The sequence below is a fragment of the Oncorhynchus tshawytscha genome, linkage group LG06, assembly GCF_018296145.1.
Source record: "Oncorhynchus tshawytscha isolate Ot180627B linkage group LG06, Otsh_v2.0, whole genome shotgun sequence".
In the NCBI taxonomy this organism is placed as follows: Eukaryota; Metazoa; Chordata; class Actinopteri; order Salmoniformes; family Salmonidae; genus Oncorhynchus; species Oncorhynchus tshawytscha.
In genome coordinates this window covers 38,643,787-38,885,809 of record NC_056434.1, presented here as the reverse complement: position 1 = coordinate 38,885,809, position 242,023 = coordinate 38,643,787, and the positions used below count along the sequence as shown (strand labels likewise).

General features: G+C 43.3%; 2 protein-coding genes and 1 pseudogene across 4 annotated transcripts; 2 read left to right on the top strand and 1 right to left on the bottom strand.

The window, feature by feature from the left end:
* Positions 1–22,873: 22,873 nt before the first annotated feature.
* Positions 22,874–217,871, bottom strand: LOC112253480 (furin). Of its 3 annotated transcripts, none has more exons than XM_042323238.1 (15): positions 217,072–217,871; positions 188,694–188,993; positions 122,097–122,195; positions 115,068–115,163; positions 106,822–106,950; positions 102,106–102,182; positions 52,718–52,806; positions 48,330–48,502; positions 32,219–32,431; positions 30,774–30,874; positions 28,029–28,132; positions 27,625–27,922; positions 27,196–27,323; positions 26,613–26,741; positions 22,874–25,302 (listed from the first exon to the last, which is right to left on the bottom strand). In XM_042323238.1, exons 2-15 carry the CDS (start codon positions 188,880–188,882, stop codon positions 24,599–24,601), a joined length of 2,529 nt encoding a protein of 842 aa, XP_042179172.1. In that variant the 5' UTR covers positions 188,883–188,993; positions 217,072–217,871; the 3' UTR covers positions 22,874–24,598. The 3 variants fall into 3 exon arrangements, with proteins under 3 accessions (XP_042179172.1, XP_042179170.1, XP_042179171.1); XM_042323236.1 differs by having other exon boundaries at positions 115,059–115,163; positions 217,072–217,870; XM_042323237.1 differs by having other exon boundaries at positions 115,059–115,163; positions 217,505–217,870.
* Positions 217,872–232,792: 14,921 nt separating this feature from the next.
* LOC121846678 (1-aminocyclopropane-1-carboxylate synthase-like protein 1) lies at positions 232,793–233,352 on the top strand. The gene is made up of 2 exons (XM_042323235.1): positions 232,793–232,942; positions 233,116–233,352. Exons 1-2 carry the CDS (start codon positions 232,793–232,795, stop codon positions 233,209–233,211), a joined length of 246 nt encoding a protein of 81 aa, XP_042179169.1. The 3' UTR covers positions 233,212–233,352.
* Positions 232,938–242,023, top strand: part of LOC112252517 — a 13,643-nt pseudogene continuing 4,557 nt past the window's right edge.

The following is a 242,023-nucleotide window of genomic DNA, read 5'->3' as shown; positions in this document are numbered from 1 at the left end:
TCCTGATATCAGGGCTAGGCCTGAGCTTGTGGCTTTTGAGGAGCGATGGGTAACGATGCTTCGTGGGTGTCAGTTGTTGATGTGTGCAGAGGGTCCCTGGTTCGCGCCCGGGTATTGGCGAGGGGACGGTCTAAAGTTATACTGTTACATTGATGCTGTTAATAATCTTCGCAAAAACATGGTCGCTGTGGTAGAACGTTTATTTTGATTAGCGATTTTCTGCATTTATCAAGGTCCCATCAGGTAGCCTGATGTCAGATGTGTCCGTGTAAACAGGATTATTATGGAAATCATTCTTCTTGTAAAGCATGTAGAGTTTAAATCAAACTATTATAGAACTCTGACACACAAGATTCACAATATTGTGTGCATGTCATGGTGAAATGTGCGTCCATCCAACCAGAAAAGCAATTCAGCCATTCTTTAAAGTCGGGAAAACGATCCTGCAAAGAAACATTTTTTATAGTTTAAAAATAGATTTAGCAGTCAGTAGGCATTTAGAATTAAATGTGTAGTGGAGCTTCATAGTTGTGTTGACATCACGTACTCTGCGTACCTTTTTCTGCAATAATCATTTTAAAAAACAGTTTCCATCATTTGTCGCAATAAAGATAAATCCACCCAAATCGAACAGCTAAAACTGTTGCCTTTCTACACTGGAGAAAAATACACTGCGTATACCAAACATTTAGGAATACCTTAATATTGAGTTGCAGAACAAAACAGCCTCAATTCGTTGGGGAATGGACTCTTAAAAGGTGCCGAAAGTATTTCACAGGGATGCTGGCCCATGTTGACTCCAGTACTTCACACAGTTGTGTCAAGTTGGCTGGATGTCTTTTGAGTAGTGGACCATTATTGATACACACAGGAAACTGTTGAGCGTGAAAAACCCAGCAGCATTGCAGTTCTTGGCACCTACTACCATACCCTGTTCAAAGGCACTTAAATTGTTTGTCTTTCCCATTCACCGTCTGAATGGTACACATACACAATCCATGTCTCAGTTGTCTCAAGACAAAATCCTTTAACCATTCTCCTTTTCATCTACACTGATTTGAAGTGGATTTAACAAGTGGCCTCAGTAAGGGATCATAGCTTTCACCTGGATTCACCTTGTGGAAAGAGCAGGTGTTCTTAAGGTTTTGTATACTCAGTGTATAAACGCAACATGTAAAATGTTTTTCCCATGTTTCATAGGGGCGGCAGTTAGCCTAGTGGTTAGTAACCGAAAGGTTGGTGGATCGAATCCCCAAGCCCTGAACAAGGCAGCTAACCCACTAGGCAGTCATTTCTTTCAATTTGTGCACATGTTTACATCCCTGTTAGTGAGGCATTTATCATTTTTCAAGATAATCCACCCACCTGGCAGGTGTGGCATATCAAGTAGCTGATTAAACAGAATGATCATTACACAGGTGCAACTTGTGCTGGGGACAATAAAAGACTACTTGTGCAGTTGTCACACAACACAATGCCACAGATTCCTCAAGTTTTGAGGGAGTGTGCAATTGTTATGCTGACTGCAGGAATGTTCACCAGAGCTGTTACCAGATAATTGAATGTTGATTTATCTGTCATAAGCCACTCCCAATGTTGTTGTAGAGAATTTGGCAGTACGTCCAATCAGCCTCACAACCGCAGACCATGTGTATGGAATCGTGTGGGCGAGCGGTTTGCAATGTTGTGAAGAGAGGGCCCCATGGTGGGGTTATGATATGGTCAGACGCACGCTATGGACAATGAACACAATTGCATTTTATTGATGGCAATTTTAATACACAGAGATACCGTGATGAGATCCTGAGGCCCATTGTCGTGCCATTCATCCCCTGCCATCACCATGTTTCATCATAATTCATGGCCCCATGTTGCCCCATATTGCCCCATCGACGTACGTGTACGACAGCATGTTCCAGTTCCCTCCAATATCCATCAACTTCACACAACCATTGAAGAGGAGTGGGACAGTATTCCACAGGCCACAATCAACAGCCTTATCAACTCTATGTGAAAGAGATGTCGCGCTGCATGAGGCAAATGGTGGTCACACAAGATACTGCCTAGTTCTGATCCACACCCCTACCTTTAATTTTTTATTTATTTGTGAACAACAGATACATCTCTGTATTCCCAGTCATGGGAAATTCATAGATTAGGACCTAATGAATTCATTTCAATTGACTGATTTCTTTAGATTAACTAACTCAGTAAAATCTTTGATATTGTTGCATGTTGCGTTAATTTTTGTTCAGTATATAAACTATAGTGCCAGTGAGGATTTCCTACCACTAGACAACTTGTTACAGCTGTTGATAAGCCATTCTTTTTCATGTCATTACATTAAAATATAAGGGGATCATAGCTATAGTCAATCAAATTCACGAGTTGATTTAAAAACTGTTTAACTCTTTATCATGGTCGGTGTCTTGACTGATTTGTCCCAAATCGTGTGACAAAACGTGACTTTTCTTACCTTGCATTTATGGCAGTGTGACACCATGCCCAGACCCAGTCTGTTAGGTTTATGTACTCTTGTTTGTATATTTAATTTTTTTGTGTGTTTGTTGTGTTCATAATACTTTTTATTCCTTTTAAAAATTTTTTTTAAAAACATGCCCAAACCAGACACGCGCGTGCGTCCGCGATCGTGCGCAAATTGATTTTGCCCCCCACACCAAACGCGATCACGACACTGAAATATCACAACAAACTCTGAGCCAATAATATTACTTCTCATGGGGGCGGGACGATGTTCGCGCCTTTTCTTGCCTACATTTTTCAGTGACCCTGTTGAAATGTATTCTGATTCTTCTGATTGCACCGCGATACATGGGTAAGTACATGATTGCATATTTTACAGTAGTGATGCCAGGACAGGAGTTAACCTCTTAATACATTTAATAAATGCAAATTGTAGTTTTACACATCTAGGCGCTTTCCTCTTACAGACTCCCATATGCCAATAATACACATGATGGCAGGCTGATTACTGTAATTAGCCAGTCTCTTTCACTTCACAACCAAACCTCACTGGTATTAGATATAAACAATGCATTTACTGAATAAAAAATAAATACTTTATGCATGCTTTTCTAAACAACATGGATTAAACAGACACCACCTGCTAAAACAGAAGTTGGTCTCCCTTGAATTATTGAGGTGCAGACAGGGAAGGAGGTGGTGGTTATGGGTGCATACCATAGATGTGCTGAGAAGGGAGCATGGGCAATGCTACCACCTTGTCCAGGAGCTGCTCTTGGACTGTGCCCCAACATCACTGATACTTCCAGATGAGTGCAGAAGAGATGGACACTGTCTTTTGTTGGCCCAGACCTCACCAAGCAGGCAACCAACTACAGGACACCAATAGAGCCAAAGAAAAGACTAGCTGCCACTCTTAAGGTTAGTTATTGTAAAAGGTTGTACTGTGTAAGCAGGTGCATGGAGAAAAGCAGTATACTATGGTGTAAAGAAACTCCAGCACACTGATGCTCCACAGATGTAGGCCTATGTTCCATTACATCTAGGAAGCAGATAGATCAGGTATAGTGTCTTCATTACAATCAAGGTAAGCAAGACACACCGTTCTTTGTTTAGTCTTTTGATTTATAATTATTCAAGGTGACATTACCAGTCACATCAAGGCATGGTGCAGGTAGGTGAGAGGAACGGCCACAGCAAGGCATGTAAACAAATACGGCATATCCCTCCCAATAACAATATCCATTGAATAGCAGAAAACTATTTAAAAAAAGTTAAATGTAAGGTGCAATGCATATATAACTGCAACAAAGTGCAAATAGTGCATACATAAATGTTTCCCGGGAGGTTAGCATTTTTGAGGGGGTATGATATTAGTGCATTTGTAACTTTCTCACTCATCATTATTCACGATTCATTCAGGATTATCCGTAATCACGGTAGCATCCACATGAATATAGAACTGTTAAGAATCATATTCTGAAACATAACCAAAATAAACAAATGCATCTACAAGTTGCAGAGTCAAATCAAACTTTATTTGTCACATGTGCCGAATAAAACAAGTTTAGACCTTACCGTGAAATGCTTACTTACAAGCCCTTAACCAACAGTGCAGTTCAAGAAGAGTTAAGAAAATATTTACCAAATAAACTAAAGTAAAAAAATAATAAAAAGCAACACAATAATGTGGCTATATACAGAGGGTACCGATACCGAGTCAGTGCGCGTGGGTACAGGTTAGAGGTCATTTGTACATGTAGGTAGGGGTGACGTTACTATGCATAGATACTAAATAGCGAGTAGCAGCAGTGTACAAAACAAATGGAGGGGGGTGTCAATGTAATAGTCCGGTGGCCATTTGATTAATTGTTCAGCGGTCTTATGGCTTGGGGGTAGAAGCTGTTCAGAAGCCTTTTGGTCCTAGACTTGGCACTCCGGTACCGCTTGCTGTGCGGTGACTGGAGTCTCTGACAATTTTATGGGCTTTCCTCTGACACCGCCTATTATATACAGTGGGGAGAACAAGTATTTGATACACTGCCGATTTTGCAGGTTTTCCTACTTACAAAGCATGTAGAGGTCTGTACTTTTTATCATAGGTACACTTCAACTGTGAAAGACGGAATCTAAATAAAAAATCCAGAAAATCACATTGTATGATTTTGAAGTAATTAATTTGCATTTTATTGCATGACATAAGTATTTGATACATCAGAAAAGCAGAACTTAATATTTGGTACAGAAACCTTTGTTTGCAATTACAGAGATCATACGTTTCCTGTAGTTCTTGACCAGGTTTGCACACACTGCAGCAGGGATTTTGGCCCACTCCTCCATACAGACCTTCTCCAGATCCTTCAGGTTTCGGGCTGTCCCTGGGCAAAACGGACTTTCAGCTCCCTCCAAATATTTTCTATTGGGTTCAGGTCTGGAGACTGGCTAGGCCACTCCAGGACCTTGAGATGCTTCTTACGAAGCCACTCCTTAGTTGTCCTGGCTGTGTGTTTCGGGTCGTTGTCATGCTGGAAGACCCAGCCACGGCCCATCTTCAATGCTCTTACAGAGGGAAGTAGGTTGTTGGCCAAGATCTCGCAATGCATGGCCCCATCCATCCTCCCCTCAATACGGTGCAGTCGTCCTGTCCCCTTTGCAGAAAAGCATCCCCAAAGAATGATGTTTCCACCTCCATGCTTCACGGTTGGGGTGGTGTTCTTGGGGTTGTACTCATCCTTTTTCTTCCTCCAAACACGGCAAGTGGAGTTTAGACCAAAAAGCTCTATTTTTGTCTCATCAGACCACATGACTTTCTCCCATTCCTCCTCTGGATCATGCAGATGGTCATCGGCAAACTTCAGACGGGCCTGGACATGCGCTGGCTTGAGCAGGGGGACCTTGCGTGCGCTGCAGGATTTTAATCCATGACGGCGTAGTGTGTTACTAATGGTTTTCTTTGAGACTTTGGTCCCAGCTCTCTTCAGGTCATTGACCAGGTCCTGCCGTGTAGTTCTGGGCTGATCCCTCATCTTTCTCATGATCATTGCTGCCCCACGAGGTGAGATCTTGCACGGACCCCAGACCGAGGGTGATTGACCGTCATCTTGAACTTCTTCCATTTTCTAATAATTGCGCCAACAGTTGTTGCCTTCTCACCAAGCTGCTTGCCTATTGTCCTGTAGCCCATCCCAGCCTTGTGCAGGTCTACAATTTTTCCCTGATGTCCTTACACAGCTCCTTGGTCTTGGCCATTGTGGAGAGGTTGGAGTCTGTTTGATTGAGTGGGTGGACAGGTGTATTTTATACAGGTAACAAGTTCAAACAGGTGCAGTTAATACAGGTAATGAGTGGAGAACAGGAGGGCTTCTTAAAGCAAAACTAACAGGTCTGTGAGAGCTGGAATTCTTACTGGTTGGTAGGTGATCAAATACTTATGTCATGCAATAAAATGCTAATTGTTTACTTAAAAAACATACAATGTGATTTTCTGGATTTTTATTTTAGATTCTGTCTCTCGTGTACCTATGATGATAAAAAATTACAGACCTCTACATGCTTTGTAAGTAGGTAAACCTGCAAAATCATCAGTGTATCAAATACTTGTTCTCCCAACTGTAGGTCCTGGATTGCAGGAAGCTTGGCCCCAGTGATGTACTGGGCCATACGCACTACCCTCTGTGTTGCCTTCGGTCAGATGCTGAGCAGTTGCCATCCCAGGCGGTGATGCAACCAGTCAGAATGCACTCAAATGGTGCAGCTGTAGAAACCTTTGAGGATCTGGGGACCCATGCCGCATCTTTTCAGTCTCCTGAGGGTGAAAAGGTTTTGTTGTGCCTTCTTCACGACTGTCTTGGTGTGTTTGGACCATGATCGATAGTTGGTGATGTGGACACCAAGGAACTTGAAACCCTTGACCCGCTCCACTACAGCCGCGATGATATCAATGGGGGCCTGTTCGGCCCGCCTTTTCTTGTTGTCCACGATCAGCTCCTTTGTCTTGCTCACATTGAGGGAGAGGTTGTTGTCCTGGCACCACACTACCAGTTCTCTGACCTCCTCCCTATAGACTGTCCCATCTTTGTCGGTGATCAGACCTACCACTTATGTCGTCAGCAAACTTAATGATGGTATTGGAGTTGTGTTTGGCCACGCAGTCGTGGGTGAACAGGGAGTACAGGAGGGGAGTAAGTACACACCCCTAAGGAGCCCCAGTGTTGAGGATCAGCGTTGCAGACATGTTGTTGCCTACTCTTACCACCTGGGGGCGGCCTGTCAGGAAGTCCAGGATCCAGTTGCAGAGGGAGGTGTTTAGTCCCAGGGTCCTCAGCTTGGTGATGAGCTTCGTGGGCACTAACGCTGAGCTGTAGTCAATGAACAGCATTCTCACATAGGTGTTCCTTTTGTCCAGGTGGGAAAGGGCCGTGTGGAGTATGATTAAGATTGCGTCATCTGTGGATCTGTTGGGGCGGTATGCGAACTGGAGTGGGTCTAGGGTATCCGGGAGAATGCTGTTCATGTGAGCCATGACCAGCCTTTCAAAGCACTTCAGCACAACATCAAGTCACAAGCTTGATGTAATCATTGCCTGCTAGGATGCATTTGTTGTTTGTTTTGGTTGTATTTCAGATTATTTTGTGCCCAATAGAAATTAATGGTAAATAATGTATTGTGCCATTTTGGAGTCACTTATTGACTAAATACTAAACGTTTGACTACTTTAATAGACAAGTGAATTTGTCCCAATTCTTTTGGTTTGCGAAAATAGCAGTCTATGTACAAAGTGCTGTAATTTCTAGAGTTCACCCGATATGGATGAAAATACCCTCAAATTAAAGTTGACAGTTTATCATTTCAAGTGCTTAGGTACAGAGCCTAAACAACAAAAACCCTGTCACTGGCCTAATAATTATGGAGGGCGCTGTATGTACAGAGTGATGCCGCCAATTGTTGGTTAGGGAAATTTGGTTAAAAGTCAGAAGTCATGAAATTCCATCTGTCAATAAGAGTAATGATGATAGTTGCTCAGCGAAATTCTATTCTTTCTTAAGTACCGAATGTATTTTGACATTATTTAGCTTGAAAAGTTAGTGAATGGCAAGTTGAATGGCTGCTTCCTGGGCTTAAAGGAGAATTTCCCAAGTCAACATCTTCTGTAAACCCAGATTGTGGTTCATTGGCTGGCTGGCTAGCTAGCAAAGGAGAAGTAACATTAGCTTAGCTATCATCCGTAACTATCTTATTGACTCGACAATCAGCTGGTTGTTGCCTATTTATAAATTATTTCTTAAATCATTTATTTGAAGTTCTTGTCTCTCGTCATCACTGAACCTCTGCTAGCTACATGCCAATTAATGATTTGTTTTTGCATAGTAACGTGTAATTATTAGGAAGAACCCACTGGTTCAAAACATTAGAATATAATTAACGACCAACCTGTTTGGTTAACAACGTCAGAACTGTCTATTGCCCGGACAATATCATCTGGTGGTCTATTCAATAATAATTTTTATATGCATATATTAGCAATTTTTGACAGATTTTTTTTCTGTTTACTATGGGCACGCAATTCCTCCAAAGGGGGCAGTAATCAAATCAAAAATCAAATCAAATCAAATTTTATTTGTCACATACACATGGTTAGCAGATGTTAATGCGAGTGTAGCGAAATGCTTGTGCTTCTAGTTCCGACAATGCAGTAATAACGAACAAGTAATCTAACTAACAATTCCAAAAAAAAAAAAAAAAACTACTGTCTTATACACAGTGTAAGGGGATAAAGAATATGTACATAAGGATATATGAATGAGTGATGGTACAGAGCAGCATAGGCAAGATACAGTAGATGATATCGAGTACAGTATATACATATGAGATGAGTATGTAAACCAAGTGGCATAGTTAAAGTGGCTAGTGGTACATGTATTACATAAGGATGCAGTCGATGATATAGAGTACAGTATCTACGTATGCATATGAGATGAATAATGTAGGGTAAGTAACATTATATAAGGTAACATTGTTTAAAGTGGCTAGTGATATATTTACATCATTTCCCATCAATTCCCATGATTAAAGTGGCTGGAGTAGAGTCAGTGTCATTGACAGTGTGTTGGCAGTAGCCACTCAATGTTAGTGGTGGCTGTTTAACAGTCTGATGGCCTTGAGATAGAAGCTGTTTTTCAGTCTCTCGGTCCCAGCTTTGATGCACCTGTACTGACCTCGCCTTCTGGATGACAGCGGGGTGAACAGGCAGTGGCTCGGGTGGTTGATGTCCTTGATGATCTTTATGGCCTTCCTGTAGCATCGGGTGGTGTAGGTGTCCTGGAGGGCAGGTAGTTTGCCCCCGGTGATGCGTTGTGCAGACCTCACTACCCTCTGGAGAGCCTTACGGTTGAGGGCGGTGCAGTTGCCATACCAGGCGGTGATACAGCCCGCCAGGATGCTCTCGATTGTGCATCTGTAGAAGTTTGTGAGTGCTTTTGGTGACAAGCCGAATTTCTTCAGCCTCCTGAGGTTGAAGAGGCGCTGCTGCGCCTTCCTCACGATGCTGTCTGTGTGAGTGGACCAATTCAGTTTGTCTGTGATGTGTATGCCGAGGAACTTAAAACTTGCTACCCTCTCCACTACTGTTCCATCGATGTGGATGGGGGTGTTCCCTCTGCTGTTTTCTGAAGTCCACAATCATCTCCTTAGTTTTGTTGACGTTGAGTGTGAGGTTATTTTCCTGACACCACACTCCGAGGGCCCTCACCTCCTCCCTGTAGGCCGTCTCGTCGTTGTTGGTAATCAAGCCTACCACTGTTGTGTCGTCCGCAAACTTGATGATTGAGTTGGAGGCGTGCATGGCCACGCAGTCGTGGGTGAACAGGGAGTACAGGAGAGGGCTCAGAACGCACCCTTGTGGGGCCCCAGTGTTGAGGATCAGCGGGGAGGAGATGTTGTTGCCTACCCTCACCACCTGTGGGCGGCCCGTCAGGAAGTCCAGAACCCAGTTGCACAGGGCGGGGTCGAGACCCAGGGTCTCGAGCTTGATGACGAGCTTGGAGGGTACTATGGTGTTGAATGCCGAGCTGTAGTCGATGAACAGCATTCTCACATAGGTATTCCTCTTATCCAGATGGGTTAGGGCAGTGTGCAGTGTGGTTGAGATTGCATCGTCTGTGGACCTATTTGGGCAGTAAGCAAATTGGAGTGGGTCTAGGGTGTCAGGTAGGGTGGAGGTGATATGGTCCTTGACTAGTCTCTCAAAGCACTTCATGATGACGGATGTGAGTGCTACGGGCGGTAGTCGTTTAGCTCAGTTACCTTAGCTTTCTTGGGAACAGGAACAATGGTGGCCCTCTTGAAGCATGTGGGAACAGCAGACTGGTATAGGGATTGATTGAATATGTCCGTAAACACACCGGCCAGCTGGTCTGCGCATGCTCTGAGGGCGCGGCTGGGGATGCCGTCTGGGCCTGCAGCCTTGCGAGGGTTAACACGTTTAAATGTCTTACTCACTTCGGCTGCAGTGAAGGAGAGACCGCATGTTTTCGTTGCAGGCCGTGTCAGTGGCACTGTATTGTCCTCAAAGCGCGCAAAAAAGTTATTTAGTCTGCCTGGGAGCAAGACATCCTGGTCCGTGACTGGGCTGGGTTTCTTCCTGTAGTCCGTGATTGACTGTAGACCCTGCCACATGCCTCTTGTGTCTGAGCCGTTGAATTGAGATTCTACTTTGTCTCTGTACTGGCGCTTAGCTTGTTTGATAGCCTTGCGGAGGGAATAGCTGCACTGTTTGTAATCAGCCCTATCTTTAACAGGTTTTAACAACGTCAGAACTGTCTATTGCCCGGACAATATCATCTGGTGGAAGGATGAAATAAAACAAATTTACTCATTAAAATAAAGTTAATGAAAACATGTTGTTATAAAAAAATATATAAAAGGTCCTGGAACCTGAGAGTCATTGTGTGATAACTTCCTCCTAGGGGCTGTTTAAGAACAGCCAGTGGCAACCCATCATTTGGAGCAGGTGGGGATTTTGAGCCACACCTGTTTAGCTAAAACCAATTATTTATTTTTTGTTGTTGCCTGTTTTGCATGTTATTCTGACATTAATATGTGTCACATATAAGTTTGCAAACAATGTAAAAAATAAATAAATAATTGACTTAATAAAGCCACATACAAACATGGTCTTTTTTTTGCTTTCTTGTGTAAGGCTGCTCCAAAATGCAGGTGTTTCAGCCTTACTCAGTGCTTTATGTGGTGGGGCAGCCAGAGGAAAATACAGAGCGTAGGGGTTGTGTCACCCCCTGATCTGTTTCACCTGTTCTTGTGATTGTCTCCACCCCCTCCAGGTGTTGCTTATTTTCCCTGGTGTATTTATCCCTGTGTTTCCTGTCTCTGTGCTAGTTCGTCTTGTATGTTCAAGTCAACCAGCATGTTTTTCCCGTGCTCCTGCTTTTTCTATTTCTCTTTTATTCGTCCCGGTTTTGACCTTTGCCTGTTTTTCTGGACTACATTCCCCCGCCTGCCTGACCATTCTGCCTGCCCTGACCTTGAGCCTGCCTGCCATTCTGTACCTCTGTAACTCTGAACTGGTTTTCACCTTTTGCCTGTCCACGACCACTCTCTTGCCTACCCCTTTTGGATTGTTAATAAACATCTTGGACTCTAACCATCTGTCTCCTGTGTCTGCATCTGGGTCTCGCCTTGTGCCCTTATAGGTTGGTAATGTTCTCTAGTTGCGCCGTGATTGGCTCAGTGTTCTGTCACTCATGGGGACACTACGTCACCGCAAAATCTACGGGGAGAGCTTGAAAATTCAAGCCCCTTTGGTGCTGCACAGAGTTACATTAAAAGTGCCCATCCAAGAAGGCTCAAGGTCATTGGCCACAGATAAAATGTTAAATCACGTTATATCTACCATAGCCTTGATTGGACTGATCATGTCAACATCATACTTTCAAAATCTTAGCAAGCAAGCTAGCAGTCATCATGAATCAAGTCGACAATCTACTGGCAAATCCTTTTTAATCCTTGTCACATGAAGAGATATCATATAAAACCCATCGGTGCTCATCGGCCAAACATTACACAAGTTGGAAATCGCAAATTCAACAATGAGTGGTTTGGAAGAAGTCAGTGGCTAACTGCCAGCATTGCAAAGCAATCACTACTAGCCTGCTATTGAGTGGAGTGGGTGTGTGTCCAAGTCTGGGTTTAAGGGTCTCTTTTCCTAGCTTAAAAGGAAAAAATTAAACATTGTCCATGCTGTCAATCCATCAAATCACATACACACGGTTAGTAGATGTTAATTCGAGTGTAGCGAAATGCTTGTGCTTCTAGTTCCGACAATGCAGTAATAACCAACAAGTAATCTAACCTAACAATTCCACAACAACTACCTTACATACACAGTGTAGGATCATGACTGCTGCCAGCGTTCAAAACAACTGGAAACTCGGTATTGGGAAATCTCAGACTTCCGTGAGTTCAAGACAACTGGGAACTCGTAAAAAAATTAGCTCCGACTGGAAAAATACATTTTAAACGGTCATCCAACTCGGAATTCCAAGTCGGGAACTCTGGCCTCATTCTCGAGCTCCGACCTGAAGATCACTGACGTCATGATTTGATCTTGTTTTTTTCCCAAGTTCCCAGTTGTCTTGAAAGCACCATAAATCCAGAAAATGCCAGACTTCAATTACAAAGTATGATGACAATAAATGTCTTGTATGCTGCTGCATAAATTATGTAATATGCCAGGGAAATACTAAGTGTATGTTGTGTAGTAAGCTGTTAGTAGCCCATGTGCCTAACCCTAATAATTTGGTCCCTTTTCCCCTCATAACTTTGCCTACTGTTCTGACTTGGTGGTGCACATGTAGCCTGTAGCCTGTTTTAGAGAAATGTCATAATCAAATATTGTAAGAGCTTTCATTGTCTGTTTATATGCCCCCTTTCTTTTCCTAAGGTTCTGACTTGGTGTACACAGAGAATCCTGTTTGAACGGCCCATGTTCTGAATTCTGTCGCTGTACATTTCAAAAGTGCTGAACAAATAGTTATATTGACTACTTCCATCCTAGCTCACTTATTAATGTCTTAATCAAAATTACAGATTGCCTCTTATCCGCTCGTTGTCCCCTTATGCCATAGTTTGTACATCTCAATTGTCAGTAGAAACTACATTTGTTTAAGCAAGTAAGCCATAAGTAGTTTTTTTAAAGGCAGTAAATGAGGCTGAATTAACTGTTTCGCTGCCAGACAAGACTCCGCTGACAGGTGTAGCAGTGGTAAGGTGTTGGGACTGCTGCTGGCACAACTTTATGTAGGCCGTAACAGTTTGTGGACACTGTTTGTCCCCGTTATAGTGCAATTCATGTATTCTTTAGTGTTGTGTAGTGGCTTTGCTGGCATGTATCTAAAAAAAAACATTTGGGGAGTTTGCACCATCAAGATTTACATGCTAAAATCGGCACTGAGAACTACCCTTAGTCAGGAGTTATCACACGATCCCCGGGTTCCCCTGACTTATTGCTAAATTAACCAATTTAGTTGAAACTCCCGTGCATACAAACCTGCTGATTAGAAGGTCCTGTAGATTGTATTTTCAACCAGCCAACTACTGATCTCTAGTTTGTCAAACTAGTTGAAGGGGGCAGGATTGTAGCATCCCCAGCTGAATGAATGGTCAACTCTCAAACTGATGGTTGATGAAAGTTTAATACCGTACCATTTCCATAAACACACTGTAAGAGCTGATGGAGAAACAAAAATGCTCTTACAATGTGAACAATACATTCCACAAACGATAAACTTTTACACAACTTTAATTTGGTGTATGATACATCAAGTGCATCAATATGCATGATAATTTCTACCCAAATATTTGATTACATGCTAATAACTTACTACAGTGCCTTGTGAAAGTATTCGGCCCCCTTGAACTTTGCGACCTTTTGCCACATTTCAGGCTTCAAACATAAAAATATAAAACTGTATTTTTTTGTGAAGAATCAACAAGAAGTGGGACACAATCATGAAGTGGAACGACATTTATTGGATATTTCAAACGTTTTTAACAAATCAAAAACTGAAAAATTGGGCGTGCAAAATTATTCAGCCCCTTTACTTTCAGTGCAGCAAACTCTCTCCAGAGGTTCAGTGAGGATCTCTGAATGATCCAATGTTGACCTAAATAACTAATGATGATAAATACAATCCACCTGTGTGTAATCAAGTCTCCGTATAAATGCACCTGCACTGTGATAGTCTCAGAGGTCCGTTAAAAGCGCAGAGAGCATCATGAAGAACAAGGAACACACCAGGCAGGTCCGAGATACTGTTGTGAAGAAGTTTAAAGCCGGATTTGGATACAAAAAGATTTCCCAAGCTTTAAACATCCCAAGGAGCACTGTGCAAGTGATAATATTGAAATGGAAGGAGTATCAGACCACTGCAAATCTACCAAGACCTGGCCGTCCCTCTAAACTTTCAGCTCATACAAGGAGAAGACTGATCAGAGATGCAGCCAAGAGGCCCATGATCACTCTGGATGAACTGCAGAGATCTACAGCTGAGGTGGGAGACTCTGTCCATAGGACAACAATCAGTCGTATATTGCACAAATCTGGCCTTTATGGAAGAGTGGCAAGAAGAAAGCCATTTCTTAAAGATATCCATAAAAAGTGTCGTTTAAAGTTTGCCACAAGCCACCTGGGAGACACACCAAACATGTGGAAGAAGGTGCTCTGGTCAGATGAAACCAAAATTGAACTTTTTGGCAACAATGCAAAACGTTATGTTTGGCGTAAAAGCAACACAGCTCATCACCCTGAACACACCATCCCCACTGTCAAACATGGTGGTGGCAGCATCATGGTTCGGGCCTGCTTTTCTTCAGCAGGGACAGGGAAGATGGTTAAAATTGATGGGAAGATGGATGGAGCCAAATACAGGACCATTCTGGAAGAAAACCTGATGGAGTCTGCAAAAGACCTGAGACTGGGACGGAGATTTGTCTTCCAACAAGACAATGATCCAAAACATAAAGCAAAATCTACAATGGAATGGTTCAAAAATAAACATATCCAGGTGTTAGAATGGCCAAGTCAAAGTCCAGACCTGAATCCAATCGAGAATCTGTGGAAAGAACTGAAAACTGCTGTTCACAAATGCTCTCCATCCAACCTCACTGAGCTCGAGCTGTTTTGCAAGGAGGAATGGGAAAAACTTTCAGTCTCTCGATGTGCAAAACTGATAGAGACATACCCCAAGCGACTTACAGCTGTAATCGCAGTAAAAGGTGGCGCTACAAAGTATTAACTTAAGGGGGCTGAATAATTTTGCACGCCCTATTTTTCAGTTTTTGATTTGTTAAAAAAGTTTGTAATATCCAATAAATGTTGTTCCACTTCATGATTGTGTCCCACTTGTTGTTGATTCTTCACAAAACAATACAGTTTTATATCTTTATGTTTGAAGCCTGAAATGTGGCAAAAGGTCGCAAAGTTCAAGGGGGCCGAATACTTTCGCAAGGCACTGTAATGTGGTGCAAGATAAACTAATATTAGCCATCACACAGTGGAGCTAGGCTACAGCTAATTATGTCATATTGCTAGCAGACTTCAGAACATCAATTACAGTACAAATATCCGTTCAGTACACGTTCAAAAGAATTAGAAAGATATCTGAAACAAGACCAAAATTGAAAGACAGTAAATATCTTGTTCCATTTCCAGCTAGGTGCTAATTTTGACATTGTTTCTTGGGTGCTTGAACAACCTTAACAATTGTGTTTCTCCCTTTTCCTCTCTCGCGCCCGTTTCCCATATATCCTTGCCGCATAAAACAGAGAAGGCAAAAAAACTGCTTTTAAAATACATTTTTTTTTAAATATTTAAAAAAAAAATCAGCATTAATTAGATTGAGCAATAAAAGCCCCACTTTTATTCCATAGGCTGGGATCTGCTCAATGCAGCTGTTGCAAGAGCACATTTTTCATTGGCTGTCCACTGGTTTAAAAAAGATTGATTGGCAGTTTAAACTTCTTGAATTCAACCATTATTGGGTTCAAAAACACATTTGGATTTGTTTACAGCCATCCACAACAACCATAATCCGTAAGGCGGAAATAGTTGAATGAGAGAGCAACAGTGTGATTCACATTTTTATTCTGATATATATTTTTTCTACCTGGAATTATAGCAGCTAACGACCCCTGAACGCACAGCCGCTAATCTGCGGCCTGCTAGCTATTTTAAGCACATTGGACTGCTGATTTAAGAGGCCCTTCGGACATATTTCTTCGGCCACTATGCATATTTTGCCAATTGGCCTGGTTTACCACATGGAGCCCTGCTGATCCGTCCGCTGATGTAACGGCCTTTCTGTTAGCCTGCTAGCCCAGTGCCGCTAGCTGCTTGAAGCCACGCACTGGACTTGTATGATCACCCGGCTACGCATGCCTTTCCCTAACGTCATCATGCCGTGTCGATTGCTGTTCTGGTTTGTAACTATTGTTTTATTTCACTGTAGAGCCTCTAGCACTGCTCAACATGCCTCGGCTAACAATTTAGTTCCACCCCCCACACACGCAGTGTCATCACCTTGTTTAAATGCTAATTCTAGAGACAATATCTCTTTCATTATCACTGTATGCACAGGTTTACCCCCACTGTATTCACATCCTACTATACCTTTGTTTGTACATTATCCCTTGAATATATTCTACGGTGCCCAGAAATCTGCTCCTTTTACTCTCTGTTCTGAACGTACTAGGCGTCCAGTTCTGTTAGCCTTTAGCCGAACCCTTATCCTACTCCTCCTCTGTTCCTCTGGTGATGTAGAGGTTAATCCATATGTGATTAGATTGCCCCCCATCTATCTTCTGAGCTTGTGCTGCTAGGTGACCTAAACTGGGACATGCTTAACACCCCGGCCATCCTATAAGCTTGATGCCCTCAAATCTCACGCAATTTATCAATGAACCTACCAGATATAACCCCAAATCCGTAAACACGGGCACCCTCATAGATATCATCCTAACTAACTCACCCCCCAAATACACCTCTGCTGTTTTCAACCAAGATCTCAGCCATCACTGCCTCATTGCCTGCATCCGTAATGGGTCTGCGAGCAAACGACCACCCCTCATCACTGTCAAACGCTCCCTAAAACACTTCTGCGAGCAGGCCTTTCTAATCGACCTGGCCGGGGTATCCTGGAACGACATTGACTTCATCCCGATAGTAGAGGATGCCTGGTTATTCTTTAAAGGTGCCTTCCTCACCATCTTAAATAGGCATGCCCAATTCCAAAAATGTAGAACCAGGAATAGATATAGCCCTTGGTTCACTCCAGACCCGTCTGCCCTTGACCAGCACAAAACATCCTGTGGCGTTCTGCATTAGCATCGAATAGCCCCCGTGATATGCAACTTTTCAGGGAAGTTAGGAACCAATATACACAGGCAGTTAGGAAAGCTAAGGCTTGCTTTTTTAAACATAAATGTGCATCCTGCAGTACAAACTCAAAAAGGTTCTGGGACACTGTAAAGTCCATGGAGAATAAGAACACCTCATCCCAGCTACCCACTGCTCTGAGGCTAGGAAACACTGTTACAACCGACAAATCCACTATAATTGAGAATTTCAATAAGCATTTCTCTACGGCTGGCCATGCTTTCCACCTGGCTACCCCTACCCCGGTCAACTGCCCACCACCCTCCTTTTCAAAGGGGGAGACACTCTAGACCCAAACTGCTACAGACCTATATCTATCCTACCCTGCATCTCTAAGGTCTTCGAAAGCCAAGTTAACAAACAGATCACTGACCATTTTGAATCACATCGTACCTTCTCTGCTATGCAATCTGGTTTCCGAGCTGGTCATGGGGGCACCTCAGCCACGCTCAAGGTCCTTAACGATATCATAACCGCCATCGATAAGAGACATTACTGTGCAGCTGTATTCATCGACCTGGCCAAGGCTTTCGACTCTGTCAATCACCACATTCTTATTGGCAGACTCAACAGCCTTGGTTTCTCAAATGATTGACTCACCTGTTTCACCAACTACTTCTCTGATAGAGCTAAGTGTGTCAAATCGGAGGGCCTGTTGTCCGGACCTCTGGCAGTCTCTATGGGGGTCCCACAGGGTTCAATTCTCGGGCCGACTCTCTTCTCTGTATACATCAATGATGTCGCTCTTGCTGCTGGTGATTCTCTAACCCACCTCTACGCAGATGACACCATTATGTATACTTCTGGCCCTTCTTTGGACACTGTGTTAACTAACCTCCAGACGAGCTTCAATGCCATACAACTCTCCTTCTGTGGCCTCCAACTGCTCCTAAACGCAAATAAAACTGCATGCTATTCAACAGATCATTGCCCGCACCTGCCCGCCCGTACAGCATCACTACTCTGGACGGCTCTGACTTAGAATACGTGGATAACTACAAATACCTAGGTGTCTGGCTAGACTGTAAACTCTCCTTCCAGACTCACATTAAGCATCTCCAATCAAAAATTAAATCTAGAATTGGCTTCCTATTTCGCAACAAAGCTTCCCTCACTCATGCTGCCAAACATACCCTCGTAAAACTGACCATCCTACCGATCCTTGACTTCGGCGATGTCATCTATAAAATAGCCTCCAACACTCTACTCAGCAAACTGGATGTAGTCTATCACAGTGCCATCCGTTTTGTCACCAGCGTTTTCCTTGCTGAGCGGCCTTTCAGGTTATGTCGATATAGGCCTCATTTTACTGTGGATATAGAAACTTTTGTTCCTGTTTCCTCTAACATCTTCACAAGGTCCTTTGCTGTTGTTCTGGGATTGATTTGCACTTTTCACATGTACGTTCATCTCTAGGAGACAGAACGTGTCTCCTTCCTGAGCGGTATGACGGCTGCGTGGTCCCATGGTGTTTATACCTGCGTACTATTGTTTGTACAGATGAATCTGGTACCTTCAGGCATTTGAAAATTGCTCCAAGGATGAACCAGACTTGTGGAGGTTTACAACTTTTTCTGAGGTCTTGGCTGATTTCTTTTGATTTTCCCATGATGTCAAGCAAAGAGGCACAGAGTTTGAAGGTAGGCCTTGAAATACATCCACAGGTACAACTCCAATTGACTCAAATGATGTCAATTAGCCTATCAGAAGCTTCTAAAGACATGACATAACGCTGATGAGAGCATACTGGTCGTAGTGGTGGGTAATATATGGGGCTTTGGTGACAAAACGGATGGCACTGTGATAGACTGCATCCAGTTTGCTGAGTAGAGTCTTGAGGTTATTTTGTAAATGACATCGCCGAAGTCGAGGATCGGTAGGATAGTCAGTTTTACGAGGGTATGTTTGGCAGCGTGAGTGAAGGAGGCTTTGTTGCGAAATAGGAAGCCGATTCTAGATTTCATTTTGGATTGGAGATGTTTAATATGAGTCTGGAAGGAGATTTTACCATCTAGCCAGACACCTAGAATATGTGGACAACTACAAATACCTAAGTCAGAACCGTCCAGAGTAGAGATGCTAGTCGGGCAGGCGGGTACGGGCAGTGATCTGTTGAAAAGCATCCATTTAGTTTTACTAACGTTTAAGAGCAGTTGGAGGCCACGGAAGGAGTGTTGTATGGCATTGAAGCTAGTTTGGAGGTTTGTTAACACAGTATCCAAAGAAGGGCCAGATGTATACGGAATGGTGTCGTCTGCATAGAGCTGGATCAAGGAATCACCCGCAGCAAGAGCGACATCGTTGATATATACAGAGAAAAGAGTCGGCCCGAGAATTGAACCCTGTGGTACCCCCATAGAAACCGCCAGAGGTCCGGACAACAGGCCCTCCGATTTGACACACTGAACTCTATCTGAGAAGAAGTTGGTGAACCAGGCGAGGCAGTCATTTGAGAAACCAAGGCTCTTGAGTCTTCCGATAAGAATACGGTGATTAACATTTTGTACATTTTGCAAATTCGTAATATGTCATACGAAATGGAGTGCCTCAGATTTACGTACAGAATAATACAAAATGCTCTGAGACCAGGTTGAGGGCCTGAGGGTGATCTCCACAGCACAGAGAGGAGAGCCTGCTGTACCTTTGTGGGAGGGGGATAATGGAGTCAGGGAGGTAGAGGGCTGAGAGGAGAGATGATGCTGGAGGAATCCTGGGGCAACAAAACACTGCATTGTAATCCGTTTTATCAGATGGATTTATTTCTGGATTAACAGAATTTGACCTTTTGACTGACCTTTTTAACAACAGTAATACTATTCCTTATCTTATCCTGTAGATAAGATACTATTTATTATTTATTTTGTAGCTTGTCTTTGTACTAGACTGGTAGCATTTTATCATGATTTTCTATGTTTTTGCCCAGTATTTCGTATTCTGTTCCTTGGCAGAAACAGGCATGTTACAGAACTACTCAAATTGAACCAAGAGCTTAAAAAGCCAACTTCGCAAACTAACTGAAACACTAGTGAACAGTATTCCATAGACCATGACTGTTCTATGGGGATCTGCTTAAAAGCCAGGAGCAGAATCCATCCTGCCAGCCTGGCCCCCTCCAGGAGATCCAAACCAGCCAGATACCCTCCACTACAGTAGATCCTTCCTCCATCCCCCTGCAGAACGACAAAGAGACAGTCTAAATGACCACTGAACAACCTACAGCACACCCACACACAAGTACATGGGTCAGTGAATGACAAGTGACTCTCCATCTCCTCAGATTCAACATATGCACAGACACACTCATTCGCTCACTCATTCAACACACATACTTGCCTTGCAAGGTATGCACAGGTTCCGGGATCTGAATTTAACTACAATTTCTCCCTGTAGATCTAATTATGGGGTGCATTCAGAATGTACTATTATCTTAGACCTGCTCCCCTCTACTGGGGAATGGAGGAAATTTCCTGTTAATGAACTCCACAAATACAACTACAGACACGCAAAACTTTCCATATGAATCTAGTTTAAATATTAATGTCCTTGTATTTCAGCAGTATTTAGGACGAGAGGAAGTTATTGTATCTTAGGGGGTTGTGGTGATGCTCTTCCGGTAGCTGGAGAAAGTGGAAGAGAAAACGGTAGAGGACAGAAGCCCTAGACATCAGGAAGTGGGCTTGTGTATCGCTGGCGGGCACTGACAAAGCATTTAGTGGCGTGTGTGTTGTGAGTGTCTGTAAGCTTTTGCTGACTGCTGTGAAACCACGCCGACACAGAGCTCCACAAGGGTGATACAGAGCACAGAATGGGTCAACACACCAGCTTTCATCTCACATGACCTACAAAGTCATTTTTATTTTAGCATGACATTTATCCCCACAATATTGACATCAATCATCAGTTAAATAAAAAAGGATAAAATATAAAAGGATAGAAAATACAATCTATTTAAAATATGCTGTAACTGATCTATAAACATTTCACCATAGCAGTTCTTATCACATACAATACTCAAGAGCTTTGATTGTATAGACCAGTCCAAAATATATGTTCTTAAAGTTGACAAATAACTTAATAATGCCTGACTGCAAATACCTGCAGGCCAATACATTTGCTTGTCAAAATATGTGAAATGTGTAATAACAAGAGAAAGCTATTATCTTTTTTCCACTGATAAAGACTTGGCAGAGAAACAAACCCTGAAAATCAATAGAGCCTCCATGGGGAAAATGAAGACAAAATTATCTTATTTCTTGCCGATAGCAAGAGAATAGAGACATGTTGAGAAGGTCAAATAGCTTTGGGTTAAGTGTTTTTTGTCATCTTCTACATCAGAAAGATGGGAACACAGTACTGCAGGGTTGGTAATCCCTCTGTAAGTAACCCACTGTGCAAATGAAAAAAGTGTCTGACTAATATTACTTGTCATCCCTTCACCCACTTGTTCTGTAGTGTGTGTGTTTGCTGATTGATGCATGAGCTTTCTACTTACATCCCAAAACCACAATACTATAAGTTTGGCCTTTCAACAATTCTCTATATTGGTATTAAGTGCTTGTAAGCTGTGGGTGACAATATTGCTAAGCTAAAGCTCAATAGTTATCAAAACCTTGAAGACAACACCAAAAAAGTCTGTGCTGTATTTTTGATGTGTTGTCTATATTGGGGTTGTATTAGCTGATTAAGAAATGCTGGAGCTCACTGATTATGGAGAAGAGTAGGAAACTCAAAAAACAAACGGTAGGAAAAAGTGTCACAAAAAAAGTGTTTGAAGGCCCAGTGCAGTCAAAAATGTGATTCTCCTGTGTTTTATATATATTGCCACACTACGAGATTGGACTAATACTGTGAAATTGTAAAAAAGGTTGATAATGCCCTTTTAGTGTAAGAGCTGTTTGAAAAGACAGAGTTTTGGCCTGCCTGGTGACATCACCAGGCAATAAGAATGAGAGTTCCAAACCTCTGCCAATAACAGCTAGTTTTCCTCTCCCCGCTTAAACCACTCCCAAACAGTCCTAGGAAAATTATTGTTTGAGAAATTGCTCTTGCTAAGAAAGTATTTTTTACCATTTGATTGAAAACAAAATTATCACAGTAATGTACTCAATTGTTACCCAAAAATGATTTGATATTGAGAAAAAACATCTGCATTGGGCCTAACCCCTTACACTCGTGGGACTATTGATAGGGATAAATTGATAGTTTTCTTACAGAATAAATATTAAAAGCATATGCATAACCATGGAAGCAATTGAAAGGAACAGTTTGGAGATCATGGGAAAATTCTAAGACTGAAAGGTGAGGACACAACAGTTCATCTGACTGAATCAAAACCTTACACTGTCTATTAGTGCTGAGCGATTAACCAAAATGTCAGTTATTTTTCAGTTTTCAAACAACTAATTGACCTTAGTCGTTCGTTAAAAAAAAAATGTATCTGTGAACTCAATGCTCACATCACTCAGTTTCTCTAGAGATAATTCCGATCCAGCCTGAACTGTGTGATGTAGTAGGGAGTTGTGGTTTCCAATTGGCCAATATCCTACATAGTTCAGCGCATAAAACGTGGAAATGAACTACAATCACCATAATCCATTGCTCATCTACTTGTTCAGTCGGTCTTTCTTAAATGACAGCTACCGGAGAGAGAAGAATGTGCGATCCTGAGGGAATATAGAGAGCAGCTGTTGCTTAGCGTGGTGTCTCTACCTGAAAATACATGATCTAAGTGATTGATAGTTGGTATTCAGCAGTCATAAAAGTATGCCTTATTTACTTTGAAGAACTACAAAATAGTGATTTTGTCAGACAGCATAGGCAGCAGCTCTATAGAGATGAGATGATGACATGGAATGAAATAATAAAGTCATAAAATAAAACAAATGTAATATACACAACAACTGAAATATTTTATTAAAGTAATGTGAATAAATGATGGTTCATAAGTGATAAACAGTAATGGGCAGTCACTACCATCATTGTCTTTTATTAATTGTTTTATTCTGTGTTGTTACAGCATTCAACCTACATAATGCATAGAGCATTTAATGTAAAAAACAATCGAAACCGACATCGAAAATCGCTTAGCACTACTGATAAGAGTGAGAGTGAGAGGACTAACTGGTGTCTCCAAGTGGCCACACACCTCTCCAAAGCGTGCACGTTTCCTAAGTAATTTCAATGCACTTATATGACTCAAAGAACAGCCTTCAACTATAAGGTGCTGTTTTGAGCTCTCCTAGATGTGCCGTTGAGGAACTAGAGCAAGCACACTTGACGTTGTTTTGTTTGGAACACAACCCATTGTCCCCGCCATTACACAATTACTGGTGTTGTTTACGCAATCCAAAAACCATTATAAATCGCAATCTGGGTCAGGTGGGTATAATTTGGAAGATTGTTCTATTGCCAACATGACTAGCTAAATTATAAAACACGATATTACAGTTTTAGGCTTTCAAAATGCAATTCAGGGAAACAGATCGTTATTTTGGTGCGCATAGAAAGGAGTCATGAGTGCATTCAGGTGCGTGTGCTGCGTCAAATTTTCTTCACAGTAGACAAACATATGCACATTCTGTTCAGAATAACCCAGGGTATGACGCCATGTGATCTTGTAACTGTACGTTAAATATAGATCATATACGGAAATGTGAAGTACACATTTGGACTCATGGGTGTTTGGCTTGCTTGTATGACATCAAAACAGTATTTAGTTATAATCCTCAACGTCTCATCTATCAAAATACATAGTCTCATTAATTTACAGCTTTCCCTCACTCAGTCAACAAAAAAAGTTGCCCAATTAGTGAGCGAGATTGGGGCAAATTCATATCGCGTGCGGTGTTCATGTGCAGAACGGCTGTCAGTCGAAACCCATTCGGCGCTGTGAAGCGCAGAGCTTGAGGTCTGACATCATGTGTAGCATGTTACTGTACAGCCACTGCGTTCAAATGTAGGCATTTATCAGTGCCCAAATCTGCAACGTTCTCTCTTTCTCATACATTAAATAAAACCCTGTTGTGGTCTTCATCCAATCAGAAACTGTGTTGGGAGGCTATTCAGTTCTTGTCTACAAAGTCACTGTCACACAGGCACACGCATACACACACGTATACTAATACATGCGACATCTCTATCGACGTCTGCTAAAAGGAAAACTCCACCCCAAAACTATCTTTTGTTTCATTAGTCCATTGTTGATATAGTCCCAAAATGTTTTGCATGTCACAGCAATCAAGTTTTCAAGATATGCAACTTTCAAAATACAGAAATGGGCCTTTCTACAATAAACTAAAGGTCAATGGGAAATAATAGTGAAAACTGTACTTTACCTTTACCTTGACCCTTGGGCCAGGGCAAATAATCTCATTCAAGTGTTTAAAAGCAAAAAATAAAACAAAAATAATATATATATAATCATAATAATATTTATATATATATACATATATATATATATATATATATAGATATAGTCAATCAGTGGACCAGGAGGTGCTTGCTGGGCTGAGCCATTACATCCCTGGATCAGAATCTCTGTCTATCAGCCAGGGACAATGCCTTAACCAGACTCACACTACAGACCCATGAGCTCTAGCAGAGGGAGGGGCTGGAGAGACCAAACCCTCTGAAGAGAGTTTCCTCCAGACGTAGGGGTCAGAGAGGGGGCTAGAGAGAGCTCTGTGTCCTGATAAAGGCTGTCCTCTCACTGTGGCAGTTCAGCTCTTCACTGTCGGAATCAGAGCCCCCCAATGTTACCTGGTCCTCGTCAACCCACACGGTGGGGATCCCCTTATAGGATACCCTGCCCTGCCTCTCCCAGCCTAGCCCCAGGCCGAAGCCCCCCGAGGCCCATCCCCCCGTCTCCACAGACTGCAGTTTGGTCCTCCGGGCCCAAGGGGCGCCACCAGAGCGCAGCTGCAGCATAAAAAAGACCCCGGCAAAGGCTGCCAGGATGAAGGCACAGCTGAGCACAGCCAGGAGGGTGGCCAGAGGGGAGGACAGGGCCAGGCTAGGTCCTGGAGGCTCCCCCACTCCCCCACCTCCCCCCTGCTCTAACCCCACTGGGCTTTCCCCTGGTCCACCCACATCTCCCTGGAGGTCGGGGCCAATGGGGGACTTGCGCTGGATCTGGTTCTGGTGCAGGCAGGCGGTGAGGACCAGGTGGCTGTGAGGGGGGCAAGAGAGGCAATCGCTGGGCCCGGGGCCGGAACAGGTGAGGCAAGCAGGGTGGCATGGCAGGCAGGACTGGACGGAGGACAAGTCCACCCAGTTGTCCAGGGACATGTTGAGGAGCTGGGGGCCCGTGGTGAAGCCGGGGGGGCAGAGCTTCACACAACCCTGCAGGAACAGGGAGAAGCCTAGGCTGCACTCTGGAAAGGGTAGAGAGGGGAAGAGAGAGAGAGGAAGAGATGAGTGAGAGAAAGAGAAACACTGAGAAAGCAAGATGATACACACACATGGGGATGAGGTGCTGATTTTCTGAGCATTCAGTGGGGACAAAGGCTTGAATATACACCCACACACAAAAAAGCAAAAACATGCCACGAATTAAGCCTTTTAACACTCCTGTTATATGTGCAGGTTGATGTTTATTGTCATGAGTCTTGCCCTGGAGGCAGAACTGAGTGGTTTCGCTAGATGGGCCAGCTGCAAAGTCAAAATTGGCTATATCGTAGAAATGTATGAAAGCAAAAATGTGCTTTTAGGTCTTAATTTAAGGTTAGCTTTAGGCATTATGGTAAAACCGGGTGTACACTACACGGCTTTCAAAATCCTAACATCGCTGAGCCTCTCACATTAAACAACCGTCTTTCCTGTGTTTTTTTTGTCTTGCCAAAGTAGTGGTACGCACACTACACGATGTGGCACAGATGGGGTGTCACACACTACAAGATTCTTCACTTGGCCGTGAGGATTTTCAATACCACCACAATGTCTCACGAAAATGTTTTCAGTCAGACATTCACACCTGCCATACAGAGTTAAAATAATTGGTCAACATTTTGATTTGAATAACATTGCTTGTGAACTTCAGAGGCGTAACGATTTGTCACTTTGGTTAAAGGCAAGTACAAATGCATCGCTCCTGCTCGAGAGTCTACACATTTTGTGTGATGCGAAACAACGTCATCATCTCACTGGATACTTTTTTTGAAAGCTCTCATAGGCTATTGCTGATCACCTTTCTTAAAACGTGTCATTGCACATCTCACACTGCAAGAGCATTGAAGATTTTGTGCTGATAAAATCCAACATTTTTGAAAATATTGGGATGTCTGGAACTGCTCAAAGATGGAATCAGATTGTGTCTCTTACTCGCTCACATTAAAAGAGTGTCGGGGCCAAGCGCGCACCCCGAGTAGGCAACGACATGGGAATTTTGTCTCTGATCTCAAAAACTATATCGGGGCCAAAACCGTGTCGTGTATACCTGGCTTTAGCAGTGTGGTGGAGGTTAAGCATAGGTTTAAAATCCGATTTGATAACTTTGTGGCTGTGCCAGCTAGTGACCACTCTGCAGAGCTGCCTCTAGTACATGAGTCATCTCAAAAAATGCCAACCTGCATCATATGCATGAGAACCCCACATCCACATGCTGAGTGTCACCAAGAGGCTTCTAATCCCATCTGGAATCTTTTAGTGCTACAGTTGTCTGTGTGTCTCGGACAGTCAGTCTCACCGATGCAGATCTGCTGGGTGTCGAAGGTCTTGCAGCTGTTGTTGGAAGGCCGGGGGAAGTCAGGAGACGAGGGGTTATTGGAGCTGGAGCCCGTACCGTACAGGATCAGAGTAAACTGACTCAACTCACCTGGGAGGGGTGGAGGAGAAAGGAAGAGAGAGGGGGAGGAGAGGAAGAGAGAGAGAGGGTGAACACATTTCAATTTCAAGGGAGAAAGAAGAACAGAAGGAATGAACAATGCAATACCTCTAAGAGGAGAGAATGGGTGAGTGTCAGAGAGATACTAATATGATGACGGTGAAGAGGTAGGTGAACTGACGAACAAAAACAGGGAGAGGAGAACAATTGCTGATTAAGAACGAGAGAGAGAACTGATATGGTGTGGACAGGAATATGGATGAAGAGGAGGCAGAGGGAGTAAAGAGAATCACTCATCTTATTTCTCCTGCTGTGCTGAGACTGTAACAAACGACAGCAGAGACCTTCTGGAGTAAGGAGAAGGGAAAGGAGAGAGGAAAGAGGAGGGAGGAGCCTCTCCCGTGTATGTGAGGAGGGGTATGAAGGTACACAGATGTCCTCTTACCATAGTCGTGTCCTTGTTCTGAGACGTTCTCGATCTCCAGGGTCCACTCCCCTCGAGGATCCTCATCCCACATGTGGGTGGTCATGAAAGCCCAGTCAATAAATCCCTCTGGCGAATAGTCTTTAGGCCTGAAAAGAGGGGGAGAAAGAGAGAGACACAGAGAGAGTAGTTAGGGCTCACAGCCAAAAACATAGATATCATAGCAACCATCCTAAACCATGAAGGGCTCTTCAAAAACAATACCTCCCAGAACGGCTGCTAAAAATACACAGCACTTCAAGCAAACATAAATTAAAAACGACAAACACTGCACTGTGTTATTCCGTGAATATGTTTATGTTTACCTGGAGGATGGTGTATCTATCAGACTGATATGAGGTTGATGAGGTTTCCTTTGTATTTCTACAGTAGGTGTGTGTGAGGGTGTACCTGGGAGCCAGCAGGGTAGAGCGTGTCCCTTGGGGGCTGATGAGGTGTATAGCCAGGTTTCCTCTGTGGTTGTAGGAGAGAGTGAGGCGGGCCTGGACATGCTCCAGAGAGTTGACATACTCTGGTCTGCCCCAGCAGGAGTCCAATGTCTTACTGAACAGCAGCCGGCTACCTATGTCCCTCGGCTCTGAGAGCATGGTGAGGACACACTGGTGCTGTGGGCCCACGCTAGTCCAGTTCTGAGCCAGAGCCACCATGGCCCCCGCATCCAGCAGACCATACCCATACGAATGACTCACTGACAGAGACAGAAAAACCATGAGTGAAGTTCCAAAGAGTCAGAGTGTCCACTTATCATGTAGTTCAGTCAGCCAAGGCATGTCCTATGAGAGCTCTCCTGTTACCTTTGCGGCCCACTCCATTGGTCCTCCAGTCGTCAGTGCTGAGGTGGGCGGGGTGAGAGGTTCTCACCACCAAGTGCTGCATGTCCCGCCACGTCAGGTTCATACTATACAGAGAGAGAAAGATATGTACTCTTATATTAGAGATGTTCTAATAAAAGAGAGTTTATGAGACATTTCTAGAGAGAGAGAGATGTCCGTCCACATCAGGTTCATAGTTCAGACAGATAGGAAAGAAAGACATGCGACACAAAAAAGGTGGATACAAACACCACTAGAGACATGTCAATGTCAGTCACACACAGCAGTGAAATGGATGTGCACCTGGTCCATAAGGTTTTATCAGCAGTGTCCAGTAACAGCACCATAATAAAAGGCAGCCATAAAACACTGGTGTTTAATGGTGAGAGAACACAGTAACACCTTAAAGTAGTATAGCAGAGTAATGTACTGAACAGTAGCCCACGTAGAGCAGTCAGTAAGGATGTCAAGCCGGGCTGCTAAAGGTTATGTTCTTGAAGGACGCCAGGACGGGTCACCTTCCACTAAATAGAAGGGCCATATTAAACCTCTCCAGCTGATTTAGCAGGGAGCGGCAGTATGTAGGTAGGTAGAGCAGAGAGGACAAGAAGTTTAGGGAGCACATGCCTTTGGAGTGAGCGGAGAAATGGAGGCCCGCAGGCAAAGATAATCAAACCATGAATCACATGGGTTTACAGCTTAACTCGCTGCCTGCGCCAGGCCGAGGCAGAAATAGAAGCGCCAGAACTGCTCCGCAGCTTGACAGCGGAAGTGGAAGCAGCAGACTCTCACCTCAACAACCTTTCACATCCATACACTCCCTCCGTCACCATTCACGTCTCACACTCATGTGTTATTAATGGACATCCCTCCATCCACTCAATGTCACCTCGCTGGAAAAACAGCGCTCTCCCTATTAAATGATTCAATCTCCATGAATTCCATCTGCTGGAGAAATGCAGGCAGATCTGTTATTATTGCTCTCTCTCAGGAAATGCTGAGGTGATCTACACTTTGTGGAGAATTATTGGATTTGGATATTCATTGTCTGTGAATGATAGGGTATATTGAAGCAAACTTCCTCCCTGCATTGACAACGCCCTTCTCTGTGGCTGCAGTGGCTGGAGGGTTGCAATGACTACCTGTATGCAGTACATACAGTGCACTCGGAAAGTATTCAGACCCCTTGACTTTTTCCTTTATGAAAACCTGATCCACCTAAGCGCACAGCCAAGACAATGCCAGAGTGGTTTAGGGACAAATCTCTGAATGTCCTTGAATGGCCCAGGCAGAGCCCAGACTTGAACCCGATCGAACACCTCTGGAGAGACCTGAAAATAACTGTGCAACAATGCTCCCCATCCAATCTGACAGAGCCTCAGAGGATCTGCAGAGAAGAATGGCAGAAACTACCCAAATACATGTGTGCCAAGCTTGTAGCGTCATACCCAAGATTTGAAGCTGTAATCGCTGTCAAAGGTGCTTCAACAAAGTACCGAGTAAATATACATATGTAAAATTTCAATTCGGAATTGTTTCTTTATTTGCAAAAATTTATAAAATCCTGTTTTTATATGGGGAATTGTGGTGTAGATTGATGAGAAAAAAACAATTTAATCCATTTTAGAATAAGGTTGTAATGTAACAAAATGTGGAATGCACCGTATACTACTATACACACCTTTTGTCTTTGCCCAGTGACAGTGTTTGTGGGGGGACAGTTCGGACACATGCCAGGCATGCGTTAATGAATATGTAGAGTGTATGAGCCTGAGGACTGACAGCTGACTGGATCTGACAGCCTCTCAATAATGAGGGAGGAGATACAAAGAGATGTAGGCTACTATAGGAGTAGTCTACAGACCTGATCACTGGCTGGCCATGCCAGTCTCACAAGCCACCACACACTATTATTTTCAGGGCAGTTGTCTTATTCTATTGAGATACTATATGTTCTACTGAGAGACTAGTTTAACAGAGGTGTTCTTGGGGGGGCTATCCTCCTGTAGGTTTTCGCTTCTACCCCAGTTGTATAACTAACCTGATTCAGCTTATCAACCAGCCAATTATAAGAATCAGGTGCGCTAGATTAGGGTTGAAGCGAAAGCCTACAGGATGGTAGATCTCCAGGAACAGGGTTGGAAAGCCCTGTTCTAGTAAGAGATGACAGGTTAACAGAGATATTAGCGTGTAACTGAGATACAGATGGGGATTTGACATTATTTCACTATTCAAATAATATCATGACATATTTTGGGGGTAAAAAAACAAAACAAAATTAAACATGCCAATCAGGACCAATCAGAATGACGCGAATGCACATGGCAGAGGTAAACAGTGGACAGGATGCTTTTCTACATAGTTTTTCGCCATGATAGAACAGATTCTGTTCCAAAAATAGTTTCTGGTGAGTATTTTGCATAGATCTGTCAGGTCTAATTGAAACTCTGTATGCGCCCTGTAGTTGCTATTTGAAGTGGGTGGAAATAGCATACTGATGTCAGGGCAGACAAGGGCTAAACGCGCAGCAGTAGGTCAACGGGCAGTTATAAAAAACTACATTCAAAAGTTTGTTGTTTTATTAAATAAAGTATTTCAAATGTCACATTGTCAAAATAAGCCTAAAAAGAAATTCTCCAAAAATGAACACTCACTCAAGTTATCGAATACTAACGACCGTTCGGATTTCCAGATAACCGCGCCCATCCCTAAACAGAGATAACTCACTTGGCCTCCAGAGCCAGGGCGATGATCCCAGCAGCCAGGGGGGCCGATGCTGATGTCCCCGTGTGGGTGTCTGTACACTTCTGTCTCAGGTCTGTGGTCACCTAGGGGAAGAGAGACAAGAAAAAAGAACAGTCATATAGATTCCTACAGAAACGGGCTGATCTCACATGCAAATGGAACAACTCATTTAAACGCATTACGTATCTATGCAAAATAAAGAGTTGTGAGTATTTTGACATTGGGTGACTTCTGCCCAGGAGGGACAAAAAGATGATAGAGAAGAAAGGGGGGAGAGACAGCAAAGTCCAGAGTGTTGTACTTGTTGTCAGAGGCAGAGTAATGAGGCATGTCTGGAGCAATGTGAAGACACATCAGGTATGACAGGCAGAATGTTAGCTAATCAACCCACTCAGTGTGTGTGTGTCTGTGTAACTTACAAGCTACTGTATGCCCCAGAACACTGAAAATACTACGGTCTAGTGAACACATCTCTTTAGAACCGCGCTGAAAAGAGATGGCGTTCATTTTAGGGTATCAAGACTGGTTCTTACAGCTTACATCACTGGAATAATGACACAAAAGCAGAGGGTCGTCCATGAACTGAATCCATGAACTGAAACACCACCTGCAACTTGGTCCTGTCACAAACATTGTGACTGGTTATTGTCTTGTAACCGTACCGATAACGGAGTATAAACATTGCGATTGATTGCTTGTTGAGACAACAAGCAGCATGCGACTACTAAAACAGAAGTGCATTAGTTGGAGCGTTGTGCCTTCAGTTAACCACCTCAGAGTTAGACAATGACACTGCCAGACTGAGAGACGTGTTTGTTCACCTGCAGCAGCCCTCTGGTGTGTTTGGAAGGAACGTGGAGAAAGCATTGAGTTGCAGGAGGATTCTTATTAGTTGTGGTCAGCGAAGAGTGGTGTATATTAGTCACTATAGTTTGGTATATTAGTCACTATAGTGACTATATTAGTCGCACTATATTAGTCAATAGTTTGGAATTAATCACTATCTGTTTCAAGTGGAGTTTTACGCTGCTGTGTGTTTGTGTTTCAGTGTCAATCTGTTTCTATGAGGTTTCCTCTGATGTGCGTTGGAGCGATCCTAGAGGTGTGTGTGTGTGTGTGCGTATCAGAGGTATTTGCTAAATGTTTCTGGTTGAGGTTGAAGTGGGTGTGTGGGTGTTTCAATATGCTTCATTATTAGGAGACGGTTTTATGTTGTACTTTCTGCTTTGTTGTATGTGATAAAGATCATCCTGGACCTCGAGGGATTGCTAATGATGACTCACATCATCTGTTTCTCATTGGGGTTTCTAGAGCTGAAAATGCATGGAAGATGTGTGTTATACTGTGTGTGTGTGTGTGTGTGTGTGTGTGTGTGTGTGTGTGTGTGTGTGTGTGTAAGAGAGTGTGTGTGTGTCAGTACTACTCACTATCTGTTTCTCGTTAGGGTTCCCAGAGCTGAAGGTGGTGGCGAGGGTGGAGGAGCAGGCCTCACTGTACCAGGGCACCATGCCGTACTGGGTGGTGCTGCTGATGGACAGGGTGTAGATGCTGTTGGTGTAACCATCACAGTTACAGCTGTCCTTCTCACGACCACCGTTACCCGACGCCCACACAAAGATGGAGCCCAGCCCGCCGCGGCCCTGGAAATGAACACATATAGGCAAGGATGACACACGGGTATCTACCCCCCAAAAAAGACATACAGTATAGCACAGACAGACACACAGAGACATACAGTATAGCACAGACGGACGGACGGACAGACGGACAGACAGAGACATACAGTATAGCACACAGACAGACATACAGAGACATACAGTATAGCAGACAGACACACAGACAGACATACAGAGACATACAGTATAGCACACAGACAGATAGACAGACAGACAGACAGACAGACAGAGACAGACAGACAGAGAGACAGACAGAGACAGACAGACAAACATACATACAGAGACAAACAGTATAGCAGACAGACAGACACACAGACAGACATACAGTATAGCACACAGACAGACATACAGAGACATTCAGTATAGCACACAGACAGATATACAGAGACATACAGTATAGCACACAGACAGACATACAGAGACACAGTATAGCACACAGACAGACAGTATAGCACACAGACAGACATACAGAGACATACAGTATAGCACAGAGACATACAGTATAGCACAGACACACAGATACATACAGTATAGCACAGACAGACAAAGACACACAGAGACATACAGTATAGCACAGACACATACAGAGACAAACAGCACAGACAGACACACAGACATACAGAGACATACAGTATAGCAGACAGACAGACACACAGAGACATACAGTATAGCACAGACACAGAGACATACAGTATAGCACAGACAGACACAGACACATACAGTATAGCACAGACAGACACAGACACACAGAGACATACAGTATAGCACAGACAGAGACAGACATACAGTATAGCAGACAGACAGACAGACACACAGGCATTCAGATAGGCATACAGAGACATACAGTATAGCACATACAGACATACAGTATAGCAGACAGACAGACACACAGACAGACATACAGAGACAAACAGTATAGCACACAGACACACAGACACATACAGTATAGCACACAGACACATACAGTATAGCACACAGACAGACATACAGAGATATACAGTATAGCACACAGACAGACATACAGAGACATACAGTATTGCACAAACACACACAGACAGACATACAGAGACAAACAGTATAGCACGCAGGCATAGATATAACACACACGCACGTTCAAGTGTGTGTATGTGGAGAGATGGATGCAGATGGAGTTTGTGTGTGTGTGCGTGCATGCATCTGTATGTGTGTGAGTTTTCAGTTGAGAGTGACTGATAGTGTGAAATATTGCACCAGACAAGGATGTTTACCCCTCCATCCTGTAAAAGCCTTGACATCCTTTCACTGGATGTGATATGCTGTTGTATTCTTTCTGACACACACTGCACTGCTGCCGGCATAACTCTTATTAATGCATCATGAACTATATGGTAGACTACTGCTGCGGAAAAGCCAGTTAAAAAATGATCACTTCATCACTGAAGTTAGTTCGATCGCATCCCACAACTGTCCCAGACTGAATATTAAATATGAATATTTATTTCCCACGCAGAATAGGTCTATTTTTGTACTATAGGGGATAGTAGATTGACATATGCTAATGCTTTTGCTGTTCGGTAGGCCTACTCATCTTGTTGGCTGACGAAAACTAAATGTGGACAGTTTTTCCAATCTATTTATTTATTTAACCTTTATTTAACTAATAACAAATTCTTATTTACAATGACAGCCTACCCCGGCCAAACCATAACGCAGACGACGCTGGAACAATTGTGCGCTGCCCTATGAGAGTCCCAATCAAGGCCGGTTGTCATACAGCCCGGAATCGAACCAGGGTCTGTAGTGACGCCTCTAGCACTGAGAAGCAGTGCCTTAGACCGTTGCGCAACTCGGGAGGGCATGATTGTACTGGACTGGTAGGAGGAGCAGCAGCTGCATGATGATACAGTATAATATTATCTACTGAATACACATATATCCAACTTCTCTCCTTCTGTCATCTCCATAAGGAGGCCATTAGTCACAACTGGGCCATTCCATCATAACAATGGACATGCAGGCATATCACAATAAAGATACACTTTGAAGCTTTTTCTTTTCAGAACCAAATATATAAGAGGAGCTACATACTGAGGAGAAAATATCCTTCAGATGGAGAGTACAGAGAGAAAGGAGAGAAATAGAGAGTGCAGAGAGAAAGGAGAGAAATAGAGAGTACAGAGAGAAAGGAGAGAAAAGGAGAGAAATAGAGAGTGCAGAGAGAAAGGAGAGAAATAGAGAGTGCAGAGAGAAAGGAGAGAAATAGAGAGTGCAGAGAGAAAGGAGAGAAATAGAGAGTGCAGAGAGAAAGGAGAGTGGGAGAGAGAAGAGGAAGAGGGAAAACAATAGAGATGGAGAAAGACAACATTCAACAATGAAAAGGATATGGATATAGCAGAGCGGCACAGTTGAACAAATATGCAGAATACGGATGGGCATTTGACATTATTTCACTGTTCGAATAATATCACATTTCTTCGGATATAGTCGAAATTCACAATTCAAAAAAAAAGTGACTCTTGTCCAGCCAGAATGATGCAAATGCACCTGGGAGAGGTAAACACAGGACAGGCTGCTTTTCTCCGTAGTTTTCCGCAAAAAGTAACAGGTCATGGTATATCCTTTAAGTAACAATGTCACAAGGAAAATCTAATTGAATTTATAACAACACTTTTTCCATGATCAAAATAGGCCTATCACCCCCTCCCCCCCAAATGTTACCTTTATTTAACTAGGCAAGTCAATTAAGGACAAATTCTTATTTACAATGATGTCCTACCCCAGCCAAACTCAGACAACGCTGGGCCAATTGTGCGCCGCCGCCCCATGGGACTCCAAATCACGGCCGGATGTGATACAGCCTGGATTTGAACCAGGGACTGTAGTGACACCTCTTGCACTGAGATGCGGTGCCTTAGACCGCTGCACCTTTCGGAACCCCACTAAGTAATCGAATACTAATGTCCGTTCGGATATCCGTGCTCATCCCTAATGGAGAAATAGAGGGATTGATTGAAAATGTGAAAGAGGTTGCATAAAAGAGCAGGGGCAAGAAAGAGATATGACGGGAAGGAGGGGCTAGATAGGCACACTGTGTTGTGCCTCAACTCCAGCTGAGACTGAGATGAGAAACAGTGGAGGTGGGAGTGGGAGTGCCAACGACATGAACAAAACAAATCGTATCTCACACATGCATTACAGTACTGCTTAGGGAATGCGCCCACAGTCTTTATGGATCTAAAGAAGTGCTGTGAGAATGTTATTTCCCAAGCCCTATCCCCTGTAGAGGGTTTGTCCCAGCGTGTGACTCAGTGGGACTCTCCTGCTCTCTTCCAGCTCACCAGTCCTGATACCTTAAAAAGAAGACCATCTCTTTTCAGCATGGTTCTACTGATGCATTGCTTTGTTTTCTTATGGATTAAATCTAAATCAACAGGTATTCCCCAGTTCAAATCATTATGGGAATCTTTTCAGTAAAACAGAAAATGTCCTGTTTTGCTGCAGGCTATTATTTTCTTTCCATCGGTCCATTATCCTAGGAGTGTTAGATGTGAGATTTATGTTATATGAATCATATTTCTTACATTGAAACTCCATCTCCCCACATTCTTACAGCGATGGCTATCCTCTATTCCCTTCCTATCTAAATCTAACTCTGTGTCAGCGATTTTGCTCCCAATTCTCCTCTGCCATTTGTCATTGCAGATTTGTTTCAAGTTTCAAAGTTTATTGGCCACGTGCACAACAGGTGTTGCGGAAATCCAAGATGGCGTAGCAGTCAGACGTATTTGTCGTTCGTCTTGTCGTGTCCCATGTATATATATTTTTATATATTTTCTTCGCATATCTTTTTATATTTTTCTAATCCCCTACTTCAAAATATTCTCCTGCAACACGCCTCACCCAATGTGGTGTGGACCTGCTTTTTCTCTAACATATTTTTCTTTGCCTCTTACTGGAATATCTCCAACATAAACTAGCCAGCTAACGGTCATCAGCTAACCTCTAGCTCGGAAAGCTCTCGCCAGTTTGTACAACGCGATTCAACCATAGCATACCGGACCTATTTTTCTCTCCATATCCCCGGATTCCTATCGCAAGCTCTGAACCTTATCACCTTCCGACCTTCGCAGCTAACGTCCCCTGAATGCTAGCTGTCTAGAGCACAACGAACGGACTGTTGGCTTACGAGGCCCATCGAATACATTCCGAAGCCACTAGCTAGCAGTCAGCTATCCTTTGCTAGCGGTCATCAGCTACCTTTATCCCGGACAACTCTCACCAGTCTGTACAGCGTCACTCAAACCAGAGCTAATAGGACTTATTCTTCTCGATATCTCCGGATTCCTACCACAAGCTCTGAACCTATTTTTTTTTAAATTTTAAAGCTTTTATTATGATATGTTTTATTTCTTTTTCTCCACCTGGAATTATAGCAGCTAATGACCCCTGAACGCACAGCTGCTAATCTGCAGCCTGCTAGCTGTCTAAAGCACATTGGACTTCTGGCTTAAGAGGCCCTTCGGACATATTTCTTTGGCCACTATACATATTTTGCCAATTGGCCTGGTTTACCACATGGAGCCCTGCTGATCCGTCCACTGATGTAACTGCACGAGGGGGCCACAACAGACTTCCCTCCATCGCGTCATCCCTCTAAGGCCTTTCTGTTAGCCTGCTAGCCCCGTGCCGCTAGCTGCCTGAAGCCACGCACTGGACTTGTATGATCACCCGGCTACGCATGCCTTTCCCTAACGTCACCATGCCGTGTCGATTGCTGTTCTGGTTTGTAACTATTGTTTTATTTCACTGTAGAGCCTCTAGCAACTGCTCATCACCTGGTTTACGCCTCTTTCATTATCACTATATACACAGGCTAATTCAATCCTTAGTTCCACCCCCCCAGAAATCACAACGCAGTGTCATCACCTTATCCTACTCCTCCTCTGTTTGTCATCACCAGGCTCACTCATTTGTTGACTTCTGCAACCGTAAAAGCCTTGGTTTCATGCATGTTAACATTAGAAGCCTCCTCCCTAAGTTTGTTTTATTTACTGCCCTAGCACATTCCACGAATCCAGATGTCCTAGCCGTGTCTGAATCCTGGCTTAGGAAGACCACCAAAAACCTTGAAATTTCCATTCCTAACTATAACATTTTCCGACAAGATAGAACTGCCAAAGGGGGCGGTGTTGCAATTTACTGCAAAGATAACCTGCAGAGTTCTGTCTTACTATCCAGGTCTGTACCCAAACAATTTGAGTTTCTACTTCTAAAAAATAACCTTTCCAGAAACAAGTCTCTCACCGTTGCCGCTTGCTATAGACCACCCTCTGCCCCCAGCTGTGCCCTCGACACCATATGCGATTTGATTGCCCCCCATCTATCTTCTGAGCTCGTGCTGCTAGGTGACCTAAACTGGGACATGTTTAACACCACGGCCATCCTACAATCTAAGGTTGATGCCCTCAATCTCACACAATTGATCAATGAACCTACCAGAAATAACCCCAAATCCGTAAACACGGGCACCCTCATAGATATCGTCCTAACTAACTCACCCCCCAAATACACCTCTGCTGTTTTCAAACAAGATCTCAGCCATCACTGCCTCATTGCCTGCATCGTAATGGGTCTGCGAGCAAACGACCACCCCTCATCACTGTCAAACGCTCCCTAAAACACTTCTGCGAGCAGGCCTTTCTAATCGACCTGGCCGGGGTATCCTGGAACGACATTGACCTCATCCCGACAGTAGAGGATGCCTGGTTATTCTTTAAAAGTGCCTTCCTCACCACCTTAAATAGGCATGCCCCATTCAAAAAATGTAGAACCAGGAATAGCCCTTGGTTCCCTCCAGACCTGTCTGCCATTGACCAGCACAAAAACATCCTGTGGCGTTCTGCATTAGCATCGAATAGCCCCCGTGATATGCAACTTTTCAGGGAAGTTAGTAACCAATATACACAGGCAGTTAGGAAAGCTAAGGCTAGCTTTTTTAAACATAAATTTGCATCCTGCAGTACAAACTCAAAAAGGTTCTGGGACACTGTAAAGTCCATGGAGAATAAGAGCACCTCATCCCAGCTACCCACTGCTCTGAGGCTAGGAAACACTGCTACAACCGACAAATCAACTATAATTGAGAATTTCAAGAAGCATTTCTCTAAGGCTGGCCATGCTTTCCACCTGGCTACCCCTATCCCGGTCAACTGCCCGGCACCCTCCACAGCAACCCGCCCAAGCCCCCACCATTTCTCCTTCACCCATATCAAGATAGCTGATATTCTGAGACAGCTGCAAAATCTGGACCCCTACAAATCAGCCCGGGCTAGACAATCTGGACCCTCTCTTTCTTAAATTATCTGCCGAAATTGTTGCAACCCCTATTACTAGCCTGTTCAACCTCTCTTTCGTATTGTCTGAGATTCCCAAATATTGGAAAGCTGCCGCAGTCATCCCCCTTTTCAAAGGGGGAGACACTCTAGACCCAAACTGCTACAGACCTATATCTATCCTACCCTGCATCTCTAAGGTCTTCGAAAGACAAGTTAACAAACAGATTACTGACCATTTTGAATCACATCGTACCTTCTCCGCTATGCAATCTGGTTTCCGAGCTGGTCATGGGTGCACCTCAGCCACGCTCAAGGTCCTTAACGATATCATAACCGCCATCGATAAGAGACATTACTGTGCAGCTGTATTCATCGACCTGGCCAAGACTTTCGACTCTGTCAATCACCACATTCTTATTGGCAGACTCAACAGCCTTGGTTTCTCAAATGATTGCCTCGCCTGGTTCACCAACTACTTCTCTGATAGAGCTCAGTGTGTCAAATCGGAGGCCTGTTGTCTGGACCTCTGGCTGTCTCTATGGGGGTGCCACAGGGTTCAATTCTCGGGCCGACTCTCTTCTCTGTATACATCAATGATGTCGCTCTTGCTGCTGGTGATTCTCTAATCCACCTCTACGCAGATGACACCATTATGTATACTTCTGGCCCTTCTTTGGACACTGTGTTAACTAACCTCCAGACGAGCTTCAATGCCATACAACTCTCCTTCCGTGGCCTCCAACTGCTCTTAAATGCAAGTAAAACTAAATGCATGCTATTCAACAGATCATTGCCCGCACCTGCCCACCCATCCAGCATCACTACTCTGGACGTCTCTGACTTAGAATACGTGGATAACTACAAATACCTAGGTGTCTGGCTAGACTGTAAACTCTCCTTCCAGACTCACATTAAGCATCTCCAATCAAAAATGTAATCTAGAATTGGCTTCCTATTTCGCAACAAAGCTTCCCTCACTCATGCTGCCAAACATACCCTCGTAAAACTGACCATCTTACCGATCCTTGACTTCGGCGATGTCATCTATAAAATAACCTCCAACACTCTACTCAGCAAACTGGATGTAGTCTATCACAGTGCCATCCGTTTTGTCACCAAAGCCCCATATACTACCCACCACTGCGACCTGTATGCTCTCGTTGGCTGGCCCTCGCTTCATACTCGTCGCCAAACCCACTGGCTACAGGTTATCTACAAGTCTCTGCTAGGTAAAGCCCCACCCTATCTCAGCTCGCTGGTCAACATAGCAGCACCTACTCGTAGCACACGCTCCAGCAGGGACCTATCTCACTGGTCACCCCCAAAGCCAATTCCTCCTTTGGTCGCCTTTCCTTCCAGTTCTCTGCTGCCACTGACTGGAACGAACTGCAAAAATCACTGAAGCTGGAGATTCCCATCTCCCTCACTAGCTTTAAGAACCAGCTGTCAGAGCAGCTCACAGATCACTGCACCTGTTCATAGCCCATCTGTATACAGCCCATCTATCTACCTCATCCCCATACTGTATGCATTTATTTTGCTCCTTTTGCACCACAGTATCTGTACTTGCACATCCATCTTTTGCACATCTACCATTCCAGTGTTTAATTGCCATATAGTAATTACTTCGCCACCATGGCCTATTTATTGCCTTAACTCCCTTATTTGCACTCACTGTATATAGACTTTGTTTTCTTTTTTTTCTACTGTATTATTGACTGTATGTTTTGTTTATTCCATGTGTAACTCTGTGTTGTTGTATGTGTCGAACTGCTATGCTTTATCTTGGCCAGGCCGTAGTTGCAAATGAGAACTTGTTCTCAACTACCTTACCTGATTAAATAAAGGTGAAAAATAAATAAATAAAAGGTGTAAAATAGTGCAGTGAAATTCTTACCTTGAGAGCTCTTTCCCAAAAATAGTGATAATAATATAAATAATAGAAAATAGTATAAAAAAATAAATAACTAAAAACACACAAGAACTACGATGAGAGTTAAAGAAACACAATAATGCAAGTATATACAGGTCAGTGCCAGTACCTTATTTTTTATTCAATGTGCAGGGGTACTGGAATGGTTGAAGAGGGTTTATACATAAAAAGTGACCAGTAGAAGGATATACATGTAAACAGGGCTGAAAGGTAGCTAGTAGAAGGATATGCATGTAAACAGGGCTGAAAGGTGACTGGTAGTAGGATATACATGTAAACATGGCTGAAAGGTGACTGGAAGAAGGATATAGAAAGGTGACTAATAGAAGGATATACATGTAAACAGGGCTGAAAGGTGACTGGTAGTAGGATATACATGTAAACATGGCTGAAAGGTGACTGGTAGAAGGATATACATGTAAACAGGGCTGAAAGGTGACTGGTAGTAGGATATACATGTAAACAGGGCTGAAAGGTGACTAATAGAAGGATATACATGTAAACAGGGCTGATAGGTGACTGGTAGTAGGATATACATGTAAACATGGCTGAAAGGTGACTGGTAGAAGGATATACATGTAAACAGGGCTGAAAGGTGACTGGTAGTAGGATATACATGTAAACAGGGCTGAAAGGTGACTAATAGAAGGATATACATGTAAACAGGGCTGATAGGTGACTGGTAGTAGGATATACATGTAAACATGGCTGAAAGGTGACTGGTAGAAGGATATACATGTAAACAGGGCTGAAAGGTGACTGGTAGTAGGATATACATGTAAACAGGGCTGAAAGGTGACTAATAGAAGGATATACATGTAAACATGGCTGAAAGGTGACTGGTAGAAGGATATACATGTAAACAGGGCTGAAAGGTGACTGGTAGTAGGATATACATGTAAACAGGGCTGAAAGGTGACTAGTAGAAGGATATACATGTAAACAGGGCTGAAAGGTGACTAGTGGAAGGATATGCATGTAAACGGGGATGAAAGGTGACTAATAGAAGGATATGCATGTAAACAGGGCTGAAAGGTGACTAGTAGAAGGATATACATGTAAACAGGGCTGAAAGGTGACTAGTAGAAGGATATACATGTAAACAGGGCTGAAAGGTGACTAATAGAAGGATATGCATGTAAACAGGGCTGAAAGGTGACTAGTAGAAGGATATACATGTAAACAGGGCTGAAAGGTGACTAGTAGAAGGATATACATGTAAACAGGGCTGAAAGGTGACTAATAGAAGGATATGCATGTAAACAGGGATGAAAGGTGACTAGTAGAAGGATATACATGTAAACAGGGCTGAAAAGTGACTGGTAGCAGGAATATACACTGACACCTCCCTATTATTGAGTTGCACCCCCTTTTACCCTCAGAACAGCCTCAATTCATCGAGGCATGGACTCTACAAGGTGTTGAAAGCATGCTGGTGTTGGAAGCATCAACATGCTGGATCATGTTGACTCCAATGCCACAGTTGTGTCATGTTGGCTGGGTGTCCTTTGGGTGGTGGACCATTCTTGATACACATGGGAAACTGTTGAGTGTGAAAAAACAGTAGAGTTGCAGACCTTGACACGCTCAAACCGGTGCGCCAGGCACCTACTACCATACCCCGTTCAAAAGGCACTTAAATATTTTGTCTTGCCCATTCACCCTCTGGCACACATGACCTGGATTCACCTGATCAATCTATGTAATGGAAAGAGCAGGTGTTCCTAATGTTTTGTTCACTAAGTGGTAATATACTAGTGGTAATGTATACATGTAAATAGGAGTAATTGTGAACAGTAGCAGGACAAATAGGTAAATACTAATGGTAATGGCAGTCAATAATCAATGGACAGCAGAGTAAGGGAGTAATACATCTAATCAATAAGGCTAGCATCCCGGGGTGGTCTCTTCACTGTTGACGTTGAGACTGGAGTTTTGCGGGTACTATTTAATGAAGCTGACAGTTAAGGACTTCTGAGGTGTCTGTTTCTCAAACTAGACACTAATGTACTTGTCCTCTTGCTCAGTTGTGCTCTGGAGGCCTCCCACTACTCTTTCTATTCTGGTTAGGGCCAGTTTGTGCTATTCTGTGAATGGAGTAGTACACAGCGTTGTACCAGATCTTCAGTTTCTTGGCAATTTCTCGCATTGGAATAGCCTTCATTACTCAGAACAAGCATAGACTGACAAGTTTCAGAAGAAACTTATTTGTTTCTGGCCATTTTGAACCTGTAATAGAACCCACAAATGCTGATGCTCCAGATACTCAACTGGTCTAAAGAAGGCCAGTTTTATTGCTTCTTTAAATCAGCACAACAGTTTTCAGCTGTGCTGACATAATTGCAAAAGGGTTTTCTAATGATCAATTAGCCCTTTAAATTATAAACTTGGATTAGCTAACACAACGTGCCATTAGAACACAGATAGTTGCTGATAATGGGCCTCTGTACCCCTATGTAGATATTCCATAAAAAAATCTGCCGTTTCCAGCTACAACAGTCATTTACAACATTAACAATGTCTACACTGTATTTATGATCAATTTGATGTTATTTTAATGGACAAAAAAATGTGCTTTTCTTTCAAAAACAAGGACATTTTTAAGTGACCCCAAACTTTTGAACGGTAGTGTAGGTATTCCTCTTGTCCACGTGTGAGAGGGTAGTGTGGAGTGCATTGTCAGTTGATCTGTTGGGGCGGTATGCAAATTGAAGTGGGTCCAGGGTGTCTGGGATGATGGAGATGATGTGTTCTTGGGCACAGGAATGATGCTGGTCAGCATAAAACAAGTAGGGATTACAGACTGGGGCAATGAGAGATTGAAAATGACCGTGAAGATGCCTGCCAGCTGGTCTGTGCATGCTCTAAGAATGCGCCCTGGAATACCATATAGCCCCGTGGCCTTGGAGAGTGTTGACCAGATTAAAAACTTTACTCAAGTCGGCCTTCGAGAGCGAGATCACCCAGTCCTCTGGGACGTTAGGGGCCCTCATGCACAGCTCGAATAAATGTATTGCGTTCGACTGGTAGGGAGGCATCATGGCTAGGTCTATCTTTGTAATCCATAATGGACCGTAGCCCTTGCCACACGCGTCGAGCGTCGGTGCCGGTATAATAGGATTCCACCTCGTTCCTATATTGTTATTTTGCCTGTTTGATGGCTCTGGGGAGGTCGTAGCGGGACTTCTTGTACGTGTTTGTGTCCTTAGCCGTAGGCTCGGGGTTGGCTGCAATAGCCCTGTGTGCGGTAGCTCTGTCCTTTAGTTTAGCGCATATGTCAGTGTTAATCCGGTGCTTTTGATTGGGGAAGCAGTGAATCTTCACTGTGGAGACAACGTCTGCAATGTATTTCCTGATGAAGCACGAGACGGAGGTGGTTAGCGCGTCGATGGTATCAGCAGGAAAAACATATTCCAGTCAGCGCTAGCAAAGCAGTCCTGCAACATAGCCTCTGAACCTGTAAGCAGGCTGCAGGAGTATAGAGACATGATCTGATTTGCCAAAGGGGGGACGGGGGAGGGTCTTGTATGCTTGTTTGTGGGTTGAGTAACAGTGATCTAGGACTTTATCAGCCCCAGTGGAGAAGGAGATGTGTTGATACGTTTTTAATTTTTTTTATTTCACCTTTATTTAACAAGGTAGGCCAGTTGAGAACAAGTTCTCATTTACAACTGTGACCTGGCCAAGATAAAGCAAAGCAGTGATCGGTAAGCAGCTCAGACAGCTGATGCTTAAAGTTAGAGTATAAGCTTCAGAGATTTTTTTTTATTCGTTCCAGTCATTGGCAGCAGAGAACTGGAAGGCGGCCAAAGGAAGTGTTGGCTTTGGGGATGATCAGTGCAATATACCTGCTGGAGCACGTGCTACGGGTGGGCATCACGTGTCTTAGTAACGTGGAATTAAAATTGCCAGCAAAAAGAAAAGCAGCCTCTGGGTGAATGTACAATTCATTAAGTGCCAGCTTGTTGTTGTTGTCCTGAGGTGGAATGTATTCAGCAGTCACGATAACAAAGAAAACCCTTCTACCCAACCCTTCTACCTCTCGGGAGGTAGAAGGGTCAGTATTTGATCATCAGGTATTCCAAGAGGGGTGAACAATAAGTAGAAACTTCCACTGCGCTAGAGTCTGCACCAAGGGTTGGAACCGGTTCAGGGAACAGAACTGAAAAATAACAAAATGATTTGAGGAACAGAACCTGAACCTAAAGTGATCTATAATGTTCCGGAACAGAACTTATTTTTAAAGCATGGGAACCGGTTAATAATGTTATTTTAAAATTTAGTCCCACAAAAGTCACAACAAAGCGCCTATGCAAAGCCCTAACTCTGTCACTCAAACTTATTCCAGCGCCTGCCTGCCAGCTGGAAATCTTTGCCAGAGGGTGTGCGTGTGTGTGTAGGCTGGGATTACACGAGATCTGAATGACATGGGTAATGTATTGGGTGTTCTGTAAACTCGTCCCCAGGCTCAATTGCTACTGCATATAAAGACTGGAAACACTGTGCAACAAAATAGGACTTGAAAGGGGCGTAGGTAGAGAGAGAGCCTGCCACAGCTGTATTAAAATTCCGAAAATCATCAATCAAAATAAATGTTCTATCACAGTGCCAATTTTATTTTTGGGTAGCCCAATTGATTCTGAGTTCAGATATATAAAGTTATGTGAAAACTATTTCAAGATGCATACTTTCCGATATCCCGAACTCACCTCCTTGTTTAGCCTAAATCACTTGCGCTGCTCGCACTTTGAAACCCAGAGTTCAAGTTCAACTTTCAACTTTTATTTGTCACATGGACATGTACAGTGAAATGCTAAACTTTCAAGCCCCACCCAACAGTGCAGTATTCAATATCAAAATATTATAACTAATAAAAAATAACATGAGAAATAAGGAATAAGTGAGGAAGCTACAGCGCATTCAGAAAGTAGGACAGAAAGTTCAGACCCCTTGACATTTTACATTTTTGTTACGTTACAGCCTTATTTTTCCCCTCATCATTCTATACACAATACCCCATAATCACAAAGCAAAAAAACAAGTAATGTAAAACAACAAAAAATGTCACATTCAGACCCTTCACCCAGGACATTGTTGAAGTACCTATGGCAGCGATTACAGCCTTGAGTCTTCATGGTTATGACGCTACAGGCTTGGCACAACTGTATTTGGGGAGTTCCTCTGCAGATCCTCTCAAGCTTTGTCGGGTTGAATGGGAAGTGTCGCTGCACTCAACTTTTACATTTTTTTTAACCTTTATTTAAGAACAAATTCTTCTTTTCAATGACGGCCTAGGAACAGTGAGATAAAATGTGCAGTTTTGTCACACAACACTGCCACAGATCTCTCAAGTTTGGTATGCTGACGGCAGGAATGTCCACCAGAGCTGTTGCCAGAGAATTGAAAGTTAATTTCATCCCATAAGCCGCCTCCAATGTTATATTAGAGAAATAGGCAGTACGTCCAACCGACCTCACAACCACAGACCACATGTAACCACGCCAGCCCAGGACCTCCACATCCGGCTTCTTCACCTGCGGGATTGTCTGAGACCAGCCACTCAGACAGCTAATGAAACTGAGGAGTATGTATGTCTGTAATAACGCCCATTTGTGGGAAAAAACGAATTCCAATTGGCTGGGCCTGGCTCCCCAGTAGGTGGGTCTGGCTCCCAAGAGGATGGCTGCGCCACTGCCCAGTAATGTGAAATTCATAGATTAGGGCCAAATTCATTTATTTCAATTGACTGATTTCCTTATATGAACTTTAACTATATACATTTGAAAAAAAAGTCTAATGAACCATTTAATAAACAACATCACATTAAATGCATTATTTATTTTGGTCAAGTCTAAAGATACATAATATGAAGAAAAAGTATTTAAGAGGAACATAATGAGTTGGCATATGTTATCATCCCTATGCCGTAGGCTGTAGGTTTGTTAATTTAGCTGAAAAGATATGCTTATAAGTCCCCATGACACTATTTTATTTTATAATAAGAAGAATATAATTTAACTTAGCTGAATAAAATAGAAAGGATATTTTTCCCATTATGGAGCGAGAGCGCATATGAAGTGGCTATGTTGAGCGTAAAAGTGGTCATTTGAAACAGGTCCTATATGCTAGATTTAGAGTTATTTGACAGCTTGTGAATGATACAATCCTTAGAATGTCTTAGAAATCAAAACATATGGGCTGCACGATGTGACTATAGACTATTGATGATTTGAGAAAGTAGAAAAAAAAGCTTGCGCTCCGTTTCTTGCCTCAGGCTGCACAGCTGTTCTCTCATCAAGTGATCATATTTTCACCCATCAGACTACTCTCAATTTAATCTTGTTTTTACTAATATGTCAAAATAGTTTAGATTTAGAATGGCCCATTATCAAACGGGCAGGAACTTGAATAGCGAATGAAGGCTGCACGGTTTCCCATCGGTCTGTTTTGTCGGCTACTTCAGGTTTATAGTGGAGCATGTTCTTAATATGAGCAGCTGAAAAATAATTATAATAACACTTATTTCACTCCATGCATCAACCACTGTTTGAGGAGCATGCTCTCGTTGCCCAACAGGTGATATTCCGTCCAAACTCTGTATGCCATGGGCTCTCCAACATCGATAGTAACATGTTTACGCACCTAAACATATTTCACTAAACTGTTGACAGCCTATCTGCGCGCTTGATAAAGGAGTAAAGCAGAAAGAGGAGGAGATGGAAACGCATAGTGGCAAGATATTCTGCTGAATGTAATTTGTCACCCAATGAAATATAAAAAGGCGATTCAAAATCAAATTCACTAATTGTAGGCTAACTGTAAGCCGCCCTGCACAATCAATGAACCAACAGCCTCGCCGTGGAATATACAAAATGGATAGACATTTTGGAGTAGGATAAGGTAACCAGCCTATCCAATATGCATAATAATACAGTCCACACTCAAAGGCCATTACTAGAATTTGTTTAATTTTTGAGCATAGGCTAGACCAACTATGTACCAAAGACATCTTAAAACAGTTTTGTTTGATCTTTTTCTGCCATGTGTAATATGCAGTACAGCTATGTACTGTATAATGGCACAATCATACTTTTTATATTTATTTTTAAAAATGGGGGGTTATGCTCATTATCTCTAATCTGCTCATGGGAGTCTTGAATTAATCATCAATTTAGAAAGCGCTGTCCATTTCGTTGTGTTAGGCTTTGAAACAACATCCACAACAACCATGTTTTACACTGTTTCAACCTGCTGTTGAACTTCTTTCTTCAAATTGATCATCACAGTGAGGTGAGTTGTAAAAGTATGATAGGCCTACTGTTTTGATGATAAGGGTTTGATGTGAATTTTGATTGCATTTGCATTGATGTCAGAGAGGTTGAGAGACAATAGAGCCCCGAGTACCAGGCCATTAACGACCTAATGGTCGTTAGCAAGTTGGGTACTACCAAAGCATGTCCAGAGTGAATATTAGATAGAATATAAAATAGAATATTTCTGCGGTCACGACTCATGAATGCTGGTGTGGCAATAATAAGGTCATGGCAACAACCCTAGGTAGGTATGCATCATAAACCATGTGTGCTCCAGTAATGAATTAGCTCCACTGACTGACCTCAGTGACTCCTCGGAGGAATGCCTCCTTGGCCAGCTTGGCGGGGCCGTCTACCGTCTTCCCATCATCCTCTGGGCCCCAGCTGGCGCTGTAGATGTGGATGTGCTGCGAGTTGAGGCTGAGGGAGTGGGCCTCCACCACATCTGTCACCTCTCCATCCAGCATACGCACACCTGAACACACACACGGAAGGTCAGTACACAGATCGAGAGAGAGAGACAGGTGAAATTAGAGGTAAAATAAAGTAGATAGACAGGTAGGGTGAGACAAAGGGAGAAAGAGAGGTGACAGAAAGAGAGAGACAGAGGAACATTGTGTCCGAGAGACAGCATGAGCGGTGAAGAGGTAGGGTGCTATAAACATGATGCAGTTGGGATACAAAGCCTTTTGTGTCTGGCTGTCATATTGACAAACACACTGGGGAGACAAAGGGCTTATGAGCCTGTCACTCTGTCAGATGTGATGAGCAATTGTACTCTCAGACACAAGCATGCAGAAGTGTGCTCACTTACTCACACGCACACACTTTTTACTGTTGTAGCTATAAAAAAACACAGCTGGCCATTAAAACAAGAGTCAATACCTTCTCCTTCATTAAACAACCAGGTAGGAAAACATACATCTCGCAAACAACACAAGATGGGCAGAACATTCCTTCTGACGAACAAGTGCGGGAGGGTTTTTACGGTGCCTCCAACAGTGTCTGTGACCTGAGGGAAACCAACTGGCCCAGTAGCAGGGTCATTCATTGAAATGAGTGCCTTATTTTTTAAGTAGAAATTGTGCACCAATATTGAATTTGAAAAGCCAGTTATATTAAATAAAGTGCCCTTTAATATAGACCACATAGAGAATTCAATAAATCCAAATTTGTATATGAATAAAGACTTGCTAAATTGGCAAAATGATGCATTTTGACATGTCCCTCTGTATCCTCTGTGACTTCTAGGAAGATTTTAACTGCAAAATGTCTCCCAAGTTTTCACCATCATCGTAAAGCCTTCGTTGCTTTGGCAATACAATTTCTGAAGATTACTATTTATTTAATGTGATTAGTGATTCATTTACGTCTGTCACTCATTTTAAAGTCAATATGGTGAAACTATTCATTTTTAAATATTATTTTCAAAATAAATTTTGAACATCTAATAGTCAAAACATAGCGTAAAAGCAGGTTTCTGGCCATTTCCTGGTGTTTTGTGGTAGGAAGCAGGCTAGAAATGTTTTAACAACATATTTTTAAAGCTTGCATTCAATATCCCCTACCTGCTGCACATATAAAGCTTCCATTCCCCCTGTCACAGGGGGATTCATGGCTGATTTAAGATGAAATCATCAACCCTGTTCTTTAATTGACACTCAATAGGCACTTACTAGGGATGTGCATCTTACCCTTTCAAGACGATTCAAATCGAATCTAGATGCAGTGCCTTCAGAAAGTAGTCACACCCCTTGAAGTTTCCACATTTTGTTGAATTACAGCCTGAATTTAAAATGTATTAAATTGAGATTTTGTGTCACTGGCCTACACACAATACCATAGTGGAAATATGTTGTTAGAAATGTTAGAAATGAATTAAAAATGAAAAGCTGAAATGTATTTAGTCAATAAGTATTCTACCCCTTTGTTATGGCAAGCTTAAATAAGTTCAGGGGTAAAGATGTGCTTGACAGTCGGAAGTTTACATACACTTTAGCCAAATACATTCAAACTCAGTTTACACAATTCCTGACATTTAATCTTAGTAAAATTCCCAGTCTTAGGTCACTTAGGATCACCACTTTATTTTAAGAATGTAAAGTGTCAGAATAATAGTAGAGAGAATGATATATTTCAGCTTTTATTTCTTTCATAACATTCCCAGTGGGTCAGAAGTTTACATACACTCAATTAGTATTTGGTAACATCGTCTTTAAATTGTTTGACTTGGATCAAAGGTTTTGGGGAGCCTTCCACAAGCTTCCCACAATAAGTTGGGTGAATTTTGGCCCATTCCTCCTGACAGAGCTGGTGTAACTGAGTCAAGTTTGTAAGCCTCCTTGCTCGCACAAACTTTTTCATTTCTGCCCACAAATGTTCTATAAGATTGAGGTCAGGGCTTTGTGATGGCCACTCCAATACCTTGACTTTGTTGTCCTTAAGCCATTTTGCTACAACTTTGGAAGTATGCTTGGGGTCATTGTCCATTTGGAAGACCCATTTGCGACCAAGCTTTAACTTCCTGACTGATGTCTTGAGATGTTGCTTCAATATATCCACAATTTTCCGACCTCATGATGCCATCTATTTTGTGAAGTGCACCAGTCCCTCCTGCAGCAAAGCACCCCCACAACATGATGCTGCCACCCCCGTGCCTCACGGTTGGGATGGTGTTCTTCAGTTTGCAAGCCTCCCTCTTTTTCCTCATTACGACCAAACAGTTCTATTTTTGTTTCATCAGACCAAAAAGTATGATCTTTGACCCCATGTGCATTTGCAAACCGTAGTCAGGCTTTTTTATGGCGGTTTTGGAGCAGTGGCTTCTTCCTTGCTGAGAAGCCTTTCAGGTTATATCGATATAGGAATCGTTTAACTGTGGATATAAATACTTTTGTACCTTTTTCCTCCAGCATCTTCACAAGGTCCTTTGCTGTTGTTCTGTTTTCAACAGAACATTTGATAAAAATAACTTAGCAAATTACATTGGTTGTCACTCAACTAATAAAGCCTAATATTGAGCAACCCATTTTACAAACATTTGAATGCTGAAGCGCAGATGTGCCAGATCAGGAATAGGCCTACCTCTCCTTGGCCAGCGCGCACAGTTTGACTACGCTACTGATATTGCCTCGGGTTGTTTGGCATGCCAAATGACTTGCAGATTAATGACTGTCAACATAATTACATGCCTAGTTCGACACTGAAGGAGAGGACGCAGTTGTCACAAAAGATGAGAGATATTTTTGGAAGGTAGAAAGCAAGTAATTTGAGCAATAAACATTTGTGAAACGGTGAATCGTAATGTTTGAATCGATTTTCTGACCGATGCATGCTCATGCATTTGGATCGGTTTGGAGTACCCGCAGACTGATGCACTCATAACTTATATATTTGAACTAGAGGATGCATATTGGTGAATCGTTACTTACCTAGCACTTACTATAGTAATTGTTTTATTTAAGATCTTGGGATGGAAAAACTTGCTCTTTGTGACAGGGGCCTGTCTGCAGCTTTGATGTGGACCGCCTCAGATCAGTGTTCTGAACAGTAATGGTAGCAGAAGGCGTGAAATGAGCCATCGTCAAATAAGTCCTATACTGCAAATACTGCAATGGTACCTGACTAGCTAACCACAGGTTATCTGCTGTATCTCAGAGACAGATGATAAACCAAAGACTTAAATTACACACTCTAGAAAACATACCTGGTTAAATAAAGGTGAAAAAAAAATTAAATTAAATTTAAAAAACACAGGCCCTGCAGAGAGACACAAATTGATTGCGTGTGATGGAGCAATCAGTCTGGATAAAAGCAAGATGGCGTTTGAAAGATGAATTGGGGTCTGATTTCAGGTAAATATGAATGGTAATGTCTTGAATCCTGCAGTAGCTAACACATTAATGCCGCTATAACAATCATCATCATAATCATTAGTGTCATGGGGAGGCAGGGTAGCCTAGTGGTTAGAGTGTTGGACTAGTAACCGAAAGGTTGCAAGTTCAAATCCCCGAGATGACAAGGTACAAATCTGTCGTTCTGCCCCTGAACAGGCAGTTAACCCACTGTTTCTAGGCCGTCATTGAAAATAAGAATTTGTTCTTAACTGACTTGCCTAGTTACATAACATTTTAAAAATGGGCAGGAGGTTAGAATCCCATGGAGAGACACTGCTGGGTTACTTTCCATCCAGCTGTGTTCACTGGCTCCTATCTAAAAGCTGTGAGCTGTGGGAGATGAGTGTGTGTGTGTGTGTTTGGGGGTGGGGTCAACGCAGCCACTAAATGCTAATCACTGCACAGTAATTAGGAACGGCCCAGCAGGAGAACACACACACACACACACACACACTGAGCTGCTAGACCAGGAGATGCATGCTAGGAGGAGTAGGAGAGTTATGGCTGACTGCTGGGGACTGCTCTCAAGGCTCCACTGTTGGCTGCTTGTCTTTGATAGAGTGCTTACAAGTTGGTAAAGGCCAGACAGTTGCTTGATATAGTCCATTAGGCTGATTAAATGACTTGGTTTTGACAAAAGATTAGAGACAAAAGTTGGTAAATATTCAGAAGCGGCAGCTAGCAAGTATAGAGATCGCTACGATGTGCTCTACTGAAATTGACTCCGGTTCAAATGACAGCAGACCCTAGTCAACCAATCACAATTAGCTATTGGCAGAGCATGCCTCAATCACCTCCAATTTTGGCGTTGTAGGCCACGCCCACCCCACAAACATCGTTGTTGGCAGCCGCAGCAACCTCACCAGCACACCGTGTTCCATGTCTAGATGAGAGAGAGAATGAGAGAGAGAGAGAGAGCGAGAGAGGTAGAGAAAAAGAGAGAAGTTAGGATTCATTAACAAAAACACTCATTCCTCATAGCAACCACCCTGAACCGTGCAGGGATCTTCAAAAACAATAACTTCTAGAACGGCTGCTAAAAATACACAGCAGCACTAGGCTTGGGCGGTATACCGTATATATAACGTATACCGGGGTATTTGGAAAAATACCGTAATACTGTAATTTTTCAATACCGTAATACAGTCCAAACTATTTAATTTAAGTTTCAATAAATCTGAATATCAGTAGCTACTTTAATTAAGTTAATAACTGCAGTCAACTTGTGCAATACGCTAGAAGATAAAGCAGATTGCGATCATAATTTCACCTGTCACATTATTTTACATTATGAAGCTTACTGTAGTTCCTCAGAACAGTTGAGCCAACCACATGTTTGTAATTAGTGCAATGGTAGAAAGCGGGAGCTGTTGAGTCCATAGCGTTCTATATCTATTGGCGAGTCGCTGTTGTGCGACGAACATGAGGTGACTACACTTGTATGCAATTCACTACTAAATGTTTGCCATCCGATATCTTATAACGGCTTTCTACCCTGTTTCAGAAGTCAAACAGCTCTGGATGAGTTCTGTACAGCTGCCATTCATACTATGATTTTTTTTCTTACTCCATTTTTCTCCCCTCTGATCCATGTACACATGCACGCTTTTCTGAAGGAAAAGCAGCATCACAACTAGTTTATGTTAGTTTTCGTTTGTTAGCATTTAGCTAACAGCGTCTATGTGATGTCGCTATTACTTGTGCTAATTATCGTTAGCATTCTTAGCATTGTTAGCATTTGTTAGCACACCATTGGGCTTTTTTTGTTGTTGCATTTTTAGCGCTAACTTGTGTGCTATGCTGGTAATACCATAAATCCCATAACGTAAAAATCTGGATACCGCCCAAGCCTAATCAGCACACCAACGAATAGACGAAAAACACTGAGGGCCAACTGTTCTGCCTGCGGATATGGAACTCTGACCTGTTCACCGGACCTGCTATCTTGTCAAATGTGGAGATAAAACTGAAGGACATGGCACTGTCTAAAACTATGATGGACGGTCACTGGACGCAGGCCAACAGAGAGAAATATGGGATACTATTGATATGTCTGAATTATTTACTGTGACCTTCATCAATGATTATGAGCAGTATTGCCTTGTGTAAAGAGATAGAGACAGGCGATCTGAGGACGGCAGGTCCATCACACCTCTCAGTTCTACCTTGCTGCTGGCATTCTGTTGGGCATCACACAAGCACGCATGCAGCACGTACGTACACAAACACACTCGTAAGGCCGCAGGGCCAGACAGTATTCCAAGGCGTGTCCTCAGGGCATGTGAAGACCAGCTGGCAGGCATCTTGAAGGACATTTTCTACCTGTGATCCCCACGTTTCAAGCTGACTACGAGTATTCCTGTTCCCAAAAAGGCATCCTGCAACAATGACTACCACCCTCTAACACTCACATCTGTAATAATGAAGTGCTTTGAAAGGCTGGTCATGGCATACCTCAACTCCATCATCCCAGACCCACTCTAATTTGCATACCTCCCCAACAGATCCACAGACAACACAATCGCACTCCACACTGTCCTCTCCCACCTGGACAAGAAGAACACCTATGTGAGGATGCTGTTTGACTACAGTTCAGCATTCAACACCATAGTTCCCTCCACCGACGACTCCAACTCCATCATCAAGTTTGCTGAAGACACAACAGTGGTAGGCCTGATCACCAACGGCGATAAGACAGTCTACAGGGAGGTCAGAGACCTGGCAATGTCGTGCCAGGACAACAACCTCTCCCTCAATGTCAGTAAGACCAAGGAGCTGATGGTGGACTACAGGAAACAGGGGCGGGTGCACACCCCCATCCACATCGACGGGGCCGCAGTGGCGAGAGTCAAGAGCTTCAAGTACCTCGGTGTCCACATCACTGAGGACTTAACATGGTTCTTTCACATCAGCACAGTCGTGAAGAAGGCATGGCAGTGCCTATTGGCCCTCGGGAGGCTGACATTTTTTCGCATGGCCCCTCAGGTCCTTATCAACTTTTACAGCTGCAACATCGAAAGCATCCTGACTGGTTGTATCACCGTCTGGTATGGCAAATGCACTGCCCTCGCCAGGAAGACCTAGTGCATCACTGAGGTTAACTCCCAGCCATCCAGGACATACATGCCAGGCGGTGTCAGAGAAAGGCCCGAAACATTTCCAAACACTCCAGCCACCCGAAACATCAAATCAAATCAAATTTTATTTGTCACATACACATGGTTAGCAGATGTTAATGCGAGTGTAGCGAAATGCTTGTGCTTCTAGTTCCGACAATGCAGTAATAACCAACAAGTAATCTAGCTAGCAATTCCAAAACTACTACCTTATAGACACAAGTGTAAGGGGATAAAGAATATGTACATAAAGATGTATGAGTGAGTACAGAGCGGCATAGGCAAGATACAGTAGATGGTATTGAGTGCAGTATATACATGAGATGAGTATGTAAACAAAGTGGCATAGTTAAAGTGGCTAGTGATACATGTATTACATAAAGATGCAGTAGATGATATAGAGTACAGTATATACATATACATATGAGATGAATAATGTAGGGTATGTAAACATTATATTAGGTAGCATTGTTTAAAGTGGCTAGTGATATATTTTACATCATTTCCCATCAATTCCCATTATTAAAGTGGCTGGAGTTGAGTCAGTGTGTTGGCAGCAGCCACTCAATGTTAGTGGTGGCTGTTTAACAGTCTGATGGCCTTGAGATAGAAGCTGTTTTCAGTCTCTCGGTCCCAGCTTTGATGCACCTGTACTGACCTCGCCTTCTGGATGATAGCGGGGTGAACAGGCAGTGGCTTGGGTGGTTGTTGTCCTTGATGATCTTTATGGCCTTCCTGTGACATCGGGTGGTGTAGGTGTCCTGGAGGGCAGGTAGTTTGCCCCCGGTGATGCGTTGTGCAGACCTCACTACCCTCTGGAGAGCCTTACGGTTGTGGGCGGAGCAGTTGCCGTACCAGGCGGTGATACAGCCCGACAGGATGCTCTCGATTGTGCATCTGTAGAAGTTTGTGCTTTTGGTGACAAGCCGAATTTCTTCAGCCTCCTGAGGTTGAAGAGGCGCTGCTGCACCTTCTTCACGATGCTGTCTGTGTGGGTGGACCAATTCAGTTTGTCTGTGATGTGTACGCCGAGGAACTTAAAACTTACTACCCTCTCCACTACTGTTCCATCAATGTGGATAGGGGGGTGTTCCCTCTGCTGTTTCCTGAAGTCCACAATCATCTCCTTAGTTTTGTTGACGTTGAGTGTGAGGTTATTTTCCTGACACCACACTCCGAGGGCCCTCACCTCCTCCCTGTAGGCCGTCTCGTCGTTGTTGGTAATCAAGCCTACCACTGTTGTGTCGTCCGCAAACTTGATGATTGAGTTGGAGGCGTGCGTGGCCACGCAGTCGTGGGTGAACAGGGAGTACAGGAGAGGGCTCAGAACGCACCCTTGTGGGGCCCCAGTGTTGAGGATCAGCGGGGTGGAAATGTAGTTGCCTACCCTCACCACCTGGGGGCGGCCCGTCAGGAAGTCCAGTACCCAGTTGCACAGGGCAGGTTCGAGACCCAGGGTCTCGAGCTTGATGACGAGCTTGGAGGGCACTATGGTATTAAATGCCGAGCTGTAGTCGATGAACAGCATTCTCACATAGGTATTCCTCTTGTCCAGATGGGTTAGGGCAGTGTGCAGTGTGGTTGAGATTGCATTGTCTGTGGACCTATTTGGGCGGTAAGCAAATTGGAGTGGGTCTAGGGTGTCAGGTAGGGTGGAGGTGATATGGTCCTTGACTAGTCTCTCAAAGCACTTCATGATGACGGAAGTGAGTGCTATGGGGCGGTAGTCATTTAGCTCAGTTACCTTAGCTTTCTTAGGAACAGGAACAATGGTGGCCCTCTTGAAGCATGTGGGAACAACAGACTGGGATAGGGATTGATTGAATATGTCCGTAAACACACCAGCCAGCTGGTCTGCGCATGCTCTGAGGGCGCGGCTGGGGATGCCGTCTGGGCCTGCAGCCTTGCGAGGGTTGACACGTTTAAATGTTTTCCTCACGTCGGCTGCAGTGAAGGAGAGTCCGCATGTTTTAGTTGCGGGCCGTGTCAGTGGCACTGTATTGTCCTCAAATCGGGCAAAAAAGTGATTTAGTCTGCCTGGGAGCAAGACATCCTGGTCCGTGACATGGACTGTTCTCCATGCTCCCGTCCGGCAGGCGGTACCGATGCATCAAGTCTCAGACCAACAGACTCCTTAACAGCTTCTATCCCCTGGCCATAAGACTGTTAAATAGCTAACAACTACTGCTCTCCCTCACACCTAGGCTGCTGCTAAAAATTTTATTGATTAGATTTATTACTACCACTAAGCTGCTGTTCATTAATTATTGATTACCATTAGTATTTCTACCACTCACTTTGTACTAATCCCTGCCTACATGTACATTTCTACTTCAAATACTCCAGTATTGATAATCCCTGCACATTGTTAATTTGGTACTGGCACTGACCCTGTACTGGATATAGCTTCCTCTCTTATTTCTCTTGGTCTTTAGTTCTTATTAGTTACACTATCTTGATATTGAATAGTGCACTGTTTTGTAGGACTTGCAAGTTAAGCATTTCACTGTACCTACACGTGACCTATATAACTTGAACACACACAAGTATACGCACACACCTAAGAAGAGAGACATGCACTTGCTTTAGCAACTCCACTACATATACAAAATATATATACAGCCCTACAAATGAGTGGATTTGGCTATTTGAGCCACATCCGTTGCTGACAGGTGTATGAAATCGAGCACAAGGCCATGCCACCTCCATAGACAAACATTGGAAGTAGAATGGTCTTACTGACTTTCAACGTGGCACTGTCGCACAAGTCAGTTTGTCAAATTTCTGCCCTGCTAGAGCTGCCAATAAGTGCTGATATTGTGAAGTGGAAACATCTAGGAGCAACTAGGGATATGGTGGTCATGAAATTTTGTCAGCAAGTGATTGTCAGGTAAATAACTGTCAGTCTCATGGTAATTGACCATTATTAACATAAACATATTTAGCATCTCCTGGCTTTCATGCATAGCCTTCAACTCTCTGATGTAAACATTTGGAACATCTACATTTGAAAAAGTTAATAAATCCATGTAATATATGAAGAAAATGTAGGCTATTTCAGAAGAACAGAATAGCATCCTCTGAGATTTACTTATGTTAGGCCCTGATCTGGCTATGCCATATGGCTGTGGGCTACATTAGTTCATTTAGCAGACAAGATTTGCTTAGAATTCTATTTTATATTATGAAGAATACAATTGAACACAGCTGAATAAAATAGAAAGGATATTTTCTCTAAACGATTTGAGGGAATGTTGAGCGGTTAACAAAGTGGCTAGTGCTTCATTTTTAGTTAAGTAACTTTAGTTGTGATACAAATGTTGAGCTATATGTTTTGATTTTGAACTTCTTGTAACTAGGGGGCAGTATTTTCATTTTTGGAAAAATAACATTCCCAAAGTAAACGGGATATTTTGTCAGGACAAGATGCTAGAATATGCATATAATTGACAGCTTAGGATAGAAAACACTCTAAAGTTTCAAAAATTGTAAAAATATTGTCTGTGAGTATAACAGAACTGATATTGCAGGCGAAAGCCTGAGAAAAATCCAATCCGGAAGTGACTCATGTTTTGAAAGCTCTGCGTTCCGATGCGTCCCTATTGAGCAGTGAATGGGTTATCAACCAGATTACTTTTTCTACGTAATTCCCCAAGGTGTCTACAGCATTGTGACGTAGTTTTATGCCTTTATGTTGAAGAATACCTGTAAGCGGCTACATTGTGTAAGTGGTCACCTGATGTCTCTCAGAGTGATTCTCGCGTAAAATACAGAGGTAGCCATTTTTCCTTTCGCTCCTACTGAAAAACCAATTGTCCCGGTTGATATTTTATCCAATAGATATTTGAAAAACACCTTGAGGATTGATTATAAACAACGTTTGCCATGTTTCTGTCGATATTATGGAGCTAATTTGAAACACACAGAGCTATTTCGCCTACAAAAATAATATTTTTGGAAAAAAGGAACATTTGCTACCTAACTGGGAGTCTCGTGAGTGAAAACATCCGAAGCTCATCAAAGGTAAACGATTTACTTTGATTGCTTTTCTGATTTTCGTGACCAAGTTACCTGCTGCTAGCTGGACATAATGCTATGCTAGGCTATCGATAAACTTACACAAATGCTTGTCTTGCTTTGGCTGTAAAGCATATTTTGAAAATCTGAGATGACAGGGTGATTAACAAAAGGCTAAACTGTGTTTCAATATATTTCACTTGTGATTTTCATGAATAGGAATATTTTCTAGTAATATGTATGTCCGTTGCGTTATGCTAATTTCAAAAACTGTAAAAATATTGTCTGTGAGTATAACAGAACTGATATTGCAGGTGAAAGCCCCGCTCCCGGATCTGGGATGGGTAGTATCAAGAGGTTTTAATACATTAAGGCTGCATGATCCAACTCTAATGATGATTTGAAAAAAGTTGCAAGAAAGGCACGAGCTCTGCTTTGTTGTTTTTTTGCGCAGGCTGAACACACTACCTCTCATTCACATGGCTCTCCATCACGTGATCGGGTCTTTCTCACAGGCTATAAGTGAAGTCAGACACATCGGGGACACAACTGCACGTGTCCTTATCCAATTCCGGTGCACATATTGAAGATATGACCGAGTGGCACAGTGGTCTAAGGTGTCGCTACATGCCCGGGTTCGATCCCGGGCTGTATCACAACCGGCTGTGAACGGGAGCCCCATTGTGGCTGCGCACAATTGGCCCAGCGTCGTCCGGGTTAGGGGAGGGTTTGGCTGGGGTAGGCCGTCATTGTAAATAAGGATTTGTTCTTAACTGACTTGCCCAGTTAAATAAAAAAGGTACAAAAAAATAGATATTGGAAGAACTGACCACATTTACTTTTCGTCAGCCAACAAGATGAGTAGCTCTAATGAACAGCAAAAGCATTAGCATATGTCAATCTATTATCCCCCATAGTACAAAAGTTGACCTATTCTATATGAGAAATACATATTTTTGTTAGATGCGATAGATCCCAAATCAATACAACGACTAGCATCAAAAAACCTCTTAAGCAATGAGCCTGACGCAACAGATGAGAACGTTTAGCTTAAAATGTTAATAAACCATGAGGCTATTTCTTCACATTATAAGCGCAGCAATGTGCACACGACATTAGGCTATAAGCGCAAATGTTCCATTAGCAGGAAAACACCATTCTAAAAAGTGACCACAAATGTGATAATGCATGTAGTGCTTTCATTATAAAGGTGCATTTTTATGATGAAAATGATCTTCCCCAAACTTGAAACTCAAGCACTGCAGATGGGTATAACTAGCCCTCTGGGGTAACTGCCCCCAGCCCCCCATTAGGGTTATGAATGCAAGCGGTACCGTAGCACCAGGTCTAGGTCCAAAAGGCTCCTTATAACAGCTTCTATCCCCAACTAGACTGCTGAACAATTTATCAAATGGCCACCCAGACTATTTACATTTACTTTGTTTTTACACTTATGCTACTTGCTGTTTATCATCTATGCATAGTCACTTTATCCCTACCTACATGTACAAATTACCACGACTAACCTGTACACCCGCACATTGACTCGGTACCGGTACCCCCTGTACCCCCTTGTTATTGTTATGCAATTTTATTGTTACTTTTTATTAGATTTTTACTTTAGTTTATTTAGTAAATATTTTCTTAACTCTATTTCTTGAACTGCATTGTTGGTTAAAGGCTTCTAAGTAAGCATTTCACAGTACCCTGCGCTTGTGACAAAACATTTGATTTGAATGTGTTTCCACCTGTCATTTAGATATTGCCTAGCCTAATTAGCCCTAGTTTATGCTAGCTTGCTAGCTAGCAACTTTACTTGCAGTCCACTAGGCACTGATAGCTTTACAATTTATGTTACTTTATAGCCTTTTAGTTATTTTACACAGCATTTTATGTCACATAGCTAGATAGCTACGTTTTTAAGAGAGCTTTTCAATTGGCATCTCTCCTCCTGTTTTCAGTCACAGGTGGGGACTGGATTAGGTGTGAGCAGTGTAGGAGGCTCATGAGTTGTGCTCTAATTTTGTAACTTTGTACCAATTAGAATAGTGCAATACCATAGCATAAGAGAGTTGCCACATCAATTAATTTGTTAAGTTATTGTTATTAAATGTTATATTCTAATGTTATTTAATATTAGTTATATTCCATTCCAATATATATATATTTTTTTTCTTCTTTTTCTTCAATGAATTAAAAACAACCATTTTAAACCTTTTGCTCCTGAATGTCATTTAAAAAAAAAACCTATCAAAACATATAGGCCTATGGGCTAGGCTACATGAGGTGTGCGACTATAATTTTAAAAAGTCGCAAAAAAAGCATGTGCTCTTTCTTGCCTGAAGCTGGGCATCATTCACAAGCTCTATTATTGTCACCCAATCACACAGTTCTTGATTTAATCCTGTCTTTACATATATTAAATACTATATGTTTGAAATTTGTTTTGATTTGTGTTTGTTTGCAACAGATAGGCTCAGTCACTTTGGTTTTTCTTTTTTCATTGTTTTGGAAGAGAAAAGAACGCGCCATTCTCCTTGCGGAGATGGTGCTAAATCCATCAACACGGTCGGTCCCTGGGATTGGGCTGGCCAACACGATTCGGTTTGCTTGGAAGGAAAAGGAGTTGGAGCCTTTAGGACGGGAAACTTTTGGAAGGATAATATTGATGGGGATTCTAAAGCTGACGGTGAAGGACGTGTTTTGTTTCCAAGGCAACTCGTTGGAGGGAGCATACGACGTGGCACTATATACAGAGGAGAAACACGATGATATCCTGAGAAAGGCAAGAGCAGTGGGAGGTGAGAGGCCGATGAGCCACTATGAAATAACAAGCCTGGCGAAGAACAACTTTAGGGTTGTAACTGTCAACATTTACAACCCATACGTTAAGGATGAAGAGGTGAGGGCCTTTCTGGGGAGATACATGGATAACGTCTCCTCAGCAAGGCACCTCAAAGACTCCCTTGGGTTTTGGAATGGGAGGAGAGGCTTCCAGGCCCTCCTCAGGGAGGACCCAAAGGGACATGGTGGCTACCTCCATCCTCCTGCTATGTTCTCCCTAGGGGCTGACAGGGGGACGTTGTTTTATGCACGTCAGCCCCCATTTTGCAGGCGCTGTATGGCCTACGGCCACATATTCGCCTCCTCGTGCAGCACAAGAAAATGCAGATTTTGTGGATCTGAGGAACACGAGGCGAGGGATTGTGACAAGCCTAAGGCATGCCACGGGTGTGGCTCGTCTGCACACCTGTGGCGGGGTGCCCGGCTCGTCAGAGGTCATATGCGTCTGTGGCTGGGGGGGGGAGCAGGAGCCGGGGATGGGGGAAGAAGAGGAGGTGAAGGAAGCACGCCTCATGACCAGAGTACAGGTCCAGAGGGGAAGGCCGCAAGGAAGGAGGAGGAGCAAGAAGAGGCGGATGGAAGAGAGAAGGAAACAGAAGGCACGGGAGTAGGAGAACCAGGAAAAGCGGCGGAAGAAGGCAAACGAGTGGAGGAGCATGAGAGAGAAGAAAGCGAGGGAGGAGTGTTGGAGAAGGAGACGGTGGAAGAGCAAGTGGACTGGGGGGAAAGTGCCCTGGTGGAAGAGATGAGGGGTATGGTGGAGGAGCTGGCGGGGGGGTGGTATCTCTCCACTGCCGCCATCACCAAAGAAGAGAATGAAGAGGAGGGTGCGATTGGCCGACAGTGAGAGGGAGGGGATGGCCAAGAGAGTGATGGGGGTGGGAGAAACCTCTGGGTTGCTGCTGGTTTCCCCAGGCCCTCAACTTCTGTTGGGTGGGGACACACATAACAAGACTCAAGACTGGGTACAGGAGGAGGTGGGGAGTTTTTTGTTTGGGGACTCAGCCTCCCCGATTTTTTTCCAAACCAGCTGCAGCACTGGGGAGGGGGAGGAGTGTGGGGATAGACCCAGGGTGCAGGGCACCCCGGAGCCAAACACTATTCCTGCATCCTGGGTTGATGAGATGGAGGAAGAGAGGGGGATGTCGGGAGTACAGATGGTGTTCTCACCGGTAGATATGGAGCAGGGGAGCATCGGGTGAGTCTCCTGTTTTTGTTTTTTTTTCTGTCTGGGTTTAGAATTTGAGTGTATTACATGATTTTATTTTATTTTTTCATGGCATCTAATTTTACTTTTGTTAGTTTAAATGTAAGGGGTTTAAGGGATTTTGTTAAGAGGAGGGCGGTTTTTAGTTATTTGGAGGTTGTGGGGTTTGATTTTTGTTTTTTACAGGAGGTTCACCTGAGGGATGGAGGGGATGTTAGTAAGTTTAAGAGGGAGTGGGACAAGGGGGAGTCGGTTTGGGGTATTGGGGGTGCACTCATCGGGGTAGGGATTTTGTGTGGGCACAGGGAGGTAAAAGTGGAGGATTCTTTTGTGGTAATGCAGGGGAGGGTTATAGGGGTGGATGTCACAATAAGGGATTGTAAATTTAGATTAGTGGTGGTGTATGGGCCACAGGTGGTGGCAGACAGGAGGGAGATGGTGGACTGTCTGACGCCCTGTGTGTCACAAATAGGAAATTAGTGATAGGGGGATTTTAATACAGATTTAGGAATAGGGGGATAGCAGTGCAGGCGCCATTACCAGGCTAATGGCTTGCCATGGTCTGGTTGATGGTGGTCTGCACACTACTCCGAAAATGGCCGGTCCTACATGGCGCAACTCCAGGGGGGTTGAGCGGAGGCTCGACTATATTTTTGTACCCAGGTCTTTGGGTAAGTTGTCTGGGCGGCTGTTGCCTGTTTTCTTTTCGGATCACGACGGGGTGCTCCTGCAGGTGGGGTCGCCAGTCTGCCTCTTTGGTAGGGGGTACTGGAAGTTAGATCGGGATGTGCTGGAGGAGCAGGCTTTTGTTGACGGGTTTTATGGTTTCTTTTGGAGGCTTGAAGGCCTCCGGTCCATGTGCGAGGGGGTGTTAGAGTGGTGGGAATTAGTTAAGGTGAGGATTAGGGCTTTTATAATAGGGTATTGCAAGAGGAAAAAAAGGAGGAGGAGAGGGGGAGGTGGATCGTATCCAAAAGTTAATTGAACTCGAGTACGAGGCAGGCAACCTCGGCGGGTCGTTTGACTGGGAGAGATCCGCAACCCTAAAGGCGCAGCTCAGGGAGTTGCAGGAGCGGAAGGCTCGAGCTTTCCTGGAGCGTGCGCATAGTGGCTTTCTAGAACACAATGAGACTTGTTCTGCTATGTTCTTTAAGTCGGTTAGGGCCAGACAGAGTAGGAAGGTAATGCATGGCGTTAGGGAAGAAAATGGTAGTATAGTTAGAGAACCAGAGGATATGGTCAGGGTGACAACTGATCATTTCCAAGGTTTATTTAAGGAAAGGGAAATAGATGTAGAGCAGGGAAATGTGTTTTAGAACACTTGTCCAGGCGGTTGCCGGAGGACATTAGAGAAGTGATGGAGGCCCAGATTTCACTAGAAGAGGTTGAGAGCGCTCTTAGGAGGATGGGAAAAGGGAAGGTGCCTGGGATGGATGGGCTGCCGGCTGAGTTTTATCTCAAGTTTTGGGGTATACTTGGACCAGTGGTCCTCGAAGTCTTGAAGGCCATCCTTGAGACGGGGTCCCGGGGGATCAATGGCTGTTGGTGTGCTGTCACTTTTATATAAGAAGGGGGAAGTAACAGACCTTGGCAACTGGCGGCCGTTGACCATGCTGTGTGTAGATTACAAGCTACTTGCAAAGGTTTTAGCAGACCGGTTGCGCACAGCCCTTCCCTACGTCGTCCATGAGGATCAGACGTGCGGGGTAGAGGGCCGCTCTATTAGATGGAACCTACAGTTAATCAGGGACTCCATCGCTTGGGTTGAAGATAGAGGACTGCCTTTAATGGTAGCAGCGCTAGATCAGGCGAAAGCCTTTGACCGCGTGAATAGATCCTTTTTATTCAGAGTGTTAGGTCGATTAGGATTTGGGGAGAAGTTCATAGGATGGATTCGTACATTATATGTCGGAGCGGGGTGCCGAGTTAGTGTAAATAGTCACTTGGGTGACGTTTTGACCTCTCGTCTGGGGTCAGGCAGGGGTGCCCACTCTCGGCTCTCCTCTTCGTTCTGTACATGGAGCCTCTGGGGGCTGCCATTAGGGCAGACACAGGGGTGGAAGGCTTGTTGATCCCTGGAAGTGGTGGGCTGCGTGTTAAGATGACGCAGTACGCCGACGACACTTCCTTGCTGCTGTGCAAGGACTCGTGCCTGACAAGGTCCCTTGCCATCTTTGGGGATTTCACCCGAGCGTCGGGAGCGGTTCTGAACCATGCAAAGTCTTCCGTCAAGTTTTTCGGTAGATGGCGCGGTAGAACGGATGTGCCTGGGGGGTTATCTCTCTGTGAGGGGGCCCTGAGGATTCTCGGGGTCCATTTTGAGACCTCCGGCTCAGCGACGCTAAACTGGAACATGCGTATCGCAGTGGTACAGAGGAAGCTAGCAATGTGGAAGGCTAGGTATTTGTCTTTTATGGGCAAAGTCCTGGTCCTAAAGGTGGATGTGTTGCCGTCTCTTTTGTATTTGGCGTACATCTACCCATTGCCGGCTTGTCTGAGGAGGCCTCTAGTGAGGCTTGTGTTTCAGTTCATGTGGAGTGGCAGGTGCGAGTGGGTCGCCAGGGCACGCATGCTCTGTCCCATCGGGGAGGGAGGTAGGGGGGTACCACATTTCCCCCTCAAGCTGGACGCAATTTTTGTTTCTTACTTGTTAACGGAGCTTGCTCATCCAGTGATACACCCATCCGGTTACCTCCTGCGGGTGTTTTTCTCGTATCAGGCGAGAAGCGTAATGGTGTGGTCTAACACGGGTCCTCGGGCGGAACAGCTGCCGTGGCACTTTGGTCATGCGGCCAAGTGGCTGCGTGCACACCCTGAGGTTGAAGTTGCCCGAGTAGGTTTAGATCACAGGCACCTGTACGAGGAGGTCAGAAAGGCAGGGAGTCCGGCGCCTGTAGTGGGCATCTCGGAAGTGGTCTGGGAGGGAGTGCAGGCGCGGGGTCTGGACAACAGGCTCAAGGACCTGAATTGGTTGAGCCTCCATAAGTGCTTGCCGGTACGTTCCATCTTGTACCGGTATAGTTTGGTGCAATCCCCCACCTGTCCAAGATCCTCTTGTGGCAGGGAGGAGACTGTGCGCCATGTCTTTTGGGACTGTGCCTTTGCCGGAGTAGTATGGGCTAGGGCACGGGTGTTGTTAGGTTTGGTAAGGGGGATTTTGTATTGACGTGGGCCAGGTTAGAGAGAGGTGTAGGGAGAGCGAGAGGGACGGATAGGGACAGGTTTCTGCTCTGGCTTCTCATGAGTCTCTTTAAACGGGGGCTGTGGGAAGCCAGGCAGAACATGGTGAAGACAGGGAGAGATTGGGGGTGGAAGGGATAGTGAGGAGGGTGGAAGGAGATTTGAGGGGGAGGATGAAGAGGGAGGAGAGGAAGTGGGGGCAGCATGCTGCTCGGGAGAGGTGGAAGGGGGTTTAGGGCTGGGTGTCATTTAGATTTGTAAGGGGATAGATTAGGGACGGGGAGATAGGGAAAGGTAGTTTGTAGGGTGATGGGGAGGGACGATGCTCCCCTGAGGTTTTGTTTGGGGTTTTGTTTTGTTTAGTTAAATTATAATACCATTGTTGGAGTATGTATGAAAATTATGAGTTGTAAAGAATGAATGGTATTGAAGGTAATAAATTATTTTTTATAAAAAAAAAAAATTTGGTTTTTGGTTTTTTTTTTCCTTGTTTTGTAAGAGAAGAGAACGTGCGCCATTCTCCTTGCGGAGATGGTGCAAAATCCATCAACACGGTCGGTCCCTGGGATTGGGCTGGCCAACACGATTCAGTTTGCTTGGAAGGAAAAGGAGTTGGAGCCTTTAGGACGGGAAACTTTTGGAAGGATAATATTGATGGGGATTCTAAAGCTGACGGTGAAGGACGTGTTTTGTTTCCAAGGCAACTCGTTGGAGGGAGCATACGACGTGGCACTATATACAGAGGAGAAATACGATGATATCCTGAGAAGGGCAAGAGCAGTGGGAGGTGAGAGGCCGATGAGCCACTATGAAATAACAAGCCTGGCGAAGAACAACTTTAGGGTTGTAACTGTCAACATTTACAACCCATACGTTAAGGACGAAGAGGTGAGGGCCTTTCTGGGGAGATACATGGATAACGTCTCCTCAGCAAGGCACCTCAAAGACTCCCTTGGGTTTTGGAATGGCAGGAGAGGCTTCCAGGCCCTCCTCAGGGAGGACCCAAAGGGACATGGTGGCTACCTCCATCCTCCTGCTATGTTCTCCCTAGGGGCTGACAGGGGGACGTTGTTTTATGTATGTCAGCCCCCATTTTGCAGGCGCTGTATGGCCTACAGCCACATATTCGCTTCGTGCAGCACAAGAAAATGCAGATTTTGTGGATCTGAGGAACACGAGGCGAGGGATTGTGACAAGCCTAAGGCGTGCCACGGGTGTGGCTCATCAGCACACCTGTGGCGGGGGTGCCCGGCTCGTCAGAGGTCATATGCGTCTGCGGCTCGGGGGGGGAGCAGGAGCGGGGGATGGGGGAAGAAGAGGAGGGGAAGGAAGCACGCCTCATGACCAGAGTACAGGTCCAGAGGGGAAGGCTGCAAGGAAAGAGGAGGAGCAAGAAGCGGCGGATGGAAGAGAGAAGGAAACAGAAGGCACGGGAGTAGGAGAACCAGGAAAAGCGGCAGAAGAAGGCAACCGAGTGGAGGAGCATGAGAGAGAAGAAAGCGAGGGAGGAGTGTTGGAGAAGGAGACTGTGGAAGAGCAAGTGGACTGGGGGGAAAGTGCCCTGGTGGAAGAGATGAGGGGTATGGTGGAGGAGCTGGCGGGGGGGGGGAGGGTGGTATCTCTCCACTGCCGCCATCACCAAAGAAGAGAATGAAGAGGAGGGTGCGATTGGCCGACAGTGAGAGGGAGGGGATGACCAAGAGAGTGATGGGGGTGGGAGAAACCTCTGGGTTGCTGCTGGTTTCTCCAGGCCCTCAACTTCTGTTGGGTGGGGACACACCTAACAAGACTCAGGACTGGGTACAGGAGGAGGTGGGGAGTTTTTTGTTTGGGGACTCAGCCTCCCCGATTTTTTGTACAAACCAGCTGCAGCACTGGGGAGGGGGAGGAGTGTGGGGGTAGACCCAGGGTGCAGGGCACCCCGGAGCCAAACACTATTCCTGCATCCTGGGTTGGTGAGATGGAGGAAGAGGGGGGGATGTCGGGAGTACGGATGGTGTTCTCACCGGTAGATATGGAGCAGGGGAGCATCGGGTGAGTCTCCTGTTTTTTTTTTCTGTCTGGGTTTAGAATTTGAGTGTATTACATGTTTTAATCTCATTTTTTCATGGGGTCTAATTTTACTTTTGTTAGTTTAAATGTATGGGGTTTAAGGGATTTTGTTAAGAGGAGGGCGGTTTTTAGTTATTTGGAGGGTGTGGGGTTTGATTTTTGTTTTTTACAGGAGGTTCAGCTGAGGGATGGAGGAGATGTTAGTAAGTTTAAGAGGGAGTGGGACAAGGGGGAGTCGGTTTGGGGTGTTGGGGGGGTGCACTCATCGGGGTAGGGATTTTGTGTGGGCACAGGGAGGTAAAAGTGGAGGATTCTTTTGTGGTAATGCAGGGGAGGGTTATAGGGGTGGATGTCACGATAAGGGATGGTAAATTTAGATTAGTGGTGGTGTATGGGCCACAGGTGGTGGCAGACAGGAGGGAGATGGTGGACAGTCTGACGCCCCTGTGTGTCACAAATAGGAAATTAGTGATAGGGGGGATTTTAATACAGATTTAGGAATAGGGGGGATAGCAGTGCAGGTGCCATTACCGGGCTAATGGCTTGCCATGGTCTGGTTGATGGTGGTCTGCACACTACTCCGAAAATAGCCGGTCCTACATGGCGCAACTCCAGGGGGGTTGAGCGGAGGCTCGACTATATTTTTGTACCCAGATCTTTGGGTAAGTTGTCTGGGCGGCTGTTGCCTGTTTTCTTTTCGGATCACGACGGGGTGCTCCTGCAGGTGGGGTCGCCAGTCTGCCTCTTTGGTAGGGGGTACTGGAAGTTAGATCGGGATGTGCTGGAGGAGCAGGCTTTTGTTGACGGGTTTTATGGTTTCTTTTGGAGGCTTGAAGGCCTCCGGTCCATGTGCGAGGGGGTGTTAGAGTGGTGGGAATTAGTTAAGGTGAGGATTAGGGCTTTTATAATAGGGTATTGCAAGAGGAAAAAAAAGGGAGGAGAGGAGGGAGGTGGATCGTATCCAAAGGTTAATTGAACTCGAGTACGAGGCAGGCAACCTCGGCGTGTCGTTTGACTGGGAGAGATCCGCAACCCTAAAGGCGCAGCTCAGGGAGTTGCAGGAGCGGAAGGCTCAAGCTTTCCTGGAGCGTGCGCATAGTGGCTTTCTAGAACACAATGAGACTTGTTCTGCTATGTTCTTTAAGTCGGTTAGGGCCAGACAGAGTAGGAAGGAAATGCATGGCGTTAGGGAAGAAAATGGTAGTATAGTTAGAGAACCAGAGGATATGGTCAGGGTGACAACTGATCATTTCCAAGGTTTATTTAAGGAAAGGGAAATAGATGTAGAGCAGGGAAATGTGTTTTTAGAACACTTGTCAGGCGGTTGCCGGAGGACATTAGAGAAGTGATGGAGGCCCAGATCTCACTAGAAGAGGTTGAGAGCGCTCTTAGGAGGATGGGAAAAGGGAAGGTGCCTGGGATGGATGGGCTGCCGGCTGAGTTTTATCTCAAGTTTTGGGGTATACTTGGACCAGTGGTCCTCGAAGTCTTGAAGGCCATCCTTGAGACGGGGGTCCCGGGGGGATCAATGGCTGTTGGTGTGCTGTCACTTTTATATAAGAAGGGGAAAGTAAAAGACCTTGGCAACTGGCGGCCGTTGACCATGCTGTGTGTAGATTACAAGCTACTTGCAAAGATTTTAGCGGACCGGTTGCGCACAGCCCTTCCCTACGTCGTCCATGAGGATCAGACGTGCGGGGTAGAGGGCCGCTCTATTAGATGGAACCTACAGTTAATCAGGGACTCCATCGCTTGGGTTGAAGATAGGGGACTGTCTTTAATGGTAGCAGCGCTAGATCAGGCGAAAGCCTTTGATCGCGTGAATAGATCATTTTTATTCGGAGTGTTAGGTCGATTAGGATTTGGGGAGAAGTTCATAGGATGGATTCGTACATTATATGTCGGAGCGGGGTGCCGAGTTGGTGTAAATAGTCACTTGGGTGACATTTTTGACCTCTCGTCTGGGGTCAGGCAGGGGTGCCCACTCTCGGCTCTCCTCTTCGTTCTGTACATGGAGCCTCTGGGGGCTGCCATTAGGGCAGACACAGGGGTGGAAGGCTTGTTGATCCCTGGAAGTGGTGGGCTGCGTGTTAAGATGACGCAGTACGCCGACGACACTTCCTTGCTAGTGTGCAAGGACTCGTGCCTGACAAGTTCCCTTGCCATCTTTGGGGATTTCACCCGAGCGTCGGGAGCGGTTCTGAACCATGCAAAGTCTTCCGTCAAGTTTTTCGGAAGATGGCGCGGTAGAACGGATGTGCCTGGGGGGGTTCTCTCTCTGTGAGGGGGCCCTGAGGATTCTCGGGGTCCATTTTGAGACCTCCGGCTCAGCGACGCTAAACTGGAACATGCGTATCGCAGTGGTACAGAGGAAGCTAGCAATGTGAAAGGCTAGGTATTTGTCTTTTTTGGGCAAAGTCCTGGTCCTAAAGGTGGATGGATGTACGCCAAATACAAAAGAGATGGCAACACATCTACCCATTGCCGGCTTGTCTGAGGAGGCCTCTAGTGAGGCTTGTGTTTTAGTTCATGTGGAGTGGCAGGTGCGAGTGGGTCGCCAGGGCACGCATGATCTGTCCCATCGGGGAGGGAGGTAGGGGGGTACCACATTTCCCCCTCAAGCTGGACACAATTTGTGTTTCTTTCTTGTTAACTGAGCTTGCTCATCCAGTGATACACCCGTCCAGTTACCTCCTGCGGGTGTTCTTCTCGTATCAGGCGAGAAGCGTAATGGTGTGGTCTAACACGGGTCCTCGGGCGGAACAGTTGCCGTGGCACTTTGGTCATGCGGCCAAGTGGCTGCGTGCGCACCCTGAGGTTGAAGTTGCCCGAGTAGGTTTAGATCACAGGCACCTGTACGAGGAGGTCAGAAAGGCAGGGAGTCCGGTGCCTGTAGTGGGCATCTCGGAAGTGGTCTGGGAGGGAGTGCAGGCGCGGGGTCTGGACAACAGGGAACACGGTTGGCAAGGAAGCCCGAGAGTCAGCCCCAAAAATTTCTTTGGGGGGGCTCAGGGAGAGTGTGGCAGGGTCAGGGTTCAGACCTGAGCCAACTCCCCCTGTTTATCGTGAGGAGCAGCGATCACAGGACTTCTGGACTTGGGAGGAGATATTGGACGGAAAAGGACCCTGGGCACAGCCTGGAGAATATCGCCGCCCCAAAGAAGAACTGGAGGCGGCGAAAGCAGAGAGGCGCTGGTATGAAGAGAAAAGCACGGCGGCGCAGAAGGAAGCCCGAGAGTCAGCCCCAAAAATTTATTGGGGGGAGGGGGAGGGGGGGGGGCTCAGGGAGAGTGTGGCAGAGTCAGGGTTCAGACCTGAGCCAACTCCCCCTGTTTATCGTGAGAAGCAGAGACTGTGAAGGAGTTAATGGGGAAAGTGGAGGAGAGAATTATGAGGGAGTTGCTAGGTTGGTGCTTTAGGTACGATATTCGCCCGACGGAGCGTGTCGGGGATTTGATGGCACCTGGGTCAGCGCTCCATACTCGTCCTGAGGTGCGTGTTAGTCGGCTGGTGAAGATTGTGCCAGCCTCACGCACTAGGCCTTCTGTGTACCTACCTAGCCTTACACGTCCTGTGCCAGCCCTGCTCTCAGGCTCTCCAGTACACCTTCACGGTCCGTTCCATCCTGTGCCACCTTCACACAACAGTCCTCCGGTGGCAGCTCCCCGCACCAGGCTTCCTGTGCATGTCCTCGGCCCAGTACCACCAGTGCCAGCACCACGCACCAGGCCTTCAGTGCGCCTCGCCTGTTCAGCGCTGCCAGAGCCTTTCTCCTCTCCAGCGCTGTCGGAGTCTCCCGCCTGTTTAGCGCTGCCAGAGCCTTCCTCCTCTCCGGCGCTGCCGGAGTCTCCCGCCTGTCTAGCGCTATCAGAGCCTTCCTCCTCTCCAGCGCTGTCGGAGTCTCCCGCCTGTTTAGCGCTGCCAGAGCCTTCCTTCTCTCCAGCGCTGCCGGAGTCTCCTGAGTCTCCTGTTCAGCGCAGCCAGAGCTGCTAATCTGCATGGAGAAGCCAGAGCTGCCAGTCTGCATGGAGCAGCCAGAGCTGCCAGTCTGCATGGAGCAGCCAGAGCTGCCAGTCTACATGGAGCAGCCAGAGCTGCCAGTCTGCATGGAGCAGCCAGAGCTGCCAGTCTGCATGGAGCAGCCAGAGCTGCCAGTCTGCATGGAGCAGCCAGAGCTGCCAGTCTGCATGGAGCAGCCAGAGCAGCCAGATCCGCCAGTCAGCCAGGATCCGCCAGTCAGCCAGGATCTTCCAGATCCGCCATTCAGCCAGGATCCGCCATTCAGCCAGGATCCACCATTCAGCCAGGATCCGCCATTCAGCCAGGATCCGCCAGTCAACCAGGATCTGCCGGAATTGCCAGTCAGCCAGGATCTGCCAGAACCACCAGCTAGCCAGGATCTGCCAGAGCCAACTACCTGCCTGAGCTTCCTCTCAGTACTGGGCTTCCTCTCAGTACTGGGCTTCCTCTCAGTGCCGAGCTTCCCCTCAGTGCCGAGCTTCCCCTCAGTGCCGAGCTTCCCCTCAGTGCCGAGCTTCCCCTCAGTGCCGAGCTTCCCTCTCAGTCCCGAGCTTCCCCTCAGTCCCGAGCTTCTACCTCAGTCCCGAGCTGCCCCTCAGTCCAGTGGGGTCCTTGGTGAGGGTTATTAGGCCAAGGTCGGCGGCGAGGGTCGCCAATCAAAGGACGCGTTACAGGGGGACTAAGACTTGGTTGGAGTGGGGTCCACGTCCCGAGCCGCCACCGTGGACAGACGCCCACCCGGACCCTCCCCTATGTGTTTAAGTGTGCGGCCGGGAGTCCGCACCTTGGGGGGGGTTCTGTCACGCCCTGGTCTTAGTATTTTGTGTTTTCTTTCTTTATTTGGTAAGGCCAGGGTGTGACATGGGTTTATTTTGTGGTGTGTTTATGTATTGGGGTTTTTCGTAGGTTTTGGGATTGTGGCTTAGTGGGGTGTTCTAGCAAAGTCTATGGTTGCCTGAGGCGGTTCTCAATCAGAGGCAGGTGATTCTCGTTGTCTCTGATTGGGAACCATATTTAGGCAGCCATATTCTTTGAGTGTTTCATGGGTGATTGTTCCTGTCTCAGTGTTTTGTATTCACCAGATAAGCTGTATAGGTTTTCACATACGTTTATTGTTTTTGTATTGATCGTGTTTATTCGTCTATTAAACATGTATCGAATTAACCATGCTGCATTTTGGTCCGACTCTCCTTCAACGGAAGAAAACCGTAACAAACAGGGGCAGTGGAAAATAGCGGGTAGACTATACTCCTGTTGTATAGAGAAGCAATGTGCTTAATAAACTAGGAAAGTTGAGAAATAAATATAGTAGGCCTAGCTGATTGAAAGCTGGTGGGATCCTCCTCTTTTTAATAGAGTCCATCAATCTGTTTTCTCACACAATTGCATAGCCTATAGAAATGTTGCGCAACATGAGCTAATGGGCTCTCATGAAGTGTTTGTTTGGATTACATTTGCATTGATGTCAGAGTGATTAGAGGGACAATAGAGTGCTGAGTACCAGGCTGTTAGCAAGTTCGGTAGGCTACTAATGACCATCAGCAGAATCAGAGCTTGGAGAAGCCTAATTATCGTGACTAGACGGTCACGTGGAATTTGACTGCTGTCACGACTCGTGACCGCTGGTGTGGCAGTAATACGGTCACCGTATCAACCACATACTTTTGATCATGTAGTGTGTTTTTGGGGAGCTCCCCTGAACAACAGGGTCCTGACGAGAGAGCACATTTTCTATACCAGGCTAAATCGTGCCTCATTAGCTCATTGCTTTAGATGTATATAAATAAATGTCACTAAAAAAACACCTTAACAAATGCAAATGCAGCTACTGTTGTTATTCTGGCTGCACTGTTTGAAGTGACTAAGTTAGCCGTAGTTGGCTCACTAGCAAGCAAGGGATAAGAACGAAATAACGCACGCTCTAGAATGCCCTTCAAGCCAATCAGAAACAAGTATTTAACAATGCCATGGTATAATTTTTTTATTTTATGAATCTAAGCTTTATTTTATATAATGTATTGTATTATACGGTATTATATGGACTTGAATTACACACCTCGCTCAAACCTTGAAGCTAGGAGAGAACACGCAATGCTGGTGGAAGTTACAATTATAGGCTAGCGAATTAGATTTAAATGTTGAAATATCATAGAACCTATTTTACATTTGTATAATTAGTAGGCGGACGCATATACCTTAACTAATATTTCACCTAATGTTGTGTGAAGTGTGTATTACCTCCTCTTTGTCTCTTTATTGTTGCTTTATTCCGTTCCTCGCTTCCAACAGTAAAAATAAATATGTTTTGTTGCCCTTATCTTCATCATTGTAATGGCATGCTTGAATAATATAGGACTAGAATAAGATGCAGAAGGCTTTCGCTTCTCTTCCTGTAGACTGAATGGTTTTGGGTCTTTTAAACTCCACTCAAGTTCTTTTGGCTGCTGTATTTAACATTCAGCAAACAAGAGCAAGCTTGCATCCATCTTCAATCCCTCTTGTGTATGTGTGCCATTCAGAGAGTGAATGGGAAAGAAAAAATATTTAAGTGCCTTTGAACGGGGTATGGTAGTAGGTGCCAGCCACACAGGTTTGTGTCAAGAACTAACGCTGCTGGGTTTTTCACGCTCATCAAGAATGGTCCACCAACTAAAGGACATCCAGCCAACTTGACACAACTGTGGGAAGCATTGGAGTCAACATGGGCCAGCATTCCACAGAGATGAGGAAGTCATTAAAAAATCCTGTTAAACACTATTATTGCACAGAGTGAGTCCATGAAACTTATTATGTGACTTGTTAAGCACATTTTTACTCATGGACTTATTTAGCCTTGCCCTAACAAAAGGGATGAATACTTATTGACTCAAGACATTTCAACCTGTCATTTTTTCATGAATTTTTGGGGATTCAATTTGAATTAAATTTGAATGATATTTGAATAATAGAGGTTGTTTTAAAACTCTGCAGCTCCAATAAAAAAAAAAGATATTTACAATAACAAAATAAAGCGAGATGGAGATGTGTAAATTAGGCGCGCATTAATATTACTCTAGCATAGGCTGCAGCAAATGTAAAGTACCTGTCACAATACTTTTTTTTTTACCAACTAATGACATGATACTGTACACATGCATTGCGAACTGTGCTGCATAATGTGGTGCACTTCCTGTTCCCACCCTGAGCGTTGATGATTGATCATGCAGATAGCAGAGAGGTCACGGAGATGCCAGATTTAGACATTGCATATAATCTAACAGTTCCATTTCACCTCATGCTGTTCATATAAATAATGTATTTTAATTTACAGTTTTTCGCACAGTTATTTATCCCAGGATACAGAAGTGAGTTTGGGCAGGAAATCTCTGTAAATCTCGGTAACCCGGTTCCTGCTATTAAACCCTAGTACACAGTACCTTACTGGTGCGTCAGAGGAAAAGGGTAGGAGCTCTATCTCAAGCTGAGAAGTTGATTACACTGGAGCGTGGCTCTGTAATTCATTACATTACCCACCTGCTATTTACCCATAATGTATAGAAAAAAATGCAACACAAGACACTTTCACAATTCATACTAATCGACACAGAAAAGTTTTGCACAGCTCAAGAGAAATTGTGACAAAGACTTGGAAAGTAGAGAAAAAAGTAAAATGATGTTTTCTACACTTCACTTATCGCGTGACCTCGGCTGTCACACGTTGGATTAGAGTGATTCATAAGCAATGACACTGTCATGAAAATGGCTATTCTTCACTGACAGCTCTGCCCTTTCCCCCAATATGCCATGCACAGCATATGCTAACATGTCGTACACCATCCGTGAACACAAAGAAGCAATTCAAGTTAAATCTTAGCAATTAAGATGTTGTGCTTGTTCGTTGTGTTGCTTTGGTAACATGTTTATCAGCCAATCCATGAATAGAACAGTCAACTTGTCAATGTGCACACACAATCACACATACCCATGCAAGAATGCACACACTGAACGTGACAGTTAACTCATAAACATGACTAAAAACGTGCACACTAGCACATGTCACCCACAAACACAGTATATTCCTCTGGCTGCTGGCCAAACATACAAAACAAACCCACATTTTTATCCTTGCCACAGACAGAAACCCTGTGTCGCATTCGTTTCTGAGAGAGTCAGATTGAATTTTAAAGAAAGGGGGGATCCTAAGGCACAACATACTACATGTTTTTAATCACCATCAAGAGAGAAAGCAGCCCTACTAACCCGGCATCTGTCTATACTGGTCCAATCCAGAACCGTAGCTAGGAGGCAACTGGCCTGTCTGGGCCTGCATTTTTCCTAAATTATTCCTGGCTGCCAGTGATATCATCATTTCATCCATAGGATCTCAAAATGGTATTTGTGGCAGTGGGTATCTTGGCACAATCCTAATTTGGCCAAATATGTGTAAGCGGGGAGGGTATCCACCACACTCATAGCGGCCAACAACTAAAGTACAAGCCATGGATGGACTTTCACATTTTAAAATTTGGGCTGTTTGAGAGTAGCCATCCAAATTTATCAGACACACAAACAGACAAATGCACAGATGCAGAATGTAATTGAACTGGACCCCTTTCAGATGAGACAGATGACAGCTTCATGTGTGGAAGTGGCCCAGGAGTGTGGGTCTGACGACCAGATGACATCTTAATTCTACATTTGTCAAAATAAAAATCACAGGAAATGATTTTAGAGGCACTTTATTGACCCACTCTCTTCGTTCTCTTTTTCTCTCCTTAATGCACTGGTTAAAGTGTCACACAGAACATGGAACAGACAAGACTGTCAAGTCAAAGGCTGTGTTCTTGTAAAATAACACCTTCTCTGAACAGTACCTGTTGTACCCAACTCCTAAGTCATGGGGTTAACTGAACAACCTGCTACATTACCTATATGACTGAAGGAAGGGTTCGGTCTTCCAGTTAATCCATGTTAGGTGTTAAACATGTGAGAAGACCAATTATAAAGGTGCTGCATCCATCATGCAGCCTCCCCTCCTCAGTGTAAACCCAGAAGCCTGCATCCCCTAGTAGCTCTCCAGAAGGAGGGTTGGAAGGCCACCCCTGCAGTAGTCCATGGCAGACAAAGAAAGAAAGCCTAAACACTATCTACAAGGTCACTGTGCCCTCTTTATCTTATCTGAGGGATGGAGGGGGACAGAGAGGGAATATTTTGTATCTCTCTCTCCTTCAGGCTAATACAACCTCTTCCAGCCTATTGGTTGCCGTGTCCCTTTACTTCAGAATGGTATGAGGCAATGTGGTCATTTTGTGTTATTGTTTTATCTCTTCCACAAAGAATGTTCTGATTTTAGACACAGACAAAAAGGTCTGAAATATGCACTATACACTATGTGGACACCCCTTCAAATGAGTGGATTTGGCTATTTCAGCCACACCCGATGCTGACAGGTGTATAAAATCAATCACACAGCCATGCAATCTCCATAGACAAACACTGACAGTAGAATGGCCTTACTGAAGAGCTCAGTGACTTTCAACGTGGCACCATCATAGGATACCACGTTTCCAACAAGTCAGTTCATCAAATTTCTACCCTGCTAGAGCTGTCCCGGTCAAATGTAAGTGCTGTAATTGTGAAGTGGAAATGTCTCGGAGCAACAACGGCTCAGCCGCGAAGTGGTAGCCCACACAAGCTCACACAATGGGACTGACGAGTGCTGAAGCGTGTAAAAATCGTCTGTCCTCGTTTGCAACACTCACTACTGAGTTCCAAACTGCCTCTGGAAGCAACTTCAGCACAATAACTGTTTGTGGGGATCTTCATGAAATGGGTTTCCATGGCCGAGCAGTCGCACACAAGCCTAAGATCACCATGCGCAATACCAACGCGTCGGCTGGAGGGGTGTAAAGCTCGCTGCCATTGGACTCTGGAGCAGTGAAAACTTGTTCTCTGAATCCCGCTTCACCTTCTGGCAGTCCGATGGACGAATCTGGGTTTGGCGGATACCAGGAGTACGCTACCTGCCCCAATGCATAGGCCCAACTGTAAAGTTTGGTGGAGGAGGAATAATGGTCTGGGGCTGTTTTTTATGGTTTGGGCTAGGCCCCTTAGCTCCAGTGAAGTGACATCTTAACACTACAGCATACAGTGACATTCTAGACAATTCTGTGCTTCTAACTTTGTGGCAACAGTTTGGTGAAGGCCCTTTCCTGTTTCAGCATGACAATGCCCCCGTTCACAAAGCGAGGTCCATACAGAAATAGTTTGTCGAGATCAGTGTGGAAGAACTTCACTGGCCTGCAGCCCTGAACTCAACCCCATAGAACACCTTTGGGATGAACTGGAACGCTGACTGCGAGCCAGGCCTAATCGCCCAACATCAGTGCCCGACCTCACTAATGCTCGTGGCTGAAGCAAGTCCCTGCAGCAATGTTCCAGCATCTAGTGGAAAGCGTTACCAGAAAAGTGGAGGCAGCAAAGGGGGGCCCGACTCCATATTAATGCTCATGATTTTGGAATGAGATGTTGAATGAGATGGTGTCCACATACTTTTGGTAATGTAGTGTGTTATAGTGTGTAACTGATGCCGGAGCAATGTTTGGCTAACTTGGTGGATTTGTGCTCTGCCGCTGCCTACTGTAGTGGAGCTTTTGGCTGTGGGGTATCTGTGCTGTGGCAGTGTGAGTGAATGGGGCTGGATCCAGGGACCTGCTAAAAGGATTAGGTTATTTTTTGCTTGGCTTAACTGAGCCCAGAGGAAGCTAGAGCCTTGGTTGCTGCTCAAACAGTTACTTGGAGTTCCTCCTGAGCCCAATCGATCGGGAGCATTCTCTCTCTTTCAGGCCTTGGCAAGAGGGCAATCTACTGCCCTTGTCAGTGCTCACACGTCTCTGGTTGCACATCTAAAGAGAATCGCTCATCAGGCAACTCGACCAGGCTCATGCGATTAAGACTACCTAACTGAATGATAAGCTTTCTGAAAATGGCTTTAGAAGATGCACGCCAACTCAATGAGACACACACTTTAACTATAATGAAGTGATTAATTCGGCAGTGGTTTAAAGGAGACTCGTGGGATAAAGCCAGTCAAACAAAGAGGCTTCTAAACAAAGAAACAAAGCAAGCCAAGCTAATGAGACAGACAATTAAAAACGTGCCGTGTCTCACCGAGGAAGGACTAACTCTTCACACCACATTAAATCTTCCATTTATCAGGCCTGCTCAGTGTCTGTATCTGTATATTGGGGATGGTGTCTGGTCTGCTGGGGGTTTCAGGGGCTTAGACCATCTGCAGGGCTCAATCACTGCTGCCCACTGCCCTGGGCCTTATTGAAGTGGCTGGAGCAAGAGCACAGCAGCCTTACATCACACATACAATTTCAATCATTCAGCCCTCTGGTCCCTCTCTCTGGACATTGAGGGTAATAATGGAACACACATACAGAGTGAGAGAGACATAGAGAGAGAAAGAGAGAAAGGAATCAGGTGTGAAGGTGGAAGGTCGGGCACCTGCCAACATCACCTCCTGAAGTCTGTCTGTTGAATCATCTCAAAGCTCTGGGCTGTCTGGGAAATAAACACACGGCCTCAGACAGATCGAAACAGAGGAAGATGGTAAACAACATAGCCAGGCCTTTGAAAAGACAGGCACTTTTTATGTGTTGAACTTTGCGGTTAGGAGTCGGGGGCAAGGCTTTCGATTAAGTTGTGTAATAGAGAGAAAGAGAGGCAGTGAAAGAGGGAAAACATTTTCGATATAGCTGGCTCGCTCTTCGTATCACATAACTGCCTCCAACACTGCAGGAGTTTTATTTTTTTATTTACATTTTTTATTTCACCTTTATTTAACCAGGTAGGCCAGTTGAGAACAGGTTCTCATTTACAACTGCAACCTGGCCAAGATAAAGCAAAGCAGTGTGACACAAACAACAACACAGAGTTCACATGGAATAAACAAACGTACAGTCCATAACACAATAGAAAACATCTATATACCGTGTGTGCAAATAAGGTAAGATTAGGGAGGTAAGGCAATGAATAGGCCGTAGTGGTGAAGTAATTACAATTTAGCAATTAAACTCTGGAGTGATAGATGTGCAGAAGATGAATGTGCAAGTAGAGATACTGAGTGCAAAGGAGCAAAAAAATCAAATAACAAGGATGAGGTAGTTGGATGGGCTATTTACAGGTGCAGTGATCTGTGAGCTGCTCTGACGGCTGATGCTTAAAGTTAGTGAGGGAGATATGAGTCTCCAGCTTCAGTGATTTTTGCAATTCGTTCCAGTCATTGGCAGCAGATAACTGGAAGGAAAGGCGGCCAAAGGGGGAATAGGCTTTGGGGGGTGACCAGTGAATTATACCTGTTGGAGCGTGTGCTACGGGTGGGTGCTGCTATGGTGACCAGTGAGCTGAGATAAGGCGGGGCTTTACCTAGCAAAGACTTATAGATGACCTGGAGCCAGTGGGTTTGGCGACGAATATGAAGCGAGGGCCAGCCAACGAGAGCATACAGGTTGCAGTGGTGGGTAGTATATGGGGCTTTGGTGACAAAACAGATTGCACTGTAATAAACTGCATCCAATTTGCTGAGTAGAGTGTTGAAGGCTATTTTATAAATGACATCGCCGAAGTCAAGGATTGGTAGGATAGTCAGTTTTACGAGGGTATGTTTGGCAGTGTTAGGTTCTTATTTTTCAGAGGAAATAACTCATGGACACTGGAGAAGCTTTAACCAAGTTTAATTATTTCCAAAGGTTCTGTACCGCTGTATTCAGACAGCAAACATTTCTCTCCATCACAGTTATATACATCCTACTTAAGACACACCTTCTCTCAAATCCTTACATCTTATGGTTCAACAGAAAGAGGGTAACAGGATACCAAACCCTTATTACTCCTTTAAGGGAATCTGTCCTCACCTCCTGACCTCAACCCCTCCATCTAATCCACAGATGTCCATCTGTCTCCCCTGTATCAACACGGTGTTCTGCTACCGTCCCCCAACACATTCCAACTCATTCCACAGCTATCTGTCTTTCTACAGAGGCCCAGTCTCCTTCGATTCTATGCTTCTTTTCTATCATTTATTTAATATCTAAATGTTCAAAATGTCGAATCCAACAGCAGCATGAGTGAAGGATGCTTTGTTGCGAAATAGGAAGCCGATTCTAGATTTAATTTTAGATTGGAGATGTTTAATGTGAGTCTGGAAGGAGAGTTTACAGTCTAACCAGACACCTAGGTATTTGTAATTGTCCACATATTCTAAGTCAGAATCGTCCAGAGTAGGTATGATGGACGGGCGGGCAGCGATCGGTTGAAGAGCATGCATTTAGTTTTACTTGCATTTAAGAGCAGTTGGAGGCCACGGAAGGAGAGTTGTATGGCATTGAAGCTCGTCTGGAGGTTAGTTAACACAGTGTTTAAAGAAGGGCCAGAAGTATACAAAATGGTGTCGTCTGCTTAGAGGTGGATCAGAGAATCACCAGCAGCAAGAGCGACATCATTGATGTATACAGCGAAAAGAGTCGGCCTGAGAATTTAACCCTGTGGCACCCCCATAGAGACTGCCAGAGGTCCGGACAACATGCCCTCCGATTTGACACACTGAACTCTGTCTGAGAAGTAGTTGGTGAACCAGGCGAGGCAATCAGAGGTGTAAGAGGTGTCCAGACTTTAGGTGAAGATTGTTCAGGGGAGGTGAAACAAAGGGAGGACATTCAAACATTACTATGCCAGTGGGTGGGTGTCACAGTAGAGTGCTTTGGATGTGAGAAGACCTGCTACAGCTAGCTGCTTCTCCTCACAGAGCTAAATGTATACTGGAACTACCTCGTACTAACCAAGGTGCACCAATTAGGGATCCAAAGTTGAACTGTGTCACTGGATACGTGCACTGTGTCTCCCGATTGATAGGATATACAGTAACAGGGATTAAGGCCAAGCCCAGAGACAGAAAGGGTGGTGGTTGGATTAGAAACTACAAGTCTGTGGACAGCAGCCCTGTCATCATGTTTCCCCATCAACAACAAATGGTATGCAGACTCTAGAGCAGAGAGTTTCGTCCTATTGTTCACTCGACCTGGAATACCTGATGATCAAATGCCGATGCCTCGATTTCACATCTGTTATCATCACTGTACGAGGCTTTAAACAAACAGGAAACCGTACACCCCGAGGCTGTGTTTATTGTGGTGGGGGATATTAACTCTGCATTACTAAAATGTGTGATGTATGACTTTTACCAGCACATCTCCTGTGCCACGAGAGCTGCAAAAATTCTGGACCACTGTTATTCAACCCACAAGGAAGCATACAAGGCACTCCCTCATCCCCCTTTGGCAAATCAGATCAAAACTCTATACTCCTGCTTCCTGTTTAAAAACAGAAACTCAAGCAGGAAGTGCCTGTGATATGCTCAGTAGAGAAATGGTCTTACGAAGCAGATGATAAGGTACAGGACTGTTTTGCTAGTGCAGACTGGAATAGGGAAAGTGAAAGGGGGATACCTAGTCAGTTGTACAACTGAATGCATTCAACGGAAATGTGTTTTCGCATTTAACCGAACCCATCAGAATCAGAGAGGTGCAGGGGGCTGCCTTAACCTACATCCACATCATCAGCGCCCGGGGAACAGTGCGTTAACCGCCTTGCTCATGCGCAGAATGACATTATTATTTTCTTTACCTTGTCAGCTCAAGGATTTGATCCAGCAACCTTTGGGTTACTGGCCCAACAATTCTACCCGCCAGGCTACCTGCGAATATGTTCAGGGACTCCGCCGATAACTTTCGACAAGCTTATGACCTTTGTTACTGGCTTCATCAGAAAGTGCATTGAAGACATTGTCCCCACAGTGAAGGTCTGCTGTTTCCCCAACCAAAATATTTATGGTGAGATACTCGCTAAGCTAAAGGACAGGGCCACCACAAATAGGGCTATCACAGCTAACCCTGAGGCTATGGTTGAGGCCACAAACGCATACAAGAAGTCCCGCTACAACCTCAGAGTCATCAAACATGCAAAAGGACAATACAGGAATAAGTTTGAATCCTTCTACACTGGCTCTGACACGTGGCAAGGATTATAGTTTTTTTTAAGGATTATAAAGGAAGAACCAGACGTGAGTTGCCCAACAACGCCTCCCCACAAGACAAACTCAATGCTTTTTTGCATGCTTTGATAAATCAGAGCTTTGCATGAGGGCCCCTGCTGTTTCCGGAGGACTGGGTGATCTCGCTCTCTGAGGCCGACGTGAGTAAGACTTTTAAACAGGTCAACAATCCTAACACTGCGGGGCCAGACGGAACACCAGGGAACATCCTCAGAGAATGCGCATGCAAGCTGGCAGGCATCTTCACATACATTTGCAGCCTCTCCTTGTCCCAGTCTGTAATCCCCACATGCGTCAAGTTGACCACCACCATTCCTGTTCCCAAGAACTCTAAGGCAACCTGCCACAATGAATACCACCCTGTAGCACTCACATCTGTAATCATGAAGTGCTTTGAAAGGCTGGTCATGGCACACATCCAGTCCTTCATCCCATACACCCTGGACCCCCTCCAATTTGAATACTGACCCAACAGATCCACAGACGATGCAATCTCAATCCACACTGCTCTCTACCACCTAGACAAAAGAATAGGGATGTGCCGAATACTTGGACAAAACAAGTATCGTAACAGATATGTAGAATTTTCTGAATACGATTTTGATAATTACCCCAAAAGTATTTTTTTTGTAATTATCCGTAATTGGGGGAAAAAATATTTATCTACCAGCACGTATTCCTATTTCACTCAAAAGAAGCACTGTGTTCTCTAAACAACTATTGACTAGTTCTTCTGTCCGTAAAGAAATGGGCGGGGTATTGGTTGAGCCTGCTGCAACGATTGGATTAGAACAAGCTGTTCTCCCTCTGCTCTCGTTTCCCCAGACAGACACACGCGGCTCTGTTTCACACAGTCACTCACAGTCACTTGTCTCAGGGCACAAGTCTCCCCTTCTCCAAACATTGTGTATGAATCAGAATCCATAATAGCTAGTCATTGTTGTTGATTCTAAACCGAACAAAAATCTAAACACAACATGTCAAGTGTTCATCCCATGTTTCATGAGCTGAAATAAAAGATCCCAGAAATGTTTGATATGTACCAAAAGCTTATTTCACAATTTTTGGGGAAAAAATGTGTATACATCATGTTAGTGAGCTTTTCTCCTTTGTCAAGATAATCCACCCACCTGACAGGTGTGGCATATCAAGAAGCTGATAAACAGCATGATCATTACACAGGTGCACCTTGTGCAGGGAACAATAAAAGGACACTCTAAAATGTTAAGTTTTGTCACACAACACAATGCTACAGATGTCTCAAGTTGAGGGAGCGTGTAATTGACATGCTGACTGCAGGAATGTCCACCAGAGCTTTTGCCAGAGAATTGAATGTTAATTTCTCTACCATAAACCGCCTCCAATCGGCCTCAAAACCGCAGACCATGTGCAACCACGCCAGCACAGGACCTCCACATCTGGCTTCTTCACCTGCGGGACCGTATAAGACCAGCCGTGATTGGCTCAGTGTTCTGTCACTCATGGGGACACAACGTCACCTCAAAACCTACAGTGAGAGCTCGAAAATTCAAGCTCCTTGGGTATTGCCATAGACTTACTTTAGAAGTGACCATACAAGAAGGCTTATCTGTGGTCATCACCATAAATCCAGAGAATGCCAGACTTTGATGACAAAGGGGAGTCCAAAAATGTATTGTATGCTGCTGCATAAATGATGTAGTATACCAGCGAGATATGTATACTGTAGCTAAGAAAGTAATACTACGTGTATGTTGTGTATAAAGCTGTTTCTAGCCCATGTGCCTCACCCTAATAATTTGGTCCTTTTCCCCTTCTAATTTAGCCTACTATTCTGACTTGGTGGGGCACATTTAGCCTATAGCCTGTTTTTAGAGATGTGTCATCATTGAATATTGTAAGAGCTTTCATTGTCTGTTTCTATGCCCTCTTTATTTGTCCTAGGGTTCTGACTTGGTGTACAGGGAGAATACTGTAAGAATGGCCCATGTTCTGAATTCTGTTGCTGTACATTTCAAAAGTGCTGAACAAATAGTTATATTGACTACATCCGTTTTAGCTCGCTCATTAATGACTTAATCTAAATTACGGATTGCCTCTTATATGCTTGTCGTCCCCTTATGCCATAGTTTGTACATCTCAATTGTCAGTAGAAAACACATTTGTTTAAGCAAGTCAACCATATCAGCTTTGTTTTTTTAAATGAACTGTTTCTCTGCCAGACAAGGCTCTACTGATAGCCAGGTGTAGCAGTGGTAAGGTGTTGGGACTGCTGTTGGGACTCTGCTGTTGGGACAGCTTTATCGACGCCCTAACAGTTTGGGGGCACTGTTTGTCACTGTTATAGTGCAATTAATGTATTCTTGAGTGTTGCATGCTAAAATCGCCACTGTATAGGAGTGACTGGAACTCAAGTCAGTTGAGAAAAGGGAGGGATAGGGTCATGCAAAGCAACTGTATTTAAAGAGAGTTCTGAAGGAGATATCTGTTTCACTTAGTCTGAGTGAAACAGCATCATCCAACTCCAGTATCAGTTTGTTACAGAAGATATGCAGTATGCTGCTTCATATTCAAGTACAGAAGTACATTTTTTGCATATCGCCTGTTTGCATAATTACCGTTAACTGTAGCTAAAATAGTCACCCAGATAATACACAACACAATGGCAAAGTTTTACTTGTGTTGTGTATTATACATTTATAATCATTGTTTAGTGTCCAGTTAGCCCAAGAATGTACTGTTAAGGAGTGTAGGCGAGCCTACTCCTTTAACGTCCAAGGACCTTATAGGTTATGTTCAGAGGGAAACTGGCTCTGGCACACAAAACAACCAAATACTCTATCTAATTGTGAATCGTATTGTAGAAACATAAAGTGACTTTCATATCACATCAAAATAATTTCACAAAAGCAAAAAAAAAGCACTTTCTATTCACTGTTTTAACCGGTTTAATCAGTTGCAGCCTACAGTGTTTTTCAGTTGCAACATTTTTCTGGCATCCTTCTTCCCTTACATTTGACATTTTAGTAATTTAGCAGATGCACTTATCCTGAGCAGCTTACTAACAGGTGTTTGGAGATGCTATCTATCTAATTAGAACAGGTGGTTGCCTCTGTCTTCCGTAAACAAGCGCTGTAACATGGAAACATGGCAGTGTAATTTTAAACTGTGTGTTTCCAGTAATTTTACCTTTTTTCTTTAAAAAAAAAAAAGAATTATCATTGATATGAAAGATAAAAAGGTGCAATATGCAGAAATCACTCCACGATTTCCTGGTTGCTAAAATTCTAATCGTTCATGTGATAAAATAAGCAAGTATAGTGTAGAGCAGGGCTTCCCAAACTTGATCCTGGCCCCCCATAGGGGGCACATTTTGGTTTTTGCCTTAGTACTACAAAGCTGATTGAAATAACCAACTCATCATCAAGCTTTGATTATTTAAATCAGCTGTGTAGTGCTAGGGCAAATACCAAAATGTGCATCCAGGGTGATCCCAGGATCCAGTTAGAGAAACCCTGCCACCCTGCTCTACACTATACCAGGGGGATCCCAGGATCCAGTTAGTGAAACCCCGCCACCCTGCTCTACACTATACCAGGGGGATCTCAGGATCCAGTTAGAGAAACCCCGCCACCCTGCTCTACACTATACTAGCTTGTTTTGAGTGGATCATGCTGTTTAAATTAATCAGCTTCTTGATATGCCACACCTGACAGGTGGATTATCTTGGCAAAGGAGACATGCTCACTAAGACGTAAACACATTTCTGCACCAAATTTTAGAGAAATAAGCTTTTTGTGCGTATGGAACATTTCTGGGATTTTTTATTTCAGCTCATGAAACATGGAACAAACACTTTATATGTTGCGTTTATATTTTTGTGCCATGTAGTTATTTCCTGTCGACTTTGCTGAGGCCATATGGTTGTTTTTGTCTGTCTACTTGGCGCTGTTTAGTAGGCCTACTTTGTTGTCCGTATAATTATTCCTTTGCCGACGACATCTGTCGTTATGTCATGATTCAAGCCCATGCTTGCTTGCTATTATTACTTCTTGCCCAGGCATGTTTACAGAGTGACAGATCATTAGAAAATACAATTACAAATGTAAATGGTTTATTTTGATTGCATATATTTATTTTGAAACAATATATGGGGCAAGCGAATTAGTCTAGCTTCATCTAAATATGTGTCTGGAATGAATGCAGGCAGTGGTAGCCTATTAGCCTGTTTCATTGATAGTTGCATAGGACTAAGCAAGTAAATCATGTGTTTTTTTTTATCTGTTGGGGTCGTGAGCGAAGGAACATAACGATGTGCTCTGAGATGCACACTTGAGGTATAGGCTTTGCAGGCATTTAAAATGCACTTCCGGGTTATCTGATCACGAGTGTTGGGTTCTGAGAATATGAAATATACTTAGTCATGTCAATGAGGGAGTGCTGAGGTTTAGAGGGTCTACACCCAAAGTTAATGGTTATAGGAGGAAGATATATAGTGTGTGCAATTAAGCTTGGAATGGATTGAGTGCAGGGAAGCGATTACATGTGGCAGGCATTGATAAGAGGAGAGAACCATGGATTAGTGATGGAGGGGGGTTGAGGTCAGGTCAGGTCACCTTAAGGGAGATTTTTTTTTTTAAAGTCCTGTGTCACTAGAGTCCTGCCTAGTAGTAAAGAACAATGTTTGTACAGCTGTGGAGGAGACAGCCTATGAGGAACGGTTAAATATCAGTGCTTGTGTGAAATTGTCCTTGTCTGAATGCAGCTGTATTGACCCTCTGGGAAGAATTAGACTTGGTTAAGCTTTCAGTGTCCGTAGAGTTTTGTACTCTGAGAATTGGAGCCTAATACGAGTAAATCTAATTACGAGTATCAAGTGTGATGAAATGGATACGATTACGAATATGACGAGATCGGCACACCCCTACAAGTGGAATACCTACACTGAGTGTACAAAACATTAAAGACACCTGCTCTTTCCATGACAGACTGACTAGGAGAATACAGGTGAAAGCTATGATCCCTTACTGATGTCACTTGTTAAATCCACTTCAATCCGTGTAGATGAAGGGGAGGAGACAGGTTAAAGAAGGATGTTTAAGCTTACAGACAATTGAGACATGAATTTTGCATGTGTGCCATTCAGAGGGTGAATGGGCAAGACAAAAATATTTACAGTTGAAGTCAGAAGATTACATACACTTAGGTTGGAGTCATTAAAACGTGTTTTCAACCACTCCACAAAATTCTTGTTAAACTATAGTTTTGGCAAGTCGGTTAGGACATCTACTTTGTGCATGACACAAGTCATTTTTCCAACAATTATTTACAGACAGATTATTTCACTTACAGTGGGTCAGAAGTTGACATACACTAGGTTGACTGTGACTTTAAACAGCTTGGAAAATTCCAGAAAATGATGTCATGGCTTTAGAAGCTTCTGATATGATAATTCACATAATTTGAGTCAATTGGCGGTGTACCTGTGGATGTATTTCAAGGCCTACCTAAAAAACTCAGTGCCTCTTTGCTTGACATCATGGGAAAATCAGCCAAGACCTCAGAAAAAATTGGAGACCTCCACAAGTCTGGTTCATCCTTGGGAGCAATTTACAAACGTCTGAAGGTACCACGTTCATCTGTACAAACAATAGTACGCAAATATAAACACTATGGGATCACGCAGATGTCATTCCGCTCAGGAGGTAGACTTGTTCTGTCTCCTAGAGATGAATGTACTTTGTGCGAAAAGTGCAAATCAATACCAGAACAACAGCAAAGGACCTTGTGAAGATGCTGGAGTACAAAAGTATCTATATCCACAGTAAAATGAGTCCTATATCGACATAACCTGAAAGGCCACTCAGAAAGGAAGAAGCCCCTGCTCCAAAACCGCCATAAAAAAGCCAACCTATGGTTTGCAACTTCACATGGGGACAAAGATCATACTTTTTGGAGAAATGCCCTCTGGTCTGATGAAACAAAAATAGAACTGTTTGGCCATAATGACCATCATTATGTTTGGAGGAAAAACGGGGAGGCTTGGAAGCCGAAGAACACCATCCCAACCGTGAAGCACGGCGGTGGCGGCATCATGTTGTGGGGGTGCTTTGCTGCAGGATGGACTGGTGAACCTCACAAAATAGATGGCATCATGAGGTAGGAAAATTGTGTGGATATATTGAAGGAACAATATATATAAGGGTGCAGGCCAGGCAGCAGGCTGTTAGCCAGCCTGCCAGCATAGTGGAGTCTGCCACTAGCACAGTCAGTGTAGTCAGCTCAGCTATCACCATTGAGACCGTGTCTGTGCCTCGACCTAGGTTGGGCAAAACTAAACATGGCGGTGTTCGCCTTAGCAATCTCACTAGGATAAAGACCACCTCCATTCCTGTCATTACTGAAAGAGATCATGATACCTCACATCTCAAAATAGGGCTACTTAATGTTAGATCCCTTACTTCAAAGGCAATTATAGTCAATGAACTAATCACTGATCATAATCTTGATGTGATTGGCCTGACTGAAACATGGCTTAAGCCTGATGAATTTACTGTTTTAAATGAGGCCTCACCTCCTGGCTACACTAGTGACCATATCCCCCGTGCATCCCGCAAAGGCGGAGGGGTTGCTAACATTTACGATAGCAAATTTCAATTTACAAAAAAAAAAATGACGTTTTCGTCTTTTGAGCTTCTAGTCATGAAATCTATGTAGCCTACTCAATCACTTTTTATAGCTACTGTTTACAGGCCTCCTGGGCCATATACAGCGTTTCTCACTGAGTTCCCTGAATTCCTATCGGACCTTGTAGTCATAGCAGATAATATTCTAATCTTTGGTGACTTTAATATTCACATGGAAAAGTCCACAGACCCACTCCAAAAGGCTTTCGGAGCCATCATCGACTCAGTGGGTTTTGTCCAACATGTCTCTGGACCCACTCACTGTCACAGTCATACGCTGGACCTAGTTTTGTCCCATGGAATAAATGTGGTGGATCTTAATGTTTTTCCTCATAATCCTGGACTATCGGACCACCATTTTATTACGTTTGCAATTGCAACAAATAATCTGCTCAGACCCCAACCAAGGAACATCAAAAGTCGTGCTATAAATTCACAGACAACACAAAGATTCCTTGATGCCCTTCCAGACTCCCTCTGCCTACCCAAGGACGCCAGAGGACAAAAATCAGTTAACCACCTAACTGAGGATCTCAATTTAACCTTGCGCAATACCCTAGATGCAGTTGCACCCCTAAAAACTAAAAAAATTCTCATAAGAAACTAGCTCCCTGGTACACAGAAAATACCCGAGCTCTGAAGCAAGCTTCCAGAAAATTGGAACGGAAATGGCGCCACACCAAACTGGAAGTCTTCCGACTAGCTTGGAAAGACAGTACCGTGCAGTACCGAAGAGCCCTTACTGCTGCTCGATCATCCTATTTTTCTAACTTAATTGAGGAAAATAAGAACAATCCGAAATTCCTTTTTGATACTGTCGCAAAGCTAACTAAAAAGCAGCATTCCCCAAGAGAGGATGACTTTCACTTTAGCAGTGATAAATTCATGAACTTCTTTGAGGAAAAGATTATGATTATTAGAAAGCAAATTACGGACTCTTCTTTAAACCTGCGTATTCCTCCAAACCTCAGTTGTCCTGAGTCTGCACAACTCTGCCAGGACCTAGGATCAAGAGAGACGCTCAAGTGTTTTAGTACTATATCTCTTGACACAATGATGAAAATAATCATGGCCTCTAAACCTTCAAGCTGCATACTGGACCCTATTCCAACTAAACTACTGAAAGAGCTGCTTCCTGTGCTTGGCCCTCCTATGTTGAACATAATAAACGGCTCTCTATCCACTGGATGTGTACCAAACTCACTAAAAGTGGCAGTAATAAAGCCCCTCTTGAAAAAGCCAAACCTTGACCCAGAAAATATAAAAAACTATCGGCCTATATCGAATCTTCCATTCCTCTCAAACATTTTAGAGAAGGCTGTTGCTCAGCAACTCACTGCCTTCCTGAAGACAAACAATGTATACGAAATGCTTCAGTCTGGTTTTAGACCCCATCATAGTACTGAGACGGCACTTGTGAAGGTGGTAAATGACATTTTAATGGCATCGGACCGAGGCTCTGCATCTGTCCTCGTGCTCCTAGACCTTAGTGCCGCTTTTGATACCATCGATCACCACATTCTTTTGGAGAGATTGGAAACCCAAATTGGCCTACACGGACAAGTTCTGGCCTGGTTTAGATCTTATCTGTCGGAAAGATATCAGTTTGTCTCTGTGAATGGTTTGTCCTCTGACAAATCAACTGTAAATTTCGGTGTTCCTCAAGGTTCCGTTTTAGGACCACTATTGTTCTCACTATATATTTTACCTCTTGGGGATGTTATTTGAAAACATAATGTAAACTTTCACTGCTATGCGGATGACACACAGCTGTACATTTCAATGAAACATGGTGAAGCCCCAAAATTGCCCTCGCTAGAAGCATGTGTTTCAGACATAAGGAAGTGGATGGCTGCAAACTTTCTACTATTAAACTCGGACAAAACAGAGATGCTTGTTCTAGGTCCCAAGAAACAAAGAGATATTCTGTTGAATCTGACAATTAATCTTAATGGTTGTACAGTCGTCTCAAATAAAACTGTGAAGGAACTCGGCGTTACTCTGGACCCTGATCTCTCTTTTGAAGAACATATCAAGACCATTTCAAGGACATCTTTTTTCCATCTACGTAACATTGCAAAAATCAGAAACTTTCTGTCCAAAAATGATGCAGAAAAATTAATCCATGCTTTTGTCACTTCTAGGTTAGACTACTGCAATGCTCTATTTTCCGGCTACCCGGATAAAGCACTAAATAAACTTCAGTTGGTGCTAAATACGGCTGCTAGAATCCTGACTAGAACCAAAAAATTTGATCATATTACTCCAGTGCTAGCCTCTCTACACTGGCTTCCTGTCAAAGCAAGGGCTGATTTCAAGGTTTTACTGCTAACCTACAAAGCATTACATGGGCTTGCTCCTACCTATCTCTCTGATTTGGTCCTGCCGTACATACCTACACGTACGCTACGGTCACAAGACGCAGGCCTCCTAATTGTCCCTAGAATTTCTAAGCAAACAGCTGGAGGCAGGGCTTTCTCCTATAGAGCTCCATTTTTATGGAACGGTCTGCCTACCCATGTCAGAGACGCAAACTCGGTCTCAACCTTTAAGTCTTTACTGAAGACTCATCTCTTCAGTGGGTCATATGATTGAGTGTAGTCTGGCCCAGGAGTGGGAAGGTGAACGGAAAGGCTCTGGAGCAACGAACCGCCCTTGCTGTCTCTGCCTGGCCGGTTCCCCTCTTTCCACTGGGATTCTCTGCCTCTAACCCTATTACAGGGGCTGGGTCACTGGCTTACTGGGGCTCTCTCATGCCGTCCCTGGAGGGGGTGCGTCACCTGAGTGGGTTGATTCACTGTTGTGGTCATCCTGTCTGGGTTGGCGCCCCCCTTGGGTTGTGCCGTGGCGGAGATCTTTGTGGGCTATACTCAGCCTTGTCTCAGGATGGTAAGTTGGTGGTTGAAGATATCCCTCTAGTGGTGTGGGGGCTGTGCTTTGGCAAAGTGGGTGGGGTTATATCCTTCCTGTTTGGCCCTGTCCGGGGGTGACCTCGGATGGGGCCACAGTGTCTCCTGACCCCTCCTGTCTCAGCCTCCAGTATTTATGCTGCAGTAGTTTATGTGTCGGGGGCTGGGGTCAGTTTGTTATATCTGGAGTACTTCTCCTGTCCTATTCGGTGTCCTGTGTGAATCTAAGTGTGCGTTCTCTAATTCTCTCCTTCTCTCTTTCTTTCTCTCTCTCGGAGGACCTGAGCCCTAGGACCTGAGCTCCAGGACTACCTGACATGATGACTCCTTGCTGTCCCCAGTCCACCTGGCCATGCTGCTGATCCAGTTTCAACTGACCTGAGCCCTGGGACCATTCCCCAGGACTACCTGACATGATGACTCCTTGCTGTCCCCAGTCCACCTGGCCATGCTGCTGCTCCAGTTTCAACTTCCACCTGACTGTTCTGCCTTATTATTATTCGACCATGCTGGTCATTTATGAACATTTGAACATCTTGGCCATGTTCTGTTATAATCTCCACCCGGACAGCCAGAAGAGGACTGGCCACCCCACATAGCCTGGTTCCTCTCTAGGTTTCTTCCTAGGTTTTGGCCTTTCTAGGGAGTTTTTCCTAGCCACCGTGCTTCTACACCTGCATTGCTTGCTGTTTGGGGTTTTAGGCTGGGTTTCTGTACAGCACTTTGAGATATCAGCTGATGTACGAAGGGCTATATAAATAAATTTGATTTGATTTGATTTGAACATCTCATGACATCAGTCAGGAAATTAAAGCTTGGTCGCAAATGAGTCTTCCAAATGGACAATGACCCCAAGCATACTTCCAAAGTTGTGGAAAAATGGCTTAAGTACAACAAAGTTAAGGTACTGGAGTGGCCATAACAAAGCCCTGACCTCAATCCCATAGAAAATCTGTGGGCAGAAATGAAAAAGTGAGTGCGAGCAAGGAGAACTACAAACCTGACTCAGCTACACCAGCTCTGTCAGGAGGAATGGACCAAAATTCACCCAACTTATTGTGGGAAGCTTGTGGAAGGCTACCCAAAACATTTGACTCAAGTTAAACAATTTAAAGGCAATGCTGAAATAAATCACTCTCTCTACTATTATTCTGACATTTCACATTCTTAAAATAAAGTGGTGATCCTAACTGACCTAAGACAGGGAATTCTAAATAGGATTAAATGTCAGGAATTGTGAAAAACTGAGGTAAAATGTATTTGGCTAAGGTGTATGTAAAACTCCGACTTCAACTGTAATTGCCTTTGAATGGAGTATGGTAGTAGTTGCACCGGTTCGTGTCAAGAACTGCAACGCTGCTGGGTTTAAGGAAGGTGTCCTTTTTGTCTTGTAAACTCAATGTATGTGAGAATGCTGTTCATTGACTACAGCTCAGCATTCAACACCATAGTGCTCTCCCAGCTCGTTACCAAGCTAGGCACCCTCTGACTGAACACCTCCCTCTGCAAGGATCCTGGACTTCCTGCCCTCGACTGCAAGGCTCTACAGAGGGTGGTGCGTATGCCCCAGTGCATCACTGGTGACGAGCTCCCAGCCATTCAGGACATTCATGCCAGGCGATGTCTAAGAAAGGCCCGAAAAATTGCCATAGACTCCCATCACCCATACCATGGACTGTTCTCGCTGCTTCCGTTCGGCAAGCGGTACTGGAGCACCGGTTTTTGACCAACATCTCCAATACAGCTTCTTTCCCCAAGCCATAAGAATCCTGAACAGCTAACTGCACTGACTCTATGTTCACCCAGGGTCTCTAGCAACACATTCTCACAATCTTACACACACACCCATCACCATGCACACACACACTTACGCTGCTGCTATATTAATTAGTATTGATTATTATTACCATTAGTATTTATCCTGCTACCAGTCACTTTTTACATGTACATACCTACCCCATTTACTCCGGTACACCTGCACATTGTAATGATGGTACTGGCACTGACCTGTTTCCAGCTTGCACGTGTTTTTTTCCTTTTCTTCTTTCATATACACTACCGTTCAACTGTTTGGGGTCACTTAGAAATGTCCTTGTTTTTGAAAAAAAAAGCACATTTTTTTGTCTATTTAAATAACATAAAATTTATCGGAAGTACAGTGTAGACATTGTTCATGTTGTAAATGACTATTGTAGCTGGAAACGGAAGATTATTTTATGGAATATCTACATAGGGGTACAGAGGCCCATTATCAGCAACCATCACTCCTGTGTTCCAATGGCACGTTGTGTTAGCTAATCCAAGTTTATAATTTTAAAAGGCTAATTGACCATTAGAACCCCCCAGCTACATGCATGCCCCTTTCAAAAAATGTAGAACTAAGAACAGATATAGCCCTTGGTTCACTCCAGACCTGACTGCCTCCGACAAGCACAAAAACATCCTCTGGCGGACTGCATTAGCATCGAAGTCCCCACGATATGCAATTTTCAGAGAAGTCAGGAACCAATACACACAGTCAGTTAGGAAAGCAAAGGCTAACTTTTTCAAACAGAAATTTGCATCCTGTAGCTCCAACTCCAAAAAAGTTGTAAAGTCCATGGAGTATAAGAGCACCTCCTCCTAGCTGCCCATTGTACCGAGGCTAGGAAACACTGTCACCACCGATAAATCCATGATAATCGAGAATTTCAATAAGCATTTCTCTACGGCTGGCCATGCTTTCCCCCTGGCTACCCCAACCCCGGCCAACAGCTCCGCACCATCCAAAGCTACTTGCCCAAGCCTCCCCCAGCTTCTCCTTCACCCAAATCCAGATAGCAGATGTTCTGAAAGAGATGCAAAACCTGGACCCATACAGATCAGCTGGGCTAGACAATCTGGACCCTCTCTTTCTAAAATGATCCGCCACCATTGTTCAACCTCTCTCTCGTATCGTCTGAGATTCCTAAAGATTGGAAAGCTGCCACTGTTACAGACCTATATCCATCCTGCCCTGCCTTTCTAAAGTCTGCGAAAGCCAAGTAAACAAAACAGATCACTGACCATTTCAAATCCCACCGCACCTTATCCACTGTGCAATCCGGTTTCCGAGCTGGTCACTATTGCACCTCAGCCACGCTCAAGGTATTAAACGATATCATAACCGCCATCGATAAAAAACAGTACTGTGCAGCCGTCTTCATTGACCTGGCCAAGGCTTTCGACTCTGTCAATCACCGTATTCTTAACGGCAGACTCAACAGCCTTGGTTTCTCAAATGACTGCCTCGACTGGTTCACCAACTACTTCTCAGATAGAGTTCAGTGTGTCAAATCAGAGAGCCTGTTGTCCGAATTGCTGGCAGTCTCTATGGCGGTACCACAGGGTTCAATTCTCGGGCCGACTCTTTTGTCTGTATATATCAACGATGTCGCTCTTGCTGAGGGTGATTCCTTGATCCACCTCTACGCAGACGACAGCATTCTGTATACATCTGGCCCTTCTTTGGACACTGTGTTAACAAACCTCCAAACGAGTTTCAATGCCATACAACACTCCTTCCGTGGCCTCCAACTGCTCTTAATCTAGTAAAACTAAATGGATGCTTTTCAACTCATCGCTGCCCGCACCCGCCAGCCCAACTAGCATCACTACTCTGGATGGTTCTGGCTTAGAATACATGGACAACTACAAATACCTAGGTGTCTGGCTAGACTGTCTCCTTCAGAAACATATTAAACATCTCCAATCCAAAATTAAATATAGAATCAGCTTTTTATTTCGCAACAAAGCCTCCACTCATGCTGCCAAACATACCCTCGTAAAACTGACTATCCTACCGATCCTCAACTTCGGTAATGTAATTTACAAAATAGCCTCCAACACTCTACTCAGCAAACTGGATGCAGTCTACCAAAGCCCTATAATCTACCCACCACTGCGACATGTATGCTCTCATCGGCTGGCCCTCGCTACATATTCGTCGCCAGACACACTGGCTCCCGGTCATCGATAAGTCTTTGCTAGGTAAAGCTCCGCCTTATCTCATTTCACTGGTCACCATAACAACACCCACCCGTAGCACGCGCTCCAGCAGATATATCTCACTGGTCATCCCCAAAGCTAACACCTCTTTGGCCATCTTTCCTTTCAGTTCTCTGCTGCCAATGACTGGAAAAATTGCAAAAATTGCTGAAGTTACATCTCCCTCACTAACTTTAAGCATCAGCTATCTGAGCAGCTTACCGATCGCTGCAGGTGTACACAGCCAATCTGTAAATAGCCCATCCAATTACCTACCTCATCCCCATATTGTTTTTATTTACTTTTTTGCTCTTTTGCACACCAGTATTTCTACTTGCACATCAATATGCACATCTATCACTCCAGTGTTCATTTGCTAAATTGTAATTACTTCGCTATTATTGCCTATTTATTGCCTTACTTCCTATGCCATTTGCACAAACTGTATATAGATTTTTTTCTATTGTGTTATTGACTGGACGTTTGTTTATTCCATGCGTAACTTTGTGTTTGTGTCGCACTGCTTTGCTTTATCTTGGCCAGGTCGCAGTTGTAAATGAGAACTTGTTCTCAACTGGCCTACCTGGTTAAATAAAGGTGAAATAAAATAAAAATAAATATATTTTTTTTACAGCAATAACAATGTTTACACTGTATTTCTGATCAATTTGATGTTATATTAAATTGACAAAAAAATGTGCTTTTCTTTCAAAAACATTTCTAAGTGACCCCAAACTTTTGAACGGTAGTGTATATAAATATGTTTTTTACCTATATTATTACTTTATTATTTCCTTCAAATTATTTCCTCTCACCTTGATATTGAATTGTTGGGAAAAAGCTTAGTAAGTAAACATTTCACTGAACTGTTTTACACCTGCTGTATGCTGTGCACCCGACAAATAAACTAAACCTGGGACTACTAGAATCTCAGGCTCTTCTCACCCTCTCCAATCTCCAATCCACAGTATTGACAGCACTATAATGGAGGAGAGGAGGAGAGAAAGCACAGAGGACAAACATTCTGATGATGGAGCACAAAAGAATTACCTGCTTGAGTGAGCCTCACCTGGCTTGAAACCCTTTCAACAGTACCTGCCAGTCCTGCCAACTTGCAGTACAAAGCAGCTACCCAGAACAACTACTAAATGGATGCAAATTCAAAACCCAACCTTGCATGTCACCAATACAAATGAACCAGCCTTGGCAGGGGAAGGGGACGTAAGCTTCCGACTTAAGTCTCCTGTTCCCTTTTCTCCCCATGAAAATATTCATATAATCCCATTGTGGGGAGGCGGAGAGCATTACTCAGCATCTGGCCGCACGCCTCTATGGGGATTTACTGTACTCATCTGCTATAATTTCTTCTCAGGTCACTCCAAACACACAGTGCTCAGAGCTATTGACAGACACACTTGCTTCTCATTTCATGGTCAGATATTGATTCCGTCCTGGATAATTACCTTGACAGCAACAGCCAAACTCTGTGTGTAGTGTACTGTGTCTGTACTGTGTGTGTAGTGTACTGTGTCTGTACACTGTGTGTAGTGTACTGTGTCTGTACACTGTGTGCATGTGCTTGTTTAGGTACCATGTGTATACAGTGCCGTGATAAAGTATTTGCCGTGTTTCAGATTGTCTCAATTTTTGCATATTTCTGACACTGAATATTATGAGATATTTAACCAAAACCCAATATTAGATAAAGGGAACCTGAATGAATAAATAACAAAATGTTGACACTTATTTCATTTATTTAATTAACTAAGTTATGCAACACCTAATGACCCTGTATGAAAAAGTAATTGCCCCCTTACACTCAATAACTGGTGGTGCAATGACTGCAACCAAACACTTCTTGTAGTTGTTGATCAGTCTTTGCTATGTCTGGCAAAAACCAAACACTGCAAACCAACGGTCAAGCATGGTGGTGGTAGTGTGATGGTTTGGGGTTGATTTGCTGCCTCAGGACACGGACGACTTGCCATCATTGAAGGAACCATGAATTCTGCTCTGTATTCAGATAATTCTGAAGGGGAATGTCAGGCCATCCATCTGTGAGCTGAAGAGCAGATGGAACACGCAGAAAGACAATGATCCAAAACACACAAGCAAGTCCAGAATGGCTCAAAAGCAACAAATATTTTTTTTATTATACATTTATTTAACTAGGCAAGTCAGTTAAAAACTAATTGTTATATACAATGACGGCCTACCCTGCCAAACCCGGACAACTGCGCGCCGCCCTTTGGGACTCCCAATCACGGCCGGGTGTGATACAGTCTGGATTCGAACCAGGGTGACACGTCTTGTACAGAGATGCAGTGCCTTAGACCACTGCGCCACTCGGGAGCATGGCCTATAGAAATGGCCTATAGTCAAAGTCCAGACCTAAACCCGATTGAGATGTTGTGGCAGGACAAACCACCAATGTAGCTGAGTTAAAGCAATTCTGCATGGAAGAGAGGGCCAAAATTCCTCCACAGGGATGTGAGAGACTGTTCAACAACTACAGGAAGCGTTTGGTTGCAGTCATCGCAGCTCAAGGTATAATTACTTTTTCACACGAGTGCATTGGGTGTGTTGCATAACTTTGTTTATGAAATAAATGAAAAAAGTATCAATATGTTGTGTTATTTGTTCACTCGGGTTCCCTTAATCTAATATTAGGTTCTGGTTGAAGATCTGATAGCATTCAGTGTCCAAAATATGAAAAAACAGAAAATCAGAAAGGGGGCTAATCATTTTTCAGGGCACTGTCTGTGTGCGTTTTCTGAAGTTCTGTGCAGCAGCAGTGGATCTGGAAAGGAGAAGCTTAACCAACCAAGGAGTGTTCTCTAGTCAGCAGAACTGAGTGGAACCTGCCTCAAACAGACAGGGGGGCAGGGGTGTACTAGGCAGAGCTACTCTAGTACTACTCCAGGCAACGATGGAAACAAGGTCCCTGGTTAAAGTGAAAGCCTTGGGCCTTGACTATGCAAACCAATTGCTTTTCTCCCAGTGGGGAAAAGAGAGAGGGAATCTCTTCTGTAGAGACAGAATAAAACAGTGGTTTCGGTAATGCCAATCAATTGTTAAATCACTTCAATATGTACAGTAGATACAGTACAACTCACACCAATATGTACAGCAAAGAGGCAGCTTAAAAGAAGACGGGGTTCTTGTTCAAGGGAAGGGAAAACATTTGGTGATACAACATGCAAAACCCCTTCTCTAATCTCATCCACGAGAGATGGAGCCATGGCAGAAGACAGCCACACGCTGGGGTCACGGTGAGGGAGTGAGAGGGGCTGAGGAGGAGGCGCTTTGGACGCCCCCTTTTACTTTTGAACCAGCTTTTTTACTTCAATCACCAAAAGCCAGGAGAGAGGAGGTGGTATCAGCCAGGGGCAAACAAACTACTGCACTAGCTACAAACAAAGTTTCTCAGGCTCTGAGGTGGTGGTAGAAGTGGTGGTGTTGACCCTTTTTGCACTAACCCTTCACGTATGCTGCTAAAACAGTTTTTTTTTATCAATCCTGTTGCCTAGTCACTTTATCCTTGCATAAATGTACATATCTACAGAGCATTCGGAAAGTATTCAGACCCATTTACTTTTTCCACATTTTGTTACGTTACAGCCTTATTCTATTATTATTTATTTTTTTAAGTATTAGTCAATCTACACACAATACTCCATAATGATAAAGCTAACCCATGTAAAAAAAAAAATTAAAAACTTAAATCAAATCGAAGTTTATATGTCACGTGCGCCGAATACAACAGGTGTAGGTAGACCTTACAGTGAAATGCTTACTTACAGGCTCTAACCAATAGTTAAAAAAGGTATTAGGTGAACAATAGGTAAGTAAAGAAATAAAAACAACAATAAAAAGACAGTGAAAAATAACAGTAGCGAGGCTATATACAGGCACCGGTTAGTCAGGCTGATTGAGGTAGTATGTACATGTAGATATGGTTAAAGTGACTATGCATATCTAATGAACAGAGAGTAGCAGTAGCGTAAAAGAGGGGTTGGCGGGTGGTGGGGCACAATGCAGACCCTTTACGCAGTACTTCGTTGAAGCACTTTTGGCAGCGATAACAGCCTTGAGTCTTCTTGGGTATGACGCTACAAGCTTGGCACACCTGTATTTGGGGAGTTTCTCCCATTCTTCTCTGCAAATCCCTCAAGCTCTGTCAGGTTTTATGGAGAGTGTTGCTGCACAGCTATTTTCAGGTCTCTCCAGAGATGTTCGATCGGGTTCAAGTCCGGGCTCTGGCTGGGCCAAGGACATTCAGAGACTTGTCCTGAAGGCACTCCTGTATTGTCTTGGCTGTGTGCTTAGGGTCGTTGTCCTGTTGGAAGGTGAACCTTTACCCCAGTCCAAGGTCCTGAATGCTCTGGAGCAGGTTTTCATCAAGGATCTCTCTGTACTTTGCTCCATTCATCTTTGCCTCTATTCTGACTAGTCTCCCAGTCTCTGCCGGTGAAAAACATACTCACAGCATGATGCTGCCACCACCATGCTTCACCGTAGGGACGGTATTGGCCAGGTGATGAGCTGGGCCTGGTTTCCTCCAGATGTGACGCTTGGCATTCAGGCAAAAGAGTTCAATCTTTCATCAGACCAAAGAATCTTGTTTGTTATAGTCTGAGAGTCCTGTAGGCGCCTTTTGGCAAACTCCAAGCGGGCTGTCATGCACAATTTACTGAGGAGTGGCTTCCGTCTGGCCACTCTACCATTGTGTTCTTGGGTACCTTCAATGTAGTGCATACTGGTATTTCATATGATTAAATCACCAGTCAACAATCCCCTCAAGTTATTAATGGATGACACTGCGTCAGAGAAGCAGTGTTGTTTGACTGCTGTAGGCTGTTGCTGTTTGTAAATGAGAGCAGACAGACTGAAAGACAAGTGCTTGCTTGAGAGCCTATTCTGAAAGAAACAGCGTTACATGATGCAGTGAACATGCAAAATAAGCTTGCACAATCTAACAAACTTTTGACATAGCTCATTTGGCTGTATGTACTGTATGTATGGTCCAGTTTAGTAGTGTGGGGAAGAGCAGGGAAATCCCATTGCAGTACCTGTTCTCGTTGCGCTGTGTGTAGCGTGGCTGGGGATCAGAGTCTCCATCATTAACATCATAGCTGGCATCAGGGTCCTGGGAACAGAGATGGAAACAGGTGTCTGAGATGTGAGACTCAGGCTATGGCTGAAGAGCATCCTTTCCTTTCATGTTAAGGAAGTAAGCATATGGTAATAGAGAGAGTGACCACTCTCAGGATGAATCTCAATAGCCTTAAAGGCTCTGCATCGTCAATCCGACGTCTGCATTGGCAGTACACCATTTATTGCAATGCGGCCCCCGCAGAAGTCAGAGCCAACCGTGAGTTTCTGTTTTTTACAGAACCTCCCGCCCCCACCTACCGTCAACCAATCATGTCAATGCGGCGCTATACAGAGCCCTCCGCATTGTTCCAAAATTTGAGAAGCGCACGGCGATGCAGTACGGAGCTCGATTTGGCCACTGCATATGTCTCCGAAGGCTCCGCAATTGCGTAACACCCTCCATACGAAGCCTCCGACCACATTGTCAGATCAAGCATAAATTGGATTTTAATAGTCTCTTTTCCTCCATTTGTTGCTGCACTCAAACGAAAGCAATTCCTGGAAATTAATTTGAGGTAGGTATTAGGGATGTGCATCTTTCCCTTTCAAGATGATTTGATATGTATCTAGACACATGGGCTCCGATACAGGAACGATATGTTTTAATTGTAAATTATTCAATGCGATTCGATTTTATTAGAGAATGAATCGATGCGACTTGGTTCCATGCGGGTCGATACACTAACATTTGTTGCATAAATAAAATGAAAATCCGCTGCTGATGGAGCTCATGTGCTGTGAGCTGTGCCTCTGAGTTGGATCTATCTGAGCGGACTTCTGTGTGTGTGTGTGTGTGTGTGTGTGTGTGTAAATTATGTATGTCTAGGTGAGCCATTAGAGATGTCTAGGTGAGCCATGTGAGAATGCTGTTCATCGACTACAGCTCGGCATTCAACACCATAGTACCCTCCAAGCTCGTCATCAAGCTCGAGACCCTGGGTCTCGACCCCGCCCTGTGCAACTGGGTACTGGACTTCCTGACGGGCCGCCCCCAGGTGGTGAGGGTAGGCAACAACATCTCCTCCCCGCTGATCCTCAACACTGGGGCCCCACAAGGGTGCGTTCTGAGCCCTCTCCTGTACTCCCTGTTCACCCACGACTGCGTGGCCATGCACGCCTCCAACTCAATCATCAAGTTTGCGGACGACACAACAGTGGTAGGCTTGATTACCAACAACGACGAGACGGCCTACAGGGAGGAGGTGAGGGCCCTCGGAGTGTGGTGTCAGGAAAATAACCTCACACTCAACGTCAACAAAACTAAGGAGATGATTGTGGACTTCAGGAAACAGCAGAGGGAACACCCCCATCCACATCGATGGAACAGTAGTGGAGAGGGTAGCAAGTTTTAAGTTCCTCGGCATACACATCACAGACAAACTGAATTGGTCCACTCACACAGACAGCATCGTGAGGAAGGCGCAGCAGCGCCTCTTCAACCTCAGGAGGCTGAAGAAATTTGGCTTGTCACCAAAAGCACTCACAAACTTCTACAGATGCACAATCGAGAGCATCCTGGCGGGCCGTATCACCGCCTGGTATGGCAACTGCACCGCCCTCAACCGTAAGGCTCTCCAGAGGGTAGTGAGGTCTGCACAACGCATCACCGGGGGCAAACTACCTGCCCTCCAGGACACCTACACCACCCGATGCTACAGGAAGGCCATAAAGATCATCAAGGACATCAACCACCCGAGCCACTGCCTGTTCACCCCGCTGCCATCCAGAAGGCGAGGTCAGTACAGGTGCATCAAAGCTGGGACCGAGAGACTGAAAAACAGCTTCTATCTCAAGGCCATCAGACTGTTAAACAGCCACCACTAACATTGAGTGGCTAATGCCAACACACTGTCAATGACACTGACTCTACTCCAGCCACTTTAATCATGGGAATTGATGGGAAATGATGTAAATATATCACTAGCCACTTTAAACAATGCTACCTTATATAATGTTACTTACCCTACATTGTTCATCTCATATGCATACGTTGATACTGTACTCTATATCATCGACTGCATCCTTATGTAATACATGTATCACTAGCCACTTTAACTATGCCACTTGGTTTACATACTTATCTCATATGTATATACTGTACTCGATATCATCTACTGTATCTTGCCTATGCTGCTCTGTACCATCACTCATTCATATATCCTTATGTACATATTCTTTATCCCCTTACACGGTGTATGACAGTAGTTTTTTTTGGAATTGTTAGTTAGATTACTTGCTCGTTATTACTGCATTGTCGGAACTAGAAGCACAAGCATTTCGCTACACTCGCATTAAATCAAATCAAATCAAATCAAATTTTATTTGTCACATACACATGGTTAGCAGATGTTAATGCGAGTGTAGCGAAATGCTTGTGCTTCTAGTTCCGACAATGCAGTAATAACGAGCAAGTAATCTAACTAACAATTCCAAAAAACTACTGTCTTATACACAGTGTAAGGGGATAAAGAATATGTACATAAGGATATATGAATGAGTGATGGTACAGAGCAGCATAGGCAAGATACAGTAGATGATATCGAGTACAGTATATACATATGAGATAAGTATGTAAACCAAGTGGCATAGTTAAAGTGGCTAGTGATACATGTATTACATAAGGATGCAGTCGATGATATAGAGTACAGTATCAACGTATGCATATGAGATGAACAATGTAGGGTAAGTAACATTATATAAGGTAGCATTGTTTAAAGTGGCTAGTGATATATTTACATCATTTCCCATCCCATAGCAGATTAACATCTGCTAACCATGTGTATGTGACAAATAAAATTTGATTTTGATTTGATTTGATTTGATTTAGAGAGACTAGGCATCTACCACCCCACTACCACTATCAGATTTGGGCGGGCAATGTGGCCTATGTTTTTTAAGGTTCTGAAATCACCATCACCCACTAATTAACCTGTCGTTTTTGCAGATTAAGTTGTGGGGGCTAGTAATGTATCAATATTTATAATTTACAAATTAGTTATGACATAGCCAATGAATATATAACAGAACTTTGGATTTCACCCATTTTGACCGTTTGGAAGACTTATGAAGTGAGCTTGTTTTCTGTCCTCATGAAATGATCAACTTTACCCTGGTGGAAAAAAATATGAAATTGTCATACTTCAGTAAAAGTAACCAGATACTTAACATAAAATGACTCAAGTTAAAGTAAAAGTCACCCAGTAAAATACTACTTGAGTAAAAGTATCTGGTTTTAAATATACTAAAGTACAGCTGTGGAAAAAGTACCCAATTGTCATTCTTGAGTAAAAGTAAATGCTATACATCAAATTCCTTATATTAAGCAAACCAAACAGCACAATTGTTTGTTTGTATTTTACAGACAGACAGGGCCACACTCCAGCACTTAGACATCATTTACAAATGCAGTATTTGTGTTTCATGAGTCCACCAGATCAAAGGCAGTAGGGATGACAATGCGTTATATTTATAGCTGCATGAATTGAACCATAATTCTGTCCTGCCGGAGCATTCGAAATGCAACAAGTACCTTTTGGTGCTAGGGAAAATTGATTGGAGTAAAAAGTAAATATTTTATTTAGGAATGTAGTGGAGTAAAACGTAGTCAAAAATATAGAAAGTAAAGTACAAATACCCTAAAAAAAAAAAGTATTTTCACTTAATTATTTTTCACCACTGCCTTTATATCTAAAAATGACCATATACACTGATTGTTTAAAGCGAAATTACCTAAACCATTGCAGATGGAGAACCTGAACAATCAAAATAAAATCTATTGTAAGCCCTGTTCAGCAGGTAAAGTCAGATAAGAGTGTCTCCGGTAAAACACCATTTTCAACAGCGCATTGACAACAATAACCTTGCAAATTACAGTGCATTTGGAAAGTATTGACACCACTCCACTTCTTCCAAATGTTGTTACATTACAGCCTTATTCTAAAATGCATTAAACCGTTTTTTTCTCCTCATCAATCTACACACAATACCCCATAATGACAATGCAAAAACAAGCTTTTAGAAATGTATGCAAATGTATAAAAATACATAACTGAAATATTACATTCACATAAGTATTCAGACCCTTTGCTATGAGACTCGAAATTGAGCTCAGCGGCATCTTGTTTCCATTGATCATCCTTGAGATGTTTCTACAACTTGATTGGAGTCCACCACTATTTAAAAAATGTAATCAATTTTAGAATAAGGCTGTAACGTAACAAAATGTGGATACAGTCTGAATACTTTCCGAATGCATTGTACATAGGTTGTCACTTGACTAATAAAGCCTAATATAGCGCAAGCCGTTTTCACATTTGAATGCTGAAAGTGCCCTAAAGATGTAAAAGATCAGATGTGAAAGATTTGTTGTCAGCCCACAAAGTTGGGCACAGTGCACCGTTTGACTAGGCTACTGATATCGTCTGGGGTTGTTCAGCATGCAAAATTACTTGTAGATCAATGACAGTTACATGTTTAGTTCGACACTGAAGGAGAAGACGCATCAGTTGTCACAAAATATAAGTGGTATTTTCAGAAGGTAGAAAGAATGTAATATAAAACAATTAATAGGCGATTCGTAACGTACTTCTTCCATCTATCGAGACAGAGCAGGTTGTGGTTGCAGTACTCACGTAGTTGGAGGCAAGGTCTGGGTGGTCTTTCTCTATGCCGTCATCCAGGATGGTGACCACCACTCCTCTCCCAGTGTACCCCTGGGACCACGCTCCCCTGGCATTCAGGTCTGCTTCGCTGGGGTTGGACTGGAGAGAACACAGAAGAACAAGCATTCATGAAGCCATTGCTATCACACAGGGTGTTTCTCAATATGCATACCACCGTGCTCCAAACTCTCATGCTCCGAGTGCATTCTCCGACCACGTTCTCTTGAGTATGTTCTTGTGAGGACGAGTGTGGAGAATGAGTAAAACAATAGACTTGAAAAGGACTCACACTCCCCCTACTGTATTACCTCACACTTCGGCTCCCCATTCACTGAAACTTCTTCCAAGATATACACAAAGCAAACTTTTTACTTCAGAATGATCAGTTATATATGTGAATCGTAATAATCTAGCTAGCCAGCTAGTTAAACAGGCTAAAATTACTTAAAACTAATATTATGCAAGATAGATGTCAATTATTCATTGGTAGCTAAGCTAACAATTCTTTGTGGCCATCTGGCTAGCTAACAGTACTATTAGCTAACCAGTTAGCCCTATTGACTTACTATGAGCTTGCGATCTACAGTACGTAGGAAGGTCAACATTCCAAAATTAAACACAGTATGTACAGTGTATATGGAAAGTTTCCAGACCTGTTGAATTGTCCACATTTTGTTACGTTACAGCCTTATTCTAGAATGGATTACATAGTTTCCCCCTCCTCAATCTACACACAATACACCATTGTGACAAAGCAAAAGCTGTTTTTTTAAAGAAATGTACGCAAATGTATTAAAAATAAAAACCTGAAATATCACATTTACATAAGTATTTGGACCTTTTAGTCAGTACTTTAAAGAAAGCACCTTTGGCAGCGATTACAGTCTCTTCTTGGGTATGACGCTTCAAGCTTGGCACACCTGTATTTGGGGAGTTTCTTCCATTCTTCTCTGCAGATCCTCTTAAGCCCTGTCAGGTTGGATGGGGAGTGTCGCTGCACAGATACTTTCAGGTCTCTCCAGTGTCATGACTGTCCTGATCAGGTCAGGTTACAGGAGACCACAACCCTACAGATTATCTCTCAACCCCAACAGAGGAGGAGAGATCTAGGGGTCTGAAGATGTGGGATTTTATGACCCCTCACTCCCCTGGTAAATCTTAGGCCACAGACAAATTCCTTTTGTCCTGTTACTATGGAGAACCAGCCTCAGAACATTAAACAAGAAATAAAGGGACTTTGGAACAATGGTTTCCGTCAGCCACAATAGTGGTCATGACGGTAGATGGAATATTAAAATGTATGTCATTTTTGTTTTGTTATTACAGGTTAATAGATGACGTTATTACGAAAACATTGTAACGTCAACAGTTTACCTAGTATATGTTTGAGGTTTATACATCAAAGAGAATGTTTTGGTAAAGATGAAATGTGAAGTTGTGTAAAATTGGATTTGAGTAAAATCTAGACCTTGCCTCTTAACTAGGTACGCCCAGAGAATTGCCCTAAAGGCGGTTACGCCCACTTCTGACACAAGGGTATAAAACATGTGAATAAAGAATTTACAGAGGAGACTACGTGACCCAAGCTGCAGCCGAGGTCTAAAAAAGTAAACAAACCCAAAACGCAACACAAGTTTGAAGACAAATAAATATTTTTCTACCCAAGCTACGGATGAGTAGCTGTGTCTAAGCGGGTGAATTCAAGTCGAACCACCTAGCCTCCACTCCTCATCGAATCGGGGTATCTACACTGTTTCATTCCTACGCTGTGAGCTCTGAGCTACAGAGCGGTCTGTCCTCAGAAGAGCCCTTCCAGAACAAGGGCGAGACACTGACATTGTGAGTACGACCAGAGAGGTGCGCCGGAGAAGTGCATCATTGAGCAGCCTGGACGGTGCAAGCGGAGAATCCACAGAGACCTTCCCCACGTAATTACATCATTATATTCTGACCCATAAGAGCGGCAGTTTGGGGCAAGGCTAGGGTTAGAATAAGCATAGCTGACAAATTCACCCAAATGTGTATTTCTCTCGTGTACTCTCTCTTTTTCTCTCTCTTTTATATCCCCATTTTGGGTAACACGCACCATAGTGTGTTGGCCCGTTATACTAAGTTCTAATCAATAGCCTAGAATGTGTTTTTGTGTATGTGTATCTTTTATCATTTTAGCTTTCTAGTAAATAAATAGACCCGGGTCCGTGCAGATTCCCGGATTATGCGACGTTCAGAACGAGATTGTAGAGGTAACTGATTAATTACTGGCTGTTGTATAATCGATATTCTGATATTCTGATATTCTTTGAGTTAATTTGGAAAATAGAAACTCAATAAAAACGTATTTTCCCATGGTGCCCCAGGTTAATGAGTTAATAATTGCTTGATTCAGTTAATCACGCAATTAGAACCCCCCCTCCCCAGTCTGAGGTCCTGAGCACTCTGGAGCAGGTTTTCATCAAGGATCTCTCTGTACTTTGCTCCGTTCATCTTTCCCTTGATCCCGAGTAGTTTCCTGGTCCCTGCCGCTGAAAAACATCCCCACGGTATGATGCTTCACCATCACCACCGTAGGGATTGTGCCAGGTTTCCTCCAGACGTGACACTTGGCATTCAGGCCAAAGAATTCAATCTTAGTTTCATCAGATCAGAGAATCTTGTTTCTCATGGTCTGAGAGTCCTTTGGGTGCCTTTTGGCTAACTCCAAGCGGGCTGTCATGAGCCTTTTACTTTAGTTACTTCCGTCTGGCCACTCTACCATAAAGGCCTGATTGGTGGAGTGCTGCAGAGATAGTTGTCCTTGGAAGTTTCTTGGTTGTTCCAAACTTCTTCCATTTAAGAATGATGAAGGCCACTGTGTTCTTGTGGACCTTCAATGCTGCAGAAATATTTTGGTACCCTTCCCCAGATCTGTGCCTCGACACAATCCTGTCTTGGGTTTCCATGGACAATTCCTTCGTCAAATGTGGGACCTCATATAGACAGGTGTGTGCCTTTCCAAATAATGTCCAATCAATTGAATTTACCACAGGTGGACTCCAAGTTGTAGAAAAATCTCAAGGATGATCAATGGAAACAGGATGCACCTGAGCTCAATTTCGAGTCTCATAGCAAAGGGTCTGAATAATTAAGTAGAGGAGGAGGAGAGAGGAGTAAGGCCAAGTGCGGCCAAGTGCGCACCACTGGCAATCCGGATGGGACCCAAACTGGCTTAAAATTGACAGACTGAAGCCGTGGCTATATAATACACCACATGGTTAGTCAACTTTCCTTTAATTAGGCTAAGGGCTAAAAAAAAATAGTGCATATTTAGTCTGTACTAGTGTACAGCATTATGTGTTTATTTCTGAGCCAACTCCACCAGGACCTCGATGACCCAATGGGTTTGGGCACATTCAACATCAAGGAAAAGAGGGAGAGGCCAGATGGAGAAGACCAAGACCAGGGAGCAGTTCAAAGCTTGGGTTCAGAGAGGAGGTAAAAACATTGGTTTTTAAATGCTGTGATGAAACCAATGTTACATCATGTGCGTTGGATAAACTAAAATAAACAGCTATTAATCACTTATTTTCTGTTTCGGCTGTATTTAGGTAATGGATTCATATCTTGTTGGCCTCCAGGACAGCCTAGACCGGAGGTTCTAACACCTGGAGATTTTGGGGGCCTTCAGTGTGTTGGGGCCTCAGGCTGCATTCTCTAGTGAGAGGAAAAGCACCTTTGCCAGAGGCTGCTGTGTTGCAAGAGTGGCACTCTTACAAGCAACATATGCTATTTGGAGCATTTTAGGCCAGTGTTGCCCAACCCTTTTTCCTGTTGAACTACTACTCTGTTGGCTCTTCTTTAATGCTGTACATCTTTTTGTTTTTCATGTATTTCAGGGGTTGGACCAGCTGACGGCAATGACAAATACTGTATCTTCACACCTAGAATAAAAACCTCCAGGCTTTCGTCATAACTGTCAATTTATTGAACAAAACTATGAATTACAGGGGACCGTTTGGGAAAAAACTAATCGAATCATCCTCTGGAAAAACAAAGTAATAATTACATAAGCAACGTTCTCTAGTAATACTAGTCCCGTGCAAATAGGTATTTGGTCGTGTGCATGCGATGCATACATGTCATGTAAAGAGAGCAAGGGTTGAGGATAAAAGGGAATGTTTTTCCAAAAACAAATGAGGGGTTTTGGTAACGGAACTTTTCAGTCAGAAATGTCTGCAATTATGTTGCAGTTTCAGCAACAAGTACAGCTCGATAAACACTTTGACGTTCTGTGGTGGTCGCTGCAGCAGGAGAGAGACACACAAATGGTGCTAGTCACACAGTCACTCGCTGTTTTTTTTTTTTACACAGCGCAGCAAGTCTGAGCCTGGCCCGGCACAATCAGGGGCGGCAGGTAGCCTAGTGGTTAGAGTAACTGAAAGGTTGCTGGATCAAATACCCGATCTGACAAGGTAAAAATCTGTTGTTTTGCCCCTGAACAAGGCAGTTAACCCACTGTTCCCCGGTAGGCTGTCATTGTAAATAATAATTTGTTCTTAACTGGCTTGCCTAGTTAAATAAAAATCTAATCAATTGCTTGTCAGACTCCCTCTAGTCATTTGGGTGTCTTAATTATTTAATCAAACCGTTTGCTTAAAGCATCAGACAAACTCAGTGAATATATTTGATTTGATTAAAACACATAGAATTTGTCAATATATAGAAAAACACGTTTTAAAATTTCTACCAATCGACTCCTGGTCGATCAAGATTTGTTTTAGTCGTGGACAGTCCTAATTGAGTGACAGGTTGGCACAAAAAAAATCAGCACAGTGGACAGAGCGCACAGCGGTGTGTATTGGGGGGCTATGGGAAGCCACTGGCTGGTTATGTATGACTCCTTTGGGTATCTACAAAAAGCGGGAAAAAAACACTTCTCACTTCTCATCTCTACGGTAGCTGAATAACGTCATATGCCACCACCTGTAATATTTGATTTGGATTGATAAGGGCAGGGTCAAGTTTACCGTTGAAACTGCTTCACTCTTAGCTAGTGTCACGGTCGTCATAATGAGGAGACGAAGGCGCAGCGTGATAAGCGTACATAACTCTTTTAATGAAAAGAACGAACATTGAACAAAACTATACAAAAACGAACCATGAAGCTATATGACTAGTGCAAACAGGCAACTAAACATAGAATAACAACCCACAAAATAACCAAGAAATATGGCTTCCTAAATACGGTTCCCAATCAGAGACAACGATAAACAGCTGCCTCTGGTTCTCAATCAATCTAGGCAACCATAGACATATAAACACCTAGACTAGAAAAACCCTAGACATACAAAAACCCCATGACATACAAAACCCCCTAGACAATACAAAAACTAAACAAACCACCCTTTTCACACCCTGACCTAACCAAATAATAAAGAAAACAAAGATAACTAAGGTCAGGGCGTGACAGCTAGCTAGCTGTAAAACGTGTTCGTGTTATTAGCCTTGGCCTATTTAGCCAGCTTGAACCAGCTAATCTGCCACAATGGATATCAGAAATGGCCTTTGCCAAAGTACCCAAACAAAGGAGGAGGAGAACGATGAGCAGCAGCAGCATCATACCACCGAGGCTGCCGCTCAGCCCAGCAGCGATGATGCTGCCGAGTTCCAGCTAGCTCCGTGTGCAGAGCCTACCCACGCCTCCACAAGTTCCGCCAGGACAATGGCTCCACAGCAGTTTCCATCTCAGACTATTTCTGATGATCTTGAAACAGAGGAGCCAGCCCAGGTTAGCCTAGAAATCAGCGATTTCAACTGCCCCCTTAGTCACTTTATGCTGGCGCCGGGTCTGACACACAGTGTGTCTCTGGGAAGCCTCTTTGGCGGGGCTAAGCAGAACAGAGCAGGGGCTGACTATAATTTCCCTGTCAGAGGAAGCAGGCCTGCAGCTGGAAATATGAATAAGTGAGAGATCCTGATGAGAGCATTTACCTTGCTCAGGGGAATTATAAAAACAGCTCCACTCTAACCAGCAGGGAGAATTGCAGGAGAGGGAAGTGAGATAGAGCAGAGGAGAATGTGTAGGAAGTGACAGATAAAGAGTGAAATGTAGAAGATAGATGGAGAGTGAAGACAAAAATATAGAAAAAAGAGAGAAAGTGAAAGAAGGAAGGAGGCAGAGAGAAAAACAGAGTGAAAGAGGTAGAGTGAAAAAATATGCTTCCCCCTAGGGGTCCTTTTTCCACCTCCCAAACCTCCCTGCTGATTTCTCCTAACAAGGCAATCATCCTGCTGGGCCAATGCACTGTCAGGGCCTTTAGCCCCAGGGAAGCCACTGTGCTGCTGACATGGTCTAAGGAACTACACAGACTAAGGCAGTTATTTCCTGCTTGTGTCATCCTTGAGGCACAGTATAATGTCATCTTATTTATACAGCCTATGAGGAAGCAAATGTTGTAACTATTTTCAATCGTTAGTTGAATAGTCTATGGCAGTACCTACTATGTGCAAACCCTGTATTCCATGAGGAAATACTCAGACAGGGCAAATAAAAGGTTAGTATACACTGTCCAAAAGGCTTGTATGCAATATCACCCTATAACATCTGCATTCATCCCATGCAAACCTCATTACAAACAATCCTCCAGTGTTTGGCTTTAGAGGAACGGTGGAACAGCCTCAAACAAACAGCAGAACAGGCTCAGAGCCTTCAGCCGATTAGAGCAGTAATGCTGAATGACAGAGGTAGTTTCACAGCCTTCCATTCACAGGTGATTTATGTCTGGCCCAGTCAATGCTGGAATTAATCCATTCACATCACCACATGGCTTAGTTCAGAAAATGAGGAGGAGGATAAGGGGAATTCAAAGCATCCCTGAGCCTATGAGAAGGAGAAAATGAGAGAAGGAGGATGGACATTGTCTATTTTTGAAAGCAACAGTGCTACAGGTTTCATCATGGCCTTCTGTTTCATTAGCTCTGATCTGGAGCCTTTCAAACATATGACAAACTGAGGAGCATTTGGTGACATTTAAATTGATGAATGACAACCGGTTGATAACAGAGTCACAGTCCTGTTAATCAGCTTTCAACTTTGGCAAACTGTCCTTCCAGTGCTGCCTGCAGACAATGTATTATTTCCATGTAGTCATTGCCATCAATTATTCATTACACATGGCAAATAAACTTGGGCCTTGACAGTTGAAGTAAACAAAGTGCCCTTTAGAACTTTTTGACGACATTCAGTTTGATAAACGATACCCAGGTGATGAGTGCTCTCAGCAGGCAGCACATCCAGCTGTTTCAGCTAAATATCAAGAGACTTACAGACTGGGGGGAAACAAAGTCGGTTTCTCACTGAAATACTCTGAACATCCTGCCCTTTCTGTACGGCAGCAGGTTTCTTTGGTCTGAAGGTGTGAACGGGGTAAAAAGCAGTGAAGTGCATTTCTATCGTTTCCCTACGGCTACTCTAAATGCCCGGAGACAGCTATTCAATTAGCTCATTTGATTAGATCTTGTTTTCCTTGAGGCATTTAACACAGCTGCCTTGACTTAATCCCTATATCACTACAGGTATTTATGTTGCTGTCTTATACATTTGAGATAATATCAAAGGGGTGTTGAAGAGGTTCTAATTAAAATTGTCCAATGTGTTCAACAAGGGAGAACTCCTGGCTTCGGTACAGTATAGAGGGTACAGTATAGAGGGTACAGTATAGAGGGTACAGTATAGAGGGTACAGTATAGAGGGTACAGTATAGAGGGTACAGTATAGAGGGTACAGTATAGAGGGTACAGTGTAGAGGGTACAGTATAGAGGGTACAGTGTAGAGGGTACAGTGTAGAGGGTAGTATAGGGGTACAGTGTATAGAGGGTACAGTGTAGAGGGTACAGTGTAGAGGGTACAGTGTAGAGGGTACAGTATAGAGGGTACAGTATAGAGGGTAGAGGGTACAGTATAGAGGGTACAGTATAGAGGGTACAGTATAGAGGGTACAGTGTAGAGGGTACAGTGTAGAGGGTACAGTGTAGAGGGTACAGTATAGAGGGTACAGTATAGAGGGTACAGTGTAGAGGGTACAGTATAGAGGGTACAGTATAGAGGGTACAGTATAGAGGGTACAGTGTTATGGGGGATCTGACTTTTACCTTTGAGAAAGTGCCTTTGAGATACTTTCTGTAATAAAAAAAGCGCTATATAAAATAAGTGAATAATTATTATTACTACCTTGCTCACCAGGTACCACTGCTGGGGGAATTTGGGGTCGGAAGGTTCGTTGTAGTCATCCCTCTTTTTCCTCCGCCTCGACACCTGCTGCTCCACCCAACGCACCTAGAGAGGAACACACACACACACACACCCATTAGCTCTGGTAATGAAACAACCATGACATGAGAGACAACTATCCACAGTCTGCCTCCCACGTTGGCTTTCATGTGGCCGTCAACACTCTAATGGTTAAGGTCCTACAGCCGCATACAGACTTTACAAACTGTCCAGCAGGGTTAGTTTAGCAACAGTTAGGAGGCAAATCTCATTAATCTTTCGAGAAGTTGTGCGTATGTGTGTGTGTATGTGTGTTTCATCACCCTGCTGTAGGCAAATGTGCCAGAACTTTCTGCTCGATATACGCGGTCCAGTGGGTAGTGTCTGTCTAGTGTCTGTCTAGTCATAGTGTCTAGCCCAATAAATTATCTTATTGAAAAAAGGACATGAAGCTAACTACAGTCAAACAAATACAAATCTAATGCTGGGCTGCTAGACACTGTGTCTGGCTTATAGAGAGAGGAGATACATAAACCATAAGGCCACTGCCACAGCCTCCAGAATCACTGCACTATGTGTGTGTGTGTGTGTGTGTGTGTGTGTGTGTGTGTGTGTGTGTGTGTGTGTGTGATCTACAAACTCCACAGAGCGAGAGGAGATCGGAGAGAGTAGGGCCTCCTAAGTATGCAATAAGTAACGGTGAGGCCCTAAAACATATCGATTCCTTCTGCCCCTCACAGAGAGAGTAGAGGAGAGGAAAAGAGAGAGAGAGAGAGAGAGAGAAAGTAGAGGAGAGTAAAAGAGAGAGAGAGTAGATGAGACGAAAAGAGAGAGAGAGTAGATGAGAAGAAGAGAGAGAAAGAGAGAGAGATGAGGAAAAGAGAGAGAGAGTAGATGAGAAGAGAGATAGAGTAGATGAGAAGAAAGAGAGAGAGATGAGAGGAAAAGAGAGAGAGAGAGAGAAGATGAGGAAAAGAGAGAGAGAGAAGATGAGGAAAAGAGAGAGAGATGAGGATGAGGAAGAGAGAGAGAGAGAGAGAGAGAGAGAGAGCGAGAGAGAGAGAGAAGATGAGAGGAAAAGACAAAAGAGAGAGAGAGAAGGAGAGGAGAAGAGAGAGAGAGTAGATGAGAGGAAAAGAGAGAGAGAGAGAGAAGATGAGAGGAAAAGAGAGAGAGAGTACTGCACACACTACAATTACTTAGGTTTAAAAATAAGCTCAACTGGACACCTTAATGAGGCAGTGAATGAGCTGAGAGACAAAGCATGCAGGGCATTCTACGCCATTAAAAAGCAAATTCAAATTGAAATACCTATTAAAATTTGGCTAAAACTAATTGAATATGTCATTGAACCAATTGCACTTTATGGCAGCGAGGTGTGGGGTCCACTTGCAAAACAAGATTTCATCAAATGGGACAAACACCCCATTGAAACCCTGCATGCAGAGTTCTGTAAGATTCTCCTACATGTCAAGAGGAAAACTACAAACAATGCATGCAGGGCAGAATTAGGCCAATATCCACTAAACATCTAAAATACAGTGACCCCCTCTCATATCATTACCAAGCCCTGCGATGCCAAGAGCTGAGCAAAGAAAAGAGTCCCGTCATCCAGCTGGTCCTGGGGCTGAGTTCACAAACCTGTTCTACTAACGCACTGAAGCCTCAGGACCAGAACATCCAATCAACCAGGATAAACCAAATTACAACACAGTCAAAACAAAACTATATTGCTTATTGGGAAACACAAACACAAGCACAAAGCAAAATGCAGTGCTATCTGGCCCTAAATCGACAGTACACTGTGGCTAAATATTTGACCATGGTTACTGATCAAAACTTTAGAAAAACCTTGACAAAGTACAGGCTCAGTGAGCACAGCCTTGCCATTGAGAAGGATAGACACAGGAAAACCTGGCTCCCTGTAGAGGAAAGGCTGTGCAACCACTGCACAACAGCAGAACCTGAGACGGAGCTGCATTTCCTGACAAAATGTCAAAAATATAAAACAATTAGAGAGTGTAATTTTCCCAAATTTGAAACCCTTATTCAAGGTTTCAAAGACCTCTCTGATGAGGATAGGCTACCCGTCCTGTTGGGGTAGGACACAGAGAGCTGTGGGTTGGCAGCGCACTACATTGCTGCCTGCCATAAGATTATTGGACAGTGTCTGACAGACCAATCAACCTGCACATGTCCTCTACTGTATACTTATTGTTATTGTTGAATGTATGGTTATTTTGAAACTTGGTTATTGTTGTTACTGTTGTCCCGTTGACAATTTGATTCTCATTTTTATTTATTTTTATATTGTAAATAAACAAAATAAGCTTTGGCAATATGTACATTGTTACGTCATGCCAATAAAGCGAATTGAATTGAGAGAGAGAGTAGATGAGAGGAAAAGAGAGAGAGAGTAGATGAGAAGAAAAGAGAGAGAGAAGATGACAGGAAAAGAAAGAGAAGATGAGTGGAAGAGAGAGAGAGAGAGAAAGAGTAGATGAGAAGAAGAGAGAAAGAGTAGATGAGAAGAAAAGAGAGAGAGTAGATGAGAAGAAAAGAGAAAGAGTAGATGAGAAGAAAAGAGAGAGAGTAGATGAGAAGAAAAGAGAGAGAGAGAGAGAGTTGAGAGGAAAAGAAAGAGAGAGAAGATGAGAGGAAAAGAGAGAGAGAGAGAGAGAGAGAGAGAATATGAGAGGAAGAGAGAGAGGAAAAGAGAGAGAGAGAGGAAAAGAGAGAGAGAGGCGAGGAGAGGAGTGGAAAAGAGAGAGAGAGGAGAGAAAAAGAGAGAGAGAGTGGAGGAGAGGAAAAGAGAGAGTAGAGAGAGAGAGGAAAAGAGAGAGTAGAGGAAAAGAGAGAGAGTAGAGGAAAAAAAGAGAGAGAGTAGAGGAGAGGAAAAGAGAGAGAGTAGAGGAGAGGAAAAGAGAGAGAGTAGAGGAAAAGAGAGAGAGTAGAGAAGAGGAAAAGAGAGAGAGTAGAGGAAAAGAGAGAGAGTAGAGGAAAAGAGAGAGATAGGAGAGGAAAAGAGAGAGAGTAGAGGAAAAGAGAGAGAGTAGAGGAGAGGAAAAGAGAGAGAGTAGAGAAGAGGAAAAGAGAGAGAGTAGAGAAGAGGAAAAGAGAGAGAGTAGAGGAAAAGAGAGAGAGTAGAGGAAAAGAGAGAGAGTAGAGGAGAGGAAAAGAGAGAGAGTAGAGGAGAGGAAAAGAGAGAGAGTAGAGGAGAGGAAAAGAGAGAGAGTAGAGGAAAAGAGAGAGAGTAGAGGAGAGGAAAAGAGAGAGTAGAGGAGAGGAAAAGAGAGAGAGTAGAGGAAAAGAGAGAGAGTAGAGGAGAGGAAAAGAGAGAGAGTAGAGGAAAAGAGAGAGAGTAGAGGAGAGGAAAAGAAAAGAGAGAGAGTAGAGAAGAGGAAGAGAGAGAGAGTAGAGGAGAGGAAAAGAGAGAGGGAGGAGGAGATTATAAATAGGGACGGCACAGTTATTCAAATATATATATTTTTAAAGGCTTTGTAATTCAATACAAATGTGACATCACTAGATAGCCTACAAGGATAGACCATTACATTTAAAATGTTTATAAAACAATAATTTTAATGATTACACTCCACACTTATTGTTATTGTCAGTCAAAAAAGTGGTGTTACAGTCAGAGGCTCCATGTGTGACAAGTGAAGAGGGAGATTTCTAATTAAAATGGAATTAAAATGAAGGAATTAAGTTAGCTAAATGAGAAGGAGTAGGCTACAATGATCAACTAACAGGTAGGCTGTTGTTTCATATGAATGGAGTTCATATGAGGACAAGGATGCCTCTAAATAGCTTCAATTAGCCTTGCTACGGTAGCTAGCTAGCTTCTTTACATCCATTTGATGCAGTCCATACAGGCACTAACAGATGGTATGAAAGTTTGTCAACTAGCACAAGTCAGATTCGCTACTTTCTCTCTCTCCCTCTGTGCCACACACAGACTGTGACACACACAGGCCCCTGCTCCTATCTTGCCCCTCCCCTCTCTCGTGCGAGCAAGTCTCCATTGAAGTTAAAAATAATTAAAAATCCTTTAAAACACATGTATTTCGACTATCTGGATATCCGAAAAAATAACATATTATTCCAATATTGAAATAATTTCAAATGCTCATCCCTAATGACAAAGACTCCCCGGGTTAATGGCAGGGGTTATGGGACGCTGTGTGATTATTCAAAGCAGATGTACATAAGCAGTATGTCAGCCAGGCAGGGCTGAAGACACGAGACAATGTGATGAATGGGAGAGACAGGTCTAGTATTAAATCAGAGGAGATAGCTGACGTTTTACATGCATTATTTGCCTAATCCTTACATTATACCGTCACAAACATAGAGAGAGTTCTCTCCTCTGTATGTTCAGCAAAGACATTGAGTTCATTAATATTCAGATGAAACCCACACACATTTGACCTTTTCTTAAGTGTATTGGCAACTCTACTGTTGTGGTCGCTGTCTGACAGAGTGCCCCTGGCCTCGCCCTGGGCAGGCTCTGTTAGAACGAGGTTACCCTGGACAAGCTGTTCCCCAGCCTGAACCCTTTTCATCTGCAGCCTGGGGGAAACTAATCCCTCTCTGTGTGTGTGTGTGTGTGTGTGTGTGTGTGTGACAAAGTTGCCCTATGTAGTAAAATATATCTAGTGAGATCTTTCTCTTCAACATCAGATGTTGTGTTTTTCTGTTTACACTAGCCTTGGAGGTCGTGTGGCCAAAGCCACATTCCTGCTTCATGTGTGAGTGCAGCTATTAGCATACCGTAAATTCCATAGTAGACAGACAAAACCAAATAAGGACAGCAATTCAAACTATACATGAGCTTCTCATCTAAACCATATTGTGCATAGTGTGGCATACTTGATTAATGCAATGATTCACAAATGTGTGAATATTTTACAAGCCTTTCATTTTCCATTTGGCTAACAGAGCAAAAATGCTGTCTAGTGGTATTAAGGTAATTAGGGTAATTATTACAGGGACATGGTGTGGGAGAGCCGTTGTCTTAACATTGAACCATTCAGAGGGGGGGTATGTAGTGTGTATGTCTCCCACACCACCGCCGTACCTCCGGATGTAGTGTGGGAGACATACATTAAAGAGAGATTTGAATCTAGAGCCGTCTCTTTAAACTACACACGTATCTCTTCTGTACCTAGTTTGTGTCGTCAAAGTAAAGAGGCCTAAATTGGGATGATTCTGGACCTTTGATATTTTAAGTAGAAATCGTGCACCAATATTGCATTTTAAAAGCCTGTTATATTAAATGAAGTGCCTTTTAGTATAGACCACATGAAGAATTGAATAAACCTCATTTCGATCCCTACCGGCCAAGCCCTTCCTAAACCAGACAACGCTATGGCAATTGTGCGTCGCCCCAAGGACCTCCCGGTCACGACAGAGCCTGGGTGCGAACCCAGAGTCTCTGGTGGCACAGCTGGTGCTGCAGTACAGCACCCTTAACCACTGCGCCACCCGGGAGGCCTAAACCTCATTTTTAATATAAAGACTTGCTAAAGTGCCAAAAATCTGCACTTTGACATGTCCTTCCTCTATGATTCTAGGAATATTTGAATCAACTTAACCCCAACATTTCTCCAAGTTTTCACCATTATTTTAAAGCCCTAGTTATTTTGTTGCTTTGACAAAGTAATTTATGAAGATAAAGTTACACCAAGTGACTCCTTTCAAAAGGCACCGAATTGGATGAACAACTCATCTGTGCTAAGGGGAAGTTTTACCAGAAGCCCAGAGGACTGGAGGGGCCAAGGGTTAAAGCTAACATACTGTCCGGGTCCAGAAAGCAGCGTGGGCACAACAGCCTGGGGCTGTGTCAAGCTCTTCCAGCGTTTTCATCAGGGTGCATACAGATGTAGGAACTCATTTTTAATTACTCCTTTGTAATGCAAACTTGTAGTGTATTCAAGGTTTAGAAAGGCTTGTTTGTAATTTCCACTTTAAAATGTCAGACTTGATTTGCTCCAATGAAAAATGTATCATCAACCCCTACACATTTTTTTCTCCAATAATTGTAATCCACATTTCCTTTTGCTGCAGGATTATTTTCCTGCTGTAGCAAAAGGGCTCAAATTAAGATCCTACATCTGTATTTGGGCTTTTGGAACATAAGAGTCCTCCAGAATGAGCATCTGGATAACTCCCTTTAGATTTACAGTAGTAGTAGTACATAAAAGGCCTGATCTCTACCCAAATACCCCAGCACACTAAATTACACGTAATAGAGTGTAAACATGATTGTTTCCATGCTTATGTTAGTTACAATTGTGTCCTAGCTGTGCATCAGATCAAAAGATTGTCGAGTGACTGGAGTGACCGCCCGGGAGCTGAGTGGGAGAGCCGTGCAGATAAGCTCAATCAGACCATGCATCAGACCGGGGGAAAAAGTGATGAGGAAGGAGCTTCCTGTCAAATGAAATGTCCATTAGTCTCAAGTGGAATTCTCGTCTCGTCACATTTTCGTCAACTAAAATGAAAACTAAAATGAAAAACTTGCTACAGTTATCAAAAACATTTTCATTGCATCTCGTCTCGTTATCGTCATTCGTTTGTCATAGTTATTTTTGACGAAATGAACACTGATCCAAACAATACAGTTCTGCCTGTAACTGTACTGCATAAGGCAGAATGAGAGCATGCTTCGAGGAACTGAACTTGAAAAGTAGAGTTTTGATGCACAATTATGCTGGAGGATTTGAATAGAACAAGCAGACTTCGAGGTGAAAAAGACTTGTTCTCTGTTGTCGAGAGAGCTGAGAGCGCAGTTACAGCCAGCTGCCTAAACAAAGCAAACTTCTGGGTCTGTGAACGTCCTTGTGTAACAGATGGGCTAATGTCAGGATTCCTCTTCTCATTAACATTTGGATAAAATCAATACGCGCCACAAAATAAGAATGCAAACACAGACAGGTCCAGCTGTTATTGTGTGGTTTGGAGGGACATTTGCATATTTATGACTCAGTAACATACCTGTGGTTCCTTCTGCAGTCGGACATATGTTCCCCTGTGGCCTGATAGGGACTTCTTCACTACGGTGTGATGACGGAAGTGATAATAATCCCCGAATACCTGCAGACACAGAAAAAGAACATTGGAGATACTGATATCAAGTCCCAATGAAAACCAAAGAAACACATCGATAGCACGAGGGCATACATGTACACGCACATGACATTTTCAGACAGCTAGAGACAGACAAATACATTACAAAACCTCCGCCACTTACCTGCGGGCAGAGTCCACAATCCCACTCACTCATAAAATAGCTTTTAAGGCTAGGGGAAGGCATATTCTGTACACTACACCCTTCCTCTGTCCTCCACACAGTCGGACAGTTCCTTCTGTCTGTGGCCTCCATTTTTTACTGTCAGTCTGGCAATATCTGACTGGTACCAAATCCCTGCAGAGTTCTGTTTCACTGACTGCTCAAATCAAATTCTATTTGTCACATGCTTCGTAAACAACAAGTGTTGTTGGGCGCAGGTAGCCTAGCGGTTAAGAGCGTTGGGCCAGTAACCGAAAAGGTCACTGGTTCAAATCCCTGACCTGACTAGGTAAAATAAATCTGTTGATGTAACTCGCTCTGGATAAAAGTGACTAAAATGTGTAGACTAACAGTGAAATGCTTATCTACTGGCCCTTCCCAAATGCAGAGAGGAAAAAAATTATTCATTTTTTCATAATAACACGAGGAAGAATTACGCAATGAGTAACGATAACTTGGCTATATACGCGGGGTACCAGTACCTAGTCGATGTGCATGGGTACGATGTAAATGAGGTACGTAGGGGTAATGTGATTAGGCAATAGGAAGGGGGTAGAAGCTATTTAGAAGCCTCATGGACCTATACTTGGCACTCGGGTACCGCTTGTAGTGCAGTACCAGAGAGAACAGTCTATGACTTGGGTGGCTGGAGTCTTTGATAATTTTTAGGGCCTTCCTCTGACACCAACTAGTATAGAGGTCCTGGATGGCACAAGTGATGTAGTGGGCCGTATGCACTACCCTCTGTAGCGCCTTGCGGTCGGTTGCCAAATAGTTACCATACCAAGCGGTGATACTCTCAAATGGTGCAGCTGTAGAACTTTGAGAATATTAGGGCCCATGCCAAATCTTGACGGGCCTCCTGAGGGGGCAGAGGCGTTGTTGTGCCTTCTTCACGACTGGGTTGGTGTGTGTGGACCATGTTTAATTCTTAGTGATGTGGACACCGAGGAACTTGAAGCTCTCGACCCGCTCCACTACAGCCCTGTCGAAGTGGACGGGGGCGTGCTCGGCTCTCTGTTTCCTGTAGTCCACGATCAGCTCCCTTGTCTTGCTGACGTAGAGGTAGAGGTTGTTGTCCTGGCACCACACTGTCAGGTCACTGACCTCCCCCTATAGGATGGCTCATTGTCATTGGTGCTCAGGCCTACCACGTCGTGTCGTCAGCAAACTTAATGAAGTTGTTGGAGTTGTGCGCGGCCACACAGTCATAGGTGAACAGGGAGTAGAGGAGGGGGATGAGCACGAACCCTTCTGTGGCACTTGTGTTGAAGATCAGCGTAGTGGAAGTGTTCCCTATCTTCACCACCTGGGGGCAGCCCATCAGGAAGTCCAAGACCCTTGGAGGGTACTATGGTGTAGAGGGCTGAGCTGTAGTCAGTGAACAGTGTTCTTACATAGGTATTCCTATTGTCCAGATGGGATAGGGAAGTGTGCAGTGTGATGGAGAATGATTCATCCGTGGATCTATTGGGATAGGGAGAGATTGAATATGTCCGTAAACACTCCAGCCAGCTAGTCTGCGCATGCTCTGAGGACGTGGCTATGGATGCCGTCTGGGCCGGCAGCCATGTAATGGTTAACATGTTTAATGTGTTACTTACATCGGCCACAGAGAACAAGAGCTCACAGTTCTCGGGAGCGGCCCATGTCAACGGCACTGTGTTACGCGACATGGCTGGTTTCCCCTTTGTAATCTGTGATTTTCTGGAGTCCCTGCCACACGTCTTGTCTGAGCAATTGAATAGTGACTCCACCTTGTATGACATTTTTCCTGTTTGATTGCCTTACGGAGGGCATAAGTGGACTGTTTGTATTCGATCATATTCCCAGTCACCTTGCCGTGGTTAAATGCGGTGGTTTGCACAATTCAGTTTTGCGCGAATGCTGATTTCTATCCACGGTTTTTGGTTTGGATAGGTTTTAATCGTCAGAGTGGGAACAACATCCCCTATACACTTCCTGACAAATTCAGTCACAGTGTCAGTGTATACGTCAATGTTATTCTCAGAGGCAACCCAGAACATGTCCCAGTCTGCCTGATTAAAACAGTCTTGAAGCATGGATTCTGATTGGTCAGACCAGCGTTGAATAAACCTTAGCACAGGTACTTCCTGTTGGAGTTTCTGCCTATAGGAAGGGAGGAGCAAAATGTAGTCGTGATCTAATTTGTCGAAGGGAGGTCGGGGGAGGGCCTTGTATCCATCCCAGAAGGGAGAGTAACAATGGTCAGGAGTTTTTGAAGTGCGAGTATGATTTGTTAATAGAACTTTGGTAGCATTTTCATCAGATTTGCTTTAATAAATGCAGCCTCAGGATATGCAGTTTCCAGTTTGCACCAGGTCCAGTGTAGTTGAGAGCTGTCGTGGTATCGGCATGAGGGGGGATATACACGGCTGTGATGATAACCGAAGAAAGTTCTCTAGGGAGGTAATGTGGTCCCATTTCATTGTGAGATATTCTAGGTCGGGCAAACAAAAGGACTTGAGTTCCTGTACATTATCATAATCACACCATTAGTTCATGGAACATACACCTCCGCCTTTCTTATTTATTCCTATCAGCACGATGTATTGAAAACCCAGCTGGCTGTATGGACGGGGACAGTATTTATTTTTTTATTAGGATCCCTAATAGCTGTTGCAAAAGCAGCAGCTAACATGAAACATTATACAGAATGACATAATACAGAACATCAATAGACAAGAACAGCTCAAGGACAGAACTACAGTATATCCGGAGAGAGCCATGATTCCATGAAACAGAGTATGTTACAGTGTCTGATGTCTCTCTGGAAGGAGATCCTCGCCCTGAGTTCGTCTACTTTATTGTCTGGGACTGAACATTAGTGAGTAATATACTCGGAAGCGGGGGATGGTGTGCACGCCACGACTAAAAGTCCACTCTGAATACCTCTTCTCCGCCGGCAGTGTCTTGGAGCAGCCTCTGGGATAAGATAAATCGCCCAGGAAGGTACAAAAAAAGGATCCAATTCAGGAAAGTCGTATTCCTGGTCAAAATGTTGATGAGTTACCGCCTCTCTGATATCCAAAAGTTATTTTGGCTGTATGTAATAATGCAAAGAACGTTCTGGGTTAATATCGTGAGAAATAACATAATACATTTTTAAAATCCTGGAAAGTTGCTCAGGAGCCTGAAACAAAGCGGCCATGTCTATCGGCGACATCTCTCCATGTCCTTCGAGAAACATTGAATATTACAGTTCTTCAGGGCCCATTGATAGGATAATCTCAAGCGGAGACCTGCCTGCTATGTTGAAGAGACTGGGGCTCAGCACTGGTATCCACACTGAGCTGTGTGTGTGTGTGTGTGTGTGTGTGTGTGTGTGTGTGTGTGTGTGTGTGTGTGTGTGTGTGTGTGTGTGTGTGTGTGTATGTGAAATACATTTAAGTGGGGTCATGATGGCAGTTGTCAGTACAGTATGGACAGTACGAGACTCATGCTCTGTGCGTTCAGGTGTGTTTGTGAAAGAGAGAGATAAGAGGAAAAGAATCTTGCTGAAGATATACTATACTATACATGTCATTTGAGTCATGCTGTATTCATGTGTGTCAGAGATGAGAATCAGCACAAAATCGTTACTAATTCTGCCAATCTGTTGAGTGACGGCGTCAGAGATACAGAGACCTTTACACTCCTCAATGAACAGCAGTCTGGACGCACACACACACACGCGCACACACACGCACACACACACACATTTCACTACACCCGCGATAATATTTGCATGTGACCAATTAAAATGTATTTGATTTGACAGAGAGCGTGTGTGAGCCCTCAGAGGAATCACTATAGTAACACACAAAGAAGCAAGTCAAACTCAGTCACGCAGCCAATCATACCTTTGTCTTTAAATACACTCACAGCACAAACACATCATACAAAATATGGACAAACACAAAAAGAGATTTGACAGACTGCATGCATCACAGCACACAGATCCAGACGCATGCGCACGCACAGACACAGACCCACAGGGAGACCAACAGTGTGACCCATACACACAAACACACACCCAGGGCTCCAGACTGCAACCCTTTAGACACATTTTGCGACCTCTTGACTTGCCTGTGCAAGATAAATTTGGAATTGGTTGCACTGGTGCGAGCTGCACCTTCTACCTGGTCACCTCAATCAAAACGTTATATTTTTGGGGCGGCTAAAACCATAATTTGGTCAAACTGTAAAGCATCTTATCTTCATGATTCCTGTATGTGCCTGTTTTGCCGGGGCTGGCTGCTCTAATGAGAAAACCTCACACTCTCTCTCTTCCCTTGTGCAAATGTTTTTTAACACTTCATAATGCAATTTAGGTAAAACACAACTTAGGAAGCAACTACTGTGGTCCATGCTAAAGAGAAGAGGGTCCTTCTGTAGGTATACTTTTTATTTCTCAACTCTCAATATTCAGCTCAAAACACACTGTTTTACAATCAAGATACCCTTATGTATTTACTTGGACAGTGAAGCTAAAACTTTTAATTTAGCTCTATACTCCAGCAGTTTGGATTTGAGATCTAATGTTTTATATGAGGCGATAGTAATGTCACATAATGTCACCTTTTGAGGGTGCTTTCATACACATCTATTTGACCATTTAGAAATGAATTTCATTTATGTATCTAGCCATTTACTTTATCTTCATATTCTTATCTTTTATTTATTATTGATGATGCATTGTCGAGAAGGAACCTGCAATTAAGCATTTCGTTTGGACGGTGTATACCATGTGCATCCTGTACATACAACTAATAAAACTTGAAAGTAGTACCCCCCTTTGAAGGTGTCATAAGTGTTTGACAACATTTAATACACTATAAGTTAAATTGTCCAAAGATGTAGTATTTGGTCCCATATTCCTAGCATGCAATGACTACATCAAGCTTGTGACCCCACAAACTTGCTGGATACATTTGGACAAACACAAAAACAGTTTTTTTTGGTTGTGTTTTGGATTATGTTGTGCCCAGTGGAAATTAATGGTCAATAATGTGTTGTGTAATTTTGGAGTGACTTTTTTTGTAAATAAGAATATAATATGTTTCTGAACACATCTACACTAACCATAACAGTCTAAACCCTGTCTAAGCTGGGGGGGGGTATATGACCTTCTTTATTAAGAAGGTCATACCAAGGATCATTTAGGTATTTGATTTAGAATTTTAAGACCCCTTGAAGCCCATACAAACACATTGAATAACAGATTCACTACATGGAACAGATAGTCCCCACCCCAAAAAATCTAAAGGAAGTTTGTTCTGAAGTGTCTGTTCTATATCTGAGAGGTATAAGAAAGATCAGGAAACATATTTTTTTTTACATGTATTTAACCCCTTATTTTTGGCACTAAACGTTCTCTATATATACAGTACCAGTCAAAAGTTTGGACACACCAACTCAAGGGTTTTTCTTAATTTTTACTATTTTCTACATTGTAAAATAATAGTGAAGACATCAAAACTATGAAATAATACATATGGAATCATGTATTTTCCACCATAATTTGCAAATAAATTCATTAAAAATCCTACAATGTGATTTTCTGGATTTTTTTCTCCTAATTTTGTCTGTCATAGTTGAAGTGTACCTATGATGAAAATTACAGGCCTTTCTCATCTTTTTAAGTGGGAGAACTTGCACAATTGGTGGCTGAATAAATACTTTTTTGCCCTACTGTATGTGTTTGTGAGAGTCTCACCTTTCCACAGAGGGGTCATATTAGTGTGTATCCCAAACTGTTAGGACGCTACAGACAGAGGTTGGCAGATCAGCGGAACCGACTTCAGAGTTCTAAGATTCTTGTGGGGGCCATAGAGCAAAGTGGAGAACACCATCGTGTTTGTGAGAGTCTCATCTTTAGTTTGAAGGACAAATCACTCGGACACAACAGATTATTTTGTGAGAAGACTGATTTGCGGGATGTCTCATGGTCTGACAAACACAGATCTAGTTCTGTCACCTTTCACAGCAGATGAGGAAGTGCGACATAGGTGGATGCGTAGAATTGCAAAAAAGCTTAAACTGACAGATATTTATGGTGATTTTTTTTGACAATTAGATTTCCACAGGGCCTCAGACATCTACTCTAGGGGGTTCGTGTGGATGCTACCATGATGCTACCATGATGTGGATGCTACCATGATTACAGATAATCATGAATGAATCGTTACAGATGCACAAACACCATCCTTCCAAAACATGCTAACCTCTCACAATTACCGAGAACAGGGAAGGTTAGGATTTTCTTGGAGGGTATGATATTTATGCATTGGTAACTTTTTCACTTATCATTATTTACAATTCATTAATGATTATCCGTAATCATGGTAGCATCCACATTAACACCTAACCCAAAAAGCTAAACCTAACCCCAATTCTAACCTAACTCTTAAACCTAATTCCCAAGCTTAAAATGGCCTTTTTCCTTAAACGCTCTCCTTCTCTGCTTCTTCTTTCTTGCGCTCTCACTGTTTTCTAACTGACTATCTCTACCTCTTTCTACCTCTCTCTTTTCTGTATCTCTCTCACTCTCTCTGATTGTCCCCCCCCTCTCCACCCACTGTCTCCCAATCTCTTGTTCCCACTCTTGTTTTGCCCATGTCTCTCTTTCGCTTCCCCTCTCGCTCAAGCAGGACTGAACATACACCAGCTGAGATTCTGGCTAATCTCTATCAGTTATTCTGTTTTAGTCCATTGCAGAGCACATGATTTCTGTCTGTTAAGGTAATGAACATAATCCAACGTTACCTGACTCAATAACCTGACTCAATGTCATGTCTTCTGTTCTGTCCTCTCCTCCAGAGGTATGCTGGCTTCCACTCTCTGTGACAGAGTCAATATTGGCCTCTGGGGATTGGCTCCAGCTCAGTGGTGCCTGACAGAGCTGCTCAGTCTGAGCCCTTATTTCACCACCACACGTGTGTGTGTGTTCTGGGGGGATGTTGGCAGATGCGGTAGTTAGTTAATCAGCCAGAGACCCTCTTCTTGGTAGCTTGGCTCAGCCTGCCCACAGTGGCTGGATTGACTGAGACTGAGCCTATTTCCTGGTGCCTGAGCAGGGGGAGTGCACAGCAGCCTATCCAGATTATTGGAGACTGTGTCAATCATGTATATCTCTTAAGGAAGAACATTGGTCTCAATTGTTGGGTAGAGATGACAATACCTGTAATTCACTTTAACCACTATGCACTTGAATTCAGGTTGTGTGTTATACCCTACCCTCCACAAGCAGAGCCAGCCCAATGCACATCAACATTCACATCCTACACAAACCCTCTCACACATAGCAGGATGAGTCAGTGTTTAGTCAGCCACTCTCCAGAGTTGGAAATGTCAACTTCACAGTCGTAGCTCATTGACTGCTGTCGCTGTGCTTTTTAATGTTAAATGCAAACACACAAACACACCAGGGTTTCCAATAGGAAAATGTGACCGGGAAGATTTACATTTATCTGCCATTTGAGATATTTACCGGACCCATATGTATTGGGTGCATAACCCATTAGGGCATCCACCAACAGTGCTCAGAATTACAGAAATCACATTTAGATTATGGTAATTCATTTTAACAGGACATGCAACTCCTGTAAGGAAGCAGCCAATAAAAAGTCATTTTGAAACATTTGCCAAAATGCAAGTAGTGGGAAAAAAACATTCTAAACACTGCACCTGATGAGAGCGGTATATGACAGAGATGAATATCTCAGTTAGAAATTTAGAAATATGGTGAATCTAAAGATGGAGCAATTTAGTATGGGTTGCTAATACTGTATGACTAGGATTACAACAGGAGAACGATGGCATATGAGGAAGTCTTTCATAGGCAGCATGTGTGGCAAAAGTCCTTGCTGATTATTGAGTTGCATCTTTCAGTGAAAAGCATCTAAAATATGTGTTTAGATAACGTGTCTTGAGAATAATGAAAAATGTTGAGAATTTTTTTTAATCCCTTGCTTGCTAGCTAGCCAACTACGGCTAACTTACAGTTGTTGCAAATGTTGGAGAGACAGATACCAAGGTTTAATTCAAACTCAGCTGTTGAAAACTAAATGTTAGTCTGAAAGAAATGTGAGATAATGTCTAGATGTTTTTTATAGTGGAGATCAAGTGTCACACTCTGACCATTATTTGCGTTGTTTGTTTATATGTTTTGTTTGGTCAAGGTTAAGATTTCAGTGGGCATTCTATGTTGCATGTCTAGTTAAGTCTTTTTCTATGTATTTTGGCCTGATATGGTTCTCAATCAGTGGCAGGTGTTTGTCTTGTCTCTGATTGGGAACCATATTTAGGTAGCCTGTTTTGTATTGTGGTTCGTGGGTTATTGTCTATGTCTAGTTGCCTGTGTCTGCACTCGTTGGTATTAGCGGCACGTTCGTTTTTGTTGTTTTTGTTTAAGTGTTCTTCCTTCAATAAAGAAGAATGTATTCTAATCACGCTGCGCTTTGGTCTCCCCTTTACGACGATCGTGACATCAAGTTTATAAAGTGCCTGTCTGGGCTCATGAGACAGTGGATTGTGCAGTTAGATGGAACAGAGTAAATAGGCATTTTAACGTCAGATTTAGCCGGTGGTTACTTGTGGAATAGACACCAACTGAATGCGGTTTTGTATCATTTTAAGATTTTTATGATTAACCATGTGACAATGATTTTGAGAAATAAAAACATTATTATTGAAATAAAACTGTTCCACAAAAATGTGTATTAGGAAAATCATAACTGGCACGCAGATCGGTAGAAATGGTAGTAGTATAAAGTGAATGCATCCCCAAACTTGAAACTCATGCTCCTCCTATGAAGTATTTAAACAATAATTCCCTACATGTTTCTATGTTCGGATTTTGAAGCAAGGTAAGACATGCTTCATAATATGAAGTAAAACATTCAGGTTTCAAACAATTAAGTATTTTTTCAAAATGCATACAGCCTTCAGCTCACATTGTAAAGTGGTTGGTGGCCAGGGTTGGGTAGGTTACTTTCTAAATGTAATACGTTAGTTACTAGTTACCTGTCCAAAATTGTAATCAGTGACGTAACTTTTGGATTACCCAAACTCAGTAACGTAATCTGATTATTCAGTTACTTTTAGATTACTTTCCCCTTAAGAGGCATTAGAAGAAGACAAAAATGTATGTTGCCAATTGAACGACATCTTTGGCAGGATAAATCAATGTTAAAGTTTACATAGCTGGCCTTATATGGATGTTACATTTTACTTTATGGGTTGGTTATGTAGGCTTCTTCTAACCTATCGCTTTCTACTTCATATAATAATGATTCAATTCTATCTTTACATTAACATATATAATGTATAAGTCCAAAAATTGATGTAGCAACTACAGATTGCCCCTTTAAATCTTTCAAAAGTGTTTTATCAGCATGAATTAGATTGAGCAATAAAAGCCCCACTTTTATTCCATAGGCTGGGATCCGCACTATGCAGCTGTTGCAAGAGCGCATTTTTCATTGGCTGTCCACTGGTTTAAAAAGAAGATTGATAGGCAGTGTAAACTTCTTGAATTCAACCAATATTCGGTTCAAATGCACATTTAGATTTGTGAACAGCCATCCACAACCACAATACGTAAGGCGCAAATAGCTAAATGAGAGAGCAGCAGTGTGATTCACATCAATGCACTATGTAGATATGAATAATAAGTGATATCCATATCGCCGTAGACTACACCACTACTGTCATCCTTACCTCCAAGCGTTTATTCAAACTGGATAATCTTTGGATGCCAACAGCAGTCCCACCATTGGAAGGCATAGCTTGGACTGTAGCCTACATAGCTTGGACTGTAGCCCACAAAAGCTATTCCTGCTCTTTCCCCGGAATCCATCAAACACATTTTGGGGCGGCAGGGTAGCCTAGTGGTTAGAGTGTTGGACTAGTAACCGGAAGGTTGCAAGTTCAAACCCCCGAACTGACAAGGTACAAATCTGTCGTTCTGCCCCTGAACAGGTAGTTAACCCACTGTTCCTAGGCTGTCATTGAAAATAAGAATTTGTTCTTAACTGACTTGCCTGGTTAAATAAAGGTAAAATTTAAAAAATTCAATTTGGTGTGTCATCAGAGTGGTCTCTGACTTGTGGTTCAAACTCACTCAGGTGGAACAAACTTGAACTTTTGCCTTCTTTCAATGCTGATTTGAATGTGATTGAGACAGAGAAGTGTAAAATATATATTTTTACAAACATCCTCTAGTAATCATCTAGAATTTCAAAAGTATCTGTAATCTGATTACAATATTTTTGCTGGTAACATAACGAATTACAGTTACCGTTTTTTGTAATCCCTTACATGTAACAGATGACATGTAATCCATTTTTTGTAATCCCTTACATGTAACAGATGACATGTAATCCGTTTTTTGTAATCCCTTACATGTAACAGGTGACATGTAATCCGTTTTTTGTAATCCCTTACATGTAACAGATGACATGTAATCCGTTTTTTGTAATCCGTTACTCCCCAACCCTGTGGGTGGCTTGCTGATAGCCTTCCTACCGTTGTTTTTTCTCCCTGTAAATTTGGCCGGCAACAATATTTTAATTATCAGCTTTCATTGGGTTTTATTTTCGGACAAAAGCCAGCAATTACCGGCTAACGGAAACCCCGACACACACACACACAGGTGCAAAGTGGGCTAATCAAACCTCCATGGTGAGTCCCTGGCTGGCAGACTCAGTCCTGGTCCACTGACTAAAGCACAAATTAAAACAGAAACTCTAGGGTTTCTCTCAGAAACACTAATTATTCATTTCGAAATGCAAACTAATTGTGTTTTTGAAATGCAAGCTAATTATTCACTTTGAAATGCAGGCTAATTGTTTATTGTGAAATCCAGACTAATTGTTTGGTTGCTCCCTCAGAGCTAATCCAGTGTGTTTCATATGTCTATCTGGATCTGGGCCTTGTCTTTCCATGACACCTGTTATTCAGGGCAACACTGTAACAAGAGCCAGTTCATAATGAATTACCTGGCAGAATACATACATCGAGAACCATTCAGTGGTGTCAGACAAACAACGCCGTGGCATTGTGAAATGTGTGCATAACAGTGAAGGGAAGATTGAGTAGAGAATGAAGTGGAGAATGAAGGGAGGCTAATGAAAAAGGTTAATTACTAGAAGCTGAGACTGTGACAGTCAGGACGACCAATGATAAATCATGAGTTGGACTGCTTCAAATCCATTCTGCTGTCTGTCTGCTGCAGGAGATGAGGGAAAGAAGAGAGAAGTGGAAAGACCTGAGGGAGAGATTTGAGGGGAAGAAACTAAGGACTGGAGAGGGAAAATAATATAAAAGAGAGGACAATGGAAGAGAGGACAGGATAGAAGGGGAGACATTAGGGAAGAGAGGTGATTTGAAGGGGAGAGATGGGAGAGATTGGAGACAAGAGGGGAGAGATGGACTAAAGAGGTGTGAATTCTGAGAAGCTCCACTGCTGTTCTCCAGCCTCTATCTCCTGGCCAGCCATATGTCACACATCCCACACTGCAAAGCCTCATCATCACTCATTTCACAGTACACACAAACCAAGATCTCCCTCCCTCCCCGGAGTAATAATATATTCCCATTCAAAATCCTATTTTCCCTAAACCCTAACCTTAACCCCAAGCCTAAAATAGCATTGTAACAAATTCAGGAAATTAAAAAGGTCCTGACATTTCTGGTGATTTGTCAGGACATTCTGGTCCTGATAAGGTAGGAAAACACACACCTATAGATAACTGCCCTGCCACGTATCTCTTTCAAACACACACAGAACCAGAGTTTAGAATACCATGATGACACAGATTACCAGTCCTGAGAAGAGAAAAATATAACAAAAACAGAAAAAGAGAGTGAAAGAGAGTGAGAGGAAGAGTAAAGAGGAGATTGGAATTAATAGTGAGGGGGAGGGATCGAGGGAAATAGAAACATTTTGAGAAAGGCAGATGAAACGCATTGTATGCTCAATGTAGCCTTTTCTAATTCAAAATGTTCCCACTGGGATGAATGTTTAATCTTAAATCCCTCTATGGGGTTTGGAAATATGCTAACCAAATGAGTAAACACTGAGTTCTCAACCTGCTTCACTGGGGCATTGCATATTAAATGGGAGTTGGATTCATCTCGACATCACACACACACACACACACACACACACACACACACACACACACACACACACACACACACACACACACACACACACACACACACACACACAGCAGTAAGCCTATTCCTCACATCAGTAGCATTAGAAATCACACAAGCCTATATCGTTGCTCCAATGTTATACAGAGTAATGGTTTGTCTGGGGACAAGAGGAGAGAGAGGGGTGAAGGCTACTCCCTGTAATTCCTTCTAAGTGTGAGAGGGAGGGAGGGAGAGAGAGAAGTTCTCCATCATTGGCATATGAAACAGAATGTGTAGCTAGCTCCTGCTTTGGCCACAGGGGGTTTTACTCTGTTGACCCCATATATCTTCAAGGAGTGAGAAAAGCCAGATGAAAACACCCTTTTTCTGCTAAATGCCTACATAAAACATCTGATAAATGCTATGATAACTACACACAACACTGACAGAGAAACATCAAAAGAGAAGTAAGCGCCACTAAAAATACAGAGAAGGAACATTCAAGACTCAAAATGGAAATCAAACAGGCTTGAGAGAAACTGTGTGCAGCTATTTCTACTCCTTTCAAATGTTCCTGCACTTGGATAATTATTTGATGTGCTTGTATTACTTTGGAACTGGCTTTAGAGGTCTCACAAGGACTTATTTCTAACTAGGGATGGACAAGAGTACTCTAGCACTCGATTCAAGGTTTGTATTCGTTTAGCCTACTAATAAAGTACTCCAAATTTACAAATGCAACTATTTAGCATGTTAAATGTATAAGCAATGCCAAAATCTCTAACTCAAAGGTGTGTTTATTGTTTGGAATATGTCAAGTGCAGTGAAACATTTTCATGTTGTGTGTCAGATCAACCATTAATTGGAACAAATGCTAGCATACTGAAACCTTTTTAACCTTCAGCCCTGTTTCATGCTAACATGCGAGTACTTCAACTCATGAGAGTACTCAAACACATACAGTCTTTCCAACATATAACATATAGTGCATTCGGAAAGTATTCAGACCCCTTCCCCTTTTCCACATCTTGTTACATTACAACCTTATTCTAAAAAAAATATGAAATTAATTTGTTTCCTCAATCTACACACAATAGCCCATAATGACAAAGCGAAAAAAAACAAGGTTTTTGCAAATGTATTTTAAAAAACTAAAAAGAAATACCTTATTTACATAAGTATTCAGACCCATTGCTATGAGACTTGAAATTGATCTCAGGTGTATCCTGTTTCAATTGATCATCTATGTATGACAACGCTGATATTTATGGCAGTTCCCCTTCTAGGTCCTAAGCAACTTTGCAGTATTTAGATTTTTTTGGGTGTTATTTCTTGCATTATTAACCCAGAATTGTTTTGCTGTTATTACATATTGCCGGAAATAACTTTTTGGATATCAGAGGGGCAGTATCTCACTATCCTTACGACCAGGAATACGACTTTCCCGATACGGATCCTTTGTTCGTTACCCCCAGGGCAATTGAACTTATTCCAGAGGCTGAACCAAAACACCGCCGGCGAGAAGAGGTATTTGGATGGCGTACACACCGTCCACCGCTTCCGAGTATATTACTCGCTAATGTTCAGTTTCTGGATAATAAAGTAGACGAGCTCAGGGCGAGGATCAGTGTAGTTATTCCCTCCGTAAGGAAATCAAACAGGAAAAACATCAGTACAGAGACAAAGTGGAGTCGCAATTCAACAGCTCAGACACGAGACGTATGTGGCAGGATCTACAGACAATCACGGACTACAAAGGGAACACCAGCCACGTTGCAGACACCGATGTCTTGCTTCCGGACAAGCTAAACACATTCATCGCCCGCTTTGAGGATAACACAGTGCCACCGACACGGACCGCTACCAAGGACTGTGGGCTCTCTTTCTCCGTGGCCGACGTCAGTAAGACATTTAAGCGTGTTGACCCCCATAATGCTGCCGGCCCAGACGGCATCCCTAGCCGCGTCCTCAGAACATGCGCAGACCAGCAGGCTGGAGTGTTTACAGACATTCAATCTCTCCCAATCCCAGTCTGCTGTCCACACTTGCTTCAAGATGTCCACCATTGTTCCTGTACCCAAGAAAGCAAAGGTAACTGAACTAAATGACTATCGCCCCGTAGCACTCACTTTTGTCACTGTGAAGTGCTTTGAGAGGCCAGTTAAGAATCATATCACCTCTGCCTTACCTGACACCCTAGACCCACTTCAATTTGCTTACTGCCCCAATAGATCAGCAGACAATGCAATCGCCATCGCATTGCACACTGCCCTATCCCATCTGGACAAGAGGAATACCCATGTAAGAATGCTGTTCATTGACAACAGCTCAGCATTCAACATCATAGTACCCTCCAAGCTCATCATTAAGCTCAGGGCCCTGGGTCTGAACCCCGCCCTGTGCAACTGGGTACAGGACTTCCTGACGGGCTGCCCCAAAGTGGTGAAGGTAGGCAACAACTTTGCTGATCCTTATCACAGGGGCCCCACAAGGGTGCATACTCAGCCCCCTCCTGTACTCTCTGTTCATCCATGACTGCGTGGCAACGCACGCCTCCAACTTAATCATCAAGTTGGCAGATGACACAACAGTAGTAGGCCTGATTACCAACAATGACGAGACAGCCTACAGGGAGGAGGTGAGGGCCCTGGGAGAGTGGTGCCAGGAAAATAACCCCTCACTCAATGTCAACAAAACAAAGGAGCGGATCGTGGACTTCAGGAAACAGCAGAGAGAGCACGCCCCTATCCACATTGATGGGACCGCAGTGGAGAAGGTGAAAAGCTTCAAGTTCGTCGGCGTACATATCACTGACGATCTGAAACCTCAGGAGGCTGAAGAAATTTGATTTGACCCCTAAAACCCTCACAAACTTCTACAGATGCAGAATTGAGAGCATCCTGTCGGTCTGTATCACTGCCTGGTACGGCAACTGCACTGCCCGCAACTGCAGGCTGCACAGCCCGCAACAAGCATTTCGATTAATATGTGTATGTGACCAAACAAAATGTTATTTGATTTTGACATGTTTCTATAACTTGATTGGAGTCCACCTGTGGTAATTTCAATTGATTGGACATGATTTGGGAAGGCACAGACCTGTCTATATAAGGTCCCACAGTTGACAGTGCATGTCAGAGCATAAACCAAGCTTTGAGGTCGAAGGAATTGTCCGTAGAGCTCCGAGACAGGATTGTGTCGAGGCACAGATTTGGGAAAGGGTACCAAAAAATGTCTGCAGCATTGAAGGTCCCTAAGAACACACACTCCATCATTCTTCAATTGAAGAAGTTTGGAACCACCAAGGCTCTTCCTAGAGGTGGCCGCCCAGCCAGACTGAGCAATCAGGGGAGAAAGGCCTTGGTCAGGGGGGTGACCATCATTTCTTGGTCAATCTGAAAGAGCTCCAGAGTTCCTCTGTGGAGATAGGATAAACTTCAAGAAGGACAACAATGTCTACAGCACTACACTAATCAGGCCTTTATGGTAGAGTGGCCAGACGGAAGCCACTCCTCATTGAAAGGCACGACAGCACGCAAAATGAACCCAAAGAACTCTTAGACCATGAGGAACAAGATTCTCTGGTCTAATGAAACTCTTTGGCCTGAATGCCAAGGGTCACATCTGGAGGAAACGTGGCACCATCCCTACGGTGAAGCATGGTGGTGGCAGCATCATGCTTTGGGGATGTTTTCCAGCGGCAGGGACTGGGAGACTAGTCAGGATTGAGGGAAAGATGAACGGAGCAAAGTACAGAGAGATCCTTGATGAAAACCTGCTCCAGAGCGCCCAGGATCTCAGACTGGGGTGAAGGTTCACCTTCCAACAGGACAACAACCCTAAGCACGCAGCCAAGACAATGCAGCAGTGGCTTCAGGACAAGTCTCTGAATGTCCATAAGTGGCCCAGCCAGAGCTCGGACTTGAACATCTCTGGAGAGATCCGAAAATAGTTGAGGAGCGACACTCCCCATCCAACCTGACAGAGCTTGAGAAGATCTGCAGAGAAGAATACAGATACAGGTATGCCAAGCTTGTAGCATCATACCCAAGAAGACGTGAGGCTTTTATCGTTGCCAAAGGTGCTTCAACAAAGTACTGAGTAAAGGGTCTGAATACTTATGTAAATGTGATATTACATTCTTTAATTTTTTTATACATTTGCAAAGAATTCTAAAACCTTCGTCATTTTGGGGTATTGTGTGTAGGTTGATGAGAATAACAACATAATATATTTTAGAATAAGGCTGTAACATAACAAAATGTGGAAAAAGCCCATGGGTCTGAATACTTTCCTGAATGCACTGTATGTCAATGGAAGGGACAAAAACACCCTCCTGACCACTCATCACTGTTCTTTGGGATTTGACTGGTGTTGGAAATATGTTTGATGACACAAACACTCCTCTTTAAAAATGTAAAAGTATATTATGAAATACTCCCTTGTAGAAACGTCCTGGTGTGTGTGAGTGTCTAGCTAGATTATTTCAGTCTCGCAGGCACTGAGTGTCACTAACTGTACAGAATAAGCCTGGAGGCACTGTGTTGCCTGGATGGCAATGTCAAAAGTTTCAGAACTATTGTGATGTGAACAGTATGCAATCCGTTCACCCAGTACAGCCCCAGCAATCACTAACTTTCTCTCTCTGTATCTCTGTTTTTATATTTATCTTTCCATGTCTGTCTCTCGTTCCTTCTATCCATTTCTCTCTTTCTGTCTATCTCTCAAAAGAGAGCTGAAGCCTCGTTAGTAGAGGGCCTAGTTTTCTATGAGAAATCCATAGCCAAGCACTCAGAGAACTGTCCTATTGATTTCAAACCAGATTCAGTCAATCAATCAATGACTACAGATGGGATTGCATCAGTGAGAAGCATTGAGCCTGTGTATGTACGATAACCTCTTGTTAGCCATCTAGGTAAATTAAGAGTGTGTGTGTACGTGGTAATGATGACAAATTAGTGAACGGAAGGGAAGAATACAGTTGAAGTCGGAAGTTTACATTCACTTAGGTTGAAGTCATTAAAACTTGTTTTTCAAACACTCCACAAATTTCTTGTTAACAAACTATAGTTTTGGCAAGTCGGTTCGGACATCTACTTTGTGCATGACAAGTATTTTTTCCAACAATTGTTTACAGACAGATTATTTCATTAATAATTCACTGTATCACAATTCCAGTGGGTCAGAAGTTTACATACACTAAATTGACTGTGCCATTATACAGCTTAGAAAATTCCAGAAAATTATGTCATGGCTTTAGAAGCTTCTGATAGGCTAATTAACATAATTTGAGTAAATTGGAGGTGTACCTGTGGATGTATTTCAAGGCCTACCTTCAAATGCAGTGCCTCTTTGCTTGACATCATGGGAAAATCAAAAGATATCAGTCAAGATATCGGAAAAAAATTGTAGACCTCCACAATTCTGGTTCATTCTTGGGAGCAATTTCCAAACGCCTGAAGGTACCACATTCATCTGTACAAACAATAGTATGCAAGTATAAACACCTAGGGACCACGCAGCCGTCATACCGCTCAGGAAGGAGGCTCATTCTGTCTCCTAGAGATGAACGTACTTTGGTGCGAAAAGCGAAAATCAATCCCAGAACAACAGCAAAAGGACCTTGTGAAGATGTTGGAGGGAACAGGTACAAAAGTATCTATATCCAGAGTAAAACGAGTCCTATATCATCATAACCTGAAAGGCCGCTCAGCAAGGAAGAAGCCACTGCTCCAAAACCGCCAATAAAAAAGCCAGACTACGGTTTGCAACTGCACATGGGGACAAAGATCATACTTTTTGGAGAAATGTTCTCTTGTCTGATGAAACAAAAATAGAACTGTTTGGCCATGATCACCATCGTTATGTTTAGAAGGAAAAAGGGGGAGGCTTGCAAGCCGAAGAGCCCCATCCCAACTGTGAAGCACGGGGTGGCAGCATCATGTTGTGGGCGTGCTTTGCTGCAGGATGGACTGGTGCACTTCACAAAATAAATGGCATCATGAGGCAGGACAATTATGTGGATATATTGAAGCAATATCTCAAGACATCAGTTATGAAGTTAAAGCTTAGTCGCAAATGTCACGCCCTGGTCAAAGTATTTTGTGTTTATCTTTATGTATTTGGTCAGGCCAGGGTGTGGCATGGGGTTTTTGTAATTGTGGTGTGTTTGTCTTGGGGTTTTGGTGGTGGTATTGGGATTGTAGCTTAGTGGGTTGTCTAGCAAGGTCTATGGCTGTCTGGAGTGGTTCTCAATCAGAGGCAGGTGCTTATCGTTGTCTCTGATTGGGAACCATATTTAGGCAGCCATATTCTTTGAGTTTGTCGTGGGTGATTGTCCTTAGTGTCCTATGTGTACTCTCTGTTAGTTTGCACCAGATAGGCTGTTTCGGTTTCGTTTATTGTTTTGTGTAGTGTTCGTGTTTTCTTTGTTGTATTAAACATGGATCGCAATCGACACGCTGCAGTTTGGTCCGACTCTCCTTCATCACCACTAGAAAACCGTTACAGAATCACCCACCACCAACGGACCAAGCGGCGTGTCAACAGGCAGGAGCAGCCGAAAAAGGAGATGCTCAACAAGGATTTCTGGTCATGGGAGGAGATCTTCGACGGGAGAGGACCCTGGGCTAAACCAGGGGAGTGTAGCCGCCCAAAGGAGCAACAGGAGAAGAGGCAACAGAGGCAGCAGCAGCAGGAGCAGCAGCAGCTACAGTGGGAGAGGTTGCACCACCTGGAGATATGGACATGGGAGGAGGAATTGGACGGTAAAGGACCCTGGAATGAGCCTGGAGATCATTGTCGCCCCAAAGCCGAGCTGGAGGCAGCAAAAGCAGAGAGGCGGCATTATGAGGAGCTAGCACGGCAGAGCGGATGGAAGCCCGAGAGTCAGCCCCAAAAATTTCTTGGGGGGCTCACAGGGAGTATGGCTATGCCAGGTAGGAGACCTGCGCAAACTCCCTGTGCTTACCGGGGGCTAGAGAGACCGGGCAGGCACCGTGTTATGCTGTGGAGCGCACGGTGTCTCCAGTGCGGGTGCACAGCCCGGTTCGGTATATTCCAGCTCCTCGTATCGGCCGGGCTAGAGTGGGCATCGAGCCAGGTAAGGTTGGGCAGGCTCGGTGCTCAAGAGCTCCAGTGCGCCTGCACGGTCCGGTCTATCCAGTACCACCTCCACACCCCAGCCCTCCGGTAGCAGCTCCCCGCACCAGGCTTCCTGTGCGTGTCCTCGATCCAGTACCATCAGTTCCAGCACCACGCACCAGGCCTTCAGTGTGCCTCGCCTGTTCAGCGCAGCCAGCGCTTTTCTCCTCTCCTGCGCTGCTGGAGTCTCCCGCCTGTTTAGCGCAGCCAGAGCCTTTCTCCTCTATAGCGTTGCCGGAGCCTCCCGCCTGTTCAGCGCAGCCAGAGCCTTCCTCCTCTACAGCGCTGCCGGAGCCTCCCGCCTGTTTAGCGCAGCCAGAGCCTTTCTCCTCTCCTGCGCTGCCGGAGTCTCCCGCCTGTTCAGCGCAGCCAGAGCCTTCCTCCGACACAGCGCTGCAGGAGTCTCCCGCCTGTTCAGCGCAGCCAGAGCTGCCAGTCTGCATGAAGCAGCCAGAGCTGTCAGTCTGCATGGAGCAGTCAGAGCTGTCAGTCTGCATGGAGCAGCCAGAGCTGTCAGTCTACATGAAGCAGCCCGAGCTGCCAGTCTGCATGAAGCAGCCAGTCTACATGGAGCAGCCAGAGCTGTCAGTCCGCATGGAGCAGCCAGAGCTGTCAGTCTGCATGGAGCAGCCAGAGCTGTCAGTCTGCATGGAGCAGCCAGAGCTGTCAGTCCGCATGGAGCAGCCAGAGCTGTCAGTCCGCATGGAGCAGCCAGAGCTGTCAGTCTACATGAAGCAGCCAGTCTACATGGAGCAGCCAGAGCTGCCAGTCTGCATGAAGCAGCCAGAGCTGTCAGTCTGCATGGAGCAGTCAGAGCTGTCAGTCTGCATGGAGCAACCAGAGCTGTCAGTCTGCATGAAGCAGCCCGAGCTGCCAGTCTGCATGAAGCAGTCAGTCTACATGGAGCAGCCAGAGCTGTCAGTCCGCATGGAGCAGCGAGAGCTGTCAGTCTACATGAAGCAGCCCGAGCTGCCAGTCTGCATGAAGCAGCCAGTCTACATGGAGCAGCCAGAGCTGTCAGTCTGCATGAAGCAGCCAGAGCTGTCAGTCTGCATAGAGCAGCCAGTCTGCATGGAGCTGCCAGTCTGCATGGAGCTGCCAGTCTGCATGGAGCTGCCAGTCTGCACGGAGCTGTCAGTCTGCACGGAGCTGTCAGTCTGCACGGAGCTGTCAGTCTGTAAGGAGCTGCCAGTCTGCAAGGAGCTGCCAGTCAGCACGGAGCCGCCAGAGCGGTCAGTCTGTAAGAAGCCGCCAGAGCTGTCAGCCTATATGGAGCAGCTAGTGCCGCCAGTCTGCCCAGCGCCGCCAGTGCCCCCAGTCTGCCCAGCGTCGCCAGTCTGCCCAGCGCCGTCAGTCTGCCCAGCGTCGTCAGTCTGCCCAGCGTCGTCAGTCTGCCCAGCGTCGTCAGTCTGCCCAGCGTCGTCAGTCTGCCCAGCGCCGCCAGTCTGCCCAGCGCCGCCAGTCTGCCCAGCGCCGCCAGTCTGCCCAGCGCCGCCAGATCTGCCAGTCAGCCAGATCTGCCAGTCAGCCAGACTCTTCCAGATCTGCCAGTCAGCCAGACTCTTCCAGATCTGCCAGTCAGCCAGACTCTTCCAGATCTGCCAGTCAGCCAGACTCTTCCAGATCTGCCAGTCAGCCAGACTCTTCCAGATCTGCCAGTCAGCCAGACTCTTCCAGATCTGCCAGTCAGCCAGACTCTTCCAGATCTGCCAGTCAGCCAGACTCTTCCAGATCTGCCAGTCAGCCAGACTCTTCCAGATCTGCCAGTCAGCCAGACTCTTCCAGATCTGCCAGTCAACCAGACTCTTCCAGATCTGCCAGTCAACCAGACTCTTCCAGATCTGCCAGTCAACCAGACTCTTCCAGATCTGCCAGTCAACCAGACTCTTCCAGATCTGCCAGTCAACCAGACTCTTCCAGATCTGCCAGTCAACCAGACTCTTCCAGATCTGCCAGTCAGCCAGGATCTGCCAGTCAGCCAGGATCTGCTGAAACCACCAGCCAGCCAGGAGCTGGTAGATCTATCTACCTGCCTGAGCTTCCTCTCACTCCTGAGCTTCCTCTCACTCCTGAGCTTTCTCTCACTCCTGAGCTTTCTCTCACTCCTGAGCTTTCTCTCACTCCTGAGCTTTCTCTCACTCCTGAGCTTTCTCTCCTCCCGAGCTTCCCCTCAGTCCCGAGCTGCCTCGGTCCCGAGCTGTCCTTCAGTCCCGATCTGCTCCTCAGTCCAGTGGGGTTCTGGGTGAGGACTACTAGGCCATGGTCGGCGGCGAGGGTGGACTATCCAGGGACGAAGGGAGAGGGGACTAAGACATTAAAGGAGTGGGGTCCACGTCCCGCGCCGGAGCCGCCACCATGGACAGACGCCCACCCGGACCCTCCCTATTGTTTTGAGGTGCGTTCGGGAGTCCGCACCTTAGGGGGGTTCTGTCACGCCCTGGTCAAAGTATTTTGTGTTTATCTTTATGTATTTGGTCAGGCCAGGGTGTGGCATGGGGTTTTTGTAATTGTGGTGTGTTTGTCTTGGGGTTTTGGTGGTGGTATTGGGATTGTAGCTTAGTGGGTTGTCTAGCAAGGTCTATGGCTGTCTGGAGTGGTTCTCAATCAGAGGCAGGTGCTTATCGTTGTCTCTGATTGGGAACCATATTTAGGCAGCCATATTCTTTGAGTTTGTCGTGGGTGATTGTCCTTAGTGTCCTATGTGTACTCTCTGTTAGTTTGCACCAGATAGGCTGTTTCGGTTTCGTTTATTGTTTTGTGTAGTGTTCGTGTTTTCTTTGTTGTATTAAACATGGATCGCAATCGACACGCTGCAGTTTGGTCCGACTCTCCTTCATCACCACTAGAAAACCGTTACAGCAAATGGGTCTTCAAAATGGACAATGACCCCAAGTATACTTCCAAAGTTGTGGAAAAATGGCTTAAGGACAGGAAGGCAAGGTATTGGAGTGGCCATCACAAAGCCCTGACCTCAATCCCATAGAAAATGTGTGGGCAGAACTGAAAAAGCGTGTGTGAGCAAGGAGGCCTACAAACCTGTCTCAGTTACACCAGCTCTGTCAGGAGGAATGGGCCAAAATACCCCCAACTTATTATGGTAAGCTTGTGGAAGGCTACCTGAAACGTTTGACCCAAGTTAAACCATTTAAAGGCAGTGCTACCAAATACTAATTGAGTGTATGTAAACTTCTGAACCACTGGGAACGTGATGAAAGAAATAAAAGCTGAAATAAATCACTCAACTATTATTCTGACATTTCACATTCTTAAAATTAAGTGGTGATCCTAACTGACCTTAGACAGGGAAATTTTACTCGGATTAAATGTCAGGAATTGTGAAAAACTGAGTTTAAATGTATTTGGCTAAGATGTATGTAAACTTCCGACTTCAACTGTATGTACTCTACCCATAAGCGCCCTTCACTTCAATAACACATAGCTCACACAACTAAGGGAAATGGAAGCTGTCAGACCCTGCAAACACACACAGACACACTTATGCTTCACAAAGATAATGTAGGTGTCTCTTTCTCTGGCTCTGTGTGTAAAGTAGCCCTCTGCAGGTTAGCTGTCCCTTCCAGCATGTACTGTAGCTCAGACAGCAGGGCTGTTAAGAGCAGTGGGATGCTGAGAGGGTCTCATAAATGATTCATGGGTGTGTTTTACCCACCCTAGCGCTCGCCGCTCTTCCATGTAACATATCCCAGGGTCCCCTGTGCCAAGCCGGCCGCCCAGCCACTGAGGCCTTCTGGGAAACAGACTGGGTAATGACATCCATTTCATTTCCATTTACCACTCACTCATCGCTCAAACTCTCCCATTCTCTAAAGCTCCTCCCCTCCTCTAAGTCTCTCTCTCTCTCTCTCACGCCCTTCTTCTCACTAAATCTCTGTAACTCTATATTTCCCTATAGCCTAACTTTCCCTCCCTTCTCTAACCCTCTCCCTCCCTCTATAAACCTTACCCTTTCCATCTAACTCTTTCACTCTCCATATCTAACTCTCCCCTTTCTTTCCCACTCTCCCTACCAATGTACTATTGTGTCAGTCTCCAGCAGTTTCAACCTGACTAGATACATACTGCTCAGTGTCTGATACAGCTGAACGATACAAACAGCTCAATGTCTCCCACTCAACTCATTAACACTGGACTAGAAAAGTTATAAAGCCCTATAAATGAAAACCCACAGCCCCATATTTGTAAGCTCAGTGCTAATGTTATAACTGACTAGCTACCCGTAAACAACCCTCAGCAAGACTCAACACAGAATATTCCTTATACATCTATGGTCCAAAGCACCATTTAGGCTCACTATAGACTTAAAATCCTAAGCACCAATTTATCAAAGAGAGTTCAGTGAGGTCAGTCCCATTATTAGAGTTAACCAGCTAACATGAAGTCTTGTTCTGGGGCCAGCAGCTCACAGATTTGTCAGAGAATATTATTATGGTAGTATATTAAAAGCTAACCTTTTCAAAGTAATTTAGTAGGTCATTTGACTAGACATTATACTGTATATAGGCTAGCAAGCGAGTTTTCCTCATAGGATCACAAGTACTGGAAAAACTGTCAGTATATTCAAGCCGCTGATGCACGCCTTTAAAAATGTCTAATAAATCAATTTAATATACACCATCACAATAAAATACATGCATTTTAGTCAGGTCTAAAAAAACATTATGATATGAAGAAAATTATTTCAGAAGAATATGCGTTGGCCTACCCTACTGTATGTTATCTGGCTATGCTCCATGCCATAGGCTGTAGGTTTGTTCATTTAGCTGACAAGAGTTTATTCTTAGAAATCCCGTGCCATTCTTTTATTTTATATGATTTCATAGTAACTCAGCTGAATAAAATAGAAAGGATATTTTCCCCATTTCGTAGCGAGTGCTCATATGAAGTGACTATTTTGAGCGTAAAAGTGATAATTTGGTCCTATATTCTAGATTTTGGCAACTTTAGTTGTGAATGATACAAACCTTAGAATGTCTTAGAAATCAAAACATATGGGCTGCACGATGTGACTATAGACTATTGATGATTTGAGAAAGTAGAAAAAAAAGCTTGCGCTCCGTTTCTTGCCTCAGGCTGCACAGCTGTTCTCTCATCATGTGATCATATTTTCACCCATCAGACTACTCTCAATTTAATCTTGTTTTAACTAATATGTCAAATTTGTTTAGATTTAGAATGGCCCATTATCAAACGGGCAGGAACAGATGCATCTGTATTAGTGATGCGTGGGTTGACTCATTATCTCAGCTTTTTTTTCCCTTACAACTGGTCAAACTGATGTTATTTGGACATTTTCCACAGTAAATCTTTCCCGTCTTTGCTTCTCGAAAATTGACAGACAATTGTACCGATGTCAACTCGATTGAAGCATTCATTCTAGTGATCTATTACATTATTCTGTTGAGCAAGGGTTTCTTTTAATCTTCTAGGGCAACATATAATGACAAAAGAGAAGCTACATGTATCTAATTATAGACAAATTGACTAACAAATAGTCTACAAAAATTATAAGCAGAAACCAACACAACATGAGTGTGAGATTGTGTTGGCAGAAACAAAAAAGTTCTGCACCCCCTGTCAAAAAAATCGTTCTGCCATCTTCAACTGTAGCCTATAGCCGATTTTCTATATTTGTGGGTTATGTTTGGGTGCGGGCCTCAGTTTTCACTTCATCACATATGTAATCGGGCGGTTGCGGATGGGTTATTAGCAATTGCGGGCCGGTGAACAAACAGCTGACCCATGCACTACGAATCTGCATGGACTCGAATAGCGAATGTAGGCGGTGCGCTTTCCCGCGGGTCTGTTTGTCGGCTACTTCGGTTTTTATAGCGGAGCATGTGATTAATATGAGTAGTTGAGAAATAATTATAAGAACACTTATTTCACTCCATGCATCAACCACTGTTTGAGGAGCATGCTCTCGTTGTGCAAAAGGTGATATTCCGCGTAAACTCTGCATGCCATGGGCTCTCCAACCTTGTTCCTGCAGCTACCCGGTGCTTCATTTGGGAAACCATGTGAAATCTGTTTGGGAACATCGCAAAAAAATATATTTCACTAAACTGTTGAAAGAGAGGAGGAGATGGAAACGTAAGGTGGTGAAATATTCTGTACAACTAGAGGTAGTGTCACCCAATTAATTATGAAAATATAAAACACTCCCTATTACTAGGCTATTCAAAATCAAATACAAATTCACTAATTGTAGGCTAACTGTAAGCCGCCCTGCACAATCAAATAACCAACAGCATTGCCTAGGGCTATATGTTTGCTCCTGGACTCGTGGTATAAGGTAAGTCCATCCAGTATGCATAATACAGTCCACAATCAAAGGCTATGCCAATTATGTACCAACAACATAATAAATCAATTTAGTTGTTCTTCCATGCATAATATGCAGTAGGCTATGTACTGTATAATGGCACAATCATAATTTTTATATTTATATATATATATTTTTTTTTGGGGGGGGGGGCTTGGGCTCATAAACTCTAATATGCTCATGGGTGTTTTGAATCAATCATCACCTTAGAAAGCGCTGTCCATTTTGTTGTGTTAGGCTTTGAAACAACATCCACGACAACCATGTTTTACACAACCTGCTGTTGAACTTCTTTCTTCAAATTGATCATCACAGTGAGGTGAGTTGTAAAAGTATGATAGGCCTACTGTTTTGATGATAAGTGTTTGATGTGATTTTCGATTGTATTTGCATTGCTGTCAGAGTGGTTAGAGGGACAATAGAGTCCTGAGTACCAGGTCATTTGGACCTGATGGTCGGTAGCAAGTTGGGAACTACTAAAGCATGTCCAGAGTGCATAAAAGGTGATCAATTAATCAAATTGATTTATAAAGCCGTTTTTACTTGATTACCATGACTCAAGAGTCATGTGGAATTTTACTGCGGTCAAGATTGCTGGTGTGGCGGTAATATCTTCACCGCAACAGCCCTACCTATAACTAGGATCTGGAGTTTGTCCTAGTCAAGTCATGTGGTCAGGAAAACCGCTTGGTGCTACATGAACATGCTTCCTCCCTAGCGTGATAGTGACCCACCAGACCTTGAGGAAGAGAAGCCAAACCTCTAGACAGACAGGACTCAGATCAAGGACCAAACACAGGCTGTCCAGACCGGTCACTCAAAGTCCGGGGCTGCCGCCTCTGGAAAGAGCTGAGGCATAGAGGTAGGAGAAAGGGGATGTGTTCCTTTGAACCTAGCAGGCCCTTTTAAAATGGCTGGTACGTTCCATTACAACTCGGCACCACAGGCCACCCTGCAGGCTTTCTCTATGTGAGGAGAATAGACTTGTGTTTCTACACAGGCTCATCCAGGATGCCCTCATACAACCCCAGGAAGGAGTCGCGCTGAACTGAGCGGAGTAAAGCTGTCCCTGTGCCATCGAGTGATGGAGTAATGCAAAGTGGCTCGACCACAGTGTCACATGCCAGCGCACACCCATGAACACACACGTACATGCACTCACACACAGACACAATACACACACTGAGAGAACACGAACACACCCACACACAGACCAGCTTCCTGCCGCTAAGACTCACCATAGGCATCAAAGTTATAAGGCGGGGAGCTTATCTGGGATGACATTCAGCCATTTCAGGTAGGCTTTGTTACAGTGCTATTAAAAGGAGAGATGTCCCATGGCTGCAAATGGCATGACATTTACCACCATTCCATTTTAACACGGTTCTGTGTGATCACATGGCCAAGTCTCATCGCTCTGTTGGCAGCCAAAACAACAAACAAACACAGTAAAAACAGGGAGAGGAGCTGGTGGTGAATGGTATATTAAAGGTCTTTTTTTCATGGCGTTAAGAAGTGTTGAGCTGATTATTCATCTGCTGTTTGAGGAGCCTCATTGGGACGCTGCGGAGTCTGGATCTTTTGCCGCACCGAGCATGTAATGTATGTGGTATAAGATAAGAAATTAAGGCTATCACTCGATTAATATCTCAGTGTGTGCGTTTGTTTGTGTGTGTGAAGATGGGAGTAGAGAAAATATGGAGGAACAGAGCGGTTATAGTAAGATCGTCTCATGCGGGGTCCCATGATAGTCCTCATAACGATGATAAATGGGTAATGCACTCTATTTGGGTAGATCACATGACTTTCACCCTCATTCTCGCAGGAAACAATCAGTTTCTCCTCAGATTAGAACATTCTGGAAGGTGTTACCTTATCTACTGAACTAAACAAATGCCCTGGAGCAACTGACTGGGAATCAACAACATTGTGTTTGAGGAAATGTTTTTAATACGGCTATTTTTGTCCCTTATGGCCACGACAAGAGTATTGTTTATTCTGTGGCTAAAGAGGGAAACAGTTGTTCTAAGAAAGGAACTAGCATTATCATATTTTGTAGTGAAGCCATTTATAGCATTCCTTGTGGTTGGACATACGTAGAAGCTTAGCTATAAGGGGTTTGTAGCACCATAATGGAATGCATTCACTCCATTGTGAAATATATAACGATTTGTTGAAGACATGCTGATGATGCCATCTCTTTACACATTCCAGACTCTTTCCCCATCATCCAGTCATCATTAGGCGACTGTGCACACAGACTGGAAGTTCAGATGGCCACTTCCCATAAGCTCTAAACAGACTGCGATAGAGAGTTGGGGAATAGGCTAGTCTTATTACTGTACTACACAGCATTTCACACGACACCATGGACCACAGTGGACAAACACATTGAGGAAGTCAATACTGCTGCAGTTTCTGGAAATCACTTCCTCCTGCACAAACATCCAGTAAGCAGAAGCCTTAAACCTGCATGGTTAACCCCTTACATACCACTGCCTCCCAGCAGCCTGCTGGAGAGAGGGGAACATATTCAGCCACACTTGGGTGAAGGCAGGGTAGCCTAGTGGTTAGAGCGTTGGACTAGTAACCGGAAGGTGGTAAGTTCAAACCCCCGATCTGACACGGTACAAATCTGTCATTCTGCCCCTGAACAGGCAGTTAACCCACTGTTCCTAGGCTGTCATTGAAAATAAGAATTTGTTCTTAACTGACTTGACTTGCCTGGTTAAAAAAAAAAAGCTCATACATCTAGGAGTGGACTTCATAAATTATACATGTTGACAACTTGGAAAGGCATTGGTGCTTTAGTATTATCTAGATCTTCTCCTGCATGACTCCAGTAGCTAATACACACACCAGGGCAAGCTGTCATTCTCTCTCTGGTTGTGTTGAGTTCCCTGGGAGTTGCAGTTAAACACATGAAGGGAAATGTGAGCTGCTGTTGCACTCCTTTTATCAGGGTGGGATGAAAGAGGCCTCCTACTATTTGAAACAAATGTGTGTCTTTCTCTAGACAGAGTCAAATTTGTTTCATCTACAGAGCAGAGGGGAGACAAGGTAGAGTGGGGTTAGAGTCACAGGGGAAGAGCAGCCACCTGACTTGGTTGCAAGGCTTGATAAGAATCCAGGAGGAACACAGGGAAGATAGAGTCCTTGGCTGCAGGCATGTGTTCCAATAGAACAGCTCTGGCATTGTTTCCTAGAACGTTTAAATTATTCTAGATTATATTCTGCATAGAATGGTGCCAGACCAATTTAGGTTGATAATGATTTTCTTGATGTGAAGATGAACAATGAAACTTTCCTTTCAGAGAAATATGCCAGCAGCTACTCAGCATTTGGAAAATAAAGATTAGAGAACTACATTTTTCTACAGGCATTTGATGACTAGTCAAGCAGTATTGCAGTCAGTCTTAGTTTGCAATGATTCAGTAAAATAAAAGGAAGCGCTGAGGGAGATTCTTAGTCTGTGTGCGTCCTCCTCGTACATGAGCAGTCCCCAGACAGGCTATGCATCCTCAAATAAATGTGTTATCACTGTGCTTCATCTAATAGCAGAACCAAATGACCTGGATTGCAGTGGAGATTACATTAAAAGTACAGTACGTTGTGTTTCTGAAGTGGATACGGTAGCTAGCCTGACAGCTCTCACGCACGGCTGGTCACATTACAGGTCTCTGAGATAGAGAAATAGGCCAGGTCAATAACCTTAATCCTCCTACACCTCACTGCTCTCTACAGGTTAGCCCACATGTCACCCTGTCACCTGACCTGCTGTCTACTCTGCTCCCTCCTCCCACTATTTCCCCCCCATCCCCCACACTTCCCTCTCGGTCTTTCATGACTTAGATCTGCCCCTTTGTCTGACCTCTAGTTTGCCCTGCTGCCACGCTGCCCTCATCCTTCTTCAGCTCTAGACGGTCTCTGAAGCCTTGATCATTAACGAACAATTCACGTTTTACCAACTCTTTGACCTGTTCTCTTATCTTTCCCTCTGCCCTCCTCCTTTCTTCCTTCATTTCTCCGAAGTGTACTTAGCCATTAACAGTTACACACTCTGTACAGAGTTCCAGTGGTCAAACTCTCTTCCATTGTGATATGTCTCTTTGAGTACATTTTGTGAAATGATTTCTGGTGCTCTGGCGCGGTGTCAACCCATTACTGGAACTATTTGAAACAAATAGAAGTCTGTGGCTGCAGGCTCCTCATAATGATGTGGTGCATTTAAATGAGAGATCTCTGGGGCTGAGGTAGATATAGTAGTCAGAGGAGAGGGGGAAGAGCGAAAGAGGGGATGAGACCTGAGGAACTTCCAGCACAGAGAGTGGATTAAAGGAGTCGGTAGAGGAGGTGAGGGCACACCTGAAGATTGGAAGAGGTATTATGAGAACAGGAGGTGATGGAATAGAGGGAGAGGTGAAAATAGGAGGTGTGTATAAGTAAGAGATATGAGAGTGAGAGGGTGTGATGGAAGATGGGTTAGTGGAGCTGAAAAAAAAAAAAACACCTGCCAAATGTGGGTAGATTTTGGCATTAGCGGGTAAGAATATCTATTTCACCAGCCACGTTGGTGGGTGGTCACACAGAGCATTTGGGAGAAATAGTTTAAAGCACACATGTAAAGAACATTAAAGAATATTACAGAATGCATCATGATGATTTGTATCAATCGGGTGGGTATTTGTTTAGCAAACTCTGCTATCGCACGCATTACCAAAGCACCACTAGCCAAATACCAGGACAACTAACTACACACACAAAAAAAATGTTTTAATACAAATTCTAAGTTGTCTCATGATGTGAGTTAAGCATTGATGATGTGAACATCAAATGTGTGTGTGTATAAAAATATAAATCAAATCAAATTTATTTGTCACATACACATGGTTAGCAGATGTTAATGCGAGTGTAGCGAAATGCTTGTGCTTCTAGTTCAGACAATGCAGTAATAACCAACAAGTAATCTAACCTAACAATTCCAAAACTACTACCTCATACACACAAGTGTAAAGGGATAAAGAATATGTACATAAAGTAGTGATACATGTATTACATAAAGATGCAGTAGATGATATAGAGTACATGATATAGAGAACAGTATATACATATACGATTAATGTAGGGTATATAAACATTATATTAAGTAGCATTGTTTAAAGTGGCTAGTGATATATTTTACATCAATTTCCATCAATTCCCATTATTAAAGTTGCTGGAGTTGAGTCAGTGTGTTGGCAGCAGCCACTCAATGTTAGTGCTGGCTGTTTAACAGTCTGATGGCCTTGAGATATAAGCTGTTTTTCAGTCTCTCGGTCACTGCTTTGATGCACCAGCACTGACCTCGCCTTCTGGATGATAGCGGGGTGAACAGGCAGTGGCTCGGGTGGTTGTTGTCCTTGATGATCTTTATGGCCTTCCTGTGACATTGGGTGGTGTAGGTGTCCTGGAGGGCAGGTAGTTTGCCCCCGGTGATGCGTTGTGCAGACCTCACTACCCTCTGGAGAGCCTTACGGTTGTGGGCGGAGCAGTTGCCATACCAGGTGGTGATACAGCCCGACAGGATGCTCTCGATTGTGCATCTGTAGAAGTTTGTGAGTGCTTTTGGTGACAAGCCAAATTTCTTCAGCCACCTGAGGTTGAAGAGGCGTTGCTGCGCCTTCTTCACGACGCTGTCTGTGTGGGTGGACCAATTCAGTTTGTCCGTGATGTGAACGCAGAGGAACTTAAAACTTATTACCCTCTCCACTACTGTCCCATCGATGTGGATAGGGGGATGATCCCTCTGCTGTTTCCTGAAGTCCACAATCATCTCCTTTGTTTTGTTGACGTTGAGTGTGAGGTTATTTTCCTGACACCACACTCCGAGGGCCCTCACCTCCTCCCTGTAGGCCGTCTCGTCGTTGTTGGTAATCAAGCCTACCACTGTAGTGTCGTCCGCAAACTTGATGATTGAGTTGGAGGCGTGCATGGCCATGCAGTTGTGGGTGAACAGGGAGTACAGGAGAGGGCTCAGAACGCACCCTTGTGGGGCCCCAGTGTTGAGGATCAGCGGGGTGGAGATGTTGTTACCTATCCTCACCACCTGAGGACGGCCCGTCAGGAAGTCCAGTACCCAGTTGCACAGGGCGGGGTCGAGACCCAAGGTCTCGAGCTTGATGACGAGTTTGGAGGGTACTATGGTGTTAAATGCTGTGCTGTAGTCGATGAACAGCATTCTCACATAGGTATTCCTCTTGTCCAGATGGGTTAGGGCAGTGTGCAGTGTGGTTGCGATTGAGTCGTCTGTGGACCTATTTGGGCGGTAAACAAATTGGAGTGGGTCTAGGGTGTCAGGTAGGGTGGAGGTGATATGGTCATTGACTAGTCTCTCAAAGCACTTCATGATGACAGTAGTCGTTTAGTTCAGTTACCTTAGCTTTCTTGGGAACAGGGACAATGGTGGCCCTCTTGAAGCATGTGGGAACAGCAGACTGGGATAAGGATTGATTGAATATGTCCGTAAACACACCAGCCAGCTGGTCTGCGCATGCTCTGAGGACACGGCTGGGGATGCCGTCTGGGCCTGCAGCCTTGCGTTGGTTAACACGTTTAAATGTTTTACTCACGTCGGCTGCAGTGAAGGAGAGTCCGCAGGTTTTGGTTGCGGGCCGTGTCAGTGGCACTGTATTGTCCTCAAAGCAGACAAAAAAGTGATTTAGTCTGTCTGGGAGCAAGACATCCTGGTCCGTGACAGGGCTGGTTTTCTTTTTGTAATCCGTGATTGACTGTAGACCCTGCCTGTAGACCTCTTGTGTCTGAGCAGTTGAATTGCGACTCTACTTTGTCTCTATACTGACGCTTAGCTTGTTTGATTGCCTTGCGGAGGGAATAGCTACACTGTTTGTATTCGGTCATGTTTCTGGTCACCTTGCCCTGGTTAAAAGTAGTGGTTCGCGCTTTCAGTTTCACGCAAATGCTGCAATCAATCCACGGTTTCTGGTTTGGGAATGTTTTAATCGTTGCTATGGGAACGACATTGTCAATGCACTTTCTAATGAACTCGCTCACCGAATCAGCGTATTCGTCAATGTTGTTGTTGGAAGCAATGCGGAACATATCCTAATCCACATGATCGAAGCAGTCTTGAAGCGTGGAATCATATTGGTCGGACGAGCGTTGAACAGACATGAGCGCGGGAGCTTCTTGTTTTAGTTTCTGTCTGTAGGCAGGGAGCAACAAAATGGAGTCGTGGTCAGCTTTTCCGAAAGGAGGGCGGGGGAGGGCCTTATATGCGTTGCGGAAGTTAGAATAGCAATGATCCAGGGTTTTACCAGCCCTGGTTGCGCAATCGATATGCTGATACAATTTAGGGAGTCTTGTTTTCAGATTAGCCTTGTTAAAATCCCCAGCTACAATGAATGCAGCCTCAGGATATGTGGTTTCCAGTTTGCAAAGAGTCAAATAAAGTTTGTTCAGGGCCATCGATGTGTCTGCTTGGGGGGGAATATATACGGCTGTGATTATAATCGAAGAAAATTCCCTTGGTAGACAATGTGGTCGACATTTGATTGTGAGGAATTCTAAGTCAGGTGAACAGAAGGACTTGAGTTCCTGTATGTTGTTATGATCACACCACGTCTCGTTAATCATAAGGCATACCCCCCGCCCCTCTTCTTACCAGAAAGATGGTTGTTTCTGTCGGCGCGATGTGTGAAGAAACCAGCTGGCTGCACCGACTCCGTTAGCGTCTCTCGAGTGAGCCATGTTTCCGTGAAGCAAAGAACGTTAGTTTCTGATGTCTCTCTAGAGTGCTACCCTTGCTCGGATTTCATCAACCTTGTTGTCAAGAGACTGGACATTGGTGAGTAGTATGCTAGGGAGTGGTGCGCAAAGTGCCCGTCTCCAGAGCCTGACCAGAAGACCGCTTCGTTTGCCTCTTTTACGACGTCGTCGTTTTGGGTCGCCGGCTGGGATCCATTCCTTTGTCCTGGGTGGAAGGCAGAACACAGGATCCGCTTCGCAAAAGTCATATTCCTGGTCGTAATGATGGTGAGTTGACATTGCTCTTATATTCAGTAGTTCTTCCCGACTGTATGTAATGAAACCTAAGATTACCTCGGGTACCAATGTAAGAAATAACACGCAAAAAAACTAAATACTGCATAGTTTCCTAGGAATGCGAAGCGAGGCGGCCATCTCTGTCGGCGCCGGAATATATGTATAGACATACACACACACAAATGCCTTCGGAAAGTATTCAGACCCCTTGACTTTTTCCACTTTGTTACATTACAGCCTTATTCTAAAATGGATTAAATAAATAAGACATCCTCAGCAATCTACACACAATACCCCATAATGACAAAGTGAAAACAGTTTTATTTTTTTATTTTAGCAAAAATAAAAAAAATCCTTATTTACATGAATATTCAGACCCTTCACTACAAGACTCGAAATTGAGCTCAGGTGCATCCTGTTTCCATTGATCATCCTTGAGATGTTTCTACAACTTGTTTGGAGTCCACCTGTGGTAAATTCAGTTGATTGGACATAATTTGGAAAGGCACACCTGTCTAAATAAGGTCCCACAGTTGACAGTGCATGTCAGAACAAAAATCAAGCCATGAGGTCAAAGGAATTTTCAGTAGAGCTCCGAGACAGGAATGTCGCGAGGCACAGATCTGGGGAAGGGTACCAAAACATGTCTGCAGCATTGAAGGTCCCCAAGAACACAGTGGCCTCCATCATTCTGAAATGGAAGAAGTTTGGAACCACCAAGACTTGTCCTAGAGATGGCCGCCAGGCTAAACTGAGCAATCAGGGAAGAAGGGCTTTGGTCAGGGAGGCAACCAAGAACCCAATGGTCACTCTGACAGAGCACTAGAGTTCCTCTGTGGAGATGGGAGGACCATCCAGAACCATCTCTGTAGCTCTCCACTACATGATTACTTCATACAATAGCTATAGGATCAGCAGAGGCATTCAGGGCAATTAGAGGGACATAAATTAGGTTACTTACATTGTGTATTTTATTTTACCTTTATTTAACTAGGCAAGTCAGTTAAGAACAAATAAATGTTTTCAATGATGGCCTAGGAACACACTCACTTCCGTAATCACTGTCTTGTTCAGGGGCAGGACGACAGCTCGGGGATTCGATCTTGCAACCTTTCGGTTACTAGTCCAACGCTCTAAACACTAGGCTACCTGCCATCTACCAACACCCCTGGTGTAATGTATATTTGCTGAAGCAATATGACAACTCTGCGTCACATGACTGTAGTATACAAGTCATCAAATGAGCAAAAGGAAAATATAGGAATACGGTGGAATCATATTCCACAGGCTCCGATGCCAACTGCATGTGGCAGGGGCTACAGTCCATTATGGATTACAAAGGAAGACACAAAAGTGATCTGCACAACAATGCCTCTCTACCAGACAAACTCAATACATTTTCTGCATGCTTTGACAACAACATCGAGCCGGGTGTGAGGGCCGTCACCGACCCAGAGGATTGGGTGATCTCGCTCTCTGAGGCTGACTTGAAAATGGTCTTTAATCAGGTCAAAACGCGCAAGGCCATGGGCCAGACGGTATTCCAGGGCGCGTTCACAGAGGATGTACAGAACAACCGGCAGGCATCTCCTTGAGCGGTTGAACATGTTTTAAGATGACCACAATCGTTCCTGTTCCTAAGAATTCTAAGGCTTCATGCCACAATGACTACCGCCCTGTAGCACTCACTTCCGTAATCCTGAAGGGCTTTGAGAGGCTGGCACACATTAACTCCACTATCCCAGCCACCCTAAACCCACTCCAATTTCCATACTGCCCCAACAGATCCATAAACGATGCAATCATAATTGCTCTCCACACTGCCATCACCCACCTAGATAAGATGAATACCTACAGTGCCTTGCGAAAGTATTCGGCCCCCATGAACTTTGCGACCTTTTGCCACATTTCAGGCTTCAAACATACATTGGGGTATGTCTCTATCAGTTTTGCACATCGAGAGACTGAAATGTTTTCCCATTCCTCCTTGCAAAACAGCTCGAGCTCAGTGAGGTTGGATGGAGAGCATTTGTGAACAGCAGTTTTCAGTTCTTTCCACAGATTCTCGATTGGATTCAGGTCTGGACTTTGACTTGGCCATTCTAACACCTGGATATGTTTATTTTTGAACCATTCCATTGTAGATTTTGCTTTATGTTTTAGATCATTGTCTTGTTGGAAGACAAATCTCCGTCCCAGTCTCAGGTCTTTTGCAGACTCCATCAGGTTTTCTTCCAGAATGGTACTGTATTTGGCTCCATCCATCTTCCCATCAATTTTAACCATCTTCCCTGTCCCTGCTGAAGAAAAGCAGGCCCAAACCATGATGCTGCCACCACCATGTTTGACAGTGGGGATGGTGTGTTCAGGGTGATGAGCTGTGTTGCTTTTATGCCAAACATAACGTTTTGCATTGTTGCCAAAAAGTTCAATTTTGGTTTCATCTGACCAGAGCACCTTCTTCCACATGTTTGGTGTGTCTCCCAGGTGGCTTGTGGCAAACAACACTTTTTATGGATATCTTTAAGAAATGGCTTTCTTCTTGCCACTCTTCCATAAAGGCCAGATTTGTGCAAAATACGACTGATTGTTGTCCTATGGACAGAGTCTCCCACCTCAGCTGTAGATCTCTGCAGTTCATCCAGAGTGATCATGGGCCTCTTGGCTGCATCTCTGATCAGTCTTCTCCTTGTATGAGCTGAAAGTTTAGAGGGACGGCCAGGTCTTGGTAGATTTGCAGTGGTCTGATACTCCTTCCATTTCAATATTATCGCTTGTACAGTGCTCCTTGGGATGTTTAAAGCTTGGGAAATCTTTTTGTATCCAAATCCGGCTTTAAACTTCTTCACAACAGTATCTCGGACCTGCCTGGTGTGTTCCTTGTTCTTCATGATGCTCTCTGCGCTTTTAACGGACCTCTGAGACTATCACAGTGCAGGTGCATTTATACGGAGACTTGATTACACACAGGTGGATTGTATTTATCATCATTAGTCATTTAGGTCAACATTGGATAATTCAGAGATCCTCACTGAACTTCTGGAGAGAGTTTGCTGCACTGAAAGTAAAGGGGCTGAATAATTTTGCACGCCCAATTTTTCAGTTTTTGATTTGTTAAAAAAGTTTGAAATATCCAATAAATGTCGTTCCACTTCATGGTTGTTGATTCTTCACAAAAAAATACAGTTTTATATCTTTATGTTTGAAGCCTGAAATGTGGCAAAAGGTCGCAAAGTTCAAGGGGGCCGAATACTTTCGCAAGGCACTGTATGTGCGAATGCTGTTCATTGACTACAGCTCAGCATTCAACACCATTGTCCTCTCTAAGCTCATCATCCTGGATCCTGGACTTCCTGACAGGCCGAACCCAGGGCGTGAGGATACGCTGACCCTTAACACAGGGGCCACACAGGGGTGTGTGCTTAGTCCCATCCTGTACTCACTGTTCACCCACGACTGTGTGGTCATGCACGACTACAACACCATTATCAAGTTCCATTATCAACTACCACTGTTGACGACACAACAGTGGTAGGCCTGATCACCTGTGACGATGAGTCAGCCTTACAGGAAGGAGGTCAGTGACCTGGCAGTGTGGTGCCAGGCCAACAACCTCTCCTTCAACGTCAGCAAGGCCAAGGAGCTGATCGTGGACTACAGGATGGGGTGGCAGTGGAGCCAGTAGACAGCTTTAAGTTCCTTGGTGTCCCAATTAGAGGTTGTCCGTTTAATCGGAATGGCCGATTCATTAGGGCCGATTTCAAGTTTTCATAACAATCGGTAATCTGCATTTTTGGACACTGATCATGGCCGATTACATTGCACACCACAAGGAGACTGCGTGGCAGGCTGACTACCTGTTATGCGAGTGCAGCAAAGAGCCAAGGTAAGGTGCTAGCTAGCATTAAACTATCTTATAAAAAACAATCAATCTTAACATAATGGTTGATGATATTACTAGTTTATCTAGCTTGTCCTGCGTTGCATATAATCGATGTGGTGCCTGTTAATTCATTGAATCATAGCCTACTTCGCCAAACGGGCCATTTAACAAGCACATTCGTGAAAAAAGTACTGTCGTTGCACCAATGTGTGCCTAACCATAAACATCAACGCCTTTCTTAAAATCAATACACAAGTATAATTTTTAAACCTGCATATTTAGTTAATATTGCCTGCTAACATGAATTTCTTTTAACTAGTGTAACTTCTTTTGCGTTCTGTGCAACAGAGTCAGGGTATATGCAGCAGTTTGGGCCGCCTGGCTTGTTGTGAACTGTGTGAAGACTATTTCTTCCTAACAAAGACAGCCAACTTCGCCTAACGGGGATGATTTAAAAAAAAAAACACATTTGTGGAAAAAAAGCACAATCGTTGCAAGAATGTACCTAACCATAAACATCAATGCCTTTCTTAAAATCAATACACAGAAGTATATTCTTTTAAACCTGAATATTTAGTTAAAATAAATCCAGGTTAGCAGGCAATAATAAACTAGGGAAATTGTGTCACTTCTCTTGCGTTCTTTGCACGCAGAGTCAGGGTATATGCAACAGTTCGGGCCGCCTGGCTCGTTGCAAACTAATTTGCTAGCATTTTACATAATTATGACATAACACTGAAGGTTGTGCAATGTAGCAGGAATATTTAGACTTATCAATGCCATCCGTTAGATAAAATATTTCACTGAAAGACTAAACGTTTTGTTTTCGAAATGATAGTTTCCGGATTTTACCATATTAATGACCTAAGGCTCGTATTTCTGGGTGTTATTATGTTATAATTAAGTCTATGATTTGATATTTGATAGAGCAGTCTGACTGAGCGGTGGTAGGCAGCAGCAGGCTCGTAAGCGTTCATTCAAACAGCACTTTCGTGCGATTGCCAGTAGCTCTTCGCTGTGCTTCAAGTATTGAGCTGTTTATGACTTCAAGCCTATCAACTCCCGAGATTAGGCTGGTGTAGCCGACGTGAAATGGCTAGCTAGTTAGTGGGGTGCGCGCTAACCACGTTCCAATAGGTGACGTCACTCGCTCTGAGACCTTGAAGTAGTTGTTGCTCTGCAATGGCCGCGGCTTTTGTGGAGCGATGGGTAACGATGCTTCGAGGGTGGCTGTTGTTGATGTGTTCCTGGTTCGAGCCCAGGTAGGGGCGAGGAGAGGGACTGAAGCTATACTGTTACACTGGCAATACTAAAGTGCCTATAAGAACATCCAATAGTCAAAGGTGTATGAAATACAAACGGTATAGAGAGAAATAGTCCTATAATTCCTATACTAACTACAACCTAAAACTTCTTACCTGGGAATATTGAAGACTCATGTTAAAAGGAAGCACCAGCTTTCATATGTTCTCATGTTCTTGAGCAAGGAGGTTAAACGTTAGCTTTTTTACATGGTACATATTGCACTTTTACTTTCTTCTCCAACACTTTGTTTTTGCATTATTTAAACCAAATTGAACAAGTTCATTATTTATTTGAGGCTAAATGTATTTTATTGATGTATGTACATTTAAATATTTATGTGTGATGTATGTACATGTAATACATTAAAAAAACTGCCGATTAATCGGTATAGGGCTTTTTTGGGGTCCTCCAATAATCGGTATAGGTATTGAAAAATCATAATCGGTCGACCACTAGTCCCAATCACCAAAGACTTAAAATGGTCCAAACACACTAGCAACAGTAGTGAAGAAGGCGCGACAGTGCCTCTTCCCCCTCAGGAGGTTGAAAACATTTGGCATGGGAAATCAAATCCTCAAAAGGTTCTACAGCTGTACCATTGACAGCATATTGACTGGCTGCATTACTGCTTGGTATGGCTTTAGCACCAACCTCGATTTCGTGGCACTACAGAGGGTTGTGCGGACAGCCCAGTACATCACTGGGGCCGAGCTCCCTGCCATCCATGACCTCTAAATCAGGCGGTGTGAAAAGAAATCCCAGAAAATCATCAAAGTCTCCAACCACTCAAGCCATAGACTATTTTCTCTGCTGCAGCACAGCAAGAGGTGCCGGCGCATCAAGTCTGACACCAACAGGCTCTTGAACAGCTTCTATCCCCAAGCAATACGACTGATATATAGCTAACAAAATAGCTACACGGACTGAGTTAACCTTGTATCTTTATTGATCTTTTATTTCAATTTTTTATGCACACCCACAGGGCCCTGCCCACTCACTCACACTGTCACTCCAACCCACACATAAACACTCACTCCAACGTTTTCTCACTCACAAATCATACATTTATACTAACTCTACACACCCACTCACATACTCTGTTTATCTTATATCCTGTTGCCTAGTCCCCTTACATCTATACATATCTACCTCAATCACTCCAGTATCCCTGCACATGTAAATATGATATTGGAACTGACTTTTCAAATATTTCCTGTATATAGTATGCTTACTTACTTATTTTATTGTGCATCTCATATTTCCTATTCATATTTATTGCTTTTTTTCTGGTAAAACATTTGATTGATTATTGCATTGTTGGGTTTTGAGTTTGCAAGAAAGGCATTTCACTGTACTTGTGCATATGACATTAAAACTTGAAACTATACTATTCGCCGTACCTTTTTTGCAGATTTTACCTAGTATTCACTGTAGTTTTTGCGGACATTTACTGTAGTGCAGTGTTCACCAACCTTTCTGACTCAAGATCACTTTGAGTCAAAATGCAAGCCAGGATCTGCTACTCCGATTTTTTGTTAACATGACTTAAAAAATGTATCCCTATGTAACATGAACCTATTAAAAACAGTACTGTCGAAATGAGGTTTGTGCAGTAGACTATAAGCCCAATACATTATCACGGTATATTGGCTTTGCTTGAATTGCCCATTGTTGATCAGACCATTTTTAAATTACATTTCAAAATTTGAGGTAGACTATATGATCACAATAGATCAGTTGCTGTATTACTTGAGGCACAGCTGAATGAGCATACATTTAAATCATTTGCTTTTTATTTTACTGTGCTGATGGTGCCTGCATCTGATGGTCAGTCTCAGCGGAGGGAGAGAGCAGCAGACTAAGGGTCTGTCTCAACATTCCTCTGCTCTCCCTTTCCTCCACTGACCCAAAAGGGTCACCGTCTTCCAGCTGATGGCTAAACTCGAGTCGTACCGGATTCATGTTGTTACTCCTATGAACAGAAAAAGTGAAATATTCCTCGATATTAAAAATGACCCAAGATGCTAATAATAACAACGCAAGCCTATCGATGCACTTTTCTCCTCATTAATTACAGATGCATGGTAACAGTTTTCTTCCACCTCTTCTGAGGAGGAGTAGGAAGGATCGGACCAATGCGCAGCGTGGTAAGTGTCCATAATATAATTTTTACGAAATATAACTGAACACAGAAAACAAAAGAATACAAGAGTAAATGGAAAACGACACAGTCCCGTATGTAGCAAATACTGACACGGAAAATAATCACCCACAACCAAAATGGGGAAAACAGGCTACCAAAGTATGATTCTCAATCAGAGACAACGATTGACAGCTGCCTCTGATTGAGAACCATAACAGGCCAAACACAGAAATACAACATAGAAAAAAGAACATAAGACTACCCACCCCAACTCACGCCCTGACCAAACTAACACAAAGACATAAAAAAGGAACTAAGGTCAGAACGTGACATGAAGTGCTGGTTGTAGTGCGAGTGGAAAAAGGAAGAACGCACATTCTATGGCTTATAATACCTAAGTGTTGAATAAAAAGTTGACAGTGCTGAGCAAGAACCTAAACATAAACTCACTCATAAAAACAGCAGCTCTTTGCTGTATTCGTTGACAAGCTCTCTCAAGTCATGGTTTTAAAAGTCTAGAAATCTCACAGTAACAACTTTGCTGTTGTATTTTATTTTAAAATATATATTTTTGCTTGCTACGCTACTGCAGACACATCTGAGTAATCCGATTGGCCAGCGGTAGGCCTATATAGCGCACTTGATTTATTCTCTGGGCCCGCCGGGTAGGCGGGTTTGTATCTTCAGACACATGAAATGGTTCTAAATCAGAACACTTCACATACCCGACGGGCAGGTGAATCGGGTGCACCTATCGCCAACAGCACGAGACAACTAAAAAATGGAACGCAATGCTTTATTGTTCTTTTTTTAACGTAAATATTTGACTAGAAACAGTTGGTGACCACTGCTGTAGTGTTATTGTGGACATTACTAGTATACTATAGTATTAACTGTAGTGTTTTTGCAGACATGACTAATATACTGTAGTGTTTTTGCAGACATGACTGTAGTATAGTGCAGTATTTACTGTAGTGTTTTTGCAGACATGACTGTAGTATATTGTAGTAACACCTGCCAACTAGGGTTAGCTAAAATGGCACAACTACCAGACTACGTCTACTGTTGAATGAGGGGAATACCTCAACCAGAACATAAAGACACACAGGTTCGTGAGTTGGGTCAACAGTTCTGAGCAATGCAGCAGACAAGACCATTGCAAAAATATATTTATTTTATTACAATTGTAACATTTGAATATTAGACAGGTTCTAGGCCCATTAAAGGAAACAGTACAGAAGCAGATATAAAGAACAAGCAAAGTTCATTAAGCTTAAAGGATGTCTCTAGTATCTATAGTATTCACTGTAGTGTTTTTGCTGACAAGGACTATAGTATAATATAGTATTTACTGTAGTGTTTTTGCCAAAAAGACTAGTACACAGTATTCACTGTTGTGTTTTAGCTGACTTTGCTGTAGTATAGTATTAACTGTAGTGCTTTTGCGGATATGACTGTAGTATTCACTGTAATGCTTTTGTGGACATGACTGTAGGGTGTCCCAGCCCCTGAAGTGACTTATCAACCCTCTATGGAAAAGGTTTCATTATTACAGGAATTCAGCCTTCGCTGTGTTGATCTCTCCAAACCCCATTCTCTCACACCTCTGGTTAGCAAAGGTTCTGTTTTCATTACATCCTGTTCTGATATCTGATCCCAAAATAGAGAAACTCCCTAGTTCAATGGAAGTTGCCCTCTCTCTCTGTAGTGCTGTACTGAAAAACAGTCACGTGACTTGTGACATTGCTGGATGCAGGCCTTGCTCTGCACCGTTGCCAGTGAAATCATGATTCACAAATCCATGAAGTGTGAAAACATTTGTTGTTTTATTAAAGGCGTACGACCGAATTAGCCATTTTTGTCAAAAGTACTATCAGTTTTGTCAAGAAGCCACAGCAGTGGAGATGGGTAACAACTGCACATATGTTCGCCTTTGATGGGGGAGACCCTGCTACTTAGAAACGTTGTGATATGCTCTTATATGGAGGTTGATGTCAAGTTGATAGTTAGGCATATCGCAGATAGGCATATCGCAGATGAAGTTAGTCACGCAAAGTGTAAAAAGAGATGGCATCCAGAGTTGGCTGCAAAAATGGGTCATCGAACACGAGCTGTTTCAGTAAAGCACTATAGGGAGAGAGGACAAACTCTACAGGGAAAAAGGGGGAGAGGGCAAATCCCTCTGAACTACTTTCAATGTATGGAATCACTTGGGAGTTAACTGTTGCACTTGTTGTGCATTATGCTATCAACATGTTTCCATTAACACTACAAGTATCGAAGAGAACAGATCAATAGAGGCAAAATGGCTATTTGACTGAGCTGTTAGCAGACGATATCTACTATACAAAACAAAAAATGGTGAGCGAGTCCTAGTGATGTTATATTTGATACTGGTGCTCCAGATAATGAAGCTCAGAGTAATTAACTGTTTTTCGAAAACCTCAGTTTTCCATCAATAGTGAGTTATTTTCTTATCCTCTTTTATAAGATAAAAGGCTTGTACTCACATTTCAATGACTGGTTGTTGTTTGTGAGAGTTGTTTGTCATGCTTAACTACTCAGCTCGGTCTGGATGCTGGACCTGGATTGAAAGGAGGCACCTTTGAACCTGCCCATATAAATACATTGCCATAGAGTATAGAAGGCACACCTGCTATGAGTGCCCTCCATCCTCACGCGACAACAGAGATGGGAAGAGGGTACAGCTGCCACAAATGCTCTCCCCAGCATCCACATCACAAGCATGGAATTATGTACAAAGATGAAAAACCAACTGGCAGTTTGTTTTGGCTTTACCAATATAAATAACCAACAATCATCAGACAACCAATAATACATACCCAGATACTTGTAGTGTTATGGTAACATGTTAATAATTGTTGCACTTTTTGTGCATGTCCATTGTTATGCTAACTAGGCCTGCTTTATGGCTATGCTTGCTACTTTTGTTAGCTTTATATTGTTTGTTTGCTTGCCATGCTATGTAGCTATTGATAAATTAGCCTAAATTAGCCTATTACAGCTACAGGCCTACAATGGGGTGCAATAGCATGCGGATGCTATTGCACCCCCTTTCTGGCAATTGTACTACAATGATATTGATTACTGCATTGTTGGGTTTAAAGCTTGCAAGAAATTAATTTCACTGTACTTGTGCACGTGATATTGGAACATTCATTGTTAACTGCTGCTATACTTATGCATAGCGTTACCAACTTATATGGAAATTGCATTTGCATATTGCCATTAACAGCAGATTAATGATGTATGTTCATTGCTGTTATTGCCTTTATTATTTGCTTAAATAACATAAATAAAAGTGAAATGAGAAAGAAAGTCTACAATGACCAAAAGCCAACAGGTAGGCTGTGTCACGACTTCTGCCGAAGTCGGTCCCTCTCCTTGTTCGAACACCGGCCTTCTAGCCATCACTGATCCATTTTTCATTTTCCATTGTTTTTGTCTTGTCTTCCTTCACACCTGGTTCCAATCCCATCAATTACATGTTGTGTATTTAACCCTCTGTTTCCCCTCATGTCCTTGTTGGAGATTGTTTGTTTGTATGTGATGTGCATGTATTATGTTGGTGTGCGACGGGTTTTGTACCCACTTTTGTTATTTTGTACATTTTGGTTTTTGGAGTTTTATCAGCATTTATTAAACAACTCCGTTTTTACCAAGTTCGTTCTCCTGCTCCCGACTTCCCTGCCACCAACACGCACCCATTACAGGCTGCTATTTAGGCTATAATCTGAATGGAGTTGTGTAGAATAACTGTAGGACGGTTTAGAAGCACAGTAATGTTATAGCTAGATTCAATTAGCCAAGTTAATTGACTGCATCAAACTGAGCTGCTCTCAGGTACTATGTATTTTAGATTAACTGTCTTCAAAGTAATGACTCGAGACGTCGGGTTTGATATGAAAGCTTATTTTAGTAATAATACTTGTTCATGTTACATTTAACAACTTTAGATTCTACAGAGCAATGAAAAAAAGATGCTAGCGAAAAGGTCAGCTTAATCACTTTGCACATGCACATAACTGGTGCGTTCTCACTCTCATTCCTGTCGCAAGGCATTCTGGAACTTGCAGTCAAAAGCGTAATTCAATACTAACCAATACAATTAAATATGTAAATAACTGTAAAGAAATGTCTTTAGATACAACTCGATGAATTAACTTAAACATGAACTCTGTAACACATTAAAGTTACAACAATGTAATCTGATGGGATGATAAATAACTATCAATAAGTTAGTCTAGAGTGGTTGCGGTCTCTCCCTCCGTGCCTGTTGCATCCCATTTTTGGGCACAGACAACAGCACAAAGGGCAAGAAGGTAGAGACAACAATACATCACGCAAAGCAGCCAACTGTCAGTAAGAGTGTCCATGATTGAGTCTTTGAATGAAGAGATTGAGATAAAACTGTCCAGTTTTAGTGTTTATTGCAGCTCGTTCCAGTCGCCAGTTGTAGCGAACTGACCCAGGGATGTGTGTGCTTTGGGGACCTTTAACAGAATGTCACTGGCAGAACGGGTGTTGTATGTGGAGGATGATGGCTGCAGTAGGTATCTCAGATAGGGGGGAGTGAGGCCTAAGATGGTTTTATAAATAAGCATCAACCAGTGGGTCTTGCGACGGGTATACAGAGATGACCAGTTCACAGAGGAGTATAAAGCGCAGTGATGTGTCCTATAAGGAGCATTGGTGGCAAATCTGATGGCCAAATGGTAAAGAACATCTAGCCACTCGAGAGCACCCATACCTGACAATCTATAAATTAACCATCCTACCCATGCTAGATTACGGAGACATCTGAATCAGGGTTAGTTTGGCAGCTGGGGTAAAAGAGGAGCGATTACGATAGAGGAAACCAAGTCTAGATTTAACCTTAGCCTGCAGCTTTGATATGTGCTGAGAGAAGGACAGTGTACCGTCTAGCCATACTCCCAAGTACTTGTATGAGGTGACTACATCAAGTCCTAAACCCTCAGAGGTAGCAATCACACCGGTGGGGAGAGGGGCATTCTTCTTACCAAACCACATGACCTTTGTTTTGGAGGTGTTCAGAACAAGGTTAAGGGCAGAGAAAGCTTTGTTGCAGAGCATTTAACACACAATTCGGTGAGTGGCCAGCTGAGTATAAGACTATCATCTGCATATAAATGGATGAGAGCGCTTCCTACTGCCTGAGCTATCTTGTTGATGTAAATTGAGAAGAGCATGGGGCCTAGGATCGACCCTTGGGGTACTCCCTTGGTCACAGGCAGTGGCTGAGACAGCAGATGTTCTGACTTTATACACTGTGCTCTTTGAGAGAGGTAGTTAGAAAACCAGGCCAAAGACCCTCAGAGACAACAATACTCCTTAGCCGGCCCACAAGATTATGTAAAGCTACTGCAATAATGTCATTTTTTTCAGTTGGGTTGTTTGGAGAGATTTGCTGGTTTGAGGTCCAGGCAGTTTATTGGCAGTGCCCTCCAATAAGGTGACTGGCTTTAAGTAAATTAATTTGAATTTCTAAAATATCTATTGTTTATGTAAATGCAGTGGCCATTTCAGAAGTACATTATTGTTTGTCAATGCTTTTGGTCATCTTGTGAACTTGGTCAGCTGAATCTGTGTGAAGCACTGTTGTATTTCAGAAGCTATCTAGTGGAAGTATAAGATCAAAGTCATTTTGATGTACTCTTGTTAATGTGTTATCTGTGTCAAACGAGCAAACCTAATCCTCTAACCTTAATATACTTTGCTTGTTCTTTATGTCTGCTTCTGTACCATTTCCCTTTGGGCTCCTGAGTGACGCAGCGGTCTAAGGAAATGTATCTCAGCGCTAGAGGTGTCATTACAGACCCTGGTTCGATTCTGGCTGTATCACAACCGGCAGTGATTGGGAGTCCCATAGGGCGGCGCACAATTGGCCCAGCGTCGTCCGGGTTAGGGTTTGGCCGGGGTAGGACGTAATTGTAAATAAGAATTTGTTCTTAACTGACTTGCCTAGTTAAATAAAGGTTAAATGAAAAAATAAATAATGGGCCTGGACCTTATCTGATGTTCAGATATAAAATGTTTATTACAATTGTAATATTTTTGCTAAAGTGTTTTCTGCTCCATCGCATTGCTAAGAGCTGTTCACTCAACTCAGTAGGTGGCCTTTCACGAACCTGTGACTTATGTTCTGGTTGAGGTGTTTCACTCATTAAACGGTAGGCATAGTCTGGTTAGCCAATTTAGCTAACCCTAGTCTGCAGGTTTTACTACAATATACTACAGTCATGTCCACAGAAACACTAGTAAATACTAAGGTATACTGCAGTCATGTCTGAAATAACACCACAGTGAATACTAAAGTAAAGTCTGCAAAAAGACTACAGTGAATACTACAGTATATACATTTATTTAGACCATAGTATAGTATTTTTTCATGTGGGTTAGCTGTAAATGTGTAACATATTTGAATTTGCAATTTACATGGCCATGTAGAATGTTAATTCAAATATTGAGTGACGTAGCTCATGCAATGGAATGTATTTTCTGTAAAGTCAGCTCAGTTGAACAATTCACAGCACCTAATATGTTTGATGGGAACATTTCCTGCTTTGCTCCTATGTTAGGGTGTTAGGAATCAACTCAGCCGGCTCCCGCGCCTCAGCCGGCCTGTCGGGCTCCCATGCCTCGTCTGCTCCAGCTCCGCCTCTCTGACGCTTGAGGTTGCCAGGCTGCTCATCATTACGCACACCTGTCACCATCATTACTCGCACAAGTGCCTCATCGGACTCCATCACGTCATTGATTGCCTCCCCTATATTTGTCACTTCCTCAGTTTCATTCCTGCGTCTGCATTGATGCTGCTTTGTTTCTCTTGTCCAGACGCTGTTCTTGTTTAGTTTCATGTCTATTTATAATTAAATCCTCACCTGTACTTGCTTCCTGTCTCCCAGCGTCTGTGGTTACGTAACCGTTACACCTTTAGAATAAAAGCATTACATGCATAATCGCCTTTGTGGTCACTTTTGATAATGGTGTTTTCCCGCTAATGGAACATTCCAGTTTATAGCCTACTGCCATGTGTGCATTACTGTGCAGTATAATGTGAAGAAATAGCCTGATAGTTTATCAATATTTTAAGCTAAACTGTTCTGTCAGACTCGTTGAACTTAAAAATGTTTATGTTAGTGGTTGTATTATTTGGGATCTATTGTATCCCACAACTGTCCCAGACTATATTTGGAATATTTCTTTCAGCCACAGAATAGGGCAGTCAAATTCCACATGACTTTTTAATTAGTACTATGTGGGATAGTAGATTGACATATGCTAGTGCTTTTGCTGTTCGTCAAATCAGGCCTACTCATCTTGTAGGCTGATGAAAAGTAAATGTGGACATTTCTTCCAATTTATCTTCAATATGTGCCTCGGAATTAGCTTAAGGACGCGTGCAGTTGGGTCCCCAATGTGTTTATGTCTTCACTTGTAGCCTGTGATAAAGACCCAATCATGTGATGGAGTGCAATTAATTAGCACTGGCAGGGATGTAAAATTTAAGGGATAATTTTCACAACAAAGGCATGGATTTTTTTTATGGTGCATTACAGCCACAAAGGGGTCTGCAGGCCGCCTGTGAAACTCAAAGTATTATCAAGTGCTTGTCAAATTGTGAATGAGAGACTAATGAAGAATGTCCAGCCTGTGCAAAAAAATAAAAAGCTCATGCCTTTTATTCAAATCATCATTAGAGTCGCATCATACAGCTGTAAAATGTATACAAATCTAAACATAAACGTTTTTCTCTTGAACAACTAAAGTTACATTAATAACTAAGTTAGGCATCCTAGGAGTACCTATTTCTTTGTTAACTCTCAAATAATTTGGAGAAAATGGTCTAAGCAAATCGTGTCTGCTAAATGAACTAGTGTAGCCCACAGCCATTTGGCATAGCCACACCAGGACCTAACATAAGGACAACTCAAGAGTATGCTATTCTGTTCTTCTGAAATAGACTACATTTTCTTCATATCATACTTCTTAGGCCTGTCTAAAATAAATAATGGATTTATTGTGAAGGTGTTGGCTGTATTACATGGATTTATTAGACTTTTAAAAATGTTCCAAAGGTCTGCATCACTGGCTTGTAGGAAGCCAGGAGATGCTAAATGTGTTTATGTTAATTAACTGTCAATTACCGTGAGACCGACAGTTATTTGCTTGACAATCACCGGCTAACGAAATATCATGACCGCCACAGCCCTAGCTATGTTAGCTACTCAATGTTTATATCGATTGTAGTGCTGTAGCCATTGAATTCTGGTAGTTTCATTTTAAAAAATAACAACTGCCATATTCATGTGATTTATGATGTATTTTGACAACCACATTATTGACATTTAGTGAAAATGCATTTGTTTCTTAGCATCACCTAACACAGCTATGGGTACACTTGCAATTGGCTGCTAGTCCACACATTATGCAATCATTGACATTCTATTTCTATGGAAGCACATGTAGTCAGGAGCAAAGGGGAGGAGAAAAACAATTTATTTTATTTTATTTAAATGCTGTTATTTGGCTGTTACTGTCATTCAAAATTACCTAAGGAGAAAAGTATAAAACAGGAGGTATAGAGAATGGAGGGTAGAAGATAAAAGTAAGACGAGAGGTGTGAGTGAACAACACTAGCAGGAAGGAGTTGGATGTGTTCCAATCTGCCATGTGGCCTGGGATCCACAGAGACTCACGGTTCCCATCACAAAGGCAGATGCAGGGTGTGTACTGGAAGGGAGCTGCAACAAAACAGACCTCCTCCCTCATGGGCAGACTATATTGGAGCATGAGGTCTGATAGCAACAGGCTCGGAGACCGTTTCTATCGACAAGCCATCAGACTGCTGAACATTTGAACTGGACTGACCACCTGCAATGACTCTCCGCACCTTAGGCACTCACTCACGCCCATACACATCACAACTGCTACTACCAGACTCTTAATATTATTGTTAAATACTGAACAATTTAAATACTTGCTCCCCAAAACACGTGTAAATATTGGACTATAAATTGTGCTTTCCTGTATTATACTTATGCTAAAATGCTTTTATTGGTGAACGTCCAGTCACTGGAGAACAAACTGGATGAGATCCAATCGAGACTATCAACAGGACCTAAAAAATGGTAATATTCTATGTTTCTCAGAGTCATGGTTGAACGAGGACATTGATAATATACACTGAGTGTACAAAACACCTTCCTAATATTAAGTTGAACCCTCCCGAAAGTGTTCCACAGGGATGGTAGCCCATGTTGACTGCAATGCATCCTCCAGTTGTGTAAAGTTGTCTGGATGTCTTTTGGTGGTGGACCATTCTTGATACACATGGGAAACTGAGCATGAAAAACCCAGCAGCGTTGCAGTTTTTGACACAAACTGGTGCCCCTGGCACCTACTACCATACTTCGTTCAACTTAAATATTTTGTCTTGCGCATTCACCCTCTGAATGGCACACACAATTCATGTCTCAATTGTTTCAAGGCTTAAAAATCCTTCTTTAACTTGTCTCTTTCCCTTCATCTACACTGATTTGAAGTGGATTTAACAAGTGACATCAATAGCTTTCACCTGGTCAGTATCTCATGGAAAGAGCAGGTGTGCCTAATGTTTTCTACACTCAGTGTGGATGCTGCAGAAATGTGCTTTTTATGTTGTTTTGGAACTGAACTATTCATTTAATACATTAACCTATTTAGCTGTAATGAATAATAAATCATAGATCTAATGAATAATTTGACCCAATATTATGGCCATAAGATGAGCAAATTAACCCTAATAGGCATCAAATATTATTTTAAAACAGTTTAGATGATATGGACAATTTCTTGATATTCTTCTGTTATTTAATATGCAGTTTTATTTTTTTTTAATAACTTGAATATACACTGAAAGAAGATGGCGCCGACAGATAGGGCAGCCGTGCTTCTAGCTCCTAAGCAACTTTGCAGTATTTCGTTTTTTGTGCGTTATTTCTTAAATTATTAGCCTAGAATTGACATTACATACAACCGAAAACAGACCTCATCTCATATGTACAGTGCCTTGCGAAAGTATTCGGCCCCCTTGAACTTTGCGACCTTTTGCCACATTTCAGGCTTCAAACATAAAGATATAAAACTGTATTTTTTTGTGAAGAATCAACAACAAGTGGGACACAATCATGAAGTGGAACGACATTTATTGGATATTTCAAACTTTTTTAACAAATCAAAAACTGAAAAATTGGGCGTGCAAAATTATTCAGCCCCCTTAAGTTAATACTTTGTAGCGCCACCTTTTGCTGTGATTACAGCTGTAAGTCGCTTGGGGTATGTCTCTATCAGTTTTGCACATCGAGAGACTGAAATTTTTTCCCATTCCTCCTTGCAAAACAGCTCGAGCTCAGTGAGGTTGGATGGAGAGCATTTGTGAACAGCAGTTTTCAGTTCCTTCCACAGATTCTCGATTGGATTCAGGTCTGGACTTTGACTTGGCCATTCTAACACCTGGATATGTTTATTTTTGAACCATTCCATTGTAGATTTTGCTTTATGTTTTGGATCATTGCCTTGTTGGAAGACAAATCTCCGTCCCAGTCTCAGGTCTTTTGCAGACTCCATCAGGTTTTCTTCCAGAATGGTCCTGTATTTGGCTCCATCCATCTTCCCATCAATTTTAACAATCTTCCCTGTCCCTGCTGAAGAAAAGCAGGCCCAAACCATGATGCTGCCACCACCATGTTTGACAGTGGGGATGGTGTGTTCAGGGTGATGAGCTGTGTTGCTTTTACGCCAAACATAACGTTTTGCATTGTTGCCAAAAAGTTCAATTTTGGTTTCATCTGACCAGAGCACCTTCTTCCACATGTTTGGTGTGTCTCCCAGGTGGCTTGTGGCAAACTTTAAACGACACTTATGGATATCTTTAAGAAATGGCTTTCTTCTTGCCACTCTTCCATAAAGGCCAGATTTGTGCAATATACGACTGATTGTTGTCCTATGGACAGAGTCTCCCACCTCAGCTGTAGATCTCTGCAGTTCATCCAGAGTGATCATGGGCCTCTTGGCTGCATCTCTGATCAGTCTTCTCCTTGTATGAGCTGAAAGTTTAGAGGGACGGCCAGGTCTTGGTAGATTTGCAGTGGTCTGATACTCCTTCCATTTCAATATTATCGCTTGCACAGTGCTCCTTGGGATGTTTAAAGCTTGGGAAATCTTTTTGTATCCAAATCCGGCTTTAAACTTCTTCACAACAGTATCTCGGACCTGCCTGGTGTGTTCCTTGTTCTTCATGATGCTCTCTGCGCTTTTAACGGAACTCTGAGACTATCACAGTGCAGGTGCATTTATACGGAGACTTGATTACACACAGGTGGATTGTATTTATCATCATTAGTCATTTAGGTCAACATTGGATCATTCAGAGATCCTCACTGAACTTCTGGAGAGAGTTTGCTGCACTGAAAGTAAAGGGGCTGAATAATTTTGCACGCCCAATTTTTCAGTTTTTGATTTGTTAAAAAAGTTTGAAATATCCAATAAATGTCATTCCACTTCATGATTGTGTCCCACTTGTTGTTGATTCTTCACAAAAAATACAGTTTTCTATCTTTGTTTGAAGCCTGAAATGTGGCAAAAGGTCGCAAAGTTCAAGGGGGCCGAATACTTTCGCAAGGCACTGTATATACTGTATTTTATTCTATTCTACTGTATTTTAGTCAATGCAGCTCCGACATTGCCTGTCCACATATTTATATATTCTTAGTTTCATTCCTTTACTTTAGATGTGTGTATATTGTTGTGAAATTGTTAGATATTACTTGTAAGATATTACTGCATTGTTGGAGCGAGAAACACAACCCGCAATAGCATCTGCATCATGTGTATGTGACCAATAAAATGAGATATGAACAAAAATATAAATGCAACGTGCAACGATTTCAAAGATTTTACTGAGTTGCAGTTCACATAAGGAAATCAGTCAATTGAAGTCAGTAAATTAGGCCCTAATCCATGGAGTTCACATGACTGGGCAGGGGTGTAGCCATGAGTGGGCCTGGGAGGGCATAGGCTCACCCATTTGGCAGCCAGGCCCACCCACTGGGGAGCCAGGCCCAGCCAATCAGAATGAGTTTTTCCCCACTAAAGAGCTTTATTACAGACAGAAATACTCCTCAGCATTCCCCCCCACCCCCTCTTCAGATGATCCCACAGTTGAAGAAGCTGGATTTTAAGGTCCTGAGCAGGCGTGATTACACGTGGTCTGCATTTGTGAGGCCGGTAAGACGTTCTGCAAAATTCTCAAAAAATGACGTAGGAGGCGGCTTATGGAAGAGAAATGAACATTAAATTATCTGGTAACAGCTCTGGTGGACATTCTTGCAGTCAGCATGACAATTTCACACTCCCTCAAAACTTGAGACATCTATGCCATTGTGTATAGGTACAAAACTGCACATTTTAAAGTGGCCGATTTGTCCACAGCACAACGTGCACCTGTGTAATGATCATGCTGTTTAATCAGCTTCTTGATATACCACACCTGTTAGGTGGATGGATTATCTTAGAAAAGTAGAAATGCTAACTAACAGGGATATAAATAACTTATATTTACTTTATGTTCGTATTGTTATCTTTTTATTATTTCTTATTGTTGTTGCATTGTCGAAAATTAAGCATTTAGTTGGATGGTGTATACCATGTGTATCCTGTACATACGACTAATTAAACATGAAACTGGGCCCAATCTGCTGATAATAACCTGCTGGCTGGCAACCTTCTCCATGGCAACAACGGGGTTGTGGTGGCAGAGCAGCACTGTGCTCTGTGGCGCGAACAGGGTGCCAGGAGGCGGCTAATCGCCTGGGTTTTTGTCTACTCTATCCATGGCCATGAGAAGGAGGAGAGAAGATGTAGTTTACACCAATGAGAGAGAGAGAGAAAGAGACTAGAAACAGGGGGAAGTGGGAGGGCAGAGGGGATGGAGGAAAAAAACAAAGATGACGGAGATTGAGGGCGGAATAAAAAAGTGATGACGTTATATATAAGCTACACAATATAAACTACCCCATGAAAGACTGCAGGAATTATGATTCAATATTACTTTTTCAAACTCTGTTTTTAGCTGACAGCCTTTATAGTTTAGCTGTTGAGAGGAACTGAAGACATGCTCCTTTTCTTCCTCTAACAATCCACAGGGATTAGAAAACTGCTCAAATGTCAGGTGCTAATGGCAGTGTCTGCTTAATGCAGCACCATAATGTTCTTCTGTGCTGGGTTTGTGGGTTTGCGTGTCTGTCTAAATGTGTAGGTACATTATTAAAGTGTGTGAGTATGAGTTTGTGTGTGTGTGTGAGAGAGACGGTGGCATTGAAGCCACCCTCCACTGAGCAAGCTGAGTCACCTCTCACAGAACAATGAACCTGACTGGCTCACGCTGCAAAAAGATCTCATAGTTTCCCTTCGAAATTCTATGCATTATGGATGAACTTCTATTTTTGACACCTTCATTCTGTGTGGTTACAGGGTTAATTCTGCATGGTTGCAGGATTAAAACAGAAACAACTCTAAGGTTAACAGTTTAGGCATTAGTTCCAGAGTGGTTAAGGGTATGGTTTGGGGAAGGGTATGATTTGGGAAATGCTTAAAACCAAATAATTAAAAACGACAGGCTATTACCATCAGGTATCATCAGTATTCTCATGGCTTGCTAAAACATTGTGAACTGCCATAGTGGTCTGAGCAACGCGCTTCGACTCCAAGCACCATGTGTTCGCACAGAGTTCTTGGCAATCTTTTTTTTTGTTTTTTGTGAGCGCTGAGGAAGGCATATATCGACGTTCGCGGGACCTTTACAAACATCCAAAATCTATTTCTCGTGATCAGGCTGCAAAAGGAACACTGCATGACATTTAAACATAGACCACACACACAAACACAGAAATGAATGTGTCCTAACAATAAAGAATTTAGCACAACACTGAAGGGAATAATCAGTTACATGATGATGATATCACCTCAGCGATAAACATCTCATGACTTCCTGAATACACACACCCTTTGCCAGCTCTCTGTGTGTGTGTGGCTGGCAATGATGTCACCAGGACTTGGATTTCTGGGTTTTAACCAGTAATGATTTTGGGTCAGCCCTGAATCTTTTGCGCTGCTGCGGAAAAAAAATGTAGTCAACTGAATTTCGCCGCATAGTTCGCGCACTCCGCCACTTCTCGGAATGGTGCGATGTCTCAAGATCACTTAATGACTAATTAGTATTCTACATAACCGACTGAATATAATAGCATAGATAATGTTAGGCTACTGTTAGACCAAAAACATATCATACTTATGACAATTTAGGATGATTGTGCAGAGATGTAAAAAATTGTGTGCAGTAATCAACAGCACGCAAAATATGCTTTGATTGAAACAAAATACAGGTGGCTGTGTTTAACTCCATCTGCTCAAGAAATTGATTAAACAGTAGTTAAGCTACTTAGCCTACTTCATCCAAGAAGATCGAAATGCATATTCCAATTAAACCGATTGGGATCAAATGGTTGCCATGCATGCAGCATGGACGTTTCACCCAGAAAACATAAAGAAGTATCGTTTAGGCTACCCCAAAAAATAGCACTACACCACTGGTTATAATAAATGTAAAGCACTTGCCGTGTGTGGTCAACTGATAATTTCAGCAGCGTTTTCATTGGGACAGCGTCATTGCATTACTTTTAGACAAGCATGGGAACTCATCTTGATAAATCAATCAATGTCAGATGTCTGTTTTCACTGAATCTCCGTTTGGCTATTTGGTTACAATTCGGCTGGGAAATGTGAGTGCTCATGATCTAGCTAAATTGAAGTGAGTGCCTATAGCCTACCTGATGAGCTTCTCTGATGTTTTCCAGATCTTTCCAATACTTTTTTGATGCATTTTAGCCACTTAGCCTACTGATGAAAATACAAAATTGTGCGTTACTCGCTGATAGATTATTTTATATATTATTGTAACAGTTGGCCTACCTAAACAATAAAGCCACATTGGATTACTGACCACAATCCATGGAAGGGGTGCTGGAAGTGCTGCAGATACATTTTAATAAATGTGCCAAATGTAATTACTCCTGTCTGTACAGAAATAACTAAAATCAACTTATTTAAAAAAAATAGCTGTGGATTGTGTTTTGGCACAAGAGCATAGGTCTACAGTCGGAATCTCGCAATTGAGCAGCCCATGGCAAATATCAAACAGCTGAGTGTTGAGTTGTGGCTGTTAATATGGCTGTCAATGAACAGCAGGCAAAAGCTCAAATATCTTTCGCAATATTTCAAAACACAATTGAGTGAAAAAACTATTTGGATAAGTGAGTGCCTCTGGAAAGTTGGTGGACTATACTTTTCTCCTCATATTGTAGACCTAAATGTATGTATCCACTCTTTTCATTGGCCTACACTATTGATTGCATTTAGGACATTGGTTCTTCGTTTTATTGATCTCTGTGTGTCAATGTATTTTTTTAAACCTTTTATTTAACTAGGCAAGTCAGTTAAGAACAAATTCTTATTTACAATGACGGCCTACACCGGCCTAACCTGGACGACACTGGGCCAATTGTGCGCCGCTCTATGGAACTCTCAATCATGGCTGGTTGTGATACAGCTTGGATTTGAACCAGGGTGTCTGTAGTAGAGGTCGACCGATTAAATCAGAATGGCCGATTAACTAGGGCCGATTTCAAGTTTTCATAACAATCAGAAATCGCTATTTTTGGGCGCCAATGTTTTGTTTTATTTTTTTATACCTTTATTTAACTAGGCAAGTCAGTTAAGAACACATTCTTATTTTCAATGACGGCCTAGGAACTGTGGGTTAACTGCCTTGTTCAGGGGCAGAACGACAGATTTTCACCTTGTCAGCTCGGGGTATCCAATCTTGCAACCTTACAGTTAACGAGTCCAACGCAATAACAACCTGCCTCTCTCTCATTGCACCCCACAAGGAGACTGCCTGTTACGCGAATGCAGTAAACCAAGGTAAGTTGCTAGCTAGCATTAAACTTATAAAAAACAATCAATCATCATCACTAGTTAACTACACATGGTTGATGATATTACTAGATATTATCTAGCGTGTCCTGCGTTGCATATAATCTGACTGAGCATACAAGTATCTGACTGAGCGGTGGTAGGCAGAAGCAGGCAAGTAAACATTCATTCAAACAGCACTTTCGTGGGTTTTGCCAGCAGCTCTTCGTTGTGCGTCAAGCATTGCGCTGTTTATGACTTCAAGCCTATAAACTCCCGAGATGCGCGTTAACTAGAGGGACGGAAGCTATACTGTTACACTGGCAATACTAAAGTGCCTATAAGAACATCCAATAGTCAAAGGTTAATGAAATACAAATTGTATAGAGGGAAATAGTCCTATAATTCCTATAATAACTACAACCTAAAACTCCTTACCTGGGAATATTGAAGACTCATGTTAAAAGGAACCACCAGCTTTCATATGTTCTCATGTTCTGAGCAAGGAACTGACACGCTAGCTTTCTTACATAGCACATATTGCACTTTTACTTTCTTCTCCAACACTTTGTTTTTGCATTATTTAAACCAAATTGAACATGTTTCATTATTTACTTGAGGCTAAATTGATTTGATTGATGTATTATATTAAGTTAAAATAAGTGTTCATTCACTATTGTTGTAATTGTCATTATTACAACTAAAACACGAAATCGGCCGATTAATCGGCATCGGCTTTTTTGGTCCTCCAATAATCGGTATCGACGTTGAAAAATCATAAATCGGTCGACCTCTAGTCTGTAGTAACGCCTCAAGCACTGAGGCCTTACACGGAACTCAAACCGGCTGCGTGCGTGCGTGCGCCATCGTGCATAAATGTATTTTGTCCCCCCACATCAAACACAATCAAGACACGCAGGTTAAAATATCAAAACAAACTCTGAACCAATTACATTCATTTGGGGACAGGTCGAAAAGCATTAAACATTTATAGCAATTTAGCTAGTTAGCTTGCACTTGCTAGCTAATTTGTCCTATTTAGCTAGCTTTCTGTTGCTAGCTAATTTGTCCTGGGATATAAACATTGAGTTGTTATTTTACCTGAAATGCACAAGGTCCTCTACTCCGTCATAAAATGGTCAACCAAATCGTTTCTAGTCATCTCTCCTCCTTCTAGGCTTTTTCCTTCTCTTGACTTTATATTGCGATTGGCATCTTTCATAAATTAGGTGCATTACCGCCACTGACCTCGTTCATCTTTCAGTTACCCACGTGGGTATAACCAATGAGGAGATGGCACGTGGGTATCTGCTTCTATAAACCAATGAGCAGATGGGAGAGGCAGGACTTGCAGCGCGATCTACGTCACAAATAGAATTTACTTCTATTTTATCCCGTGGCAACGCAGACGCTCGTTGGCGCGCGTGAGCAGTGTGGGTGCAATTATTGAATAATCTAGATTTAAAAATGTATTTTGCAACTCTCGCGACGCAGTCAGCCTGTTAGACCGCTTCGCCACTCAGGAGTCCCGAGTATCCTGTATTCTGTCATTTTGGTTATTTGTGTGGTATTAAAACATTTTATTTTAATGTCTCCAGTCATGTAGAATTGCAGGAAATAATTTTAGAAAATACAATTTATTGTTCTTCAGGGCTAAGGCCCAAATATTATGAAACTCCAGTGACGTCCCTGGTGGCTGGCCTTAGAGAATATCCACCACAAGAGAGAAATGAAGTGAGGATGACTAAGCCATCATTCCCCCTGTTCACTCAACCATCCCCAGGCCACACATCCTTTATCTAACCCACCCATCTCCCCAAATAAAGCCACTGTGTAGCCGAGACATTGGAAGACTGCATTAGTTATGTTTATCTCCCTGCTGCCCCCTATCACCTACTCAGAGACAAAAGTCTGAAATACGGCTCATTATTCTCGTGCGGCTGGTGCCTAAACGAAACAATGACTAAGGATGTACGCCTCCATAATCTCATTTCAGACAACTGTTTAAATGTTGCTTAGCAATCCTCCCCTCTGTCTCTTCCTCTCACTCTCAATCTCAGTCTTTAGCCACTGTTCATCCATTCTCTCCCACTCTTTTTCCCCTCGCCAAATCCGCCCACTCACTCTCCTGCCTTCATAATCTCTCCTCTTTCCTCTCAGTTCTGATCACTCGCTTCTCTCTAACTGGATCCTTTCCTTTTAAACTTCTCCCCTACTCTATTTATATCTAGCTTTCTGCCTCCCTATCTACAACAAATAATAACAATAATTCCCCCAATCCCTAAATGTCTTTGCTTCATGAAAGAAGCAGAGATGACAGAACTTTACCGATGTCAACTAGATTGAAGCATTCATTCTATTGATTTATGACATTCTGTGATACAGCCCAGGATCGAACCAGGGTCTGTAGTGACGGACATCTGGGCAAGAGGCATACCTATGTAAGAATGCTGTTCATTGAGTATAGCTCAGCATTCAACACCATAGTACCCTCCAAGCTCATCATCAAGCTCGAGGCCCTGGGTCTGAATACCGCCTTGTGCAACTGGGTCCTAGACTTCCTGACAGGTTGCCCCCAGGTGGTGAAGGTAGGAAACAACACCTCCTCTTCGCTGATCATCAACACTGGGGCCCCACAAGGGTGCGTTCTCAGCCCCCTCCTGTACTCCCTGTTCACCCATGACTGCGTGGCAATGCACACCTTCAACTCAATCATCAAGTTTGCAGATGACACAACAGTAGTACGCTTGATTATCAACAGACAGCCTACAGGGAGGAGGTGAGGGCTCTGGGAGTGTGGTGCCAGGAAAATAACCTCTCACTCAATGTCAACAAAACTAAGGAGATGACTGTGGACTTCAGGAAACAGCAGAGGGAGCTACCCCCTATCCACATTGATGGGACCGCAGTGGAGAAGGTGGATAGCTTCAAGTTCCACAGTGTACACGTCACTGACAAACTGAAATGGTCCACCCACACAGACAGTGTGGTGAAGTTGGCGCAACAGCGCCTGTTCAACCTCAGGAGGCTAAAGAAATTTGGCTTAACACCTAAAACGCTCACAAACTCTTACAGATACACAATTGAGAGCATCCTCTCGGGCTGTATCACCGCCTGGTAGGCAACTGCACAGCCCACAGCCGCAAAGCTCTCCAGAGGGTGGTGCGGTCTTCCCAACGCATTACCGGGGGCAAACTTCCCGCCCTCCTGGACACCTACAGCACCCGATGCCATAGGAAGGCCAAAAAGATCAGCAAGGACATCAACCACCTGAGCCACTGCCTGTTCACCCCGCTATCATCCAGAAGGCGAGATTAGTACAGGTGCATCAAAGCTGGGACCGAGAGACTGAAAAACAGCTTCTACCTCAAGGCCATCAGACTGCTAAACAGTCATCACGAGCACATCAGAGGCAGCTGCCTATATTAGGGATCACTGGCCACTTTAAGGAAATGAAACACGAGCCACTTTAATAATGTTTCCGTATCTAGCATTACTCATCTCATATGTATAAACTGTACTCTATACTATTCCATGGTATCTTAGTCACTTTTAAATAGTGTTTACATATTGCATCACCCATTTCAAATGTATATACTGTATTGTATTCTATATTACACCACTGACTGTTAAACAGCCATCTCCAGCACATCAGAGGCTGCTGCCTATAGACATAATATTAGGAATCACTGGCCACTTTAAGGAAATGAAACACTAGACACATTTATGTCTCCGTATCTTGCATTACTCATCTCATATGTATAAACTGTACTCTATACTATTCTATGGTATCTTAGTCACTTTAATTGTGTGTAGATATTGCATCACCCATCTCATATGTATATACTGTATTCTATACTATGCCACTGTATCTTAGTCCAATGCCACTCTGACATATACAGTGCCTTGCGAAAGTATTCGGCCCCCTTGAACTTTGCGACCTTTTGCCACATTTCAGGCTTCAAACATAAAGATATAAAACTGTATTTTTTTGTGAAGAATCAACAACAAGTGGGACACAATCATGAAGTGGAACGACATTTATTGGATATTTCAAACTTTTTTAACAAATCAAAAACTGAAAAATTGGCCGCGCTTGGGGTATGTCTCTATCAGTTTTGCACATCGAGAGACTGAATTTTTATTCCCATTCCTCCTTGCAAAACAGCTCGAGCTCAGTGAGGTTGGATGGAGAGCATTTGTGAACAGCAGTTTTCAGTTCTTTCCACAGATTCTCGATTGGATTCAGGTCTGGACATTGACTTGGCCATTCTAACACCTGGATATGTTTATTTTTGAACCATTCCATTGTAGATTTTGCTTTATGTCTTGGATCATTGTCTTGTTGGAAGACAAATCTCCGTCCCAGTCTCAGGTCTTTTGCAGACTCCATCAGGTTTTCTTCCAGAATGGTCCTGTATTTGGCTCCATCCATCTTCCCATCAATTTTAACCATCTTCCCTGTCCCTGCTGAAGAAAAGCAGGCCCAAACCATGATGCTGCCACCACAATGTTTGACAGTGGGGATGGTGTGTTCAGGGTGATGAGCTGTGTTGCTTTTACGCCAAACATAACGTTTTGCATTGTTGCCAAAAAGTTCAATTTTGGTTTCATCTGACCAGAGCACCTTCTTCCACATGTTTGGTGTGTCTCCCAGGTGGCTTGTGGCAAACTTTAAACAACACTTTTTATGTGGCTTGTGGCAAACTTTAAACAACACTTTTTATGGATATCTTTAAGAAATGGCTTTCTTCTTGCCACTCTTCCATAAAGGCCAGATTTGTGCAATATACGACTGATTGTTGTCCTATGGACAGAGTCTCCCCCACCTCAGCTGTAGATCTCTGCAGTTCATCCAGAGTGATCATGGGCCTCTTGGCTGCATCTCTGATCAGTCTTCTCCTTGTATGAGCTGAAAGTTTAGAGGGATCTTGGCCAGGTCTTGGCACAGCCAGATTTGCAGTGGTCTGATACTCCTTCCATTTCAATATTATCGCTGCTTCTACAGTGCTCTGTTTGGGATGTTTAAAGCTTGGGAAATCGTTTTGTATCCAAATCCGGCTTTAAACTTCTTCACAACAGTATCTCGGACCTGCCTGGTGTGTTCCTTGTTCTTCATGATGCTCTCTGCACTTTTAACGGACCTCTGAGACTATCACAGTGCAGGTGCATTTATACGGAGACTTGATTACACACAGGTGGATTGTATTTATCATCATTAGTCATTTAGGTCAACATTGGATCATTCAGAGATCCTCACTGAACTTCTGGAGAGAGATTGCTGCACTGAAAGTAAAGGGGCTGAATAATTTTGCACGCCCAATTTTTCAGTTATTGATTTGTTAAAAAAGTTTGAAATATCCAATAAATGTCGTTCCACTTCATGATTGTGTCCCACTTGTTATTGATTCTTCACAAAAAAATACAGTTTTATATCTTTGTTTGAAGCCTGAAATGTGGCAAAAGGTCGCAAAGTTCAAGGGGGCCGAATACTTTCGCAAGGCACTGTATGTGTATATATTCTTAATCCATTCCTTACTCAGATTTATGTGTATTTTGGGTATATGTTGTAAAACTGTTAGATATTACTTGTTAGATATTACTACACTGTCAGAGCTAGAAGCACAAGCATTTCACTACACCCGCAATTACATCTGATAAACACGTGTATGTGACCAATACATTTGATTTGATTTGGAGAAAAGAAGAGAAAAGGAGAGAACGGGAGAAGAGAATAGAGATTAATGAGAGTAGGGCTTTACTATGTAGCCTACTGTTTGTCTGTGAGCAGGACTCTGTACCATATGGCATCAGACATCCATCTCTGACAAACCGACCCATCTTCAAGGAGTCCTCTGTTCCCAAACCCACCGTTCAGCATGAGTGAGTAATGACAGAAGAAAACGCAGACGTATGTTTCCCCATTAAATTGATCTATCGGTTTTAGACTGACGAGTCCGAGCATATGGAGGAAGTGATGGGAGGGAAAGAGAAAAAGAGCAGAGAAGGATAAAGCTTTGGGGAGCTTTTGAGAGAATAAACAGAGAGAGCAGAGGGAGATGAAATATATGTGTGCATAAGGAAAGAGTGAAAGTGGACGAGAGCACAGAGTGAGATGAGGATAGGGAGAGAGAGAAAAAGAGAGCGAGAGAAAGACTAAACTCATGACACATCACCAGAGGACAACGCCCGATACCAAGGTTAAAAAAGACAGGCCAATTTAGGTCCCCCAAAATAACAATCAACCCCTGCCAGTCCTTACAAGCCCCGGATCTCTGATTGGATAAGTCTCTGTCTGCCCTGTGCTTTACTGGCAGAGGCATACAGGTGTTTCAGGATCGAAACTGGGGCGTCAACTGGGAATACTGGTGTGGTAGTGGGGCCTATACTACAAGGCTGTAGAGAGGGAAAGACAGAAGAACCCACTTACTATTATTCCATTGTTCCTGTCTACCAGAAGTACCTTCATGATGTGTTCGTAACAAGCGATGAAGGTATAAACATATAACTATCCTCTGGGGGAAAGAATGTGTGAGACTGTGTGTGTGACTGTGTGTGCGGCGTGCACATGTGCGTCAGTCTGTGTGGAGCTTGATTGCTTGGCAGTCTCAAAGCAGAATAAGGCCTATTCAATAGAGCAAATAATGACTTGCATTCAAAGAGCCAATTATGAATAAAAGGTTATTTAAGGCACATTTTTCTAATGGCCTCCTCCCCCTCTCCCTCTCCCTCTCCCTCTCTATCTACAGCAGAATCCTTTCACAGCATCCCAACAGCAGTTCCTGCTAGATGAAATCAATAACCAAAGAACTCCAATCAAAGCCAGCTGAGAGCGAGAAACTACAGTACTTTGAAAAGTAAACAATCAGAGCCAAGGAGACAATTGAGTGGTGATGAGTGTGACAACGAGAGGCATCTCACAAATTAAAAATATCACATCTCATCCTACTACTTTATGACCGCCGTAGGATCTACTACTATAACAGGAGAAAAAACATCAGTGATGGAGCTCAAGACAGAAGCTGCATGGACAGCAACATAAAGAAAGCAGAAGTTAAGCCTAAATTCAATTTGAAAACCGCTCTGAAAATCCTCTTTTTGTGGGGGATAGGGTGGAGGGAGGGTTGGTACTGTAGTTCAGAGCCTCCTACACATGTATTCGATGCAGACAGTGAAGTCTCCTGTGGAGTGACTGGACCAAGGATTCCGTTAGCCGGTAATAGCCGGCTTTTGGCCTATACATTTGTTTTGAAATGCCAATAAATAAAACTGGCCAATTGCCCGGGAGAAGAAACAATCCCATTGCGAAATAATGCTTTTTAGCCGATTCGTGAATGTAAAAGTCGATGGAAATACATTCGACTGGTCATGCTTATTGGTCTATAAGTTAATTTGCATAATTTATTGGAATGAAATTGTCGCATGTGTAGGCTACACTATATTCATTTATCACACGCTTACAGCATACAGATACAAAGCCTTTGAGCGGAAAATCTGTCAGACAGCACGAGAGCTACTGCTGCAGCATCTCAAACAGCAACGGAAGGCAGGCTTCATCAGGACGTCACACACTACTTTGTAATGAGCTATAGGCAGTAGGCTTTGCATTTTGAAAACATATACTTCATTGTATGAAACCTGAACATTTTAATACATATGAGGCATGTCTTAGGCCTGCCTCGCTTCAAAGTAGCCTATTACATCTCCTCTATTTCTAAATTTCTAACGGATATTTATTCTGTCACATGAAACCGCTAGCATGTGCAGTGCCCTTTTGACAAAAGTGTTTTCCCAGTAATTGCATTATGGAATGAACATTTGGGTGTAGCCTACTACCTTGTGGGCATTGCTGCACTTATAATGTGGAGAAATAATAGTTTATCAACATTTTAAGCTAAACATTCTGATCTGTTGCATCAGACTCATTGCTTTTTAACGTTTCAAAAAAAATGTAGCCTAGGTCTACTGGTTGTATGAATTTGGGATCTGTCTTCCCACAACTGACCCCGAATCTGTTTGGAATAGGCTACTTCTCGACAAGCTGACCAATAGAATAGGTCAACTTTTCTACCATGGGGGATAGTATATTGACATAGGATAGTGATTTTGCTTTTTGTTACTTGTCTTGTTGGCTGAGGAAAAGTAAATGTGGACAGTTATTCTAACATCTACAAAATCAGAATAGGGTAAGGACTGTGCATCGTTGCATCCTCTACTTGCATGTTCTGTTAATATGAATTACCATAATCTAACATGTCATTTCTGTCATTCTGAGCACCGTGGGTGGACACCCTGATCAGGTTACGCACCCAATGCATATGGGTCCTAAAATGCTGCTGGTTAAATGTCCGGGGCCACTTTTTCCTAACAGAAACCCTGACACGCACACGGTATGGTATGCCCAAATTAACTATACTGAACAAAAATATAAATGCATCATGCAACAATTTCAGATTTTACTGAGTTACAGTTCATATAAGGAAATTAGTCCATTTAAATAAATGCATTATGCCCTAATCTATGGATTTCACATGACTGGGCAGGAGTTCACCCATGTGACTGAGTTTTACCCCACAAAGGGGCTTTATTACAGACAGAAATACTCCTCAGTTTCATGAGCTGTCCAGGTGGCTGGTTTCAGACAATCCCGCAGGTGAAAAAGCCGGATGTGGGGGTCCTGGGTTAGTGTGGTTACACATGCTCTGTGGTTGTGAGGCCGGTTGACAAAAGTGCACATATTAGTGGCCTTTTATTGTCCCCAGCACAAGGTGTACCTGTGTAATGATGATGCTGTTTAATCAGCTTATTGATATGCCACATCTGCCAGGTAGATGGAAATAGCTTGGCAAAGGAAAAATGCTCACAAACAGAGATGTAAACGAATAAACCTTTGGTGCATATGGAACATTTTGGGGATCTTTTATTTCAGCTTGTGAAATATGGGACCAACACTTGACATTTGCGTTCATATTTTTGTTCTGTATAGAACCCATAGGAGGAGTGCAGGCTTTAGCTGACAGATAAACTCAGCAAGGGATGGAAGAGTCATGACATACACTCTGACTCTCAACACGAGGGCTTATAGGCTGTCCTGTCTGTATATCTTGTTGCACATTAAAGCCTGTTGAGCAGGCTGTCACTGAAATAGAACAGAGTTTCAACTGACCAAAGATGCAGGGCATAGAGAGATCATACACTCTGACTGACTAGAGGGGTTCCACAGGGTGCACTGCTGTGCTACTCACATTGCCATGGTTGATGAAGCCGTGTTTCCTGGCAATTCGGTCAGCCTCCTGCGGTCCCCCCTCTATGTGGACCGCCCAGGTGTTAGTGTAGACCTCCTCTCCAGCAGTCAGCTTAGCAGTCAACTCCAGTGCTGCGGACAGGAGGACCAGGAGAGTCCCAAGCTGCAGCAGGGCCAGCCTGGCATCCATGAAAAGGAGAACAGGGGAACTCCGTCCGTCTGTCTTTCTGGGGTGGAGAAGTCTCAATGCTCACCAGTAACAGCACTGGCCTCCCTCACAGCAGCCAAATAGAGAAGTGACCTAAAGAAAAAAAGAACAAAGTTATAAAACCACACATTGACTCGTAAACACATACATGCATGTATGCAGGAATGCACGCAAACACACACAGGTACTTGTTCACTCGGTGTGCCGTGCGCACAACCCCACATGCCACAGCACAGAGCAAAAATAAAAGACCACAGCATGCATTCTGTAGAATGCATTCACTTTCTACCACCACAGTTTATTCTAGAGACACAGAGACAGACTTTCTCTAGCTGAAAGAGGCTACAACAGCATGAGAGACTGCCTCTTCAAGTGTTTGTGCTTCATGCTTTGAGCCGATCAGCAAAACACAAGGAATAACCCTAAAACAAGTAGAGCGGTAATTGAACAAGTTGGAGCACAATCCATATGAAGGCGAAACAGGATCAAGAGAGTAGGGTTGCTTGCGAGAGAAGTCCTACTGTGCGAAGGCAGCTTGCATTATTCTGGGCTTTTGACAGTCTGACTTCAATCTTAGTTGTGAGCCGTCATGTGGGGGAGAGCTAAGCTGTAATTTGTGCTGAGGCTGTGGTATCTAAAAACAGAGTGGGTAAAGCTCTGTCTGTCTCCCCTGAGAACACTCAGCCTTTCCATAGATGGGCTTTTCAGTTACACACAGACAGTACAGTAAGAATAGAGACTCAGGAAGCCCCCCAGGCATAACTTACGGTGATGATGCAGGGCAATTCCACGGTAACGGAATTACGCTACTCTATACACAATGGCTACTTAAAACTGTGGAGATACAAACTTTGGTAATGGAATTACGGTAAAATCTCCCTCAGCTTTCTATGAGACCATGTTTCCCAAAAAGTCTTAAATATCTGCTCTGCATTAAGATTCAAAGGTGCATATTGCAGAGAGAATGGGGTGTCAGCTATGATATGGCACCTTGAGTTTGAAAATAATCTATTTTGGTTATTCAACTACAGTAAGTGAAGTGGATTTACACCCGGTAACGGAATTACGGTAACAGAAATACATCATGGGTCCCTGATCAGTACAGATCAGGGACCCATGATGTAATTCTGTATTGTGGATATGAATGTCAATCTCCTTATGTTTCACAAGTTTGGACATCACAGCGCAGCACAGTATAGTACAGTGCAGAACAATACAAAACAGCAGAGTAGGGTAGAGTTCAGTACAATATACAATATACTGATACCGATACGCATCGGTCCCCGATTCAAATGTCTAAGATAGGCCTGCATCAGTCCAAGGACCCCAAACCCGCATTGGTCAGAAAATCGATTCAAACGCTATGTATTGCAGATTCATTTATTTTTTCGTCAAATTAATTTCTATCTACCTTCCCGAAAATACCTAGTATTTAGTGACAACTGATGCGTTATCTCCTTCATTGTTGAACTAAGCATGTAACCGTATTGACAGTAATTGATCTACAAGTAAGTTTGCATGCTGAACAACCCTAGGTAATATCAGTAGCTTAGTCAAACTGCGCAGTGTCCAGCGTCGCACACTGACCAACGGGAGATAGGCGGCTTGTTCCTGATCTTCTGCGCGGCACCTTCAGCATACCAAATGCTAAAGTGGCTTGCACGATATTAGGTTGTCAAACAACTAATAAAGCCTATGTAATTTGCTAGGTTACTGTCATCTATAAACTGTTTGTAAATTGTGTTTTACTGGAATAAAAGTAAGCTACCCGAGACACAACTCATCTGGCTATGAGCTACCTGCTGAACAGGTACAGTACTTGCTCAGGTTCATCATCTGCAATAGTTTTGGTAGTTTTCCTTTAAACAATCAGTGTATATGGTCATTTTTAGATATACAGGGTAAAGTTTCACATTACTAGCTCAAACACAATCTGTAAAATGAGAAGCTAATTAGTGGGTGATGGTGATTTCAGAACCAAAGTGGGAGACAAATAACATAGGCCACATTGCCCATGGTAGTGGGTTGGTAGATGCTTAGTCATTTCAGACTAGGTGCCTACATATAGTGGGGCAAAAAAGTATTTAGTCAGCCACCAATTGTGCAAGTTCTCCCATTTAAAAAGATGAGAGAGGCCTGTAATTTTCATCATAGGTACACTTCAACTATGACAGACAAAATGAGAAAAGAAAATCCAGAAAATCACATTGTAGGATTTTTACTGAATTTATTTGCAAATGACGCTGGAAAATAAGTATTTGGTCACCTACAAACAAGCAAGACTTCTGGCCCTCACAGACCTGTAACTTCTTCTATTAGAGGCTCCTCTGTCCTCCACTCATTACCTGTATTAATGGCACCTGTTTGAACTTGTTATCAGTATAAAAGACACCTGTCCACAACCTCAAACAGTCACACTCCAAACTCCACTATGGCCAAGACCAAAGAGCTGTCAAAGGACACCAGAAACAAAATTGTAGACCTGCACCAGGCTGGGAAGACTGAATCTGCAATAGGTAAGCAGCTTGGTTTTGAAGAAATCAACTGTGGGAGCAATTATTAGGAAATGGAAGACATACAAGACCACTGAAATCTCCCTCGATCTGGGGCTCCACGCAAGATCTCACCCCGTTTGACCTCTGTCACTGCCAACAAAGGGTATATAACAAAGTATTGAGATAAACTTTTGTTATTGACCAAATACTTATTTTCCACCATAATTTGCAAATAAATTCATAAAACAATCCTACAAAGTGATTTTCTGGATTTTGTTTTCTAATTTTGTCTGTTATAGTTGAAGTGTACCTATGATAAATTACAGGCCTCTCATCTTTTTAAATGGGAGAACTTGCACAATTGGTGGCTGACTAAATACTTTTTAGTCATGGGTCCTTTTGATGGAAATGCCCTGCAGTCTTAGATGTCAATGTCTGCTCTGCGCTGACTGGACCACCCATTATTCAATAAGCTGAAGGCAATTTAACATGATCAGGCATAAGGTGGGAAAACATAGTTATTGATATCCCAGTCTCGCGGTGACCATTAAAATCTGAATCTGTCAAAAAACATTCCATAAAACATCTAGGACACAACGTTCCTTATCTTTAATTAGGAGGATCTATCTATCTTAGACAACAGAGGCAGAGGATAGGACTGAGTGGGAGAACATCACATCCAGTGTTTTCCTACAGACTAATTTTCAGCTAGCCACTTCATATTAACTAGACTACTTTTAATTTAAATGCTTAAGTTCGCCAGCCCGACGAGCCCTTTCCTTCTAGAATGAACGATACGCATCTTCTAGCAATCTAATGATAGGATAGGCGCCTGTCACTCACACTGCGAGTGATGACAGGTAAACGCAGTATGTCTGCATCAAATTTCTTTACACGGAGGAAGGAAAAAACATGATGCTTGTTAATTTGCACATCCCATGTAATGTAAGTAGTAACGATGAGTTGAAATCCACTTAGCCTAATTATTGTTTTCTGGCACACTCATTTTGTTTAGCATGTTTCACATAGCCTATGTGCCACAGGCTATGTGGTTATATGTCCATGGTATTGCATTGGGACAAGTAAACCAAAGGATTTTCTAGGTTTCCTTTCCTCGGATGTTGGGGCTTGCCAGACAGTGACGCTAAAGTGAGTGACTCGTCTCATCAATCAGCGTAGTCTCCCGAATCGTATCAGTGAGTTCATTAGGCTCCCTAATTTGCATAGGCTACTGGTAGATGTAGGCTTTTAGGTGTTTATCTGCAGATGAATAATGAAAACATCTGATGAAAATGGTGAATCATCACTGCAGCAATAGGTAGTGGAGAGCCTCATTCTGGTCCAAATACACTATATATACAAAAGTATGTGGATTCCCCTTCAAATTAGTGGATTCGGCTATTTCAGCCACACCAGTTGCTGACCGGTGAATAAAGCACACAGCTATGCAATCTCCATAGACAAACATTGGCAGTAGAATGGCCCGAACGTCCAGGCGCAACAACGGCTCAGCTACAAAGTGGTAGGCCACACAATCTCACAGAATGGGACCGCAGAGTGCTGAAGCTTGTAGTGTGTAAAATTCATCTGTCCTTGGTTGCAACACTCACCACCAAGTTCCAAACGCGTTCTCTGCAGTGATGAATCACGCTTCACCATCTGGCAGTGCGAGGGATGAATTTGGCAGATGCCAGGAGAAGGCCACCTGCCCCAATGCATAGTGCCAACTGTGTCACACCTGCTCCCGCTCCCCCTCCCTGGCACTCAAAGGCGGCAGGCTCCCCAGCATTACGCACTCCTGCCACCATCATTACGCACACCTGCCTTCCCCCCATCACACACATCAGCTATTATTGGACTCACCTGGACTCAATCACCTGTGTCATTACCTCCCCTATATCGGTCTGTTCCCAAGCTCTGTTCCCTGATTCAGGATTAATGTTTGTTTGTCATTTTTGTTGTTATCTGGTTCTGACGCTGTTCCTGTTCGATGTCTGTTCCATATTAAAATGTTCAACTCCCCGTACCTGCTTCTCTTCTCCAGCGTCGGTCCTTACAAACTGTAGAGTTTGGTGGAGGAGGAATAATAGTCTGAGGATGTTTTCATGGTTTGGGCTCGGCCTTTAGTACCAGTGAAGGCAAATCTTAACGCAACAGCATTCAATTACATTTTACACAACTCTGTGCTTCCAACTTTGTGGCAACAGTTTGGGAAGGCCCTTTCCTGTTTCAGCATGACAATGTCCCCGTGCACAAAGCGAGGTCCATACAGAAATGTTTTGTTGAAATGTGTGGAAGAACTTGACTGGCCTGCACAGAGCCCTGACCCAAACTATTGAACACCTTTGAGAAGAATTGGAACGCCGACTGCGAGCCAGGCCTAATCACCCAACATCAGTGCCAAAACTCACGAATGCTCTTGTGGCTGAATGGAAGCAAGACCTCGCAGCAATGTTTCAACATCTAGTAGAAATCCAATCAAATCAAATCAAATTTATTTATATAGCCCTTCATACATCAGCTGATATCTCAAAGTGCTGTACAGAAACCCAGCCTAAAACCCCAAACAGCAAGCAATGCAGGTGTAGATACACGGTGGCTAGGAAAAACTCCCTAGAAAGGCCAAAACCTAGGAAGGTTTGGCCAGTCCTCTTCTGGCTGTGCCGGGTGGAGATTATGACAGAACATGGCCAAGATGTTCAAATGTTCATAAATGACCAGCATGGTCGTATAATAATAAGGCAGAACAGTTGAAACTGGAGCAGCAGCACGGTCAGGTGGACTGGGGACAGCAAGGAGTCATCATGTCAGGTAGTCCTGGGGCATGGTCCTAGGGCTCAGGTCCTCCTCCGAGAGAGAGAGAATTAGAGAACGCACACTTAGATTCACACAGGACACCGAATAGGACAGGAGAGGTACTCCAGATATAAAAAACTGACCCCAGCCCCCCCGACACATTAACTACTGCAGCATAAATACTGGAGGCTGAGACAGGAGGGGTCAGGAGACACTGTGGCCCCATCCGAGGACATAACCCCACCCACTTTGCCAAAGCACAGCCCCCACACCACTAGAGGGATATCTTCAACCACCAACTTACCATCCTGAGACAAGGCTGAGTATAGCCCACAAAGATCTCCGCCATGGCACAACCCAAGGGGGGGCGTCAACCCAGACAGGATGACCACATCAGTGAATCAACCCACTCAGGTGACGCACCCCTTCCAGGGACGGCATGAGAGAGCCCCAGTAAGCCAGTGACTCAGCCCCTGTAATAGGGTTAGAGGCAGAGAATCCCAGTGGGAAGAGGGGAACCGGCCAGGCAGAGACAGCAAGGGCGGTTCGTTGCTCCAGAGCCTTTCCGTTCACCTTCCCACTCCTGGGCCAGACTACACTCAATCATATGACCCACTGAAGAGATAAGTCTTCAGTAAGGACTTAAAGGTTGAGACCGAGTTTGCGTCTCTGACATGGGTAGGCAGACCGTTCCATAAAAATGGAGCTCTATAGGAGAAAGCCTTCCCAGAAGAGTGGAGGCTGTTATAGCAGCAAAGGGGGGGGACCAACTCCATATTAATGCCCATGATATTGGAATGAGATGTTCGACAAGCAGGTGTCCACATAATGAAATACACTACATAACCAAAAGTAAGTTAGTTTACGCAAAGTTCCCTATGCTGGACAGAACGTGTTACTATATTACACAGACTAACATTTTCACCACAGAAGAATTACAGGAAATACATATCCTTTTTACCTCAGATTCTTGATGTTAGTATTAAAGTGTATAGTTATCACAATCTCATGAAATCATTTGCTTAAAACAGATCAATATCTTTGATTTAGTACCCGTGTTTGTCATACGTGGCAGTCCGTAGTGGGACTTAAACGCAGCTGTCCTTTTCAAACCATATGGCAAAAAGAAAAATGTGGGCGCTCCTCTTTGGGTTCACATTGATTTGAGGGTTAAACTATCATTCCAATGAAAGCCAACTCCTGTCACTACTTAGAAACAGATTTGAGGTAGTGATTTGTTTCAGTTATTTAGTCAAAAAAGTGTTGTTTCCTTTTCCGTATTGGCCATCTACCGGAAAAAAATCTCAGAGAGATATGTTGATAAATGGCTACGACAGGTTGTCATCTATCAACAGATATAGAGTGCATTTGGAAAGTATTCAGACCCCTTGACTTTTTCCACATTTTATTACGTTGCAGTCTTATTCTAAAATTGATTAAATTGTTATTTTCCCTCAATCTACACACAATACCCCATAATGACAAAGCAAAAACAGATTTTTTTACATTTTGCAAATGTATTAAAAAAAACTGAAATAATACATTTACATAAGTATTCAGACCGTTTACTCAGTACTTTGTTGAAGCACATTTGGCAGCGATTACAGCCTCGAGTCTTGGCTATGACGCTATGGGAGTTTCTCCCATTCTTCTCTGCAGATCCTCTCAAGCTGTCAGGTTGGATGGGGAGCATCACAGCTATTTCAGGTCTCTCCAGAGATGTTTGATCGGGTTCAAGTCCAGGCTCTGGCTGGGCCACTCAAGGACATTCAGAGACTTGACCCGAAGCCACTCTTGTGTTGTCTTGGCTGTCTGCTTAGGGTTGTTGTCCTGTTGGAAGGTGAACCTTCACCCAAGTCTGAGGTCCTGAGCACAGTGGAGCAGGGTTTCCTCAAGGATCTCTCAATACTTTGCTTTGCTTCGTGCTTCATCTTTCCCTTGATCCTGACTAGTTCTGCCTGTCCCAGTCGTTGAACAACATCCCCACAGCATGATGCTGCCACCATCATGCTTCACTGTAGGGATAGTGCCAGGTTTCCTCCAGATGTGACGCTTGGCATTCAGGCCAAAGAGTTCAATCTAGGTTTCATCAGACCAGTGAATCTTGTTTCTCATGGTCTGAGAGTCCTTTAGGTGCCTTTTGGCCACTCCAGACAGACAATTCCTTTGACCTCATGGCTTGATTTTGCACTGACATGCACTGTCAAATGTGGGACCTTATATAGACAGGTGTGTGCCTTTCCAAATCATGTCCAATCAATTGAATTTACCACATGTGGACTACAAGGATGATCAATGGAAACAGGATGCACCTGAGCACAATTTCGAGTCTCATAGCAAAGGGTCTGAATACATATTGTAATTTAATACATTTGCAAACATTTCTAAAAACTTGTTTTTTCGCTTTGTCATTATGGGTTATTGTGTGTAGATTGATGAGGATTTGTATTTATTTAATACATTTTAGAATAAGGTCGTAACGTCACAAAATGTGGAAAAAGGGTCTGAATACACTATATGCAGCATACCCGAGTTCATTGGGGTTTGTCTGTTAGAAGAGCGCAAACGGTACATGTCGCCGCAGTTGTTATCCCAGTTCCATTGATTTCAATACAATATTGATGTGAGTGATTAATTTGCGCACACTATTGATTACAGTAGAACAAGCAAATCAATTCCAGTATTGAGTGACCGCTTGGTAAATATTGGTGCGTGTGCAGTTTAAGGTACTAATTTAGCAAAATACAAGTAATCTGAACACAAGTGTGACGCTTGTGTGTAGGGAGCAAATTTTCTGTATTGGTCCTCAAAATATTAGGACTTATTTCAGCATAATGATTATGAATTTAGACATCTAAAACCAGTGTTTTGACACTCGCCGATAAATCAAAAAGCCATGACAACAGGAAGCAACAACAGTATCACAAATATAAATGGTACTTTTAAGATTATTTTTCAACAGGATTCTATATCTGGTAAAAACTACTGAATGAACCTAGAAACGAACTATGATTTAATGATATGAGTGAATACGTGAAAATATGTTTGTCTTGCCACTATGCTTACCAATAATATCATGCAATGATATCATTATTATTTGAATCAATCCAGTGGGTAGTCCTATTTGTTTTCACAAATTCGACATTACATGTGCACAACAAAAATAATACTAAACAACAGCCTATTGCTAGATGCACACTTGAATTAAAGGGTAACTACACCCAAAAATTGAAATAACCCAGACATTAAAACTGGTCTCCTGATGTGGTTTAAGCATTGGTATGGAGTTATAACATCCAATTGTGTTGTTTTTCTATTTAAAAAGTGTGACTTTGAGGGCAAGATCCTGAAAAAAAATGGGGGGAACTAAAACCTAGAAAAACAAGACTGAGAAAACAGATTTTATAGGGCCCTTCCTCATTTTAAATTAATGTAGGCTATGTAAAATCTGAACGATATAATACTTAAAACTGATATAACCCTTTTATTAATTCAATTTCATGAATTTTTTAAATATTTTTTTTAAATGTGGTGTCACGCCCTGGCCTTAGTATTCTGTGTTTTCTTTATTATATTGGTTAGGCCAGGATGTGACATGGGTGATTTATGTGTCTTGTTTTGTCTAGGGGTTTTGTAGTCTATGGGGTTGTGTTCAGTTGAGTGTTCTAGGTAAGTCTATGGTGGCCTGGAGTGGTTCTCAATCAGAGGCAGGTGTTTATCATTGTCTCTGATTGGGAACCATATTTAGGCAGCCATATTCTTTAGGTATTTTGTGGGTGATTGTTCCTGTCTCTGTGTTTTGCACCAGTTAGGACTGTTTTGGTTTTTCCACGTTTTCTTATTTTGTATAGTGTTCATGTTTTCATCTTTCATTAAAGATGTTTATAAATAACCACGCTGCATTTTGGTCCTCCTCTCCTTCCCAGGAAGAAAACCATTACAGAATCACCCACCACAACAGGACCAAGCGGCGTGGTGACAGGCAGCGGTAGCAGGAGCAGCACAAGGAGGAATGGACATGGGATGATGTGTTGGACGGCAAGGGTTGCTACACATGGGAGGAGATCCTGGCGGGAAAGGATCGCCTCCCATGGGAACAGGTGGAGGCAGCTAGGAGAGCAGAGGCAGCCGGAGAGAGGAGCTGGCGATACGAGGGAACACGGCTGGCAAGGAAGCCCGAGAGTCAGCCCCAAAAATTGATTGGGGGGGCACACAGGGAGTATGGCAAAGCCAGGTAGGAGACCTGCGCCAACTTCCTGTGCTTACCGGGGGGCTAGAGAGACCGGGCAGGCACCGTGTTATGCTGTGGAGCGCACGGTGTCCCCAGTGCGGGTGCATAGCCCGGTGCGGTACCCTACCAGCTCCTCGTATCGGCCGGGCTAGAGTGGGCATCGAGCCAGGTGCCATGAAGCCGGCTCTACGCATCTGGTCTCCAGTGCGTCTCCTTGGGCCGGCGTACATGGCACCAGCCTTACGCATGGTGTCTCCTGTTCACCTGCACAGCCCAGTGCGGGCTATAATAATTTTGCATGCCCAATTTTTCAGTTTTTGATTTGTTAAAGTTTGAAATATCCAATAAATGTCGTTCCACTTCATGATTGTGTCCCACTTGTTGATTCTTCAAAGAAATACAGTTTTATATCTTTATGTTTGAAGCCTGAAATGTGGCAAAAGGTCGCAAAGTTCAAGGGGGCCGACTACTTTCGCAAGGCACTGTATACACAAAGTAAACATTTTTCTTCATAACTATCATCTAGCTATATGTGAATCGTAGTAATCTAGCTAACCAGATAGTTTAACAGGCAAAAATGACTTATAAAATGAATGTTATGCAAGGTAGATGCAAATTCTTCGTGGGTAGCTAGCAAGCTAACAATTCTTATCTGGCTAGATAACAGTAGTAGCTAGTCATTTAGCCCTATTGACTTACTATCGGCTTGCGATCTACACACACTACAGTGGGTATTGTAGCCAGGTAGAGTGTTGGGCCAGTAACCGAAAGGTTGCTCGATTGAATCCGAGCTGACAAGGTAAAAATCTGTCATCCTGCCCCTGAACAAGGCAATTAACCCAGTGTTCCTAGGCCGTCATTGTAAATGAGAATTTGTTCTTAACTGACTTGCCTAGTTAAATAAAAAATGAACAAAAGCCTTAGATCTGTTTAAAACAGTCCTACCATAAGATATCCTAACTCTAGACTGAACCTCAAACTGTCCAAATGAGATAGAGGACCATCTTAGTGCTCATCACTGGACTGAGAAGAGTGAGGCAAGAAGGCCAATGAAATGTCATTGCTGATCATTATCACCATCAGTGTTTGCTGAAACTTCTGTAATAAAATGTAATTGATTTAGATACAGGTAACTGCCAAAATACTGGAAACACTTGAGTAAATGAGGGATAAAAAGTATATTGAAAGCAGGTGCTTCCACACAGGTGTGTTTCCTGAGTGGTGGTTCCTGGCTTAATTAAGATCCCATTATGTAGGGCCCTATGATATCCGTCATGAGGACAGAATCTGGTAATAAAAAAATGGAATCAACTGTAAAACGTGGAATATTGCAGAATTTTCCATAATTTGGCTAAATTATTTCATAATTGTAAAATTACAGACGAGTAGGCCTAGAGAAATAATTCTGTTTTCAATTGGGGTGGGTCGTGGGTGGAACCCTTACGTCACCTCACAACTTGGCTGTCACTTTGAGAAACATGTCGAAGAGGCGCCAATTAGTTAAAAAAAAAACGAATCATTCGACCCTAACCCCTAAATGCAGAGCAATACCCAGTTATTATTATGAGTCAGGCAATAAGCTGTTTTGCAAATTCTGTCAACATACTATTCATTGGACACGTAAAATTACGTGTGACAACCACTTAAAGTCTAAAGCCCATGTGAAGAACATGGAAAAGCACTGTGTTAGCCAGATCATACATCTTCAAACGACAATCACTATTGCAAGCGCATCAGCAGATTCAATACGATAATTTATTCAGGACTTTGTGGCTGTGTGCGCCGAGTCTGACATCCCCTTAGAAAAGCTAAGAAAGCTACGGCTGTTTCTAGTGAAGCATTGCAATCAGGGAAGAGCGTTACCCGAAAATGAGAGGAGCCTCCGTCAAACTTACCTGCCCCGTGTGTTCAATCAACATATGACTGCCGTCAAGGGATTGCAGAGCTCTAAACATCGTTATTGGTGAGTTAATTTAACAGCCTATTAATATACTGTTGCAATAGCCTACATTTACATTCTGCAATGTGAATTGTCCAGATGCAAATTGTGATATTCTAAACAAGTTATCATGGTGAAATATAGCGATGCATAATGTCAGCAGCTGTCTGCCTCCATCTAGCTAACTATCACAGCATCTATATTGTGTTTATACTTGAAATTTAAATAACACTTATTTTGTCACAATATTATTTTAGGTTAAAGCAATTAAAGTTGTTCCTTATTTTTCATTGCACGTGTTAAACCAGTACTTTCTGGTGGATATCATTTTCATGGACAGACGCAACTTTTCAACGTTTTCCCAAGCTGTACTAGCCTCCCTCTACAGCAACGATCTGAACCTGAATGATGCCTGGGCAGTGGTTACAGATAGTGCCTCCTACTGCCTGAAGGCATAAAAGGAGGTTCTGAAAGGAGTGATGCCCAACAGTGTCCATGTAACCTATCTCTGCCATGTAATCAATCTGGAGGTGAGACCTGGCACCACTACAAATATTTCTCTGAAGTTGTATCACTTGTGACATGGATGAGATCTGTCTTCTTTGAGAAGCCTGCCAGAAAGATAATATAGGTGAGATTCCTCATTATGAAGGAGTTTGAGCAGGTCAAGGCTTCTCCTGAAGCAGTGAGAATAGCTGGTTTGAAACAGTGAAGTACGTTGCAGAGCATGTTCATCTGTACAGAGTTTTTGTTGGCAGAAAAGTAATCAACCCGGACAGTCACAAACATCCTCAGCCAGCTGGAAACATGAGGAGAAGGTTGCTGCATTGTCGCCTAGATTCTTGTATTACTTTTTTTCCATTTACAATGAAACACTCAGTAGAACTCTGAATTGAAGCGCTAGCCTTGATTAAAAAAGTGCAATGTGTTGCATCATTACAAATGTACTGTTATCTTATTACATTGTTTACGTTTTATTCATTCACATTATTAGACACTCTTTCTGATGATAAAATTAGCATAAATCATAACACAAAATTCAGAAAAATGTCAACGGAAAGAACAGAATTTGGTAAAAAATTGAATAGATTTCATAAGGCCCTAATTATGCTTTGGCTCATGTATAAAAATACTGGGCAGGCCATTATTTTGGCTACCATGGCTATCCCCTGATAGATTGACAATGCCCCCATCCACAGGCAGCGAGTAGTCACTGAATGGTTTTATGAGAATGAAAATGATGTAAACCATATGCCATGGCCGTTTCGGTCACCAGATCTCAACCCAATTGAACGCTTTTGCGAGAATCTGGAGCGGTGCGTCAGACAGCTTTTCCACCACCATCAACAAAACACCAAATTATGGTAAATATTGTGGAAGAATGGTGTCACATCCCTCCAATAAAGTTACAGACAATTGTAGAATCTATGCCAAGGTGCATTGAAGCTGTTCTGGCTCGTGGTGACCCAACACCCTATTAAGACAAGTTGGTGTTTCCTTTATTTCGGCAGTTACATATTAGGCCTATATCTGAATCCTACTTTTGAAACACTTCTGGAGTAGCTATCCAGCTTTCCTTTCTTCCAATGCCATCTTAAAACATAATGGTCAAGTTACCAGGTTGTTAACCAGAGTTAATCTTGGAAACACAAAACTACATTCTGTTATGAGATATTTTGAAGAATGCCTAATCAGACTTCTTACAGGTGACGTGCAAAGGGAAGTGAACTTTTACAGATTCAAAAGTGCTTCCCATTCTTAAGTTTTGTTTTTGCATCTTTAACATTCTGTTTTGTACATCAGCTTCAAACAGCCGAAAAAACAATATTTTTGGTAATTGAAAAGATATTTCACAGCGGTTTCGATGGCACATTGATTCTCTCCCAAACTCGGTTCTGGGGCCCCCCTGGATGCACGTTTTGTTTTTTTGCCCTAGCACTACACAGTTGATTTAAATAATCAAAGCTTGATGATGAGTTGGGGGGGCCCAGAACCAAGTTTGGGAAACCCTGCTCTAAACTATACATTGCTTGTTTTGTCACATAAAATGAAATTAGGCGAACTATTAGAATTTTAGCAACCAGGAAATGGGGGCGGGATTTCTGCATATTGCAGCTTTTAACTTTCATATCAATGAGATCATTTTCAAAAAACAAAAAGGTTAAATTACTCAAAACACACAGTTTAAAATTACACTGCCATATTTCCATGTTACGATGACCACCTGTTCTAATTAGCTAGATAGCGCCTTCGAACACATGTCTGTAAGTCGCTCAGGATAAGAGCATCTACTAAATTACTAAAATGTCAAATGCAGGCGAAGAACGACACCAGAACATTTTTGCAACTGAAAAACACTGTCGGCTGCAACTGTTAAAATGGGTTAAACCAGAGTATAGAAAGTGTTTGTTTTGCAATTGTGAAATTATTTTGATGTGATATGAAAGTCACTTTACGTTTCTACAATACGATTCACAATTAGATAGAGTATTTGGTTGTTTTGTGTGCCAGAGCCAGTTTCCCTCTGAACATAACCTATAAGGTCCTTGGACGTTAAAGGAGTAGGCTCGCCTACACTCCTTAACAGTACATTCTTGGGCTAACTGGACACTAAACAATGATACAAATCTATACCACACAAATAAAACATTGCCATTCAGTGTATTATCTGGGTGAATATTATAGCTACAGTTAACTGGCAATTATGCAAAAAATTGACTGCTGTACTTACACATGCAGCAGCCTACTGTTTACCTTCTGTAACAAACTGATACTGGAGTTGGGTGATGCTGTTTCACTCAAAGACTTAGTGAAGCTGATATCTCCTTCAGAACTCTCTTTAAATATAGTAGCATTGAATGACCCTATCCCTCCCTTTTTCCAGCTGACTTGAGTTCCAGTCACTCCTAAAGCGCTCTCTGGTCCCTGTATACGCACCACTACCAATTTGAAAGGAGAACTCCCTAATTTGACTATATTATCCACCCTCTTGGCGCTGTTGTAGATCTGAAAGAAATGGATAGGTGTTAGCAGCAATATGGCAAAACCCAGGCAAGGTGAAATACAGTAATTACATTGTTTAAACCTAACCATGCCTCAAAGCTAATGGCGAGCCTTGGGAGCTATGGGTCGATGTGGGATTCAGCAGCACTACACTACTGAGAAGTGGAGGAGTTCAGCACAGTGATTACCACACTGTGTGTGTATTCATTACTGTTTTAATGTGATCAAAAAGTAGTTGGGTGGCAGCTATAACTGGAGGTAAGTCTGCGTATCAGCAGCTGTAAACGACACCAACTTGTCTTTCTCTCTGCATTATCAGACTGGAGAGTGCCAAGGATTGATCAGTATTGGTCTATACAAAGCAGGTAGGTAGATCTTGTAAAATGATACAGAAAAACTGACAGTGATCCAGGATGAACCTATCTGCTGTTGAAGAGCATGAATTGGCAGTTTGAAACAGTTTCTCCTGATAAAGATGAAGACAAGCAGCGACAAAGTGCTCTCAAGAACCTAAACACCCAACAAGGGCGTGTCAACACCCACATTTTTAATGAATTTATTTGCAAATGATGGTGTTATTTACTTTTGTTATTGACCAAATACTTATTTTCCACCATAATTTGCAAATAAATTCATTAAAAATCCTACAATGTGATTTTCTGGATTTTTTCCCCCTCATTGTGTCTGTCATAGTTGAAGTGTACCTATGATGAAAATTACAGGCCTCTCTCATCTTTTTAAGTGGGAGAACTTGCACAATTGGTGGCTGACTAAATACTTTTTGCCCCACTGTACCTATTGTTCACCTAATACATTTTTTGCACTATTGGTTAGAGCCTGTAAGTAAGCATTTCACTGTAAGGTTGTATTCGGCACACGTGACAAATAAACTTTGATTTGGTGGCATTGTCATGCTGGAGGGTCATGCCAGGATGAGCCTGCAGGAAGGGTACCACATGAGGGAGGAGGATGTCTTCCCTGTAAAGCACAGTGTTGAGATTGCCTGCAATGACAACAAGCTCAGTCCAAAGATGCTGTGACACACCGCCCCCAGACCATGATTGACCCACCACCTCGATCCCGCTCCAGAGTACAGGCCTCGGAGTAACGCTCAGTCCTTCGATGATAAACGCGAATTCGACAGATTATTTCACTGTATCACAATTCCAGTGGGTCAGATGTTTACATACACTAAGTTGACTGTGCCTTTAGACAGCTTGGAAAATTCCAGAAAATGATGTCATGGGTTTAGAAGCTTATTGTGGGAAGCCTGTGGAAGGCTACCCAAAACAATTGAAAGGCAATGCTACCAAACACTTAATTAGTATATGTAAACTACTGACCCACTGGGAATGTGATGAAAGAAATAAAAGCTTAAATAAATACATCTCTATTATTCTGACATTTCCCATTCTTAAAATAAAGTGGTGATCCTAACTGATCTAAGACTGGGAATTTTTACTAGGATTAAATGTCAGGAATTGTGAAAAATGAGTTTAAATGTATTTGGCTGAGGTGTATGTAAACTTCCAAACTTCAACTGTATGTACACACACACACACACATTTTTTTTGTTCATTTAAAATAAAATTGATCAGAAATACGGTGTAGACATTGTTAATGTTGTAAATGACTATTGTAGCTGGAAACAGCTGATTTTTAATGGAATAGCTACATAGGGGTTCAGAGGCCCATTATCAGTAACCATTACTCCTGTGTTCCAATGGCACGTTGTGTTAGCTAGTTCAAGTTTATAATTTTAAAAGGTTAATTGATCATTAGAAAACCCTTTTGCAATTATGTTAGCACAGCACAAAACTGTTGTTCTGATTAAATAAGCAATAACTGGCCTTTAGACTAGTTGAGTATCTGGAGCATCAGAATTTGTGGGTTCTATTACAGGTTCAAAATGGCCAGAAACAAATAACTTTCTGCTGAAACTCATCAGTCTATTCTTGTTCTGAGAAATGGATTCTATTCCATGTGGGAAATTGCCTGTGTACTACTTCCTTCAGAGAACAGCGCAAACTGGCTTTAACCAGAATATAAAGAGGAGTGGGAGGCCCCGGTGCACAACTGAGCCAGAGGACAAGTACATTAGCGTGTCTAGTTTGAGAAACAGATGCCTCACAAGTCCTCAACTGGCAGCTTCATTAAATAGTACCCACAAAACACCAGTCTCAACGTCAACAGTGAAGAGGCGACTCCCGGATGCTGGCCTTCCACACAGTACCAGTCAAAGGTTTGGACACACCTATACCTTCAAGGGTTTTTCTTTATTTGGACTATTTTCTACATTGTTCTGACATCAAAACTATGGAATAACACACATGGAATCATGTAGTAACTAAAAATCGTGTTAACCAAATCAAAATATATTTGAGATTCTTCAAAGTAGCCACCCTTTGCCTTGATGACAGTTTTGAACACTCTTGGCATTCTCTCAACCAGCTTCATGAGGAATACTTATCCAACAGTCTGGAAGGAGTTCCCACATATGCTGAGCATGTCTTGGCTGCTTTTTCTTCACTGTGGTCAAACTCATCCTAAAACTTCTCAGTTGGGTTAAGGTCAGGTGATTGGAGGCTAGGTCATCTGATGCAGCAATCCATCACTCTCCTTCTTGATCGAATAGCCCTTACACAGCCTAGAGCTGTGTTTTGAGTAATTGTCCTGTTGAAAAACAAATGATAGTCCCACTAAGCGCAAACCAGATGGGATGGTGTATTGCTGCAGAATGCTGTGGTAGACATGCTGGTTAAGTGTGCCTTGAATTCTAAATAAATCACTGACAGTGTCACCAGCAAAGAACTCCACACCACCACCTCCATGCTTCACGGTGGAAACCACACATACAGAGACAATCTGTTCACCTACTCTGCATCTCACAAAGACCCGGTGGTTGGAACCAAAACTCTCAAATTTGGACTCATCAGACCAAAGGGCAGATTCCCACCAGTCTAAAGTACATTGCTCATGCTTCTTCACCCAAGCAAGTCTCTTCTTATTGGTGTCCTTTAGTAGTGGTTTCTTTGCAGTAATTCAACCATGAAGGCCTGATTCACACAGTCTCCTCTGAACAGTTGATGGTGAGATGTGTCTGTTACATGAACTCTGTGAAGCATTTATTTGGACTGCAATCTGAAGTGAAGATTAACTCTAATGAACTTATCCTCTGCAGCAGAGGTAACTCTGGGTCTTCCTTTCCTGTGGCAGTCCTCAAGAGAGCCAGTTTCATCATAGTGCTTGATGGTTTTTGCGACTGCACTTGAAGAAACTTTCAAAGTTCTTGACATTTTATGGATTAACTGACCTTTGTGTCTTAAAACCTGTTATGGCTGCATCCCTTTGTTCTCAATTTCCACCTGAAGACATACCCAAATCTAACTGCCTGTAGATCAGCCCCAGAGGCAAGGATATGCATATTCTTGGTATCATTTGAATGGAAACATTCTGAAGGTTGTGGAAATGTTAATTGAATGTAGGAGAATATAACACAGTAGATCTGGTGGAAGAAAAGAGAAAGAAAGAGCATACGTTTTCTGTTTTTTATTTTTGTAGTATCATCTTTCACATGTACTAGAATAGCCACACAGTCAGATAGGATGCTGGAGATAATTTGGATGGATAACACAAGAGGGCAACTGTAGGTGTGCAAAGTTTCAGACTGATAACTTCAGGAATGGGTGAGCTACATGACATTTAGCATGAAGTCACCCAGGTGTCCCACACAAGTTGCCCAAATGTACCCAACTGGCCGAATTGGTGAAATTACCTATAACTATATACAGCAGTGCAAATAACTATATACAACACATCAAAAAGCAATTTTAACACACACACACACAAAAAAATGTTTACATTTAAAAAAGATTTTTTTTTTTTTTTTTTTTTTTTTTTTTTTAAAACAGTACACCCCTTGGAAGTCCTCATCACAGTATTTTGCTGCCTGTGCCATGTCCCATAGCAGTCTCTTTCTGATGTAAAGCAGAGGCAAACTGAACAGGTGGTGCATTTCATGCGACACAGAACACAACGACGCCTCCATGCTGTGCCCTTTTGGCCCTGAGGCACAGTCATGCCTGCAGTAATGAACTGTGGCATATGAACACCACTGGGGGCACAGGTAGAGCGGGCAGCTTGGCACCGGGGGCTCCCAGTCGGAGTCGCTATCACTGTGAAAGAAAACATTAAAAAAATATTTGTATTGTATGAGCCTTTTATCATCACATAAAATAAACAGATATGTATTGTATAGAGCAGAGGGAACAGTCCCTAAGGTGAAGTGCTGTTCCATTCAACTCCGGCCATTGTTGTATATATATGTGTATATATATATATATATATATATATACATACATACACACACACACACACACACACACACACACACACACACACCCCCAAACAAACAAACCACACATTTCATTGCAAAAAAATATATATATTTGTATTTTTTATATGTTATATATATATATTTATTTTTTTATATTTCAAAAAACGGCATTAGCACTTACCCGTCCAGAAGTACGTCCTGTCCTTGCAGAAACAGCTCCTCAGTTCGTTTGAATCATAACACCCCAAGATTCCTCAAACAAACAAAAAAATCTGTCTCGCTTTCACTTTTTCACTTTCACTTTAGACTTTGACTTCGCTTTACATGATTTATTCGCCATGATATCTTCAATGAAATCGTTGAAACTACAACTTTCCGAAATACAGCTGCGCGTAAAAAGCCTTACAGCAACTCCTCTGATCGTCAAGGCGAGAATGGAGTTCCCTGTGCGTGCGATTACAAACAAGGAATTGTGGTCCAACCCAAAACCATTACATACTGGCGTTTACCTCAGCTCATTGGCTATCTACCCAGCTAGATTTCAAGAAGATCAGTGGTCATTGGACAGAAATATAGTCAATCAATGAAGCTTCGCTAAAATTATTGGTGCGTAAGGTAGTCATTTATCGTTGTCTTCAAATCAGCTCACTTCGGTCAATACTCCCCGCAAAAAAACAATGACATTTGGCTGTGTTGCAAACATCCAGAGGAATCCACTGAAACCAACCATGACTAGATAAACGATTGTTTACAGGGGGGTATCACGTCGAATGCTCTGTAAAAAATTGATAGAGATGGAATTCACGGCACAAACGGTTTACAAAATGTTTCGATTTAGGCTATAAAAATGGACTTTATCAAAGAAAATGGTACTTCATTTGATCACTGGGACCCTCAGGAAGAGAAATAAGAGCAAGATATCAGAATGTAAGTCATAATTTTACCTTCAGATGCAAATGTGTAAAAACTGTCATGGCGGAAAATGTTTCTGTTGTTGATTGCTCTTCTCAAACAAAAGCATGGGATTTGTTCTCTGTAATAGCTATTTTAAATTGGAAAACGTAGTTTGATTACCAAGATTCTAATCTTTTGAAGGGTGTAAGACACTTGCATTTTCAAGAATGTTTAATGTTACGAAGTTGTATTTTTAGTTGTCACTCTGAAATTTCCCCTGATGTTGGTCCCTGTACGGGGATCGCAGGCATAACAAGTTTTAATTAAAGTAATGATGGACTGTTGTTTCTCTTTGCTTATTTGAGCTGTTCTTGCCATAATATGGACTTGGTATTTCACCAAATACCCCTATCTTCTGTATACCACCCCTATGTCATATCACACCTGATTGGCTCAAATGCATTAAGAAGGAAAGACTGGAAAGCCCAGGCCGATAGTGGTAAAGTTCCTGAGGTTCAAGGACAAGGTAGCTGTTCTGGAAAGAGCCACGAACTTGAGAAGAACGCATATCTTCCTCAATGAGAACTATCCTGAAGCTGTGTGTCAGAAAAGGAAAGAAATTATACCAGCCATGAAAGCTGCCAGAGCGCGTGGGGACATTGCTTACATCTGCTATGACAGGCTCATTTTCCAAGCCTGGAAGGGACGAGAGAGCAAAGCCTATAGGTTCGTAGTTTCAACCCATAGGCTTTGCTCTCTCATCCCTTCCAAGCTTGGAAAAGGCAATCTGAGGCAATCTGATGTATTTTCATGGTGTCTTTAACCACTTGCAACTGACTCTGCACTGCATTGTCATATCTACACACGTCAATTTCAGATATCCAAAAGTACTTTACGCTTGAGCTTGTGTTTTCCTGTAGTTTGCTGTACAGATCTTTTGGGGTCTGGATATCTGCTCCCATTTTCACCATGTCATCAGCACTACGTACGTTTGCCTTCTCCACCGACTTCATCAGGAGCACCTTTACCGTATCCCTTCTCTGAGAAGATCCATGTTACTTCTTTGAATCCCAAAAGAAATGGAAGTGTGCTGAATAGGTCAAATATTATTTTTGCTCTGGTACTGTGTGACAGGATAGCCACTCATGAAGTGAAGAATAGTTATAGAGGGATTTTGCCCCTTCACTTCCTTCAAAATAGGCTCAAGGTGTGCTCACATGGCTCTTTCATCGTGGCGGACGCTATTAGATAATGTAGCATATGACTGGCACCCCTGAAACGTGTACAATACACTAGTATGCAATTAACATGCATAGTTTTCTGAGAAGTCCATGTGAACAACTACTTCATTGTCACCGATGTTTTCTTTAAGATTTCGGCACTTAGTGCCTCCCGGGTGGCGCAGTGGGGACTCTGGGTTCTTGCCCGGGCTCTGTTGCAGCCGGCCGCGACCGGGAGGTCCGTGGGGCGACACACAATTGGCCTAGCGTCATCCGGGTTAGGGAAGGTTTGGCCGGTAGGGATATTCTTGTCTCATCGCGCACCAGCGACTCCTGTTGCTGGCCGGGCGCAGTGCGAGCTAACCAAGGTTGCCAGGTGCACGGTGTTTCCTCTGACACATTGGTGCGGCTGGCTTCCGGGTTGGATGCGCGCTGTGTTAAGAAGCAGTGCGGCTTGGTTGGGTTGTGTATCGGAGGACGCATGACCTTCAACCTTCGTCTCTCCTGAGCCCGTACGGGAGTTGTAGCGATGAGACAAGATAGTAGCAACTAAACAATTGCATACCATGAAATTGGGGATAAAAAAAGGGGTACAATTTTTTCAAAAATAAAAAAAGATTTCGGCACTTCTCAACTTGATGAAATGGTGCTTGGCGAGCAGGTCGAGTTTTGGATTCAGGATTCTGTTCAGATCCTGCCATGCGCCTGTCTTTTGTTTTTTTCACGTCTTTTCTTCATTGCTGTCTCCTCTCTTTCCCATTGCTGCCATGTGGTGTTCACTTCAGGCAGAGCTAGTTCTACCTCACTGTAAAAACTTTGGGAAGGACTAGTCTCTGAACTTTTTCTTTGTGCTTCGTTACGGTGTCTTTCTTCCCAGGCAGAAGTCTGCTATTTTCATCCCTACACAATAATTTAGTGACCTTTGCCTTCTTCTCTGCAACCAGTTTCTTTCTCCCTCTTTGCTTGTTTCTTTCTCATTTTCTTTTTGACAGTGCAAGTTGTATTTCAAGTCTGATCATTTGTTGCTTCAACTGTGCTTTTTCTTTGCCTAACTGGATATATTCTCTACATCACTTTTCTCTGGGGTTGATGAAGCAAGTGGTTGTCCCTGCTATGTTGGTGGCATCTCAGGTGGGTAATGTTAAGGTGGTTGGCTTTGCTGTGGAGTTGAGTGTTGAGGTGGGTGCTGCTGTTGAGCTTGTAGATTGCTCAGGGTGCTCCTCAAGATGGTCACCATCCATGGACACTGGAGTGAGGTTTAGCACAGCATGCATTTGCCTCTGACTCCTCTGGTTTTTCCTCCGTTTATCCCTTCTCCTTTCAGCTGCAGAGGTCGTCATCTCCCTACCTGGGCGATGGTCTATGTGCCCATCCTCCTTACATTTGCGGTAGCTAAAGACAAGACGAATATAATTACAGAGATATAGTGCAGGCTATAGTCAAAATGACTTACAATACATGAATATTTCCTAAACGCTATTGTAAACAACCTTTGCGTAATAGCCCACAGCTTAGTCTGACACCCATACATTGTATTGATTACCTAAAAGATCTAGCCTTCTTCAAATGAGTGTGAACCTAATTGAACTTAGTCTTAATTCAGGTTTGCTGGTTACTGAACTGTACTTGTCACTGCATGACCACTATAATAACTAGGCTTCCTGCTCAGATGCCACTCTTCCCTAACAAGAGGATCGGAGTTCTTCCAGGCCCTGAACAGTGCAACTCTCTCTTTGTTGGATAGAAGCACCTATCTATAAGTACATATATTCCCTCAATATCAAAACTGTACTGATAAAACACTAATAAAAACTTTTATTAAATTCTTATGACTTGAATATGTGACTTCACAAAAAACAAATAACTATGATAATGTTGTCATTACGTTTGTTTTTCACAATGTAATAGATAAACAAAATATTCCTTAACACATAAAAATACATACACAGTTGAAGTCGGAAGTTTACATACACTTAGGTTGGAGTCATTAAAACTCTTTTTTCAACCACTCCACAAATTTCTTGTTAACAAACTATAGTTTTGGCAAGTCGGTTACGACATCTACTTTGTGCATGACACAAGTAATTTTTTCCAATTGTTTATAGACATATTATTTCCCTTATTCACTGTATCACAATTCCAGTGGGTCAGAAGTTACAGAACATACACTAAGTAGAACAGAACATACACTAATTTGACTGTGCCTTTAAACAGCTTGGAAAATTCCAGAAAATATCATGGCTTTAGAAGATAATTGACATAATATGAGTCAATTGGAGGTGTACTTGTGGATGTATTTCAAGGCCTACCTTCAAACTCAGTGCCTCTTTGCATGACATCATGGGAAAATCAAAAGAAATCAGCCAAAACCTCAGAAAAGAAATGTAGACCTCCACAAGTCTGGTTCATCCTTGTGAGCAATTTCCAAACACCTGAAGGTACCACATTCATCTGTACAAACAATGGTATGCAAGTATAAACACCATGGGACCACGCAGCCGTCATACCGCTCAGGAAGGAGACGCGTTCTGTCTCCAAGAGATTAAAATACTTGTGAGAAGTGCAAATCAATCCCAGAACAACAGTAAATGACCTTGTGAAGATGCTGGAGGAAACCGGAACAAAAGTATCTATATCCACAGTAAAACAAGTCCTATATCATCATAACCTGAAAGGCCGCTCGACAAGGAAGAAGCCACTGCTCCAAAACCGCCATAAAAAAGCCAGACTACGGTTTGCAATTGCACATGGGGACAAAGATCATACTTGTTGGAGAAATGTCCTCTGGTCTGATGAAACAGAAATAGAACCGTTTGGCCATAATGACCATCGTTATGTTTGGAGGAAAAGGGGGGATGCTTGCGAGGCGAAGAACACCGTCCCAACCGTGAAGCACAGTGGTGGCAGGATCATGTTGTGTGGGTTCTTTGCTGCAGGAGGGACTGGTGCACTTCACAAAATAGATGGCGTCATGAGGCAGGACAATTATGTGGATATATTGAAGCAACATCTCAAGACACCAGTCAGGAAGTTAAATCCTGGTCGCAAATGGGTCTTCCAAATGGATAATGACCGCAAGCATACTTCCACAGTTGTGGCAAAATGGCTTAAGGACAATAAAGTCAAGGTATTGGAGTGGCCAACACAAAGCCTTGACCTCAATCCTATAGAACATTTGTGGGCAGAAATGAAAAAGTGTGTGCGAGCAAGGAGGCCTACAAACCTGACTCAGTTACACCAGCTCTGTCAGGAGGAATGGGCCAAAATTCATCCAACTTATTGTGGGAAGCTTGTGGAAGGCTACCCAAAACATTTGACCCAAGTTAACCAATTTAAAGGCCCTACTAACAAATACTAATTGAGTGTATGTAAACTTCTGACCCACTAAGAATGTGATGAAGAAATAAAAGCTGAAATAAATAATTCTCTCTACTATTTTTCTGACATTTCACATTCTTAAAATAAAGTGGTGATCCTAACTGACCTAAGACAGGGGATTTTTACTAGGATTAAATGTCAGGAATTGTGAAAAACTGAGTTTAAATGTATTTGGCTATGGTGTATGTAAACTTCCGACTTCAACTGTAAATGTCATCAATAAAATATACACTACATTCCCTAAAAGCTTAAGAATAGTCCTAAAAAACAAAAACTATATACATGTGTCATGCAAAGTAATGAATGACATAATTGACACTCCGTATGACAAAAAACAGCCTGAACTATTATTTGACCCTGCTGGTCATCTCTGAACATTTGAACATCTTGGCCATGTTCAAATCAAATCAAATCAAATTTTATTTGTCACATACACATGGTTAGCAGATGTTAATGCGAGTGAAGCGAAATGCTTGTGCTTCTAGTTCCAACAATGCAGTAATAACCAACAAGTAATCTAGCTAACAATTCCAAAACTACTACCTTATAGACACAAGTGTAAGGGGATAAAGAATATGTACATAAAGCTATATGAATGAGTGATGGTACAGAGCGGCATAGGCAAGATACAGTAGATAGTATTGAGTGCAGTATATACATATGAGATGAGTATGTAAACAAAGTGGCATAGTTAAAGTGGCTAGTGATACATGTATTACATAAAGATGCATTAGATGATATAGAGTACAGTATATACGTATACATATGAGATGGATAATGTAGGGTATGTAGACATTATATTAGGTAGCATTGTTTAAAGTGGCTAGTGATATATTTTACATCAATTTCCGATCAATTCCCATTATTAAAGTGGCTGGAGTTGAGTCAGTGTGTTGGCAGCAGCCACTCAATGTTAGTGGTGGCTGTTCTTTTATAATCTCCACCCGGCACAGCCAGAAGAGGACTGGCCACCCCTCATAGCCTGGTTCCTCTCTAGGTTTCTTCCTAGGTTCTGGCCTTTCTAGGGAGTTTTTCCCAGTCACTGTGCTTCTACACCTGCAATGTTTGCTGTTTGGGGTTTTAGGCTGGGTGACATCAACTGATGTAAAAAGGGCTTTATAAATACATTTGATTGATTGATTGAACTTATTCTACAGGCCCATCCACCTATGAAAAAATTATGACCTTGATCTACAGCTTTTTAAAGTAATTTCACATCAAATATGACATTTTAAAATATATATTTTTTAAAGAGTTGTATCGTATGACAGGACATTATAGTGTACCAGTGACCAAAAAGGTGAAATAATCAACATTTTAGGGGAGACTTACTGACCTTTCTGCACTGTGCGGAGGTCTTCTGAATCTTCTTTCTGATGCAATATCCTGTCATGTGACTATCGCAAAGAATTGTCTGAAATGGCTCCTGAATGTCTGTTATACTGAATGACATTTAATGAAATCCCAATGTATGGACTAAAGTATTTTAAAGCATAAAAATGTAATACATTTTAGGATCCTCACCATTATTTTGTATTTATCAATACAGATACCCTCACAATTATGCCAGAGGAGTTTATTGGATTTTTATGGTTGTTTATAAAAAAAATCTATGCATATTGATTTTAGTTGTGGACAGTTAATCCTAATGGCATTTTGCTACTTCTGAGCTCTATAGCTCCCTGAATTCCCATTATTAATAATGAATACTCTTATGCCTATAAATAGGGGAAAGTTAGATCTTATATTGTATTTTTATAATACTGTAAATATGCTTCGGACACCAAAATGGACACTTCACGTCATTGACCCAGGGCCCTATAAAATCAAGTTGTGTTTTGGTAAATTCTATTTTCCAGGTTTCTGAGTTCTTCCCCCCCCCAGGTTTTCACTCTCAAAATCACACTTTTAGGGGGAGCACAACAATGCTTAAATCACATCAGGAGTCCACGGCTAGGTAGGTCTCCTTTGCAGTCAACATTTGATGAGGAAGGTTTTTTGGGGAAAGCCTTTAAAAATGTTAATTCAAACAGCGCATGATGACTGAATTGCGCATCACAATTGACAGAGAATTGTGAAAGAATAATAAACAGGGTTGTTTTTGTTTATATTTCCATAGAAAAGATAACTCAGAGGACCTATCATCTGTCAATTGCGCATCACCAAACTTTTTGAATACCTGGTCTATATACCCATTGTTGCATACCCATTGCTGTTTGAATAAATCTTTATAAAAAATAAGCTAATTGTTAACCAAAAACTAGCGTGACCAGCTAAAACAATTTCTACGCCACCCTAGAGACCAATAAACATTTTTTTTAAAGAGTGTAGCACTGCCAAGTCAAAGGGTCGCAAATGCGAGTGGTTTGGTTGCAGTTTTGAGCCCTGTGTCCTAGCTCTGGCTGACTCATTCTTAGAAAGGCTTATATTCCAGGAGTTTCTACTGAACCGCAGAGGAGTGAAACAGAGCATACCACCACAAATCCTCTCTAGAGACACACAATGCTCAGGGAGTGGAACAATAATCATCACAGCAGTGGGAGACACACACACACACACCTGGAGGCCTCCACATGGCAGGCAGTGACCTCGGTTCTCATCTTCAGATTGTGGATCTGCTGTGTAAAGGTGAGTCACTGAGGCTGCTGTGGCTAGGTATCACTGTCTCCTCTCTCTCTGAGCTCAGCTCACTTTGTACAGAGGAGCATACTTAAGGAAGAATGCAGCAACTCTTGGAGGACAATGAAAGTGCACTTATAGTTTGTTTTAAACTCACAAAATAACATTTTTGGAAGTGAACTTTATTTGTCCTTGAAAAGTTGCTGAATTTCCCCTTCATTTTCAGTCTGACTCAGCTGGCTCTACTAAGGAAAACACAAAGAGAGTGGGTGAATGCTGCCAGCCACTGACAAGCACCAGCCCATAGTACTGCTAGGGGCATTAATCCACTGATACAACCTGAGTCAATGGAATCCTCAGGAGGGTTGTATGTCAGCATTACCATTATATCACCCTGACAGTGACTCTATACCTCCTTAGAACCAATGAACAAAACATCAAGGCCCTCCCTGCAGATCTGTGTCACCTAAATAAAGGCCATTCCCAAATTGAGTGTCATTTCAATAGGATTCAGGTCACTCTAGAAACCATCCGGTCAATATGTTCAACAGTTACAGCCAGAGTTAGCCAGTCAGAGAAGTTCACAGGTAAACAAAACAACCGCTCCTGAACGTAGAACTAAAAGGCTAAGACGTTGGACCTGATAAGTAACCAAAACATCTACTTTAAAAAGTGCAAATCGTGTCATGCAGTGTAAATCCTATTGGAAAACTCTGCATATGTACAGTACAACTCCGCCACACTTCACGTTGTTTTGCATTCTACAGTAATGTAAGACCTTCGTTTTACCCTGCTGAGATTCCTATGGGCATGAATGATCAGATATACAATAGCCAGAGGATGGATTAGCTGGGTCACAGAAAGTTCATTTTTAGAACAAAAACTGACTCTCCTATATACAATAGCCAGAGGATGGATTAGCTGGGTCACAGAAAGTTCATTTTTAGAACAAAAACTGACTCTCCTATAAGCTTGTCATTTGTTTCTTTGATACTTATCTTCAGACCAGTCATATTATGTCGGCTCACTGTAACTCCTGATCTTATTATCAATGACGTATGCTACTCAAAATGCCAATAACATAGTAATAAGTAATAGCAATATTTATGCAAAACAAATCATACAAAAGTGATTTAGGCATTTATATAGGGAAAAAAATAAAATGAAGGAACAAATAAAAACACACAATCGACTATGATGAAGGCAAGTAAATGTCTTACTTTAGAAACAAACAAAAAATATATTATGCCAAGATCTTACCACGAGTTATCTCTTTGAGGACCTGCACTTCAATAAGCAAGCTTCGTAGAGCTGGTTTAATTTCAAATAAAATCAGACAGCTGGCTGGTCCTGTGTAGCTAGAGCACCGATGTTCGCCGAACTCCCGAGTCCTAGCTCCAAATTGTGAAGTGAAGTATTGACAGCGCTGTCAGACACTGGAAGAGAATGCGCTCTTATGCTACCCTATGCCTCTCATTAATTCGTTCCCTCCCAGCCCGCCAAGGCACTACCCACATCGGGATACCTTCAACTCCAACCTCTTTGCTCAAAGAGCAAAACAACACACGTTGGCTATGACTTGTACCATTCTGTCGGATGAAAGAACCAAATCATGTCTCAACTGCCTGGTTGACAGCTCTCTCTCCTCTCGAGGCGTGGCTCGGAACTCTGTGGAGTTACTCGTGTGACATACCCAGACACCAAGTCCCCCGGTGTATCGTGGTACTGCAATATTGTCACCCCTCTGTTATCTTTGGTTCAGAGTAAACTTTCCACGTCTTCTCGTTGCCTCTCATGGTGGTCGTTTCAGCTAGCCTCCGTCCGAGTAACGTTAACTAGCTAGCTAGGACTTCCAACACGTTTTTTTCCAGCTATGTAACGTTAGGGCATTCAACACAATTCCGTGACATGCATACTGCTCTATTCGAGCAAACTATTATATCTAAAGCATATTGTAAAATTCTAAAAATGTCATAAATTCCTTTATACGAGAAACTGACATCGTCCACTTGGTTAGGAATCGTGCCGCGTTCAAGTGCTATTTGGAACTAAGAAACTCTGATATTCCCGACTCGCTAACTGGTTGTAGTTAATCACGTGCCACGTTCAACGAATTAGTACATCGGATATTTGAACGCTGCATTTACAAGCTACAAATCCCAGGAAGTAAATCCACACGCCCAGCCCTACGTCATCGTTACATCACAGAGTTTCTAAACCCAGAGGCGCAACATCACGAGACTTCCGGGAACGCTTGCGAAATAGACCAGTCCGGGGTTTGAGAAGTCAATGAGAGAAGTGAACAATTCTTCCTTAGTTGTTAAATTTCTCGAAATCGAAAAAAGCAGCACTTAGATTCCACCCAATGACTTAAGTAGTTGAACATGTTATTACTCCAACCTCGTGAAAGTAACCTTACATAGTGGCACATGCGCAGTTCTTCGCGACCCGATGCCAGGCAAAGTCGCCATGACAATTTCAGGGTGCGTTCGTAAATTAATTTCGGATATCTTCTCCTTTCTCTCGTCTGAGTGTGTCAGAGCGCAGAATATGCATTTATGAATGCACAACACCCGTTGAATATGACAGGTGTCAGTAAAGGTTGGAAAAAACGGAGTTTAACTGTTGCTAGCAGCACAGTTAGTCGCTACCGCCCAAGATAACATGAAAACAGCCTAGCTCTGCTAGGGCGAGTAAAATGATCAGAATGATGTGTTCTCTAATTTTTGTCAGGAAGTAGCTAGCAAACTAGCCAATTTAAGACAGTTAACTTGGGTGCTTGACTGCCGTTGTGTGGTCAGAACGCTCGGATCAACTCCGTTAGAGCGTCCAGTCTGCGCTCTGAACGCTCCTGGAGCGAATCGCTCTGAATTTATGAACAGACAATCTGACGATTCTGAATTTACGAACGACAGGAGCGCACTCGAGAGGGATTTTACGAACACACTCTTAGTCTATCTTCATAATTTAATGTCTTTGGTTAGATCATACGTGGTGCCACCACATTTCCAAACTGTCTACGAGCGGCATCTACCGGATTTATACCGTGCATGCATAAATAATGGCTTCCATGCAATGTTGTATGGGAGAGGGCGCAAAAGAGCGATCCTGTTTATTCTGACTCGCTTGCTAACACACAAAACCAATGACAAACAGAGGCTCTGCTGTTAATACGGTCCAAAATTATCCATCAACCCGGATGTAGAATTTTTAGGATTCTCTTCCCCTCATTTTATTTGACATATGCTATTGTTGCTAACTGCGTCAAAAATAGAACATGTTCTAGACCGGGCTAGACAGTGTCGGGTAAACTGTGACAGCTGACTGCACTGGTAGCCACGCCTACTGAAGAGAGCGAACGGATTCTTGGCAGCCAACTAACTGTAAGCTTAACAAACCTTTGTGTTGATGCTATAGTCTCCCATTTTGTTATTACTTTAGTTGAGTGCTTCATAGTATGATTATAAATATTGTAATGAAACAGCAGGGAGCAGGTCTCGAACCCTCGACCTTCGAGCCCGAGGTCTGACGCGCTATCGACTGTGCCGCAAAAGCATGTTCTTGTGGCAAGGTCGATTTCCTAGTTTATAAACCCAGGGTCGTTACACTATTTTACCCTACGGATTATTTATTAGCTAATTTCGTTAAACCTGCTAACATAGTCCTATTTGGCTACATTAGCCAAACTCAGTCTAATGATTGGTTATTTGATACAAATATTAAAAAGAATAATAAACAGGGTTGTTTTTGTTTATTTTTCCATAGAAAAGATAACTCAGAGGACCTATCATCTGTCAAAGTGACATCTAAAATGAACTTCTGCGGAAGAAAATATAAGCGGGGCAGCAACTGGTCTTAACCAGAGGTGGCAGAACTCCTCCGGCAGTAGTCAGATGAGTCGGTCCAACTAGAGCTGGAGAGTTTCCTCAGAAATCAACATGTTTTCAACCGAATAGCGGATGTCCTGCGAGAGAAAGGCATCTATCACACCGGCGACCAGTGCAGGGAGAATATCAAAAGGATTCAACTGGAGTACCGCCGCATCAAGGTCAATCACAAGATGATGCGCGGCGGGAGGTCGTGGAAGTCTTATGATGTAATGTACTGGGTTTTAGCGGACCAACCTGGCAGGGGAGATAGGGTAGCCTAGTGGTTAGAGCGTTGGACTAGTAACCGGAAGGTTGCAAGTTCAAACCCCTGAACAAGGTACAAATCTGTTGTTCTGCCCCTGAACAGGCAGTTAACCCACTGTTCCTAGGCTGTCATTGAAAATAAGAATTTGTTCTTAACTGACTTGCCTAGTAAAAAAAATAAAATAGTCTACTCCTCTTTGGGCAGTACTGTTATAGCCCACCAGGTCATCCAGAGCTTCCCAATTGGGGCAGGTGCATACCTGCCAGGTGGCCATAGAGAGGCTTTTATTCTCTATTTTGGTTAGGCCAGGGTGTGACTAGGGTGGGCATTCTAGTTTCTATGTTTTGGCCGGGTATGGTTCTCAATCAGGGACAGCTGTCTATCGTTAGCCTGTTTTTCCACCTTAGTTGTGGGTAGTTGACTTTGTTAGTGGCCTGTATAGCCCTAGTAAGCTTCACGTTCGTTTTTGTTGTGTCTTGTTTTTGGTGGCGACATTCATAATAAAAAGAAATGTACGCTCACCATGCTGTCGTCATTTCCCTGACGACGTTCGTGACAGAACTATCCACCACAAACGGACCAAGAGGCGTGGCCGGGAGGAGCAGCGTTTTCTGGAGGAATGGACATGGGAGGAGATCTTGGAAGGCAAGGGACCCTGGGCAAAGGTTGGAGAGTATCGGCGGCAAAGAGGGGAGATAGAAGCGGTGAAAGCAGTGGCGACAATACGAGGAGTTGGCACAGCGGAGCAGGCAAGAGAGGCAGCCCCCCCCCAAAAAATTGGGTGAGCAAACGTGGAGATTGGCTGAGTCAGGTTGGAAACCTGAGCCAACTCCTCGTGCTTACCGTAGGGAGCGTGTTACTGGTCAGGCACCGTGTTATGCGGTGGAGCGCACGGTGTCTCCAGTGCGTATTCACAGCCTGGTGTGCTACATTCCAGCTCCCCGCATCGGCCGGGCTAGAGTGGGCATCCAGCCAGGACAGATGGTGCCGGCTCAGCGCATCTGGCCGCCAGTGCTTCACTACGGCCCAGGAGGTCCTGCGCCGGCTCTGCGCACTGTGTCTCTGGTGCGTCTGAGGCAGGCTCTATGCTCGAGACCTCCTGTGTGCCTCCACGGCCCAGTGTATCCTGTGCCTGCTCCAAGAACCAAGCCTCCAGTATGTCTCCCCAGCCTGGTGAGTCCTGTGCCTTCTCCCAGAACCAGGCCTCCTGTATGTCTCCCCAGCCTGGTAAGCCCTGTGGCAGCTCCACGCACCAGGCTGCCTATACGTCTCCTCACTCCAGTGAGGATCCATGGCACGAAGCTTCCGGTGATGATCCATGGCACGAAGCCTCCAGGGATGATCCATGGCATGAAGCCTCCAGTGATGATCCATGGCACGAAGCCTCCAGTGATGATCATTGGCACGAAGCCTCCAGTGATGATCCATGGCACGGAGCCTCCAGCGGCGGTCCCCCGGTCCGGAGCCTCCAGCGACATTCCCCCGGACCGGAGCCTCCAGCGACAGCCTCCGGTCCGGAGCCTCCAGCGACGGCCTCCAGTCCGGAGACTCCAGCGAGGGTCCCCAGTCCTGGGCTTGCATCGAGGGTCCCCAGTCTGGGGCCTGCAGCGAGGGTCCCCAGTCCGGGGACTGCAGCGAGGGTCCCCAGTCCAGAGGCGCCACCTAAGTGGGGGGAGCCAGAGGTGGAGCGGGGTCTGCGTCCCGCACCGGAGCCACCACCGAAGTAGATGCCCACCCGGACCCTCCCCTATAGAGTCAGGTTCTGCGGCCGGAGTCCGCACCTTTGGGGGGGGTACTGTCATGCCCTGGCCATCTCTATTTTGGTTAGGCCAGGGTGTGACTAGGGTGGGCATTCTAGTTTCTTTATTTTGGCCGGGTATGGTTCTCAATCAGGGACAGCTGTCTATTGTTGTCTCTGATTGGGAATCATACTTAGGTAGCCTGTTTTTCCACCTTAGTGGTGGGTAGTTTACTTTGTTAGTGGCCTGTATAGCCTAAGTAAGCTTCACGTTCGTTTTTTTTATTTCTTGTTTTTGTTGGCGACATTGATAATAAAAAGAAATGTAGGCTCACCACGCTGCACCTTGGTCCAGTCATTTCCCTGACGACGTTCGTGGCGGGTTCTTCTTTGGTCTTTTTGGTCATCTGCCCAGGCTGGGGGAGCTGCTGGAGATAAATTGCGAGGATGCAGAGTCTGAGAATTGACTGCTGAACTCTGATGCTGCGCACCCAGAGATGCTGTACCATATCGGGTTTGGAGATGAGCATGACACCAATGGGAAGTCTGCCGACTGGGTCAAGAGGGCTCAGTCTAGATGGTCTGAGAATAGCGTATGCCGAGCGCGCGATTCTCTACTTCAGGTTGGCTAAAATAGCAGATGAGGTTGATTGGCCTAATCTCCTGTATTATTTTGCATGGATATTCATTCAGAAATGTTATCGGAAGTTAGGGTAGATGCAACTTTTATTTTTAGCCCCAACACTTACATAAGGAGATGGCACATGGGTATATTCTCCTAAAAACCAATGAGGATATGGGAGAGGTGGGACTTGCAGCGCGTCAAGCGTCACAGATAGAACCAAGTTCTAATTTAGTGCCTGGCTACGCAGTGGGTCGTTGACGCACGTGTGCAGTGTGGGTGCAAATATTGAATAACATGTATGTGTACATTTATTTTGTAACATGCTGACCACATTGCTCATGTCATGTTACATGTTATTCAATCATTGCTCCCATACTGCTCTCGCGCTTCAACGAGTGTCTGCGTAGCATGGTTCTATTTGTGACACTTGACATGCTGCAAGTCCTGCCTCTCCCATCTCCTCATTGGTTTTTAGGAGCATATATCCATCCACATGTCGGATTGAAAGATGAACTGAGGTCCTCACTCCAATCCAGTTGGGAGTGGTAATGCGCCTTAAAGTTGGTTGCCAAGTGCCATATAAATGTCGAAAGAATAAGAAGAAGCCTAAAGGAGGAGAGATTACTAGAAACATACTCGGTTGACCCTTTTATCTATGGATTAATTGTCGGAGTAGAGGACCTTGTGCATTTCAGGTAAAATAACAACCCAATGTTTATAGCCCAGGACAAATTAGCTAGCAACAGCAAGCCTACCGTAGTAATAGCTGTATTATTGTACAATTCAATGGTGATGTTTCAAGGCTGTATGAACTGGACTTTGTTATTGTATAAACACACCACATAATTAACCTTTTTTTTCTTTTCTTTCTTAGGGGGTAGATCATCCTTAATATTGCAGATAGATTGTAGCATCAATACTCGTAATTGTCTGCATCATTTCCAATCCCCCGTATATTTTTGGGTAAATATCTACAGTGCATTTGGAAAATATTCAGACCCCTTCACTTTTTCAACATTTTGATACATTACAGCCTTATTCTAAAATTCATTAAATTGCTTTTTTCCCTCATTAATCTACACAGATACCTAATAATGACAAAGAACAAACAGTTTTTTAGAAATGTTTGTGTCACGCCCTGGCCATAGAGAGGCTTTTATTCTCTATTTTGGTTAGGCCAGGGTGTGACTAGGGGGGCATTCTATGTTCATTTTCTATGTTTTGTATTTCTTTGTTGTTTGGCCAGGTGTGGTTCTCAATCAGAGGCAGCTGTCTATCCTTGTCTCTGATTGAAAACCATACTTAGGTAGCTTTTTCTCACATGGGTTTTGTGGGTAGTTATTTTTGTTTAGTGTTTTTCACCTTTCAGGACTGTTTTAGTTATTCCCCTTGTTATTTTTGTATTTAGTGTTCAGTGTCAATAAACAAACATGAACACGTACCACGCTGCACCTTGGTCCTCACCTTCTTCCACCAACAGCCGTTACAGTTTGCTGATGTATTAAAATAAAAAAACTGAAATATCACAATTACGTAAGTATTCAGAACCTTTACTCAATACATTTTTTCACTTTTCCTTTCTGTTCTCTCCATTCCTTCCCCCTGTCTCAGGTATGAGTTGCACACCATTATAGATGAGGTGTACATGCTGATGGTGTTTGAAGAGACAGCCACCTTCAACAGCGTCCTTATTATGGAGAGGTATCACACACGCACGTGTACACACACACACACACACACACACAAGCCCTTCCTATTGAATGTACATTAACAATGGTGTGCTTGCAGCTTGCCGGACCACCAGAGAACACATGTGATGTGGGGGATCAGCAAGGTAAGAGTCCAAAGTGAGTGTGTATGCGTGTGTGTGCCTGCACATGCATCCGGAAAGTATGCAGACTCCTTGACTTTTTCCACATTCTATTACATTACAGCCTGGATTACATCGTTTTTGGCCCCTCATATATACTACACACAACTGTATTAAAAATTAAAAACTGAAATATCACATTTACATAAATATTCAGACCTTTTAATCAGTACTTTGATGAAGCACCTTTGGCAGTGATTACAGCCTCGATTCTTATTGGGTATGATGCTACAAGCTTGGCACACCTGTATTTGGGGAGCTTCTCCCATTCTTCTCCGCAGATCCTCTCAAGCTCTGTCAGGTTGGATGGGGAGCGTCGCTGCACAGCTATTTTCAGGTCTCCAGAGATTTTCGATCGGGTTCAAGTCCTTGCTCTGGCTCAGCCACTCAAGGACATTCAGAGACTTGTCTTGAAGCCACTCCTGCGTTGTCTTGGCTGTGTGAATAGGATCGTTGTCTTGTTGGATGGTGAAACTTCGTCCCCATTCGGAGGTCCTGAGCGGTCTGGAACAGGTTTTCATCAAGGATCTCTGTACTTTGCTCCTTTCATCTTTCCCTCGATCCTGACTAGTCTCCAGTTCCTGCCCCTGAAAAACATCCCTGCGGCATTTTGCTGCCACCACCATGCTATACTGTAGGGATAGTGCCAGGTTTCCTCCAGACTTGACACTTGACATTCAGGCCAAATCTAGGTTTTATCAGACCAGAGAATCTTGTTTCTCATGGTCTGAGAGTCCTTTGGGGGCCTTTTGGCAAACTCCAAGGGGGCTGTCATGTGCCTTTTACTGAGGAGTGGCTTCCTTCTGGCCACTGTACCATAAAGGCCTGATTGATGGAGTGCTGCATAGATGGTCCTCCTTCTGGAACATTCTCCCATCTCCACAGAGGAACCTGGAGCTCTGTCAGAGTGACCCCCTCCCTGACCAAGACCCTTCTCCCTCGATTGCTCAGTTTGGCCGGGCGGCCAGCTTTAGGAAGAGTTTTGGTGGTTCCAAACTTCTTACATTTAAGAATGATGGAGGTCACTGTGTTCTTGGGGACCTTCAATGCTGCAGAAATGTTTTGGTACCCTTCTCCAGATCTGTGCCTCGACACAATCCTGTCTCGGACCTCTACGGACAATTCCTTCGACCTCATGGCTTGGTTTTTGCTCTGACATGCACTGTCAACTGTGGGACCTTATATTGACAGGTGTGTGACAGGTGGACTTCAATCAAGGATGATCAATGGAAACAGGATGCACCTGAGCTCAATTTCGATTCTCATAGCAAAGGGTCTGAATACTTATGTAAATAAGGTATTTCTGTTGTTTTTTTTTCCCAATAAATTTGCAAGCATTTTTTAAAACATGTTTTGCTTTGTCATTTGGTTTTATGTGTAGATTGATGAGGAAAAGTTTGGACACCTACTCATTCCAGGGGTTTTCTTTATTTTTGCTATTTTCTCCATTGTAGAATACTAGTGAAGACATCAAAACTATGAAATAACACATATGGAATCACCCTTGAATGACTAGGTGTGTCCAAACTTTTGACTGGTACTGTATATATACAGTGGCAAGAAAAACCCTTTGGAAATACCTGTATTTCTGCATAAATTGGTCATAAAATTTGACCTGATCTTCATCTAGGTCACAACAATAGACAAACACAGTCTGCTTAAACTAATAACACAAATAATTATAAGTTTGTCTTTATTGAACACACCGTGTAAACATTCACAGTGCAGAGTGGTAAAAGTATGTGAACCCTTGGATTTAATAACTAGTTGACCCTCCTTTGGCAGAAATAACCTCAACCAAACGTTTTCTGTAGTTGCAGATCAGACCTGCACAACGGTCAGGAGGAATTTTGGACCATTCCTCTTTACAAAACTGTTTCAGTTCAGCAATATTCTTGGGATGTCTGGTATGAACTGCTCTCTTGCCACAGCATCTCAATCAGGTTGAGGTCAGGACTCTGGCTTATTTTCTTCTGTTGAAGCCATTCTGTTGTTGATTTACTTCTGTGTTTTGGGTCGTTGTCCCGTTGCATCACCCAACTTCTGTTGAGCTTCAATTTGCGGACAGATAGCCTAACATTGTCCTGCAAAGTGTCTTGATAGACATGGGAATTCATTTTCCCGTTGATGATAGCAAGCTTTCCAGACCCTGAGGCAGCAAAGCAGCCACAAACCATGACGCTCCCTCCACCATACTTTACAGTTGGGATGAGGTTTTGATGTTGGTGTGCTGTGCCTTTTTTTCTCCAGACATAGTGTTGTGTGTTCCTTCCAAGCAACTCAACTGTAGTTTCATCTGTCCACAGAATATTTGGCAAGTATCACTGTGGAACATCTAGGTGCACTTTTGCAAACTTAAGACGTGCATGATGTCATATCCTGCATTTAATCGATCGGTTGCTTACTGTGTAATCTGCATTGCCATTGGCTAGTTATGACTGGTTAATCACTTTGTTTTTGGACAGCAGTGGCTTATTCCATGGTGTTCTCCCATGAACACCATTCTTGTTTAGTGTTTTATGTAACGTAGACTCGTCAACAGAGATGTTAGCATGTTCCAGAGATTTCTGTAAGTCTTTAGTTGACACTAAGATTCTTCTTAACCCCGTTGAGCATTCTGCACTGTGCTCTTGCAGTCATCTGTGCAGGACGGCACTCCTGCTGAACTTTCTCAATTTTTAGACAATAATTGTCTTACCGTGGACTGATGAACATCAAGGTTTTTAGAGAGACTTTTGTAACCCTTTCCAGCTTTATGCAAGTCAACAATTCTTAATCTTAGGTCTTCTGAAGTCTCTTTTGTTCGAGGCATGGTTCATCATCATTTTTCCCAACCTACACTGTGAATGTTTCAACGACATATTCGGCTTTTGCATCACTATCTCTAGCTATCAGTAGCTAAGAGGGAAAAACATCTAGGTAGCTAACTTGATTATTCTTACAGTAAAATAAGCATTGGATTGGAGTAAATATGGGCGAGTGTTTCCTTCCACCATATTTTTAATTTACCATGTGGTAAATTAGTGTATAGACCAATAAGAGTTCCAAACCTTTCTGCCAATAACAGAAAATGTTCTCTTTTCCCCTCCACACTCAGACCACTCCTAGACATTCCTTGCAAAATTGTTGCATGAGAAATTGCCCTTCGCAAAGAAGCTATTTTTGTTTCTTTTTGATCATTTTAATTGAAAACCATCACAGTAAGGTACTTAATTGTTACCCAGAAAATATTTGATATTGAGATAAAAACGGCTGCATTGGACCTTTAAACCTATCCCAACCTTAGCTCCAGGGAAACAAGGCCATACAGCCATAGGGTTCTCATTTGAACAATTGACTGGGGCCACCATGTACAACCAAAGATATTTGGAACTAACCCAAGATAGACCAGAGCCTGTCATTTCCAATGGGAGCAAATTAATCATAATGGGCAGAAACAAGCAAGGAGTTGGGCAGAGCCAAGCATGAGCTAGTGAGATTCTATTGGCGCGTTCTAGCATTTATTTGCATATTTACATTCGGGAATGCCTACTCTTTGAAGTGCACGTACATGTGCAATAACTAAATTCGCCGTTGCACTCTATCCACAGATAGAACAATGAGGTAGATAATTTCACTGGATATATAAATGTGAAGCATCCGCTTGGCTTTTCCACAAGCCAAATGTCCGGCAGTGGGAGAAGATGGAACGAGATGGATTTTGACTGATTGTCTTTTTAACGATGAAATACTTAATCTCAATACAGTTTTCTGTTCCCAATTTTTTTTATCTGTTACGAACAAAGTGGACTAATTTTGATCAACTTTACCCATTGCTTAAGTTTTTTTTTAAATTGAAGGATGCAAATTTATGTTTGAAAAAGCTAGCCTTTGCTTTCCTAACTGCCTGTGTATATTTGTTCCTAACTTCCCTGAAAAGTTTCATATCGCAGGGGCTATTCGATGCTAGTGCAGTACGTCACAGGATGTTTTTGTGCTGGTCAAGGGCCGTCAGGTCTGGAGTGAACCAAGGGCTATATCTGTTCCTGGTTCTACATTTTTTGAATGGAGCATGTTTATTTAAGATGGTGAGGAAAGCACTTTTAAAGAATAACCAGGTATCCTCTACTGATGGAATGAGGTCAATATCTTTCCAGGTCGATTAGAAAGGCCATCTCGCTGAAGTGTTTTGGGGAGCATTTGACTGCCATTACGGACGTAGGCAATGAGGCAGTGATCGCTGAGATCCTGGTTGAAGACAGCAAAGTTCTATTTAGAGGACAGGTTGGTAAGGATGATATCTATGAGGGTGCCCAAGTTTACAGATTTGGGGTTGTACCTGGTAGGTATCATGATAATTTGGGTGAGATTGAGGTCATCTATTTTAGATTGTAGGACAGCCGGGGTGTTAAGCATATCCCAGTTTACGTCACATAACAGTACAAACTCTGAAGATAAATGGGGGGCAATTAATTCACATATGGTGTCCAATTAATTCACATATGGTGTCCAGGGCGCAGCTGGGGGCTGAGGTGGGCCTGTAACAAGCGGCAACAGTGAGAGACTTATTTCTGGAAAGGTGGATTGTTAAAAGTAGAAGCTCGAACTCTATGGGCTCAGACCTGGATAGCATGACAGAAATCTGCAAGCTGTCTCTGCAGTAGATTGCAACTCCACCTCCACCTCGCTTTCATCAAAAGTTGGCAGCCCTGTAACTGTATCTTTTATGTTTGTAAAGTAATTTTTTGGATAATAATTAAGTTGAGTGTTCAAGGTTTCCAAAACCGCATGGCAATCGGGCTACATTTTTTTTCTATATAGTGTTTCACACTCAGCTAATCAAAAGGGATGTGAAATTACTCCAATGTAGCATTGGAGTTTTATTTTATTTTATTTTACCTTTATTTAACTAGGCAAGTCAGTTAAGAACAAATTCTTATTTTCAATGACAGCCTAGGAACAGTGGGTTAACTGCCTGTTCAGGAGCAGAACGACAGATTTGTACCATGTCAGCTCAGGGATTTGAACTTGCAACCTTCCGGTTACTAGTCCAATGCTCTAACCACTATGGCTCCTAGCCCCCCATGCATGCTTTCTGTCCCTATCACTGAAACTGAAACTAATTCATATAAAAATGAAATATAAATATTTGTATAAAACTGAAACTGAAACTAATTAATATAAAAATTAAATATAAATATTTGTATAAAACTAATTAGAAACCAGCAAACTGAACCTAAACTGAATTCAAAATAAACATTGAAAAACTAATAGAAATAAAAACTAATATAAAAACACAAAACTACAATGAACTTGGCCCAGACATTATACATTTGGTTCGGGCCGGGTAGGGCCTGTTTTCTTCATCCATAACTAGGGTACGTGCAGGGCTCGGGTATCACTAAATTGATCAGTAGCATTTACAAGCTAAGCCATTTGCTCGTGCTCTGCTGCGCAGTCATATCTGACTTAAGATCATAACATACTTCAACCTTGTCAAATATAAAACAGGAAAGGTTATTTCATGGAAAATAAGAATGTTCCCTGAGTTTTGTCAGAGTTTAGAGTGACAAAGTATTTCACAGCAAACTGTCTCATCATTGAGCAGAGCAATCCAAGCTGAGTCGTTGCTATGGATTCTCAGAGCCGCCATAAGCAGAATACATGCAGATTACGCTGCTTGCAGGGAGCGAGTGACAGACCGAGAGGAGAAGTTAATGGAGGAAGTTAATACTGGTTTCGGGCAGGGCCTTAAATTTTGCAGAAGCAATTGTGCCAGGGTAGGGTAGGGGCTGAAAGTCGTGGACATGGGTAGGCTTAAAAGTCATGCAGTCATTATATCTGGAGCTGGAGCACAATGGCTTTGAAAATCAGTAAGTATGAATTCAATAAGCAAAATAAGTGTTTGTGATGTCTTCTTCCCTCTCCTCTTTCTCTCTTTCCTTCCTCAAGTGTCAGTGAATCGCACTGGGTCTTCAGGCACATGGGCAATCAAGGCTGGTCCTGGTGGCTGGGACACAGGGAACCAGCGTGAACCAGAGTGCTTCCGACCTGCAGCCCCTATGAGGCAGAGGAAGCGTCCGGCGTGCAGGGAGAGGGGCTGGTGGGGGAGGTGGCGTCTGGGGGGCCCTGGACGAAGCTGTAGTCCGGTTCCTGAGCTGGCAGAGGCTCCTCTCCATGGAGGAGGCACGGCTGGAGAGGGAGGCGCAGGCCAAGGATAGGCGGGAGCAGCAAGAGGAAAGAAGGGCAGAGAAAGAGAGACAGCATGAGCTCCTTATGTTTAGCAAGTTAAATGGGGCCCTGGTCACTGTCACACAGACTGCCCCCTACTGGCCCACTGTTTGCTCTTCCTGTCACTACTGACTCAACTGTATCCTCTGCCACTTCTGGACACAGTGCTCTACGCTCTACTTAATGCCCCTGCTACTTCATCAATCCCATTTGGCACTCCTGCCACAACTGCAGCACAACCACATTTATTTTTCACCTTTATTTAACCAGGTTGGCCAGTTGAGAACAAGTTCTCATTTACAACTGCAACCTGGCCAAGATAAAGCAAAGCAGTGCAACACAAACAACACAGAGTTATGCATGGGATAAACAAACAGTCAATAACACAATAGAAAAGTCTATTTACATTGTGTACAAATGTAGTAAGATTAGGGCGGTAAAGGGAATAAATAGGCCATAGTGGCGAAGTAATGACAATTTAGCAAATAAACACTGGAGTGATAGATGTGCAGAAGATGAATGTGCAAGTAAAGATACTGGGGTGCAAAGGGGAAAAAAATAAATAATATGGGGATGAGGTAGTTGGGTGGGCTATTTACAGATGGGCTGTGTATAGGTGCAATGATCGGTAAGCTGCTCTTGTCAGCTGATTCTTAAAGTTAGTGAGGGAGGTATAAGACTCCAGCTTCAGTGATTTTTGCAATTCGTTCCAGTCATTGGCAGCAGAGAACTGGAAGGAAAGGCGGCCAAATGAGGAGTTGGGTTTGGGGATGACCTGTGAAATATACCTGCTGGAGCGCATGCTACGGCTGGGTGCTGCTATGGTGACCAGTGAGCTGAGATAAGGCGGGGTGTTACCATGGAAAGACTTATAGATGACCTGGAGCCAGTGGGTTTGGCGACAAATATGAAGCGAGGGCCAGCCAACGAGAGCATACAGGTTGCAGTGGTGGGTAGTATATGGGGCTTTGGTGACAAAACAGATGGCACTGTGATAAACTGCATCCAATTTGCTGAGTAGAGTGTCGGAGGCTATTTTGTAAATGACATCGCCGAAGTCAAGGATCGGTAGGATAGTCAGTTTTACGAGGGTATGTTTGGTAGCATGAGTGAAGGATGTTTTGTTGCGAAATAGGAAGCAGATTCTAGATTTAATTTTGGATTGGAGATGCTTAATGTGAGTTTGGAAGGAGAGTTTACAGTCTAACCAGACACCTAGGTATTTGTAGTTGTCCACATATTCTAATTCAGAACCGTCCAGAGTAGTGATGCTGGACGGGCGGGCTGCGATCGGTTGAAGAGCATGCATTTAGTTTTACTTGCATTTAAGAGCAGGTGGAGTCCACGGAAGGAGTGTTGTATGACATTGAAACTCGTCTGGAGGTTAGTTAACACAGTGTCCAAATAAGGGCCAGAAGTATACAGAATGGTGTCGTCTGCGTAGAGGTGGATCAGAGAATCACCAGCAGCAAGAGCGACCATTGATGTATACAGAGAAAAGAGTCGGCCCGAGAATTGAACCCTGTGGCACCCCCATAGAGACTGCCAGAGGTCCAGACAACAGGCCCTCCGATTTGACACACTGAACTCTGTCTGAGAAGTAGTTGGTGAACCAGGCAAGGCAGTCATTTGAGAAACCAAGGCTGTTGAGTCTGCCGATAAGAATGCGATGATTGACAGAGTCGAAAGCCTTGGCCAGGTCGATGAAGACGGCTGCACAGTATTGTCTTTTATCAATGGCGGTTATGATATCATTTAGGACCTTGAGTGTGGCTGAGGTGCACCCATGACCAGCTCGGAAACCAGATTGCATAGCGGAGTAGGTACGGTGAGATTCGAAATGGTCGGTGATCTGTTTGTTAACTTGGCTTTCGAAAACTTTTTAAAGGCAGGGTAGTATAGCTATAGGTCTGTAACAGTTTGGGTCTAGAGTGTCTCCCTCTTTGAAGAGGGGGATGACTGCGGCAGCTTTCCAAATCTTTGGGGATCTACGAAAGAGAGGTTGAACAGGCTAGTAATAGGGGTTGCAACAATTGCGGCGGTTAATTTTAGAAAGAGAGGGTCCAGATTGTCTAGCCTAGCTGATTTGTAGGGGTCCAGATTTTGCAGCTCTTTCAGAACATCAGCTATCTGGATTTGGGTGAAGGAGAAATGGGGAGGCTTGGACTAGTTGCTGTGGGGGGTGCATAGCTGTTGACCGTGGTGGGGTAGCCAGGTGGAAAGCATGGCCAGCCATAGAAAAATGCTTATTGAAATTTTCGATTATCGTAGATTTATCGGTGGTGGCAGTGTTTCCTAGCCTCAGTGCAGTGGGCAGATCGGAGGAGGTGCCCTTATTCTCCATGGACTTTACAGTGCCCCACCACCATCCATCCCAGCCCCTGGCCCTTCTAAACTTGAGAGCATGCTGGCCACACTGAGTGTTGCAAAGACCTCTGGCCACAGTGTGTACCTGTTTTGCCGTGGCAACTCCATCAGACAGCATCAGGGCATTCTGCAGGAGGGCTACACCCAGTACCACGCTGACAAATACCACAATACTGACAACCCCAATGTGAGTCTCCAACACTGCTGCTGCTCCCCATGTTGAGCGGAGTTGTTTCAGAGTTGTGTTTGGTCTCATACCACTTGTCATGTCACTTTGTGTAAAATGTATCTGTAAAAAGTGCTAGACAAAACAATCGATTAGTTGAGAGATTGATAGATTTTTGTGTCTCTCGTCTCCAGGGCATAAGCAATATGGGCACCAGTGAGAACAAGCTGTGCTATGATCTGCTTCACAAACAGGTGAGAAAGGTGTCATGGTTCCACCTGTCACCATAGGGCAGCAGAGACTGTCCTAGAGACATTAACGAAAATCGGGTGTGTCCAATTTACTCATTGTGATTTTCCTGTTAAAAGAGCTGTGTTTTATGTTGTCTTTTGCTGAAGCTTTTATTGTTTACCCTATACATTAGTTTCCTGAGTGAGTTTGAAACTTAGTGTTTATTGTTTTTTCAAGTATACTGTGATCCTGTGGCTACCGTTTCTCAGTAAAGTATTATGTTTATCCTCAACCACTGATTCCTTGTATGGTCTCTTCTCTGTCCAACCTTACCATGTCACAGCAAGCTTCTGCCACAACATGGAACCAGCAGATATCACTCAGATCAAGAATGTTGTAACCCACCAAGGGGCACTGCTGGGGCGGCAGCAAGAACAACTCTCCAAGTTGTTCCAAGTTTCATTGCCCAGTGCTACAGGCGTTGCGTCGCCGTAGTTCCTCCAGGGAACCTGCACCGGGAACCCAAGATCCCAGCCCCTGAGCAGTATGAAAGCCACCTGGGAGGATGCAATGGGTTCCTCACTCAGTGTCCTCTGGTGTTTGAGCTACAGTCCTCCTTGTTCCCCACCAATCGGTCCATGATTGCCTACATCATCTCTCTACTCCCGGGCAAAGCCCTGGCGTGGGAAACGGTGGTGTGGGAACAGCTACTCCATATTAGCCTTCATTGCCGAGCTGCAACAAGTCTTCGACCACCCAGTCGACAGACGAGAAGTGGCCAGCCGGCTGTTCAACATCCACCAAGGGGCCAGACCTGAGTCCCTGATAACGCTGGCAATCAGGATCGACAACCGCCTCAGAGAACGTGTGAGACAGCACCTTTTTGACACCACGCTAGTATCCCGGTTTCCTGAGCACCCCAAGCCCCCCGAACCCAGCATTGAGGAGCCCATGCAACTGGGAAGCACACGTCAGCCCACAGGTGCGTGACAGGCGCATGCGTGAAGGCTGCTGCCTCTACTGCAGAGGTCTCGGCCATCTCCGTGCTACATGCCCAGAGCTGACGCGAGGGCTCGCCAGGACTAGGGGAGACCCTGAAGAGCTGTGCAGTTACCTTCCGGCTACCCAGTCACCGTCTGTCACTACCTACAACCCTCCACTGGGACAACCATCATCACCAGATTCAAGCATTTGTAGACTCCTGGGCCGCAGATAATTTCATTGATCACGACTTCGCCAGAGAATGACAGATCCCCTGCGTGAAGTGTCCCATTCCTCTGCCCTTTATGGACTGTTCCGGTCAGGTGGAATATCAGACCAAGTCCATTCTACTTCAGGTTGGGGTGAACCACTCAGAGACTCTTGGTTTTCTTTTGATCATTGCTCCCGAGAACCCCCTTATCCTAGGGTACACCTGGCTAGCGCTACATAACACACTATTCTCCTGGTCCACGGGACACCTACTAGACTGGGGTAAGGACTGCCAGACTAAATGTCTTAAGACCCCCACCAAGAGCCTTGCCGTGTCCTCCTGCATCCATTGAAGACCAAGACTTCTCCACTCTCCCTCCCGAATACTTCAACCTCCGGGAGGCCTTTAGTAAGAGGCAAGCCCCCACCCTTCCCTCCCATTGTCCACATGACTGTGCCATATAACTCCTACCCGGCTCCACACCTCCCGGGGCTGTCTGTACTCCCTCTCGACCCCTGAAGCAGCATGGACAATTACATCCCGGAGTCGCTGGAGGCAGGTTTCATTCGCCCCTCTACATCCCCAGCTGGTGCAGGTTTCTTCTTTTTGGGTAAGAAGGATGGAGGCCTGTGTCCTTGCATCGATTACAGACGGCTGAACCGGATTATGATCAATAATCGTTAACCCTACCCCTGATGTCCGCCGCCTTGGAGTTGACCCAAGGGGCCAAATTCTTCACCAAACGGGACCTCCGCAACGCTGAGTGAGAGTCAGGGAGGGAGATGAGTGGAAAAATGCCTTTAACTTCACTAGGGTTGGGGGCAGCATTCAGAATTTTGGATGAAAAGTGTGCCCAAATTAAACTGCCTGCTACTTAGGCCCAGAAGCTAGGATATGTATATAATTGGTAGATTTGGATAGAAAACACTCTAGTTTCCAAAACTGTTAAAACAATGTCTGTGAGTATAACAGAACTGATATGGCAGGCGAAAACCTGAGGGAAATCCAAGCAGGAAGTACTATTATTTTGAAAGGCTGTTTTTCCATTGAAAGCCTATCCAACATACAAAGACTTAGGACCCAGTTCACAATATCTATGGCTTCCTCTACATGTGGCCAGTCGTTAGTCATTGTTTCAGGCTTTTACTCTGAAAAATGAGGGAGATACAACACTTTCAATGAGAGGTCAATGGAAATTTCCAGCCATGTGTCCTGCGCAGGATCGGGAGCGCGCATTTCTTGTTTCTCCTTTTCTATTGAAGAAGCTTTTGTCCGGTTGAAATATTATTTATTATTTATGACAAAAACAACCTGAAGATTGATTTTAAACATCGTTTGACATGTTTCTACTAACTTTTATTGTACTTTTTTAAACTTTTCGTCTTGATGTTGAGAGCGCGCATTGTGCCTTTTGGATTTCTGAACTAAACGCACCAACAAACGGAGGTTTTTGGACATAAAGAGGGACATTATCGAACAAAACAAACAGTTATTGTCTGGAGACCTGGGAGGGCAACTAGATGAAGATCATCAAAGGTAAGTGATTCATTTTAATGCTATTTCTGATTTTGTGAGCCCTCTCCTTGGCTGAAAAATGGCTGTATGGTTTTTGTGGCTAGGCGCAGATCTAACATAATCGTGTGCTTTCCCTGTAAAGCCTTTTTGAAATCTGACACAGCGGTTGCATTAAGTAGAAGTCTATCTTTAAATGTATGTTAAACACTTGTATCTTAGATCAATGTTTATGATGAGTATTTCTGTAATTTGATGTGGCTCTCTGTACTTTCACCAGATGTTTGTTTGAGACAATGCATTTCCGAAACATAACGCGCCAATGTAAACTGACATTTTTGGATATAAATATGAATATATACATATACAAAACATACATCTATTGTGTAACATGAAGTCCTATGAGTGCCATCTGATGAAGATCATCAAAGGTTAGTGATTAATTGAATGGTTTTCTGTGACTAGGCGCTGACCTAACATAATCGCATGGTGTGCTTTCTCTGTAAAGCCTTTTTGAAATCAGACACTGTGGTTGGATTTACAAGAGGTTTATCTTTAAAATGGTGTATAAAACTTGTATGTTTGAGGAATTTTAATTATGGTATTTTGCGCCCTGCAATTTCACTGGCTATTGTCGAGGTGGGACGCACTTGTACCAGAGAGGTTAACACCCCTAGGGGTCACTATGAGTATTTAGTTATGCTCTTCGGATTATCGAACTCACTGTCAGTCTTTCAAGCATTGACCAATGACACTCTTAGGGACATATTGAATCGGTTTGTTTTTGTTTACCTCGACGACATCCTGATCTTCTCCAAAACCCTTCCAGAACACATACTGCATGTCCGCCAAGTCCTGAGATGCCTGCTGCAGAGCCAACTATATATCAAGATAGAGATGTTTGAGTTCCATGTATCCCAAGTTTCCTTCCTGGGTCACATTATCTCTACCACAGACATCCAAATGGACCCCGTAAAGATTGAGGAGGTCGCCGACTGGCCCCGTCTCACCTCACTCAAGCAGGTCCAGTGGTTCATCGGGCTTGCCAATTTTTACAGGTGTTTTCATACACAACTTTGGTGCTGTGGCAGCACCTCTCACGATCCTAACCCGCAAGTCTCAGACCCATTTTTGCTGGACCCCCGAGGCTAACAGGGCATTCATGGAGCTCAAGGGACGTTTCACCTCTGGACCCATCTTTGTTCATGCTGATCCTACCATTTTCTTGTTTATTGTATTTACTTACGGATACCTAGAGGCATACTCCAACACTCAGACATCATTTACAAATGAAGAATTTGTGTTTAGTGAGTCTGTCAGATCAGAGGCAGTAGAGATGCCAGGGGGGTTCTCTTGAGAAGTGCGTGAATTGGACCATCTTCCTGTACTGCTAAGCATTCAAAATAGAACTAGTACTTGTGTGTGTCAGGGAAAATGTATGGAGTAAAAAGTACATTATGTTCTTTTTAGTAATGTAGTAAAGTAAAAGTTATCCAAAATATGAACATTAAAGTACAGATACCCGAAAAAAATACTGAAGTAGTACTTAGGTATTTTTACTTAAGTACTTTACACCACTGCTTATCACTGACTTTGTCAATCAGAATTAACCATTTATTCTATGGTGTTGACCAGCAAGTGGGATGTCCATTAGAGAGGTGGTTCTGTACTTACCATAGCTATATTTAACCTGTGGCCCTGTGCATGACACTCCTATTGAATGTAACCATTCTCTCTCTGTCCAGAAAATGAATCCCTTTTGTGTCCCTCACTGCCACAGATGACCCAGCCTGACATGCAACATATCGACCCAGCCTTGCTGTAGTATCAGGACTGGAAAGGCCACCACTTGTAAGAAATCTCCTTGTATATGACTCCATATGTCATGTGTTATTTGAAAAGGATGGTTATGGTACATGTATTCATTAGAGACATTTAAACTACAATTTGAAAACAGGTTTATTACACAGAAGGAAGATGTTTATTAGAGCAGCGATTAGGATGATGGTGATGGTAATAGTGATGGGGGAGATGATGATGACGACGACGATATCCGATCTGTAGTCTGAGAGAAGAGGTGTCCAGGTTCTTGTCTCACTACTGTGGTTTCCCTGACCCAGGTGAGTAAACTGCCTCTCCTTAGCCCTTGTACTGTATAATGGCTCTAGTCTAGTGTATAATCCTGGCCTTTAAGGAGTGCTGTGATTTCTAGACTACTTCATTATATTATTACTGTATTATAAGTATAGTGACTCATTTAGGCTTGTGATACAAGTGGACTCGACTCAATTAATGACTTTCATTTACCACATTAATGACAGTAAAAGTGCTTAGGCCCACAGAAAATGGAATGTATTCATCAAGGATTGTAGGCTATTAATCTATGGGTATGAATAGTTAAAGACAGTGGTGGCTGCTGATTGGCAGAATACCCGGGTGCAAGGTGGTTGGGAGTTGTCAACAAAGCAGCATGAAAGAAATATGATGCCAAGTTTTTGAACTACCAGTAGTTTCATTGAGACGATATATAAAGTGATCTGTGCATTTGAACAACAGCATAAATACACCTATTTCGCTTTTGCATGTCAAAAACCGAATGACAACTGCTGCACGTTGCCACTGTTTTGAACAGATTAGCTAATACTATTTAGAACGAGCAGCCAGCTCACGAATGAACGAGTGCACCAGGGAGAAAGGTCGTCAATAGTTACCACAGCTACAAAGTCGTATAGCCTGCCTATTTCTAAAATGTCTCTTATGTCATTTTAAACCTAACCCTAACATTAAGCACACTGCTAACCTTATGCCTAACCCTAACCTTAAATTAAGACCAAAAAGTCAATTTTGACGGCCTAGGAACAGTGGGTTAACTGCCTTGTTCAGGGGCAGAATGACAGATGTTAGCTCAGGGATTCAATCTTGCAACCTTTCGGTTACTAGTTCAACGCTCTAACCACTAGGCTAGAGGTAGCCCAGTACCAGTTAAAAAAATGATCTTTCTTATATCTCACTTCAAAACATGATTTGTGAATCTGTTGAGACCGAACTGCTAGAGCGACAGCTAAAATGGCTTTGAAAAAAATATGATTTCAGCTAATAGGGGGAAGTATCTAACAAAATAACTACATTATGGCATTCGCTGATCGTCAACTATTTACATATAGTAGATGTTTCGGTACATTCGTGGGGAAAATTTGTACTTACTCAACCTTTTAAATTATGAAGAATGTTTTTACTCATAAAGCTATTGTCTTATTTGTGTGTGTGTGTGTGTGTGTTGGTTCAGGTTGTGGTGATGAATGGCTGTGGCTCCCTCTTCTCATCCATAGCCGCAGTGCTTTGTGACCTGCAAGGTTAGTTCAACTCACTTAAAGTACACTCAAATAGTATGTCCAGTTGTTTCACCTATGGATTGCATAATATACTGTAACTGAACCTTTAAATGTCACCCATGCCTTATCATACTGTGAAATACATGGTACTGTATTTAATTAATGGATTTTGAGTTTGTTAGAGAGGTGTACTCAGACTCAGTGTGTGTGTTTTAGATGCAATCCTTATTTCAACGCCATTCTATAGTGGTCACTGAGGATGTGCATCCCTACAGTGGTGTTCGGCTCTTCTATGTTCACCTCGACTGTGAGGTAGGCCTTAATTCTTATCAATATATGGTATACCATATACAGTGCATTCGGGAAGGCTTTCTCCACATTTTGTTACGTTACAGCCTTATTCTAAAATGTATTAAATAAATGTTTTTCCTCATCAATCTACACACAATGCCCTGTAATGACGAAGCAAAAACAGATTGTTAGACATTTTTGCAAATGTATAAAAAAATAAAACAGAAATTCCCGATTTACAAAAGTATTCGGACCCTCTGCTATGAGACTTGAAATTGAGCTCACGTGCGTCTTGTTTCCTTTGATCAACCTTGAGATATTTCTACAACTTGATTTGAGTCCACCTGTGGTAAATTCAAATGATTGGACATGATTTTGAAAGGCACACCTGTCAATATAAGGTCCCACAGTTGACAGTGCATGTCAGAGCAAAAACCGATCCATGAGTTTGAAAGAATTGTCCGTAGAGCTCCGAGACAGGATTGTGTTGAAGCACAGATCTGGGGAAGGGCACCAAAACAGTTCTGCAGCATTGAAGGTCCCCAAGAACACAGTGGCCTCCATCGTTCTTAAATGGAAGAAGTTTGGAACCACCAAGACTTTTCCTAGAGCTGGCCGCCCGGCCAAACTGAGCAATCGGGGGAGAAGGGCCTTGGTCAGGGAGGTGGTCACTCTTACAGAGCTCCAGAGTTCCTCTGTGGAGATGGGAGACCCATCCAGAAGGACAACCATATCTGCAGCACTCCACCAATCAGGCCTTTATTTTAGAGTGGCCAGATGAAAGCCATTCCTCAGTAAAAAGGCACATGACAGCCTGCTTGGAGTTTGCCAAAAGGCACCTAAAGATTCTCTGGTCTGATTAAACCAAGATGGAACTCTTTGGCCTAAATGTCAAGTGTCACAACTGGAGGAAACCTGGCACCATCCCTACGGTGAAGCATGGTGGTGGCAGCATCATGCTGTGGAGAGGTTTTTCAGAGGCAGGGACTAGGAGATTTGTCAGAATCGAGGTAAAGATGAGAGGAGCAAAGTACAGAGAGATCCTTGATGAAAATCTGCTCCAGACCGCTCAGGACCTCAGACATCGGGCAAAGGGTCACCCTCCAATAGGGGAACAACCTTAAGCACACAGCCAAGACAATGCAGGAGTGGCTTTGGGACAAGTCTCTGAATGTCCTTGAGTTGCCCAGCCAGATCCTGGACTAAGACACGATTTGAACATCTCCGGAGAGACCTGAAAATAGCTGTGCAGTGACGCTCCCCATCCAACCTGACAGAGCTTGAGAGGATCTGCAGAGAAGAATGGGGAAAAACTCCCCAAATACAGGCCTGCCAAGCTTGGAGCCTCATACCCAAGATGACTTGAGACTGTAATCACTGCCAAAGGTGCTTCAGCAAAGTACTGAGTAAAGGGCATGAATACTTATGTAAATGTGATATTTCAGTTTAATTTGTATACATTTTCAAAAATATCTAAAAACCTGTTTTTGCTTTTTCATTGTGGGGTACTGTTCGTGGATTGATCGGGGAGGGCGACAATTGAATCAATTTTAGAATAAGGTAACAAAATGTGGAAAAAGTCAAGGGGTCTGAATGCACTGTACCACCCTCGGTTGTATTTGTTGTGTGCTTATTGTGTGTGTTTTTAACCTTTTGGCAGTCGACCTTTCCACCTCGCTGTGGAAAGACTGGAGAAAGCTATGGGGAAGGCCACTAGCGAGGTAACCCCCCTACCCCCCAACCCAACCGAAATAGTTATCAATTCATAAATTAAGATAGAGGCACTAGAATCATCATCGGTACAACTGTCCCTTGTTGTGTTCCTGCCAGGAAGTGAACTCCCATAACCCCCTGGCTGAGGTCCACTCCCCTAAGGACTGGCTTCCTGGAGTTTGTCAAGAGGTAATTTTTTTTCCTCACACCACATTTCCATATTGTACAATATGTTTTCCCTCAGCGCATAAAACGCCCAAGTATCATGACTGTAGTTTTACTGTAAAGTACAACTAAGGGCTGAGGACTCTCCCAAAACCATCTGTTCTAGTTTTAGTGGCGCTCTCAGCATTAACACCCTCTACAGACCTACTACCCATGCACTGAGTTGCAGTAGCCATAAACCAGCCCTGTTCTGTTACACACTGCTCCCTCAGGCTGTCTACCGATAGTGTTTAAAATGCCTGCTTGCATTGCCTTTGTAATAAAGAACAATAAACATCGTAAAACAGTGCAATACAAATTAATAATACATTATTTCGCTTTTCCTCCCTGTTCTCTCCATTCCTTCCCCCTGTCTCAGGCATGAGTTGCACACCATTGTAGATGAGGTGTACATGCTGACGGTGTATGAAGAGACAGCCACCTTCCACAGTGTCCTTAGCATGGAGAGGTATGACACACACACAGGCAAACCCTTCTTATTGAATGTACATTAACAATGTTGTGCTTGCAGCTTGCTGGACTGACAGAGAACACATGTGATGTGGGGGATCAGCAAGGTTTGAGTCTAAAGTGAGTGTGTGTGCGTTTGCCTGCACATTCATACAG

Coding starts and splice junctions, on each gene's coding strand:
- LOC112253480 (XM_042323236.1), bottom strand. CDS start 188,882: ATGGATGCCAGGCTGGCCCTGCTGCAGCTTGGGACTCTCCTGGTCCTC. Junction 30,875..32,218: donor ACCCTAACGAGAAACAGATA/GTGAGTAGTACT, acceptor CTCTTCCCCTAG/GTGACCACAGACCTGAGACA. Junction 25,303..26,612: donor CACCCAGCAGATCTGCATCG/GTGAGACTGACT, acceptor TACCCTTTCCAG/AGTGCAGCCTAGGCTTCTCC.
- LOC121846678 (XM_042323235.1), top strand. CDS start 232,793: ATGCTGGCCACACTGAGTGTTGCAAAGACCTCTGGCCACAGTGTGTAC. Junction 232,943..233,115: donor ACAATACTGACAACCCCAAT/GTGAGTCTCCAA, acceptor TCTCGTCTCCAG/GGCATAAGCAATATGGGCAC.